At 43.5% G+C, this 288,358-nt stretch overlaps 2 protein-coding genes and 1 pseudogene across 4 annotated transcripts; 2 read left to right on the plus strand and 1 right to left on the minus strand.

The window, feature by feature from the left end:
- Positions 1–1,346: 1,346 nt before the first annotated feature.
- On the plus strand, positions 1,347–165,587 carry CLPTM1L (CLPTM1 like). 2 transcript variants are annotated; one of them, XM_077491850.1, is made up of 19 exons: positions 1,364–1,452; positions 2,089–2,208; positions 20,238–20,465; positions 27,471–27,571; positions 42,217–42,406; positions 48,261–48,406; positions 50,572–50,650; positions 54,475–54,592; positions 65,260–65,354; positions 98,436–98,520; positions 108,284–108,387; positions 110,094–110,159; positions 118,717–118,767; positions 130,235–130,317; positions 134,811–134,845; positions 146,331–146,386; positions 146,556–146,600; positions 149,017–149,132; positions 164,336–165,587. In XM_077491850.1, exons 3-19 carry the CDS (start codon positions 20,304–20,306, stop codon positions 164,418–164,420), a joined length of 1,617 nt encoding a protein of 538 aa, XP_077347976.1. In that variant the 5' UTR covers positions 1,364–1,452; positions 2,089–2,208; positions 20,238–20,303; the 3' UTR covers positions 164,421–165,587. The 2 variants fall into 2 exon arrangements, with proteins under 2 accessions (XP_077347975.1, XP_077347976.1); XM_077491849.1 differs by lacking the exon at positions 2,089–2,208 and having other exon boundaries at positions 1,347–1,452.
- Positions 69,175–69,293, plus strand: LOC143999364 (5S ribosomal RNA; annotated as a pseudogene).
- Positions 165,588–272,954: 107,367 nt separating the features above from the next.
- Positions 272,955–285,611, minus strand: LOC143996661 (thread biopolymer filament subunit gamma-like). 2 transcript variants are annotated; one of them, XM_077491851.1, is made up of 10 exons: positions 284,753–285,611; positions 283,319–283,379; positions 281,941–282,036; positions 279,648–279,824; positions 279,370–279,495; positions 276,430–276,650; positions 275,343–275,389; positions 275,056–275,094; positions 273,986–274,071; positions 272,955–273,174 (listed from the first exon to the last, which is right to left on the minus strand). In XM_077491851.1, the coding sequence occupies exons 1-9, from the start codon at positions 285,520–285,522 to the stop codon at positions 274,016–274,018; spliced, it is 1,593 nt and encodes a 530-aa protein (XP_077347977.1). In that variant the 5' UTR covers positions 285,523–285,611; the 3' UTR covers positions 272,955–273,174; positions 273,986–274,015. The 2 variants fall into 2 exon arrangements, with proteins under 2 accessions (XP_077347977.1, XP_077347978.1); XM_077491852.1 differs by lacking the exon at positions 273,986–274,071.
- Between the last annotated feature and the right edge of the window lie 2,747 nt (positions 285,612–288,358).

Raw genomic sequence — 288,358 nt, forward strand, 5'->3', positions numbered from 1 at the left:
GATCTTGAATTTTAAAAGCAGCGGCAACCCTGCTCATCTCACAGGTTTGCTAATATGACAGAAGTTCACTGCTTTTAAACTTTAACACTTAAGTAGTCAGACGGAGTTCTAAGTCCTGTATTTCACTATATAAACTAACTTTACTGTAAAGGCCGTTGCGTGACAACAAACATGCAAATTAGCTGTTTTGGAGCAACATCCGGCCGTGTATAAGCTCCATTGGACAAACTTTTTCAGTTTTCATCTGACTTTTGTTGGCTGTGCGAATGGACAAACTTTTTGACAACATAAGGCAATGGAGCAAAGTCCGATCGTGTGTACGCAAAACCATCGGACTTTTGTACAAAGTACAAACACGCATGTTCAGAACCAATGCAAAAGATCAGACAATACAGAAGTTGACCAAAGGTGGCGCTGGAGTAATTGAACGTCCTCTTTTGAAGTATCTCAGTACGTTGAAACGTCACTACGTTCGTGCTTGTTGCCTAAAAAGTCTGATCATTTGTATGCAATACAAACTTACGGCCCACTACCTTTGTACAAACGTCCACGAGAAAGTTTGTACAAAGTCCGATTGTGTGTATGAGGCTTTATAAATACGCCCAAAATGAAAAACTCTGGTGGGTGTAACAACATGTCCGCTTTACCCCTTCTTAGTATGTCCTTACATTGGATGAGTGTGGAATGTAGCAAGATGACAGCAATGGAACGTCACTTCCATAGCAAACTGCGATGGGTCGCCGAATATGTTGTTACACCACCTTCCCACTATATCCTTACTAGGGATGAGCTCCGGCGTGTTCGCTTAGTCCACGTGCAGAGCCTGCCAGGAAGTCAGCGCTGCGCTAATCATAGGCAGTGAGACATTGCCCAATATCTGCAGCCGCGCATTGGGGCAATGTCCCACTGCCTGTGATGAGCACAGCGCTGACTTCCTGGCGGGCTCTGCACGTGAACCATGCAAACACACCTGAGCTCATCCCTAATCCTACTATGGATGAGTGCAGGGTGTAGCAATTTGGCGGTGTCAAAACGTCACTTCTGTTACAAAATCTGACGGGTCGCCTAATCTGATAAAACATCTGTGTATACCAGAGTCTTGCAATGCCTCATGGGATTTGTAGTTCTACAACATCTGACGTGCCAAAGTTGCTTCCCCTGGCCTGTTTTACGCCATTCTATCCTAACGTGCACGATATTCATAAGCTTCCATTCTGTATACAGCACACACGGAGATAAGCTTCCTCGCTCCTAATCGCCTCCCCAAATTTGGTCTTCGGAATCATGGCCGCCTCTATGGGATTTCACAGGACTGACGTATGTGTCAGCGTTCGTACGTTTCCGCCCAGCTGCTCGGCTTCCTAATACGTCATTTCCGGGTTCGGCTGACTGTGTTCCCGGTTGCTCCGCTGTAATTTCAGGTTGGAGAGACATGCAATATAACGGCGAAAGGTAAACTTTCTCAGCGTTCCATTGTAAAAACACATTATGCACGTTTGAATTGGGATTCTCGCGTTTTCTACCGGGGGAGAGGATGCGTTGTGCAGCACGCCCGGCTATTATTGTGAGGGATTGTGGGATCGCATCAGCTGGCTGGCCTTTTGCAGGTGGCTAAATAAAACGGTGTCTGGGGATTTATTAATGTTACATTCAAGTGACAGCTCTGCTAAGGTCCTGTCACCCCCCTCCCCCATCCTACAAGGCTGGGCCGGTAGCTTTGTACTGCATTGTCACCATATGTTATGCTACTGCCCAGCACAATACGTCTTTCCACGGTTATGGTGGTTGATGGTGAGCTTCCTGTATGTATGGGAGATGAGTATTGCTTGATCATAAATAGTTACATGTATGTCTAGAGCTCTTCTATATGTGAGGGTCACATATGTGTGCTGGGCAGGGAGGATGACTGCACAAGGCCATCCCTCTGTGTTACAGATTCAGCAGGGACCGGCTGTGCTTCGATCCATCTATGGGTAGGCTGGCTGATCGACTTCACTACAACCAGCCTGTTGTAGTATTATTATTATTTTATGCAATTACTGCCAGCAGCTATAGTCATTAGCAGTGTTCATTGTGTTCTGTCCGCAGGGGAGGCTTCCACTATAGCACTGCAGGACGGATTCCCCTATCAACACAGTTGAGTGATTTTCTGGGTTGCTGAAAAGAAAATCACATCATCTATGGTTTGCCTTAGTGTGAAGCTCAGAGGTCTGTATTCAGTAATGAGGGCAAAAGTCCATTATTATACAGGATAGATATATATATATATATATATATATATATATATATATATATATATAGCGCCAACAGTTTGCAGCGCCTTACAACGTAAAGGGAGACAATACACCAACAGTACGATTCATTACAAGAGGGCTAGAGGAGCCCTGCTCCTGCGAGCTTACAATCTAAGAGGGAGGGGGCTGTTGAAACAAAATGTAGGGACTGTGGGGGAAGTAGAAGATTTGGTTGTTAGCTGAGGAGTTTTCAAAGATCGCCTAAAAGTGGACAGAGTAGGAGATAACTGGACAGATTGGGGTAGTGAGTTCCAGAGGATGGGAGAGGCTCTGGAGACAAGGGAGGTGGAGAGCATAATGTCTTGGGAGGAGTGGAGTGGAGTGGAGTGGAGTGGAGTGGAGTGGAGAGGATGGTTTGGGTGGTATTTTGGAGAAAAGATTGGTGATATACAGTGGGGACGGAAAGTATTCAGACACCCTTAAATTTTGCAGCCATTTGCTAAAATCATTTAAGTTCATTTTTTTTTCTCATTAATGTACACACAACACCCCATATTGACAGAAAAACACAGAATTGTTGACATTTTTGCAGATTTATTAAAAAAGAAAAACTAATATCACATGGTCCTAAGTATTCAGACCCTTTGCTCAGTATTTTAGTAGAAGCACCCTTCTAATACAGCCATGAGTCTTTTTGGGAAAGATGCAACAAGTTTTTCACACCAGGATTTGGGGATCCTCTGCCATTCCTCCTTGCAGATCCAACCTGACAGAACTGGAGAGGATGGTAAACATTGGTGGACAGCTATTTTTAGGTCTCTTCGGAGATGCACAATTGGGTTTAAGTCAGGGCTCTGGCTGGGCCATTCAAGAACAGTCACAGAGTTGTTGTGAAGCCACTCCTTCGTTATTTTAGCTGTGTGCTTAGGGTCATTGTCTTGTTGGAAGGTAAACCTTTGGCCCAGTATGCGGTCCTGAGCACTCTGGAGAAGGTTTTCATCCAGGATATCCCTGTACTTGGCTACATTCATCTTTCCCTCGATTTCAACCAGTCGTCCTGTACCTGCAGCTGAAAAACGCCCCCACAGCATGATGCTTTCACCACCATGCTTCACTGTTGGGACTGTTTTGGACAAGTGATGAGCAGTGCCTGGTTTTCTCCACACATACCGCTTAGAATTAAGGCCAAAAAGTTCTATCTTGGTCTCATCAGAACAGAGAATCTTATTTCTCATCATCTTGGAGTCCTTCAGGTGTTTTTTTTTAGCAAACTTCATGCGGGCTTTCATGTGTCTTGCACTGAGGAGAGGCTTCCATCGGGCCACTCTGCCATAAAGCCCCGACTGGTGGAGGGCTGCAGTGATGGTTGGCTTTCTACAACTTTCTCCCATCTCCCGACTGCATCTCTGGAGCTCAGCCATGGTGATCTTTGGGTTCTTCTTTACCTCTCTCACCAAGGCTCTTCTCCCCCAATAGCTCAGTTTGGCCGGATGGCCAGCTCTAGGAAGGGTGCTGGTTGTCCCAAACGGCTTCCATTTAAGGATTATGGAGGCCACTGTGCTCCAAGGAACCTTAAGTGCAGCAGAAATTTTTTTGTAGCCTTGGCCAGATCTGTGCCTTGCAACAATGTTGTCTCTGAGCTCTTCAGGCAGTTCCTTTTACCTCATGATTCTCATTTGCTCTGACATGCACTGTGAGCTGTAAGGTCTTATATAGACAGGTGTGTGGCTTTCCTAATCAAGTCCAATCAGTATAATCAAACACAGCTGGACTCAAATGAAGGTGTAGAACCATCTCAAGGACGATCAAAGGAAATGGACAGCATCGGAGTTAAATATGAGTGTCACAGCAAAGGGTCTGAATACTTAGGACCATGTGATATTTCAGTTTTACTTTTTTTAATAAATCTGCAAAAATGTCAACAATTCTGTGTTTTTCTGTCAATATGTGGTGTTCTGTATACATTAATGAGGAAAACTTAAATGATTTTAGCAAATGGCTGCAATATAACAAAGCGTGAAAAATTTAAGGGGGTCTGAATACTTTCCGTCTCCACTGTTGCTCGGGGCAGAGTTGTAAATGGCTTTGTATGTTATTAGGGTTTTGAATTTTATTCCTTGGGCAATGGAAGCCAGTAGAGGGATTGGCAGAGAGGAGTGGCAGACACTGGTTGATAAGTTGAAGTAGTCTGGCAACAACATTCATGATAAAGGGGCTAGCTTGCGAAGAGGTAGGCCAATGAGGAGGGGGTTACAATAGTCAAGGCGAGGGATAACAAGGGAGTGAATAACTAACTTGCTTAGTGGTGTCAACGTTTAGAAAGGGGTGGATTTTGGAGATGTTTCGGAGGTGAAGTCTGGAAGATTTGGATAGTGATTGGCTGAGGCTCAGGCCTTCTTCACGTGGCCATTTAACTACATTCATCAGATTCCAGCAGCAAGAATTGGTGGATTCTTGAGGTTGGTTGGTTGAGCTCCGCAGCTGCAACAGGAGAGAGCATGTATTATGCATATGCTTCCCTTGGGAAAAGGATGGCACGCCCAACTGTAGCTTCTGAGGGTGCTTGGTCCTAATGGTTGGTCTGTCCTAGTAAGTAGACAGGATTGAACCAGGAAAAACATTTGCAGTTCTTCCAGCAGGCTGCTGTCATTGTGAAAATGGCCTTGCAGGTTTATTAGCAGAAGAGAAGTAGGGGTGCAACGGATCATCACTGATCCGTGATCCGAACGGGTCACCCCGTTTGGATCGGCACACGCAGCGATCCTCGGAGCATGCCTCAGCCTTAGGGAAGGCCGTGGCTTCGTCCTAGCTCCGGAGTGGCGGCCATCTTGGTTCACCCGTCGGCCGTTTACAATGTGATCGCTCTGTCAAATGACGGAGCGATCACTTGTAAACAAACCGGCGTCATGACCCTCGTTCTTCTCTTCCTGATGTGTACAGATGTTTACAGTGGAGGGGAGAGATCGGATGGCAGCAGTGCTGTGGGCTGGATCTGTAGTGCCCACAGCGCTGCTCTGTGACAATTGCAGTCACAGCCATCCCTCCATACTCTGCCAATACCCAGCCACGCTCAGCCAATTTTAAAGTGGGGAGATTGTGGATATTATAGTGGGGACTATATGGTGGTGGAATTTTCACAGGTTTTTGCAAATTCAATTATTTGAATTGGCTATAGGCCTGTAGCTGGCACAGGACGACAGGTCCTTATCCAGTTTCGGCATGAGGGATATAAATGAACCCTGCATTTCGCTTGGAATAGGGGTTTGTTGGAGAAAAGGCATTGAACAGTTTGGTCATATGGGGGCTCAGGAGAGGCAAAAAGGTCTTATAGTACTCATATGGGAGCCTGTCCGGCCCAGGAGATTTGGGGGGGGGGGGGCTTTTACGGTCGCTGATAGTTCTTCTGTGGTGATAGGGGTGTTTAGTTCCTGGTGGTCCGTGTCCTGTAGTCGAGGCAATCCAATTCATTATAGGTATTGGGTTATGCGGCCAGCCAAGTCAGGGGATTGAGGGTTGTGAGGTATTTCTGGTTTGTTGTACAGGTCTGTGTCAAAGTCGGCGAACGTATTCGCTGTGTCCTGAGGGTGAGATAAAAGATCACCCCTTCTATTTCTAATTTGGCTCGGTGTGGAGGCGTGGGCTTGATCTGCCAGCTTCCTGGCCAGAAGTGACTGTGCTTTGTTGCCCTTGTCGTAATAGAGTTGTCTTAGGCGGATCAGTGCTTTTTCCACTGAGCCCAGCGCGAGGTCCCGAAGCGTCGATCGTATCTGGATGATTTGTTTAAGAAGTGATATAGAGGGTGACTTTTGGAGCTGGCCTCAAGGGTCCTCAGCTGTTTCTCAGCCAGTAACTTGGTGGCTCCGGTGTCCCTCTTCAAAGCTGAGGAGAGAGCGAGGCACCGGCCGCAAATGACCGCTTTATGGGCGGTCCATAATGTGGAGTGTGAGATGTCTGGGGTATCATTTTCAACAAAGTAGTATTGTAAGTTAGACTCCAATTCTGCTTTGGCAGGGATATGCTGCAGGGGGAAGTTATTTAGCCGCCAGCTGCATGGCCTGCAGAGAGGTGCTCATATGTCCAATTTTAGGGTAATAGGGGCATGGTCTGACCAGGAGATGGGGAGTATTTGTGCGGATTTGGTGGCCCTCAGCATGTTATTATTTAGAAAGAGATGGTCAATGTGCGAATGAGTGTGATGGGGGACTGAATAGAAGGTGTACTGGTGGTCCCTCGGGTGAAGAGTCCGCTAGGCATCAAAAAGGGCATATCTTCTGGTGATCTGGCGGGACAACTTAGAGTCCCTGAGGGCTCTGGTTTGCAATGCCTGGGGTCACAGAATGCGGTTTGCCATAGACCTTGGAGGATAATGAAGTAGCCTCGTGGATCTAGGTATGTCTTAATGCAGGTGAAGGGGGTTCCCTTTTTTAAAGAGTATAGCTACCCCTGATCTTTTGCGTGGGTTGAAGGCCTGATAGATCTGGGTGAAGTGTCTGGAGGTGAATGTGAAGGAGTCCCCCTTGTTGAAGTGTGTTTCCTGTACCATCACAATGTCCGCCCCTGATTGTCTGAACTCTCGGAGCGCCAAGTCCTTTTTTTTTGTTGGAGTTTGGTCCGTGTACTTTCAGTGACAGAATCTTAGCCATAGTCAAGTGGGAGGTGAGCGACAGTCATACTTAGCTGTATCTGATGGAGGTGTATCCGCGTTCTGGAGTGCGGCAGCCACGGGAGGAGGGCTGGTGGCCTTGGAGACCACTGGCAAAGGTCCTTCTGAGGACCAGGAGAAGGAGACGATCTAGAGGGAAGGAAGAAAGTAAAAACGTGAACATAACTGAATACAACTAATAATATCAGTCGGGGCCAGATGTCCCTAAGGGTCACTGGGCCTATGCGGTTCCTATTGGACTTCCCGACCAGGAGATCTGGAAAGTTCGGGTCAGGGAGGCACCAGTATCTCCAAATCTAAAGCTGAACCAACAGGTGGTAAACCACGGGGGGGGGGGGGTTTGGGGGGTGGGGGGGGTACAGTAACCCGGGAGCCGATCTGACCTAGGCCAGCCGGTGATGAAAAAACATTATTAAGGCTTAGGCAATCGGGGGGTGGGGGGGTTCCCACTGAGTGGGATGTGAGAGCGTTCTTGGGGATAACTGGAAGCGTGGTACGGCCCGTCTGGGCCTGCAGCCAAAAAGAGGAGAAAAAAAAGTGTAAAGTGCCAACAGGTGTGAAGTTGGCATCCACAGGGGGGGGTCAGTTCATTTTATGTTTTAGGTGATCTGCGGTCAGGCTCCGGCCCCCTGTGCCGTTTAGTGGATAGGGATTTTCTGCCAGACAACCACGGGTGGGGGGGGGGCTTGCTACCAGGTCCCGTTTAGGTAGTTGGGGGACAGGTATGCCCAGGGTGTCACAAAAGGAATCCAAGTCTTCCGGATAGCGCAGGACAGCAGATTTCCCCTGGTGTTTAGCGGTCAGGCTGAAGGGGAAACCACATCTGTAGATCATGTTCTTTTCCTGTAGGGTGCGTAGGAGCGGTTGCAGCAGTCTACGCTTTTTTGGAGCGTAATCCAGGATAAGTCCGGATAGATCTGTACTGGGGAGTTGTCAAAGGCTAGATTGCGAATGGAGAGGGATTTACGCATAATGTCCTCTTTTGAGTGGGTAGGAGTGCACTCTACAGATCATGTCTCTTGATTTTGAAGCAGGGTCTTTGGGTCGGAGGGCGTAATGGGCTCTGTCCATCTCTATGTGCTTGTCCGGGTCCTCGCCCAGCATATCTTTGATCAGTGTCTGTAGTGAGGCCTGCAAGTCCTTCGCCCCCTCTTTTTCAGGTAAACCTCGTACACGGATGTTCCTGCGGCCTCTATTGTCCAGATCCTCCACGTGGCACTGCATCTCTCATAACATGAGGCGGTGATCCGAGCCCTGTATCTGAGTATGATGGACTGCCAGTTTAGTCTCTTGAATTTCCAGCTAGGTGTTTGAGGCCTGTGTGCAGGGTCTGGATTTCAGCACGGCAAGTGGCCTTCACGTCAGCTATAAGCTGCTTAAAATCATCCTTTGTTGGGATGGCTTGTAAGTAGGACTGCTGGGGGGTAGGTCTCCCCGTCCTGTCCTAGAGGTTGGTGGGAAGGCAGTGGGTGAGGGGAGTGATTCCCTTTTGGGGGCCCCTGAATATGAGAAGGGTCCCAAGATGGCGGTGGGTCCCAGGGCTCAGTCCAGGAGGTGGTGTGGGGGGCAACATGGTGAGGGGTCCGGCAAGTGGCCCCTCAGGTGCTGTGTGTGGGCTTGCGTCACCTGGGCATAGGAGGGGGGGTTGCTGTGCAGTCCCTGGTTAGGCTGGGGTCCCTGGAGCGCGAGGGCCTTTGGGCTTTAGGGAGGGCCAAGGTGTGCCAGGCAGCTTGATAGCGCTCCCCGCTCATGGAGGGTGCTGGGGCATCCCTGTGGTGTGGGGGGTCCGGAAGAGCCGGAAAGTCCTCCATAGCATCTGGTGGGGAGGGGGAGAAGCACCCTGTGTCTGATACTCCCGGGCCTGATGCTGTTCTCAGCAGCCGGGGGAAGGCCTCTGTGCATTGAGTGTACTGCGGCAGGGATTGGGCCACGGCCTGCTCTCCCTGCGTCTCATGCGGGATGTGGGGGGAATGGTGCTGGTCACTCATTCCCTGTTGGAGCCCGGCGGGGCTCAGGAGCGGCTGTGGAGAGGCCGGGTGGTCCGATAACTGCCCGCAGGATTGCGGGGACGTCTGTGTGGAAGCCTGATGTTGGGAGGCGGAGCTGTCCGCCATCTTGCTGCTGCCACTCAGTGACATTCCGGGCAGCAAAGTAGTCCCTGAAGGATGTAGCAGTGCCCGGCGGCTGGAATGATTCTCGGGCTGAGGAGGATCTAGTGGCGCGCGATCCTCCCATGGATCTGTGTTTTATCCCCCGATTTCTGCCTGTGTAGAGGTGGGCTGGAGGAGAGCTCTCACACAAAGCTTGCTTCCGGTCACGCCCCCGGCAGGCATTATTAATGGGTACTGATTGGCATATCTTGCTGGACATCATATGACGCCCAGTCAGGATAACTGAACCACTTCCCGCCTATAGCAAAATTACAGCCAGGAAGTGGTTAATGATGTATGTGCCAGTAACCCTCCCACTCGTTGCTGCTTCCTTTCTGAAAATGGTGATGTGAGCACTAAACTTGCTTCTGCTGCTAAAGTTTGCAGTCATGGCTGGAACACAATGATCTTGGTCAGTAGCTCCTCCATTCATATGTGTCTTGTGTTATTTTCAAAGAATAAGAGTTGTTCTGTAATTGGACAAGGAGAGCAGGAGCGCCATAATCTACCCTTGTCCGTAAAAAAAAAAAAAAAAAAAAAAATAAAAAAAAAATTGTGATGGAGTTTAACCAGTTGCCGACCGCCGCACGCCGATGTACGTCGGTACAATGGCACGGGCAGGCATAAGGACATACATGTACGTCCCTTGCCTCCCGCGGGTCGGGGGCCCGATCGGGCCCCCGCCCGGTGCCTGCGGCGGTCGGTATTCGTACGGGAGCGATCCCGGACGAGGGGACGGCCATTCATTCATGGCCACCCCCTCGCGATCGCTCCCGACGAATAGAAATCCCCGGTGACATCACTTCCTCTCCTGTAATGTAAACACAGGAGAGGAAGTGATGTATTCTCTCCTCCGTGTCGGTATTTTTCGTTCCGACACGGAGGAGAGCGGATCAGTAAGTTGCACCAACACTCTACACACACAGTAGAACATGCCAGGCACACTCACACCCCCCCTTTACCCCCCGATCACCCCCCCAATTACCCCTGCCCCCCAGTCACAGTGACACCAATGTCATTTTTTTTTTTTTTTTTTTTTGCATTGGTGTCATTTGTGACTGTAATAACTGTTAGGGCAGTTAGAGTTAGCCCCCTTTAGTTCTAATGTACCCCCCTAACCCCCCCAATAAAGGTTTAACCCCGTGATCACCCCCCGTCGCCAGTGTCACTAAGGCTGGGTTCACATTGCAGCGGTTTATGAGAACGAATGTGATTCGCACCGCACTGCAGTGCAAATCACATCCGATCTCTGTGCGATTCGAGTTCAGCCATTCGCCGCACCCGCCACACCCGCCGCAAATTCGCACGGGACCCTTTTTTTGGCCCGCAGCAGAATCGGATCGCATGGGTGTTCACACCATGCGATCCGAGTTTGCAGATCGCACTGCGATATGCAAACTGATCTGGGGGTGTCATTAACATTTCACTGACACTCCCAGCAGTTCGCATAGGGCAGTGTGAACTGCCGCCGGGAGGCATGCGATGCGGGAACCCGCCGCGCATTCGTGGCGTTCCCGCATCGCTCCAGTGTGAACCCAGCCTAATAAGCGATCGTTTTTCTGATCGCTGTATTAGTGTCACAGGTGACGCTAGTTAGGCAGGTAGGTATTTAGGTTCGCTGCAGCTTTTTATAGCGCCAGGGACCCCCATATACTACCGCATAAAGCCCCCTAATTGCCCCCTAGTTAACCCTTTCACCAGTGATCACCATATAACTGTTACAGGTGACGCTGGTTGGTTAGTTATTTTTTTATAGTTTCAGGGCACCCGCCATTTATTACCTAGTCTGACTAGTGTACCCCTAAATTTAGGGGTGTCTACTTTCCAAAATGGGGTCATTTGGGGGGGGTTTGTGCCATCTTGGCATTTTATGGCCTTCAAAACTGTAACGCCCTTAGAAAGCCTGAAGGCGGTGCTTGGTTTTCGGGGCCCCGTACGCGGCTAGGCTCCCAAAAAGTCCCACATATGTGGTATCCTCGTACTCAGGAGAAGCAGCAGAATTTATTTTGGGGTGTCATTTCACATATGCCCATGGCATGCATGAGCAATATATCATTTAGTGACAACTTTGTTAAAAAAAAAAAAAAAAAAAAAAGTTTGTAATTTTCCCGCAACTTGTGGCAAAATATAAAATATTCCATGAACTCAACATGCCTCTCAGCAAATAGCTTGGGGTGTCTACTTTCTAAAATGGGGTCATTTGTGGGGGTTTTGTGCCATCTTGGCATTTTATGGCCTTCAAAACTGTAATAGGTAGTGAGAAGTGAACTCAAAAATTTACGCCCTTAGAAAGCCTGAAGGCGGTGCTTGGTTTTCGGGGCCCCGTACGCGGCTAGGCTCCCAAAAAGTCCCACATATGTGGTATCCCCATACTCAGGAGAAGCAGCAGAATTTATTTTGGGGTGTCATTTCACATACGCCCATAGCATGTGTGAGCAATATATCATTTAGTGACAACTTTGTGTAAAAAAAAAAAAAAATTTTTTTTTTTGTCATTATTCAATCGCTTGAGGCAAAAAAATAAAATATTCAATGGGCTCAACATGCCTCTTATCAATTTCCTTAGGGGGTCTACTTTCCAAAATGGGGTCATTTGGGGGGGTTTTGTACTGCCCTGCCATTTTAGCACCTCAAGAAATGAGATAGGCAGTCGTAAACTAAAAGCTGCGTAAATTCCAGAAAACGTACCTTAGTTTGTAGATGTGACAACTTTTGCGCAAACCAATAAATATACAATTATTGACTTTTTTTTTACCAAAGACATGTGGCTGAATACATTTTGGCCTAAATGTATGACTAAAATTGAGTTTATTGGATTTTTCTAATAACAAAAAGTAGAAAATATCATTTTTTTTCAAAATTTGCGGTCTTTTTACGTTTATATCGCAAAAAATAAAAATCGCAGAGGCAATCAAATACCATCAAAAGAAAGCTCTATTTGTGGGAAGAAAAGGACGCAAATTTTGTTTGGGTACAACATTGCATGACCGCGCAATTACCAGTTAAAGCAGCGCAGTGCCAAAGTGTAAAAAGACCTCTGGTCATTTACCAGCGAAATGGTCCGGTCTGAAAGTGGTTAAACAAACACTTCATTAAAGCGGAACTAAAACCAGGGAAGGTAGCTGCAGGCCACAGGTTAGTGCACTGTATACAATATACGTGTGTGTGCTGATGTCCCCATCTATAACAGCTGTCAGATCATGGTGGTACATGCTCCCTGCTGGTATTTGAATTTGCTTTAATTAGTGACAGTACTATAAGTTTTCAGAGGGGTGATGTCCATCGCTGGAGATCCATGGGAGGAGAGATGCATGGTGGTAGTCCAAGTTACCTTGCACCATGGATCACAGGGGTGGGCGGTAGACCATAGGTCATCTCTCTGCATTAGTGAATCTGATTGCCAGATGTCTTCAGGCTGGGAGGAACAGAAAAGTGGGGGGGCTGTTTGGTGTCTCAGCTCCGCTCTCACAGTCATTTGGGATTCATGCGATTGGTCATATAATTTCTGGCATAGTGTTCTGTCACAATGTGTCGTGTTCAGTCAGTGTCTTTCTGTCAAAGCGGTTATGTCGTAGCATGTTTATGCCATGCAGTTACATGATGCACCAATAGCCATTTCATGTTCGTTTGTTTCCATATCTCATCCTACCTTTCGTTTGGGTTTCTTTGTATACCTGGGTTTGGTTAACTAGTACTCGTATCTCAGGATCTGTCAAGTCTACGGATCCATACGGGCTAAGGTTTCATTTTTAAGTGATTCTTGACCACAATCTTCTCGCCTGTATACCACGCGTCAGACGAGGCACGTTTCATATCATTACACCTGTATGACTACCCACCATGGTCTGTGGGTACACTAGCCCTGAGTATTCCATTTTAGCTGCCTGTCTTTGTGCTGCAGGTTACTCGGGCTCACTTGCTACATACCGAACATTAGGGTGAGGGTCATCATCAGGTTCATTCACGCTCTGTGGTCTTGTCATTACTGCTTACGTCCTTATACTCAGGTAGGCATGGTGGGGTGGGCGGGGGTGTTACTCATGTCTGGGTGTCTGACACTTTCTCTAGTTTGTGTGTCCTTGGGTTTAAGCGTGCCGCATGTTTCAGAAGCAACTAATTCATGTTCAACCCTACGTGAGGGTTCAAAGCATGGTAGTACTCCGTCATGAAGGAGTTGGTCGATACTTAAGCACAGAGCGGAGCTTTGTCACAGGCTTTCCTTTTCCAACTTCAGCCAGGAAGTTGGTACACTTGGGATTGTTTTCAATTCCGTCCCTGCTACTCCCATACACCAGCATGGAACATGTTCTGGGCATTATTCTTTAATGCAGATTCAGGTGGGCAAATATGCTCTCCACGGCCTATTACAGTTGTAAGACAGGATGGAGGTGATTGAATCTCGCTAGGTCAGAGGCGGGGTGTCAGCACAGCTCCTGCAGGAATGTAGGAAGAACAGGCAAGGTCAGCATCCTTTCAGTCCACAGGTCTTGTCAAGCCTTCTGGTTTAATATACCTGAGCCAAGTATGTTCCTTGTCAGGGGCTGTGTTGGAATCTCCCATTCCTGGTCTTCAGACAGCCCCTGCTGGAGGATTTTCAGGCCTGCATGCCAGTCTCATCAGAGTCTTTTGTATGTAATGTCTTGATTTCAGCAGACAGTCATGCATTTGTCAATTAAGTTACTGGAGGCAGTAATTTCCAAGGGGTGCTTGGTCTGTTTCTTCACCTTTCTTTTCGGAGGAGGTGGGTCGTCCCACCGGGGAGTGTCCAATGGTAGATTTCCGGTATCGCTTGTTACATTTTGGCTATCCTCTTTCCTGTGGAAATGTTTTCATTGATGTACTCATCCGTGGATTTGATGGTTTTTGCACTTTTCTACAGTAGTGGGGGGGGGGGGGGCTATTGGCATCCAAGTTGATATCAGCAATGCTTGAAGCTACCGTATATACTCGAGTATAAGCCGAGATTTTCAGCCTCTTTTTTGAGGCTGAAAGTGCCCCCCTCGGCTTATACTCGAGTCATCGCTGTCTGCCCGCTCGATCAGCGTGTCGAGCAGACAGACAGCGGCCATTCTATTCAAAAGCCGCGCCTCCGGCTCCGCCTTCGCCTGTGATAGGCGGAACACTGAATTTCCCAGCAGCCTGTGTTCCGCCTATCACGGACATCGTATCATCCTCGTACTACGGACGAGGATGATACGACGTCTGTGATAGGCGGAACACAGGCTGCTGGGAAATTCAGTGTTCCGCCTATCACAGGCGAAGGCGGCGGCGCAGCTTTTGAATTTTACAATGGCCGCCGACGAAGAGGGCACGGGACGGAGGCAAGGCAAGGCACGGCACGGCACGGGACGGGACGGGGGCAAGGCAAGGCACGACACGGGACGGATGCAAGGCAAGGCACGGCACGGGACGGAGGCAAGGAGGCAAGGCACGGGACGGAGGCTCGGGACAAAGGTAGGCTGGACACACACACACACACACACACACACACACACACACACACACACACACACACACACACACACACACACACACACACACACACACACACACACACACACACACAGGGATGGATGGATGGAGACACACACACACAGGGATGGATGGATGGATGGATGGAGACACACACACACAGGGATGGATGGATGGAGACACACACACACAGGGATGGATGGATGGATGGATGGACACACACACACAGGGATGGATGGACGGACACACAGGGATGGACGGACACACAGGGATGGACGGACACACAGGGATGGACGGACACACACACAGGGATGGACAGGCATGTCTCACCCTCGGCTTATACACGAGTCAATAAGTTTGCCAGTTTTTTTGGGGGTAAATTGGGGGCCTCGGCTTATATTCGGGTCGGCCTATACTCGAGTATATACGGTACTTCCATCAGACCTGCCCTTTGGTAGGGCAAAATAAAGGGCACAGATGTGCTTTCACCTCTGGGCTTACTCTTGGGTCAATAGCAGTCCTTGTTTTTACACCTTTGCCAAGCTCTCCATTGGATCTTGGGTACCTGCAGGGGGATCAGGACTTAATTCATTTAGTTTATTTCCTGTTGCGTGGAGACCCTGGTTTCCACCCAGCGATCTGCAGTCTCTCTCAGGGTGCTAAGCCAACGTCCCCTTGACAACCCACAAAGTGGTAGGTCCAGGCCAAATATCATCATTATTCTGGGTTCCACACTCTGCTCTAATCTCTTGATTCCCTGGAGGACTGGTCAGGTACGTCGGACCATTCTTCTTTTGCCCCATCCCCAACCTGTTCAAAAGGTGGACTTACAGTCACTTTGGGTATGCGGAATCATGACAAAAAACGTATTTCTCAGGATGGAGTGTGGCCCTCTTTCCCCTTTTCAGAACTCTGACTCGGTTGTCGGGTTACTAGCAGAAGCACGACCCGATTTTAAATCCTATGGGATCAGTTTTCTGTGTCTGGTATGGTTTCTCCATGTTTAACAATGCATATTGCCGCCTTATTCGCCAACGTTATCAAACATATCTATCGGGTATCCAGCACTTCAGACCCCTGCAAACACCTGTTCAGTTCGCTCATTTTTGTGGCTCCCCCTCTCAAAATTCTCCATATCAAGCATAGACAGATAGGCCAGAGGTTCGTGGGAATTTCACGAACTGGTGTTCATTTTAAAGAATTGGTCTTCTCTGCAATATTTCGTAGGGGCGCTTCGGGTCAGCCCTTGCTCCTCTCACTACAAGCAGTTCGTTCTTATGTGTGTTTTCTCTGGAATTAGTCTTAATCCAAATCATTTACGGGACATTTATTTGGGTTCTGGGCAATTTCGCAGGTTCCAAACAGGGGGTCCCTTATCAATTCATGGGACCTTGGTTTTCCTTCCGTTATAGCTGATACATACCGGATACGAATGCTGAAGTCTTCCGTGTGTGCGCTACTCTACTAGACGGTAGAGCTGGGCGATTTTCTTTTAGGCCGGATTCACACCGCTGCGATGCGGGAACGCCGCGAATCCGCGGCGTTTTCCCGCATCGCATTACTCCCGCCGGCAGTTCACACTGCCCTATGCGGATGGCTGGGAGTGTCAATGATATGTTAATGACACCCCCAGATCCGTCCGCATATCGCAGTGCGATCTGCCGACTCGCACAGGAATCGGATCGCATGGTGTGAACCCCCATGCGATCCGATTCTGTTGCGGACCAAAAAAAGGGTCCCGTGCGAGTTTGCTGCGGGAGCGATGCGAATTCAGCCATACTATCTATATGGCTGAACTCGCATCGCTACGGAGATCGGTTGTGATTTGCGGTGCGAATCACATCCGGATCTCCCCCCGCAGCAGTGTGAACCCAGCCTTAAAGAAAAAAATCAGCAATTTAAAAAAAAAAAAAAAAAAAACTCTATGCACGATTTGAATTGAGGTATGTGTGTGTGTGTGGGTTTTTTTTTTATTTATGGACACCGCGCCGGTCCTGAGGAGCTGCGGGAAGAAGTTTTTAGGCGAGGCCGCGGCTTCGGCCTAGTTCGCGATGTCCGGCCTTGGGGACTAGGCCAAATCCATGGCCTCGCCCATCAGTGTAATAATTCACATATACTGTACATTCCCTAGATGGTACATACAATCTATACCAAGTCATTACTTAAGAGAAGTACAGCCAAAGCTTGTTTGGCTGTACTTCTCCTGTGGATCTCAGGAGTGCAGTTCGTTCTACACTCCTGTGACCCTGTTTCAGCAGTGGGCTGAAGCCCGCTGACATCACAGAGCCTGTCAACGTTTGGGAAAGACTGACCATATTGTTGGGATCTGCCCACATACATGGACCGGCACCTGGCTCAGCCTCTGAGTGTGCCACTGAGGCGGCTGCTCCTGCTCCCTCTAAAGCCTAGCACTCCAGTGAGCACTGGAGGGGCAGAACAGACAGCGGTGTCTTACAGTCACCAGCTCTGCTCAGGGAGCTCTGAGAACCGAACAATCAACAGTGTTTGATCGCTCAGTTCTCAGGAGGAGATGGTGATTATTAATAGCAGCTATAACAACCTTTGGCAATAATCTATGTAAAATCGGCAGGCTGTCTACCCATAGAGTTTTCAGGAGTTGATAGCCCCCAGGTTGATTTTGTTTCTCCCACAATTTTCCTCTCAAGGATCACTCCCAGAATCTGTCTGAAGCGGTGGTGGTGTTGGTGCCCAAGCCCGGTAGGGACCCGGAAGAATGTGCCATATCACTGATAAATGCTGATGCTAAATTACTGGCCAAGATCCTGGCTCTCAGACTGGCCACTGTGATTGAAGGCCTGGTACATCAAGATCAGACGGGGTTCATGCCGGGGAAGGGCACCGATATTAACATCCGTAGCCTTTCTTAATCTAGACACCACCCACGACAACGGATGCACTAGAGTCATAGCTTCCCTTGATGCGGAGAAAGCTTTTGACTCCGTGCAATGGGAGTACCTCTGGGAAATCCTGAATCGCTTTGGGTTTGGTCCCAAATTCTTGCACTGGTTGGGGCTGCTTTATAAATCCCCAAAGGCCAGAATCCGCACTGATTTTTTTTCTCTCTCCTCCAGAGGGGCACTAGGCAGGGGTGCCCATTGTCACCCGGCCTGTTCGCGTTGGCTCCCGAGCCACTGGCTATCCTGATATGGGAGTCGCGCAGCATTCAGGGGCTTAGAGTTGGCCCTCAGGAGGAGAAAATGTATTTATATTCAGATGACGCGTTACTTTACTTACATGATGCGGGTCTATTTCTGTGGCAGCACTGGAGATTCTCAACGAATTTGGGTGATTTTTCAAGGGTTAGAGCCTCAGGCCAGAGTGGAGGCGGCCTTGACACCGCTGCTATGGGTGGAGGAATTTAAGTACCTGGGGATTACTGTAACTAGAGACCTCCAGGCTTTCTGTCTCCTTAATCTCCAGTCCATTGTCACAAGACTGAAAGAACATTGATCTAGGTGGTGGGAATTACCACTTAATCTACTAGGCTGAATCAACGTGCTTAAAATGCTCTATGTACCTATATTTAATTATGTTTTTTGGAACTGCCCGGTATGGCTTCCAGGTTCCTTTTTTAAGGAGTTGGACGCATGTATATGCTCCTTTCTATGGAAGGGATCATCCCCTAGATTGGCTAGATCAACGCTACAGCTTCTGGTGCACTGCGGGTGTCTTGCTCTGCCCAATCTATTTATATATTTCTGGGCAGCGATACTTGTCACGGTGAGATAGTGATTTGAACAGTCCAGGTCCAATGCAGCTACATGCCTATAGGCCACTATTTTGGGCTCTTTTACTGAATTAGGAAACCTAGTATATAGAGGGCCCACTGCCTACCCCTCGCTTCCAGGCCCCACTAGGGTGACCCTCAAAGTTTGGGCAACGGCCAGGAAAAGATTCCTGTGCCCGCAACAGTACTCTCCCTTATCGCCATTATGGGGTAATCCTTCCCTGCTTCATTTCACGACAATACTGGGCCCGACATGGGATTAAAATCCTTCAAGACATTATCCAGTCAGGGACACTTCTTTCATTCCAGGGGTTAGTAAAGAAATTTAGATTTCCGGGTAACCTGTTATTCAGATATTACCAGCTGAGGCATGCGGCCAGGGATCATTTTCCCCAGCCTATGTGTTAAAACGGATCCCATTGAAGCAATCTTAGCACAGGAAACCCTCAAAAAGACTCTATCTACCTTGTATCTTGCCTTACTGGGAGTTGAGTCACCCAAAATGCCATGTGGGAAAAATGGAAGACCGATATCCCTAGTTTGGACAGGGAAATCTGGGAGGAGTGCTTTGAAGATGGGGCTAAACTGATGATCTCTTCTCGCAATAAGTTACTACAAACCAATTTTATGCATCGAATATATTACACGCCACAGAGCCTGCACCAGATCTACCCTCATAGATCACACAATTGCTCTAGATGTCAATCCCCCAACGGTACATATATGCATGTGTTCTGGATCTGTCCCCTTATTGAGAAATTTTGGGCAGAGATCTTTGAAAGTATCAACATCCGCCTTCAGTTAACGCTTCCGGTTCTGCCCGAACTGGCTCTGTTGGGCATTCACAAAGATGACCAGAGACCCCAAAATACGAAGTTACTAGTTTCAATGTTTCTCTTTTATGCTAAGAAGGAAATCCTTAAGAAGTGGGCCTCGTCCTCTCCCTCTAAAGTTGAATCATGGGAATCCGCTATAAATGCTGTCTTACCCATGTATAAAATGACCTACACAAGCAGAGGATACCCACAGAAATTTGACCGGATATGGACACCCTGGGCGGAACAGTTCTAGGGATCCTGAGGTGCAGGGAAAGGGGCGATGGCACAGACTGGTGAAACTCTGGTGTAGGGGGGTTGCGCGCCCCCCCCCCGGGCCCGATAGGGGATGCTGTTGTAATTTGACATCCTAGAGTAATCATTCTTTGAACGTGTATGTAATCTAGATTTGCTGATGTGCACAGTTTACCTGAACGTTTTTTCAATTGTTTAAAATGTTTATTCCTGGCTCGTCTATGAAGACCTATGTCTGTCAATGGTTATGTGATGTCTTCTCAATAAAGACCAACCTTGTTAAAAAAAATAAAAAATCGCAGCCTGTTTGTACTCAAGTTTATTAACTTGGGTACATTCAGCCTGCCCATATATGGTTAAAATCTTGGCCGCTTCCTGTTGAACCGATTAACATTGAGCAAAAGGAACCAAGTTGACCATGTGACGGATCATTTGAAGATGATATTCTGCAAAATTTTATTCGAGATGCTGAATAACACATCAGTTAGAGGAAAAAATGAAATTTAGGCTACGTTCACATGGGTGACGCTTTTAGTACTTTCCAAGTGCCACTATTCACTGGATTTGTAAGGGTGTACCGAACAGAATGGGTTTTCAGGGAACTGTCACACTGCACTAATTGGGATTATACACTAGGCATTTGGGCTGCAATTTCTCAGGAGTTTGAGTTGACTCCTCTACCAAGAGAGTGATAGCAGCGTAGGTCATGCAAATACTTAAACACTTGGATGTGAATGTACCCATTTCTATGAATGTAGTTGAGATAAAATACCAATAATGTACAACTAATAATTATATGTTGATATGCTGTGCAATTCAGAAGATAGTTTTTGCAATATTTATCCTATAATAGTTTGTGTTCTAGCACTGGTATTAACTCTGAACATATCTGTTTTCCAGGTCTATGCATTCTCGATTAGTTTTGGCTTCCAGCTTGTTTACCTGCTACTTTCTATTCCATCTACGATGCTGAACCGGAGCTCCTTCACCACCCTGGTGGTTGGGGTGTTTATTGTATATGTGGTTCATACCTGCTGGGTGATGTATGGCATTGTCTACACTAAGCCCTGTGAAAGCCACAGTGATAATTGCATTAAACCGTACCTCTCAAAGAGGCCAAAATTGCAAGTAAGCTTCAAACAAAATATTTGGGGGGGGGGGGGGGTGTCAGAGTATGTATATATGTGTGTGTACATTTTATATATATATATATATATATATATATATATATATATATATATATATATATATATATATATATATATATATATATATATATATATATATATATATATATATAATTCTTTTTTTTTATTATGAGAATTGTTTTCTAATTAATCTTTAAAGTGAACCATTTCACAGGTGATGTGCACTAAATATTTTATACAGTAAAGCCACTATTCTAAACAAGTTATCCTTGAGTTCTGCATCTCTAAGAATTGTGGAGAAATTAAATTTCTTATCGTACATCCCGGGACACAGTCATAGTGGTTACTATGTGGGTTACAGGCCATCTTCAGGTGATGGACACTGGCACGCCTTAAATTCAAAAACGTGCACTCCCTATATAACCTCTCCCACTGGTGGGAATACCTCAGTTTTTTCGCCAGTGTCTAAGGTGTTAATCTAAAGTGGAGTTTTCTAAAGAAATTTTTTAAAAATTTTTCTTATCAATGTCTCCTTTTAAATCAGTAAGGTTATCATGCCTATGTGTCACCACTGGGGGCTGTATTGAGCACTTAAGTCTCATGCTTCTCAGAGAGCTCACGTTTGTCCAGAAAAAAGGCAAGTTCCTCTCCTCCGGTGCAACAAGACCTCCAGTAAGTCTTGGGGGGGGGGGGGGGTTCCCTCTCCCCACCGGATGCCCCCCTGTGCTGTTTTTTTTCCCCCCTCTTCTCGGGGAAAGGGCACCAAAGGTGTTTTTTTTTTTTTTTTTTTTAAAAGGCACGCTGCTCGGCGGGATTGGCATCCTCCAACTTCCAGCGCGGGCAGGTCTGGTTTTTAAAGCACCATTGTTATTTATGCTGCAGGAGGGACACGAGCAATGACGTTGGTGACAGGCATTCCTTTGACACATTTTACTACTGCATCTAGCTGAGCATTAATAGCAGTGATAGAACTAATTCTCAAGCAGTGGAAGCATTCCTTCTGGTAGTACCTCTGCTTTGTGCATCGGGCTATGGCAGAAGGGGGGTAAAAACACCTCAACAAAGGGCTCTAGAAAGACTTATTTAGTCACACGGAAGCCTAGATCCATTCCTGTTAGATGGCATCCTCCCCTGAGAGTAATATGGCTGGTCATGGTGAGCCGTAAGGAGGGGCCAGTGTTGCAGCTGCTCTTAAAGACTGCAGGCCCTGTGTATATTACTAAGCATGTTTTTTTTTTTTTTTTTCCAACCATTTTAAGCTTGAAGTAAAAGTTTGATGCTTTACTCGCATCCCAGAGTGGGACTATGCATAACAAATCCCCATCCATTGCTCAGGATGCTCTTACTGAGGAACTAGGAGCGAGAGATGATGAATTTCTCTCTAGGACCAGGAAAAAGCTGATGTCTCCTCTTCCGACAAACCTGATGCGAAGTATCAAGCTCGCAGGACAGGTTGTTTACAGTACTGCCAGTAATGCAGTCAGTTGATGAGCCCACTTCTGCTTTAGGGTCTCTAAAAGCCCCCCCCCCCCCCCCCCCCCCCACAATCTGATCATGCTTTTTCTATCTATTCATGGCTAAGAAAGCTTATGTATTCTGAGTGGGAGCACCCAGATAGTTTTTTTTCCTCTGAAAAAGTTCTCAATACTTTATTCTATGGAGGAAGGGTTTTATGGGAAGTTCCAGCAATTAACGCTGCAATAACCTCTGTATGGGGGAGGTAATCCATAAAACAAAATACTATAGCCCAGTGATGGCAAACCTTGGCACTCCAGATGTTTTGGAACTACATTTCCCATGATGCTCAACTACACTGCAGAGTGCATAAGCATCATGGGAAATGTAGTTCCAAAACATCTGGAGTGCCAAGGTTCGCCATCACTGCTATAGCCTTATGAAAGGGCGCCCCCGCTCGCTCGAGTGTGGGGAAGGCTTCTACAGTTTTCAAGGGTCTAGCAGGAACTATGTCAGAGTTCCTGTCTCCTCGTTTTCTCAGATCAAAAGATCCAGTGAAAAGAAGTCTTTCTAGCTTTGGATCATCTCTTGTCTCAGAGTGATATTGGTGGTCCCCTTGGTAGAGCAAGGATTAGGGTTTTATTCAAACCTTTTTTTACGTTAACAAAATCGTACGGGGATGTCAGATCCATTTTTAGATCTCAAAGATCTAAACTGGTTGAGTATCCATTTTTTTCGCATGGAGTCAATCCGATCAGTAATCTCCGTCCTACAAGAGGGAGAACTTCTGGCGTCATTCGACATCAAGGATGCTTCATTTCATGTGCCGTTTTTCTTCGCTCACCAGATATTTCTCCGCCTCAAGGTAGAAAATCTTAATTTTCCATTTGTAGCTCTGCCTTTCGGTCTAGCTACTAGACTTCGAGTGTTTACAAACATCCTGGCTCCTCCTTTAGCCAGAGTAAGGGCTCGAGGTATAACAATACTAGCCTACTTAGAGCGTCTCTTCATAGATCAATTGGATAACCTGCTTAATGTTAACTTTGGTCACCGCAGTTAGCTACCTGGAATACCTAGGTGGAATTCTCAACATAAAGAAATCCTCCTTAAATCCATCAAAGAGATTGCAGTACTTGAGGCTGATCATTGATACAGCTCAGAAGAGGATTTTTTATTTATTTTTTTTTCCCCAGGAAAGGATCAGTTCCATAAGGGAACTGATTAAGTTACTCAAGTCAAAGAAGAATCCTGAACCCTTGGAATTAATTTTAGTCCTGTTGGCTTATAGAAGCAGCCTTTTTTTGAGCCAGTACGAAATATTCCCTTAGTGCTCTTGACGGGGGGGAAAAATTATTTTCTTGGTTGCCATATCTTCTGCAAGAAGAGTATCCGACTTGGATGCTCTTTCTTGTAAGAAGCCATATTGGCTGCTCATAAGGATGAGGCTGTATTGCGGCCTCATCCTGAATTCTTAACAAAGGTAGTATCTGGTTTTCATTTAAACCTGGGTATTGTTCTGCCTTTTTTTTTTATTTATTTTTTCCAGAACTTCGTTTCTGCATTTTTCTTGATGTGTTCAGAGCGGTCAAGGTCTATTCAAAGTGACCGCTCAAATTCGTAAACAAGTGTTTTGTTTGTGTTGCCAGATGGTCCTAAGGGAGGACAGGCAGCTTCGAAATCTACTATTTCTAAATGGTTTTGTCAAGTGGTTGTTCAAACTTATGGTTTAAAGAGGAAAATTCCTCCTTTTCATATTAATGCGCACTCCACCAGGGCTGTTAGTGCTTCTTGGACCGTTCATCACCAAGCCTCCGTGACTTAAATCTGCAAGGCTATAACTTGGTCTTCGGTCCATACATTTACCAGATTCTCTCAAATAGATGTAAAAGGCATGAGGACATCACCTTTGGGTGCAGTGTACTGCAGGTTTCAGTACGAGTCCTCTAGTCTCTTGGTGCCCTACTTTGTTGCATCTCCCTCCCTTCAGTTGGCACTGCCATGTAACATCCCACATAGTAATAAACTATGACTCTGTGTCCCATGATGTACGCTAAGAAAATAGGATTTTTATTACAGCTTATCTGTATAATCTTTTTCTTTGAAGTACATCACGGGACACAGAGGTCCCTCCCTTCTTGGTATACACGTGTATTGCTTTGCTACAAAACTGAGGTATGTCCGGTAATGGCAGGGGTTATATAGGGAGTGCACTTCTGGCCTTAGGGCGTGCCAGTGTCCATCACCTATTGGTGGCCTATTAACCCACATAGTAACTACTATGGCACTGTGTCCCCTGAGGTACACCAAAGAAAAGGATTTTACAGGTAAGCTGTAAATCCTTTTTTTTTTTGGCCCCAGGAAAGAATCGGTACCTTAAAGTGGTAGTAAAGTAATTTTTTAAGCTATAATAAGGCTTACCTGTACGTAAAAAGATTATCTCCTAACCTATTACTTCCAGTGGGAGGGGTTATATAGGGAGTGCACTTTTTAATTTAGGGTGTGCCAGTGTCCATCACCTGAAGGTGGCCTATAACCCATGCTCTGTGTCCCGTGATGTACTTCAAAGAAAATGATTTTACAGGTAAGCTGTTATAAAAATCCTGTTTTTTAGACCTCATTCACACAAGCACTGATCAGAACACCTGTGCAGAGGTCTTTTTGCCCATCCACGAGGCGCAGATGGTCCATGCAGCCAGCCTGTTCAAATCACTGACAAGCAGAGGTTTGCACACAGATCTCCACGTATCTTGGCGCGCAATGCTGAGTGCACATCCATGCAGGATCAATGCAGACAGATTGTGTATGGAGCTGTGCATTGGTCCCGCACGGAAGTACACTCATGGCTGCATGTAAAGATCTGTCCACCTATCATCATTGATTTGAACAGGCTGGCTGCATGGATCACCTGAGGCCCCTTTCACACAAGAGGTCAGATCGGGTCAGGCTGTCTGTTATTCAACTGGACCTGATCGGACCTTTCATTCTCCTCTAGGAAACGCCAGATATAAACGGACTTGTGTGTCCATTTTTTCACCCAGCTACCTCCGGGTCCGATCCAGCAAATAAAAACAGAAGGAAATCTGTTCCCCTCCGGCTAGCCAGATCCGATCAGAGGGCAGTACACAGCCAGTTCATTTACATCTGGCTGCCCATAGAGCAGAGTGAGTTGTGTCCGTTCTGCATAAAAAAAGCAGGCACAGACCTGTCATCTGGCTGCTCTGTTCTGCTTAGCAGGGGATCAGGGAACAGATCACCAGAATTTTGGCAGGCTGATAGTCCTCTAATGTAAACAAGAATGTGTTTTCTAAGCTGTTTGGCATTATTTACAAGGGTGTACTTTGGGCCAGTTCACCGTTCCAAAAAGGTGTGGTCTGTGTACGTTTCCCGCACTACGTTCAAAACGCACTGCCTTTGAGATCTGCTGCACCCCAAATGCAGACTCCAGATTGGATGGTACCGCAGTACAATGTGTCTTGGTGCAGCACATTTTTAAAAAGTAGAGCATGCACTAGAGCGGCATGATTAACCATTAAAGAATCAAGATTGCAATTCTACTCCTCACCCCCCCCCCCCCCGCCAAGTTTCTCACAACATCGCTAAAGAAACATTTTAACATATAGTTCTTTTAGATTAAAGGAATGATCTTCAGTCTGTAAATGAGGGTAGTTTAACCACTTAGAGACTACACTTGTTGCTTACAATTTAAAATCCAGTATTTTTTTGCTAGAAAAACAAACCCTCCAAACTGTTTTTTTTTTTTTTTGCAGAGACCCTAGAGAATAAAATGGCGGTTGTTGCAATATTTTATGTGTCACTGTATTTGCGCAGCAGTCTTTTGAAATTTGCACATTTTTTTGGGGGGGGGGGGGGGGAATACACCGACCCTAGTGTATTATCGTTTAATTGTCAAAAATTCATTATGTAAACAAGCGAGGGTTGCATTCACAAACATCCGATGTAAGATGGCCTTAAACAACTCTAAAGGAGCCTCCTCTCCTGGTCTATAAGGATCATTTGGCTCACAGGTGGCTGGCGGCATGGTAAAGGTAAGTAAGCCGCCTGCTTCCTCATATTACACGCCACTCAAGGCTTGCGCTCGGACCAGCCGACGCTGACTTCACTCGTGGCCAGGGGAGGGGATGCACAAGGAGAGCAGCTGACTCCTAGTATGCTTTGTGCAGTTGCTGGGACAACATGTTTCAGAGACCTGAAGAAGGAGGCCATGCCCTCAAAACATGTTGTCCCAGCAACTGCGCAAAGCATACTAGAGGAGTCAGCTGCTCTCGCTGTGCATCCCCTCCCCTGGCCACGAGTGACATCTGTGCCGGCTGGTCCGAGCGTATGCCTTGAGCGGCGTGTGATATGAGGAAGCGGGTGGCTTACTGATACCTTTACCACGCCGCCAGCCACCTGTGAGCCAACTGATCCTTACAGACCTGGCGAGGAGGCTCCTTTGGAGTTGTTTAATGCCATCATACATTGGATGTTTGCGAGTGCAACCCTCGCTTGTTTACATATTGACTTTTTGACAATTAAAACGATAATACACTAGGGTCGGCGTGCACTCTTTTGCTTTGTATATTTTCAGATTCATGTCTGCCTCCCAGTGGACTTGTGAGAGAGCTGCAACACCCAGAGCAGAGAACATATGTTTTGACTGTCTACTGTTGGAATAGGAAAAGTGGAGACAGTGCTAGACTTAGTTTATTGTGTGTGTTTGGGGAAAAATACACTTTAATTTAAAAAAGAAAACTGAACAGTAAAGTTAGCCCAATTTTTTGTATAATGTGAAAGATGGTGTTACGCCGCAAGAATCGAGAGAGAAACGTGCTCTTTATTCTAAACAAATCGTGATTCTCGTTTTAGCCACAATCGTGCAGCTCTAGCATGCACTACTGTTGCTGTCTGGTGCGCTTTTCAGCCTATTCAAATTAATGAGCTATCAAATCGCACGGCAGGAGCCTGCACAGGAACGCAAACCATAAACACAATGAACAGTGATATTAAAAATGGTAGTGAATTAAACACGCATACATACAGTAGCGTAAATATTAATCCGTGTACCTGATGAGCACATACTTAAGCCAGTCTGCGTGAGCCAGAATTATTGGTAGTTGCTAGGGGATCAAATCCTTATTTTACTTACTGAACTGCAACTCATTTTATAACATTTGTACCATGTGTGGTTTTTTTATTTTTTATTTTTTTTTTGTTTTTTGTTCTTGATTTTTGGTTGATATTCTGTCTCTATCATTTTAAATACACCTATGATGACAATTCTAGACCCTTCATTTCTTTGTAAGTGGGCAAACTTGCAAAATCTGCAGGGCATCAAATAATTTTGTCACTTTAAGTGTTGAACTGGATGAACCACTGTCTTAATTACTTCTTACCAAATACACAGTTGTGAATGGGATTATAGCACTGATTTTTAAACCACCTAGACATTTATTTTGATATAGTAGCCAATTTTAAAATTTCTATTTTTAAAACGTTATTGATTTTTTTTTTTTTTTCTCCCCTATTTCAGTTAAGTGTATATACTACAACAAGGACTAGTATTAGTGCTGAAAATAATGTTGACTTAGTTCTAAATGTTGACAACTTTGATGTGGATTCAAGATTCGAAAGGTAAGAAAGTATATTATTTATGTTTATAAATGTACATACTATACATGTGTGCGTTCATCACAGTGTAGAAGCGAGCTGGCCAATCAAAAAAATAAAAACACTAGCAGTAAAACAAATTCTGTTTTTGCAATTTAATGGATCATATCAATCAATAACTACAGCTGTATTTTCCTCTTATCCAGATTGTGTTTCTTTACATAGTTTCCTCTTTATTTGTATTGGTATTTCATCCGCATTATACTAATAGTATCCCTCATGTTTGATACTGACTTGTTGCATTTTCATTTACAGCATAGCAATAAAAAATACTCCAGTGCTGTTGACTTGTATTTAGGTAGCCAACATTAGTGTTTCTCAGCCTAGCCATTTGACTTTTAGTTCCTACTATTATTGCGTTTCAATGTTTTATGTAATGTATTTCACCTTATTTCAAATACTAACACGCTGGAAATGTCAATACTTTAAAGTGGTTGTAAAGGCAGAAGGTTTTTTATCCTAATGCATTCTAAGCATTAAGATAAAAAACCTTCTGTGTGCAGCAGCCCCCCTAATAACACCCCCCCCCCCACAATGTTCTCTCTGGGTCTGAGAGAACCTGTAGTCCCCCGCTCGCGTGGGAAAACCCTTCCTTTTGAAATAGGAGGTGGGACCATAGGCAACGCGGGGTGGGGCTAACAGCGTCAGGTGCACTTGGAGTTGCAAGTTTTTAAAAGCACATTGTGTGTTGCTGCAGGCTGTGGATGGACACAAGCAAAGAGGTGGCATTATCCAGCTTGGTGACACAGGCATTTCCTTTTGAAACTTTGTTACTGCTTCAGGCTGGGCATTAATAGCAGCAGTTTCGCTGGACTATAGCCCTAGCAGTGTATGCATTCCTTCTGGTAGTCCATCTGCTTTGTGCATCAGGCTATGACCGGAAGGGGGACAAAGAACACCTCAAAGGGTTCTAAAGGATCGATTGTTTTGCAACAACCTAAATCCATGTCCAAGAAAATGTCATCCTCCTCTGAGAGTGATGTGGCCAGTCAGTGATCCGTCAGGGGTGACTGGTGTTGCAGCAGCAGCACTGGACACTTCAGCCCCTATATATATCACTCAGGAGGTTTTTTTCTTCTACCATTTTAAGTTTGGAACAGAACATTGATGCTATGGTCGCTTTCCATAGTGGATCCAAGTGTAGCAAATCCCCATCCAGGGGATCAGGGAGTTCTTCCAAAAGATCAGGAAGACGCCGATATCTCCTCTTCGGAGGATCCTAATATGGAGGGAGCAGTCTCACAAGAAAGACTGTTGGTACTCTCCCTTACAGTATTAAGTTGGTTCATAACATTTTTTTGCTGCCTGTAGCGCAGTCTATTGATGAGCCAATCTGGGGATGCCTTTCCTAGCCATTCATGGCTAAAAAAGCTGATGTATTTGTTAGGAATTTCCCTTGTGATCAGTAAAAACTCCAGGTGTTCTGAGAAGCAGGAAAATTTATTTCTGATGTGGCCCACAAAAGAGAGACATGCTTACAGAACAAAAGCTGAAGAAAAATGTCTACCAAAAGACTGTGTCGCGCCTTCACATACCCCATAAGAATAACATCTCTATGCTTCTATTGGCTGAGGGAACATAAATAACGTTGTCATGGCACAGGATGGCACTTTATTAGCTATTCATGTTCCGTACATTTCTAGGCTATCATATTTAGTTAAATCTAATCATCCTACTTACTATGGAATTAATTAGGACAAAACAATACAATGAGTTAATACAATAATGTGCTCAGAAGTAAGCTTTTTAACAAATCAGTCTCAGGACTATTGTTTTTCTAATAGTCACAAAATAAACATTTAAAACTTTTCTAACAGTATTCTGAATGGGAACATGCAGATAAGCAGTTTTTTCCTCAATGCTTTCTATACTTTATCCTATGGAGGAGGAATTCTATAAGAAATGGGTGGAGGTTCCAGCAATCGATGCTGCAATCTCCTCGGTGAATAAAAACCTCACTTAGACAAAGCGCAAATGTTGAAGGATCCAACAGATAAAAAGTTGGAATTTCTTTTTAAGAACAACATTTCTTTGGCAAGTTCAGTGGTGCAGCCAGGTCTTTCGATTGGAGTATCTCAGTCCATAAAGGACCAGTTTGTAGAGATACTTAAGATGTTTTCTGATCAGCAGGCCCAGCAATGGGCTGGCATATCAGAAGCACTATGTTTTACAGTGGATTCTATGAAAGATTCTTTTATTCAAGCCTTACGGCTTATGCTAAGACTGGTACATACACGCAGAGTCCTATGGTTGAAAAATTGGTCAGCTGAAGCACCTTGTAAAAAGCTCTTGGCCAGTTTCCCATTTCATGGTGATATATGATGATGATGATGATTTCATGGTGATATATCCAAAGGATTTATATTGGGGAAAAGTTCTTTCACCAGTGAAAAATAAATGTAAGCATTTCTCCTTTAAATGTGCATCTTCTCTAGTGCCAGGAGCATCTGCCTCTAGACAGTCTCGACGGCCTCCACCATTGAGCTCAAGAGGAAGACCTCAGGGACAGTCCCGGGGCCAAAAGAGGACTTTGGGCAGGAAGCCTGCAAAGCAAAATACTTAAGCCTCCTTATGAAGGGGAGCCCCCGCTCACTCGGGTGGGGGGAAGGCTTCTACAACTTTTAAAGAACTGGCAGAAACAATGTCAAGACAGATGGGTGGCTTCCTCAATTTCTCTAGGTTACAAACTAGAGTTTAGAAAATTCCCGTCTCCTCGTTTAAGATCAAAAGTTCCCAGAGATCCAGGGAAAAGGAAGTCTTTCTAGCTGTGGATAGTCTCTTGTCCCAGAAGGTGATATCAGAGGTTCCCACAGAAGAGCATTGTTTTATTCAAACGTCTTCACAGTTCTAAAACCGAATGGGTAGGTAAGACCCATTCTAGATCTCAAGGATCTGAACTGGCACTTGAATATCCGGTCCTTTCACATGGAGTCAATCCGATCAGTTGTCTCCATTCTGCAAGGAGGGGAATTTTTGGCATCAATCAATATCGAGGATGCCTATCTCCACGTGCCAATATTTCCTGTTCATCAGAAATTTCTACGCTTCGAGGTAGAAAATCGTCATTTTCAGCTTGTGGCTCTGCTGTTCGGTCTAGCCACCGCACCTGGCACCTCCTTTAGCCAGGTTAAGGGTTAAGGGTATAACTAGCCTATCCAGATGACCTGCTTTTAGTAGATCAATCAGTCACCGGTCTAAACCAAAGTTTAATCTCAGCCGTAAGCTGCCTGGAATTTCTGGGCTGGATTCTCAACCTAGAAAAATCTTCCTTAAATCCGTCAAGGAGATTGCAGTACTTGGGGTTGATCATAGATACCGTTCAAAAGAAGGTTTTCTTACCCGAGGCAAGAGTCGGCTCCATAAAGGAACTGATTTGACTTGTCAAAATAATGAAATCCTTCCATTCGGCTTTGCATAAAATTGTTAGGAAAGATGGTGGCCTCTTTCAAGGCCATTTTCTTATGCGCAGTTTCATTCAAGACTGCTACAAAACACCATTCTGTCGACCTTGAACAAGAAAGTCCAGGCTTTGGACTTTCCAATACCAATTCCAATGGCTTATCCCCTGAGGTGCGTCGGAGCCTCAATTGGTGGTTGATATCCAGCAAACTCCAACAGGGGAAATCCTTTCTACCAGTATCCTGGATAGTGGTAACAATTGATGCCATCCTTCTAGGCTGGGGAGCAGTCCTTGAAGAAGCATCTGTCCAGGGGAAGTGGTCCAAGTCAGAAAGAACCTTGCCCATCAGTATTCTGGAAATTCAAGCAGTACGTCTGGCCCTAGAGGCCTGGACGCTCAGACTACGGAATTGTCCTGTCAGGATTCAATCTGACAATGCCACGGCTGTGGCCTACATCAATCACCAAGGGGGCATGAGAATTTGTGCAGCCCGAAATAAGGTGAATCATGTTCTAGCCTGGGCAGAAAGCAACATTCCTTGCCTAACGGCGATTTTCATTCTAGGCATAGAAAATTGGCAAGCGGACTACTTGAGTCGCCAACAATTGTTTCTGGGGGAATGGTCCCTTCACCCTGACATCTTTCTGTCGATATGTCGAAGATGGGGTGTTCCGGACGTGTATCTGTTCCTGTCCATATTCAACAACGAAGTCGATAAATTTGTGTCACGGATGAGGGATCTGCTAGCGTGCGGAACAGACTCCTTGGTCTTTCCATGGGATCAGTTCCCCCTGATCTAAGCATTTCCTCCGGTTCTGCTGCTTCCGCGCCTTCTCCAGAGGATCAAGCAGGAACAGAAAGAGGTGATTCTGGGGGCCCCAGCATGGTCCAGAAGATCTTGGTTAGCCAAGATCATAAAGATGGCAGTAGGGGAACCCTTAGACCCTGCCACTGTGGCCGGACTTTCTCGCACAAGGTCCGGTATTCCATCCTACCTTACAAATGCTAATTTTTTTGGTTTGCCTATTGAAAACCACATTCTAAAGGACCGTGGGTTATCTCCTTCAGTAGTGTCTACTTTGGTTAATGCTAGGAAGCCGACCTCCAGAGTCATATACTATAGAGTCCGAAAGGCATATGTCTCCTGGTGTGGATCCAGGGGTTGGCACCCCAGGAAGTATGTTATAGGTAGGACCCTTGAATTCTTGCAAATTGGTGTGGAAATGAAGCTGGCCTTGAGTACTATCAAGGGCCAGGTCTCCACCTTAACAGTTTTCTTTCAATGGCCTCTTGCTTCTCACTCTCTGGTACGTAGCTTTATTCAGGGGGTAACGCGGATTAATCCTCCCATCAGGGCACCCCTGAATCCTTGGGATTTGAATTTAGTCTTGTCAGCTTTACACAAACAGATTTTTGAGCCTATACAGGAAATTTCCTTGGTTCTTTTGAGAAGAAAAATAATCTTTTTGGTTGACATATCCTCTGCCAGAAGTATATCTGAATTGCCGGCTCTGTCTTGTAAAGCGCCATATTTGATTATGCATAAGGATAAGTTGGTATTGCGGCCTCATCCTGAATTCCTAGCAAAGGTAGTGACAGGTTTTCATTTAAACCAGGATATCGTTCTGCCTTATTTTTTCCCAGAGCCTCGATCTAGGGAAGAGAAGTTACTACATTCCCTTGATGTAGTCAGTGCGGTCAAGGTCTATTTAACCTGCCTGGCGGTATGATTATTTCAGACTTTTGGTGCTGAAAGTGGTACCATTATTTTGCATGGAAATTTGGCGTTTTATATTGTAGGCCTGTAATTCTTAGGAATAACTCGCTTAAATCTTTCCAAACCAGAGTCTAGTAGACATCCCGAGTATGATAAAATTTATAATATAATAAATAATAATAAAAATTCAATAATGTAATCAAATCCAAAAACACTGAAATTTGCTCATTTGCAGAATTGTCGCTGTCATTAGATTTAGTGTTTGACGAATTTCCCCTCAATTCACTATCGCTCAATTCTGCGAGTGATTCTAATTTATTATCGCTGTTTTCTAGCTGGTCTAAAACCACTTTTGATGTAAAGGGATGGTTTTGGTTGCTTTGGACAATCTCAAGTTTCCAGGCAGAAAGAACAGTTTTTAGAATATAAAACTGCATGCAGGGCACGGGACAAACCACTAGGGACAAAAGGATGTGTAATCATTTCATACAGTAATGTAATCTGTAAGATTACAGTATACTGTAAGTATAGTGTGTGTTTCACTTTTTGAATTTGGCTTCTCCGTCCCTGCGTCGAAACGCTTGCAGGGAACGGAGTCGGGCTCCGTAATGAATCAAGCGGAGGATGAGCCGCTCACACTGCGGGGAGACATCGCAGGATCCAGGGAACAAGGTAAGTAAGGTCTTCCTGGATCCTGCTATGCGATCCTGGCTCGGGGTTACCACTTTTGGTTTTGAAATTCTACCCCGAGCCAGACTCGGCAATACCAACAGGGAGGTTAAAGGAGACTGCTCAGATTCGCAAAACAGATGTTTTGTTTGTACTGCCAGAAGGTCCTAAAAGAGGACAGGCAGCATCAAAATCTACTGTTTCCAAATGGATTCGTCAAGTGATTGTTCACGCTTATGGCCTAAAGAAGAAAATTCCTCCTTTTCATGTTAAAGCGCACGCCACCAGGGCTGCTAGTGCCTATTGGGCAGGGCATCACCAGGCCTCCATGGCTCAGATCTCCAAGGCCACTACTTGGTCTTCAGTCCATACATTTTATCAGATTCTACCAAATTGATGTAAAAGGTCATGAGGATGTCGCCTTTGGGTGTAGTGTACTACAGGCTGCAGTATGAGTCCTCTAGCCTCTTAATGCCCTACCTTTTTTGTTGTCTCCCTCCCTTCAGTTGCCATTGCTATGGGACATCCCACATATTAACTACAATGGCTCTGTGTCCCCTGATATATGAAAAGAAAACAGGATTTTTAAAAATGGCTCACCTGTAAAATCTTTTTCTTTGAAGTACATCAGGGGACACAGAGGCCCCTCCCTTCTTTGGTATACACCTATACCGCTTGGCTACAAAACGGAGGTACTCCCAGTAGTGGGAGGGGTTATATAGGGAGTGCACTAATTTTCTTAGGGCGTGCCAGTGTCCATCACCTGAAGGTGGCCTATAACCCACATAGTAACTACTATGGCTCTGTGTCCCCTAATGTACTTCTAAGAAAAGGATTTTACAAGTAAGCTGTTTTTAAAAATCCTCTTTTTGTTTCACTAAATTAGCTAAGATGGACAAACTTTTACATCAGAAGAGCATCTGATACAATTAAAACAAACCTCCTTCCCTGGCTACCTCCAAAAATGCTGCCCACCAATACTGATGGCTGGAGATTGGTGTATAACACACACCCGTGATTTCCCCCTGATTTTAAGGGGAAAAAAGTGTGTGTTATATGCCATAAATACGGTAATTACATTTAGATTAGATTTTAACATAATGGTATAGATTCCCTGTAGATATGCATAAATTGGTTTAAGACGACATGCTTTTTAATTTTAATAAATATAGATACCTTGTGCTACTGTACTCAACACTCAAAAAAACAAAAACACCTGTGTTATCACCACACTGTCAAATGCAATATATATTATATCCAATGGTAAAGCTCTTCCTCTAAACCTTGTTATTAGTGCTTAAAGAGGGGGTCCAGCCGAATTTTTTTTTATTAAAAGCCAGCAAATACTACAGCTGCTGACTTTTAATAAATGGACACTCACCTGTCCCAGGGTCCAGCGATGTCGGCAGCCAAGGCCGATTGATCGCTCAGCTCTCCGCGGCTGCTGCTGCTATTCTCGATGAGGGAATCAGGATGTAAAGCATTGCGGCTTCACTTTCCGGTTCCCTACTGCGCATGTGCGAGTCGCGCAGCGCAATGAGAATGCTCCCCGCTGTCTCTGGGACCCGTGTGTGTCCCAGCAGACAGCGTGGCGGGACAGGAAGAGTCATAGACTCCCGTGGGAGTCTGTGCCCGGAAGTGGGTGCAAATACCTGTCTTATACAGGTATCTGCACCCCCCCCCCCCCCAAAAGGTGCCAAATGTGACACTGGAGGGGGGGAGGGTTCTGATGAGCGGAAGTTCCACTTTAGGGTGGAACTCTGCTTTAAATAGTGATAATTATACATTATATATAAAGCACTCTCTGTGACAACTCATATGATTAAGTCAATATAAACCAGGTAAAATGTGATCCACATAAATGTAAAGTCCCATCCAGTCTTGACCAATGTGCAAAATCCAAATTCGTAAAAAAAAAAATAAAGTCCAAATGTATATTTCCAATATAGTGTCCCATACATCTTTCGATTTGTATACAATCTGTGCATGATTTATGAACTCTTCTCACAGATGATACATGATCTTTTCCACTTCACTCCACACCCACAGTTCACTTCACCTCTTGGGTGTCCCCTCACTTTATTCAGTGGACCCCACTAGGATATTGGGGTCAGTTGCACTTTGTTAATAAATATCAGCTCCAGTCTTTCTCCACAGGCTCAGGCTTTGCATTAAGATAGGTTCCCAGATGGATCACGGGAGCAAACAAAAAAGAGAACCCAATAGTGCAGACTACTAAAAATGTATTGCTCTCTTAACATATAAATTGCACTTACATTTTTAAAATATCCACAGGCATAAAAAAATATTGAGTCGATATCTGAAAGGTGGCGTGCAAACCCTGCCCAGCGTGATGTCACTTCTCCACCTTAAGCGTTGTGCTCCAGTCAGCTTTGTCAAAGGCTCCTTTTTATTTTATTTTATTTTTTTTTTTTTTTTCTTTTACAGGGCATGGTTGTCACCTGCTTGATTAGAGGTTTTAGGTGCAAACACCTCTTCCACTTTAACTGCTCTGGTCTGTATGTAATCAAAAATGTCCATAGTAGCATTGAGAAAATAGTGATAAAAGATGACAAAATGAATATATGTACCCTGCGCTACTCTACTCAACACCACTATGTCAAAACAAAAAAAGTAGAGCCTTTGACAAAGCTGATTGGAGCACAATGCATGAGGAGGGGCAGTGATATCACATTGGAATATTGACTCTATCATATGCCTGTGGATATTTTAAAAATGTAAGTGCAATTTATCTGTGAAGAGATCAATACATTTTTAGCAGTCTGCACTATTGAGTTCAGTTGTTTGCTTCCTCCTGCGATCCATCCATCTGGGAACTTGTCTTAAGAGCCTGAGTCTGTGTCGAAAGACTGGAGCTGATATTTATTAAGGAAGCGCAATTGACCCTAATTTCCTAGTGGGGTCCTCTACATCAGGTAAGAGGACACTCAAGAGGTGTGGAGTGAAATAGAAAAGATAATGTATCACCTGTGAGAAGAGTAAATAAATTGTGCACCGACTGTTTAGTGATTGGATGGTGTATGGAACACTATATTGGGAATATGATTGGACTTTTTTTGGGGTAAATTTGGGATTTGCACATTCATGAAGATTGGATGGGACTTTATATTTACATTTTATGTGGATCACATTTTTTCCTGGTTTGTAATTGTATTTAGTTTATAATAATCACTATTTAAGCACTGTTAATAGGGTTTAGAGGAAGCGCTTCACTATTGGATATAATGCCTCTAATGTACAGTGCATCCTGTAAGTGTTCATAGCGCTTCACATTCTCCATGTTTTGTTATGTTACAGCCTTACTTCAAATTGATTAAATGTATTATTTTCCGCAAAATTTTACAAACAATACCCCATAATGACAACGTGAAAGAAATTTGTTTGAAATCTTTGCAAATTTATTAAAAATGGAAAAAAATTTACATATAGTCAGGAACAAACACAATTATAACCTTTTGGCCTCTATACACCACCACAATGTATTTGGAATGAAACAAACAAGATGTGCTTTAACTGCAGACTTCCAGCTTTAATTTGAGGGTATTTACATCCAAATCAGGTGAACTGTGTAGGAATTACAACAGTTTGTATATGTGCTTCCCACTTTTTAAGGGACCGAAAGTAATGGGATAATTGGCTGCTTATCTGTTCCATGGCCAGGTGTGTGTTCCCTCATTATCCCATTTACAAGGAGCAGATAAAAGGTCCAGAGTTCATTTCAAGTGTGCTATTTGCATTTCAAATCTGTTGCTGTCAACTCTCAATTGGAGATCCAAAGAGCTGTCGCTATTAGTGAAGCAAGCCATCATTAGGCTGAAAAAACAAAACAAACCCATCAGAGAGATAGCAAAAACAGTACCAAACTCATTACCAAACTCTATTAAAATGGCACTTGAGCAATCATAACAATTCAAGTGGGAACGTGAAGCCCTCCCATATTTAGGTATTTACTTGTCCTCTTCTATACAAATGATGTACAAAAGGAACTATCCATCTCTTATTAAACGGCTAATAGAGGATATGGCAAAGTGGCAGATACACCCCCCATCGTGGTTCGATAGACTACACTCAATTTAAAATGAATGTATTACCAAGGATGATATATTACTTTCGGACGTTACCTGTAGCGTTGTCCTGTAGCAATCTACAACAGTTGCAAAGGAAAATCCTCCAGTTTATATGTGGTGATAAGGGGCCTAGGGATCTGGCAAACCAAGTCCTCCTAGACGGAGAGGAGGACTTGGTTTGCCAGATCTACAGAAATATTTCTATGCAGCTTGGGAAGCTCAGCTATCTAGATTTCACTCAAACACACCTCACGCAATTTGGATGACCATGGAATCTTATTCATGCCATCCAGATCCGGTATCCCATATTATGTGGCTTCCACCTAAAGAAAGACGAACAATATTATGTTCCTCCCTATCCTTCTCACTAGAAATATGGGACAGGCTTACTAGAACTCATAAATTTAAATCACCTCATACTTCATTGGCACCCATACTTAAAAATATCGAATGGTGGACCAATAAGGGCCTATTAAGAATAGCAGATGTTTGCGATCTGTCAGGTATGCTGCTAGAATACGCTATGATTGAGAAATATCAAATGCCATCAGTAGAAAGCTACAGATGCACTCAACTTCACCACTATCTTCAATCTCTGGCTCGTGGGGGTGACCTGGTGGCCCAGACCCCTATGGAGCACTTGTGTAATAGCTATGATAAACTTAGAGGCCATATATCGGCCATATATACATTGACGATTGCATTGACAACTGAATTATATGCTCCAGTGGGAGAAGGATCTCCAGGAAACCTTGGCCTAGAAAAATGGTATGCTATGTCAGAATCTGCGTCCTGATCACTTATAACTACCTCGATAACAGAAGCTAATTACAAGGTGTTGTTACAATGGTATATGGTGCCGGTCAGACTGGCCACCTTTCTACATGGAGCTACCCCCAAGTGTTTTAGAGGTTGTGGTCAGGATGGAGCTACCTATCCATATATTGTGGACATGCCCCAAGGTCCGAAGATTCTGGATCAGGGTCTACAGTTTTGTGTATACCCTAACCCAGATACATTTAACCAAATCTGCCAAACAAGCACTTCTGGGCGATGGGGTAATGAAAGCTTCTAATTCCCAAAGGCGATTACTTACCTTCATATTTATTGCAGGTCCGCCACACTGCCATTCGGTCAGCTAAAAAGTAAAATGTCGTGGCTAATGTTGAATGAAAGGTTGTCCGCGCTGGTTCAGGATAAAATGAGGTTGTTCCAGAGTCTGGGATCCGTGGCTAGATTATTTGGCTAGCGATCCCAGACCACTCGCCACTTAGGAACTGATATATATATAATGGATAATAGGGACTAGGACCATGGCTCTTGAATAACCCCCTCTTAACCCTATGTCACCCTCCAAACTCTTTTTTCTACCTTTCTCTTTTAAAATTCATATGCTCAAGTACCAATTCTATGCAGAGTTAGACTATAAGGGCCCATATAGGGAGAACTGAAGTTGGTTGGGCCCCGTCCGCATGTGGGAGATGCTTGACCCCTCCCCCCCTGTTAGTGTGATGGGGGTGGGCTCTTCCCTGTGGGGGGGGGGGGGGTGCGCTGGGCCTACTGAAAATAGCATGAGGTTAAGGGGCCCCTATTTCATGAGTCGCATATACGGACTACCTTGTTATGATTAGAAGGTTCACCTCCCATGGACTTAAAGTACACGGCCCAGACAGGTGAATAGATCTTTTTCTTATCCTCGGTGGTTCTTATGTTAAGAGACCAAACTATGATTCTCTTGTGACTATACATACTGTACAAAATGTACAATGAGCATATTTTTCTGTACCAAAAACTTGAATAAATACCATTGAAACATAAAATGCATCGGGGAGCTCAGCAACACCAAAAGACCCGCAAGACCACAGAAAACAACTGGTGGATGACTGAAGAGTTCTTTCCCTGGTGAAGAAAACGCCCTTAACAGTTGGCCAGATCAAGAACACTCTCCAGGAGGTAGGTGTAAGTCAACAATCAATAGAAGACTTTACCAGAGTGAATACAGAGGGTTCACCACAAGATGTAAACCATTGGTGAGCCTGAAAAACGGGAAGGCCAGATTAGTTTGCCAAACTACTAAAAAAGCCTTCACAGTTTTGGAACAACATCCTATGGACAGATGAGACCAAGATCAACTTGTATCCGAGTGATGGGACGAGAAGAGTATGGAGAAGGAAAGGTACTGCGCATAATCCAAAGCATACCACCTCATCAGTCAAGCATGGTGGTGGTAGTGTCATGGCGTGGGCATGTATGGCTGCTAATAGAACTGGTTCTCTTGATTTGGTGATGTGACTGCTGGCAAAAGCAGCAGGATGAATTCTGAAGTGTTTCGGGCAATATCTGCTCATTCAGCAAAATGCTTCAGAACTCATTGGACGGCACTTTACAGTGCAGATGGTCAATGACCGGCATATTGCAAAAGCAACCAGAGAGTTTTTTAAGGTAAAGAAGTTGAATGTAATGCAATGGCCAAGTCAATCACCTGACCTAAATCCAATTGAGCGTGCATTTCACTCGCTGAAGTGAAAACTGAAGGGAAACGAGCAGGAACTGAAGACCAGGGATGAAACTCAGCATCTGGTGATGTCTATGCGTTCCATACTTCAGGCTGTAATTGTTTGCAAAGGATTTGCAACCAAGTATTAAAAAGTGAAAGTTTGATGGATGATTGTTAATCTGTCCCATTACTTTTGGTCCCTTTAAAAAGTGGAAGGCACATATACAAACTGTTGTAATTCCTACACCGTTCACCTGATTTGGATGTAAATATGCTCAAATTAAAGCTGAAAGTCTGCAATTAGAGCACATCTTTCTCGTTTCATTTCAAATCCATTGTGGTGGTGTATAGAGCTATAAAGATTAGAATTGTCGATGTCCCAATATTTATGGACCTGACTGTAAGTATTCACAGCCTTTGCCATGACACTCCAAAATTGAGCTCAGTTGCATCCTGTTTCCACAGCTTGATTGGAGTCCACCTGTGGTAAATTCAGTTGATTGGACATGATTTGGAAAGGCACACACCTGTCTATACAAGCTCCCACAGTCAGCGCACAAACCAAGCTATAAAGTTCAAGGAATTGTCTGTAGACAGGATTGTGTCGAGGCACAGATTTAGGGAAGAGTACAGAAAAATGTCTGCAGCATTAAAGGTCCAAATGAGCACAGTGGCTTCCATCACCTGTAAATGGAAGAAGTTTACAACCACCAAGACACTTCCTAGAACAGGCTGCCCGGCCAAACTGAGGGATTGGGGGAGAAAGCCTTTAGGGAGGTGACCAAGAACCTGATGGTCACTCTGACAGAGCTCCAGCATTTTTCTGTGGAGAACTGAGATCTTTCCAGAAGAACAATCATCTCTGCAGCACTCCACCAATCGGGCCTATATGGTAGCGTGGCCAGATGGAAGCCGCGCCTCAGTAAAAGGCACATGACAGCCCATCTGGAGTTTTGCCAAAAGGTACCTGACGGACACTCCCATGAGGAACAAAATTCTCTGGTCTGATGAAACAAACTCTTTGGGCCGAAATTCAAGCATCATGTCTGGAGGAAAATGGGATTCTCAACGCCTGGCCAATACCATCCATACAGTGAAGAATGGGGGTGGCAGCATCATGCTGTGTGGAGGTTTTTCAGCAGCAGGAACTGGGAGACCAGTCGGGATTGAGAGAAAGATGAATGCAGCAAAGCTTGTAGCGGCACACTCAAAAAGACCTGAGGCTGTAATTGGTGCCAAAGGTTCTTCAACAAAGTATTGCGCAAAGGCTGTGAATACTTGTGTACATCTGTTTTTTTTTTTTTTTTTTTTTTTTTTTTTTTTTGTTTTTAATAAATTTGCAAAGATTTCTAACAAAATTCTTTAACATTCTCATTATGGGGCATTGTTTGTAGAATTTTGAGGAAAATAATTAATTTAATCCATTTTGGAATAAGGCTGTAACATTTTTTCCACAAAATGTGGGAAAAAAGTGAAGCACTGTGAATACTTTCCAGATAGATGCACTGTAACTGCTTTGGGGAACCATGAGTGGAACTAAACCCAACAATTTTAAGTTTCCCAAAACTGTTTTCATTCAAGGCATTTAAATGTGTAAAGCTGAATTGTTTGTCCAGTTCACTAGGATTTATAGAAATGGATAAGAAGCTGTTCACATAACCAAAAGAGGCAAAACCTTCTGTGCTACCTGCGCTGCTCCACTCTGAACTTGCAATCCCCCTTCTTGCTGCCAGCCATAGCAAGAAAGGTTCCTAATTGCACTGACACAATCCCTCCTTATACTGACACCAACCATGGGACACCATTTTTTCTTGCACTGACACCAACTATGGTACACAATTTTTTTTCTGCTGCCACCAAGTTTTGGATACTACTTTTCCCACTGCCTCACTAGAAGTGTTAGGGAGATCATGTAGGTTTCAGCAAGGCACTATTTTGTAAGTGGTGGAAGCTCGTGTGTATGTGTTTTCTTGCATCAGGATAGAAGGAGCTACAGTATGTGTTTGCAAATGTTGCCCACCATACAAGCACATTTCCAAGGATTTTAACCTATATATCTTTTTTTTTTTTTTTTTTTTTAGCCCCCCCCACTCTTTATGACCAAAATGTATTATAAAATGTGGGTGCTGGTCATTGCTTGTAGAAATGGAGTAATTGTTCTCTATTTCCTATATCATACTTAGATTAAAATTGTATAATATACAGCTAATTACACATGTATATGTGTGTTTTGTTTAGGACTGTGAATGTTACTGTACCCAAGAAAACCAGGAATAATGGCACGTTATATGCATATATATTTCTTCATCACTCTGGGGTCCTACCATGGCACGATGGTAAACAAGTGCATATTGTGAGCCCTTTGACTACTTACATGATTCCGAAGCCTGAAGAGGTTAATCTCATCACTGGAGAAACTGGAACTCAGGTGGGGTATCTTGGAAAAAATTACTTTTATTCATTTTAACTGAACAAGTGTTGCTCAAATTTCTTGCTGTGGTAATGCATTATTTTCTTCTTCTTCTAAAGGTCAATGTGACTTTAAATTAGGTTTTCTTTTTTGTTCATTCTTGTATTAACCAAGGTAAATTGCCTATGTACATAGTGATAGTAAAACATCTAGAAGTTCTGCTTTTTAAAGGTTGATGATCACCCTATTAAAGCGGAGGTCCACCCTAAAATGGACCTCCGCTCATCGGAATCCCCCCCCCCCTCCGGCGCCACAATCGGCACCTTTCAGGGGGGAGGGGGGTGCAGTTACCTGGATAATCCAGGTAACTGCACCCACTTCCGGGCTAGCTCTCTGCGGAACGGGGCGTACGTTCCGCAGCGCCCGCCCCCTTCAGCAAGTGCCCCGCTGCCTGCTGGGAAACACACAGCTCCCAGAGGCAGCGGGGACCGTCCGGATTGCGCCGCGCGGCTCGCGCATGCGCAGTAGGGAACCGGGAAATGAAGCCGAAAGGCTCCATTTCCTGATTCCCATACCCAAGATGGCGGCGGGACCCGGCAGCCGAGCGAGCGATCGGCTTCGGGTGCCGACATCGCGGGCGCGCTGGACAGGTAAGTGTCACTATTTAAAAGTCAGCAGCTGCAGTATTTGTAGCTGCTGGCTTTTAAAAAAAAAAAAAAAAAACGCGGAGTCCCGGTGGACTCCCGCTTTAAGATTGCTTTGATCTATCCATCCATCGAGAGATGTATAGATAGAGTTAGATTAGATATGTGTCTCTCTCTATATCTAGCTCTGTCTCTCTCTGTCTATCATCTCCCTCTCTCTATCGATCATCTCTCCCATGTAATTTTTATTATAACAAAATAGGAGTGCTTTATTTAATCAGTTGTAGAACACTATAAAGTCCTACACAGTGACATGGTACAATGTCTGACATATTCAGCAAATGGCACATACAGAAGAATGGGGTATATATATATATATATATATATATATATATATATATATATAAAAAAAATATATCATATACTGTGTGTATTTATATGTGAAATTTTAATTTTCTCTTTATTTGATTTGATCATCAGCTCCATCTTTTCCTGACTGCAATCAGGCAAATACTGCATTATAACGGATGGAGCTAGCCATCATATGAAATAAATAGAAAATTACATTTCACACATATTAGACTCATTAAAGTATTATTTGCAATTTTAAACCCTGTAGAATTATGAAAAATATATACAAGGTAAATTATCTAAATGGAGTCCTTTTATGGTATGCAGGTAAATACATCCACTGGGGGTTTGGGGATCTAACAACAACTACTCCTTTAAAGGGAGTGCTTCTAATCTCAGCTTGTTATCTGTATAAAAGACACCTGTCCACAGAAGCAATCAGGGATGCCGGGGACAAGATTGCAGACCTACAAAAGGCTGGAATGGGATACAAAACCATTGCCAAGCAGCTGGGTGAGAGGGTGACAACAGCCGGTGCAATTAATCGCAAATGGAAGAAACACAAAATAACTGTCAATCTTCCTTGGTCTGGGCCTCCATGTAAGACCTCACCCTGTGGATCAAATCTTGGGTGACAACCTCCTTTTCTCAGCCAGGGCATTTGAAAATGGGTCGTGAATGGGTATTGCAGCATGACAATGATCCAAAACACACGGCAACAAATGAGTGGCTCAAGAAGAAGCACATAAAGGTCCTCGAGTGACCTAGCCAATCTCCGGACCTTAATCCTGTACAAAATATGTGGAGGGAGCTGAAGGTTCGAGTTACCAAAGAGCTTTGGAACCTTAAGCGAAAAAGGGGTGGGTTAACATGGGCTACTCCAAATAGATTATCATGTAACACCAGTGGTCATTGAGGACTGTCTTGATACCCAGAAATTAGGCAAGGCAAGTTAAAAAGAATTATATAAATTCAGAAAAATTAATTGTTAAAAGAATTTGTTGAACAACAACCATTATACAAGTTTATACCATAATAGCACAAACAATGTAACAATGAAGTAGTACCCTGCCCCCCATTAAAAGGAGCCAGGGATACGAAGTCGCTTCTTCAGGAGTATTCTTGGCGCATCGAAGATTGAGTAGATATAGTCTCATGATTATAGTTATACAGGGTTAACTTACTACAATAACACATACTGTAGTCTTACAAAAATGCAAATATGGAGTAATTTTACAATCGTGAGAAAAATAGTAGTAATAGCACGGCTTACCACCAAAGTACCCAGAGAAGGCCTGCAAATAGGCACGGGTGGTGCCCCCACAAGGGTTTGCCACCCCCGGGGAGGACACGGGAGGCACGCTAAACAGAGTGGGCTGTAGATAATAGATTAGAAAGAACGTATGTAAATATGGCTAGCATATCATATTCGCCAACATATGTGGCGAACATAAAGCTAAAATCATAACATCAATTAGAAAAGGCTTAAAAAACAGAGAGGTCACCAGTGAGGAATTTAAAAGAAAGGAATTGGAGGATTATCTACAGTCCACTCTGTTTAGCGTGCCTCCCATGTCTGCCTCGGGGGTGGCAAACTCTTGTAAGGGCGCCACCCGTGCCCATTTGCAGGCCTTTTCTGGGTACTTTGGTGGTAAGCCATGCGATTACTACTATTTTTGTCACGATTGTAAAATTACTCCATGTTTGCATTTTTGTAAGACTACAGTATGTGTTATTGTAGTAAGTTAACCCTGTATAACTATAATCATGAGACTATATCTACTCCATCTTAAATGCGCTAAGAGACCCCCTGAAGAAGCGACTTTGTCGCGAAACTAGTAGAGGACACCACCTACTTGGGCATAAGCTTTTGTATCCCTGGCTCCCTTTAATGGGGGGCAGGGTATTACTTCATTGTTACATTGTTTGTGCTATGATGGTATAAATTGTATAATGGTGGTGGTTCAACAAATTCTTATATAAATTTTATTCAGAAAAATTATTAAATTTCTTTTTAACCACTTTCAGACCGGACCATTTTGCTGGTAAATGACCAGAGGTCTTTTTACAATTTGGCACTGCGCTGCTTTAACTGGTAATTGCGCGGTCATGCAATGTTGTACCCAAACAAAATTTGCGTCCTTTTCTTCCCACAAATAGAGCTTTCTTTTGATGGTATTTGATTGCCTCTGCGATTTTTATTTTTTGCGATATAAACGTAAAAAGACCGCAAATTTTGAAAAAAAAATGATATTTTCTACTTTTTGTTATTAGAAAAATCCAATAAACTCAATTTTAGTCATACATTTAGGCCAAAATGTATTCAGCCACATGTCTTTGGTAAAAAAAAAAGTCAATAACTGTATATTTATTGGTTTGCGCAAAAGTTGTCACATCTACAAACTAAGGTACGTTTTCTGGAATTTACGCAGCTTTTAGTTTACGACTGCCTATCTCATTTCTTGAGGTGCTAAAATGGCAGGGCAGTACAAAACCCCCCCAAATGACCCCATTTTGGAAAGTAGACCCCCTAAGGAAATTGATAAGTGGCATGTTGAGCCCATTGAATATTTTATTTTTTTGCCTCAAGCGATTGAATAATGACAAAAAAAAATTTTTTTTTTTTTTTACACAAAGTTGTCACTAAATGATATATTGCTCACGCATGCCATGGGCATATGTGAAATGACACCCCAAAATAAATTCTGCTGCTTCTCCTGAGTACGGGGATACCACATATGTGGGACTTTTTGGGAGCCTAGCCGCGTACGGGGCCCCGAAAACCAAGCACCGCCTTCAGGCTTTCTAAGGGCGTTACAGTTTTGAAGGCCATAAAATGCCAAGATGGCACAAACCCCCCCCCAAATGACCCCATTTTGGAAAGTAGACACCCCTAAATTTAGGGGTACACTAGTGAGACTAGGTAATAAATGGCGGGTGCCCTGAAACTATAAAAAAATAACTAACCAACCAGCGTCACCTGTAACAGTTATATGGTGATCACTGGTGAAAGGGTTAACTAGGGGGCAATCAGGGGGCTTTATGCGGTAGTATATGGCGGTCCCTGGCGCTATAAAAAGCTGCGGCGAACCTAAATACCTACCTGCCTAACTAGCGTCACCTGTGACACTAATACAGAGATCAGAAAAATGATCGCTTATTAGGCTGGGTTCACACTGGAGCGATGCGGGAACGCCACGAATCCGCGGCGGGTTCCCGCATCGCATGCCTCCCGGCGGCAGTTCACACTGCCCTATGCGAACTGCTGGGAGTGTCAGTGAAATGTTAATGACACCCCCAGATCAGTTTGCATATCGCAGTGCGATCTGCAAACTCGGATCGCATGGTGTGAACACCCATGCGATCCGATTCTGCTGCGGACCAAGAAAAGGGTCCCGTGCGAATTTGCGGCGGGTGCGGCGCGAATTCAGCCATACTATCTGTATGGCTGAACTCGATTCGCACAGAGATCGGATGTGATTTGCACTGCAGTGCGGTGCGAATCACATTCGTTCTCATAAACCGCTGCAATGTGAACCCAGCCTTAGTGACACTGGCGACGGGGGGTGATCACGGGGTTAAACCTTTATTGGGGGGGTACATTAGAACTAAAGGGGGCTAACCCTAACTGCCCTAACAGTTATTACAGTCACAAATGACACCAATGCAAAAAAAAAAAATGACATTGGTGTCACTGTGACTGGGGGGCAGGGGTAATTGGGGGGGTGATCGGGGGGGGGTGTGAGTGTGCCTGGCATGTTCTACTGTGTAGTGTCGTGTTGGTGCAACTCACCGATCCTCTCTCCTCGGTGTCGGAATGAAAAATACCGACACGGAGGAGAGATTACATCACTTCCTCTCCTGTGTTTACAGGAGAGGAAGTGATGTCACGGAGCATTTTCATTCGTCGGGAGCGATCGCGAGGGGGTGGCCATGAATGAATGGCCGCCCCCTCATCCCGGATCGCTCCCGAACGAATACCGACCGCCGCAGGCACGGGGGGGGCCCGATCGGGCCCCCCACCCGCGGGAAGGCAGGGGCGTACAGGTACGCCCATATGCCTGCCCGTGCCATTCTGTCGACGTACATCGTCGTGCGGCGGTCGGCAAGTGGTTAATTTGCCTTGCCTAATTTCTGAGTATCAAGACAGTCCTCAGTGAGCACTGGTGTTACATGGTAATCTATTTGGAGTAGCCCATGTTAACCCGCCCCTTCTTTTTCGCTTCAAATTAATGAGGATAAGGATACCAATTTGTAGATCTAAATTTCAATATTTGGGGCATTACATTGTTTAAGCTTTGAAACCTTAAGGACTTGGAGAGGATCTGCAAAGAGGAGTGGGACATAATCCCTTCTGAGACGTGTGCAAACATGGTGGCCAACTACAAGAAAGGTCTGACCTCTGTGATTGCCAACAAGGGTTGGCCACGAAGTACTAAGTCATGGTTTGCAAAGGGGTCAAATACTTAATTCATTCACTAAACTGAAAATCAATTTATAACTTTTTTTGAAATGTGTTTTTCTGTATATTTTTGTACTGTTTCTCACTGTTAAATAAACCTTTTGTTAAAATTATAGACTGCCCACTGAGAAAAGAAATGATCAAACGTACAAAATTAGCAGGGGATCATATACCTTTCCCCTCACTGTATAAAATCTTGTTTCAAGATTGCATTGCCAATAAAATTTAATATTATTTTCAAGTCAATAGCCTCTGGGGAAAACAATATATGTATTGTAATGACAGTTATCCCAGAATAAACTAATGTAAAAATAATTTGTTCTGTAAGGGGTATACAGGTGTGAGAGCTGAAGTGGTTAATTACCCTCTATTTATTGGTATTTCATTTATATTTTTTTTATTTATATATTTTTAGCAAATCGATACTGGTAAAAAAGAAAATAATGCACTGGATGAACCTGTCTCACACTGGAGGTCTCGGCTAACATTGAATGTTATGGTGGAAGACTTTATTTTTGATGGTTCTTCTCTACCTGCTGATGTTCACAGATACATGAAAATGTAAGTATACATGATTTGTAAGTAATACATTTTAATTTGAATATTACCCTGAAAAAAACAGACCAATTTCACATTGCAGAGTAATCCATCAGAAATAAATGAAAAGTGATGTTTAGATAATGTGCAGTTGTACTCAAATAATATATGGTGCTATATAAATACATATGTGCATGAAAAAATAAATATGTACGTAATAATTAGTGAAATTCCTTCTTCCCAAAATTTGTTATTATAAATCTTTGCAAACGTTAAGTCCAAGATATTACAAGGCCGGAATTCATTGCCCTTCAAAAAGACACCCACTTTAAACCAACCTCCCCCTAAACCATCCATGCCAAAGAGGGAAGTACCCCTGCTAGAAAGCCAGATGGCCCATGGAGGCTCTGCTTCAAGTCCAAGCATGCTGAGTGTGTTTGTGGGGAGCCAGCTGCAGGCAGTAGTCCTCATATCTGCCCCTCTTATAGGACACAAAATGGGGCTTCAGGTCATCGCCCTTGTTGTCCATCTTAAGCAGCTGTCCCTGATGGGAGGTACCTGTGCTTGGTCAGCAGCAGGGAAGGAGAAGCAACAGCGGTGGCTGCATAGGGGAGGCACGGGGGACAGTGCGCCTCAGCATGGGCACTGGTAACTGTAGCAGTCCTGTTGGAGGTATCTGTTCTCCACGGAACTGCAGTGTACAGTTATGATTCCGTCCTCCTGCTGACAGCTTCCCCGGGGGTAAACTGTGCCTTGCCGGGCGCACCAGCTCCTTGGCTGGGGTTGGAGTGTGGGTGTACGGTGGAAGCTCCAGCGGCTCCTCCAGTCCTGGTTCCAGGAGCTTTGGTGCCTGTCTGGAATCGGAGCAGCTGGTGATGCATCTTGTCCTTTCCTTCCTCTGGGATCTGTAGGGCGTGGAGCTGCCACCTAAAAAAAAAATGCAGCCCACGGCATTTTTCCTTGTTTGAACCTTGGCGGATACACTCCTGTATCCACTTCACAGGTAACTATATAGCCAGGTTCTCACCATTTTTAACACGAGCCTTAAGAATATAAAATATCCAACTACACTTGTTTCCATTTTATCAGCTGCGATCAGCTACAGTACAGGTTACAGGCGCTTCCGTCTCAACTGGTCAGGTCCAGAATGATGCATGCAGCCATAAAATTGCATAGAAAGGACAGTAGGTAGTGTTCTCTGTATAAAAATTATTAATCCCTTTATGTTATAACCGCATTTACAAAATAAAAATGACTAGAGGCAGAAACGACAAAAGCCCCATACACACTATCAGATTTTCTGCTGATTTTTGTCTTCAGATTTACCAAAACCATATAATAGGTCAAACCTTAGTTGTTTCAATGTGTATGCAATCAGGCAGACCCTTGCACTACATGGTTTTGGTGAATCTGAAGACAAAAATCGGCAGAAAATCTGATAGTGTGGGGCTTAACAGAGAAGCAAATGGGTTGCCAGATTTACAAACAAGGGTGCTGAATGGAGCAAGGAAGGAGGCTGTTGCTGAGATGGACTGAAATTCGTGGAAACACTGGATTAAATATATCGCCATAGGAGAGTGGACAGAGTGCAATTGTTTTGTTATGGTGGATGTTGCTGGAACAAGGTGCTTCAGTACATTAGTACGTCCCTTTTCATTTCATTTTTTTTTTTTCTATTCTTTGTGTTTTTTGTATGTAGTGCTCTCATGTGCTAGTCTCTGCTGCCTAGCTATGATGGTGGATATTGCTCAAGTAATGTTTTTAGAGTTTGATTTGACCTATTCTGAAAAGTTAGTCACTAAAGTAGAGAAATGACAGGGTAAGATGTATACAGTAAGCTATGGTTAATAGCGATAATTAGAAACACAGGATGAGGATATGAAAAGGAGTGTAGCTTACCCGATTACTTTTACAGTTTGTTCATTCATTTTGTATGTATAGCCTAAACCCAGGTTGTATAAGTTCCCTCTTTAACAAACACTTTCTACTTTATTAATCTCTCACCTTATTTCCAGTCATGAAGTGCCTGTTACTGCTTATGCACTGCCTGTTTATGCAGAGAGCATTAGACCCGGTAGTGAATGTGGTGATAAACAGTTGTGCATGGTGCATCTGTGATGTTTGTGTGTCTGCTTTTTGATATATGCACTGTGACATACTCATATGTACATATTCTCTATTTGTCATAGGATTCAGCTGGGGAAGTCTGTCCATTACCTTCCTATTTTATTTATAGATCAATTAAGTAATCGAGTGAAGGATTTGATGGTAAGCCATATACAATTTTTTTTTTTTTCCCTCTGACTTTTACTTTTTTTTTTTTTTCTTCCCATACTGTGTTCATTATGATGAAATTGTAGTGCTGTCTTATAAAAAAACAAAAATGCATAATGCTGGTTATTGCCAGTATGGGCACAGTAGAAAATGGCTACCTAATACTGCTACCTGCATACAGTAACTGGTCCCTGACATCGGTCCCCTTCAGCTTGGGGCTGCAGTGACTGTACCCAGAATCCACGTGAAGATGAGAGCAGGGAAGGCCTATAATTTTGTTTAATGCACTAGACTCGGTTGGGAGGCGATGAACTTGTTGTGCAGTGTGTGCGTAGCTGCCCTGTGCTTTACAAGTCCAAGCCTGTGATCCAGCTGCAGAAGAGTCCTGTTTTCAGATGTCCCCTAAATTGAAAGACTATTTTGGTGCTTGTGGGGGAGGTACTCAAATGTCTCCAGCTGGATCTACCAACATGAGTCTTGGACACAGCCCTGGAACAAAGTGTGTTTTTTTTTTTCCCCTCACTTTCTTTAGACATGGGCTAAGAACCCTTGCTCAAGTGAGGGTGTCTGAGTGTTGTGGGGACCATGGTGCATAATGGAATTCCTGAGCTCTGCTGCAGTAGTGCTGGTTTCTTTGAAGCTACAACTTCTATCAGAAAATCTGCCTCATTCTACATTTTGCCCGAGGGCCTTAAAAAGAGTCTTGCATGATCGATTCTCCATCCAACTCCTCGCCTATGCCTTGAAAAATCAGACTCTTTCTTGTTGAGGTTCATTCTACTAGATCTGTTGGCACTTCTTGGCTTTTCAGCATTAGCTTTGTTGCTCAGCTTTGCAAAACCGCTGGGTAGATATTCAAGACTGTATTTAAACACCTTCACGACTGCCTAACACACAGGAAGTGGGCTTTACACCTGGGTGCTGTATACAATGCCTTGAAAAAGTATTCACACCCCTTGCAATTTTCCACATTTTGTCATGTTGCAACCAAATACGTAAGATTATTTTATTGGGAATTTGTGCTAGACAAACAGAGTGGCACATAATTGTGAAGTGGAACGAAAATTAGAAATGGTTTTGCAAATGTTTTGCAAATATCTGAAAAGTGTGGCGTGCATTTGTATTCAGCCCCATTTACGCTGATACCCCTAACTAAAATCTAGCCTTAATAAAGTCATCTAATTAGTAAAAAGGTGTCTACCTATGGGTAATTTAATCATAGTATAAATGCAGCTGTTCTTTGAAGCCCTCAGGGGTTTGTTGGAGAACCTTAGTGAACAAACGGCAGCATGAAGTCCAAGGAACACACCAGACAGGTCAGGGATCAAGTTGTGGAAAAGTTTAAAGCAGGGTTAGGGTATGAAAAAACATCCCAAGCTTTGAACATCTCACGGAGCACTGTTCAATCCATCATCCGAAAATGGAATGAGTATGGCACAACTGAAAACCTACCATGACATGGCTGTCTACCTAAATTGACAGGCCGGGAAAGGAGAGCATTAATTGGAGAAGCGGCCAAGAGGCCTATAATAACTCCCAAGGAGCTGCAGACATCCACAGCTCAGGTGGGAGAATCTGTCCACAGGTCAACTATTAGTCATGCACTCCACAAATTTTTGGAAGAGTGGCAAGAAGAAAGCCTTTGTTTGAAAGAAAGCCATAAGAAGTCTTGTTTGCAAGAAGCGATGTGGGGGACAAAGCAAAATTGTGGAAGAAGGTTCCCGGTTCAGATGAGACCAAAATTGAACTTTTTGGCCTAAAAACAAAGCGCTATGTGGCGAAAAACTAACAGTGCGCTTCACCCTGAACACACCATCCCCACCATCATGTTCTGGGGGATGCTTTTCCTCGACGGGGAAGCTGGTCAGAGTTGATGAGAAGATGGATGGAGCCAAATACAGGATAATGTTAGAAGAAAACTTGGTAGAGTCTGCAAAAGACTTGAGACTGGGGCAGAGATTCACCTCCCAGCCGGACAACGACCCTAAACATACAGCTAGAGCTACAATTGAATGGCTTAGATCAAAGCATATTCATGTGTGAGAATGGCCCAGTCAAAGTCCAGACCTAAATCCAATTGAGAATCTGTGGCAAGACTTGAATTTGTGTTCACAGATGCTCTCCATCAAATCTGACAGAGCATGAGCTATTTTGCAAGGAAGAATGGGCAACAATTTTACTCTCCAAGATGTGCAAAGCTGTTAGCGACACCCCCAAAAAGACTTGCAGCTGTAATTGCAGTCAAAGGTGGTTCTACAAAGTATTGACTCAGGGGGGCTGAATACAAATGCATGTCACACTTTTCACGTTTTTATTTGTAAATTATTTTGAAAACCATTTATCCTTTTCCTTCCACTTCACAATTATGTGCCATTTTGTGTTGGTCTATCACATAAAAAAACAATAAAATACATTTACGTTTTTGGTGTAACATGACAAAATGTGGAAAATTTCAAGGGTTATGAACACTTTAAGGCACTGTATATGCATTCTTGTGTTTTGAACTGGAAGTGTGCTCACTCGCACACTCCTGTTGCAGAGACAGAGCTGTCTGTGACAGTCAGGTCCCCGGGGAACAGGATTCGGACTACATGATTGCTGTGATAGCCTCTGGCTGTCAAAGTGATCATTCGCTCTGTATCCTATCCGTGAGGATAAACACATGATGAACTAGTTCAGGGCTTGATCTAGTGTAGTTAGTGTAGGTGTTAGTGTGTCAGTTACTGTTTGTGGTAGTGTTAGTTTGTGTTGGCGTCAATGTGTTAGGCAAGAAAAAAAAGTTTTATATGTCATGTACGTGCAAGTATCAGTGTGTTTTTAGGTAGGAAAACAAAATGTGTATTCTATTTTCTTGGCCCTACTATGGGCACCAATAACAAATTGCACATACAATGTTCCTCAATCATCCGAAGTAGGAGAATTCTATTTTGCAGGTTTTTTTGATGGAAGGTCAAGGTAGTGGCATAAAAATATAAAGCTAAAATTTGAAAAATTTTTTTATATATATATATATATATATATATATATATATATATATATATATTTATTTTTATATATATATATATATATATATATAATATAATTTTTTTTTTACTATTTTGGGCCTTCTTGGCCATGTGTTTTGGGGGGGTCTGTTGGCAGGTTGTTTTGCCTGGTTACCCTCCCCTCGTTTTTACTGCTTTGGTACATCCCATGTATTATGATTCAAGACCTGTGTCCTGTATTTTATGATAAAGCAAACTGTAGGTTTTAGATATGTAGAAATAATTTTCTTGGAGTACAGTATAGGACACCGGACCCCCCTCCTCTGTGACTATGGCTTAAGATTGCTTGCTACAAAACTTTCCTGGTGAGAGGGGGTTATATGGGGGAGCTTGAAAGCTTCCAGTGTCCTATACCTAAAAAGCCAATATTCTAACTTATCTTGATTATTGGTTGCTGCACTTAGTTCCATTCCCCCATGGAGCCACCAAAATGCTTACTCACCAAGCGGACTACAGAAAAAGAGGAGCTGACACAGCCTTCACTATGCTGTGAGTGTTTCTCCTTCCTACCTCACAGTGGCACTAATAGTAACCTCCCACTCACAGCCCACAGCTTCTTTGCTTCCTCCCTGCTGCCTCCTCCTTGCAAAGCAATTCTACCCTGATTTAGAGTTGTTTTCTCTAAAAGGATTATGTTGCCAGAATAAAATATATATTACTATTTGCATAACAATTTCGAAGGAAACTGTCAATGTTTTCTTTAAGACATATTTATGGTCTAAAAGACACTTGTAAATTGAAATGTAATAAATGCTCATCTTTTCTCTAATCTAGATGATAAATCGTTCTACAACAGAACTTCCTCTGACTGTATCATATGACAAAATATCATTGGGTAAACTACGGTTTTGGATTCACATGCAGGATGCAGTTTACTCTTTACAGCAATTTGGTAAGTTAACTTGCATATCTTTATCTAGATAACTAATATGCTGTATCTGCTAACTTGTCCATAGGTAAGGATAGCTTAAAAGGGATAGAAGAATAGGGAAAGGGCATGAGCACTTCCGGGGTCTCTAAACTTTGCCTGGTTGTAGCAGTGCCATTCCTTCACCATATGTGGAACAGGTATATTAATCTAGCTCTCTTTGGGGTGTTTTTTAGTTTTTGAGGGATTTATGACTTGATATAGTTTAATACATTGAAAGAGTGTTCCCCAAAAACACAGCAGTCAATATGTATAACCACAGTATTGCAAACTAGAAGGGGGCTTTTATTTTTTAATCCTAAATAAAAGCAGAGAATATGGCTGAATTTGGAGAAAAAAAGAAACCTGGTGCAAAGATTTTGCATCATTTGAGTAATCCTGCAAAACTGAGCATACAGCATTACCAGTAAACCTTTTTGATGAGATTTCAGTATCTAATTTTTATTAAAGGTAAAGTTCCCCCATTGTGCAAAAAAAAAAAATGGACATACCGTATATACTCGAGTATAGGCCGACCCGAATATAAGCCGAGGCCCCCAATTTACCCCCAAAAAAACTGGCAAACTTATTGACTCGTGTATAAGCCGAGGGTGAGACATGCCTGTCCATCCCTGTGTGTGTGTCCGTCCATCCCTGTGTGTCCGTCCATCCCTGTGTGTCCGTCCATCCCTGTGTGTCCGTCCATCCCTGTGTGTCCGTCCATCCATCCCTGTGTGTGTGTGTCCATCCATCCATCCATCCCTGTGTGTGTGTGTCTCCATCCATCCATCCATCCATCCATCCCTGTGTGTGTGTGTCTCCATCCATCCATCCATCCATCCCTGTGTGTGTGTGTCTCCATCCATCCATCCATCCATCCCTGTGTGTGTCTCCATCCATGTGTGTGTGTGTGTGTGTGTGTGTCCAGCCTACCTTTGTCCCGAGCCTCCGTCCCGTGCCTTGCCTCCTTGCCTCCGTCCCGTGCCGTGCCTTGCCTCCTTGCATCCGTCCCGTGTCGTGCCTTGCCTTGCCCCCGTCCCGTCCCGTGCCGTGCCGTCCCGTGCCCTCTTCGTCGGCGGCCATTGTAAAGTTCAAAAGCTGCGCCGCCGCCTTCGCCTGTGATAGGCGGAACACTGAATTTCCCAGCAGCCTGTGTTCCGCCTATCACAGACGTTGTATCATCCTCGTCCGTAGTACGAGGATGATACGATGTCCGTGATAGGCGGAACACAGGCTGCTGGGAAATTCAGTGTTCCGCCTATCACAGGCGAAGGCGGAGCCGGAGGCGCGGCTTTTGAATAGAATGGCCGCTGTCTGTCTGCTCGACACGCTGATCGAGCGGGCAGACAGCGATGACTCGAGTATAAGCCGAGGGGGGCACTTTCAGCCTCAAAAAAGAGGCTGAAAATCTCGGCTTATACTCGAGTATATACGGTAAGTTTGCTGGAAAAGAAAGTCCAATTTATTTCACTGGTTTCTTGCAGAGCAATGCACGCACAATCAGTGGATCAGGAGGGCTCTTGCCCCTGCTGTCTAGTGCTCTCGAGCCATACCTCTGTATGGGCAGCCAGTTCCTAAACTGTAGGCAGGGTGAATAAATTATGAGTGCTGATGAGCGCGCTCGCAGTTCCTAAATGGTGCAAGTCCGTCTGCTGTGGCGGCGGATGCGACTTTTAGATTATTAATTCACAGATTACAGTGAATGAATTGGCAGCACAGTGGCTAGAACTTTTGCCTAAAAAGAGGAAAGGAGGGCGCACCGAGCTTGTGCATTACCAATGGTAAATTTTATTAATAGCTATACCAACAATCATACCCACAAACGAACGTGTATAAGAGGCTTGTCAATAGGTGAGACTGCGTCTGTGAACGTCTGCAACCTGGACCTGATATTGGAAGGGCCTGATGGCATCACAAACAGCTGGCGCGTTTCAAGGGCGTACCCTCTTCCTCAGAGCCTTAGTCATCAATAACTTGTCTCCTCTTAATTATATATTTTTATATATTTTCCACATGCCCAGATCGACATCCACCAGAACAAGCCACACCCATCCAAGTGGACAAAGTCCACCTGGTGACTCAAATTGATGCTGGAGGTAGAGGAACTATGAAAAAAGGCCAGTGAGGCTGTGTGTGTACACACAGTTGCTCTGCTGCAAGTTTTCTAAGATTGAAAAAAATCCCTGGGCAGAAGTGACATCAGAAGCATCCGGTGGCGAGTGGAATGCAAACACACCCGCACTTCCTGACCGCACCTCCTGTATGCACGGTGGTGGCCTGATGTGCTTGTAGCAGCGGAAGTGATGCCGGGGGGGCCGCCGAATGTGCTGGATGGAACGCAAATACACCCACACTTCCTGGCTGTATGATGGCATGCAATTCATCTGGCAAGTTCTGGCGGCTGAGTTGTACATTTTAGACTTTACACCATTTATCAAAGATTCCTCCTCGCGCTCCTTCACTCACTTATATGCAAATAATTTGATATTGAAATCCTGCGCAGCAGGTAAAATGCAATAGAGATGGGAGTTTTGCTGGCTAAGTTTTCAGGCCAGTACTATGAGTTATATACTATGATCCTGTCATTGGATACTGATCATTCTAGGGTAGCGCTACATCTATGCTAATCCCTGCCTATAATATACCCCTGAATTTTGGATGAGGACACATTTAGCCTAGCAGGACATGGGCATATGATCAATTTGAGTCACCAGGTGGACTTTGTCCACTTGGATGGGTGTGGCTTGTTCTGGTGGGTATTGGTCTGGGTATGTGGATAGAATATATATATTTATTTTTGGGGGGAGTTTTGGGCGTACAGTCAGCCCAGGGCCTCTGGTCGCGGGAAGAATCCCAACTGCCGATCAATGGGCTCGAGCTTCTGCGAGGCTACAGGGGCATCCGGTCAGGATCCAGTTGGACAACGCCACGGCAGTGGCATATGTTAACCATCAAGGAGGAACGAGGAGCTCGGCCGCAGCACGGGAGGTTGCTCACATCCTCCAGTGGGCAGAGCGGCACATTCCGGCCCTGTCGGCCATATACATTCCGGGAGTAGAAAACTGGCAGGCAGACTACCTGTTGTCAGACGCTGCACCCAGGGGAATGGTCGTCGTTGCATCCGGAGATATTCCGCCTCCTTTGCCTAATGTGGGGCACACCAGATGTGGACCTCTTGGACTCTCTGCTCAATCGGAAGGTGCACAGGTTTGTGTCCAGGACAAGAGACCCCTGGGCAGATGCGTCAGACGCATTGGTGGCTCCATGGGGGCATTATTGGCTGATTTATGCCCCCCCCCACTCAAACTTCTACCTCGTCTACTGCACAAAGTGGAGGCCGAGGGGATTCCAGTGATTCTGCTTGCCCCAGATTGGCCTCGACGTCCTTGGTACGCCGACCTAGTACGACTGGTGGCGGATGTTCCTTGGCGGCTGGCGATGCAAGAAGACCTATCGCTAGGTCCTATACGTCATCCTGCTTTACTATCGCTGGTTTTAACGCCCTGGCTTCTCGAAAGCTTTACCATCGTACGTGGAAGGCTTACATCTCCATGTGTGAGGAGATGGGGTGACGTCTGCACACATAATCAGTTTCCAGGATCCTGCTGTTTTTGCAGTGAGGAATGGATCAGAAACTTCCCTTAAGCACCATCAAGGGACAGATATCAGCCTTGGCTGTCTTTTTCCAATGTCGCTTGGCGACTCACTCAGACTTTTGTGCAAGGGGTTCGACACGTAATGCCTCGGGTTCGACCACCGCTACCTCCGTGGGATCTGAATCTGGTGCTATCGGTGCTTCAGAAACCACTATTTGAGAACATTAGGGAGATTCCCTTGTTAACTCTCTCAGAAAGTAGTCTTCCTAGTGGCTATCACATCTGCCAGGAGGGTTTCTGAGTTGGCGGCCTTGTCATCCAAGTCTCCCTACCTGGTTATCCACAAGGATAAGGTGGTGCTACGTCCGCAGCCCTCTTTCCTTCCAAACGTGGTTTCAGCGTTCCATCTAAATGAGGACATCGTGTTACCATCCATATGTCCTAAGCCGACACACCCGAAAGAGGTTGCCTTACATTCCCTGGATGTGGTCTGGGCTCTACAGGTGAATTTGTCTGCTATGGTTCCCTTCTGGAAGTCAGAATCTGTTTTTGTCAGTGGCTGGTCCGAAAAAAAGGCCGGCGATCTCGTCGTCCACCATTTCTTGGTGGATCAGACAGATCGTGGTTCAGGCCTATGCCTTAAAGGGGCAGGTGCCCCCTTTTCCTATCACGGCTCATTCCACCAGAGCAATTCGGACCTCCTGGGCTTTCCGTCATCAAGCGTCTGTCTCCCAGGTGTATAAGGCGGCGACTTGGTCGTCCGTTCACACTTTCACTAAATTCTACAAAGTTGACTTAAGCGCATCTTTGGAGGCTTGCTTTGGCCAAAAGGTTTTGCAGGGGGCTGTGTAAGGTTGCAGTTTGTGTTAAACATCTTTTGATGCATAAGTTGGCTGCTGGTTTTGATGGCGGCTGTTTAAGATGGCGACTCCTCTGTTGAGGCGTTCCCTTTTGTTGTGGGTGAAGTTATGTTTTGCTGTTTCCGCCCCTCGTTTTTTTACACTGCTTGGGGACAAGCAGGTCAAAAAGTAAAGGAGCTTTGTCATTGAACGAAAGAGAAAATGGGATTTTTGTACTCGCCATAAAATCCTTTTCTCTGAAGTTCATTGACGGACACCGCACCCACCCCTCCATTTATTTTTGCACTGCTTTTTGACGAACTGAGCTGCAGGAAGCAGGATGAGGGGTTAAAACCAGAGGGACCGCTCCCTGGACCTGCAACTTTATCTCGCACAGTATTTGCGCAGCAATTTTTCAAACCCTTTATTTTTTTTACTATATATATCTTTTTATTTATTTTTTTAAGTTTCATGTATTGCAAAAAAAAAAAAGCCAGAAAGTTAGCCCAATTTGTTTGCATAATGTGAAAGATGATTTAACCCAGAGTAAATTGATACCAAACATGTCGCACTTTAAAATTGCGCACATTCGTGAAATGGTACCAAACTTCGGTAGGCGACACTTTAAGATGTTTTACGGGTTACCTATTTAGCGATACAAAGGAGGTCTAGCACTAGAATTATTGCTCTCGCTCTGTTTGCAGTGATACCTCACATTTGGTTTGAACACCGTGTACATATGTGGGCACAACCTACTTATGCGTTTGCGGTGGCGGTTTACATTTTTATTTTACTTTTATTTTTCTATTTTGACGCTTTCATTTAAAAAAAAAATTATTTTATTTTTTTATCACTTTTATTCCTATTGCAAGGAATGTAAACATCTCTTGTAATAGGAATGGGGAATGACAGCGACAGTCTAAGTCCCCAGATCCCACCTCTAGGCCGAGGCGCCATATTTTTTTAAATGCAGAGGCATCACGACTGGCCACCGAAAGGTCATAGAGACTTAAGGGGACCATCTGGCCTGCCGGATTCTCTGGTCAACCTCTGGTGCACAGTGAGCCAGTAGAAGCACCAGAGGGCAGCAGGAGGTGTGGGGGACGTCCCTACCTGCCGCCTGTGGTTGAATTAGATGGATTTGTGGTTGAACTAGATGGGCTTGTCTTTTTTCAACCTGACTAACTATGTAACGATCAAGCGGCTTAACAGCCGCTATGATTGTTTTTGGGGTGCACGGAATCACCGGCTGTAAAAAGATATCTTAAAGAAGCATGTAACTGCAGGCATCATTCAAAAATCACCAAAGTCTGCGACGTCATATGATGGCATGCGGGCAGGAAGTGGTTAATTCTCAAAAAAAAACTATGAACCTCTTTCCCTGAAGGGTGGGCTTTGACGATTGCAAAAAAAAGTTTTTTTCTTTGTGTTCCACTTTGACCATTCTCTATCCAAACAAAACATAAATTTTATGTATTTAGATATAATTTAAAGTTGCAATTCACTCTCTTTGCAGGTTAGCAACCCCAATTATTACATTTTTTAAGTGGAACTTCATCCTATAGGGGAAGTTTTTGCTTTCTGCACTCCTCCCCTCTCCTTCTATTTGCCACTTTTTATTAGGGGGGAGTTTACCTGATTTTTCCCAATTCCAAACGGGGCGAAGAACTGCATTATTGTGATTGGTGAACACACATACAGTAGCAGCAAAAGCACAAAAAAGGGAAATGGAAAGATTGCCCAGCACATGTTTCCAGTTCACATGAAATAAAAAGAAGATAATTGAATGGCTACAAAGTAAATTGACTCATCAGGTTACATAAATTGTATCCTAATAAGGAATGACCGTAATATAAACAAACACAGATGGTGTGTTCCACATTATTCCCGGAGGTATAGCTTAATACTAGACAAAACTGTGAGTTGGCTAGATTAGGCTGCCGTCTTTTAAACAGGATTGGTGGACTGACTTCTGTAAAAATGGGGAGGGAGGCACCAAGGAGTCTTATAGTGCAGTACGTCTGCTTATTAAAACAAAGATTAAAAGCAAGTATTATGCACTCACAAGCGTAGTAATAATCGGGGCTTCTCACGTTACCGTGACCTGCAAAGGATGCTTGTATGCGTTTTGGGAGCCACTCCACTCTCCATCAGCCACTGAGGAGGCTAACAAAGTGAGAGAAATGGCTCCCAAAACATGTACCGGCTTCCTTTTCAGCTCATAACAGTGACGGGGGAATCCTCCCAGAGACAGCAGTTCACAGTGCTGCAGTGTTCCCAGTCCCAGTGGCTCTCTGTTCACTGACTACAGCAGTGGCTTTCATCTCTGAGCTCCACCCGGACGACTCGTCTATCCATCCGTGCCCTGGATCCTTCTAATATCCACGGGAGACACAAGCCACCAGCCGGGGCCCATCTACCGACTAGGCTGGGACCTGTACGAAGGCAGATTTGGCTCCGATGTAAAATCCCAGAAGCAATGTCACTTCAGGTTTACCTGGCTGCCAATGGCGCAGATTTTTTTTAAAAAAATGACAGTATTCAGAACCGCTGTTTATTTTTCATACATCGTGGGACACAAAGTCATGCTAATATTCATTATTTGCTGGTTTAAACTTCATATCTAGGTGAGTGGATACTGGTAGACCAAAGGTCTTTAGACAAGAAGTGATCCCCTATATAACCCCTCCCATACAGGAAGTATTTCAGTTTTTTACCAGTGCCTGGATGGCATGGTTTGTTTGAGCTCTCTGAGCTCCAGGTCTCTAGTGCAACAAACTGTTCTTAAATAAATAAAGGTATTTACAGATCAGATCCATTTGACACAGCCATGAAGACCAAGGAACTCTCCAAACAAGTAAGGGACAATGCTGTTGAGAAGTACAAGTCAGGGTTAGGTTATAAAATAAAAATCCAAATCTTTGATGATCCTTAGGCGCACCATCAACTCTATTATAACCAAATGGAAAGAACATGGCACAACAGCAAACCTGCCAAGAGACGGCTGCACACCAAAACTCATGAACCGGGCAAGTAGGGCATTAATCAGAGAGGCAGCACAGAGACCTAAGGTAACCCTGGAGGAGCTGCAGAGTTCCACAGCAGAGACTGGAGTATCTGTACATAGGACGACAAAAAGCCATACGCTCCATAGAGTTGGGCTTAATGGCAGAGTGGCCAGAAGAAAGCCATTACTTTCAGCAAAATACAAAATGGTGCGTTTTGCAAAAAGGCATGTGGGAGACTCCCAAAATGTATGGAGGAAGGTGCTCTGGTCTGATGAGACTAAAATTGAGCTTTTTGGCCATCAAAGAAAACGCTATGTCTGGCGCAAACCCAACACATCACCCAAAGAACACTATCAGTCAAACATGGTGATGGCAGCATCATGCTGTGGGGATGTTTTTCAGCAGTCTGGACTAAACAGGTATATTCTTGAGCAAAACCTCTATCACTGTGTGTGATTTGAGGCTAGGATGGAGGTTCACCTTCCAGCAGGACAATGAACCCAAGCATACCGCTAAAGCAACACTTGAGTGGTTTAAGGGGAAACATGTAAATGTGTTGGAATGTCCTAGTCAAAGCCCAGACCTCAATCTAATAGAAAATCTGTGGTCAGACTTAGACTGCTGTTCACAAGTGCAAACCATCCAACTTGAAGTAGCTGGAGCAGTTTTGCAAGGAGGAATGGGCAAAAATCCCAGTGGTAAGATGTGGCAAGCTCATAGAGACTTATCCGAATTGACTTGGATCTGTGATAGCTGCAAAAGGTGGCTCTACAAAGTATTGACTTTAGGGGGGTGAATAGTTATGCACATTGACTTTTTCTTTTTCTTTTTTTTTTCCCCCTATTTGTTTGCTTCCCAATAAAAAAAAAAAAAAAAAAAAATCTTCAAAGTTGTGGTCATGTTCTGTAAATTAAATGATGCAAATCCTCAAACAATCCATGCTGATTCCAGGTTGTGAGGCAACAAAACACAAAAAATGCCAAATGGGGGTGAATACTTTTGCAAGGCACTGTACATTTAAAAATCGCCTTCGAATAATGTAAACGTATAACTTTTTTGTATGTTTCCCCCACTGAAAACCTTTTCACTTTCAGCTGTATTACTGACACAGCAACGTCCAATACAGAACCTGACAAAATATGTTCAGTAACTAGAATGTCGTCATAGCCATCAGTATAGCTTCCAGGTATACCCAGGTGGAGACATTCCTTTTTGTAACCTTTCAGGGAGTGTCTAATCCATTTGTGAAATAGCTGGAATGACAAATGTGCACATGAAAGTAATGTGACAAGCATCAGTAATTTTTATTATCCACTGAAATTTTTGAGTTGAGTATGTTAAAAAGAGAAATCTTTCACAATATAGAGATAGAAGGGAGAACCCTTTGAAGTGCTTTTGGAGATTGCACGGTCAGGTTTTAAAAGGGCATCTATAAAATACCAAATATATTGTTCATTTAAACTCCAAAGTGAGTCTTATAATTCTTTACCTTAACAAAATACTTTGCATGGACATCAGTGAAATATAGGTGCGCAATAGGAATTACAATGCTAAACTTTAACATAAGGTACTTATTAGTTATTATAATCTTGCTGTTTAATTTGCCTTTAGAATGTACATATAGGTGACAAGATGACAAACCTATGATTGCACACAATGATGCACTTATACAGTTTCTGCCCGATTACATATTTTTTTTAATTTCTATTAATGGTTCATGTGTATCACTTACGTTAAGTGTTTTTCTGAAAAGAAAGTCAGTACTGTTTATGGCATGATTTTTCTTCTTGCGACATTAATTTAAATGAAGCCAATATGAATAGCAGTACGTATAAGAGTTGCTATTGCTTTAGTTTAGAGGTGAAGGCTCTGGGCCTTAGTCTGATCTTGGTTTCACTACCTACTTAGCTTGGAACATGGACAGTATATTGGACTTTTAAAACCTCTTTGGCTACATGCTTGTTAGTGAATCACTAGTGGAGTTAGTGTCCAAGTAATGAGTCATGCCTTGTAAAGATTAGCTGGGCTTTCATCAAAAGAATTCCGTAGCATTAGCCAGCTATGGGACTGCCTCGCTAGGTAGAAAAAAGTAATTATGTGCCCCCAAAAACATGGGTGCTGCACTCTATAGTCCTTTCCTGAATATAACCGTTTGCAGGGCTGCCCCTATCAGTCAACCTGTGTACTGCTGATGTAGAAATACCAGCTAGCCTGTGATAGACATGCCTCTTGTCCGCATCAATACACGGCCCAGAATCACTAGTAAAAGCTTTGGTGCCAGCAGCTATAAATGTTACAAAATGTGTACATATAGAAAATATAAGTTTTTTTTTTTTTTTTATTTTTTTTTTTTATTTTTTTACCCAGGGAGTTAAGGATTTTCAGCTTCTAGCTAGACTAATTTTTAGGTACATTTGCCACATTATTGGTGATCATGATATCATCCCTCATTGGACAAAAAGAAAACAGGATTTTTGTATATATCATAGAATCAATTTCTTGTTGTCTATTGAGAGACACATCTACCTCGCCTCTTTTGTTATTGCTATTATGTATTTTTACTGTTTTGCAACAACTGATCATGCGGGGTTTTGGCTCATAGGTGCTAGCCTTTTAAATTTTTTTTAGTTTCCTCCAAACAGGAAACGTTCCGTTAGGGGGGGGGGGGGGTGAAGAAGCCTTTCTTTCTTTTTTTTGACTTCTTGCCTCCATAGTTTAAAGTGGTAAAACCCTCTATCATTTATGCCTCCTGAACCACCTTCAGGGTGCAGTCTTGGGCTCCCTCCTTGGCTCCATGATCTTGGGAATCCAGGACCACTTCAGGCCCAGTGTCCATAGTGTTCACTTCTCTGGTAGATAGTGGTATAATTAACAGTTCATGATTGTGAGACAGTGGGGGAGATTTACTAAAGCTGGTGCACACATAATCAAGTGCAGTTGTGCATAGCAGGCAGTCAACTTCTAGGTTTTATTGTCAAAGCTTAACTGAAATTAGAAGCTGACTGGTTACTGCGCACAGCTGCACCAGGTCCTGTGTGCACCAGTTTTAGTAAATCTCCCCCCACTGTGTTCCTCAGTGGACTCCAAGAGCAGGCTTTTATGATAAGTACAATATCCAGTTTTAGTTGTTCATTTTTTGGTTCTGTTTTTTCTTGTGTACTCATGCTGGATAAATTGTACTGCATATGATGGAATGCTGTTCTTTGCAGGGTTTTCAGAAAAAGATGCTGATGAAGTAAAAGGGATTTTCGTGGATACCAATCTTTATTTTTTAGCCCTGACTTTCTTCGTAGCTGCTTTTCATGTAAGTTTTTTAAATTAATTACAAAATTGCCTTTTTAATACAAAACTCATATGGAGTTTTTTTGTAATAACTAACATTATGCATCATCGGTGTAAAAAATTACAGCAGTACTAATCTAACAGCAACAGAAAATATTGTAAGCATAATGGGAGGAGAAGTATTAAAAATAACATCAATATCTGTTTTCCAAATTGTCTTCCAGGACAATATATGAGAGATAGGCATGGTCTCCAAAAGGAAACGCACTGCCAAAAAATACTTAAATGGAACTCCCTCTGCTAAAGTGGCCTGTGTTTGCGTTTCCTCCTTCAAACAGGAAATGTTTAGTTGGAACTCTGGGTGGCTGGGAAGAAGCCTTTCTTTTAAATTCTTTCCTCCATAGTTTTGAGTGATAAAACCCTCTATCATTTATGCCTCCTGAACCACCTTCCTGACTAGTGAGGGTTCAGTCTTTGGGCTCCCTCCTTCGCTCCATGATCTTGGGAATCCAGGATCACTTCAGGCATAGCCCCCTTGGGAGTTGTATGACCCTTGGGTCTGTCCCGCAATTAGCACTGTGACTCCTTGACCGGCAATGCTGGGCATTATTCCTGGTAGAGATGGGGCCTGGGAACTGGCTTTGGGCCTTAAGTTGTAGCCCACTGAACGTGAGGTGAGAGATTGGATTTCTGGCTAGCCACTTTCCATTTTCAGCTCTGTCACAGAGGTGCAAGCACAGAACCCTGGGTGTTTAGGTTGCCCTTATGGATCGCTGTGCTCTTGGCATCAGGTACTTGAGGAGAAAACATTTGTGACTACAGGCACCAGTACCACCAGCTTTCTTTAGGTAAGTAAGAGACTTCACTTATGTCATATTTTGGGTGTTTTTGGTTTTATCTCTGCCACCTTTTTTCCTGTTGGAGTCTTTGATAAAGATAAAGGAATTATACAGTCATATCCCTCGTGTGGGGAATATACTCATGGCTGTATATTTTTTTAAATTTTTTTTTTTTACAGAGCCTAATAGATATATCTTGAGACACATAGGTTATAGGGGTGTTTGTATGTTTTGTTTTTTTTTGACCATGACCACAACCTCCACTGTTTGGTCTCATTATTAGAATATTTTTTTTGTGTGGAGTCAGCCCTGTATAACTTACATGAAGTTAATCCAAGGGTTCACCATATCTGTAATGCTCATTGATCCACTCAGTGGGAGGTGATTTCTCACTGCTTATTTCCCTTCCTAATCTAGTAAATTCTCACCAATTTTTTCATGTGCTGTCCTGGAGGACAATTTTGGAAAATCTAGAGTTGGTTTTACCAGTAACGCCATTTTCAGAAGTCATTATGGACAGCAGTATCCCACCCTTGTCATATGTTCTGTTTTTTGTTATGCTTTAGATGATGTCTTTTGGTTATCCTCTAATACTGAACAGTTCAGCAGAGGGGCTTTCTTTCTAAAGTATATTTTTGGAAATATGTTTCCTGTTCCTGTTGGGGGAGGTGCCCATTTCTCATGTGAGTGACCAGGTGGGCCATACACGGTTCGAATCTCAAACCGTTAAATGTCAGGCAGAATTTACCAAGTTGGTCCATCGATAAGCTTGGATACAAACGGCTTGCCAGATTCTCTTGTGATTATCGCTAGCGGCTGCTATAGCCGCTACCAATAATCACTGTCTTCTCCCGGCTGTGAATGTTAGGTAAAAGTTGCATGCACTGCTTTTTATAGCTATGTGCCTGTGTGATGATGGCAACCTTGTTTTCACCAACTCTTGAATATAAAGCCGTATGTGGGTGTTTTTTGTTTTTTTGTACACACTGCAAAAGTCCACTTTTCAAGCCAGGTTAACTTTCTGCCACCTGCTTTACTGCACTTTCAGTATCAGAAAAACCTATCGCTTTTTCAGCTCTACACAACCTAGGCAGCTTGTCTACATCAATAAACAATATCACAGAGCCATAGTAGTTAATATGTGGGGTTATAGGCCACCTTCAGGTGATGCACACTGGTCACATGGAGTAAAGATGTGCTGAGCTCCACTGGTGCAATCCTTGCTGGGCCTAGCTATGCAGACTGATCCATTCAAGGTGTCTTTCTGTCTGAATTGAATGGTACCTGGACCTTGTGTCCGAAGAAACAAGGTTTTTGTTTGTGAATGCTTCTCTTTTGAGAGCTGGACCCCGGAATCCAGTACTTTTTGGTATTAAGGCCATAAAGTTTACTGCCGGTATGCTGTTGCAGGTCCAGGATTGTGGGTTTCCTCGAGGATCCCCAAGCTCCTGAAGGTTTAACGGAACCCACCATTAAGGGTGAAGATTGGGTCTGTTAGTTTACCACAAAGGTAAGTGTAGTTTTTCTGAGAAATTTTTACAATTTTCTTATGAATTGTCTCCTTTAAAGTAAATGTCGTTATGCCTATGTGTCACCACTGAGGGCCATATGGAGCACGTACCTTCTCATGCTTTGCTCAGAGATCACGTTGTGTCACAGAAGCAGCAGACTCTTTCCATCCAGCAGGCAGACCTCCGGGAAGTTTGGGGGGGGGGGGTTTGCTTCCTCCAGACCACCCCCACCTGGGCTTTATGCTTCCCCTCTTCATGAGGCTGAGTATAAGGGAGAACTGAAAACAATCGGCAATGCAGTTTTCTTTCACCTTCCCTACACAGGGCAGCTTCCAGGTCTCTAACACGCCATCCCTCCCTCACTCACAAGCCAATCCCGTCGGATCGGAGGCCCGTGCTTGCGTGGGAAAACTCTTTTTGAAAGAAAAAAGGGGGGCAGTGGGGGTGAGGCTTAGCATGGTGTTGCCATCCTCCAACGCGGGAGTGTGTTTTTAAAAAAAAACTCAATTTTGTGCTGGCTGCAAAATTGTCACAGAGACATGAGAGCAAAGGGAGCATGAAAGAGGTTTTGGTGACGCAGGCATTTCCTGCTTAACACATTTACTATTTGCATGAGGCTGAGCGTTAATAGCAGTGACAGTGGCTGGACTATTGTTCAAGCAGTGGATGCGATTTCTTCTGATAGTACCTCTGCTTTATGCATTGGGCTAAGGTCAGAAGGGGGGTCAAAACACCCCCAAAATAGACCTAAAAGGGTCTCCCTCAAGCTCTGGAAAGCCTACTCATCTCTACAAATGGCATCCTCCCCTGAGAGGGGGAGCTGCTGGTCAGAGTGAGCATCAGGGCCATGAAATGTTTGCAACTGTTTTCAACACTGCAGCCCCTGTGTATTTTAACAAAAGATCTTTTTTCCTTCAGCCATGATGGGTTTAAAAAAAAAAGTTTAGTGACTTTAATCACACAGGTTCTCTAACATTGGCCAGGATCCTCAAACTGAGGAACTAGGGGCGGGAGAAGATGAATCCCCTCGGGACTATGGTGAGGCTAATGACTCCTCTTCTGAGGTGCCAAATGTGGGAGAATCAGCTGGTTTCAATCTTAAGATTGATGGTGCAATTTCTTGTTGTATGGTCCGCTTCACATTTATGCTACCTTAACTGAGTGTTTGGGTTCGCTAAAGCCTCCTCAAATTGTGAATGCCTTTTCCTGTCCATTTATTGTTGAAAAAGCTTTTTTGTATCTGAGAGGATCTCCCAGAAACATTTATTTTCTTCCTAAAAAGGTTTTTTTACGCTTTATCCTATGGTGACAGTAATTGCTTAATCATTGTGAGGCCAGCTTAACAGGTGTTTAGGTATCCTGCTCAGTAGGCCCAGGATCTTGCAGCTTTGTGTTTGCAATAGTTGCTTTGTCAGTTTCTAATGTAGAACCTCAACAAGGTCCTCATGCAGGTGCTTGCTTATAAACTAGCCAGACGCACAACTGCTGAGATGCCTATGGCCACATCACCCTGAAAGCACCCGATCTCGTCTGATCTCAGAGGCTAAGCAGGGTCATGCCTGCTTACTACCTGTATGGGAGACCGGCTGGGAATACCAGGTGCTATACACGGTTCTATGCGCATTGTTGCTAACATAAACAGCTAAACGCATGAGTGCCGGAACGCACGTCATAGGAGCATAAACTTCCTTTCACCATGCAGAAGCCTATGGCTAGTCTTCCTTTTGCGGTGAAACGGCTATTTGAGAATGTTTGGATAATTCATCCAAAGGAATTCTAGTGGATAAAGTACCCCCTTTTGATATTTAAGTAAAGGAATAAATATATTTAAATTTTTAAAGCTCCTTCTTTCGTACCAGGGGCATCAGCCCCCAGGCAGTCACGATGGCTTCTGCTGTCAGGTTCAGAAGGTAATCCTCAGATTTAACCCCAGAGACAAAAGAGGTTTTGGGGTAGTAGACCTACAAGATACTGAAGCCTCCTTATGAGAAGGTGCCCCACTTGCTCAATAGGGGAAATTCTTCTGCCGTTCTCAAGGAAGGTTCTGACCGGAAGACGATTAGGGGACTTCCTCAATAGCTCCAAGGTACAAGCTGGAGTTCCAACAGTTCCCATCTCCTAGTTTTTTCTCTATCCGTTCAGTAGTCTCCTTCCTACAAGGGGGGGGGGCGACTTCTGGCGTTCACGGACATCAAGGATGCTTATTTCCATGTGCCGATCTTCCCCGCTCACCAGAAATGTCTGCGCTTCGAGGTAGAAAATCTTTATTTCCAGTTTGTGTAGCGCTACCTTTTCGGGCTAGCTACTGCACTTCAAGTGTTTAAAAAGATACTGGCTCCTCCTTTAGCCAGGTTAAGGGCTCAAAGTAGAACGATACTAGCCTACTTAGACGATCTACTCTTGATAGATGAATCATTTGCCTGTTTTAACCAAAGTCACCGCATTCAGCTACCTGGAATACTTTTGGTTGGATCCTCAACCTAGAAAAATCCTCCTTAAAACCATCAAGGAGATTGCATTACTTAGGGCTGATCATATACAGTCCAGAAAAAGTTTTTTTCTTTCCATACATCAGGAGGCACAGAGCCATAGTAGTCACTAAGTTGGTTAATAGGCCACCAATAGGTGATGGACACTGGCATGCCCTAAGACCAGAAGTGCACTCCCCATATAACCCCTCCCTTTACCGGGAGTACCTCCGTATTTTCGCCAGTGTCTAAGGTGTTGGTCACGAGTAAAGATGTGCTGTACTCGGCTCCACTGGAAGCAATCCTTGCTGGGGCTAGCCAAGCCCTTTAATGGGCCTAAGGAATGGTACCTGGGCCTAGTGTCTGAAGAACCATTGTTTTTCCTTGCGAATGCTTCTCTTTTTAGAGAGCTGGTCCCTGGGATCCAGTACTTTTTGATAGTAAGGCCATGAAGTTTTTACTGGCAGGGTGCTGTTGCAGGTCCAGGATTGTGGGTAGCCTCTAGGTTTCCCGGGTTCCTGAAGGTAGCCCTCCGTGAAGGGTGAAGATTGGGTTTATCTCAGAAAACCCTGCGGCAGGAAGGTAAGTGGAGATTTTTAAGAAATATCTTTGGACTTTCTTATGAATTTCTCCCTTAAGTTTATAATGTTGTCATGCCTATTTGTCACCACTGGGGGCTGTATTGAGCACTCATTGCCTTATGCTGGAAACAGTGCTGTGTCAGGAGCCATCATTTCCTCCTTCTCTGCCAAAAGCAGGCAGATCCTCTGGTAAGAAAGGAGAGGGGACTGGTCTCTCCTCCTGCACCCCCCCCCCCCCCCCCATGTTGAAATTAGTCCCTTGAGGGGAATTGTATGCTGAAAGCATTCTTTTCTTAAAAAAAAAAAAACCCTGCCGCCATGTCAGCTGTTTGCTGGGCGCCTAAAGTCCGCTGCTCGCACGGGAAAACACTTTTATTTTTTTTCTTCTTTTTTTAAAGCTGGGGGCTAACAGCGTGGAGGAAGTTTTTAAAGCACTGTGTGTGTGGCTGCTGCTGCCTGTGGAGGGACACATGAGCAGGCTTACTTCATGTTTGGTGGCACAGAAATTTCCCTTTGACACATTAATATTTTACCAGGCTAAGTATTAATAGCAGCTTATGTTTGTGGAGATACTTAAGATTCTGCCTGATCAGCGGGCCCAGCAATGGGCTGGTGTATCAGACGCACTATGTTTCACAGTAGATGCTGTGAAAGATTCTATCGTTCAAACCTCATGGCTTATGCTAGGACTAGTGCGTTCTGTGACTGAAAAATTTGTCAGCCAAAGCACCATGTAAAAAAACTCTTACCCAGTTTCCCCTTTAATGGTGAACGGCTATTTGGGGACGATCTGGATAAATAAATCCAAAGGATCTCTAATGAGAAAAGCTCTCTCTTACCAGTAAAGAAGTTTAAACATTTCTCCTTTTTATGCGTGCTTCCTCACCTTTGCCAGGGGCATCAGCCTCTAGGCAGTCTCAACGGCCTCCACCATCAGGTTCAAGGGGAGGACCCCAAGGGCAGCACCAGGGTCAAAAGCGGTCTTGGGGCAGAAAGCCTGCAAATCAGAATGCTAAAGCCTCCTTATGAAGAGGCACCCCCGCTCGCTCAGCGGGGGGAAGGCTCTTGCAATTTTCAAAGATTTGGCAGGAACAATGTCAAGACAGATGGGAGGCTTCCTCAGTTTCTCTAGGTTACAAACTAGAATCCGAGAGTTTCCGTTTCCTCGTTTTAAGATCAAATGTTTCCAGGGTTCCAGAGAAAAAGAAGTCTCTCTTTTTGGCTCTGGATCATCTCTTATCCCAACTGGTGATATCAGAGGTTCCCTTAGAGGAACAGGGCAGGGCTTTTTATTCAAACCTTTTCACGGTTCCAAAACCAAATGGAGAGGTAAGACCCATTCTAGATCTCAGATCTGAATCGGCACTTAAATATCCAGTCCTTTTGCATGGAATCAATCCGATCGGTTGTTTCCATCCTGCAGGGAGGGGAGTTTTTGGCATCAATCGATATCAAGGATGCATATCTCCACGTGCCAATATTTCCAGCTCACCAGAAATTTCTACGCTTCGAGATAGAAAATAATAATTTTCAGTTTGTGACCCTGCCATTCGGTCTAGCCACAGTACCGCTTGTGTTCTCAAAGATTCTGGCACCTCCTTTAGCCAGATTAAGGGCTCAGGGCATAACTGTCCTAGCCTATTTAGTTGATATACTTTTAATAATTCAGTCTCTGGTCTAAACCAAAGTCTAGTCACAGCTGTGAACTACCTGGCATCTCTGGGTTGGATACTCAACCTAGAAAAATCATCCTCCTTAAAACCATCAAGGAGATTACAGTACTTGGGGCTGGTCATAGATACCGTACAGAAGGTATTCTTACCCCAGACAAGAATCTGTTCCATTATAGGACTAATTCAACTTGTCAAAACAAAGAAAAATCCTTCCATTCGGCTGTGCATGAGATTGTTAAAGAAAATGGTGGCCTCCTTCGAGGCCGTCCCTTTCACGCAAGACTGCTACAGTCTATTGAAACACACATTTTAAAAGACCATGGGTTATCTCCCTCAATAGTGTCTACTTTGGTTAATGCCAGGAAGCCGCCAGCTTCCAGAATCATTTTACTATAGAGTCTGGAAGGCATATGTTTCTTGGTGTGGATCCAGGGGTTGGCACCCCAGGAAGTATGTCATAGGCAAGATCCTTGATTTCCTGCAAATGGGATTAGAAATGATGCTGGCCTTGAGTACTATCAAGGGCCTGATCTCGGCCTTGTCAGTGTTTTTTTCAATGGCCTCTTGCTTCTCCCCCTCTGGTGCGTAGTTTTATTCAGGGGGTAACACGGATTAATCCCCCTATCAAGGCTCCTCTAAATCCTTGATTTAAATTTGGTCTTGTCTGCTTTACAGAATCAGCCTTTTGAGCCTTTACGGAATATTCCCTTGGTTCTTTTGACAAGAAATATAGTCTTTTTGGTTGCCATTTCTTCTGCTAGAAGAGTATCGGAACTAGCGGCTCTGTCTTGTAAAGAATCTAGAGAAGAGAAGGCACTACATTCCCTTGTTGTAACAAGAGCGGTCAGAGTGTATATAAAGGCGACCGCTCAGGTTTTGCTTGTACTGCCAAATGGTCCAAAAAGGGGACAAGCAGCATAAAAATCTACCATTTCCAAATGTATTCATCAAGTGATTGTTCAAGCTTACAGCTGTATTAAGGGGTTAAATCTCATGTTACATTTAACCCTAAGTTCATTCATATATTTACCCTTTCAGATATGTGGTCAGTAAATGCAAGGATTAAAACACAACAACACACAAAGATAGCATAATGAAGCAGATGCCTCATGCATTAAACATGTTGTATAGATAGAAGTAATCACTCTTAACTATTCTTGTAATTCAATAACTAAAGTTATATATGAATATAGACCCATACTACAACAGCTTAAAGAAGAAAATTCCTCCTTTTCAGGTTAAAGCACACTCAGCCAGGGCGATCATTGCTTCTTGGGCAGTGCATCATCAGGCCTCTATGGCTCAGATCTGTAAGGCCGCAACTTGGTCTTGAGTTCATACATTTACCAGATTTTATCAAATCGATGTTAAAGGTCATGAGTATATTGCCTTTGGGGGCAGGCTTAATGCAGGCTGCAGTATGAGTCCTCTAGCCTCTTTTTTTTTTTGCCCTACTTTTTGTTGTCTCCCTCCCTTCAGTTGCCATTGCTATGGGACATCCCACATAGTAACTACTATGGCTCTGTGTCCCCTTATGTATGAAAAGAAAATGGGATTTTTAAAACAGCTTACCTGTAAAATCCTTTTCTTTGATATACATCGGGGGACACAGAGGTCCCTCCCTTCTTGGTATACACTTGTATTGCTTAGATAACTGGGGGGTTGGTTGCGCTATGGAACCTTAAGAGTGAATATAGAAAAGAAAAGAAAAGTTGAAAGGTAAGAGCAGCCTCTATTGATTTCCACCCAAGGGTGGAAAGATGCAAAAACAAAGGGAGATAATAGATGTGGCGCTTATACCTATATGTGGGGACTAGTAGTGTGTTGATATATAAAATGTGAATAAAAGTGTGCTATGTTGTGTTGGTCAATTTTCACATGTGTGAGAATATATAATTCTTAAAGTGCTAATTGATTTTGGGCCAAAATATGTATAATATATATTTTCCAGCGTGCTGGTTCAAAAACCCAAAATTAAGAATTAACTAAAAATACAATAAACTCAAAGTGCACAACAATAGCAACAGATCACGATATGGCAAAACCTATAACTTTCATGCTATATTTATCTCTATGGCAATATGCAGTTATTAAGGTGCACGTGCAAATTCCTGTAAAACTATAAGTGGAGACTAAATGTGATACCTGGTAAACTAACCGTGAGAAAAGTATATTAAAGTATACTACGTATATTAAGGTGTCAAAATATAATAAATAAATACATACATATAAAATGTCACAGTGGTAGCATGAACTGGTCTGCTAGTGATGCTATACAAAAATTGATATAAAATTAATATAAAACCTAAGTACCATATACATGAAGCAAAAACGTGGTAAAATGATATAATGCAAAAAGATTAAAATAAATAAAGATAAGAATATGCAAAAAACGTGCAAAATTTGTGCAAGAAAATGTGCAAAAAATGCAGGCAAATTCTAAATATTAGACGTGATGGAGCAAGTCTCTATTAAGTGGCGGAAAAAACCGCAGGTGCAAAAAAGGAGGGGAGTGATGTTTTCCAACTGTGTTCTTCACATTCGGTGGCTTAAAAGGGTATTAAATTATTATGCTCTCACCAGAAGGAGGACCCCATCCGGGGTGGATCAACTTTCACAATATTAGCTATTGTGTGGCTCTCTGGCTTCCTTCCGCTTTAAAGGTTAGGGATCCCTCGTTCCTCCGTGAGTGCAATAAGCCCCGTTTATATAGAGTAGAGAAGAGGCACATCCATAGTGTGATACCGTTTTAAAGAATTTTTATTGCAGTAAATAGATGGAAAATTACTCACAAACAAGTAGTTTAAAAGTGCGGTTGTATGTACAGCTTTTAAAATTCCCGCTCTGCAATCTCCGTCTGAGCTCGAGGTGTACGCTGCTTGGCCACGCCCTACGCGTTTCGTCACACGGACGTCATCTGGAGCGGCCATTTTCGTACACCTTTCCTGCTTTATAGGGTGTATTGTGCCTATCGCGCATGCGCGATCAATCGGCGCCATTTTAAGTAAGGGAAATGCCCTCATACAGAGGTACTGCTCGACAGGCACTATACGCTTGGAGAATGGAGACACTACAGCGAACCAATATCGGACGTATATCGAAAATTAGACATAATAAAATGAAATTCAAATACATACTGGTGTATACACTAGGATTCGTAACAGGTGTGGGAACATTTATACCGGCACATAGAATGAAGAAAGTGGATAGTGTTAAATGTGGATAGTCTGAAAATGAATAGAGGCAGATGTAGGGACATGATAGATACAAAAAATTATTAATGGGAAAAATATGTTAAAATCTGAGAAAAAAATTCAAGTTTAATAAGATATGTATTAAAATATATATTAAAATATAAGAAAAAGACATTATATGGGAAATAAAAAATATAAAATTTAAAAAAATTTTTAAAAATTTTTTAAAATTTAAAAAAAATTTTCAAAAGGGGAATGACAGATTTACAAGGGGGAGCGGATGTGGAAAAGTGAGAGAATATCTTACGAGGGGGTATGTGTTCTAGTTGTATATATGAAAAATTCTTTCTTTTGTGTGTTAGCGAGCTATGTTTGAGGGGGAACTTCCAGAGAATTTGTTTTCGTTTGAATAACCTTCAGCCTTATTTGCAAGCTTCTTGCCTAATTGTTGTATTAGGGGAGATGTCAAAAATTAAAAAAATCTCAAAAAACGTAATGAAAAAATGTAATGAAAAATGGGAGAGAATAATGGGAAAAAAATGAATAAAAATGGAGTAAAATAAATAAAAATAAAAGATAAAAATAGAAGTAATAAATATATATATGTGAAAATGAATGAAAATTAGTGGATAGTGTGATAGTCATAGTGGCTATCTATGTGGACCTCGGTAGGACAAATGGAATGTTAAAGCCCCGGTAAAAGTCGGGAACTCAAATAAAATAAAATCAATTTGAAATCCATTTAAAATCTATTTGCCTTTGCATGTCAGTGGGGAACTAGGTTAGTGGAAGTATGATATTATCTATGCATGGTAGCATAAAATTTGCTGATTGGCGGAATGTATTACATTTGCCCTAGTAAATACACATAGATTAAAAATGGTTAAAAATTTGTTAAAAAACAATTGAGGTCTAGGTCTACATTCATTCCTCTAGGGTGTAGCGTTTCCAAGTTAAAAATCCACTTAGTTTCATTCTGTGAAATCTTAATAGTCATGTCTTCCCCGCGCCAGTGTCCTTTGACTTTGTCAATGGCATAGAAGGTCATTTGTTTAGGGTCTTGGTTATGAAAGTCTTTAAAATGTCTCGAGACGCTGTGTTTATCATACCCTATTTTAATATTTTTGATGTGTTCTCTTATCCTTTCATGTAATTCGCGTGTCGTCCTTCCTACGTACTGTTTGCGACAGGGGCACTCTAAAACATATGTCACATGAGTGCTTTTGCAGGAAATTAATTCTTTTATCGAGAATTCTCTCCCATTCGTGGTGGAGGTGAATTTAGTAGTTTTCCTATGCGTTTGTTTGCTTCTGCGACAAGGGAGGCATTGCCCACATTTGAAGAACCCTTTCAGATGTTTGCTGATCTTGATGTTGCGTGGAGGATCAATTGTATTTTTGACAATTTTACTTCTCAGGTTGGGGGCTCTTCTGTAGATGAATGCTGGTTTATTAAGTAAAATTTGTTTTAGCACATCATCGGTTTTCAAAATGGACCAGTGTTTCTTTATGATCTTTTCCACTTCCTTGTGCTGTCTGCTGAACCCCGTGAGGAAGGCTGTCTCTATATTCTTATTTTTCTTACCAATTACTTTATTTTCTATTAATTTTTTCCTCTCCATTTTAGTTACGGTATCCTTAAGGGCCCTCAAATAGGGCTCTTTGTACCCCTTGTGTATAAATCTTTTGATGATGATTTCAGCTTGTTTATCAAAATCTTCTTTTCTGGTACAATTTCTATATATTCTTAGGAGTTGTCCCTTGGGTATGTTGCCAATCCATTTGGGATGGTGACAACTAGAAGTGGGTATGTAGGCATTTCGATCTGTGGCTTTAAAAAAGGTGCTTGTACCTAGATGTCCTTCCGTTTTGAAGATTTGCAGATCTAAATAATCTATGCTGTGGGTATCCCATTTGCCCGTAAACGTAATTCCATAGATATTGTGGTTTATTTCTTCTAGAAAGGACTTTAATTCCGTCTGAGATCCTCCCCATACTATTAAAATGTCATCTATGTATCTTTTATACATTTTGAGGTGCTTTCTGGATGTTCCGTAAATTTGTTCCTCCTCCCAATGGTCCAGGAAAAGATTCGCCACACTGGGTGCGTATTTTGCACCCATAGCTACTCCCTTAGTTTGTACATAGTATTTCCCTTTGTACCAGAAGTGATTGTGGCTCATCGCCAGCTCCAATCCTTCCAATATGTAATCTATTTGTGCGTGTTTTAGTTCTGATTTATTGTGGAGAGCCCACTCCACTGCATTTAGGCCATCTTTTTGTCTGATGTTAGTGTATAGGGAGTTGACGTCAATTGTGACTAGTAAATCCTGGTCTTCTATTCTGATATTCTCCAATTCCTTTAGTAATTGTCTGCTGTCCTTCAGATAGGATTTCCCCTTTGCTACTAATGGTTGTAAGTATCCGTCTATATAGGCTCCCAATCTTGAGAATACGGAGTCTATTCCGCTTACTATTGGTCTTCCAGGGGGTTGCGTTTGGCTCTTGTGGATTTTTGGGACATAATAAATAACTGGGGTTTTTGGTGCATTGGGTGTTAGGTACCTTGCCTCCTTTTTATTCAGGATCCCTTTAGATAGACCTTTTTGGGTATATTTGTGCAGTTTCTTATTGTATTCTTCCTTAGGGTTCTTCTTTAGTTGTTTATAGGTATTAGGAATGTTAAGGAGGTTGGACATCTCCTGTTCATAGTCTGTCTTATTGAGAATAACTAGTCCTCCTCCTTTATCGGCCGGTCTGATGACTATATCTCTATTCTTCTCCAATTGTTTGATGTGTTTCCAAATCCCCTTCTTCTTGGAAGGTTTGATTGTTAATGCCCTGATATCTTTTTCCACCATTTTTTTGAAAACCTTTATACCCTCATTCTGTGGTTGGTTCGGATTAAAAGTTGAATTATTTCTTAGTGTTGAATGTCTGTAACTAGATTCTTCTTCCACTCTCCCTGCATTTTTTGTGTTGGCAAAATATTTTTTAATGTTTAATTTTCTGACGAATTTTTGTACGTCAATGAAAGTTTCAAATTTGTCCAGATCTTTGTCTGGAGCAAATTTTAGCCCTAGGTCCAATATTTTTTGTTATATTTGGTGCTCTAATTCTTTCTATCCTATTGGGTGTGGGAGTGGGTGGTTGCCATGTTTCTTCTGTTCCATTTGGTTGGTCTTCTTCTGAATCCTCACCCATAGAGATGTTGTTGTCCTCTTCTGTATATGTGGCGTCCATTTGCCACTTGTAGACTTGTTGTTTTTTATAATCTAGTACATCCCTCCGAAACTTCTTCTGTTTCTTTTGTTGTATATCTCTATCATACTTTTTAATCATTTCTTGTAAGTTTTTTTCTTTCTCTTTGTATTCATTTGTATTGTTATGTGGTGATAATTGATCTTTAATTATTGAGATTTCCGTCTCAATATTTTTGAGTTTGACCTGCCTCCTGAGTACGATTTTTTGTAAGAGTAAGGTTTCGCTTTCATTGAAGAATTTATACCAGTCCTCCATCAGATGTTTGTCGTTAAGAGCATCATTGGGGGAGACGTCCCATCTTAGCCTTCTTGGAGTGATCTTTTCAGAGATGTACATTTCTAGGATGGCTATGTCCCACCATACTCTTAATTGTTTTTCTAGACTATGTTTGAGTTGTTTGAACAGACTATCTAGGTCTTGCTTAATGGCTACATTTTCTTGGTTAAAAATTTCCATTATATTAATCCTAGAAATGTACATCTCTGAAAAGATCACTCCAAGAAGGCTAAGATGGGACGTCTCCCCCAATGATGCTCTTAACGACAAACATCTGATGGAGGACTGGTATAAATTCTTCAATGAAAGCGAAACCTTACTCTTACAAAAAATCGTACTCAGGAGGCAGGTCAAACTCAAAAATATTGAGACGGAAATCTCAATAATTAAAGATCAATTATCACCACATAACAATACAAATGAATACAAAGAGAAAGAAAAAAACTTACAAGAAATGATTAAAAAGTATGATAGAGATATACAACAAAAGAAACAGAAGAAGTTTCGGAGGGATGTACTAGATTATAAAAACCAACAAGTCTACAAGTGGCAAATGGACGCCACATATACAGAAGAGGACAACAACATCTCTATGGGTGAGGATTCAGAAGAAGACCAACCAAATGGAACAGAAGAAACATGGCAACCACCCACTCCCACACCCAATAGGATAGAAAGAATTAGGGCACCATATACACCAAATCACAGAAGGCCAGAAACAAATAATAGCAGATACCAGAATAGAAGAGAATGGGACACTCCCAGAGGACCACCACAACGTGAACCAGACCTACACAGCATACCAAGACACCATAACAGGTACTCCCCTCTTAGAAGATACCCCCAAACCACCCCATTCCAAGGCAGGTACCAAAGGGATTTTTTATACAGGGGCCAAGGATACAGACCCCCGAGGAACCCCCCATTTGGGCCAAGAGGCGGATGGAGACCGTTTCGGTATCCAATAAGAAGTCAACATCAAGACCAATTCAGAAGAAACGGATGGAACCCCAGATGGTCTGGCCCAGGGAACACGAGGATGGAACATCTAGAACATCAAGATTACCAAGAGAACCAGAGAAGGGAGTACAGACCACCAAGATGGGTAGAAGAAAGCGCAAGAGGGGAAAGAGAGGAGGTGTCAAGAAAAAGAAGGCGAGAATATTAGGAGAAGGTATTTACAACCTGAGCAATGCAACCTTCAACGAAGATGAACTAAAAATATTGGACCTAGGGCTAAAATTTGCTCCAGACAAAGATCTGGACAAATTTGAAACTTTCATTGACGTACAAAAATTCGTCAGAAAATTAAACATTAAAAAATATTTTGCCAACACAAAAAATGCAGGGAGAGTGGAAGAAGAATCTAGTTACAGACATTCAACACTAAGAAATAATTCAACTTTTAATCCGAACCAACCACAGAATGAGGGTATAAAGGTTTTCAAAAAAATGGTGGAAAAAGATATCAGGGCATTAACAATCAAACCTTCCAAGAAGAAGGGGATTTGGAAACACATCAAACAATTGGAGAAGAATAGAGATATAGTCATCAGACCGGCCGATAAAGGAGGAGGACTAGTTATTCTCAATAAGACAGACTATGAACAGGAGATGTCCAACCTCCTTAACATTCCTAATACCGTATATACTCGAGTATAAGCCGAGATTTTCAGCCTCTTTTTTGAGGCTGAAAGTGCCCCCCTCGGCTTATACTCGAGTCATCGCTGTCTGCCCGCTCGATCAGCATGTCGAGCAGACAGACAGCGGCCATTCTATCATTCAAAAGCCGCGCCTCCGGCTCCGCCTTCGCCTGTGATAGGCGGAACACTGAATTTCCCAGCAGCCTGTGTTCCGCCTATCACGGACATCGTATCATCCTCGTCCGTAGTACGAGGATGATACGATGTCCGTGATAGGCGGAACACAGGCTGCTGGGAAATTCAGTGTTCCGCCTATCACAGGCGAAGGCGGAGGCTTTTGAATTTTACAATGGCCGCCGAGGCGCCGACGAAGAGGGCACGGGACAGAGGCAAGGCAAGGCACGGCACGGGACGGGACGGAGGCAAGGCAAGGCACGACACGGGACGGAGGCAAGGCACGGCGGCAAGGCACGGCACGGGACGGAGGCAAGGAGGCAAGGCAAGGGACGGAGGCTCGGGACAAAGGCTCGGGACACAGGTAGGCTGGACACACACACACACACACACACACACACACACACACACACACGGATGGATGGAGACACACACACACAGGGATGGATGGATGGAGACACACACACACAGGGATGGATGGATGGAGACACACACACACAGGGAGGGATGGATGGATGGATGGATGGAGACACACACACACAGGGATGGATGGATGGATGGATGGAGACACACACACACAGGGATGGATGGATGGATGGACACACACACACACAGGGATGGATGGACGGACACACAGGGATGGACGGACACACAGGGATGGACGGACACACACACAGGGATTGACAGGCATGTCTCACCCTCGGCTTATACACGAGTCAATAAGTTTGCCAGTTTTTTTGGGGGTAAATTGGGGGCCTCGGCTTATATTCGGGTCGGCCTATACTCGAGTATATACGGTACCTATAAACAACTAAAGAAGAACCCTAAGGAAGAATACAATAAGAAACTGCACAAATATACCCAAAAAGGTCTATCTAAAGGGATCCTGAATAAAAAGGAGGCAAGGTACCTAACACCCAATGCACCAAAAACCCCAGTTATTTATTATGTCCCAAAAATCCACAAGAGCCAAACGCAACCCCCTGGAAGACCAATAGTAAGCGGAATAGACTCCGTATTCTCAAGATTGGGAGCCTATATAGACGGATACTTACAACCATTAGTAGCAAAGGGGAAATCCTATCTGAAGGACAGCAGACAATTACTAAAGGAATTGGAGAATATCAGAATAGAAGACCAGGATTTACTAGTCACAATTGACGTCAACTCCCTATACACTAACATCAGACAAAAATATGGCCTAAATGCAGTGGAGTGGGCTCTCCACAATAAATCAGAACTAAAACACGCACAAATAGATTACATATTGGAAGGATTGGAGCTGGCGATGAGCCACAATCACTTCTGGTACAAAGGGAAATACTATGTACAAACTAAGGGAGTAGCTATGGGTGCAAAATACGCACCCAGTGTGGCGAATCTTTTCCTGGACCATTGGGAGGAGGAACAAATTTACGGAACATCCAGAAAGCACCTCAAAATGTATAAAAGATACATAGATGACATTTTAATAGTATGGGGAGGATCTCAGACGGAATTAAAGTCCTTTCTAGAAGAAATAAACCACAATATCTATGGAATTACGTTTACGGGCAAATGGGATACCCACAGCATAGATTATTTAGATCTGCAAATCTTCAAAACGGAAGGACATCTAGGTACAAGAACCTTTTTTAAAGCCACAGATCGAAATGCCTACATACCCACTTCTAGTTGTCACCATCCCAAATGGATTGGCAACATACCAAGGGACAACTCCTAAGAATATATAGAAATTGTACCAGAAAAGAAGATTTTGATAAACAAGCTGAAATCATCATCAAAAGATTTATACACAAGGGGTACAAAGAGCCCTATTTGAGGGCCCTTAAGGATACCGTAACTAAAATGGAGAGGAAAAAACTAATAGAAAATAAAGTAATTGGTAAGAAAAATAAGAATATAGAGACAGCCTTCCTCACGGGGTTCAGCAGACAGCACAAGGAAGTGGAAAAGATCATAAAGAAACACTGGTCCATTTTGAAAACCGATGATGTGCTAAAACAAATTTTACCTAATAACCCAGCATTCATCTACAGAAGAGCCCCCAACCTGAGAAGTAAAATTGTCAAAAATACAATTGATCCTCCACGCAACATCAAGATCAGCAAACATCTGAAAGGGTTCTTCAAATGTGGGCAATGCCTCCCTTGTCGCAGAAGCAAACAAACGCATAGGAAAACTACTAAATTCACCTCCACCACGAATGGGAGAGAATTCTCGATAAAAGAATTAATTTCCTGCAAAAGCACTCATGTGACATATGTTTTAGAGTGCCCCTGTCGCAAACAGTACGTAGGAAGGACGACACGCGAATTACATGAAAGGATAAGAGAACACATCAAAAATATTAAAATAGGGTATGATAAACACAGCGTCTCGAGACATTTTAAAGACTTTCATAACCAAGACCCTAAACAAATGACCTTCTATGCCATTGACAAAGTCAAAGGACACTGGCGCGGGGAAGACATGACTATTAAGATTTCACAGAATGAAACTAAGTGGATTTTTAACTTGGAAACGCTACACCCTAGAGGAATGAATGTAGACCTAGACCTCAATTGTTTTTTAACAAATTTTTAACCATTTTTAATCTATGTGTATTTACTAGGGCGAATGTAATACATTCCGCCAATCAGCAAATTTTATGCTACCATGCATAGATAATATCATACTTCCACTAACCTAGTTCCCCACTGACATGCAAAGGCAAATAGATTTTAAATGGATTTCAAATTGATTTTATTTTATTTGAGTTCCCGACTTTTACCGGGGCTTTAACATTCCATTTGTCCTACCGAGGTCCACATAGATAGCCACTATGACTATCACACTATCCACTAATTTTCATTCATTTTCACATATATATATTTATTACTTCTATTTTTATCTTTTATTTTTATTTATTTTACTCCATTTTTATTCATTTTTTTCCCATTATTCTCTCCCATTATTCATTACATTTTTTCATTACGTTTTTTGAGATTTTTTTAATTTTTGACATCTCCCCTAATACAACAATTAGGCAAGAAGCTTGCAAATAAGGCTGAAGGTTATTCAAACGAAAACAAATTCTCTGGAAGTTCCCCCTCAAACATAGCTCGCTAACACACAAAAAGAATTTTTCATATATACAACTAGAACACATACCCCCTCGTAAGATATTCTCTCACTTTTCCACATCCGCTCCCCCTTGTAAATCTGTCATTCCCCTTTTGAAATTTTTTTTTAAATTTTAAAAAATTTTTAAAAAATTTTTTATATTTTTTATTTCCCATATCATAATGTATTTTTCTTATATTTTAATATATATTTTAATACATATCTTATTAAACTTGAATTTTTTTCTCAGATTTTAACATATTTTTCCCATTAATAATTTTTTGTATCTATCATATAGGCGCATACTAATCTTTATATAGGCTCGCAACTCTTATTAGCATATACACATATTTGTATATACATACAATTTTTTCTATATTATTATAAGTCTTCTCACTTTATATATTTGAATTTCCATTTATAATTTCACTTTAAGTACAGTCCCCCCTTCCTATTCCACCACCAGCCAATTTCCCACTTCGTATCCACACTAATCCTCTTTATTTCATCAACCTTCACTCACTCTGAAAGAGTAATGCACCAAACCTTCTCCATGTCCCTACATCTGCCTCTATTCATTTTCAGACTATCCACATTTAACACTATCCACTTTCTTCATTCTATGTGCCGGTATAAATGTTCCCACACCTGTTACGAATCCTAGTGTATACACCAGTATGTATTTGAATTTCATTTTATTATGTCTAATTTTCGATATACGTCCGATATTGGTTCGCTGTAGTGTCTCCATTCTCCAAGCGTATAGTGCCTGTCGAGCAGTACCTCTGTATGAGGGCATTTCCCTTACTTAAAATGGCGCCGATTGATCGCGCATGCGCGATAGGCACAATACACCCTATAAAGCAGGAAAGGTGTACGAAAATGGCCGCTCCAGATGACGTCCGTGTGACGAAACGCGTAGGGCGTGGCCAAGCAGCGTACACCTCGAGCTCAGACGGAGATTGCAGAGCGGGAATTTTAAAAGCTGTACATACAACCGCACTTTTAAACTACTTGTTTGTGAGTAATTTTCCATCTATTTACTGCAATAAAAATTCTTTAAAACGGTATCACACTATGGATGTGCCTCTTCTCTACTCTATATAAACGGGGCTTATTGCACTCACGGAGGAACGAGGGATCCCTAACCTTTAAAGCGGAAGGAAGCCAGAGAGCCACACAATAGCTAATATTGTGAAAGTTGATCCACCCCGGATGGGGTCCTCCTTCTGGTGAGAGCATAATAATTTAATACCCTTTTAAGCCACCGAATGTGAAGAACACAGTTGGAAAACATCACTCCCCTCCTTTTTTGCACCTGCGGTTTTTTCCGCCACTTAATAGAGACTTGCTCCATCACGTCTAATATTTAGAATTTGCCTGCATTTTTTGCACATTTTCTTGCACAAATTTTGCACGTTTTTTGCATATTCTTATCTTTATTTATTTTAATCTTTTTGCATTATATCATTTTACCACGTTTTTGCTTCATGTATATGGTACTTAGGTTTTATATTAATTTTATATCAATTTTTGTATAGCATCACTAGCAGACCAGTTCATGCTACCACTGTGACATTTTATATGTATTTATTATATTTTGACACCTTAATATACGTAGTATACTTTAATATACTTTTCTCACGGTTAGTTTACCAGGTATCACATTTAGTCTCCACTTATAGTTTTACAGGAATTTATTTGCACGTGCACCTTAATAACTGCATATTGCCATAGAGATAAATATAGCATGAAAGTTATAGGTTTTGCCATATCGTGATCTGTTGCTATTGTTGTGCACTTTGAGTTTATTGTATTTTTATTTAATTTTTAATTTTGGGTTTTTGAACCAGCACGCTGGAAAATATATATTATACATATTTTGGCCCAAAATCAATTAGCACTTTAAGAATTATATATTCTCACACATGTGAAAATTGACCAACACAACATAGCACACTTTTATTCACATTTTATATATCAACACACTTGTATTGCTTGGCTACAAAACTGAGGTACTCCTGGTAAAGGGAGGGGTTATATAGAGAGTGCACTTCTGGCCTTAGGGTGGTGTGCCAGTGTCCATCACCTATTGGTGGCCTATTTACCCACATAGTAACTTCTATGGCTCTGTGTCCCCTGATGTACATCAAAGTAAAGGATTTGACATGTATGCTTTTTTTTTTTTTTAAATCCTGTATTTTTTGGCCCCAGGAAAGAATCAGTTCCTTAAAGTGGTAGTAAAGTAATTTTTTTAAGCTTTTTCCTGCAGGTAAGGCTATAATAAGGCTTACCTGTAGGTAAAAAGTATATCTCCTAAACCTGTACGGTTTGAGATATTCCCCTTGCAAGTTTAGGGGGGAAAAAAAGTCTGTGGGTTTACTGCCGCTTTAAAGGAACAAATTTGGTTGGTCAAAACAAAGAAGAATGCTTCTATTCATCTTTGCACGAGTTTATTGGGAAAAATGGTGGCTTCTTTCAAAACCGTTCCTTATGCGCACTTTCATTCAAGACTTCTGCAAAACAGTATCCTGTCATCTTGAAACAAGAAGGTCCAAACTCTGGACTTCCCCATGCGTTTATCCCCCAAAGTGCGTCAGAACCTCAATCTGTGGTTAATATCCAAAAATCTTCAAAAAGAAAAATCCTTTCTACTGGTTACCTGGAAAGTAGTAACAGATGCCAGCCTTTTTGGCTGGGGAGCAGTCCTGGAAGAAGAGTCTGTCCAAGGGAAGTGGTCCAAATCAGAGTTGACCTTGCCCCTCAATATTCTAGGGATTTGGGCAGTACACCTGGCCCTAAACGATTGGAGACTTCAAGACTACGGAATTATCCTGTCAGGATCAAATCCGACAATGGTAGAAGCTGTGGCTTATATCAATCACTAAGGGGGCACGAGAAGTCGTGCGGCCCAGAGAGAGGTGAATCATATTCTGTCTTGGGCAGAAAAGAAGATCCCTTGCTTATCAGCAGTTTTCATTCCAGGGATGGTGAATTGGCAGGCGGACTATTTGAGTCGCCAACAATTGTTCCCTGGAGAATGGTCCCTTCACCCCGACGTCTTTCCGTCAATATGCCAAAAATGGTGAGTTCTGAACGTGGATCTTTTTGCTTCCAGGTTCAACAACTTTGTGGCAAGCACAAGGAATCCGATGGCATATGGAACAGATGCCTTGTTCTTTCCATGGAATCAGTTTTCACTGATCTATGCATTCCCTCCCGTTCTGCTTCCGTGTCTCCTACGCAGGAACAAGCAAGAGGGAAAGGAGGTGATTCTGGTGGCCCAGGAGATCTTGGTTTGCCGACATCATACATAAGGATGGAGGTTGGACCCTGCCCCTGTGGCCAGACCTTCTCTCGCAAGGTCTGGTGTTCCATCCTACCTTACAAACGCTAAATTTAACTGTTTGGCTATTGACCCACATTCTAAAGGACTGTGGGCTGTCCGCTTCAGTAGTTTCTACCTTGGTTAATGCTAGGAAGCTGGCCTCCAGAATCATATTATAGAGTCTGGAAGGCTTATGTCCTGGTATATATCATAGATAGCATCCTTGAGTTCCTACAGATGGCATCAGTAATGAAGCACTATCAAGGGCCAGGTGTTGGCCTTATCAGAGGTGCTTATCATTGGTGCTTCTTGGGCAGTGTATCACCAAGCCTTCATGGCTCAGATCTGCAAGGCCACAACTTGGTCTTCAATCCATACATTTACCAGATTCTATCAAGTAGATGTAAAAGGTCATGAGGATATTGCCTTTGGGTGCAGTGTATTGCAGGCTGCAGTATAAGTCCTCTAGTCTCTTGGTGCCCTACTTTTGTTGTGTCTCCCTCCCTTCAGTTGGCATTGCTATGGGACATCCCACATAGTACCCTGTTCCTTCTCAAATACTACGGTCACCATCTGACTCAGTCCTATACTCCTTAACTCCTATCTTCAACCTCTCACTCTCTACTGGCATTTTCCCCAACCCTCTAAAACAGGCCTCAGACCCCACCAATCTTAACAACTTAAGACCCATCTCTTTACTCCCTTTTGCCTACAAACTCCTTGAACTTTAAGTCTACAACCGTCTGAGCGACCACCTCATTGAGAATAACCACCTTGATCCCTTTCAGTCTGGATTTTGCCCACAGCACTCCACAGAAACTGTCCTCCTAAAACTCACAAACAACTTACTAAAAGCCAAAACCAACTGTCATTATGCCATACACTTACTCTTGGACCTTTCTGCTGCCTTTGATACAGTTGACCACCTCCTCCTCCTCAAAAAACTCAATTTGCTTGGTCTCCATGTCTGCACTCTCTGTTTTTTAATCTTACCTATCTCATTGTACGTTCAGTGTCACTTACAACTCCACTTCCTCTTATCCAACTCGCCTTTCCGTTGGGGTCCCTCAAGGTTCTGTCCTTGGACCTCTACTATTCTCGATCTACATGTCCTCCCTGGGTCAGCTGAGAGCCTCCCATGGCTTTCACTACCATTTATATGCTGATGACACCCAAATCTATCTCTCTGCCCCTCAGCTCATCCCATCAATCTCCTCCCGCATCACTGATCTACAAACAGACATATCAGCCTGGATGTCAAACCACTTCCTCAAACTTAATCTATCTAAAACCGAGCTCTTAATATTCCCTCCCCCACGTGCTCCTTCACCTGACTTCTCTGTCAAGATCAGTGGCACATCTATCAGTCCGTCCCCACGTGCCAGGGTGCTAAGGGTAACCTTAGACTCTGAACTGTCCTTTCAGGCCCACATACAAGCCCTGTCCAAATCATACCGCCTTAGCCTCCAACATTTCCAGAATACGCCCCTTTTTAACTGACAACACCAAGCTTCTAATTCACTCCCTGGTCATCTCTCGCCTCGACTACTGCAACTCCCTCCTTATTGGATTACCTTTACATAGACTACCCCCTCTTCAGTCCATAATGAATGCTGTTACCAGACTCATCCACCTTACCAGCCATTCAGTGTCCTCCAACCCTCTATGCCAATCCCTCCACTGGCTTCCACTCACCCAATGAATAAAATTCAAAGTACTAACTATAATTTACAAAGCCACTCATAACTCTCCCCCTAGTTACATCACTAACCTAGTCCCAAAATACCAACCACGCCGCTCTCTTCGGTCATCCCAAGACCTCCTGCTCTCTAGCTCCCTTGTCAACTCCTCCCATGCTCGCCTCCAGGATTTCTCCTGAGCTTCTCCCATCCTTTGGAACTCCCTACCCCAATCTGCCCGACTGTCCCCTAATCTATCCATCTTTAGGCGATCCCTGAAAACCCTTCTCTTCAAAGAAGCCTATCCTGCGTCTAACACTGTTTAACTTCCTCCATCAGCTCATCCCTCCCACAGCTATTACCTTTTGTATCAATTGACCCTTCCTTTTTAGATTGTAAGCTGTAACGAGCAGGGCCCTCTGATTCCTTTTGTACCAAATTGTAATGTAACTGTAATGTCTGCCCTCATGTTGTAAAGCGATTTGAAAACTGTTTGCGCTATATAAAACCTGTATAATTATAATAATAGTAACTACTATGGCTCTGTGTCCCCTGATATATCAAAAGAAAATTGTATTTTTAAACGGCTTACCTGTAAAATCATTTTTTTGAAATACATCTGGTGACACAGAGGTCCCTCCCTTGTTATACACGTGTATTGCTTTGCTACAAAACTGACAGTAGTGGGAGGTGTTATATAGGGAGTGCACTTTTTGTCTTAGGGCATGCCAGTGTCCATCACCTGAAGGTGACCTATAACCCCACAGTAACTACTATGGCTCTGTGTCCCCTGATGTACTTCTATTTTTAGCAGATTTTAAGCTTCCTGTAAATTCAGCTACTTCCTCTATCGAAAAGAGTGACCGCAGTGACCTATGCAATTTCTGCAAGCATACTTATTTTGTATAGTTTAACAACCCTCTCCTTTATGAAATCATGGTAATGACACACACTAATGTGGTGGGTGACTGTAGGAACTGATGGATTCTGAATTTCTTCTTCTTTAGTTCTCCTAGCTTTAGTCAACAATGATGATGCCATTGCATATTGTTATGGTTATAAATGTGTTCCCCTAATTCTGTAAGCATGTTCACAGTGCTGGATTAAGCCCCCATTTACACCAGTCCTACTTGTCATGCGATATAACAGTTCCGAATTGCACAACAAGTCTCATCCCATTTCCGGCAAGGAAACCGTTCATATTGCCCCGACTCATATCGCAACAATTATGAAATGGGTTCCTGCACTACTTTTTACTGATTTTATTGTTACTTGCATAGACTTCTGTTAAATGAAGTAGCAAGCTACAATGAAATTGGCAGTGCAAATCGAATTCATGCGTGGCTCTGAAATTGTGCTGAAGTAGCGCCATTTCCAAGCTGCAACAGTGTGAACCAGAAGGCATTGTATTTTACTAAGTGATGAGGACAGACTGGAATAGGTGCAGAGAAGGGCAAACAAACTGAAAAGGAGCCCAGCTGTGGGCATAGATCAGAGGAACTGAATTTGTTTTCTCTTGAAGAGAAGATTAAGGGGGATATGATCAACATGTATAAATATTTTGCCTTAAAGTATTAATACCCCTTGAAATGTTCCACATTTTATGTTGCACCCAACTTTGTGTTGGTATGATAGACCAGCACAAAGTGGCACATAATTGTGAAGTGGAAGGAAAATGATAAATGGTTTTCCAAATATGTAAATAGTGTGGCGTTTGTATTATTTATTCTAAAGTCCTGCAAGCAGCATCTTTGAGGCGTTTTTAGGAGCGATGTATACACCGCTCCTAAAGCATCCCTGCCCATTGAAATCTAAGGGCAGCGCTGGCAAAGCACCGCTCCAGCTGCGCTTTTAACCCCTTTACGGCTGCTAGCGAGGGTTTAAAAGTGCCCTGCTAGCGGTCGAAAAACGCAGCTAAAACTATGGTAAACTGCTGCTAAAAAATGGCGTTTTACCACCAACGCCCCAGTGTGAAAGGGCTCTAATAGTTGTACAGTGGACAGAATCTCCCACCTGAGCTGTGGATCTCTGCAGCTCCTCCAGAGTTACCGTGGGCCTCTTGGCTGCTTCTCTGATTAATGCTCTCCTTGCCCAGCCTGTCAGTTTAGGTGGACGGCCATGTTTTGGTAGCTTTGCAGTTGTGCCATACGCTTTCCATTTTCGAATGATGGATTGAACAGTGCTCCATGAGATGTTGAAAGCTTGGAATATTATTTTATGACCTAACCCTACTTTAAACTTCTCCAAAACGTTATTCCCCGACCTGTTTGGTGTGTTTCTTGGCCTTCATGATGCTGTTTGTTCGCTAAGGTTCTCTAACAAACCTCTGAGGGCTTCACAGAAAATCTGTATTTATACTGAGATTAAATTACACACAAGTGGACTCTATTTACTAATTGGTTCCACTAGATTTTAGTTAGGGGTATCATGGAAAACCACTTATTTTTCCTTCCACTTCACAATTATGTGCCACTTTGTGTTGGTCTATCACATAAAATCCCCATAAAACACATTTACGTTTTTGTTTGTAACATGACAAAATGTGGAAAAATTTAAGGGGTACTAGTACTTTTTCAAGGCACTGTATGTTGGTACCTATACAGTTTTTATAATGTCTCAATGAAGTCGTAACAGTGTATGCTGGCTCCTATAGATTGAAAGAATAAAAAATTACAAAAAAAAAAAGTTTAAGACTAACTATTGCTTTGATATATATCTTATAAAAATTGTTTGGTCACTCATTCTGTTAACGAAAATAACACATAATTGGTGGCTACTGGGGCATATAAAGGGTAATTCGCAGTTAAACATCAGGTGTGTGTGTACATTGAACATTGGACAGTTTCCTCAAGTGTCCTTCCCACTGACAAAGTTGCCTGTGTGCCTAGATTTTGTTTATAAAATTTGAAATGTTTGCATGTACCCTTGCCTCGTGTGTGTGTGTGTGTGTGTGTGTGTGTGTGTGTGTTTGTGTCTGTTCTACAATAAAAGTCTACACTAAGTCCTGACCAGTGACTGGGTGGGCTACGGGATCGGTTGTTGTCCTGGCACCGGGCAAGGACACTCATACATAGGACACGGAGGGAGTCCGGGGGTCCGTCACATTTGTGGCAGCGGTTGTGCTTCCTTGCTGTGAACACATCCAAACCACTACCAGTATCTACCTCTTGCTATCGATTGAGGGGATTAAGTGAATGGTACATTACTACAACAAATTTAAAAGGACGTCCCTCAAATATCTGGTGGAAGCTTGAGCCAGAATCACCAGTAACAAACCTAAAGCAGCACTCATCGCAGAGTTTATGGAAGACTATCAGGTGTGCCCTGTACGGTCAGAAGTGCCTGACTTCGAAAAGGAGGTTCAGTGGCGATTAGCCCTCTACGGACCCTTGATAAAATCCAATAGCTCGGTGTCCGAAATAAGGGAGTCAAGAAGGGAGCGATGACTGTCTTTAAGAGGTGGAAGGGGGATCCCCTCCAGGAAGGCATCGAGGCTTCTGGGGGTCTCATTACTGTACACTTTGGAATAAAAAGAATGGAAAGTTTCCATGATGGGATTGGCATTTTAAGTAATTTCACCCTTCAAAGACCTAATTTTAGGAATGGAGATCGCACATTATTTAGGAGTCGGTTTGGTTGCGTGTTTCGACCCTATTTTGTGTATAAAAACAGGCTTTCTGCCATCTTAAATTTTTTTCTGCTGCTGAGGTAAGGGCTAGGTTCAGAGTCGGTCTAACTGTGTCAAGTTTATCTAATGTAGCAGGAGTGGTGTTTCATTTGTGGGTTTTGCTGATTGAATTAAACTCCTTTTTCCAGCTGGTCTATGTCCACCTGGCCCTCCCGTTTTAATTGAGAAGCTAATTGAATACGTTATCCGCTGATCACCGCTTTGTGTGCTCCCCATAAAGAGACCAGTGAGATGTCTTCCATGTCATTCAGCAGGAAGAACTCCCACAGCACCTCCTATAACGTGGTGCATCTAACCTGGTCGCTTCGAAGGGATGCATTAAGTCTCCAGGATTGTGGGCCCTATGGAGAGGGGGCCTTGATAAGTTTCAACAGAATTAGTCACTGGTTAGACCAAGCTATGTCTCGGATGGAAGCCTGTGATGCTATACGGATGTCTAAGGTGGAAAGAAAGTGTCAAGTCTCATGAGGAAGGGGACTTCCTCAGCTCCCTTTAAATGTCTACCAGACCCAGAGAGTGTAAAAGCCAGGCTATACATAGGCTTTGCTTAGGGGGCCTTTTGAGCTGGGTTGCCCCTGTTTCCATTTTTTCTGAGAGCTGGTCAAATGCAATATTCGAGTCCCCACCCATTACTAACCGGCCCTCAAAGTGTGGGTAGAGTGTTTTTAAAATCTGAGAAAAATTTGGCCTGACCCTTATTTGGGGCGTAATATGAGATGAAAGGGTAGAGGCAACCATCAATATGTCCTTTGGCCAGAATGTAGCGACCTTCCCAGTCCTTAATCTTTCCTTTTATTTCTTCTTTTTCTTCTCTTCTCTTCTCCTCTTTTCTCTTCTCTTCTCTTCTCTTCTCTTTCTTCTTCCTTCTTCTTCTCTTACTTCTCCTTCTCTTCCTCCTCCTCCTTTCTCCTCCTCCCTCCTCTCCCCCTACCTTCCTTCCCTTTCCTTCCTTCCTTTTCCTTCCTTCCTTCCTTCCTTCCTTCCTTCCTTCCTTCCTTCCTTCCTTCCTTTTCCTTCCTTCCTTTTCCTTCCTTCCTTTTCCTTCCTTCCTTCCTTTTCTTTCCTTCCTTCCTTTTCTTTCCTTCCTTCCTTCCTTCCTTTTCCTTCCTTCCTTTTCCTTCCTTCCTTCCTTCTCTTTCCTTCCTTCCTTCCTTCCTTCCTTCCTTCCTTCCTTCCTTCCTTCCTTCCTTCCTTCCTTCCTTTCCCCTTCCCCTCCCTCCCTCCTCCTTCCTCCTTCCCCCTCCTTCCTCCTTCCCTCCTCCGTAAAATGTGGGAAATTCATGATGGACAAACAGTGGATTAAAATTCCCAGGGACTTGAGTCTCCTGAAGCAGGACGACGTCAAGACCCTGGGAATGGTAATGCTGAAATGCCTTTTAACTCTTTATTGGAGAGTTAAGGCCTTGTGTGTTGTCAGATGCCACTCTAAGAGTATCGCCCTGCTGACTAGAGTAATACTCCATCAATTTGTATATACGTACCCAGCCAGCCTGCCAGGAGTCCACGGAGAAACCAGTCCAAGTAGGTTCAAATTCACTACCATTCAGGAGAAGGCCTCTGCAGACATATCTGAAAGACGAGAAAGAAGAGCTGTAAAGGAGATTATAACTGGAGTTGTTCTGTGTTCTTTGAGGACAGGATGTGCCTAGTCCTGCCAACACAAAGAAAAAGTACCTATGCATCCTGATTTACAGGCCACTATCCTGCTGTCTCCCAAGGGATCTGTAGCCCTAGAGTCTCATCGGGTAAAGTAGCACAAAAACAGCCCCAGCCTTTAAGCCTTGGTTATACAAATTAAGAGATAAAACAAAAAATATATCTAAAACGCCTAATAAATCTTAGGGCCCAGGACCGATCCTCACAAAGTTAAAGCTAACTAATACTTAGCAAAGGAAAATAACAAACAAAATGTAAGGTGCTGGATCATAAAGCACTAGGTGGGGGCAAACATGAAACCAACCAAACCTGGATCCTGTGACACCCCCCCCCCCCCCCCATAAATGCCCATAATGAAATTTAGATAGAGCAAAGCTCACTACCCTTCAAAGGGACAAAAACCTGGAAAGGGGAGTAAGGCCACATTGCATCTATTTAACTGTAAATCAAGGTGACCAAGTCCATACCTAAGGGAAGGAATAAACTGTTAATGTTGCCCCCAAAATAGTAAAATTAAAGGGGGACACAGTCATAAACCTGTAACTTGGGAAGGTGTACTTACAACAAAAAGTGGACCAACACAGGTCAGATGAAAATCCGGGGAAATATTTCACCATCAGTGGGGTTGGAGTTCTGATGTCTTCTTTATTTCTGCTTATGCCACGGGTAAGGGGGTTAATCGGAGGGGGTCCCTTGGAGGAGTTTTGGCGATTAGCAGAAGATGATGATGATTTTTGGGAGATGATTGTAGCAGTAGGCGTTCACCCATTTAGAAAGGAGCAAAGCTGTATTTTTTTTCTGAAAGTGAAACTGCATAGGGAATGGGAAAGACCACTAGTATTTCACATATTTTTGGGATAATGCCCCTGGGAGGGGTTTTAGGGGAGACCATCCTGGCGAGGGGGTTGGAGAGCTATGTGAGCTCTATCCAGCTCCGATCTGTGGTATGAGATATCCGGAATGAGATCCTTAATAAGGGACTTAACTGACCCTTGGACATGAAGAATCGATGGAGGAAGACCCCTGATACAAAAATTATAACATTGGCTTCTATTCTCTAGGTCCTCAATCTTAGACGAGGCTGTGTCCAGTTGTTCCTGTAGTGCAGGGATATGCAATTATTGGACCTCCAGCTGTGGCAGAACTACAAGTCCCATGAGGCATAGCAAGAACCTGACAGGCACAAGCATGACACCCAGAGGCAGAGGCATGATGGAACTGGTAGTTTTGTAACAGCCGGTGGTTTTCTAATTGCATATCCCTGCTGTAGCGTTTGAATATGAACTGTTTTTGGTTCGCCCATAGGACTGTTTGGTCTACAGTCTGTTCAATAGCTTCTATGCGTGTGCCAAGACTCTGCATATCCATTTTAAAGTTCACGGTCAGAATTACCCAACGGTTGTGGGAGTTGTGTGGGATTAAGCCCCTTTATGGCTCCCTGTATCACCCACAAACCAAGGGGCTTTGTGATAGGTTCAGTAGCACCCTGAAGCAGATGCTTTGAATGTCTGCCTTGACAGATAAGGACCGGGAAAGTCGCCTTCCCCATTTACTTTTTGCATACTGGGAGGTATCCCAGAAGACTAAAGGTTTTTTTCTCCCTTCGAGCTGCTTAATGGTAGGAAGGTACGGGCACCCCTAGACTTCAAGAGCACTGGGAGGGTACCTTGGGTGAGGAAGGAACCTCTATAGTGGCTTACGTTCTGGAATTACAAGACTGACCAGAGATTTTCCCGCATGGTGGCAGTAAATCTGCAAGCAGCCCAAGGGAAGCAGAAAAGGTGGCATAATCGGTCAGCTAGAGAGATTGTAATTTTAGCCTAGAGCGCTGAAACCGATTTAAGCAGAACAAGCTCTAGGCCTCATGGCAAGGACCTTATAAGATTGTAGAACAGCTCTGCGATACCACCTATGTAGTCGCTCAATGATCAGATGAAAGATCAAAAGAACCTTTTCATGGGAACATGTTGAAACCGTATTGGGAAAGAGTGAAAGTAGTTGCCGCCATATGCTCCTCGGAGATGGAGGAGGTAGAGAATCTTCTATTCCTGTGACTACCCCGGAGATTAAGTCCGAACCAGGGATAGTTGCATAGCGGTTAGAAGTGTTGGCCTGCAACTCCATGAACAGGCCCAGCAGCTGCTCCGTGAACACCGAGATGTTCTCATCCCATCCAGGCCTATACTTTAGTAGCCATATATTGGGTCGACACGCCTGGACAAGCCCCATTGAGGCAAATGACATATTGCATCCCAGATGCTGTACGAGAGGGGATGCGAAAAGAAATATGGGATATGTTGGATCTTGGTCATAGAGCCTTCCGAAACCCCTTGGGCCTCTCCAGGTGTTTTAGTCCCCAAGAAAGATGGCACTACCAGATTCTGTATGGACTGTGACTGATGCCTTTCCCATGCCGCATTTGGACGAACTCTTAGACAAAATTGCACAGGGATGCTGCTTCGCTACTATTCATCTTTGCAAGGCCTATTGGCAAATCCCCCTCAAACCAGAGGCCAACCTTAAGTCTGTATTTATCACTCCTTTTGGCCTGTTCCAGTTTAGGGTCATGCCATGGCCCACACCACGTACTAAGACTGAAGTGCTAGCCTTTCTGGGTAATAGGTACTATTGTCCCTTTTTATAGCGCCATTGCCAAGCCCCTGACTGACCTGACTTTGTAAGGGAATTCCCCGACAAGTCCTGTGGTCCCTGGAGTGTAATGCCCCGTACACACGAGAGGAATTAAGTCTGACAGACCTCCAAAGGAGTTCCGCCGGTGTTCCGCTGGAGTTCCGATGGAGTTCTGGCGGACTTTTCGACCGAACGGACTTGACCACACACCATCACACCAAACTCCGACGGAGTCGAACGTGATGACGTACGACTGGATTCGACGTAGGAAGTTCATAGAAAGTAGCCAATAGCTGCCCTAGCGTCGGTTTTAGTCCGTCGGAGTAGCACACACACGAGCGGATTTTTCAAAGGGGACCGGGTCCGGCGGAGTTCCGTCGGGAAAATTTAAAGCATGCTTCATTTCTAAAGTCCGTCAGACTTTAGCTTCGCTAAAGTCCGTTGCAGCCCACACACGATCGGATAGTCCGCCGGACTCAGTCCGTCGGAGTTTGGATGTCGAAAAGTCCGCTCGTGTGTACGGGGCATTAGGCATCTTTCCAAAAACTCACACAATTGCTGATCCAGACACCGGTATTGGCCACATCTGACCCATCCATAGGGATGCATCCATGTTTGTGTTCGGAGCAGTTCTGAGTCAAGTTGGAGCAGACTGGAATGACCATGCGGTGGCTTATATCAGCCATAAGCTTTTACCTCATCAAAGGTGCCTATGCTACGGTAGAAAAAGAATGCTTGGCTTTACGGAAGTTTCAAACCTATCTCTATGGCAGATTCTTTACCGTCCTTACAGATCACAATCCATTGGTTTGGCTAAATTGGGAGATAACGGACGGCTGCTGCGGTGGAGCTTGACACTGCAGCCGTTCAGCTTTGCAGTTCAATATGGTCCAGGGAAACAGAACGCCAATGCAGATGATTTGCATCGGCAAACAGAACCCTGAACGTGACTAGGTTGACATCCCCTAGAGCAGTGATGGCGAACCTTGGCACCCCAGATGTTTTGGAACTACATTTCCCATGATGCTTAACTACACTGCAGAGTGCATCAGCATCATGGGAAATGTAGTTCCAAAACATCTGGGGTGCCAAGGTTCGCCATCACTGCCCTAGAGGATTCGTAAGAATCACAATGCGTCTTCCTACCGTGAGACATGAAGGAGCGTTGTGACAGTACCAGTCCCATTTAGCATCTGTCCCAACTCCATTTTCTTCACTGGGATACCAGCCCCCTGAACCAACCGTAATTTTTTTTTTTTTCTTTTCTTTTTACATACAATCTTAAGTCTGGTACAACATGCATTCATGGACAAATTGAAGTGTATTTTAAAAAAGGTATGATAAAGTCTACTGTTTAATTCACTTTTGACACCTGTAATGTTTTCCATTTGCAGCTCCTGTTTGATTTTCTTGCATTTAAAAATGACATCAGCTTTTGGAAGAAGAAGAAAAATATGGTTGGGATGTCAACAAAAGCAGGTATGCTGTTTTACAGATTCCGTTGTCAATGCATATGTAAAGTATATGCCAAAGCTTTTGCTACTTAGTGATTTTAAACCTTTTACCTATACCCAGTTAAGTAACTAGTCTCAGGTGATGCACAGAGATGAAACAAATCCTCCTACATAAGTTGTACTTGTTTATTTGCAGCGGTTTGTCCTGTACATATTTGTAAAAATCAAAGCTAAAAGATTTTTGACACTCTCAAAGCAGAGGGAGTGGGGCTGCAGTAGTTACAGTGTACAAGAGCTGGGACTGTCAATCAAGTGCTGGGAACTCCCTCCCCTTACTTAAAGCGGGACTGTACTGGGGAAAAAAATATTAAAAGCCAGCAGCTATAAATACTACAGCTGCTGACTTTTAATAAATGGACACTCACCTGTCCCGGGGTCCAGCGATGCCGAGGCCGATCGATCTCTCGGCTGCTGCCGCCACCATTCTAGGTGAGGGAATCGGGAAGTGAAGCGAATTGGCTTCACTTCCCGGTTCCCTACTGCGCATGCGCGAGTCGCGCAGCGCAATAGGAATTGTCCGTGCTCTCTCTGGGACCCGTGTGTGTCCCAGCAGACAGCGCTGCAGGACAGGAAGAGGCATAGACTCCCACGGGAGTCTATGCCCGGAAGTGGGTGTAAATACCTGTCTTTGACGGGTATCTCCACCCCCCCCCTCCCCCCTGAAAGGTGCCAATTGTGACACCGGAGGGGGGAGGGTTCCGATCAGCGGAAGTTCCACTTTAGGGTGGAACCCCGCTTTAATTTTAGCTCTTGGTGTTAGAAGTGGCCCATGCTGATAGCAAAGAAACTAAACGGGAGAGAGAAATTACATTTGGTGTTTGAGAGAGGCAAAGTATACACTATTGAAATAGGTGCAATTAATGTTTTGGTGCTTTGACTGACACCTGTCTTCTAGTTGCAGCAGGGAGATCACTGCAGGAGCAATAAACAAAGACCAGAGTTTTAACTGGTTAACCACTTGCCCTGCGGAAGATTTAACCCCCTTCATCAACAGTCTATTTTTTACGATACAGCACTGCATTACTTTAATTGACAATTGCACAGTTGTGCGACGCTGTACCCAAATAAAATGCTTGTAGAGCTTTCTTTTGGTGGTATTTGATCACCTCTGCAGGTTTTATTTTTTGCAACTGATTATTAGTCAGACTGATAACTAACAAAAAAGTAAAAGTAATTTAGTTACCGTATTTATCGGCGTATAACACGCTCTTTTTTTCCCCCTAAAATGAGGGGGAAATCGGGGGTGCGTGTTATACGCCGATCCCCTGCTGTTGCTAGGGCTTTCTGGGCTATCTGCGGCTTCCGTGTATTTTTGGCCATTCGTGGCTATCTTCGCCCGTTCTCGGCAACTTTCGGAAAGCTGAAAGCAGCCGAGTGTGGCCCGGCGAGAACGGCCGAGAACTACCGGCTCCATTTTTAAATGGCAAATGACTGACAAGGCTGCAAATGACACTGATAAGGTTGCATTGATGGGCATTTAAATGTAAGTTTTTTTTTTTTTTTTTTTTTTTTTTTCCTTAAACTTCCCTCCTAAAAGTTTTTTCTTTTAAATTCCCTCCTAAACTTGGGGTTTGTGTTATACTCCAATAAATACGGTAATTGTCCCTTAATTAGTTTTAGTATCTGTGTGAAACTATCGGGTGTAAAAACTTTCAAACGTAGTCTCCGGTGGATGAATACGTGTTACTTAACACCATTGGATGCATATTACCACCACTTCCTCCCAGAGCCCCTATAAGGTACTCGGGCTTTTCTTGCCACTCTTTTGCCATGAAGCCTGATACAGGACAGTTGACACTTGGGTTACTGTGTATCCTTCTACGGACAGGCTTACCCCATTTTCACACTCTATTTTATGAGTACCCCATAGGGGAGCACCCTTAATGATAGCAGTGGCTAAAACCAGGCACAGGGTAACCGTGGCAAAAATTCAGATGAACACTCACTCTACCGAAGGGTTGCAGAACATTCAGTCCACTGCTTGAATGACTAAGGACAATGTTCCCGTGATTGTAGCTTTATTTTAGGCATGCAATAAGGGACCTATCTGATCAAGACATATTTATCTGCAACAATGGCAACAACTGTCAACTCCAAAAGCACCAGGCTTCTTTTTAATCCTCATTTTCTGTTCCTGAGTGAGAAGTGGATATACCTTCTTTTAGGAGCAGTGGAAACTGAGGAGAATTAAAGGTATAGGAGACAGTACTAGGGAAGGCTGCGGAAGATTTACCACCCCCAGGCTCATATACACCTGATACTGTGGCTTCATGGAAAATGCTTGCCAATGTAGACATGCTTACTTCTGTTGTAAGCGAAAACCTCGCCATAGTTTCACTTGATTCTCCTATGTCTCTTCACGCCGCTCTAGGTTCTAAGAGATCTGCATAGTCTGAAAATACATTTTCCATTCATAAACAAATAAAATAGACAATTTAATTATTGGGGTACTTTGGAAAATGTTTATTTCCTCCCAGACTCATTGCTGAGCTATATCCGTTGAAAATTAATTCTCAAAATAGTGGACTGTTCCAGTAGTAGACCCTGCTGTCTCAGCCTTAAATAAATCTTACTTTTATTATAGATAATTCTTCATTTAGGCCTCATGCAGACTGCTGCTGTTAAACTTTTTTTTCTGCCCTTAAACTTCCCTCTATGTTAGCCTATGTGTTCATGCGCACATGGACGTTTTTAGCAGTTTTTCCACAGGGAGTTTATAGACCATTTTCTGAACACTCTAAAATCATGTTCAGGAGTGGGAATTCTGACCACAAAAATCGCCCAAAAATGCTCAAAAACTTTAGCATGTCAGCATTTATTTCAATGGTCGGAATAAATTAAAATTCTGGCCAATGAAATAAACTCCCAAACTCTGTTAAACTCCTCTAGACTGTTTCAAAAAAATGCAGCTTAGGTGAGTTTATAACGCTGATTTTCTCCTGTCAGGATAAACAGTGTTTACAAGAAACCAGTGTTCATGAGGATTATACAGATAAAATTTGAGAGGCTCTTAAAGGCTCTTTGCTCTTGCAGGTCCAGCCCTGCAACGGGGTATTGTTGGAAAAGTTTTGTCCTCAGCAGAAGATAACTGAACCCCACTCCATGGGAGCTTCTACCTCCTCTAAATAAAGAGCACATTGCTCTCCCCAGCCTTACTGTTCAAAGGCAAAAGTCAGTCCTTTCTTTTGGCAAAATACTTGGAACTCCAGCTCCATTATGTCAACTCCAAAACCTGTTAGTGTGCATTCCTGGACATCCCACACAGTGGTTTCTAAAGGGTACAAAATAAAGTTTCTTGAACTTCCTCACCATTTTTTTTTCTCTCAAACTTGCCAAAATCTGTCCAAGACAGTCATATTTGCACACTGCCCTGCACCATTCTTTTTGCCAGAGTGTTGTCATTCCAGTTCCTCTGAAAGACAGGTTAAAAAGATTCTATTCAAACTTGTTCACTATAGCAAAACACAGTCAGGGATATTTGTCCTATTTTGGACCTAAAATCCCTGACCAAGACCCTTTTTGTGTTCCAAAGTTTTATATGGAATTCGCAGGGCCAGCAATTCCATCTTTCAATAAAAGGCCAATAGTAAATGGTTTATTAGGTACACATAAAACGGTACAAGGAGCTAACGTTTTGGCACAACTGCCTTGATCACAGCATCCAATTGCATCTTTGAAACAAGGAAAAAATCTGGTATCAATAGACATTCAAAATGCCTACCTACATATTTCCATAAATTCCCATAAGCATAAACTGTTGGCGCTATATAAATCCTGAATAATAATCATTTATCCACCTCGTTCGCGCTTCCCAGTGTTTATTGCTTCCAATTTGTAGTACTGCTATTCGGCCTATCCTTTCCCCCAGAGTAGCCACAAAAGTGCTTGAACCTCTGTTCACCCTCGTATGAACTTGGAGCATCTAGACAACCTGTTTCTGAAGGATACATCTCCCTTTTAAACTATCTGCCAATATCCAAATTACTAGATCAGCCTTTTTGAACCAGGGTGACTTGGCAAAATGCCTTTAAAATTTCTCAAACATTTATACAAGCAAGTGGGTGGATCAAGCCTGCCTTTTAATTCCACAAAGCCACATGTTTTCATTGTGCCACCAGTACAACCTTCCAGTGTCTAAACAAGCTATTATATCATCGGTTAAGGAGGACTTCTGGCAGTTAAGGAGGAAACTGAGCCAGAAGAGACACATTGGGATGCTAGTCAGTATTAGTGTGCAAAGGTTTATTTGCTTTGAAACGATAAATCACCTTTAACTTTGGATATGTAAAAGTATAATTTTTTACATTTTTAAAATGGGGTGCCTTGAGATTAGGTCTAATTTTTAAAGGGTGCCTTGACATTAAAGAGATGAAACACTGATCTAGATTCTTCAGGGCTTTGATTGGGTAATTGACTTTAAAAGGTTTGTCCTCCAGCCCCCTTTCACCTAGAATACGTAGGCCTCATTCTGAGCACAGCTCATGGAAAAAAAAATTCCTTCCAGCAAACAAACTTGACTAAAATCCTAAATTCACACGCTCAGACCTCAAGATCAAAAAGACAGCACTCGGTAAGATTCTCCATGAGGGTACTGGGCCTTATGGTGGCCTCGTACAATGCTGCCAAGTTCCACTTAAAGCCTCCTTAACATAACATTCTGTTGGCCTGCAACAAATACACGCCTTCATATTTCTCTTTTCAGTCAGCTAGTAACTCCCTAGCTTGGTGGATTTCCAATTTAGTAATTTCTTCCATTCTCCTGGAGGGTGGTAACAATAGATGTCAGTCTCATAGGCTGAGGGGGGGTACCTTTATGATTCAGGGAACCTTGCCCCCAAGGGAAGCAAAGCTCCCTATCAACATCTTAGAACTCAGAGTAAAAAACGGACAGCCCTAAGGAAAGTAAGTGGGAAACCACTGTTTAGCAATCTCTGCTGTTCCTATTTCAGGAGTGGACAGTTGGCAGACAGGTTTCTTCAGCTGTCACTGCCTGTACACAGGCAAATAGTCTTTGTCTTCAATTGCTTTTATCAGAAATAGGGAGCTCCAGATGTGGACATAGCTACTTTGTGGCCAGGACCAATGATCCCCTAGCACTGGATGCCCAGTCAGATGTCTGGTGATTGTATGCCTTTTCTCTAGTGCAGATTCTTCCTCAACTGCTCCCCAAAAGGAATAGAAGAATTCAGTGGTTCTCATTGCAGACCTAATCAGTGCTTTTGGAGACCTTCCCTGGCCTCTTACAAAAAGGCCAGACCTGCTGTCCTCTGTTCCAGCGTGCTTCTCAGTCAGAGGCTTTAGCATCATAGCTGTTGAAACCCAGGTCTTGAAATACAGGGGTATTGCTGACTGTCATTCACTCCTGTTGCCTGGTGTGAGCACATGCTTTTCAACCCCAGAGATTCTTGACCTGGCCTTTCTACAATCTGGATCTGAACAGAATTTGGTCTTTTTGTAACCCTAAAAGAAAAAAGCTCCTGTTTCTTCAAAGCGTGGTAAAGAGCATAGTGTTTCTGCAGTATAATTTGTCCCTCTCTCTATGCTGTAAAAAATCTGGTTGACCCTGCCTCTGTCATCCCACAGTCTCTCCCTCCCTGTCTTTTAGCTCAGTAGTCTGCGTGTGTGAGCCATCTACTCCTTGCCCCTCCCGCCACTATTCTGTTGTGGCTGTAAAGTCATGAATCACAAATCCTGGAATCCCCTCTGTTACAGCAAGATATGCAGCTAAATACCTTATTTTACCACGCGCTTTGTGGTTCCGTGGCCACCTGGCTGACGTCCGAGGGGAATCTCAGCCCCTCCCTCTGTAGTCCTTTGATCAGGGAAGGAGACCCCAGGGAAGTCATGTGACCACACAGTGGCACTGTAAAATAAGGTATTTAGCTGCAAAGTAAATCTTGCTTTAACAAAAAGGGATTCCATGATTTGTGATAAGTGACTTTACAACCACTTTAAGTACACTTAAGTGACACGTTTTGACATCCTTTCTATTCCAGAAATGTTTGGCTTTGCTTTCTCTTATTAGATTCTTTATTGATCGTGTCTCGTGGATCAAACCCCCTTCATAGTACCTTATGCTTCATTGGGATTTCAGCTTCATTCTCTCTGCCCTGCAGAAATCACCCTTTGAACTTATTCGATAACTCCCCTTGGGTGATCTCTTCTGAAAAATGGCCTATCGCCTCTGTCAGATATGTTTCTGAGTTAGCGTCTCTCTTGTGAAGAGCCTGTCCTGATTCTTCACAAGGATAAAGTGGTCTTGCATCCAAGACCCTCCTTTGTATCCAAGGTAGTATCAACCTCCCACCTCAATGAGGATATTGTCTTTCCTTCTTTGTACGCTGCTTCATAGCACCCAAAATAATTTGCTCTCCTCTGTCTGTATGTGGTAACACAGTCAGGGTTTAGCTGACAGCCACAGCCTCTAGCCTGAAAATGGATTCTCTTTGTATTGCCGACAGTGTCTCTTAAAGCAAACTTTCTTTTATGTCCGCTGTTTTTAGGTGGATAAGACCACTCATTGTGAGGGCTTATGCTCTCAAAGAGTACCTTTTATTTTCTCACTCCACTCGGTGGATTGGGATTTCCTGGCTTTCTGACATTAAGCATCTGTTGCCCAATTTTGCAAGGCTGCCACCTGGTCAATTCATATCTTCTCCAAGTTTTACTAGGTGGCTGTCCAGGTCGCAGTTTATGCAGCTTTGGTTGCAAGGTTTTTTCAGCTGTACTCTGAGTTTGGTCGTTTGACCTTTTGTGTGCTTGTTTTATTGGGCCTGTTGGCAGTGTTCTGTTTTGCCTTATTGTCCCACCCTCTATTTCATTGCTTGGGGACATCCCAGGGTCTATGAATGTCCAGCCTGTGTCCTGTACTTTACAATTCAGATAAAAATAATTTTGACACCTCTCCAAATTCAATGTCTTTTAGAACTGTACAGGACACATAACCCCCTACCCCCTGTTCTGTGTTTCTGCATTGCTCTCTATGGTTCCTGTCCTATAGGAACATCCCCTAACCTTAAATTCCTCTCGTGGGATGTATGAGGCTACAAGCCTATTAAGTGGAAATCACTTGGGAAGTAAAAATCATAGCAAAATACCAATCGTCTATAATATGCCTTCAGGAGATGCAGCTCACAAAAAAAATCACGGATTTTCTTTGTAGATAAATATATACTTGATGTGATTTTAGCTGATTAGTACAATTGTGACAGAGAAAATTGAGTACTGTCCGTGATACTTTTTTTATTTATTTGCACATACAATTTTTCAGGATAAGCTTTCGGGGTATGTCCCCTTCTTCAAGGTCAAAGCAGTACTGATTCACACATTTTTAAGCAGAATGTTAAAAAACAAAAAAGGCATGTCTCTGAGGGAAAGGAGAGGAAGGAAAAAAGAGAGAGAAACGCATACAAATCCTAAAGATAGCAGCAGAGTTAGTGAGATGAGACCGAGGGAGAGCTGTAGAATGGAAAGGGGGGTGGGGGAATGCTAGTCACAGAGGGGGTCATAAAACTTTAGTATAATAGGTAATGAAACCAATATCTAAATTCAGGTCATTATTTTTTGTGTCAAAAAGAATTCATTCTTAGTTCAAACGTTTTCCTTTCCTGGATAGTTCTGAAATTCCCTTTAAGAACTAAAACAGGTCTTCTATAGTGTGGTCCGGTTGTGAGAAGTGATGTCCCACAGGTGCAAATAAATTGTCTTCTTTATGTTTTTTGATGGCATGTCTGTGCAAATTCATCCTCACTTGTAACTTCTGTCCTGTTTCACCAACATAAAATCCTTTGCTGCACCTTTTGCATTGGGTGAGGTACACAACATTAGTGGAGGTACAGTTGTAAGATCGATCCCATGATACTGAAGGTCCCATTTGTGTGTGTGTGTGTGACACTTTTCGATAGATTGATCTGGTTGCATAGTTTGCAGCGTTTTTATTGCAGGGTTTGCTTCCATTATTTGTGACTTCATACGCCGAGAGAAGTTTCCTGCTGATTAGTTTGTGTCTGAGGTTGGCTGGTTGTCTGAACGCCAGTAATGGGGTTTGTTGGAATATTCCTTTCAGCGTTTCATCCTCTGTTATAATGGCTTGTAAATCTTTGATTATATTTTTGATCCCTTCATGTGGTGACTAAAGGTACTCGGTTATTTATTTATTTTTTTTTCTCTGTGTATTGGAGGAGATTTTTCTCTTTGGGTTTTCAAGGCTGTGTTTTATGCTGTTATGATGGTTTTGTCTTTGTAACCTTTCTTATGGAAGAAGTCTGCCAGTGTGCTGAGATGTTTATCTCTATCTTCTGGGTCTGAACAAATTTGGTGGTATCTGATGGCCTGGCTGTGTATGATGGCCCGTTTAGTGTGTTGGGGGAGAAAACTGGAAGTGTGAATATAGCTGCAACGGTCAGTCGGTTTTCTGTATATTGACGTGTGAAGCTTGTCATCCCTGATGTATACTGTAGTGTCTAGGAAGTTGACGTGTTTTGAATAATCAATTTTTAGTTTGATGGGTGAAAAGTGTTGATCAATGAGAAGAATTGGTTAAATATACAAAACATTTAATTATTTTCATGCCTCTTACGCTTGAAAAGTTAGCATTTCTTATTTATATGACCATACATAGACAGGAAGATATGTTTTCCATTGAACTGAGGGTATTATTTAATTTGTTCTTTTCTTGTGATGTAGTAAAAAAAAAACAGCTTGACAGACCCATACTAGATCTATGAGCAACCGCATGTAAATTAATGTGCATCTGTTTACGTTCTTTTACCTCCAATCCATCACCTTTGGGTCTCATAAAATGATAGGCGTGACTAGCTTTGACTAAACGTAATGACACTGTAATTGTACTCTAGTTCTGTTACTATTAGACAAGTTGTTACAATATTCAGGTAATGGATGACACTGGGAGGCCAAATTGTGTAGTAAAAGGGTGTCACAGGTAGCCAAGTGGAGAAGTCTGCTCTTTCAGGGCTCTGTTTACATTCAACTTGTTACAAGGTAGGCATCTTCACAATGGTTCTCAAGACACGCAAGGAAAGAGAGACACTGGTAACCTAACCGGGAGTAGCTTGGTATCCCCAAATATACGAAGGACTCCTTTTTTTAAAAGTATAACTAATTGTGTAGTTGAAAAAAAATAGTTGCTCTCACTTACTCCACTCTAGAAAAATTATACAGAATATCTGTTAACCATCTAGTCCTTGGAAACGGACTTTTATTAACTTTAGATATATTAGACTACTATTTGATTGAAGGGGATTTTCATTTTACTTGAAAAGTGTTTTCTTAACCTTTTAGAAAATCGCTTCTAAATGAAAATTTACTTTGGGACCTTGTGATTTTCCATGTCAGATCACTGCATGATGTTTACTATGGCTTATTGATCACTTCTGCTGGCCTAATTAATCATTGTGTGACGCTTGGTCATCACTCCTACAGGCCTAATTTGTCAAAGTATCTTTAATAAAAATTGTTTACCCACAACCCCCAATCACATTTACATTTTCAGATTTCAATTTGTGTTTTATAATTCAATGTTTTATTTTTCTCACGATTTAGGAATAATGAATGTAAATCAGTAAGATAATATATATATATATATATATATATATATATATATATATATATATATATATTAATTTATTCATTCATAAGACTTGCAGATCACTTTTTGTATGCTGCATTTTTCTGCAATTATTATAATTTTAATGTACTTTGTTTTTCAGTGTTGTGGCGTTGCTTTAGCACTGTGGTAATCTTCCTCTTCTTACTGGATGAACAAACCAGCTTGCTGGTTTTGATCCCTGCTGGCATTGGCGCTGTGATTGAGGTGAGATGTAATTTATAGGGTAACCTAATAGATGCTTTTTGTTTATCTAAACATAGCTGTAAAATAGTCAGCTGTCCATTCTTCTTATGCAACTAAATGATGACCCAGTGATAACCAACAATTGTGTTTTTTTTTGTTTTTGTTTTAGTTTAGTTTTAGGACATATATGCACCCACATATATTTTTTTTTTTTTTTTTTTTTTTTTTTTGAAAGATGGCAATATCAAAGCAAAAATTTTTTTTTGCTCCTCCGTATTTAAATTTAGGGCTCACTCAAACTATGTGCATTTATTTTTCTGCACTGAAAAAACACCAGTCACTGCAAGGGCACATGGAAAATTAATGCATTCAATTCCCCGTGTTCACACTACATTAATGATGTGCTATTCGGTGCAGTGCGGGGAAAAATGCAGACATGCAGCTGCTTTTTTTTTTTTGCAGTGTACTGGATGGCACTGCATGTCACTGGGCTGTTGTGTGCGCAGAGGCAAATGGTCACTTTTTACAATTCAAAGTTTAAAAAAGAAAAAGTAAGCAATGCAATGGGCTTCAACGCACAACACTCTGCTAAAGCAGAGCATTTAAAGTGTGGTCAGTGTGAGCAAGCTCTTATGTGATATTTCTGTAAGTAAATTAATTAAACTACTGGATCAACAAAAATGGTTTGAAGACCTTTGTATGCGTCGCACATGTTTTTTTTTTTTCCTCAATGATAAATTTAAGCCAATAAATGACAGTTGTGCATTTAATGTGCATAAATATGTAATATTTAGGTTTGTCACACACAGTGCCTTTCAGTCCTTTAGCGCCAGCCTCATTTGGCCTCTCTCCAATGACAATATTGTTCCGATCCACCTCGCTAAGTGACTGACAGCTGGCTCCACCTTTCTGCTTGTGGAAAGACCCAGAAGCAGCCATGCCCACCCCCTCCACAGCCCAGTGCTCCAATGAGTGGTCATGTGACTGGTCTTAGAGCCGATGTGATACAGCTGCATCTCGACATTGATGCTGCAGCATGGCATAAATATAAGGTTTGTTCTCCTAATCTTACACTACTGGACACATGCATAGCATCCATAGACCATAAGTTATAGGCTTATGCCATCAGGAGACACTGACAAAGCTGTTGAGGACATGTACCCCCCCCCCCCCCAAATATAACCACCTCCCATCACTTTGCGAGTCCTCAGTTTTTTGATAGTGTGTTTCTTGGAAGGTGGAACAAATTTTTGCTTTGATTTGCAACTGCTTAATTGAAGTTGTTTCTTGAGAAGTGGGGAAAACCTGTCGAGGCTGCTAACGAATCTTTCCAGGAAATAATTAGAGGGGGTCCCCGGGTTACGAACCCGTTAGGGACTTGCCTCCTGTTCTGTGATCCGGAAATGTTTGTAAGTCGGCTGCGCATGCGCAGAACAACAATTAGACGTTTCCGATGTTCTGTCGAATGCTGTTCGGCGCATGCGCAACAAATTACGGACATTTACGACCTTTTCAGAGGCTCCATCTGGCGGAGCATGCGCAGAACGGCAGAGGGTCCACGCAGAATGGCAGAGGGTCCCCTCAGCACCCTGTTCATAAGTAGAAGTGGTTCGCAAGTCGGGCGTTCATAAGTCGGGGACCCCCTATGCCAGTAATCGTTCATGTATATTTTGTTAATCTAATCCAACAAATTAGTTGATCGTAACCAATTTTGTGTTTTTCTCCAGGTTTGGAAGGTCAAGAAGGCATTGAAAATAACTTTCCAGTTCACAAGTCTAATTCCTGTAATCAAGGTGAGGAGATCTTGCACGTGATGCTGCCATTTGCTATATTTAAAGCCCAGCTCCAGCCAGAACATTGTGGGACATAGAAAGTCATAGACTATCTGGTATATTGTTGTGTACTGGAGGTTTGGACACTAGCAAATAAAAGAACAATCTATCCAGCATGCCTCAGTAGCTGAAATTGTCCTTTGAAAGTTAGAGGTGTTTTTTCAGCTATATATATATATATATATATATATATATATATATATATATATATATATATATATATATATATAACATTTCTTTTTATGCTTCTTCAGTTGTTCCTTCAATCATGTTTCCTTGCTGCATTGCTGCCTGAATTAATCTCTACTTGTCAATTATCAAGATTGGCCTTTTTTTCAGCTTAGCTTTGGAATGTGTAACCTAGACCCTGGTGAACCACACATTGCAAGGCTAGCCTCAAAGTCACCTTTGAGCACTGGGTCCTTCATTAAGCATTTTTTATACCCCGTTGTGGTAACAAGTTATCCACAGCGCGCTTTCTTGGTCCAGAGCCGCTGGCATTGCCTCGTAACTTTCCCTGTCTCTAAAGCACTGCTTTTCAACTGGGGTCCCACATCCTACCAAGAGAGCAGCTGAAGGGGGATTCGAGGCAGATTTACAACCTACAGACCACTGAACTATGTCTCACAAACTACATTTCTCTTTCATTCATTGACGGACACAGCACTTTAATCTTGACCTTAGGGTTATAGCGCCACCTTTAGGAGAGGACTAGGCAGAACACATAAAAAAAAACACAACACTGCCCAGGGGCGGTCCTACTGGCTATAACCCCTCACTCTGCTTCCGGCAGCCCAGTTTTTTTTTCCTGCCTAGTCCAGAAGGACCTGGCTCCCTGTGGGGACCAATGGTAATTGGAATTTTTTCGTTTTCGGTTCCTGTGATCTACAATCAACAGCCGGGCTGGTTGACAGGCTGGATAATATAGATCCTGGTAGTCTCGGCAGCCTGGCCATCGAGCATGTGCGGCCCTTAGCTAGTTCATCCACAACATGCCCCATTCTGGTCCAGGCCAGTGAGCTATATGCTCCGGGGGAAACACATATGACTGGTCTACTGCTGTCCGAGTCAGTGTGCTATAGCCGACAGCCACCTCATACTGCTCGGGTGATGGGTCTATGGCATGCGTCCAGCAGTCCCTGCAGAAGGGGTAAGTATGGTTCCACCTGTCTTGGCTGGATGGAGCAGCTGGGCATTCCCTGGGAGGTCGACTAGGGGGTCTCTCTATCTCTCTATCTATCTATCTTCCCCTCCTCCCTATTCTAGGGGCCGCTGTGTGACTGAGCATAGGGGCTGCGGAGCACGTACCAGGCAGGGTGCTGCGATGGATGGTTGGTGGTCCACTCGTTTTTTTTCTCTTTTTAGGCTGCCGTTTTGCTTGTCTGTGTGCTGCCATGTGGGGGGAATGGGGTTTTCAGATGTTTTTTGCTGAGGCGGCCATTTTCTGGTAGCCTCAGGTTGGTCATGCTCTAGTGCTGGGCGGCTGCTTTAGACTTGTACAGCGCGAAAAGGACACAGGACACCTTGTGGCAGGCAGAGAGGAGAGCGGACGGCGGCAGCACAGTGCAACACCTGGGTCAGGGTGGTCAGTCCTGCAGGGAGCCCCTCAGTCTGTGGCAGCTAGGAGGGTGGACATTTATGGTTGCGTGCCTTTTGGTCTCTAAGGGCGGCAGGCGAGCGTGGGTTCGGCATGGCTTCAGAGGCTGGCGCTTCTTCTCCAGACATCCCTGTTTTAGCAACCGGTTCCCCCTGCACCTGCGGTGCCTATGGACGCTCTGTCGGCGGTCCTGTAATCATTTGTTGCCAGGGTGGAACCATCCTCTGGGGAGAGCTCTGATTCAGACTCTGGTCCTGCAGTGGCAGACGGCCCCTGTTCTGACGTTTCAGAGGATGCAGACCAGGACCATTCGAACAGTGAGGAAGACTCCATGTCCATGTCAGTGCAGGAGAAAGCGCTGATAGGAGCACTTATCACAGCGCTGCAGGATACCTTAAAGATAGAGGATATGGCGGGTCCCACAAGCCAGCCCACACTGCTAAGGTGTTTCCGTATTTAACTTATTTTGATACGTTTATTTACAAGGAGTGGGGAAACCCACAGCAGACCTTTTCAGTCACAAGACATATGGCGGTGCATTACCCTTTTGAGGAGAGTTTCCTGAAAAAATGGACATCACCTCCAGTTGTTGACCCCCTGGTATCCAGGTTAAATAAGGTAACCACGATTCAGGTGGAGGGGTCCCCCTCTTTCCAGGACTGTGCCGACAGAAGGGCTGAGGCGGTTGCCCGGTCCATGTTTATGCTGGTGGGGGTCAGCACTGCGGCCAGGGTTAGCCACGGCCCTAGTGTCACAAACGCTTACTGAATGGGCAAAGTTGTTGCACTGCGAGTTGGGGAAGGAAAAGGTTTCTCTGGTCTGTGTGGAACTGGCAGACCAGTTGGTGCACAGCCTTAAGTATGTCTACTGCTGCGTGGGGTGATAGTACCTGTCCCGATGTAGGAAAGGTTTCAGGGATTCTGCTCCAATTTGTAGCCCCAAAGAAGGAATTGGTCCGTCAAGTCCTGGATCTCAAGGCCCTCAATTGCTTCGCGAAGGTTCAGGGTGGAATCGGTTTGTTCCGTGGTCGCTGCACTTCATCAGGGGGATTTCTTGGTGTCTTTGGACATCAAGGATGCATACTTGCACGTCCCCATATACGTCAGACACCAGAGGTTTCTGCGATTTGCGGTCGGGGACAAACACTACCAATTTGTAGCTCTTCCCTTTGGCCTAGCGACAGCGCCAAGGGTCTTCACCAAGTGCTGGCCCCAATCCTAGCATTGCTCAGAAAACAAGGGATCGCAATCATGGGTTACCTGGATGACCTCCTCCTTAGAGCAGCTTCCGCCTCAGAATTAAGTGAGGATGTGGCGATCACCATACAGACTCTCTCGGAGTTTGGTTGAGTGTTGAACCTCCAGAAGTCGGTGTTGGTGCCGACTCAATGCCTGGAGTACCTGGGGTTGATTCTGGACTCTTCAAAGGCGAGGATCTTTCTCCCTTCGGACAAGCTGCAGACTCTTCAATCTGCGGTGCAGTTATTGATGTCCCGCAGGTGGTCGTCGCTGCGTTTTTGCTTGCGAGTTCTGGGTCTCATGGTAGACACTTTTGAGGTGGTACCGTATACTCAATTCCACACTCGAGTCTTGCAGAAAGATCCTGTCAAAATGGGATAAATCTCCGACATTCTTGAATTGTCAAATTTGGGTGAGCCGGCCAGTCAGGGATTCGCTTCTCTGGTGGCTGAGGTCTCTGGCCCTTTGGACAGGGAAGTCGTTTCTTCCTCTTCATTGGACGGTAATCACCACGGACGCCAGCCTGACCAGCTGGGCGCAGGAAGAATCCCGCCTGCCGATCAATGGAGCTTCGGGCAATCAGGCGGTGCCTCTCCACATCATCGCAGAGGCTTCAGGGGCGTCCGGTCAGGATCCAGACGGACAATGCCATGGCGGTGGTGTATGTCAATCATCAAGGAGTGACAAGGAGCTCAGCTGCAGCGCTGGAGGTCTCTTACATCCTACAGTGGTCAGATTGGCTTGTGCCGGCTCTGTCAGCCATATACCTTCCAGGCCTAGAAAACTGGCAAGCGGACTATCTCAGTCATCAGTTGCTGGACCAGGGGGAATGGTCACTTCTTCCGGAAGTGTTTTGGATCATTTGCCTAAGGTGGGGCATGCCAGATTTGGATCTCTTAGCCTCTCGGCTCAATTGGAAGGTACAGAGGTTTGTGGCCAGGTCAAAAGATCCCTGGGCGGATGTGTCAGACGTGTTGGTGGCTCCATGGAGGCATTATTGGCTGATTTTATGCCTTTCCCCCGCTCAGACTCCTCCATTGTCTGCTACGTCCTTGGTACACTGACTTAGTGCGAATGGTGGCGGATGTTCCTTGGCGGCTGCCGATGTGGGAGGACCTGCTGTCGAAAGGTCTGATACTTCACCCTGCTTTGCTGTCACTGGTTTTAACAGCACGGCTGTTGAAAGCTAGGTGCTGAGGGACAGAGGATTGACGGCTTTGGTGATTTCCACTATGCTGAGGGCGTGGAAGTCTTCTTTGCGGAAGATTTATCATCACACGTGGAAGGCCTACATCTCCATGTGTGAGGAGGTGGGGTGGCGTCCACGTACATATCAGTTTCCAGGATCCTGCTGTTTTTGCTGCGAGTAGTGGACCAGAAACTTGCATTGAGCACCATTTAAGGGACAGGTATCAGCTTTGGCTGTCTTTTTTTTTCAGCGACCGTTGACAACTCACTCATTGGTACGTACGTTTGTTCAGGGGGTTGGGCGTGTGGCTCCTCCTGTACAACCGCCACTGCCCCCGTGGGATTTGAATCTGTGCTCTCGGTGCTTGAGAAACTGCTGTTTGAAAACATTAGGGAGATCCCTTTGTTGACACTCTCTCAGAAAGTAGTCTTTCTAGTGGATATTACATCTGCAAGGTGGGTTTCTGAGTTGTCATGCAAATCTTCTTTCTTGGTACTTCACAAGGATAAGGCAGTGCTGCGTCCACAGCCGCCTTTTCTTCCGAAGGTTGTTTCAGCTTTTCATCTAAATGAGTACATTGTGCTCTCATCTTTATGTCCTCGGCCGTCGCATCCCAAGAAGGTTGCTTTACATTCTTTGGATGTGGTCCGGGCTCTGTGGGTGTATCTGTCTGCTATGGCTCCTTTCTGGAGGTCGGACTCTGTATCGGTGGTGGGTCCGAAGAAGGGCCTGCTGTGTCCGTCAATGAACTAAAGAGAAAATAGGATTTTTGTACTCACTGTAAAATCCTTTTCTCTGATGTTCATTGACGGACACAGCACCCACCCACACTGTTTGTTTGTACTGCTTTTTGCTGAACTGAGCTAATGGAAGCAGAGCGAGGGGTTATAGCCAGTAGGACTGCCCCTGGGCGGTGCTGTGTTTTTTGTGTTCTGCTTCTGCCCAGTCCTAAAGGTGGCGATATAACCCTAAGGTCAAGATTAAAGTGCTGTGTCCGTCAATGAACATCAGAGAAAAGGATTTTACGGTAAGTACAAAATCCTATTTTTTGGGGGGTTTGTTCACACCAGGTATAGTACCATAACACTTGCTAAATCAAATGTTTTCCCACATCACATAAAAATTACAACTCGAGGACTATACCTCACCCAACAGAGCTAAGTAGGACTCTGAAGAGGTAGATCCTATAACCATAGAATAGCAAGATTCCCTGATTACAGATTTCAGTTCAGTTCAAATCATTAGGGGAACATGAGCTGGGGTCATCTGTTGCAGTACGACTGTCCCTTCTGTGTCTAGATGCAGACATGTTGCCCCATCTGTGGCAGTCATGCCATTTCTGATCCAAATTTAACTAATTCCCTGCAGGATTCTGTCTACAGAGGCTCTAATGCTTTCCCCTGCAGAGTCCGTCTCCAATCTCCCTACAGCCTTGGAAGACATTGAGCCAACAGTTGCAATGACCATCATTGACTCAAAGTCCATACGTTCCCTGTGATGAAATGGGTTTTGGGTAATATCTGTATTCTGCTATTAACTCAGGTGTTAAAGTGACTTGGGTCATTTTGATGCTGTATGTACTACTCTGCATCTGGAAAAATCCATCTGCTGTCTTCAGCCTTGGATCTTTTTGAGCTCCTACATCTGCTAAGTTCTTTCGATTACCCCGTTATACAAGATAAGCCTGATGCAGACTGAAGGATCCTGGAACCCATCTGAGCTTATGGTGGAATTTGTTTCACTTTGGGAGGGAAATTGTTAAACAGTGGTCTTTATTCTCTGTGGATCTGCCAGTGACCAACTTTTTCCAGGGAAACCACTTACAGAAGCTCTGCTTCTTGCATTATATATTAATGAGAAGGGACTCCTCCTGTCCTAGGCATTTCTGGGGACAGACTGACAGTGTTTAGAAATCCATGAGGCCTTTTTTCTTTTAGGGATGCTGTGTGAATGGGAACACACAAACATAATAGGATTTTCTCAACTTGACTGCCAAAGTTAAATACATTTTAAAATGTCTCTGTCCACTGCTGTGGACTGCTTTTTGTTTGAGTAGCAAATGTCCGTAGCCCCACACTACAGTTGTGATGACTTGCTAGAAGCATCTAAGCATATCTCCCTGGTATGTTTTCTGTACAGATGGTAGAGCGCTGGTGTTGGGAGGCAGATGCCATTTCCAAAGATTGCCTGACTCACTTGGTCTTTGAGGGATGCCATCTCTTCAGACTTATGCTTTAGTTCATCAAGGATGTCACTCGAGCACACAGCGTTCACCTGCGTCAGTTTAGGAAGTCCAGAATAAGATTGGTTGATCCCCATCCTTGTCCTTCATCTATTTATGGAGTAGACACACCCAGATATTCTAGGCCTGGTTCTCTGGCAGCCTGCATTGCTGGAAGCAAGACACCCATTAAGCTTTCAGAGAAGTGTTTATCATGATACAGCGCCCCAATTTTTCAAAGGGGGTATAATTAGTTAAACTTGAAGGTCCTTGGGTAGCTTCCCTTTCAAGCATTTGTGTGCAGAGAGCACCTGTTTAGGTTTACAGACTAGTCCATTTACTCAAGCACTCTTCTGTTGTTTTCTCTACCCCTCTGTGCCACCATACAGATTAACAGACCTTCCCCTCTCACCTTGGGGTTCCCACGACATAACATCTCCTGTGTCAACTATTGTCTCTTGGGGCTTGTAGGGCCACTGGTATGATAACTGGAACCCATCAGTGTCATCATCTTTCTTTCTCTGGGGTGATTCGCTGACAGTTCAGTCTGCTGGGGGGATGTTCTCTGACCTAATGGGGCTCTAAATCCTCAGTGTTGCTCCTGCGCAACTAATACTACTCTGTGTTGGCTCCAGTGCCCTAGTATCTTCTCATGGCAATCTCATTGGGGAAAATTCTACAATCTGCTTTTAACAGAGCAGTTGCTGTAGGCCCTTGCAGTTAGCATTTCTACAATGGGCTTATTGCCAAATCCATTCAGGTCTGGTTTTGTTGCGCTTTGTGGCTGGGAACTGCACGTCACCTGTAGGCCGCATTAACCCGCATAGTTGTCATGCTATGTTTGTCCTCATGGTCTCTGCCATTATCTAGGGGTCTGCCCCTTCCATTTTATTTTTTTTTTGTCTATCCTATTAGCTTACTCTGCTGTTATATGTTTTGTTTCTGAGCAGGTTTAAACGCATAACATTTTTTATATATTGCAGCTTACCAATGCTTACATCCCCCCACCCCCCCCCCCCCACACACTTGATCCAGATCCAGTCAGAACACACTTCCTGTCTTAGGGTGTCTACACTCTGGATGGTGGAGTAACAAAGACTGCAGCTAAAACTAAAGGAAGGGGGCTAAAAAATAAAATGAATGCAGCCACTGCATATAAAAATTGGTAAGCTGCAGTATAATAAATGATTGCTTTAGGTTTTAATGCTGCTTCTGAGGTTCAGAAAGTTCCCTAAAAGAGCAATCGGGTGCCCTATCAGACAGCTGATAAGCGAATCTCTCCCCATCTCTAGGTGTTCCTCTCATTGGAGAAACATAGTCTCTGGGACTACGTTCTGGTTTTCCATAACAGTTGGTTCCTTTTACATCATAAGATCCCTCTTTGGTTGTGTCTCCTGGTTTGGACACCAATGTAGGTACTGGTGTGCTTTTACCACTGATGGGGGTCACCATCAAGACAGTCTGATTCCTGTTGTGGACAGTGCCTTTGTCTTTAGTCTTATCTACCCAAATCCACTTAAGGGGGATCCTCGGGAGACCTGTGTTTATCAAGTGGAACTCTCTGAACATAAAGGAGAGTTTTTATGCCCCACTGCGTGTCTCAGACCCTGCTCTGCAAATGATGGCCTTCAAGGGATGGCCTAGTGTTTCCCTGAGCTGTAGACAGCACTAATACCCAACAGGATATGACTTCCTGTGTCACTCCATGGACTCCAAAAAAGGATTTTACTGTGAGTACAAAAATTCAATTTGCTTCAACTTTGAAGTAGGGAATAGTTTTCATTTGTCAGATTTTGATTTAAATCCGCTTTGATTTAAATCCCATTCTGCTATAGGCCAGTCGGGAAGTGGTTAATGTGATTTCTCCTCACTTCTTGCCTTAATGACATCCTGATATATATACTTACCAGCACATAAGGGTTAATCTCCTCAGTGTGGCAGCAAAGATAAACACCATATGACCCTATTTGTAAAGGCATCCATGCAGCGCAGAAAGTGCAGTTCCTGAATTCCAACAATGACTCCTTCAAGCGAATTTCAAAAGTAGGTTAAAGCCACACATCTTCTGCTGCAACTGCTTAATGCAAAACTCTGCTGGCCTGACATTTGTGGTAATCGCAATAAAAACCACTGCAGCTGAAAATTGTGCTAGCATTCTTTTGGAATCAACAATAGCAGCCTGAGCTTCTAATCCTTCTCTGCTCTTTCCAAAAAAAAAAAATGTAGTTGTGCTTAACTTGTTTTGTTCTACTCATATTTCCTTTTTTTCATAGTTTGGAACCTACAGTGAATCTGAAAAGAAAACTGAAGAATATGATACTCAGGTATTATTCTGTTACATGTGCATACAAGAATATTTCAACTTTATTTTCTGGTTCTCTGGTTCTCAAAATTGTAGGGGTTATTATGGCCTAATTTTAACAACGCTCCAGACAAAATTATTATGCTGGAGAACAAGCACATGCTACTTGAACTTGTCTTCCCTTTCAAAAACTCACTAATAAATGTTGTTGAGTATTTCAGGGTTGGCCAAATGCTGATCCTCCATTGTACAGGATGATGACAAATCATCTTCGTTAAAGAATCGAGATCGCGATTCAAACCCCCCCCCCCCCCCCCGTGATCTTAAAGTGATTGTAAGGGTTCGCTTTTTACATAAAAAAATAAAAATAAAATAACAAATATATCATACTTAGCTCCACTGTGCAGCTTATTTTGCACAGAGTGGCCCTTGAATCTGCTCTTCTGGGGTCCCTCGGCTCTCGCGGCTCCTATCCACATCAGATAACCCCCTGGGAGAAGCGCTCTCCCGGAGGGATTACTTTAAGGGCGCAATCCCAAGTCCAGCATTCGGCATCCATAGAGGCCGAATGCAGGAGACGGCGCCCGCGTCATTGGATTTGATTGACAGCAGCGGGAGTCAATGGCTGCGCTGATGTCTATCTGTCCAGGGTTCTCAGCTCTTGATTGGATAGATTGATAACATTTCCCAGTGGGTCAAGTTCCAGGGCCCAGGTAAGTAAAAAGGGGTGCTGGGGGGGGCAGTCACTGCCAATGTTTTTTCACCTTAATGTACACGTAGGTTTACAACCCCTTTAACACAGCATTTCCCTGATTCAGTTCAGAGAATTCTCTGCTCAAGCAGACTGCTGTAAAAAAAAAAAAAAAAAAAGGCAGCCTGCCAAGTTTATCACCATGTGATATGTAAATATTTTTTTTTAGCAGAGAGCCTAGAAAATAAAATGACTGTTGCAATATTTTATGCCACACTGTATTTGATGTCACACTGTATTTGCACAGCAGTCTTTCACACAGTGTGTTTGAAAAAAATGCCTTTAATGAATTAAAACAAAAAATGAAACCGTAAAGTTAGCCCAATTATTTTTGTATAAGGTGAAAGATGTTACCTCGTGAGAATCATGTTTTTTATTCAAAGCAAAAAAAATTAGGATTCTCATTTTACCCAGAATCGTGCAGCTCCAATTTACATTGAGAAATGCTGAATTCTGGAGAAATAAAAGGTTTTCCCTTGCAGTGGCTCCTCATGCCTACTGCAAGGATTAAAGCAGTTCTAACCCTAAAAAAAAAAAACCTTGTTCCTTTAAAGTATGTTAGACATCAGTGCTTGTGCAGTGTTATTTGTTTCTTTCTATGCTGGTTGACTGCCTGTTCCTGTGTTTGCTGACCACGCTAATCATGGCTGCCGATCCATGATATCGTGGTCACTGCGTCATCCCGCTGTGTTCATTTTTTTTTTTTTTTTCCTTGCTGGTTTCATGAGCTCTGCCTCTAGGCCCCAAGTTGGGTGTGTGGACCCAGAAGCGCCTGTGGAGTGGGCGGGGCCTAGGCACAGCGAGCAAGAGAATGCACGGCAAAACAAGCAGGCTTAAGAATCATCTGGATCATTCTCTCCTCAGCTGATAGCGAAGGAGGAGCAAGCAGGCTGCACACGGGACACAGGAGCGGTGCTGCACATAAGGGCTGCAAGTGGCATTCCTGATACGGAAGGACATTTTTCCCAGCACTAGGCTGAACTTAATAGCGGCATCATTCTGTCATGATTATGTTCAGCAAGTACTACAATTTTAATAGCGCCTCTGCTTTTGTGCTTAGGACTATGCGTACCAAAAAAGACACCACAAAAAACAAAGATTTAAAACTCCAGGCGTTAGGAACGCCAGTCGTGTCTCCACACTGTCATCCTTGCCTGAAATACCAATTATTATGGCAAGGCAGGGTGAGCCATTGGAACAAATTTGTGTTGCAGCTGCTTCTCACATCTCAGCCCCTGTATACATGGCTGAAGACAATGCACAAATTCTCAACAATCCAACAGATAAAAGGTTGGAATTCCTGTTAAAATCCACTTTTTCCTTGGCAGGTGCCGTTACTCAGCCAGCAGTCGCTGAAATAGGCATCTGTCAGTCCCTAAAGGACCGGGCGGCACAGTGGTGTAGTGGATAACACTCTCACCTAGCAGTAAAAAAAGGGTTGCTGGTTCGAATCCCAACCACGACACTACCAGCCTGGAGTTTGCATGTTCTCCCTGTGCCTGCATGGGTTTCTTCCGGGTACTCCGGTTTCCTCCCACACTCCAAAGACATGCAGGTAGGTTAATTGGCTTCTGTCCAAAATTGGCCCTAGTATATGAATGGGGACCTTGGATTGTGGGCTTCTTGAGGGCAGGGACAGATGTGAGTGTGCGATGTACAAAGTACAGGGATAGGGAAAATTGTAGATGCACACTCAGGTTGAACTGGACGGACTAGTCTCTTTCTTCAACCTTACTAACTATGTAACGATGTAATTTAGACAGGCCCTTAAAGAGGTTCCAGCACAGCAAGCCCGGGTTTTGGCCGAACTACCAAAAGCATTATGCTTTTCCATAGATGCCATTAAAGATTCTATTCACCAGGCGTCCTGCCTTATGCTAGTACACATGCGTAGAATCCTGTGGTTAAAAAAATTGGTTAGCCAAAGCACCATGTAAAAAGCTCCTGACTGGGTTCACTTTTCATGGGGGTCGGCTATTTGGGAATGATTACTTCCAAACAATTTCTAGTGGGAAAAGTACTCTTTTGCCAGTCAAAAGAAAGTATAAATGCCCTTGAGCCTGTTTAATTTTTTTTCCTCTACCAGGGGCTTCCGCCTCTTGGCAGTGGCGCCAGCCTCCACTGTCAGACTCTAGAGGAAAACCCCAGGGTCAGGTCCAGGCTCAAAAGAAGTCCTGGGGCCGGAAACCAGAATCCTAAAGCCTCATTACGAAGAGGCGCCCCCCTCGCCAGGGTTGGGGGTAAGACTTCTGCAGTTTTCAGAAGTCTGGCAAGAGGATATTCAGGACAGATGGCTCATCTACACCTTAACTCCAGGGAAAAGACAATCTCTGTTTTGGGCACTAGACTGATTAATGGCTCAGGGGGTGATCATACAAAACCCACAGTAGAGCAAGGTTTGGGGTTTTATTCAAACCTCTTTACAGTACCAAAACGGAATGCAGATATCAGACCCATTCTAGATCTAAAGAATCTAAATCCGTTCTTGAAGATCCGCTTCTTTCACATAGTCAATCAGGTCAGTGGTTTCTATCCATCCTAAAAGGAGGAGAACTTCTGGCATCTATCAACATCAGGGATGCATATCTGCAGGTTCCTATATTTACCGCTCACCAAAGGTTTCTGTGGTTCGAGGTAGAACAGCATTTCCAGTTTGTAGCCTTGCCCTTCGGCCTATCTACAGTACCCTGGGTGTTTAAAAAAGTTCTGGCCCCACCTTTAGCCAGGTTAAGGGCACAGGGCATAACAGTCTTGGCGTACTTAGATGATCTATTGCTAATAGACCAGTCGGTGGCTCGTTTAGAGCAAAGCATGCGCATTACAACCAGTTACCTGGAAAGTTTTTGCGTTGGATTCTCCAACCTAGAGAAATCTTGCTGAAGACCGATAAAAAGACTGGAGTACTTGGGTCTGATCATTGGCACAGCCCAGAAAAAGGTGTTCTTGCCTCAGGCAAAGATCAACTCCATAAGAGAGCTGGTGCGGATGGTCAGGTCAAAAGGCGATCACTCCATTCGCCTTTGCATGAGGTTGCTAAGAAAGATGGGGGCTTCATTCGAAGTGGTTCCCTATGCCCAGTTCCATTCAAGACTGTTGCAAAACAGTATCCTGTCTACTTGGAACAAAACAATTCAAGCTTTAGACTTGCCAATGCAGCTGTCCTCTTAGACTTGCCAATGCGGCTGTCCCCAAGGGTGTCCCAAAGCCTCAGTTGGTGGTTAGATGAAGGGGGACTGGAGGGTAACCAACCCCCGGGACTTTATCAACGGCACCAAGTATATTCAATCAATATTTAAAATCAATGAAATTTTAATTAGTGTACAAAAACCATTATTTCGAACAAGTGAGATGATTACATCTATTTTACATATACAGTACAAAATGCGGGTATACAAAAAATTGGTATATGAGCCTGTAAGACTTCATAAATTACCACATTTATATATAATTCAAACTGCATTGTTTCTTTCCTACATGTTAAGCTCTTCAGAGCTTCCTCAGGACAATTGCAGCATTCTACAAAAAACTGAAATTATACAAATTATTGATTTAAAAATGTAAATACATAAATAATTTAAATAATTTTGTACACAGCAAAAACTCTTAGGCCGCGTACACACGGGCGGACTGTTCGCCCAACTTTGTCCGCTGAACAGTGTTTCAGCGGACAGTCCGCTCGTGTGTGGGCTTCAGCGGACAGTCTGACGAACAAAGTTTTTCGGAATTTCCGTAAGACTGTCCGCTGAAACTTGGTTTGAGCGAACAGTCCGCTCGTGTGTAGGCTTGTTCGTCAAACTAAGTTCCGCGCATGCTCAGAAAGGATTTACACGCCGAAGGTTGCATTGCAGTGTATTGGACTTCGAATTTCTCGTCCCGTCGTACGTGCCGTTCACGTCATCGCGCAAGTTTTCAGCGGACTGTTCGTTCGTCGTGTGTGATCAAGTCCGTTCATGCTAATTTTGAACGGACTGTTTGTCAAATTGTTTGACGAACCTAGTTGGGCGGACAGTCCGCCCGTGTGTACGCGGCCTTAGGGCTACAAAAAGTGTCAAACCCCATAGGTTAATCCATTAAATTGGATAAGTTTGGTGGTGGAACTCTCTCCCGTCCACTCTATTGGTTGGAGAGGAGCGAGACCACCACCCTACAAAATAGAACATAAAGGGCATAATTAACAAATCAGAATTAGATACAATATTAATTCTCCAAAAAGGGGAGCAGCCAAACCCTTAGTATGGGTGGTGCCCCACATTTCACATATATGAGATATCCAAAAATGTATTTCTCCTTTATGGAGATTGCTGACAGGAACCAAACCAAAAAATAAAAAATGAATAAATAAATAAAAAAGAAAAAATAAATAAAAATAGGATCAGAGACAAATGAATACTATAAGAAAACAATGATGCAAAACATGAAAAATAATAATACTCCAGAGTTGAAAGAATAAGACAAAAATTTGCATCTTACCCCGTGTATCTAGTAGGTTAGAGTGCTTCAGTATCAAGACTGTTCAATTATAGTGTATATCAATTATTAAAGTGGAAACAAATTGTCTTTTCCTATTGTATCATCAAGCGAGCGCATCACGGAAAAAGCACCATTAGGGACCTCCCATTTCACCCCATAGGGATCTGCAGAAGCACGAGAAATATTTATTTAATGGGCCATTTGGATAGAATATCAAAAATGGCCCAATCACTACTTTGAACATACCTGATAGAGTCTTGAGAGGTCTTTTGTGCCTTGAACTACACTTTATCCAACCGATATCTGACAATACATGGTGTCTGTGGGTACCGGGCTTGTTGAACTGGTTCTAGCTTAGATTACCATCAAGACTCTATCAGGTATGTTCAAAGTAGTGATTGGGCCATTTTTGATATTCTATCCGAATGGCCCATTAAATAAATATTTCTCGTGCTTCTGCAGATCCCTATGGGGTGAAATGGGAGGTCCCTAATGGTGCTTTTTCCGTGATGCGCTCGCTTGATGATACAATAGGAAAAGACAATTCGTTTACACTTTAATAATTGATATACACTATAATTGAACAGTCTTGATACTGAAGCACTCTAACCTACTAGATACACGGGGTAAGATGCTAATTTTTGTCTTATTCTTTCAACCCTGGAGTATTATTATTTTTCATGTTTTGCATCATTGTTTTCTTATACTATTCATTTGTCTCTGATCCTATTTTTATTTATTTTTTATTTTTTATTTATTTATTAATTTTTTATTTTTTGGTTTGGTTCCTGTCAGCAATCTCCATAAAGGAGAAATACATTTTTGGATATCTCATATATGTGAAATGTGGGGCACCACCCATACTAAGGGTTTGGCTGCTCCCCTTTTTGGAGAATTAATATTGTATCTAATTCTGATTTGTTAATTATGCCCTTTATGTTCTATTTTGTAGGGTGGTGGTCTCGCTCCTCTCCAACCAATAGAGTGGACGGGAGAGACTTCCACCACCAAACTTATCCAATTTAATGGATTAACCTATGGGGTTTGACACTTTTTGTAGCCCTAAGAGTTTTTGCTGTGTACAAAATTATTTAAATTATTTATGTATTTACATTTTTAAATCAATAATTTGTATAATTTCAGTTTTTTGTAGAATGCTGCAATTGTCCTGAGGAAGCTCTGAAGAGCTTAACATGTAGGAAAGAAACAATGCAGTTTGAATTATATATAAATGTGGTAATTTATGAAGTCTTACAGGCTTGTATACCCGCATTTTGTACTGTATATGTAAAATAGATGTAATCATCTCACTTGTTCGAAATAATGGTTTTTGTACACTAAATAAAATTTCATTGATTTTAAATATTGATTGAATATACTTGGTGCCGTTGATAAAGTCCCGGGGGTTGGTTACCCTCCAGTCCCCCTTTTTCCAATTTCCCCTCTTTCTTTCAAATAATTTATAACTGGGATGTGGCACCCTTTTTACTATATAGAATAACTTGACCTTCAGCCTTGCCTTATATATATCTCGGTGGTTACTAACCCAGCATCTGCTGAAAGGAAAATCCTTCAGACTTGTCATCTGGAACGTGGTAACAGGTGCCAGCCCTTCAGGCTAGGGAGAAGTACTATAGAAGACAACTGTCCAAGGACAGTGGTCAAGAGCCAAAAGAATCTTGCCCATCAATACCCTAGAGATTTGGGCACTGCGTCTGAAGGCCTGGACTTCTAAGTTACAGGATTGTCCTGTCAGGATCCAATCTGACAATGCAACAGCTTTGGCCTTTATCAATCACAAAGGGGGCACCGAGAGTCGGCGCAGAGAGAGGTGAACCATATTCTAACTTGGGCAGAAAGGAATGTTCCGTGCCTATCGGCAGTCTTCATTCTGGGAGTAGAGAACTGACAGGCGGACTGAGTTGCCAGCAGTACTTTCCGGGGGAATGGACTCTTCACCCCAAAATTTTTTGGACTGTTTGCCAAAGATGGGGTACTCTGGACGTAGATCTTCTAGCGTCCAGATTCAACATGAAGTTAGTCAACGTTGTGTCCAGGACAAGGGATCCACTCACATGTGGAACAGATGCATTGGTGACCCCGTGGGATCAGTTCTCAGTGATCTATGCATTTCCCCCTATTCAATTGCTGCCTCGACTTCTTTGCAGAATCAAGCAGGAAAGAAAGCTGATGATTCTGGTAGCACCAGCATGGCCCAGAAGGTCATGGTATGCAGAAATCCTAAAGATGGCAGTGGAGGATATATGGTCCCTTCCACTACGACCAGACCTACTCTCACAGGGGCCGATATTCCATCCTACCTTACAAACGCTAAATTTAACGGCTTGGCTATTGAAACCCAAATTCTGAAGAAACGTGGGCTTTCTGGGTCAGTTCTCTACCTTGATTATTGCACGGAAGCCAGCTTCCAGGACTATATATTATAGAGTCTGGTGGGTTTATGTTTCCTGGTGTGAATCCAAGGGTTGGCACCCTCTGAGGTATATCCTAGGCAGAATTTATGCCTTTCTTCAATTGGGGTAGGGATGAGGTTGGCCTTGAGTACAATTAAAGTGGAAGCCTATGGATTTAAACAGTTAAAAAAAGAAAGACATGCCAGGAATGCTAACTGCACATTGGCTGTGCTCTCAGCCAAACTATCAAACCATCCAATGGCTGGTGTCATAACGAATCACATGTGCAGCACCATAGCAGTTGAAGATTAAACAGAGGCAAAGATGGCAGCTTCCTTGGCTGAAAATGATAGGGGAGTTTACTTCCACTTTAAGGGTCAAGTCTCAGCTTTATCGGTCTGATTTCAAAGACTGCTTGCTTGACATTGTTTAGTCCGGGGTTTTATGCAAGGGGTGATGTGGCTTAATCCGACAGTCAAACCTCCTTTGAACCCTTGGGACTTGAAGTTTTGTCAGTGTTACAAAAACAGCCATTTGAACCGATACAACATATTCTTGGTCCTTCTGACAAGGAAGTTGGTATTGCTATATCTTCAGCAAGGAGGGTTTCTGAATTGGCTGCTCTTTTTTTTTTGTAAAGAGCCATATTTGATTATTCACGAGGACAGAGTGGTGTCCTCGTCAAGGCTTTTTACCAAAATTGGTCTCTGGTCTCAGGTTTCCACCTGAACCAAGACATTATCCTGCCATAGTTTTTTCCAAAATCATGTTCCAGAGAAGAAAAGCCACGACGTTGTCTTGATGTGGTGAGAGCTGTCAAAGTCTATTTAAAGACTGCTCAGATTCGGAAGACTGATGTCTTATTTATTCTGCCAGCGGGTCCTAAAAAAAGGACAGGCAGTGTTGAAATCCACTGTCGCTAAGTGGATTCGGCAGGTTATAATGCAGACTTATAATTTAAGGGGTAAAATTCCCCCCTTTTAAGTCAAAGCTCACTCTACCAGATCAGTTAGTGCTTTTTGGGCAGTTCGGCACCAGGCCTCCATGGCTCAGATATGTAAGGCCGCAACTTGGTCTTCAGTACATACCTCTTCACCAAGTTTTATCAAGTGAATGTAAAGAGATATGAGGATATCGCTTTTGGGAGCTGAAAGCAGCAGTATAGGTCTCCCTCCCCTCAAATAGCATTGCTATGGGACGCCCCGTTAATTTATTAAGCTCTGTATCCCATGATGTACGATAAAGAAAATAGGATTGTTATAACATCTTGTAAAATCCTTTTCTTGGAGTACATTATGGTACACAGAGGTGTCCCCTCTTTTTGGGGTTTAAGTATGTTGCTTTACTACAAAAACGCAGGTACTCCTGGTAGGGGGAGGGGTTATATAGGGAGTGAACTTCCTGTATTGGGTATACCAGTGTCCATATACCCATTAAGTTATTACTTAAAGAGGAGCTGCACCTAAAAAAAAAATATTAAAAGCCAGCAGCTACTAATATTGCAGCTGCTGACTTTTAATAAAATCACACTTACCTGTCCCAGGTTCCAGCGATGTCGGCGGCAGATGACGAGCGATCGCTCGTCTCGCTGCTGCCACCGCCGCCATCCTCTGTCAGGGAATCGGGAAGTGAATCATGACGGCTTCACTGCCCGGTTCCCTACTGCGCATGCGCGAGTCGCGCTGCGCGTCTCTTATGGTCCCCCGCTGTGTCTCTGGGAACTGTGTGTTTCCCAGAACACAACGGGGGGGGGCGGAGCGTCTGCGGGGGTCTGCGGCGGTCTGGCCAGAAGTGGGTGCAGTTACCTGGATTATCCAGGTAACTGCACCCCCCTCCCCCCTGAAAGGTGCCGATTGTGGCACCGGAGGGGGGGAGGGATAAGATTAGCGGAACTTCCCCTTTAGGGTGAAGAACCGCTTTAAGCTCTGTGTCCCATGATTTACTCAAAGAAAAGGATTTTACAGGTAAGATGTTGTTAAAATTCTATTTTTTGCATAGAGGATAATGTGATATACAGTAATATGATCTAAAGAATCCCCCCCCTTATTTTATTTTTTATTTAAGAGGTGTGCTACAGATACATTGAGGGGAGCAGGGTTGTAAGGGGTTAGGGAATTGTCCCCAAAGAGCAGGAAAATAGGATTTTTATAACCAGTTACCTGTAAAATCCTTATTCATCATCCTCTAGGCAAAAACCTCAATATCAATAAGGCAGTGGAAATCGCGGGTAAATGTTGAAAGTAATGCGTATTGGAGGAATTCATCGGAAAAGCGGAAAATATCCCAATAAAACCATCTGGCCCTATGTTCCTCTGACTTATCCCAGAGAGCAGAGGTCAGAGTCTCCATCCATTCAATATCGCCCACTCTTGCAAGCCATTGAGCTACTGTTGGCACCGCATGTTGCTTCCACTGGTACAGAATGCATGCCCATGCTGCATTAAGAAGGGACTTATGACACCATTTCATGGATAAAGTTGAGTAAAACTGCAGCTGGGTCATCCTGCAAACAATTGTCCGTAGATTTGTGTACGAGTTGAAGGACTGGCTGCCAAAAAGTTTGGTGCTTGGGGCATTCCCAAAAGATATGTAGGATGGTGCCCGTATGCAGGCCACAGTGGCAGCAGCGATCTGAGTGATTAGGAAATAGCTTGGCCAAACCGACAGAGTTCTATACCAATGCGCGACTATATTGTAGGTATTCACAGGTGATTCTTTTTCATACCCATTTTATTCCGCACTACCACAGACTCTTGTGATTTAACTGGCCCCTCAAAACCTCCTTGGTAGCAGCTCTCTGAGGTCACCCCATAATGGACACTGATGGCCCGCCACTTTTCAGGGCATCAGATAGCAGATTAGAGTGTAGGCTGCCAGCGGAGTCTTGGTATAAGATTTGTATATGGCCTTATTCGTCATCCACTAGATATACCACTGGTAAAACAAGTATTGAACACGTCATCATTTTTTTAGGTAAATATATTTCTAAAGGTGCTATTGGCATGACATTTTCACCACATGTCGATAACCCCATGCAATCCATACATACAAAGAAACCAAAACAAATAAGTTCAGAAATTAAGTTGTGTGTAATAAAATGGAATGACGCAGGGAAAAGGTATTGAACACGTGAAGAAAGGGAGGTGCAAAAAGGCATGGAAAGCCAAGACACCAGTTGAAAGCTATCAGTAATTTTAAAGCAATCCTGCCCGTTGTCAGTGCAATTTAATATCAGCTGGTTCAGTCTCAACTGAAAAGTGTCTCATTACCAAGGTGTCACACAAACATTTCATGATGGGTAAAAGTAAAGTAACCTTCGCAAAACGTATTGTTCCAAAACATACTGATGGCATTGGTTACAGAAGGATTTCTAAAATTCTCAATGTTCCAACGAGCACTGTTGGGGCCATAATCTGGAAGTGAAAAGAACCTAATTTCACCATAAACCAGCCAATGTGAGTAGCCCCTTTTAGAAATATATTTATCTAGAAAAATGGTGACGTGTTCAATACTTATTTTACTCGCTGTAGCAAGCAGGTACATTTTTTATTTTTTTTTCTGAAGTTCAGCTTTAAAAAATCAGTCCGTTTCTCAACATGATTTTCAGGGAGCATGACAGTAGAGTTTTTGATCACATGAGAGTGCCAAATAGTTTTTTTTTAATTTTTATTTTTTTTAAGGGATTTTGTTGGTAAATTCAAGAGCTAATAAAAGTGAACATGTTGGTACAGTTATTAGCTGTCGTTCCCATGCAATGCAGGGGCATTTCAATTTATACTTTGCGCCAGTTATAATATAAAAATGACAGTTGTCCTTTGATTTTATATTAACAGTATTGTTTTTGTTTTTTTTAGGCAATGAAATATTTGTCATACTTATTATACCCATTATGCATTGGTGGGGCAGTGTATTCACTTTTGAATATAAGATACAAAAGGTAACACGTTTTATGTTTTTTATTAGATAATACTTTGAAGGCTTGTACATTTTTATTGCATGCTTTTATTTTTTTTATCAGCATTCAGTTTAAATTAAATCTCTCCAAGCATTAATGGGAATCTGTACTTCAATATCTGGCATGCCTGAAGACCAGCTAAAATTAATGTGCATATTAAAGTGAAACTTTACCCGTAGTTAGAAAAATAATGCCACGTCGGCCACATAACCCAAATGCCCTTCTCTGCCTCCTGGCATTTAGAAGCTCTTAAAGGGCCAGTAAGCTGCAGGAAGGGGTTAACCAGTATAGCCTCTTATTTTTGATGCTTTAAGTAGCTATACCTGCAAAAGGGGACAGCCTGAAGTGATCTAGCAGGGCATCATTTTTTAACTAAAGTCCCACTTTAAAGTTTTTGATTCAGTGTCACATATAGAATTGGATCTTCTGTATCACCAAAAGAAAGAAGGTGGCTTTTACTGAAACTTAAAGGTTAGCACAATCTGTCTTCACCAGAACTGCTGTTGACATGGATGGCGCACTGCAGGCAGCCATTAGAGTTCAACCCTCAGTACTGTCAAGGGCCTGATAGCTGACAGAGAAGAGAAATGTGGGATTAAAAAGAAAAAAAAAATCAACAAATCAAATCAAAATAACTGAGCAATCACTCAGTTCTCAGTTAACAGAGAGTGGTGGCTATCAGTCACCGGCTCTCCGCTCTGCCCCTCCAGCGCTCAGTGGAGCACTGGGCTGAGGAGGGGCCGGAAGCGACTGGCCCAGGCTCTCAGCGGTGCAGTGAGCCAACTGCCAGTCCAGTCATCTGGGTGTATCGCAAGATTAAAGTCAGGATCCCTCCAGAGTCTGGACCTGCTGAGTGACATCAGACGACAGTGGACTTTAGCCCGATGCCAACTGAATACAGTCACAGGACTGTCCTTGGGTCTGCACTCCTGGGTCCCAAAAGAGCTTTGGGCATCTCCTTTAAAGTGGTTGTAAACCCTTACAACACACTTTGACCTACATGTAAGCCTAGATTAAGGCTTACCTGTAGGTCCAAGAACTATCTCCTAAACCGACACGGTTTAGGAGATATTTGCCGAAAGACGGGCACCTCTGTCTACGGCGCATGCGCCATAGACTGCGGCGCACTGAGCGTGCCGCCGTCAACGGCGATGTGCCGCGCATGGCAGCTCCCGTGCGCATGCATGGGAGTGACATCGCGGCTTCGCCGAATGACAGCGGCAGAGCAGCGAGACCCACGAGAAGATGGATGCGCCGGACTACAGGGGACAGCTGTGACTTCGCTGGCTCCTGTGTCAGGTAAGTGACACATAATTGACTACTATGCGATGCATAGTAGTCCATTATGCTTTACCTTTGCAAGGAATGAAAGAGGAAGTAAACTCATCAGGGTTTACTTCCTCTTTAAGGCTAAAGCAGAACAAAAGTTCCAAATTGTTAGACACAAGTTCAGTTTCCTGCCTGACCTGACTCTTGGCTTTTCAAAGAACAAGAAAAAGTTAGGGCTGACAAAAAACAGAAATTAAAGAAAAAGTTAAATTTATTGCTGAAGGAAGCCAAATGTAGCAGATTTCCAAAGGTGATCCAAGTGCTTTTCTGAAACAAATGCAGAATTGGTAAACAAACACAGGTTCAACATTCACAGTACCTGAACTGGTAAAGATAAGTAAGTGCAATTAACCTGTTTTCGTTGTACAATGCCTTAAAGTATTCACACCCCTTGAAATTTTCCACATTTTGTCATGTTACAACCAAAAACGTAAATGTATTTTATTGGGATTTTGTGATAGACCAACACAAAGTGGCACATCAATTATTTGCAAATATCTGAAAAGTGTGGTGTGTATTTGTATTCAGCCCCCCGAGACAATACTTTGCAGAACCACCTTTCGCTGCAATTACAGCTGCAAATCTTTTTTGGGGATGTCTCTACCAGCTTTGCACATCTAGAGAGTGACATTTTTGCCCATTCTTTGCAAAATAGCTCAAGTTGCGTCAGATTGCATGGAAGTCGTAGTCTTGCCACAGATTCTCAATTGGATTTAGTTCTGGACTTTGACTGGACCAGTCAAACACATGAATATGCTTTTGATCTAAACCATTCCATTGTAGCGCTGGCTGTATGTTTAGGGTCGTTGTCCTGCTGGAAGATGAACCTCTGCCCCAGTCTCAAGTCTTTTGCAGACTCTAATGCCACGTACACACGACCAAACTTTCTGGCTGAAAAGGTCTGACGGAATCATTCCATCAGATCTTACAATCGTATGTGGGCTTCATCTGACTTTTTTCTTCAAAAATTCAGATGGTCCTAGAAATAGAACATGTTTCAAATCTGTCTCCGACAGAATAAATTTCTATCTGGAAAACCGTTCGTCTGTATGCTGGTCTGCCGGACCAAACACAACGGTAGGGCAGCTATTGGCTATTGAACTTCCTTTTCTAGTCCTGTCATACGTCATCATGTTCAAAACAAACAGACTTTGGTCCGTTCGTGTGTGGGCAAGTCTGTCCGTTCGGTTGGAAGTCCGCCGGAACTCCATCAGGAAGACCGTCGGACATTTTCCGCCGGAAAGTCTGGTCGAGTGTACAAGGCATAACAGATTTTCTTCTAAAATTGCTCCATCCATCTTCCCATCAACTCTGACCAGCTTCCCTGTCCCTTTTGAAGAAAAGCATCCCCACAACATGATACTGCCACCACCATGTTTCACGGATGGTATGTTCAGAGTCCTGTGCAGTGTTAATTTTTCCGCCACACATAGCGTTTTGCTTTTCGGGCCAAAAAGTTACATTTCGTCTCCTCTTACTAGAGCGTCTTTCCTGTGTCCCTCACATGGCTTCTCGCAAACTGCAAACATGACTTTTTATGGCTTTTTTCAACGGCATATGGATTTTTTTAATGGCTTTCTTCTTGCTACACTTCCATTAAGGCCAGATTTGTGGAGTGAACGCCTAAAATTTGTCCTGTGGACAGATTCTTCCACCTGAGTTGTGGATCTCTGCAGCTCCTCAAAGGTTACCTCCAAGGCTACCATGGGCCACTTGGCTGTTTCTCTAATGCTCTTCTTGCCCGGCCTGTCAATTTAGGTGGACGGTCTTGTCTTGGTAGGCTTGCAGTTGTGCCATACTCTTCTCTCTCTTTTTATTTGTAAAAAAAAATAAAAATAAATGAAACCCATTTATCATTTTCCTTCTACTTCACAATTATGTGACATTTTTGCGTTGGTCTCTCACATAAAATCCCAATAAAATACATTTAAGTTTGTGGTTGTAACATAACAAAATGTGGAAAATTTTCAAGGGGTATGCATACTTTTTCAAGGCACTGGTGTGTGTGTGTGTATATGTGTGCAGAAGCTACGTGACCATACTGCAGTGCTCGCAAGGGATGAGATTTTGTTTGTTCTGAACCTGATAGTCATAAAAGAGGTGGGAATGAATTTCACATCATTGACCTAATATGGTAACATTATGTCACTGATGTTACAAGCATCTCTGCCCCATGTGAATTTCAGGTGTTGGGTAGGGAATCCCATCTCCCCCCCCCCCAGCTCATTGGCCCATGTTTGGGCCTGAACCCAGTTCAAAACAAAGCAAACGCCTCTCTAGTGTTGACTATAGGCATGTGCCTAACCACAGCAGACTTAGGCAGGCCATACACGGTTCGATTCTCTGCTGGTTCAGCAGGAACTGCCCGAGATTCGAACCATGTATGGGCAGGCTGAATGAACCAAGTTGATCGATTGATTAACTTTGTTACAACCAACATGCTGGGTTTTACTCCGCTGGGAGAAGACAACACTGTCTGTGTTGATGGGAGAATCAAGCAAATGTCTTTCCTGCAACAGATGGTAGCAGGAAAAATAACTCCGTCTATGGCTAGCCTAAAGCACTTTAGAAAGAACACAAGCGGTAGTACATAGCTCTAGGTTGAAAAAGTGGTATGGCATGGTAAACCCAGATTACTACTTAATAAATTAACTCCTTTATTTATGTGGGATCTATATCTGATGAAAGATTTGCAATAGGTAGACAGGTAGCCTCGCCCACTTTTTCTGTTTCTTCTTACCATATCTGTCTGTGACCTTTGAAAAAAAAAAAATGCACATTTATGTAAGAAATCAGATTGCAAACTACATGAAAATCTATATATACACATCCTAAAGAGATAGCCTCACACAAACTTACATTTATTTGAGAATGATTAATAAAACACACAGAAAAATATTTCCCATATTCCAAAATTGTTAAAACAAATAAATCATTAATGCTTCTAAGTTAATACTTTGTCATTTGTATGTGAATGTACAGTATTGGTAATTGACATACAGGTAATTTTTTTTCTCTTTTTGGTTTTCTACACCTGCTTACTGTATATCAGTTTAAAAATGTGAATGCAGACTTTGAGAATTCCTTGTTAATAATGTATTAAACTTTTTTTTTTTTTTTCTTTTTTTTTTTTTTTGCATTTACAGCTGGTATTCTTGGTTGATTAACAGCTTTGTCAATGGTAGGTTCATTTTACTTGCTTGCTTCACATTTTAAAACTGTTTCTAGGGGTTTGTCCATTAAGGGCCACAGGAATCCGTAATTGTTCGATAAAATAGGATTTTGTACTCAACGTAAGGTCCATTGCAGGACACAGGAAGTCTTTAACCTTTGCGTTATACAGACACAGAAAGCTTGGACTCTGGCAACAAAAAAAAACTATAGGCTTGACAAGGATAACCCTTCCTACTACAGCTGGCCTCAGTTTTTGCTTTTGTCCTAGAGAATGGACATCCTTTTCTTTGCCATCTTAAACTATTTTTTGGTAACAACTTTTTTTTTTTTTTTTTTCCCATCCATCAAGATTCCGGCTTTTGGAGTACCACAGCCAGACCCTCCTGGCCTGGACATTGTGGAGATAGCCTGGAAGTGACTTTCGGGCACTGGATTCTGTGTGGGGCACTTTCCAAACTCCAATTTGGTAAGGTAGCTGTGGAGCGACTTACAGGTCCAGACCTGCCGGCATTGCCTTGCCGTTTGCCGTCTCTGAAGACTTGAGCACCGGGGAGCTAACTCATTTTTGTAGGTCACTGGGTAGACTTATTTACTGTTTCAAGTGATTTTCTATATAAGAACGTAACTCTGTAGGACTAATCAAAAAGATTGAGCGATTCATTTTGCTTACTGCTTATACTTGCTATCTGGCATATTTTATTTACTTTTCAATTGTTTTCATTAAGTTTTCACAGTAAAACAAACCATTACACAACATATATGTAATAGACATTTGAATAGTCGTTAGAAGATACGTTCGTACAGGTAAGTAGATAAATAACACATAGAAATCCTGCGTCCTATAGGTCCAGTAATGCTTGAGCCTTGTGCTCATTCTCTGTATCGGTAGCACTGTAGTAATTAGGGAAAATACTGTTTTCCAAAAGCTTTTCACTCCCTTGCACTTCCATAGTAGAATGCCGCCTCTTTCTCCGCACTCCCTCCAGCAATTGGGAGATGAGCCTGGATAGATCTGTGCCAACCTGACTGGGGTTAGATAGGTCCTATATAGCATCTTCAACATCAATTCCCAGTGGTTCACCCAGTGGGAGTAGCGAAAGTGAGATTGGATGGCATTCTGCCACTTCCTCTGTGTGAAGGAGGTGTCCATCTCCCTTTCCCTGTTTTTCATGTTGGAAGATTTTTGAAAGGATCCACTATATTGTAGCTTGTTGTAGAACCATGATATCCCTTTGGGTTTATCGTAGCTAGACATCGGGTATGACCAAGATTCCTTATGTATCTTATATGATATATTCGGATTATTGTTGTGAAAATAGGTGAGTTGAATGCGAGAATGATATGGGTCTGGGTTGTTTAGATAGCAGCTCTTTGTAGGTCAGGATTCCCTCTTTTGTCCATAGTTCGCTGTTTACATTGGGATGATATATTCGTGGTATGTAGTTTGTCCCTTGCTACTATAGTAGTATCTATTGAGAGAAAGTCCTTACAGATCAATTTCAAATGAGTCAGACTTGACAACAGCAAGGTAGGCAAGTGTCTATCCTTCACCATACTCGTCTCAATCTGGGCCCACAGTTTGGCTGAATGTCAAACCATGCTTTTATCTGGTCTAGGTTGGCCGCATAATAGTTGTTTTTAAGATTGGGGAAATACACCCTCCCCCCCCCCCCCCAGCTCGTGTTTGCCTAGTAAGGGGAATGATATTCTGGCAATTTTTTTACCCCATATAAATTGCCTAAATAGTTTATCTACCGGTCTGGAATAATTATGGGTATAGTTCTAAATTGTTATATTATCTTAGGTAGAAGGATAATTTTCAATGCAGAGATCCTTCCCATCCAAGCCAATTCAAACTTGGATATGTGTTGCAGATCTTGTTTAATGGTTCCAATCAGCTTAGGAAAGTTTGCTTCATACGGATGGGAAAATCGGTGCGACTCCTAGATAGATATGCTAGGTTGTTGGATACCCATTGAAACTGGAAGGTTTCTTTGAGATGGTCTTTTTAGCCTATTTGTCAGCCCTATGGGCAAGATAGTAGATTTGTTTGGGCTGGCATCTTACTATAAGCTTCATTCAAAGTCATGAAAGATCGATTATACTTCTTCCAGTGAGGAAGCCAGACTAGTTGGTGTTAATACATCATCAGCAAATAACCCAATTTTATGGGAGTTTCCCCCTACGTCAATTCCAGAGATTGAGTCACAAGTTCTAATGGTCTCCGGCAGAGGCTCCATTATTAAAGAGAAAATCAAGGGTGATGAGGGACATCCCTGACGGGTACCATTGGTGATGCAAAATTTGTCAGATAAAGCATTAGAAGTAAATACTTTAGCTGAGGGTTTTGGGTATAAAGCCATGATTGCAGAGTGCATGAGAGGCCATTGATGCCAGCCAAATTTTTGTTCAATTTTCGACATCCAGCATCAGAAATACAGTGGGGGGTCCCACGAGTCTGTTATGTGTATCAGATTGTAGAGTCTGTGTTCCATCGGGAGCCTGACGTCCCTTTGCAAAGCCTACCTGGTCTGCCTTAACTAATTGTGGGATTACTATAGCCAGGCGATTAGCAATAAGTTTAGCATACATTTTTAAATCGGTGTTAAGCAGCGAAATTGGTCTTAAGTTTTGATAACAGTCCGGCTTCTTACCTGGTTTTGGCAAGGCTATAATGGTGGCTTCTAGCATTTCTTCGGGAAAAGAGGCAGTTGAGGCTGCATAGTTGAACAATTTATGTAAATGCGGAGAGAGAATTGTTGTGAAGGTCTGGTAGTATTCTGCAGAGAACCCATCACTGCTGGGTTCATATGCTGGGTGTGATTTAATTGTATCTAATTATTTATTTTTCTAGTATAGGTGAGTTAAGCGAGTTCAAGTTCTCCTCACTTAGTTTGAGCAGTTTTACTGAATTAAGGAAAGTGTTTATTTTGAGGTCATTTGGTTGTAGGGTGTTGGAGTCAGATTTTAAGTTTTATAAGTCACTATAGTATTTCTGAAATGCATTGGCAATTTTATTTGAAAGCTAAATGGTTTGACCTGTATAGGGGTCAGTGATAGAACTTAGTTTAGAATTTTGTTGTTTTTTCCATATATAATTAGCTAAGAGTTTGCCTGCTTTGTTTCCACGCTTTAAAGCGTTTCAGAGATGTATGTTCTGCTAATAGAGCCCTTTCACACCAAACCGCAGGGGCATCGGTGGTAAAGCAGCGCTATCTTTAGCGGCGGTATTTGGCCGCTAGTGGGGCGGTTTTACCCCCTTGATTTGTTGATTGCAATCATCGTGCCACGTTTTTTAGTTGGGGCACAAGCTTAAAAGATTCGAGGGAAAGATTTATCCGAACATTTTGGCTGTTTGTCCTGGGAGAAATGCGTTTCCTGTATGCAAAGAACGTCCCCTTTAAGTTTTTTTGCTTCTTGCTACCTGATCCTCCTTTTAAATGGGCTTTTCAAGCCATGAGCATTAAGCGAGATCACTTTACTGGTCATTGTTATTTTGTGAAGTCAGTGCTAGATGTGGATCAATACAGTTAGTAAATTTCTTGCTATTACCTGTAGATGGCAGCAAAGGATAGGGAATGAACTGTTGGAAGATGAAAACTGTGCAGACTTGGTGGTTCTGAAGTCATAGGCATTTTCTAGTGCAGAGGTTCATCATAGCTTGCAGGTACATATGAAACAGAAGAAAATAAGGAGAACACAACAAGAAAACATATAAAAAAAAAAAGTGAAACATATCACTATGTGCGAAAACATTCACTTCAACGCGGTGGGGGTCTCTATTCCCAGAGATCCAGGATAGGTTATAGAAAGGTGTGGGGTAATGCAAATTCCATATACTGATCATCCTTGTGTTCACCCTTTAACTTTTTGCCACTCAGATGAAATTTTACGAGTGGGAGAAGCAATGGGGCCTTCATCTTCAGCCGGGATAAGCTGCCACTACTTGGCCAATTTTAAGCTCTGTTCCAGAGTAGTAATGGCATAGGTTTTGTTTTCTCTTGTTATGATGATTTTTGTAGGAAACCCCCATGTGTAGGGTATTTCGTGATTTTGAAATAGTTTTGTCAAGGTGGCGAGGTTCTTCCAAGCCAGCATGGTGTGTTGTGACTTGTCAGAATACACAGAAATGTCTGCATATGGGTCAGGTAGAGGGGAGTTTTTCCTGGTGAATCCCATCAAATCCCCCTTCACATGAAAGAAATGAATGCATGCAATGACAGACATCTCTTGGTATTTTATCAGGCAAGTGCTTGGGTTTAGGCAAGCGATGTGCCCGATCTACAGTCGCCTCCCCCTCTGGTACATCTGGCAGCAATTGAGAGATGAATTGCTGGACATGTTTCCTGAGTTCTGCTGGCACTATAGATTCAATCACCCCTATCAACTTTACATTGTTCCTCCTTGAGCGATCTTCTAAGTCCACCATTTTGTTTTTAATCATTATAATCTTATCCTCCGCTCCCTTATAGGCATCAACCAGCTCATTATGGGTCGTGGAAAATTCCCCTATCTTGTCCTCTGCATGAGATACTCTGTCCCCAATAGCAGCAGCTTCAGCTTTTAATTGAGTTGTGCATTCCATCAGGTCCCTGTGCTGTGTTCCCTGGGGGTGATGTCAGATACTGGTGATTGTTCCCATATCCTCCACTGCTGCCACGGGCACGCCTCGAGGTATAGGCCGCTCCACCATTTTGTGGTCCTAGGCTAGGCCGAAAAAGTCCGGCAGCTTTTTAGGGCCCCGCTTGGGTTTTCTTTTGTACATCTTGATGGTAGTTGATAGCTGAGTGTTTGGGCTATCAGTATCACCTCATGATGCCTTTCTATGTTGCTTTTAGTCGCAGGATTGCTCTGGATCCTTATGGAGCTCTCTCCTCAATCTGCCATCCCCTTAGCTGCCGGCCACGCCCCCCAGCATATTTTATTTCCAATTTACCCATTCCCCTAGTAACTAATTCTGGATATTCAGTTGATTTTTGCGCCATTAATTTTTTTTTTTCTTTGATTTCTTACTTATTAAACTCATGGACCAGGTGGCTGTATTGTTCAATTTCAGCTGTGACAGTTTGCTGAAACATCTCTTCTCATTTTCCAAGTGTCTCATTTTGGTACATATGCCTAGGGCACTTTAACTAAAATGCTGGACTGTGGCATCCTTGTGTGGGGAAAAAAAGAAATTTGCTCTATTTGGCCTTTGAGGGATAGCATCCCTCCGAGGACCGGCTTTTGAAAATATCATCAAGGATGTTACTTGTAGCAAGAGCAACCATCTTCCTTAGCAGAAGAAGCCTAAGAAACTGACACTGAAGTCTTCTCCCTCTCTGTATTATCAGAAACACCCCCATTCATTTTTCCACTCCCTCAACTGCCTTGTTTAGACCCCCAAACTTGGCTCCCGTATAATTGCAAAGTCCGGTACTCCTTCTACCAAACAGTCAGACAAACCCAAAGGAAGTATTTACCAAGGATCTAAATCCAGTGTTTGCCATGCTACACTCTTATGACATCCCCATTGGGGGATACATAGATGACTTCCTGTTGAGGGAACAGTCAGTTAGGGCTCTGACATACTGCATGTTTTTCACTATCCAGACTTTACAGTAGTTCAGGTGGATCTTGAACCTTCAGAACTGTCACTGGGACCAACTTATTGCTTGGAGTATCTGGGTTTAGTCCTGGACATATCTCGGGCCAGAGTATTCCTTCCACAGAAGAGACTTCAGAGTCTCTGATATCAGATTTTAAACTCTCCAGTCCAGAGCTATATTATTTTCTATTACTGCATGAGAGCTCTGATACTTATGGTAGCATAAGCAATACTACATTCTGTCATCTTGGGACAAGTTGGTCTGGTTTCTGGACAGATTTGTTTGGTTGATGCCAAGGACCAAGTTGTTCCTGGCTTGGTGGCTCGGAAATCTGGAATTGAGAGAGTCCCCGATTTCGGTGTTTGGAAAATCCTCACAATGCACACCAGTCTATCTGTGTCTTATCACCCTGTAGGTGGCAGTATAGGCCGAATTTGAAAGACTTCCCATGTCCCTCAGTGGACTCCAAGAAAATTTTACAGGGAGTATTAAAATCTTATCAATCCACTTCAATACAGGGCACTTTCGCCCCCTTCCTTCCCAGCCCAATTTTCAGCTTTCATCGCTCTAGCGCTTTCAGTGACAATTGCGCGGTCATTCTACACTGTACCCAAATGAAATTTTTATCATTTTGTTCGCACAAATAGAGCTTTATTTTGGTGGTATTTATTCACGACTCCATTTTTTATTTTTTGCGATATAAGGAAATTTGGAAAAAAAACTATTTTCTTTTTTCTATTTTAAAAGAAATCCAATAAAATCAAATTTTGTCATAAATTTAAGCCAAAATGTATTCTGCTACATGTTTTTGGTAAAAAAAATTCCGTTAAGTGTATAATAATTGGTTTGTGTGATCACAGACATATGTACGCAAATGATCATGTACATATGTGTGCAGGTGATCACGTACATATGTGTGCAGATAATCATTGGGACATGTCATTTTAGTGGGACATATGTGGGGGACATGTTTTTATTATTAGGGACATGTGTGTTTATTATTTGGGGACATGTATGTTTTGGGGACATGTGTGGGGACATTGTGTTTATACTGTGTGGTGTGTTTACACTGTGTGGTGATTTGTGTTTACACTAGACTGGTGATCAGTGAGTAAAAAGCTGTAAAAAACAGCTCATACTCACTGATCATCAGCCGGCTGCAGCGATCTGCTCTCCTCTCCTCAGCGATGACTTCTGTGTGAGGAGAGGAGGAGCCGATTGCCTAGAAACCGGCTGTTTACATCACATGACGGCCGTGATTGGACACGGCCGTCATGTGATCAGGAGGGCCAATCACAGAGCCCTCCTGCCGATCTGAGATGCTCCGCGATCCCGCTCCTTCTGATGGATGTTCCTAAACGTCCTATCAGAAGTAGACGGCTCCCACCCGGCCGTATATGTGCATTGGCCGGGTGGGAAGTGGTTAATGATTCATGTGTCATAAGTTATCAAGTAAATATTCCCGCGCTGTATCCAAGAAAAAAACTACAACTAAATAACTCCTGCAAAGCACTGAGAGGCGCTACCATAACCACAAGGAAAATGAACAATGAAACCTGGTGCTGCGTTGTTGAAGTGTTAATATACTGTGAATAATATGTGGCAAATTACTTAATATATCCACATGTACAATGACTAATAATCAATATGTGCCGCACATATACCATATATAGATGAATAAAAATGAGTTCACAGTCCTCTGAAGAGTGATTCGCAATCTTCACAAAAGTACTAGATAAAGTGCTTGCTGATGGAGTGATAATATACTGTGAATAATATGTGGTAAATTACCTAATATATCCACATGTGCAATGGACAATGATTAATAATCAGCATGTGCCACACATATACCATATATAGATAAATAAATAATGAGTTAATGTTCTATACTTTTAAACAATTGGTAAACGGCGAAAAAGAGAATAAAAATGACAAAGTCCTCTGAAAAGTGATTCACAATCTTCCAAAAAAAGTACTAGATAATAAAGTGCTCTGTGTAAAAGATAGAGTGACTTCCTTTCTTCTGTGCAAACACCATATAAAGTGCAGTGTGCTTTTCTTTACTGGTGACACCCTTTCCATGCTGTGCACTGTGATGATGGAAGGCCTCTTACCTCAAGGCTGTGGGATAACAGCATGTGTGTTTTAATCACAGATGGTTCGAAGCTCCTATGCTTGTATATTTCCAATACTGGAATGGCAGTCTGCTCCTTTTCAATCTAGTGCCACTTATCTTTTTACACAAAAATGTGTAACTCCCACAATACAGGTAAATGTAAGATGGCAAGGGATCCCAGAATAGTGTAGTATGTTTTAAAACAGGGGTCTCAAACTGGCGGCCCTCCAGCTGTTGTGAAACTAAAAGTCCCATCATGCCTCTGCATGTGGGAGTCATGCTTGTAACTGTCAGCCTTGCAATGCCTCATGGGACTTGTAGTTTCGCAAAAACTGGAGGGCCGACAGTTTGAGACCCCTGCTTTAAAACAACTTGATTTATTTAATAAAAATGGTGGATACAGGTACTCACATTGACAAAGTAAATAACAGTCATCAAACCACGAGCGCCGAGCTCGCCTGCATTACTTCCGGTGCCTCTACATCCCCACACGGTTATGCGACTTCATCAGGGATGATGATGATAATTATTATTTTTCTTGTTTACTTCACGGAACACTTTGTTATCTAGTAAGATTGCGAATCGCTTTTCAGAGGACTTTGTAAAAAAAAAAATTTCTCATTTTTTCGTTGTTTACTAATTGTTTACAAGTATAGAACATTAACTCATTATTCATTCATCTTTATATTGTATATGTGTGTCACATATTGGTTTATTATTGGTGATTGTCCATTGTACATGTAGATATATTAGGTAATTTACCACATATTATTCACAGTATATTATCACTCCAACAGCTCAGCACCATGTATCATTGTTAATGTGTCATACATGCTTTTCCAAGGTCTAGTTGCACAAACTAGAGCCTGAACAACAGACATCATTAATCTTTTTAAACATGGCTGTGTAAGACTGGAGGTACATGGAATGATCATACAGCTATAAAAACTCTGCAGATGTCTCTGGCTGACTGATTTCAGGATAAAATCGGTCCATATTAAATGTGTTCTTACGTTTGGATAAAATGTGTGCTAGGGTATCTGCTTAGTCCATACGCATCTGTTTTAAACAAAATGCGCATGCTTAGACAATGATCTTCTTACTGGATTGTTATGCAGTGGCACATGGCACACACATGACCACACATGGCACACACATAAACAAAATTTAAAGAGGCCGTGAAGGCTGAAGGTTAGAATGCATGAAGCTAAAAAAAAACTTCAGTGTGCAGCTGCCCCCTCCCCCTTCCTTATACTCGCCTAATTATGGTTCTGATCCAGTTATGTGCACGATAGCAGAGGCTCTCCCAGATTTCTCCCTGCTCATTGGCTGGGGTGCAGCCAGTAAGGGAGCGGGGGGTGGGGGGGGGGCGGACGCAAGTGTCCCTAGAGCAAGCAGCTTGCAGTGGGAGTACTCGCCAAGCAAGGATCGGGCTGCTCTGTGCAAAACCAATGTATAGAGCATGTAAGCATGACCTGTTTGCTTTTTTTTTTTTTTTTTTTTTATTGTCTTTGCAAACGCTTTATATGCAACTGAACTGGACTTTACCATTAAACTGTTATCCACTGTTTACAAAATGATCTTGAGGGTGAATATCAAGGAGTTCCAGATTACATTTGGGACTGTATGGAAACGGGCAGGCCACTCTCAGATATTCAAATACATAAAATTACTAAATTGGTCCATTCCTCCTTGTTACAAACTGCTTTTGAGCTAACATGTACCCTAATACATCTATTGATTGATGGAGGGGTTGCAGCCCTAAGGGTACATACTTGCACTTGTGGTGGGACTTTTTTAGGTGCTGTACAAGTGTCTATCTTAAGTGACACTTCAGCAGGTTACCAAATGATCTTTTTTAGTTGTACTACTGTTTCACACATCGTACAGTTTCATTGGATTGGACAAAATGTCGATCCGCTAAATGCTGTCAAAAGCCAGGGCGCCTAAGGTAAGCCTAATAACGAAAGTAGAGGAATGCAGACATATGAAAGATTCTACAGACTATAGGCTTTAGAAAAGTAATTAAAGCTCTCCTAAAGTAAACCACAAATAAAAATTGAACTTGGTTTATGTGATATCCTTTTCATCAGCAGAATTTGGTAGTTAATTTTGGGATGAATATTGGGGGACGTGCAAGTTACATAAACAGTACTCTACCAATGCTAAAAGGTGCAGAACTGCAACATCTCCAAAATGAAGAAGGCGGCTAAGGAACCCATCCGTACATACCTGTAAAATGCAGTCTGTTCAGCCACTGCATCTCCAACTAACACAGGGTGCCTGCATGCAGTTCCAGGCTTTTTTGAAATCATAAACAAATGGCTTTTTTTTTTTATATATATATATTTAAAGGTCAGGGATATTTACAAAACCACTTGCAAAACAATAATGAGGTACAAAATAAGACCAAGGCACATCTCGGCATAGTTGGTATACAATAACTGCTAGGTCAACTGGTAATTGCTTACACATAACACATTCGACTTGGAGCCACTAGTAATTCTGGATGATCAACCACGGTTCCTGGCAAATTCCCTGAACATTTTTGTGTTTTTAAGATGGCAAAGAGAGCGAATGTTCGTAACGACTGAACCCGCCAAGAAGAAAGTACAGAAAAAGCTTAAGAGAGATGGGGAAACGGGAAGGATAAAGAGAGAAGAAACAAAAGGGGGAGGGGGGTGGTGAGGGGTAAGAAAGCCCTCTTGGCCAGATCCCTCCACAGGATTCTCCATTGGCTGTGAAGCCAGCAGCGTCTGGTCCCTATTGGAAAATCTAAACACCCTATTTTTTTCTGTATTTTTTCGTCTTGCTCCTTCAGTCATGGTAGGATTCTCCATAACTTGAATGTCTGCGATTCTCATCTTCCAACGAGAAACTGTTGGGGCACTCATACTTTTCCACAAGGCCGGAATACAGCCCCTGGTTGCTGTAAGAAAATGTCTCAGATTACTTAAATTTCTTGTTAGACATAGGGGTGTAATTTAATAGGTAGGCCACCGGGTTCCTATGGATTTTACAAGGAATATTTGTTATCAGATATCGTATGTGTGAATTCTTCCATTTTAATTTAAACAGTTAACTCGGTTGCTGCTGTGTCAGGGCAGGTAGTTCCACACCCATAGCTTCTGATTTACTGTAATTCATTTTGTATTGGGACAGTTAGCCATATCTACAAAGTTCTGTAAGATTGGAAGGTAGCGAGACAGAGGGGAATGTAATGATAAAGATTAAATCGTCTACGTAGACAGCTACTTTGTTTGCATGACTTGATTGTAATACCTTTTTTAAAGAGGTTCTATGCCCGCAAAACTAAGCTCTGATTTTCCTCCAACTGCGCTGCTGATGTGAGCGTCTGCATGCGAGGTGAATATTTCCTAAACCGTACAGGTTTAGGAGTTATTCATTTTACCTACAGGTAAGCCTTATTATAGGTAAAAAATGTGAAAGCGAGGTTTACAACCACTTTAATGTCTGGATGAGCTCTGATCTCTGTTCTCTAGACGGGCTCTAGGGTCAATATTTTAAATTTAAAAAAAGCTCATCAATGTAAGCACCCCTGCCAGTGTTAAATGGTTTCTCTCATCCCTCTAATGTCTACTGTAATATTTACTTCAAGCACTAGGTCCTGAGTTGGGTGCTCAACTTGGCATATTCAGTTTACCTAATCACTGTTCTATAGCCACACCATATTTAATGAATTTATAAGGTCTTGTGCGAACACATTTGTGTTCATTTGTAGCATTTTGACATCTTTTTTTTCTTATTAAAATGTCCTTTATTTCCAGGTGTTTATGCTTTTGGATTCCTTTTTATGCTGCCCCAGTTATTTGTAAATTATAAGGTATTTTTCTTATATTTCTACGTGTGTGTGTATACAGTATGTATGTGTATATATACAGTATGTATGTGTGTGTATATTATATATTAAAAAAATAAAAAATAAAATGGATATATAGTCGTGGTTTTGCCTGTATACTTTGCAATCATATGGATCATTACTTTTTCTGCAGATGAAATCCGTGGCCCATTTACCTTGGAAGGCATTCACATATAAAGTAGGTTTCCCTTACTAGCTTGTTTTATCCAATACTAGCTGATTTTTGTGCTTGCATGCTATGTGCTTAATTGTAACATTTAATACTTTAAATTGATACCGTTAGAAGTTAAAATGGCAGTTTTTCTAAAATGAGCAAATATCAGATATTAATGGAAATGTATTAACTGTATGTGTTTTGTTTCAATAGCATGCCAGATTCTTTGTCTCTTTGCCAAAATACAACACTGTTTTACTATATGTAACTGTAGCTACATACAGTTTATACATTGTTGAAAGTAGGGTAGGTACATATAAAGTGATACTGAACACACACTGTTTAATTTACATTGTTCCTTCTATTTCTGTATGTTGATGGCACTGTAAATATTTTAACCACATCAATACTGGGTACTTTCGCCCCCTTCCTTCCCAGACCAATTTTCAATAACAATTGGGCGGTCACGCTACACTTTAGCCAAATTAAATTTTAATCATTTTGTTCACAAAAATAGATCTTTCTTTTGGTGCTATTTATTCACGACTCAGTTTTTTTATATTTTTTGTGTTCGGTGTTCTAACGAAAAAAGAGCGGAAATTTGGAAAAAAATAAAAATGTCTTTCTATTTTGAAAAAAATACAATAAAATCAAATTTTTTCATAAAGTTAAGCCAAAATGTATTCTGCTACATGTTTTGTTAAAAAAAATTCTGTTAAGTGTATAATAATTAGTTTGTGTGGTCAGACAGATGTACGCAAATGATCATGTACAGATGTGCACAGGTGATCACGGACATATGTGTGCAGATAATCATTGTGACATGTGATTTTAATAGGACATATGTGGGGGATAGGTGTTTGGGGACATGTGTGTTTTACATTGTGTGGTGACACTAGGTTTGTGATCAGTGAGTAAAAAGCTGTAAAAAAACAGCTCATACTCACTGATCACCAGCCAGCTGCAGTGATCCGTTCACCACTCCTCACCAACAACTTCTGTGTGAGGAGAGGAGAGCCGATTGCCTAGCAACTGGCTCTGTGTTTACTTCACGTGACGTCATATGTTCAAAATAAAAAACAGCCCTTGGAATACAGAGTAAAAATATATCATTCATATCGATAAACTGTTTCAAATTGTCATAAAAATAGGCTTGAAATCAGATTTTATAAAACATTTTTTGGCAATTACATGGTGTGGGCAGGTTTCTGCCAGTCACAGGCTGTGCTACGCCCCTCCAGCCTGTGGCTTAGAACAAGTGGGAGGTGAAGCCTTTATTAATCTACATGTAACATTTCCCCCCATTGTGTTTAGCTGACTAGTAGGCATGGAGGAGGTGGGAGGGAGTGGGCTGTCATTTACCACTGTATAAAGCCACAGGTATATGCCCACTTTATAGTCACATGGGCTACTCAGATGTGATAGGGAGGAAATGCTCAGCATAGAAACTCATTTAAAACTGAGCATGTGCAGCGTTGCCACTACAGCTGCAAAAGCCGTAGCTGAATTGGGGCCATGAACAGAACGTGGAGAAAGAGTAACAGGATCAATTGGAAAACGGATCTCCTAGTGACGGAGTATGAACCGCACGTAATACACCATTTATCAATAGTTTTTTATGATGTGGGTTTAGTGACACTTTAATGAAGGAAACTTCATTTGGACCAGCTTGGCCCAAAAGAACAATTTGAAATGAACGTAAACATGAACTTAGACTTTAATGTTTTGCTCTCATATTCTAAGGAAAATATGTAAGCGTACATTGCTGACTTCTGATTATTATAGTTGCCTCATCTGGGTAATGCTGATGCAGTGGCTTCACTGCTTTGAGTCACTAACCAAACTACTGGATTGAGTAGAGATAAGGATTCTGATTTTCATGTTGTATAGTTGCTCAGGGTCTGTGATTCAGAAGTATAGAATCCAGACACAGCCAAACTTCTAGCACTCGTAGAAGTTATTGATATTTTAATACTATGTAGATCAATGTACTTGTGTCCTTGATATTAAGCAGGACATTGGATCTCTGGCAGTGGGAGTTTTCCAGACTGACTGTGAGGGTGCCACAAAAGGCCTACAGTTTTGGCTTTCAAATTTAAGCTAGAGTTTTAGGAGTTAAACGGTGGTTTGCAACCTACCAGGGACCCTAGACTGTATATGTATGTATGTATATGTATATATATATATGTATATGTGTATATATATATGTATATGTGTATATATATATATATATATATATATATATATATATATATATATATATATATATATATATATATATATATATATATATATATATATATTTATATATTATTTTTATTTTTTTATTTTTTTAGGTGAACTTGGTTTGTAAGCATCTACCATTTAGTACATTGTTTTAGATGCTGCTTTAATTACTGCATTGCTTAAATTAATTTTATGTTTCTTTTATTTTCAACAGGCATTTAATACCTTTATCGATGATATATTTGCCTTTGTTATTACCATGCCAACATCTCACAGACTTGCATGTTTTAGAGATGATGTGGTATTTCTTATTTATTTGTACCAAAGATGGTAAGTCTATGTTGCTTGTATGTCTTTTGTCTTTTTTGTCTTTTTTTTTATTTATTTTATTTACTTAACCACTTGCTTACTGGGCACTTAAAGAGGAAGTAAACCCTTCCAAACAACTTGGACCTACAGGTAAGCCTAGATTAAGGCTTACCTGTAGGTCCAAGCAATATCTCCTAAACCTATATGGTTTAGGAGATATTTGCCCGAAAATGGGCACCGCTGTCTACGGCGCATGCGCCGTAGACAGCGGCGCGCAGGCGCACTAAATGCGGCAAATCCATGAATGGATTTGCCAAATTTGTCGACTCCCGTGCGCATGCGCGGGAGTGACGTCATCGCGGCTTCGCCGAGTGGCAGCAGCGGAGCTGCGAGACGCGACTCCCGTGCGCATGCGCGGGAGTGACGTCATCGCGGCTTCGCCGCTGTGATTCGTCGGAGCTGCGAGACGCCACCAGCAACATGGATGCGGCGGACTACAGGGATCAGCGGCGACTTCGCTGGCTCCTGTGTCAGGTAAGTGACACATAATGAGCTACTATGCGATGCATAGTAGTCCATTATGCTTTACCTTTGCAGGGAAAAAAAGAGGAAGTAAACCCATCAGGGTTTACTTCCTCTTTAAACCGCCCTCCTGCCCAGACCAATTTTCAGCTTTCAGCGCTGATGCGCTTTGAATGACAATTGCGCGGCCATACAACACTGTACCCAAATGAAATTTTTATCATTTTTTTTCCCCACAAATAGAGCTTTCTTTTGGTGGTATTTAATTACAGCTGGGATTTTTATTTTTTGCTAAACAAAAAAAAATCAAAAAAAAAAATCATGTTTAATAGTTTGTTATAAAATTTAGCAAACAGGTCATTTTTCTCCTTCATTGAAATGCACTGATAGGCGGCACTGGTGGGCACTGATAGGCGGCACTGGTGGGCACTGATAGGCGGCACTGGTGGGCACTGATAGGCGGCACTGGTGGGCACTGATAGGCGGCACTGGTGGGCACTGATAGGCGGCACTGGTGGGCACTGATAGGCGGCACTGATAGGCGGCACTGGTGGGCACAGATAAGGCGGCACTGATGGGCAAAGATGGGCACTGATAGGTGGCACTGATAGGTGGCACTGATGGGTGGCACTAAGGGCCACTGATGGGTACCACTGATAGATGGGACTGATGGGCACTGGTAGATGACACTAATGGGCACGGATATGTGGCACTGAGGTGCAGCACTGTTGAGGCAGATTGTGGGCACTGATGTATGGCACTGTGGGCACTGATGGGTGGCACTGTGGGCACTGATGGGTTGCACTGTGGGCGGCACTTTTTTTAAAATATCTGGGTGGTACTGGCAGGTGGGCACTGATAAGCTGCCCGTGATCGGGACTGATGTCCCGATCACGGCCGCCGGTGTTCAGCGCTTTTTTTCTCTCCTCACGCTGTCAGCGTGAGGAGGAAAAATAGCCGATTAACGGCTCTGTTTTGTCACATGATCAGCTGTCATTGGCTGACAGCTGATCACGTGGTAAGGGGTCGGGATCGACCCCTTGCTCCGATCCCTGATCAGGTGAGTCTCATAGACTCGCCGATCACAGAGCGCGCCCCTCAGGGGGAGCGCAGGCCGCTCGTGCACAGGACAACGTCCATAGACGTGTCCCGGCAAAGCAGGTCCGCGCTGTAGCTGTCATTCGGCTATAGCGTGGATCTCTAGTGGTTAAACTAACCGTTACTTTATCAGGACAAGCTTTCAGGGTTTTAACTAATATTGCTAGAATTATTTAGGCTGCATTGAAGCATCTGACCAGTTTTTCATGTGTTTTTATATAGCGTTTTTAAACTTTCTCGTTTTTCTGCCTTTTTTTTTTTTTTTCTTGGCTTTTCTATCAGCTTTTATTTATTTTTCATTAATATAAATTTTTTTTTTTTTTGGTAGGGTAAGGAGTTAGGCCTGATTCACACACACCTATGCATTTTTAGTGCATTTTGCAGATTTGCACCACAGAACGTGTTCTATAGGAATGTAGTGCAAATCTTGCACTAAAAATGCATAGGTGTAAATCACGCCTTAGAGTTAAGGTTGGTGTTATTTATTTTTTGGTAGGGTTAGGGTGTTAATACTACTAAAAATAAATGAATACTATGTAATAATAAATAACCCCCAACTTTAATACCTAGCCCTTAAACAAAAAATATTAGTAGTATTTATATTATTATTAATGTATTTTTTTGTCATGGTTTCTATTTATTATCATTGGTATTATTTTAGATTTATATATTTTTTATTTTTTTTGAAGGTTAGGGGCTAATTCTTATTTATTATTACACCTTAAATAGTTTTTATTATTTATGATGCTTTTTAGCTATTTTTGTGTGTATTTTACATTTGTTTTCATATGTTACCATTTTTTATTTTTATTTTTTTGATTTGAGACGAAAATCGCAGGACAGTGCACAAAACCACACAAATCGCTTCTTTCTCTATTAATTTCTGTGGGAATAAATACGCAAAAATCTGCCCAATTTGAGCTACAAAAAAAGCTCCAGAACTTTTTTGCGTGTCAGGCATTTGACTTCAAGGAACTTGGGGTGGAGATGTGTACCAACTCTATAGAGAATAATTGATTTTTTTTTTCTCCAGTGTTTTGGAGCTTAAAGCTACAAAACGCTGAGGTGTGGATGGGGCCTAAAAGCTTAATCTTTCTGACCATGTTTCATATTACACCCATATTTGGGGTGTAACATGAAAACCCTTCACAGTCCGCCCCTACAGCTGTTTCATTCACTCACAGGAATCTCTGTAAGTCCTCATCTGCAGTTGTAGTCCTCAATAAAGACAAATAACGGCGCTACTCAACGTGCTGAATAATACCTACTACTAGAGGGTTAATGCAGCTGTAATTTTAAACCAGCAGAACCTGGTATAAATGCACAAAACAGAAGCAATGTTTAAAAAGAGCAAAAACCGCACCCTTTAAGTTGACATTTAGGATGACACCCATAAAAAATAATTTCTAAAAGTCCTTGTAAGAAATTTTTGTTCATTGCATCAAATGCCCATGTGAGTCTCTAAGATCCATCCACAGTCCACAGCAACAACCAGCATTAGATCCAAGACACACAGTAGCTGCACTCGGATGATAGCCAGTAGGAGCAGGCTTTCAGAGCTGAGAGGGAGGACAACAGGACTTCAATGATTAAGAAACTTCACTTTATTAAAAAATAATATCCACTTGCATACAAAAAAAATAGCTCATACCCTTGGGGCTCTCCAGCTACCCCTGTAAAATGGATAGAGTCATGCATGGCATGAATCTATCCATTGCTGCTGTAGCCACCCCCCTATTCAGGCGTCCGGCTTCTTTTTTTCGGACACCGCGCGCCTGAATAACAGTGGCGAGGGGGTGTTTTTGAAGCACCTGATTAAAGCCATAGGCTCTAATAGGCTTTAAAAAAGATGAACTGTGAGTCTAATACCGTCACCTGATTAGCTGAAGGCAGAGGCGCCTTGGACGCCTAGCAGAAGGAAGAAGAGGCGCACGCAGGGGAGGACAGAGAACAATATAGGATGCAGAAGCCGTCGCCTGACCCGCCACCAGGATGGGGTAAGTGTGTGTCGGTCAGACAGCGGGGGCTCACAGAGGCTGTATATCAGGGGTTGACAAATTTGCTTGGAATCTAGGAGCCAGCTTAAAAAGTTAGGAGCCAGGTCCGTGACGGCGATCCGGACCTGTCCCTGGCCTGACATGGAGACGAGTGAGGGGAAGATAGCAGCGCCGTCGCCGCCCCCCCCCCCCCCCCGGTCTCAAAGTCATTGCCCATAGCTCTTAGAGGGACATTTTTTTTTTTTTTTTTCAAATGACAATTTTTTTTTCAATTGCATTTTAGTGTAAATATGAGATCCGAGGTCTCTCTGACCCCCAGATCTCATATTTAAGAGGACCTGTCATGCTTTTTCTATTACAAGGGATTTTTACATTCCTTGTAATAAGAATAAAAGTGACACAACATTTTTTTTAAAAGAACAGTGGAAAAAAAAAAAAGTTAAAATAAGCAGAAAAAATAATAATTTTTAAACGCGCCCTGTCCTGCCCGCATATAAAATCGGTGTTCGAACCACACATAGGAGGTAGCGCCGTGATCGGTAGAGCGAGAGCAATAATTCTAGCCCCAGACCTCCTCTGTAACTCAAAACGTGCAACCTGTAGAATTTTTTTAAACGTCGCCTATGGAGATTTTAAAGGGTAAAAGTTTGTCGCCATTCCATGAGCGGGTGCAATTTTGAAGCGTGACATGTTGGGTATCAATTTACTCGGCGTAACATTATCTTTCACAATATAAAAAATAATTGGGCTAACTTTACTGTTGTCTTATTTTTTTATTAACTAAATTATTTTTCCCAACAAAAGTGCGCTTGTAAGTCCGCTGCACAAATACGGTGTGACAGACAGTATTGCAACAACCACCATTTTATTCTCTAGGGTGTTAGAATAAAAAATATATATAATGTTTAGGGGGTTCTAAATAAAGGGAAGAAGAGGCAGGTAATATAAAACAGTCATTAGCATTGCTGGTTTGTCATACCAACGGCGACCACAAGAGGGCGCCAGATTCCATAAGGAATCATAGGACCGCAGAAGGCCTTAAAGCCGCGGCCTAAATTTTCGGCCGCCGGCGGAACGGCCCGACGCAATCACGCTGGGGGGGTCCACAGAGACGGGATACCCCCAGCTGTGCTGCCCCAGGCGCGAGGTCGCTATTTCTAGTCGCCAATGCGACCTGGCGCCCGGGTTTTGTCGAGCCCTGCTGTATATAATGCATGGGGCACTCAATACAAGGAGAATCTTCCCACCATGAGCTGGGCTGTGTTCAGTGGGCGTTCTTGAAGGACAGGCTGGCACAGTGGGCTACAGGCATTAGGTTGACCCCACGATGAGTTGGGCTGTGTTCAGTGGGTATTCTTGAAGGACAGGCTGGCACAGTGGGCTACAGGCATTGGGTTGACATGAGGTACTGTTTGTCTGGGCTTTAGCAGTGCAAGCATGGATTAAACACTGGAATGTAAGGGGGAGAAGGAGAGTGGCTGACCTACAGTTTCTACCAGGAGCAGACAATTCAGATTTTAAGCTGAATGTTTGTTAAATTAATTCTAGCGTAATATATGCATTTTCATTTTTTGTATCATCAATTTTGAACAAATCTTCTGTTTTTTAAAGTCAGGACTACCTTATTAATAAAATGAGGGGCACAGAGGCTGCAATTGATGGCACAGTGAGGCTTCAATTGTGTTTTTTTTTCCAGAATTTTTCAATTTGTTTACGCCTCCCCAAAAATTTTGAGCATCTGCCACCACTGGCTTCTCAGTAAAGCAGCAGTGAGGCGACATCACCTCCTTTGCAGTTCATTGATAATTCCTCCAACTCCTTAACTTAAGGTCTATACCGAGGCAGGATGAATGTTCTGCAGCCTGGCAATTGCACACACAATGTACTCATTGTGGTTGCAATGCTTTTGTAAGCACTAATGCAAATAAAAAGAAATGCATATGAGATATAGTAAAATATTTACAATATTATATATCTTTTCATGCGACAACACTGCAGAAATAACACTTTGCTACAATGTAAAGTAGTGTGTGTACAGCTTGTATAACAGTGTAAATTTGCTGTACCCTCAAAATAACTCAACACACACAGCCATTAATGTCTAAACCGCTGGCAACAAAAAAAGTGAGTACACCCTTAAGTGAAAATGTCCAAATTAGGCCCAAAGTGTCAATATATTTTCCAGCACTGCCTTAACCCCCTTGGGCATGGAGTTCATCAGAGATTCACATGTTGCCACTGGAGTCCTCTTCCACTCCTCCATGACAACATCACAGAGTTGGTAAGTGTTAGAGACCTTGCACTCCTCCACCTTCCATTTGAGGATGTCCCACAGATGCTCAATAGGGTTTAGGTCTGGAGACATGCTTGATCAGTCCATCTCCTTTACCCTCAGCTTCTTTAGAAGCAGTGGTTGTCTTAGAGGTGTGTCTGGGGTCGTTATCATGTTGGAATACTGCCCTGTGGCCTAGTCTCCGAAGGGAGGGGATCATGCTCTGCTTCAGTATTTCATAGTACATGTTGGCATTCATGGTTCCCTCAATGAACTGTAGCTCTCCAGTGCCAGCAGCACTCATGGAGCCCCAGACCATGACATTCCTACCACCATGCTTGACTGTAGGCAAGACACACTTGTCTTTGTACTCCTCATCTGTTGCTGCCACACACGCTTTACACTATCTGAACCAAATACGTTTATCTTTGTCTCATCAGACCACAGGACATGGTTCCAGTAATCCAATTCCTTAGTCTGCTTGTCTTCAGTGAACGGTTTACGGGCTTTCTTGTGCATCATCTTTAGAAGAGGCTTCCTTCTGGGATGAGAGCCATGCAGACCAATATGCAGAGTATGGTTTGAGGGCTGACCCCCACCCCTTCAACCTCTGCAGCAGTGCTGGCAGCATTCGTACATCTATTTGCCAAGGACAACCTCTGGATATGACCCTGAGCATGTGTACTCAACTTCTTTGGTTGACCATGGCAAGGCCTGTTCTGAGTGGAACCTGTCCTATTAAACTGCTGTATGGTCTTGGCCACCGTGCTGCAGCTCAGTTTCAGGGTCTCGGCAATCTTCTTATAGCCTAGGCCATCTTTATGTAGAGCAATAATTCTTTTTTTCAGATCCTTAGAGAGTTCTTTGCCATAAGGTGCCAAGTTGAACTTCCAGTGACCAGTATGAGAGAGTAAGAGTGATCACTCCAAATTTAACACACCTGCTTCCCATTTCCACTTGAGACCTTGAAACACTAACGAGTCACATGACACCAGGGGAGGGAAAATGGCTGATTGGGCCCAGTTTGGACCTTTTCACTTAGGGGTGTACTCACTTTTGGTGACAGCAGTTTTAACATGAATGGCTTTGAGTTATTTTGAGAGGACAGCAAATTTACACACACACACACACACACACACACACACGCTGTACACTCGCTACTTTACATTGTTGCCAAGTGTAATTTCTTCAGTGTTGTCACATGAAAAAATATAATAAAATATTTACAAAAATATGAGGGGTGTGCTCACTTTTGTGAGATACTTGTATGCATGTACAACTATAAACGACCTTGTGTACATGTACTGATCAGATAACAGAGGAGAGTTCAGGGGCAGCTGAAAAAAACGCCCAACTGCTCCTAAACGTCCATTTACCAGCAGCAGTGTACATGGAGCTTAAACCTTTTTCTGACACTTGTTGGTGGTTACAAGTTAAAATCAGTATTTTTTTGCTGGAAAATTACTTGTAACCCTCAAATACATACATATACTGTGTATATGTGTGTGTGTATATGTGTGTGTGTATGTGTGTGTGTGTATGTATATGTATGTATGTATGTATATATATATATATATATATATATATATTTGTTTTACCAGACCCTAGAGAATAAAATGACAGTTGTTGCAATAGTTTGCCACACTGTATTTGCTCAGCGGTCATTCAAGCGTAATTTTTTGGGGAAAAAAACACACTTTAATGAATTAATAAAAAAATTAACCGTAAAGTTAGCCCAATTTTTTGTCTAATGTGAAAGATGTTACGCCACGTCAGTCATGAGAGAATCGGGATCTTTATTCTAAGCAAAAAAATTGTGATTCTCATTTTGGCCAGAATTGTGCAGCTCATTTATATACGGTATATAAATATACATACGCGCACATACACGCTACATTTCCAATCGTGTGTCCAAAATGTCTTGGTTTGCTGATGCCTTAAAGTGTTGTGGGGGGGGGGCGTGTCTTGACCTCATAGAAGATGGCTGCCTAATTCCGGAGCTCCTGCTGACGGGGATAGATTTCTGACTACTACGGAGGGTTACCGGATACCTGCTTACCCCAAAAAATTATACGAACAGCCTCTAGAAGCTCCTTGACATCCTGATCACGTTCACCCTGCGATATGACTGGAAGATCAAGTCAAAACATCCTGGAGATGTTCTGGACCCAGGCAGGAAATATGGCGCCTGCTCCTACCACACAAGGCAGTCACCGACCAGCAAATGGCCCTAATGGAGTCGCTTCCTCCTCACAGAGCGAAAACGCTAATGGAGGGATTGTTCTCATTCCACACCAACAGCCAAGCCTGGCCGGCGGTTATCATGGATATACGGATCAATATCCAGGCTATTACTGGCAGAGTTCAGACAGTAGAGAAAACAGCTGCCCTACATTCCACAGAAATCACTTGATCGTGGACATACACACCAGGCAACTCGGAGATATTAACCACCATTTAGGAACCTGGACAACCATGGCAGATGCCATAATCTTCATTTTAAGAGTTCTACAAGAAAACATTGATGTGGAACATCTACAGGATGAATCACAAACCTCTTTAACAATATGCTAGACAGACCCAGAGACACGCAAATTATTATGGAATGCATCCATCATGCTCTGCGACCGAAGGGAAAGGACACTGACCCACCTAGAGATGTGGTGTGTTGCATCGTGGATTGCGGCCTCAAAGAGGAGCTACTGAGAATAGCACGCTCCCTGGTGCCATTACTACACAATGGTATGTAGCTTCATTTATTTCAAGATCTCTCCAGCATCACATTACAGTGCAGGAGGGAACTGCGGCCCCTCTTGGTGGTACGCCATACAAAAAGCATTACTTACCGCTGGCAATTTCCCTTAAGACTTGTGGCAACTAAACAAGGGCATTCTGCTCTCCTCAGAGTCCCTGAAGATATCCACCATTTTTGTGAGACGCTGGACATCCCACTCACGGAGGTCCCAGAATGGTATGTGAAATTGCACCCTCCTTTGGCGCCCACACCACACTCCTGAGCCGAACCGATGGAGACCCAAGATGTCCACTATCGTAGACACCGTTCACCATCGGAAACAAGAGCACACGGTCCACAGTCATCTTCACTAAACAGCCCGACGAAACCTCCGCACACTCGCAGAGCCAGAAGGGATTGATGTCCGAATCCCACACAGCAATACCAGAAAGCTTTCAGTTAAGGTTTTCTTTGTTTATGCCCCTTTCTTGCATTTTTTTTTCTTTAGGCTTGGTTACCCCAGTTTTTTTCACTTGCTTCACTAGCGGTGTGTCCCCGTTATATTGAGACTAACTGTGGTCATGACATAGGCTGACCAACCGACCCTCGCGCAACATCAATGCATGGGAATGAACGCCCTCATGTATGCTAATAGACCAAAGCTAGTAAACGACTTTGTACTTTTTTCACATATGAGGGCAAAGTTTTAAACAGTCTGTATACACCAAAGGCTCGCTCCTGCTAATTGACTGTAAGATGGCAGTGGGCACTGATGTATCCTTTGTCTTATACACAGTAATGATGCTTTGGACTGACGTTACGACCACAATAATAATTTTACGCATGTTACTCTGTCAAGTGGCATAACACTATGTGCATAAAACTGTGGTATTATGGGTTAATAACTTTAAATGGATATGCTGACATTGTGGGGAGAGGGACTGTGAGGGAGATGATGCAACGCTTGATACCATTTCTATCAACATTGTATTTCACTACCGTTCACCACTTGTGGTGAGGGGAGAGAGGAGGGGTCGGGGGACTGGATTGACACAAACTGCCTCAGAACAGTTATGAAGCAATGAAGTATATCTTAAAGTAGGCTAGAACATACCAACGGTCTGGGCACAGTGTCATTCTAACCTCTGAGTTTAGCTTTTTAGATGGGCAGGTGGTAATCCAAGTTCCTCCCCTCCATGGTCTACATATGCTGTAGTTGACCTAGACAGTGTTTTAGCGATTAGTGATTGTCACTTCTGATATACCGTGCACATGTAGAGCTCAGATGGAAATGGCGCCAGTCTCTTTATCAGGAGACAAGACGCACCCATACCACTGTTATCCCAGGGGGTAAGGCTACAGCTATCTAATCAAGATAGAAATTATAGCGACACAATATGATTCCTCTGTAATACCCCCTTAGGCATAATATGAACGCAATTTAATTAACCTGTCTGTCAGTTAATAGCTCCATATAGACTGGAACATGTCCATAATGACAGGCAGCATATACATTATGGTGCGACATAAATGAGAACGTTCTCATTTATGCATGCCAGTCAATGTACATTTAACTGGGAGAAGAGGAATGCCCTCTCCAATACCAGGCTCAGTCCAACTAGAAAGGATGCCCATTTCCTTGAAAATGCAGAATACCACAATCCCCTCAGATACCCAGGGACAACTAAGGTGGTGACCCTCTTTCATTGTTGAGGTAAATGGGATTTACCCCACAAACTTGAGGTGATAAATGCCCAGTAGGACCTATCTATTATCTCACAATTCAGCCCAAGAACTAGTCCAGATTCCAAGTGAACACCTGATAGATATACACAAAATATATATCGGATACTGTTTAACCAAGCCTCACAGTTATCGAAGGGGGTATCTCAAGTTGTATATGATATGCAGAAATGCTTTCTAAATCTATGAAATTCCATAGTTTTCTGCTTATCGGATTTTTTCTTCTAGGTTAAAATACTGTTTCTAGATGTTCAATTCATTTTCCTCTGCTCTCAGAAAACTGCTCAGTATACAGCGTCTCATCTTACTACATCCCATCACTTACATCTCACAGTTAAGGTCACATTTGATATGCCTTTTAGGGATTCCATTCCTGCTACACTCCCCTTTGTGAAACCCTAACATAATTCTTCTGAATCTTACTAACTCGATATCGACAATTTTGTAGGATAAAACCAGCAGACTACACAATGACTCTTAACAAGACTGCTGGTTAGCCCCAAAACAGCTGCTAAGTTAGTCTCTCTAAATGCGAGGGGCCTCGACACAGCCGAAAAAAGTTTGCAAGTTCTCCTGTCTATGCGTAAAATTATGGCGGATATTGTGTTTATGTAAGAAACACATTTTAAAACTGATAATGTACCCAAACTATCAAACCTCCATTCTCCAACAGCACTACATACTACTAAGGAATCCAAAGCAAATGGGGGTCTCTATCCTTGTTTCGAAACTTGCCCATTCCATATAGAAGACTCGCCCCTGCATGAAGAGGGACATTGCCTATTCATCAAAGGCTCATTGTTTGCCTAACACTAGCTAACTTCTACGCCCCCAATATCAAACAAATTCTCTCTTTTTTTAGATGCACATTACAAAGGTGCGCTTTTACAAGAGGGTATATTGATAGTAGTGGGAGATTTTAATGTTCTTCTAAACCCTCTCCAGGACATATCATCTGGCTCGTCTAAATTACCCTTTACAGCATTACGTGCAATTAAGAAATGTCTGCAAGATTTAACATTACACGACTCCTGGCGCACATTAAATCCTAAGACTAAAGACTACACCTTTTACTCTAACCCTCATGGAAGTTATTCCAGACTTGACTATCTTTTTCTATCACAGAGAGACCTCGCCATGCTCCTCAAAACCACCATTGAGCCAATGTACATTTTGGATCATCACCCTATCACCATGTCTATTTTATTCTCGACAGCTCACTCTCATGCTCCAATATGGAGCCTAGACCTGTCACTACTTACGGATACCCTGATAGCATCCCTGATAGACTCGCACAATACTTCCATATTAACGATACACCTGAAATTTCCCCAATGCTAAAATGGGAGACCCATAAATGCACTAGAAGAAGGGAACTAATAGCGATCGCCACCAAAAGAAGGCGTGAGAGGCAAGCGCACATATCCAACCTCGCCAATGGTATTCACAAGTTAGAAAAAACACACAAAAAGACCCAAGCAATCTCCACGCTCCAAGAACTCATTCAATCCAGAAACAAACTGGTAGAAGAACTGAACAAGAAAACGGAACGTAACTATATACTGTCACCAAAAAAGATGTGTCCATAACAAAAAAAAAACAATAAGAGAACATGAATGTTAATGAAAAATAAATTAAACTTTTACTTTCTTTTTCATTAACATTCATGTTCTTTTTTTATTGATTCATTTTTTATGGACACAATCTTTTTTGTTTATTAATGATCAGTTTAATTGTGGATTCATAATATTTTTTATTCTTATCATAATTTTTCACTCACTGTTATGATATACACAGGATTCTTTTACAATATTTGAACAAGAGGTGGTTGATGCTACCTTTTGATTCTATATTTTTAGAATCACATGGGCAGCGAGATTCTAATTTTTTTCTAATTACACGCTTAAAAGACAACCAGGACATTAAAGGTATCTCAATACGTACGGAATTAATTTAGGGTGGGGATGGGGCTCAAGCTAGACTGAGATTTAACAGACTGACTCTACCCAAATCGAAAGGAGGTCTTGGATTGACTGACATTTGAAAATACTATTGGGCTTGGTCAACTGACCAGAATAGTGGACTGGAATATCCACGCAGGCACCAAAGCTTGGACTACTATAGAACAGGTCTTCTTACATTTACCACTCAAAAACCTACCCTGGATAAACCAAGCCACATTTCACAACAATGCAAAACATCATCCCCTAATCGGCAACAGGTTACAATCTCTCACTGAAACTTGTTGTCCATTTCAAATCTTGTCCTTCCCAGGCCCGCTCACGCTGATAAGACACAACCCTGATCTCCCACTAAGTAATGATGGCTCCTTTCTTCCAGAATTAGGGCCACACATGGACCCAAAAGCAGGAGACTTCTTCTCTGGTGCAATATTTTTACTGCTATCCACACTTGTTGAACAGAGGACAGACCACCAGGTCTCTCTATGGTCTTACATGAAACTGACATTTTCTCACTGACCTATGTACACGTCCAGCTTTTTTTTTTTTAGAAAATCACAATTTAAATCACTCTGCACCAACACTGAACCTCAACGTCATTTGATTTCCATCATCTACACCATCCTCTTTGATGAACATGATGCTAAAACAAATATTGCAAGCGCACAATGGGAAAGAGACCTCCATCAACCTTTCAGATGTAGAGTGGGAGAAAATATATGCTACATACACAAAGGCTCAATAAATGTGACAGCCCAAGAAAATGGTTTTAAACTGTTCTCCAGATGGTACAAAACTCCCCTCAAATTATACAAAATCAGCCCATCGATCCCACCCACTTGTTGGAGATTCCATTCCAAGGAAGGTTTGCTTCTTCACATCTGGTGGGAATGTCCCTCGATCCTAAAATTCTGGACTGATATCTTCCGCCTCACTTCTCAAATTACAACGCTCCACATAGACTTCTCCCCAGCCCAAGTGTTTCTCCACCACTCCACATTACAGATGAAAACATACCATCGGTCTTTAGCCCTACATCTCCTTAACGCCGCAAAATGATGTATCCCGGTTCTCTGGAAATCTTTCAACCCACCTACAATAGCAGACTGGATAAAGAGAGTGAACAAAATAGCTACAATAGAAGAACTGGTACACCAGGCCCATGACTCCTCCACCACATATAGAGAAATATAAGCCTGTTTGCATCATTTCCAAACAACCTCTAAATACACCCAACTTCTCCATTAGAGGTTGCGACACATCAGAATAACAAAACTAAAGGAGGGCAAGGGGCAGAGATGAAGACGTACTACTATGTTTCTACTCTTAGCCCCCCAACCCCCACCGGTTCTGCCTGAATATAAGCCGCCTATCTGCTTTTCCTTTCCAAAACTCAAGAATCCCCTCAAACACTGATTATGGTCTATGATAGGGACCAAGAAATTCTACCATCATATATTGAAGCATTGAGCAATGTCGGGGATATGATCTATTAACCCAGTACTCCCTCCTCGCCCTGACAATAAGCACACATAGACAGGGATGAGACAACAGTCCTTACATCTGAAAGTAGGTGGTCTACTACGCTTCCACACCTGAGGGCCAAGTCATATGCACCTGCTAATAGGCACACTCCAGTTATCCCAAGGCTGCGCTAGGGAACAGGAAGACACAACCCTTACCTTACTGCACATATAGGCCCGCAAAGGTCAGCGGTTACTTATGAACCTCATATAATTAGATACAGAAAAGTTTTACTATATGGCATGTGAACGAACCCAAAAACATCTTCCTGTAAGAGGATAATCAAGACTACTAAAATGCACTGACTCTGATACATGGGTCAACCACCAACATTAAAAAGAGATTATACAAACCCACATATCCTTATCCCATTGAACAGAATAGAAACATTTTAACATTGCTTTCCTTTTTGGGTAGCAAATGTTAAATATAAGTTTCAGGTGGAACAAATTATCCTCAAGACGTTTTGCCATCCTTAAATTGTAACATTCTACAGTACTTCTTTCAATTTTGTATTGACTGTACCAATGGCTTATATCTGACCTACTTTCTTAGTTGTTATCACTTGTATTTGCTTATTTACTATTGTAACTCGCATGTGATGTTATCTCTCTATTCTTGTTTAACTCGATAAACTTTATCTTGGGGAAAAAGTGTTACTAAAACCACAACAGTAAAATATGTCTGTATATGCAGCATAGCATGCTTGCTATACTCACTGTGAAACTTAAGGGGTTAATCCTCTGCATTGTGTAAAAAGGCTGTTTTATCCTGTATGCACAGATCCTCCCCCTCCTGCACTGTCTATCTGGGGAAAGCCAGCTAACACTGGCAGGATAGCTGACCAACACATGCTCAGTTGTCTTTTATGCTGGAGAGAACATTTACTTGTTCAGAGCTAGCCAGGTCACATGATATTGACATCACACGTGGGCGTGCATACAGGCTGTAGTGGAAATCTACTTGTACCTGAACTCTCAGCATTGGAGAAATGGAAGTTTATCATGTAACTGTGGTATACAGCTCATCCAAACAAGTATATAGTGGCAGTATTTTAATGTAAAAAGATTTATATATACCTTTTTTTTCTTTTTTTTTTTTTTGCAAAATGCATACTTGAAGCATTTTTTTTAAATCTGTTGTGATTTGGCCAGTAAGAAATCTACACCGTTGCATGTAATTATATTGTTTGTGTTCTGCTTTTGTTTTATCATTCCTGGCTGTTCATCATATGTACAGCAAGTATTTTGCATAGCATGGAGCAAAAAACTAACTTGTCAGTGCCTTTATATTGATTTTGAAATGTACCATATCTCAAATTAATTTATTTATTTTTTGTTCAATTTTACTATTTTTTTTTTTTTTCTCACCAGGCTTTATCCTGTGGATAAGACTAGAGTGAATGAATACGGTGAATCCTATGAAGAGAAACCAAAACGAAAGCCTCATATAAACTAAATGTCATTCATATGGTGTCTGTGATATTTCTTATTTGAATCATACAGTGTGAAAATAAGGAACCAAGAAAAATGAACAATGAGTATTTTTAATGCTATGGTGAACTATTCCAAACTATGTACAGTCTACCTTGCCAAAATCCTGAAATGTGTTCCCCTTTTGCTTGGTCTTATCTCCAGCATCAGTTCTTGTATACAATGCAGATAATACCACAATAATGTAAATGTATGTGTGTTTTTTTTTTTTTTTTTTTTGTTTTTTTTTTTTAATAGAGAACAAATTTTGGACGACTTATATTAGCAAGAACTGCTGTTTATACAGATACTATATTGCATTCCTTAAAATGCAAACTGATATGCAGAAGCTGTGACCGAATATACACAAAAGTCAAATTGCATTCCATAAAACTGAAATAAGGTAGCAATCTAAACCTCCACCATCCTTATATCTGACTTTTATAGTTCAACATTTATGATGGACATCAACAGAGGAAACAACCGGTGATATGAGAACTTGAAGTAATGACATACTTGATATAGGTACTTTGCATCAATCAAAAAAAAAGTAGTTTTTTTGGTTTTTATCCCCAAGCATGTTTTGTCTGGCATGGCACACATTTGGTCCTTTTATACAGAACACACTTCCTTCTAATTAAATAATGACCATATTGTCATTACCATGATCACATTGCAAATAAAGCATTTTTATATATTTATCTGTACATACAAAGCCTAAATGGTTTACCAGTAAACTACAAGATGAGGCAATGCTTTGAATTCTACATGTTACATTTATATTGGTAACTTTAGGTTCCACTACAAAGACGAATCTTTCCCATCTAAATTATAGGGAAAGGCAACTTTACAAATCGGTTACTAAATAACACAATGCTAAATGCACTTTGCAAAAACAAATACTTTCCCTAATTCTGTGATCTATATTTTATTTTTCTGCAGTAACAAAATGAATTCCTATGTGTGAACAAACACATGCTTAAATGTGGTGTTCTGTAAAGTCTAAAAATACCATTGAGACAGATATGGTTTTACCCAAACTGAACTTAAACTTGGAAAAAAAAAAGTTCTCATCTTGTAAATAATACATGTACATTTTTTTTTTTTATTAAAATGCTGTTGTTGGCTATTAAAAGGCTTATGACACAAACAAGTTAAAGTCTCATGAATCTGTTTGTATTGTGTTTGTCTAATGTAAAGTGTAACTAAACCCAAAACCCTGCATTTGCTATATTTGATCTCCCACAGTACACAGAACATGGAAATGCAATTATTGTAGTAAATATAAACTGGTAAATACCTTTTCTCATCAGCAGTATATAGCAGTCTTGTGACTTCTATCAGTCCAGCTGAGCACTGCTTAAAGCTTGTAGGTTATAAATGGCATTTGCGCACAGTGGTGAAAAACTGACTAAAAATGAAAACCTTTTGTTCATGTGGTTAGTATCAGAAGCCTGATTACCCACTGCTAGGATGCTGCATCATTAAAGGTACTACTTGTATATGTGAAATAAAGTGCTACGCTCTTACATGCATGAATAAATCTGTGCATAAATTTATAAACCTTATAAAAACCTCATCAGTGTTGAAGATGCAATAAAAATAATCCATCAGTGTAGAATCAAATAAAGGAAATTCATCAGTGAATAAATATATGCACACTGATTTTTTCATGCAATCGTAAGAGCATAGCACTTCACCACTTTATTTCACTTACAGAAGTAGGAGGCGTGGCAGTTTACTACTTTCACTAGTTAAGGCTTGTAGAAGTTCTCATTCTCCTCTGACTGTCCTATGAGGCTGCATGACTCCTGACCATCTGTCTGGTCACTGCTGATCACATGCACTCTCCCAAGAAAAAAAGAAAAACCCTCTAGAAATACAACCTATTATCTCCTAGAAGCGCTTAGACATAGGCTGTAAATGTCATAGATGTATATTATCTCAGTTTTAAGCTAAAGTCTTTAAAGGGGTTATAAACCCTTGTTTTTAAAAACAAAAACAAACGTCATACTTACCTCCACTGTGCAGTTCGTTTTGTACAGAGTGGCCCCGATCATCCTCTTCTGGGATCCCTCAGTGACTCCTCCCCGGATCGAGTGTCCACATTGGAGAAGCGCACTCCGTGGTGGACACCTGTGAAGATGCGCTCCCGAGTCCCGCATCTCTGTCCATTCACACAGAATGCAGGACTCTGTGCCGTGTCATTGGATTTGATTGACAGCAGCAGAAGCAAATGGCTGAGCTGCTATCAATCTATCCAATCAGGACACGAGACACTAGGTAGAGCTGATGTGCTCGTTCCCAGCCGGAGAAGGATCGGGGTAAGGTAAGTAAAACAGGGGCTCGGGGCTGCAGCACCACAGAAGGTCTTTCATCTTAATGCATAGAATGCATTAAGGTGAAAAACCATGAGGGTTTACAACCCATTTAATTACCAGATATCGGCAGAGTCACAGATTGATAAGCTAGCACATTTATTATACCTTGGAGTCCCATAGCAAAAATGTGAGAACAGTCTAAGAAGATTGCTAAAAAGGCTAAACAGCCACCAGGTCCACCAAAACAGATGTAATGGCAACTAGTGGCTGATTCAGCCTACTTGCCCCCATGTTGAGATGTCAGGGGCAAGTAGGCTGAATCAGCTACTGGTTGCTATTACATTTGTTTTGGTGGACCTGGTTACTGTTTAGTCTTTTTGGCAATCTTTTTAGACTGTTCTCATGTTTTTCCTATGGGACTCATAGGTATAATAAATTTTATTTATTGTCAGTCTGTGACTCTGCTGAAGTCTGATCATTGAAGAATGTAGCTTAAAACTTAGATAATATATATCCATGACATTTACAGCCTGTTTCTAAAGCACTTCTATGAGATAATAGGTTATATTCTGTGTCACTTCTCCCCAAGTCTTTTCTCCAGCTGCTATGAACATTGCTGTTCATAGCAGCTCTCTCAATTGATTTTCTCCATTTGGTGCCTGATCATCTTGCGGCTTTTCTACCAATACACACCAAACTGAGCATGTACAGCTTGTCCCCAATGCCCTGTTCTATCAGCAAATGGATTGGGGACTGTGGAAGATGGGGTGAATTAGGAAAGAACGGATCAAACAGCCTTTTTACATAAGTGGAGGATTAACCCCTTAGGTTCCACAGTGAGCATAACCTGCATATACAAACTGATTTAGTGTTGTGGGTTAAGGAACACTAACATTTTTATAATGGTAAGTTATTTACAACTGCAATCTTTTTGTTACACTATCAAAAATAAATAAAATCCAAAAGATAAGGCTGTATGTGTGAAGTGAACATGCAGGTTTATTTTGATGATGTAATTCATAGTTTCGTTGAATAAAGACACCAGTCCATCCCGAGTGAGTGTCTACAATTGTCCCTATCCCTGTACATTGCACACTTGCATTGGTCCCTACCCTCAAGGAGCCCACAATCCAAGGTCCCCATTCATATACTAGGGCCAGTTTTGGACAGAAGCCAATTAACCTACCTGCATGTCTTTGGATTGTGGGAGGAAACCGGAGTACCCAGAGGAAACCCACGCAGGCACAGGGAGAACATACAAACTCCAGGCAGGTAGTGTTGTGGTTGGGATTTAAACCAGCGACCTTCTTACTGCTAGGTGAGAGTGCTAACCACTACAGTGCCTTGCGAAAGTATTCGGCCCCCTTGAACTTTTCAACCTTTTGCCACATTTAAGGCTTCAAACATAAAGATATAAAATTTTAATTTTTTGTGAAGAATCACCAACTAGTGGGACACAATTGTGAAGTGTAAGGAAATCTATTGGATAATTTAAACTTTTTTAGCAAATAAAAAAACTGAAAAGTGGTGCGTGCAAAATTATTCGGCCCCTTTACTTTCAGTGCAGCAAACTCACTCCAGAAGTTCAGCGAGGATCTCTGAATGATCCAATGTTGTCCTAAATAACTGATGGTGATAAATAGAATCCACCTGTGTGTAATCAAGTCTCTGTATGAATGCACCTGCTCTGTGATAGTCTCAGGGTTCTGTTGAAAGCGCAGAGAGCATCATGAAGACCAAGGAACACACCAGGCAGGTCCGTAATACTGTTGTGGAGAAGTTTAAAGCTGGATTTGGATACAAAAAGATTTCCCAAGCTTTAAACATCCCAAGGAGTACTGTGCAAGCGATCATTTTGAAATGGAAGGAGTATCAGACCACTGCAAATCTACCAAAACCTGGCCGTCCCTCTAAACTTTCAGCTCAGACAAGGAGAAGACTGATCAGAGATGCAGCCAAGAGGCCCATGATCACTCTGGATGAACTGCAGAGAACTACAGCTGAGGTGGGAGAGTCTGTCCATAGGACAACAATCAGTCGTACACTGCACAAATCTGGCCTTTATGGAAGAGTGGCAAGAAGAAAGCCATTTCTCAAAGATATCCATAAAAAGTCTTGTCTAAAGTTTGCCACAAGCCACCTGAGAGACACACCAAACATGTGGAAGAAGGTGCTCTGGTCAGATGAAACCAAAATCAAACTTTTTGCCCACAATGCAAAACGATATGTTTGGCATAAAAGCAACACAGCTCATCACCCTCAACACACCATCCCCACTGTCAAACATGGTGGTGGCAGCATCATGGTTTGGGCCTGCTTTTCTTCAGCAGGGACAGGGAAGATGGTTAAAATTGAGGGGAAGATGGATGCAGCCAAATACAGGACCATTCTGGATGAAAACCTGTTGGAGTCTACAAAAGACCTGAAACTGGGACGGAGATTTATCTTCCAACAAGACAATGATCCCAAACATACAGCAAAATCTACAAAGGAATGGTTCACAAATAAACGTATCCAGGTGTTAGAATGGCCAAGTCAAAGTCCAGACCTGAATCCAATCGAGAATCTGTGGAAAGAGCTGAAAACTGCTGTTCACAAATGCTCTCCATCCAACCTCACTGAGCTCGAGCTGTTTTGCAAGGAAGAATGGGCAAGAATTTCAGTCTCTCAATGTGCAAAACTGATAGAGACATACCCCAAGCGACTTGCAGCTGTAATCGCAGCAAAAGGTGGCTCTACAAAGTATTAACGCAAGGGGGCCGAATAATTTTGCACGCCCCACTTTTCATTTTTTTATTAGTTAAAAAAGTTTCAAAAATCCAATAGATTTCGTTCCACTTCACAATTGTGTCCCACTTGTTAGTGATTCTTCACAAAAAATAAAAATTTTATATCTTTATGTCTGAAGCCTGAAATGTGGCAAAAGGTTGAAAAGTTCAAGGGGGCCGAAATACTTTTGCAAGGCACTGTACACCACTGTGCTGCCCAATGAGGTAATGAGGCACAAGCTTTTTGAAACATCAAAATAAACCTTATCCTAGACATATGCTCATTTCAATAATTTCAGAACTTTTTCCACCTTTAATGTGACCTATAAACCGTGCACTCAGTTGAACAACAAACTGAAATCTTTTAGGTGAAGCAAAGTAAAAAAAAAAAAAAAAATCGTTGCGTAAGTGTGCACACCCTTAAACGAATACTTTGTTGAAGCACCTTTTGGCTTTATCACAGCACAGTCTTTTTGGGTATGAGTATTAGCATGGCACATCTTGTCTTGGCAACATTTGCCCACTCTTTGCAAAAATGCTCCAAATCTGTCAGATTGTGAGGGCACAGCCCCATTTAGATCACCTCACAGATTTTCAATCAGTTTCAAGTCTGGGTCATTCCAAAACTTTAATCTTCTGATGAAGCCATTCCTTTGTTGATTTGGATGTATGCTTTGGGTCATTGGCATGCTAAAAGATGAAGTTCCCCTTCATCGGTGATCTCAAACTCAAATTACCTGAGGGCCACAAGACAAGTTTTCATATCCTATGGGGGCTCCATGCAAACTTTCAAACTTCAAAAACAATACTGGTGTCAGGGGATGCATTATTACCCCAGCACTGGTGTCGGCAGACGCATTATTAACCCCCCAGCACTGGTGTCAGTGGACGCACTATAAACCCCAGCATTGGTGTCAGCAGACGCACTATTAACCCCCCAGCACTGGTGTCTGGGGAAAATCTGATTCCCTCTCGGGGGATCAGGAAGGATTTTTTTTCCCCTGCGAAAGCAAATTGGATCATGCTCTGCTGGGGTTTTTTTTTTCTCTGCCTTCCTCTGGATCAACTGTGGGTATAGAATTGGGTATATGGGATTGTATGATAGTATTTTTTTTTTTTGTGGTTGAACTGGATGGACTTGTGTCTTTTTTCAACCTGACTAACTATGTAACTATGAACCCCAGAATTGGTGTCAACAGACGCACTGTTACCCCCCAGCACTGGTGTCCGCAGTCGTACTATTACCCCCCCAGCACTGGTGTCAGCGGACGCCAAATTAACCCCCCAGCACTGGCATCAGCGGACGCACTATTAACCCCCAGCACTGACATCAGCAAACGCACTATTAATCCCCAGCATTGGCATCAGCGGACGCACTAATAATCCCCAGCATTGGTGTCAGCGGACACACTATTAACCCCTCCATCTTTGGTGTCAGTGGCACTATTAACCCCCAGCATTGGTGTCAGTGGCACTATTAACCCCCAGCATTGGTGTCAGCGGACACACTATTAACCCCCCAGGCTACCCCTCACACACAAATAACCCTCCCTCATACTTCACAAATACTCCCCCCCCCCCAACACTTCACAAATACTCCCTGTTCAAATTTCAACCCCAGTCACCCCACTAAGGACTTTGCTCAGCCTCAGTGTGATGGCTCAATTACCTCTCCCCCTGGCAGTCAGCTGGTGGCCTTATCTTCTGCTTACCGAGTCCTCTCCTTCTGTCAGGTCCTGGCTCAACACTGGCCTAGTGGCAGGGCACCCCGAAAAACGCCATGATCTCCCGCCCTGAGGTGGCAGCAGGACCCTGGATCCGGCCACAGCCTCCGAGGGAGCACAGCTCTGAACGATCTTCAGAGCCTACGTGGCCAGTGTTATGGGCGGATCCTCCCTCTGCTCTGTTCTCTCTGCTCTCCTGTGCTGTGTCTGTTTCCTCTGCTGTGTGCGCTGGGCCGCAGCAGCATGCAGGGGAGAGGACACGAGAGAGAAAGCTCCTAGCCACGCAGTGCACCCCATGCACCCACCCAGGATTGGCCCTGCCTGTGCGCTATTTGTAACCGGTCAGCGGGCCGGTACTTTATGACCCCTGCTCTTCATTTTCAGCTTTCTAGCAGAAGCCTGAATGTTTTGTGCCAATATTTACTGGTAACTGTTCATAATTCCCTGTACCTTGATGAAGGCCCCTGTTCATGCTGAAGAAAGACAGCCCAAAAGCATGATGCCGCTAGTACTATGCTTCACTGTGGGTGATCTTTTTGAATTATGGGCAAAAAGTTCAACCTTGGTTTCATCAGACCATAACCCATTTTCCCACATTCTTTTGGGAGACTTGAGATGTGTTTTTGCAAAATCTATCCGGGCTTGGATGTTTTTCTTTGTAAGAAAAGGCTTCCATCTTGCCTCTCTACCCTATAGGCAAGACAGATGAAGAATACGGGAGATTGTTGTCACATGTACCACACAGCCAGTACTTGCCAGATATTCCTGCAGGTCCTTTAATGTTGCTGTAGGCCTCTTGGCAATCTCCCTGACAAGTTTTCTTTTAGTCTTTTCATCAATTTTGGAGGGACATCCAGTTCTTGATAATGTCACTGTTGTGCCATATTTTCCCCACTTGATGACTGTCTTCACTGTGTTCCATGGTATCTAATGCCTTGGAAATTCTTTTGTACCCTTCTCCTGACTGATGCCTTTTAACAATGAGATCCTTCTGATGCTTTGAAAGCTCTGACTAAGAAAATGTCAGGAAAGACCTATTAGAACAGCTGAACCTTATTTGGGGTTAATCAGAGACACTTTAAATGATGGCAGGTGTGTACTGACTCCTATTTAACATAAGCATGGTTGCTTAATTCTGAACAGTTACATCCCCAGTTATAAGAGGGTTATCCAAGTTGGTTATTCAACCACATTATTTTATTTTTTTATTTTTACTCTCTCCCCCCCCCCCCAAAAAAAAGATTTTAGTTTGTTTTTCATTTGAGTTGTACAGTTTATAGGTCACACAAGGTAGAATAGTTCATACATGTAAAATCCAACAGGCTCCATCCATGCTCAGCCATCTATCCTCATCAATACTCAGCCATCCATGCTCAACCATCCATCCATCCATACTCATCCATCTATCCATACTCAGCAATACTCATCCATCCATGGGGTACTTTGTCGCAGTAAGTGGGCTTAAGCACCATAGAGCAATATGGTGTGACCAAATCCCCATTTTTTGTAATGTTTTTTGAAAATGTCTAGGTGTTTTAAAAAGCCTTGCTGGATGTAAATGTTAGTTTTGCATGTGTGCGCTGTAATATTTTTGTTCTGTTGTATGGTCTTATGGCAGCAGGAGGTATATCACACCCTGCATATTACAATTTGCAAAGTGCCTAAGGCAGAAACTGTCCCCATTGGACAGTGTAAAAGAAGTCCTCTTGCCAATAACTGCACATTGCGAACAGGATTCGCAAAGATAGGTACCCCAAATCTTACAGAGGTCCATCCTTGAGTCACCTTTATGTTCACTCTGTGTCAGCATTATACCAATAGATCCAGCCTTTTTGTATGTTATTTGTGGATTTCTAGTCACCAAATTCCCAAGGATTGGATCTTCAGTCAAAATAGACCAGTATTTTGTGAGGATTTTTCTCACTCGATTATATTCATTGGAATATCTCAGAATAATTCTAATGGTGTTGTCCTCCCTTTTCTTGCCTTTTGACTTAAAAATAAGATCTTGTCTCTCTTTGAATGACAATTACTCAGTCATGCTGCACTCCACCCAAACCAAATTTGTATAATTTGTTTTCTCACAAACAGAGCTTTCTTTTGGTGGTATTTATTCACCGCTGAGTTTTTTCATTTTTTGCAATATAAGCCAAAAAAGAGAAATTTAAAAAAAAAAAAAAATACTTTTTTTTAGTTTCTATTGTAAAATTTTGCAAATAAAACATTTTTCGTCCTAAATTTGGGCCAAAATGTATACTGCTACATATCTTTAGTAAAAATAACCCAAATAAGTGTATATTATTTGGTCTCTGTGAAAGTTATAGCGTCTAAAAGCTATGGTGCAAATCAATGAAAAATGATCACATCTGATCACACCTGATGCACTGAAGGTCTATTTCATTTCTTGAGACCCTAACAAGCCAGGAAAGTACAAATACCCCCCAAATTACCCCTTTTTGGAAAGCAGACATTCCAAGGTATTTAGTAAGAGGCATTTAAGTTTAGGGAAGTTGTAATTTTTTCCCACAATTCTTGGGAAAATTATAATTTTTTTATTTTTTTTGCACAAAATTGGCATAATAACAAGTTATTTCTCTCACACAGCATATGCATACTTGCAATGACACCCCAAAATACATTCTGCTACTCCTCCTGAGTATAGTGATACTACATGTGTGAGACTTACACAGCCTGGCCACATACAGAGGTCTAACATCCAAGTAGCACCGTCAGGCATTCTACGAGCATAAATTGCACATCTCATTTGATGACAACCTATCACACTTTTAAAGGCCCTGGAGCACCAGGGCAATGGAAACGCCCACTAAATGACCTCAATTTGGAAAGCTAACACCCCAACGTATAATCTATGAGGCATAATGAGTCTTTTGAATGGTTCATTTTTTTCCAGAAGTTTGTGGAAAAAAAATGAAAACGCATTTTTTTTATACAAAGTTGTCCATTTATAAGATATTTCCAACACATAGCATGTACATAGCAAAACTGACACCCCAGGGGGCGTAGCTTAGGCATGGCGACGAGTTGACGTTAGTTCAGGGAGCTCCCAGCCGGCGGCACCCGTGCAGCACAGTGCAATAACTATCCTACATTGACAGCACCATACCTGCACTCCCGACAGCCCGGTGCACGATCTGCCGCACTCGGCGCTCCCCCCGCGGTATGGAACGGTACATTAAGCAGCTGAAACTGTCGGCATCTACACCGGCGAAATCCAAGATGGTGCCGGCAGGACACGCTGCGAGCGGGACTCAGGGGGAGATGGCGATCCTGGGTGGCAGGCAACAGCAAGAAGATGATCTTACAATGCCGCTCTGCTCTCCCCTCAGCGATCTATCTCCCTGCCTTCCGAGATCACTGGCCACGTCACCCGACCTGGAGGAAGGGCTGTTTGGATTGGGACATGCTTCTTCTTGTGCCAGTACATCGCTCCCTGATTCTGGTCTTACAGAGATCCCAAGGCTGCAGGACACAGTGAGTACATATGAGGCACATAACCAGCAGTTGGAGGCTACATTGCAGGCTGATCCCACACACAAGCTCTGGGCTCTTTTGCAACAACTCCCCACCAGGAATGACTTTGAAACACTGGCCACTAGAATGGAGGGGGCCATGAGGGGAGCTGCAGGCCATTAAGCAGGAAGTCGCAGCCATAGGCACACGGGTCGCAGTAGTGGAACAGGAGCAGGGAGCGTTATCCCAAAGCGTACAAGAAATCCAAGCCTCACAGACGGTAATAAGTGATCAATATCTTCAACTACAATTGCTTATTGACGATTTAGAAAACCGTAGTCGCAGACAGAATATCCGCCTGAGGGGTATCCCAGAGTCTATCCCACAATCTGGCCTCAGGACGACAGTAACCACCGTCTTTAACCGGTATTTAGACCGTCCGCAAGACACAGCTATCACCCTGGACCGCGTCCACAGAACTCTTGGTCCTCACCCTAACTTACCTGATAGGCCCAGGGATGTCCTATGTTGCTTGCACTCCTTTAACCTCAAGGAAGAAATTCTGAGACGGGCATGGCGGGTGGGAGTGTTGGAGTTTGATGGCGCTGCCGTCCACCTGCTCCCAGATATCTCTCGGAGAACCCTGTTGATGAGGCAAGTGCTAAAACCTGTTTTAGATGGCATCAGCGAGAAAGGTCTCTCGTACAAGTGGGGCCACCCATTCCACCTGATCGTACGCAAGGGGACTGAGACCTTCGCCCTGTGACATCCATCAGAGCTCAAACACCTGTTCATCTTCCCTGAAATGGACCCGGTCGCTGTCCCCAACTGGCTTCTAGTGAACACTCAACTGAACACACAACACCGTCCCTCGGTCAGAGGGCAACGTGGAGCCAGGTCCGGCCGTCGCACGCAAAGAGGGCCGCAAAGAGACCTCCGTGAACTGGCCCTCTGAATTTGTGGAACCAGGTAATCGGGTGCCTCCTTTTGACTAAAGGGACAGACAGTGTTATAGACATTTTCGCCGTGGCTCACGGATTGCCCATGACCAGGACTACTCCGAGGCAAGCATGTTTTTTTATGTTTTTTCCTGTTTTTTTGTTTTCTCCTGCCGGGCCGCCCCGCTGGACTACCCAACTCAGTATAATACCCTATGTTCACTCAGGATCGGGGGAGAGGCCATAGGAGTGGGGGTAGATGGCTCATGCTCCCCCCCTTTTTTTTTTTTTATGGGGGGTTTGTGGTTTTCCCTCCCCCTCCATGTGTTTTTGATGCTTCAGAATGGAACGCATCTGTCTGACTTGTCAGGCAGAGACAGAGGACAGCTGAGGGCTTCTCCAGTGGTTTGAATAAGGGGGACCGTATCTGATATACTGACTCTCACGCAGAGAGCCATCTGTCACTGTTATGATGTTGCTATGGGAAGGGGGGTTGTAGATTTTTGATTCATGACTTCTTATTTATGTTCCTCACTTGGGCCTGACTGTAGGGGTCCCCCCCCCCGTTTTTTTTTTCCTTTTCTTATCTCACCCTCCCCCACAATCCTGGGTGCATCAGGGTGATTTCTCAGCCTTTTGAGGGGCCTACTGGTCTCCTCGGTGGGCATTGCGAACACCAGTGTTGGCCATCTGGGAGGACGCCCCTTGCTCCCTAACAGGGGGGCTGGGGTCTCTTCACAAGGGGGGCCAGGAGGTGGGGGGGCCCGGGTGGAGCATAAAAATAGGGATTTTGATGTTGGTCAACGGGTTGTTTAGTGGGAGATGTTAGCCAGATGGTTAACTCTCATATTTTTACCCATGTCTTCATTGGGATACTGGTGGGTTAGGGCCGAAATTGATGCCTTTGATAACTACTACTGGTTAAATGTTCTGTTGTCCACTCTCTAATTTCTGTGTTATATTTGGTTTCCCTGATTGGGATTTCAGTTAAACGTAATATCTTCCATGTTGGTGCTGTTGTATTGTTATATTGTTCTTTTTCTGAAGTTGCTGCGGGGGTCCCAATGGCCGGGGCTCCGCGTTTGACTGTGCCTCACCACCTCCCACATTAGGAACACTCTGCCCTGGTGGCAGTAGCTCTCCTTTACGGAGTACCACCTCTTGCTAGCCCCCATCCCTTCTCCTGATTCCCTCTTTCCCTTCGCTTTTGGTCGCTATCTAGCTTCCTTCCTATCCTCTCCTCTCACTCACCCCTCTCCCCCCCTTCCCCTTCACTCCCCACCCCCCACCCAGTGAGAGGGAACTCTGCCGGCATGGCTCTTAAGTTCCTTTCAGGGAACATTAAAGGACTAAATTCTCCTGAAAAGCGATCCAGCTACTTATCCAAACTCTGGAGACATAGAGCGCACATAGTCTTTCTCCAGGAGACGCATTTTCGGGCTCACAAAGTTCCAAGGCTAACGGACAGGCACTTTCCGGTGGTCTACCATAGTCCATCTACCTCCTCTAAATCCAAAGGGACAAGCATTCTACTATCCAAATCTTTATACTGGCAGTTCTTCCATTTTAATCAGATTAACGCGCCCCCAAACCCCAAGGGGGAGGCGAGACCAGGCCTGAATCTTGGTGCGCACCAGGGAGAATAATGGTTCTACATTCAGCGCAATGTAATCTGCTGGATTCCTAGAGACATATACACCCAGATACTTAATAGTGCCAACTCGCTGAAGAGGCAGACTGGCCTGAGATTCTGACTGTGGAAAACTGTCAATAGGTAAAATTTGGGATTTTTCCCAGTTTATACGAAGACCGGAAAAGCTACCAAACCACTCTATCATGTGCAGGGCCTTTGCGAGGGAAGGGCCAGAGTCCGCCAGGTATAGCAGCGTGTCATCAGCGTATTGACTGATTTTTTCGGTTAGTCGACCCATCGTCAGTCCCCTGATCGCAGGGTCCGCACGAATCGACACCGCTAAAGGTTCAGCAGCCAAGGCATATAGTAGCGGGGACAGTGGGCACCCCTGTCTGGTACCCCTACTAAGGCCAAACGCCCGGGAGGGCCACCCATTCGCCACCACCTTAGCCGTTGGGTGATGATACAGCAGCCTCACCCACCGGATAAAATTTGGGCCAAAGCCGTATCCCGCTAGACACTTCCACAAATACTCCCATTCCACTGAGTCAAATGCCTTAGCCGTGTCAAGTGTCACTACCACACGCTCACCCACCGCCTCATGCGTTGCCTGTAGATTTATATAAAGCCTGCGTAGATTGAACGACGTATTCCGCCCTGGCATAAAGCCCGCCTGGTTAGCCTGAATCAGGCTAAGGATCACTCCGTTCAACCTAGTAGCGAGTATTTTAGCTAAAATCTTAATATCTACCTGCAATAGGGAGATTGGGCGGTATGATTCCGGGAAACCCGGATCTTTTCCAGGTTTGGGAATCAAAACTATCGTTGCCTCCCTCATGGACGGAGGCAATGTCAGTGTATCAAAAAGACTCCCGTAGAGGGCGAGAAGCCTAGGCGCCAGCACGTCTTGGTAACGGGAATAAAATTCAATGGGAAGACCATCCGACCCCGGGGACTTGGATTTTGCAAATTCCGCAATAGCACCCACTATTTCATCGGTGGTCAGGGGAGCCTCCAGAGCCTGCACCTGTTCCTCCGTAACTTGGGGGAGGGAAACCTGAGCCAAAAAGCTGTCCATCGGAGTGGTGTCGTCTGAGACTGTAGTGGTGTATAAGTCCGCAAAAAAGTCCCGAAATCTAGCTGTCATCTCAGAAGGGTCCGTGATCATTGTATCACCCTGACCCCGCAAAGAAATAACAACCGGGGGCCTATCTTCCCTGTGCACCAAATATGCTAGCAACTTACCAGCTCTTTCCCCGGATTCAAAATATTTTTGTTTGGTAAAAAAAAGTTTCTGTCGGGCCTTGTCTTGGTGCAGTTGGGAAACCACTCTCGACTGTAGTCTAAGTGCGTCAGCGTTTGCCGTAGACGGGTCATCTATGTAGGTGCGTTCCATGGATCTCAAATCTGCCTCAGCCTCAATAATGACAGTAGCCGAGTCAGCTTTGAGCCTATTAATGTGGGCAGTCAGCACCGATCGAGCGTGTAATTTAAATGTATCCCACACTGCTGGAACTGAGGCCGTGTGGTCATTATCCTCAAAAAATTGTATCCACTCCGCCTCAATAGTATCATCTTCGGGTAATAATGTCAGCCAGAACGGATTTAGCCGCCACGCCCGCGGAGGCCTACCCAGGGGTACGTCAAGCACTACCGAGTAGGGGCTGTGGTCCGAAAGTAGTCTGGGGCAGAACAATACTTCCCTGAGTCTGGGAGTGAGTTGTTTAGATATTAGTATAAAGTCAATACGGGAGAGAGAACCATGTGTGGGTGAGAAGCAAGAAAACTCCTTCTTGTGAGGTAATTTGTGTCTCCAAGTGTCCACAAGGTGAATGGTGGTTATAAGCCTGGATAACCTAGTGGTCCCAGCTTGCCCCATCATCAACTCGGGGGGTTTGAGCCTATCCAGGGAAGGGTTAAGCGTAGTGTTGAAATCCCCCAGCCAGATAACAGGAACCGCCGGATGTCTGGACATAAAAGACAGTCCCTCAACAACCAACGTCATGGTAAATGGAGGGGGGATATAAAAGGCCATAATAAGGTAGGGTTCCCCATACAATTTGGCATGTAGAAAAACAAACCTGCCCAGTGGGTCAGTAAGAATTTCGCAAAGTTCAAATTGGACAGACTTGGCTACAAGTACCGAAACCCCCCTCGAATGAGACGTGTAGGTGGAATGAAATGCCCACCCAATCCAAGGGCGTTTAAGGGCCATCTGCAGTCCACCCTCCACATGCATCTCAACTAGCACCATCACTTCCGCCCTTTGCTTTTTGAGGAACGTGAAGGCTGCCGCGCGCTTAATTTCATCACGCAGGCCCCTCACGTTCCAGGTAAGAAACCGTATAGATGCCATATAGAGTCATATAAAGTAATAAGTGCATTCGGCTTACCCCCTAACAGCCCTCCTATAAACGCACCCAAATACAGTTGTGCTTGATCAAGCCCAAACAGGGGCTGCATAGGCAGTAGTGGTAAAAAACATTCAGTAAAAGCAACACTTAGTCCAGATACATACTTCAACTTATTTATAGTAATCTTCTGCATGGAAACTCTAACCAAACCACCCCCCTCCCCCCACCCTACCCTGCACCAACCCCAACTTGTGCGGGCATATTCCCTGAAAAACCAAACATGCCTGGCTGGGAAAACCAGTTTCATTAAATCAATAAGAAAATTTAGAACAATAAGTCTGAAAGAGGGTCGCGGCCACCGGTACCAGAGGGCAAGGCAAAGCAGAGCCCCCTGCATAACAGCACACAGTGGTGACCCGGGTAAATAGGCAAAAGTGTCAGTTGCTGTCCAGTCCCAGTGACCAGCTCCCTCATAACAAGAAGAAGTCCCAGCAGACAATGGAACAGTTTTCCGCTGCACCGTGCAATTAGACCGTAGGCCTAACATGTCTCCCCTTGCTCCGGAAGAAAAAAGAAGAAAGAAAAAAAAGGAAAACCAAAATTGTTGTAACAAAACAAACAGGTATGTATTGCAGAAAAGGTCCCTCAACAGGGACACTAAGAAAAAAGGGAAAAAGTTGATCCATAAACGTTGACACCATCAGCAGGCGCAAATGTCCCAGAATCGGAAAGTTCAGCAGATCTCAAAGTAGAAAGGGCATAAAGGTAACATACGCCTCAGATGCAAGCACCCTAGCGATAATAGAGCAGCAAAGAGAGATCAGGCAACCTGCCACAGTTCCAGGACACCAGGGGAGAAACAAAAAAAAAAAAGTGTTAGCTCACACATCCCAAAGGGTCTCAGGCAGCTCCATCTTGAGGCACTCTGCGTTCCAGCCATGCTATGACCTCTCTGGGTTGTTCAAAGAAGAGCGCCCGGTCTCCTGCCTCCACCCTGAGGCGTGCTGGGAATAGCATAGAGTATTTCACTTGCTGTGCACGTAGTAATCTTTTGGCCTCCATGAAACTCTGTTGGCGTTTCTGGACGTCCGCGGAAAAATCAGGGAAGATTGCAACTTTAGTATTGCCCACAGGGATATTACCCTTTTCCCGGGCCATGCGGAGGGCAGCATCTCTGTCCTTATAGTTCAGGAGTTTTGCAATAAAGGTGCGTGGAGGTGCACCCTGAGGTGGAGGCCTGGCAGGCATACGATGCGCGCGTTCAACCGCCAGCATGGGGGAAAAAGACTCTCGGCCATAGGTACTTATCAGCAATTGTTCCAGAAAAGTTGTGGGGTCCTTACCTTCAGCCCCCTCCGGAAGACCAATCAATCGGATGTTGCATCTGCGTATGCGATTTTCCATTTCGTCCTGTTTAGCAATCAGGAGGTCTATTTGCTTCTGCATGTGGTCAGCATCATTTTGCAGTGGTGGGAGAGCGTCTTCCACATTGCTAATACGGGTCTCAGTGTCCCTTACCCGGTCACGCAGTTTCTGAAAGTCCTGCCTCAATAAAGATATGTCCATTTGCACTTCCTCAATTTGGGATGTAAGGGACGTGCGGCATAATGTAATGGCTTCAAGAAGCCTGTCCGTGTCTCCCGCCACACGCGGCCCTCCCGGCTCCTCCGCGCCGCCATTTTCCTCCCCCTCCTCACTCACATGTCGGCGGTATTGTGACAACCGCACCGCCGCCGATCGTTGGGATTTCGAGGGAGACATATGCGCCGGAATGGAGGGACGCCTGCCAGACGTGTTCAGGTGAGTATCGGTGCTGTGGTGTCACAGGATCAGCGTGGGAGACAGGATTCCTCGGCGGAGCTCCGGAGACACGCGTCCTACTCCATGCCAGGTCAGGCCACGCCCCCTATACTGGCAGTTCTTAGACGAACTTCGAGATCCCGAGGGCAGATTGCTGCTCCTGAAGGGCAAAATCGATTCTCACAGGTTCACCCTTGCAAACCACTACCTACCCAATACGAACCAGGTGCAGGTCTTGGGAACTTTCCTAACAACAATGGAGATATTCTGTGAGGGCACCCTCATTCTGGGAGGGGACTTTAATCTTACCTTGGACCCCGCTAAAGACTCTTCGGTCCATTCATCCTCCTTAACCCAAAGCGCAAGGCGGACTCTTAAGGACTTGCTCCATGGTCACCAGTTGGTGGACATTTGGAGAATTTTCCACCCACGAGAACGGGATTTTTCTTTTTACTTTCCTACCCACGGTTCTTATTCCAGGATCGATTTTTTTCTTAATTCAACACTCTACCATTCCTTTAGCGTCTAAAGCGGAGATTGGTCAGATAACACTTTCTGATCATGCACCGGTTCTCCTGGAACTCACACTACCACACGCATACCCTGGGACGCCACTGTGGCGCCTGAACGAAACGCTCCTTAAGGACCCCGACACAGCGGCGGAGATCAGCGCAGAACTGCGTAACTTCTTTGCGAATAATTCCGGCTCCGTGTCTAATCCCCTCTCTGTCTGGGAAGCACACAAATGCTACGTCAGGGGGATCTTTATTAAACTTGGCCATGCAGCCAAGCAACGCCACGCCAAAACTCTGACGGATCTCTTAGCGAAACTCCATGGTCAGGAACAGCGACATAAAGTGCGACCCGATCCCACACTGGAAGCAGAAATGCTCCAGACTAGAGAGGCAATTAGAGAACTCTCTATAAGGCCAAATATGTCCTGCTGAAGGCTCGCCGTTCGTTCTATGAGTATGGAGATAAGTGTGGTCGCCTGCTGGCCAATGCGTTGAGGGTCAAACGGGCACAATCGTACATTCCTGCTCTCTTGACCCCTGCAGGGACCAAGATACAGGCCTCTCCAAACCTTGCAGCTGCCTTTCGAGATTTCTACTCAAAGCTTTACAATTTAGACCCGGCACAGGCAGCAAACCCTTCGGCCTCCTATGTTTCCAATATTCAGAAATATCTCCAAAGGGCCAAGCTCCCTACGCTCACTGAGGTCGACTAGGAACTACTATCCCAACCTCTCCACGTGGAAGAACTAACAGCTGCCATAGCGGACACACAACCGGGGAAGGCTCCGGGGCCCGATGGCTTTACGCTCATGTATTAAAAAACCTTTCAGACGTCTTTAGCCCCCCAATTTATTACAGCCTTTAACGCCATTCTGGAGGGAAACAAAGTTCCTCCTGACATGCTGCGAGCTTCTATCTCGGTTCTCCCTAAGCCTGGAAAGGACCCGTTGTTGTGTGCCAGCTACAGGCCCATTTCTCTTTTAAACTGCAACATCAAACTTCTTACGAAAATCATTGCCACCAGGCTCAATGTTTTTATGCAGCGCTTGGTTGCTCTTGAACAGGTGGGTTTTATACAGTCCCGTGAAGCAAGAGACAACACGATCAGGACACTTAACATTATAGAGAAAGCGAAGAGATCCGACACCCCACTCTTACTCCTGTCCACTGACGCCGAAAAGGCATTTGACAGGGTAGACTGGGTGTTTCTCCAGGAAACGCTACAGTCGTTCGGACTGCCTAAATCAATATTGGACTGGATTGCTGCTCTCTATTCTAGCCCTACGGCTATTGTCAGGGTGAACGGGATCGACTCTGAATCTTTTGCGATCTCCAACGGTACCAGGCAGGGCTGCCCACTTTCCCCTCTCCTATTTGTTCTCTCACTTGAGCCATTTCTTCGCCGTATAAAGGACAACCCGAATGTCAGTGGTGTCCAGTCGGACCACTACCATCACAAAGTAGCAGCGTACGCGGACGATCTCTTATTCTGTATCACAAAACCTATAACATCCTTGCCCTCGTTGCTACAAGAATTAAAACAATATGGTACTTTATCCAAATTTAAAGTCAATCTTCAAAAGTCAGAAGCCCTAAATGTTTCCATAAAGGAATGTACGTTGATAGGTTTGCGACCTTTTTTCCCATTTAAGTGGGCTACCCAATCTCTACAGTACCTGGGCACCAGAATACCGGCAGACCTCAAGGAAATTTTCTCCCTGAATTTTCAACCTCTCTTGATGACGCTCACCGCGGACCTTAAAAGATGGGATCCCCTTGCCTTTTCATGGTTCGGCCGTTGTAACATATTGAAGATGAACGCAATGCCACAACTCCTATATTTGCTACAAGCCCTACCCATCAAGATACCCCAGACTTTCTTTCATGCGGTTCGTTCCATTTTTATTAAGTTCCTCTGGCGTGGCAAACACCCGTGTATTGGTAGGGCGATGCTGCTTCGGCCGAAGCTGAGGGGAGGTATTAGCAAAAAGAAAAGATAAGATTGCGCTATGGACAAATTTACCTGTTTGCTAGACAAGTTTAAATAAGTTTAAATGTTAAAATGACTACAATAAAGTGAACTGTGAAGGGTTAAAGCTGCCTGTGCTTGAAACCTATCCCTCAAGATGGGAATAGATTAGAAATCTGAAAAATAAATTAAGCTTTGGCGCTAAAACCTAAATGGTGTACTAAAAATGCTAATATTCTGCAAATTACATAAAATGAAGCCCAATGTGGGAATTTCACCAATACACTGTATATGTGATATTAAAAATATATGTGAATGGGAATGTGTATCCGTTATCTTACATAACAACTATGCACAAGTGTGGTAAAAAATAATAATAACTATGCACAAGTGTGGTAAATAATATGATGAAAAATACAACTAATCTATCACAACTAAAAATGTAAGTGCTTTGGTAAAAAGTGCTTTTGCTCACATAAATGAGCCAATACTTATACTCTAAAAAGTGATAATCAAAAAGGCATTGTGAAACTACCAAGTGAAAACATCAAAAAGATCATATAATGTCCAATCCAAAATATATTATAATGTCCAACTGAAAATATTTATTCAAAGTCGCATCATCTAGTTGCTGAAAAAACGCATAAGACTTTTATCAGATAGGAAGGTGAAGCAAGGTGACTGGTGAAAACAAGGGTTAAATTCCTCTCCGGTGCGCCACTCTGTGTTAGAGAAGAAATGTATATATGCGCTCACCAGACATTAAACCCCCAATGGGTTAGCCAAGCAGTCACAGTATGAGCCACTGTGCAGCTCTCTCAAGGCTCTGCCACCGCTGTGCTGTGGGGATATTTTACACTCTTCCTTCCGTGAATGGTCCGTTTAGCGTTTGTACATGAAGGGAAACAGAAGTACAGCCATGGTGCAATATTGTTGTGTAAACGTACAATGTTTATTAAAATCAGTTTTACTCACAAATTCCAAAAAAGATAGATCGCTGTGAAATATGTTCCGCCGGCGTTACTGCTTGAATAGCAGTGTAAGGTGCACGTTCTAGGCCACGCGTGGCCTAGAACGTGCACCTTACACTGCTATTCAAGCAGTAACGCCGGCGGAACATATTTCACAGCGATCTATCTTTTTTGGAATTTGTGAGTAAAACTGATTTTAATAAACATTGTACGTTTACACAACAATATTGCACCATGGCTGTACTTCTGTTTCCCTTCATGTACAAACGCTAAACGGACCATTCACGGAAGGAAGAGTGTAAAATATCCCCACAGCACAGCGGTGGCAGAGCCTTGAGAGAGCTGCACAGTGGCTCATACTGTGACTGCTTGGCTAACCCATTGGGGGTTTAATGTCTGGTGAGCGCATATATACATTTCTTCTCTAACACAGAGTGGCGCACCGGAGAGGAATTTAACCCTTGTTTTCACCAGTCACCTTGCTTCACCTTCCTATCTGATAAAAGTCTTATGCGTTTTTTCAGCAACTAGATGATGCGACTTTGAATAAATATTTTCAGTTGGACATTATAATATATTTTGGATTGGACATTATATGATCTTTTTGATGTTTTCACTTGGTAGTTTCACAATGCCTTTTTGATTATCACTTTTTAGAGTATAAGTATTGGCTCATTTATGTGAGCAAAAGCACTTTTTACCAAAGCACTTACATTTTTAGTTGTGATAGATTAGTTGTATTTTTCATCATATTATTTACCACACTTGTGCATAGTTATTATTATTTTTTACCACACTTGTGCATAGTTGTTATGTAAGATAACGGATACACATTCCCATTCACATATATTTTTAATATCACATATACAGTGTATTGGTGAAATTCCCACATTGGGCTTCATTTTATGTAATTTGCAGAATATTAGCATTTTTAGTACACCATTTAGGTTTTAGCGCCAAAGCTTAATTTATTTTTCTGAGGGGAGGTATTGGCTTCCCAGACCCTGCTCTTTATTACACAGCGACGCACATGACACGAGTGGTCGACTGGTGCCGACACGGGGAATTGAAGCTTTGGGTCTCACTGGAGCAGGAGATGGCACGGGCTCCATTGGCTGGTCTGCCCTGGGCGGGCAGGTCGTTGGAGCCCCGTGTGACTTCTCATCCGCTACTCGGCCCCTCGCTCGCCGAGATGGAACGATTTTTTCATCTTTCCTACTTGACTAACTTTCCATCCCCCATGACCCCAATCATTGGTCATCCTGGATTTCCTCCGGGCCTGTCTGATCCGGCTTTCACCAGGCAGGCAGCAAAAGGGCTTATACGAGCGGCCCGATTTCTAGGACCCACGGGAGGGATACCCACAGGGAACATAAGGTTAGAGCAGGCACCCATTACGTTGGATAGTTGGAGAGCCAGACAGCTCGCCCACTTTCTCGGTTCCTTACCCAAACACTCGCTCTTCCCTAGACAACTCCATCCTTTCGAAGAACTTTGCCTGGACAATGGCCCTATTCGCGGTACCCTCTCTAGGTCCTACCAAATCCTGACGCACACAGAAACTTCCACAGATCCTCCCTTTTTAGCCAAATGGGAAAGAGACCTACGAACTACATTTACCACTCCGCAGAAGGAACGTATACTCTTTTTTGCCCACAAATCATCACTCTGCAGCAAATACCAGGAGATTTCATACAAGTTGATCACACGTTGGTATCGCACGCCGTCTGTGCTGGCCAAAATATTCCCCGGTCAATCTGACCGTTGCTGGCGTTGTGAGCAACAAGCAGGCACTATTCTCCACATTTTCTGGGAATGTCCACAAATACAGACTTTCTGGCAGCCTGTCCTACGACTTTTTTTTTTTTTATTCTTTATTTATCTCAATTTTTTTTTCTTCCAACAAAGTGTATATAAAACAAATTAGAGAAAAACCTTATTCCACATATACAAACATTTCTTGATTTCTTTGTGGTTTATGCATACGCCAACCTAACATTAAATACCCCTCTGCCTTCCCCCACCCCCTCCCCATCCCGCCCCCCCCCCTTTCCTTGCAGATTTCTCATGGAGTCCGTAGTTAAGTCCATTATTTCTGACCGGGTGTTAATTTTCTCTTATGTTTATTGCGTGATTTCCTCTACGTATCTCCAAGAGTTTTTAAATTCTTCCCATGATGCCCATTTGTCTAAGCCTCCCTCCTCTACTATTAAGTCTTCGCCCCCTTCATTATAATGTTCTACTTTTTGTATTTCATTTACACGATAAATCCATTCCGATATTTTAGGGCTTTCGTTCTCTCTCCATTTTTTTGGGATTAAGCTTTTGGCGGTATCTAGCAGTATAGGAATTAACGAGGCTTTATATTGCTTTATGGATTCATCTGTCCCATGAAATAGGACCGTCCAAGGATCTTCTCTTATTTCCTTTTTTGTTACAACCTTTATTATCTCTATGATCTTCCTCCAATATTTTTTTAATAATGGGGCAGTCCCACCAAATATGGGCCATGGTCCCAATTTTTTTACACCCTCGCCAGCAATCCGAGGATTGCGCTTCTACAAATTTGGCCATTTTATCAGGTGTAGCATACCACCTTGCTAAGCACTTGTAGTTTGTCTCTATCATCTTATTATCTACCACCGCGGAGTGAATTAATTTAAATATTTTCTTGCTAGTTTGAATGCTGCATTGTGACCCCAACTCCTTTTCCCACTTTTTGATATATGACGGGTCCTCCAGTTCATCCCCCTCTGAGAGAATCTTATATATTCGAGCTATATTTTTTTTTTGATTTTTCTCTCAGGCATAGCCGCTCCAGAGGTCTCAGTTCCTCTTCACTTCGAATTGGCTGGGGTAAATTTGAGATAAAGTGACTTAACTGGAGGAACCGCCATGCATCAATCTTCATAAGTTCTGTGTCAACACTCAGTGCTTGAAATGTAGCTATTTTGCCGTTAACTAGTATATCTTTTAATTGTGCATTTCCTTTTGTTATCCAATTACCCCCCACTTCCTGTTTTCCCGGTGTAAAATAATCTCTTTCTTTAAGAAAGATCAAAGGTGAGTTATACCCCCAATTATTTTGTGTATGTTTTCGATCCCAAATTTTAAGTGCTAAACGTGTTATCTCGTGTGAGTTTGATCCTATTGACCTGTACTGTGGGGGATTCCATATTGTGCATCCTAAATGTGCTTGGCTCATTACATTTTCTAAACTCACCCATCTCTTTTCATTTACCTCCTTCGCCCATTCCACTACCCGTGACAAAACCACTGCATTGTAATATCTTTTTAGGTCCGGGACTGCTAATCCCCCTTGTCTTTTCCCCCTGCTTAACACCGCAAAGGCAATTCTCGGCTTTTTATATTGCCATATGTACTTAGAAATTATATTTTTCAGTGTTCTAAAATAGGCCTGAGGGAGCGATATGGGCAACATTTGAAACTTATATATAATCTTCGGGACCAATATCATTTTGACTGCGTTAATCCGTCCTAACCAGGAGAGGGGACATGATGAAATTTTTTTTATTTCTCTTTTAATTTCATCTAGTAAAGGGATGTAATTATTCGTATATATTTTCCTAATAGTATCCGTAAGATAGACTCCCAAATATTTAATCTCCTTACGCCAGGGAAAGTGGAATTCTGCCCGGAGTTTCTCCTCTTCCTGATTGCTGATGTTAACGTTCAAAACTTCGGACTTGCCGAGGTTTATTTTCAAATTCGATATTTTGCCGAATTTTTCCAACGTCCTCAGCAAGTTCGGAATCGTAATCCTAGGGTTGGTGATGAAAAAGAGCACATCATCCGCATAAGCTGCAAGTTTGTGTTCATCCATTCCCATCCCAATCCCCTTTATATCCAGGTTATTTCGGATAGAGGCCAGTAACGGCTCCAGAGAAAGGGCAAATAGGAGAGGTGACAATGGACACCCCTGTCTGGTGCCATTTCCCATTTGAAATTGGGCGGAGGATTCTCCATTAATCTTTACCGAAGCCTGCGGATGGTTGTAGAGTACCTGAATCCATTGGATCATTCTCGGTCCTATGCCCATTACTTCTAACGTTTCTAACATGAGTCCCCAGTCTACCCTGTCAAATGCTTTCTCCGCATCTATTGACAGGAATAGACCTGGGGACCCATTGTTTTTTAGGGCCTGGAGAAGGAGCAACGCCCTCACTCCGTTATCCCTACCTTCTCTTTCGGGTATAAATCTGACCTGATCTGGGTGCACTAGTTCAGTCATCTTTTCCTTCAGTCTAGACGCCAGTATTTTAGCAAATAGTTTTGTATCAGCATTCAATAAGGCTATCGGCCTATAACTGGAGCAGAGCAAGTGATCCTTTCCCTCCTTCGGTATTACTGTGATTGAGGCACGCAAGGCCTCTGCCTTCATTTCATATTTTGTACCTAATCCGTTCATGTATTTACATAGTCTAGGGACTAAGATCTCCTTAAATTTTTTAAAATAAAAAGTCGTGTACCCGTCAGGTCCCGGACTTTTGCCCGATGCCGTGTCCTTTAACGCTTTGTAAATTTCCTCTTCTGTAATAGGTCTATCTATATTATATCTATCACTCTCTTGTAAGTACGGTAATTTGGCTTTATACAAAAATTCTTTAATATTTTCCTTTTCGCCTTTACCTCGCGCCCCTTTTTGGCCTACATTATACAAGGCTTCGTAGTATTACCTGAATTCCTCCGCAATTTCCTTAGTTGTATAGACCATCTTCCCATTCTTGTCCTGAATTTTATCAATAAAATTAGTCTCCCTCTTCCCTTTTACCTGTCTCGCTAGATATTTACCTGTTTTATTTTTCCCATAGTATCTCTCTCTGACTCTCCCCTCAAGTGCCCGCCTTACTTCCTGGTCCCTCATATCTTTAAGTTCCTCTCTCTTGTTGATCAGTAGATGAAAGAGTTCCTGCTGTTGGCCCTTTTGTTTTTTATGTTCTTGCTCTAATCTGTGAACTTCTTTTATCAATTTCTCCCTTTTCTCTATTCTGTCTTTTTTTTTTTTTTTGCACCTATGGAGATGAGGATACCCCTGACATATGCTTTATGTCCTTCCCATAGGGAGGCACCCATAGTTTCACCTGTATCATTCATCAAGAAGTAGAATTCTATTTCTTTCCGAATTATCTCTACGGTTTCTTTGTCCTGTAGGAGATTTTCGTTTAATCGCCATGTAAAAGGTTGTCTATATATTCCAGGTATCCTCATCTTCATTATCACTGGGGAGTGATCTGATAGAGACACTATTCCTATCTTTGTTTCAGAGACTTCCTCTAACAGCCTATGATCCACCATTATGTAATCCAGCCTGGAGTGCGTCCTGTGCACGGGGGAGAAGAAAGTATAATCTTTTATTTTTTCATGTTGTATCCTCCATGCATCCATCATTTGATGTTGTTTCAGACGGAGTTTAATTATTTTCAGAATCCTCTTATTTATCCCCTTTGCATAGGACGTACTATCCATGGCTGGATCCATACAAAAATTTAAATCTCCTGCCAAAATTACATCACCTGATTTAAAATCTGCTAATCTCCTCAGGATTTGTTTCAAGTATCCTATGGGGTTTTTATTTGGACAATATACGTTTGCAAAAGTAAACACCCTATCTCCTAGTTCTCCCTTAAGGAACAAATATCGGCCCTCAGGGTCAGTCAGCCTATTGAGCAGGATGAATCTTGTACGTTTCTCAAATCCAATCGCCACTCCCTTAGCCCTCCTTATTGGGGAGTCCCCATAGAACCAGTTCGGAAAGCTATCTGAGTATAACTTGATATTCGTATCCTGAGTTAAATGGGTCTCCTGCAAAAATACCACTTCTGCTCTATATTGCTGCAGTTCCTTTAGGAGTTTATACCTCTTGTTAGGAGAATTTAGACCTTTTACGTTATATGACATGAATTTTACCTCGGTCATCCAAGACTGTCTGATGACATGCTTAATCTGCACCTTTTTACCCTGCCCATCATTTTCCCTTTTCTTTCTTTCCCCCCCTCTGCAAGGAATTTCTTCTCCCACCTTTCCCCCCTCCCCCCCCACCCCCCCCCCCCTCCCCTTCCTCTGGCCCAATCCTGGCCTTTACTTTGCATTGGGGGCACAGCTCCCTTCTGCAAGCATTACCTACCAGGGTGTGACTCCAACTGCGACCCTCCACTTCTGTACCCCTTCTCCCCCTACCCCTTGAGAACAGGGGTCACCCTTTACAGACAAGGAGTGGTGGAGCCCAGGTCAGCCCACCCAATCCTTCCACCTATCAATCCCACCTCCGCCCTCCTCCCCCCCAGGATCTCCCACCTCCCTCCGCCCCCACCTGCCAAAAATACAAACTAGAACCAAAGCAAAAACTATCATCCTCCTCCCCTCCCTGTTGTCCAGCATTAATTTTCATTAAGTTTCACGTGGATCTCGAGGGATCTTGGGAGGTGGTATTCCCAATTTGTTGCAGAAGTCCTCTAATTCATCTAGGAACTTTAGCTTGATAGTCCTTCCCTCTCTCTGAACTAACAGGGCTGCCGGAAACCCCCAACTATATCTTATGTTTGCTCTTCTCAATTGTTCCAGTAGAGGTTTTAATTGTCTTCTCCGTGCCAGAGTCCCCGCAGACAAGTCTGTAAAGACTTGCAGCGTTGTCCCGTCATATTGTATTGAAGACAGCCCTCTAAGTTTGCTCCATATCTTGGCTTTATCCTCATAGAGGTGAAATTTTATGATCACATCTCTCGGTACCTCTTCCCTTAATCCTGGGGGTTTCCTCACTCTGTGCGCTCGATCTATCTTTAATTCTTCACCTTCCTCTCTTCCTAGTATAGGGTTAAATATCTTCCCCATTTTTGCTCCTAGGTCTTCTCCCTGCTGTTCTGGCAGGGCTCTGATCCTCAGGTTCTGACGTCGGCTCTGGTTCTCCTGTTCCTCCATTCTATATAAGATATCCCTGTGAGCCTCTTGCATCTTTCTTGATTGCAATTTTAACTCCAATATTTCCTGGGCCTGTTTTCCCGTTAGTTCCTCTGTTTCTTCTATCCTCCTTAACAGGTGTCCCATGTCCGCCCTTACAGTTGAAATCTCCGCCTTAATTGTATTTTCTAATTTCATAATCATTTCCTGCATTTCGCCTTTTGTTGGTATTTGGGAGGTATCCCTCTGCTCCCTTCTTTTGCCTTCCATATCTGAGTCCATCTCCTCACCGGAGGTGTCTCCCTGTATCCCGGCTGATTTTCCTGCCTCTTTCTTCCTCTCTTGTGTGCCCTGCTGTTTTTTTTCTATGCCAGGACTTTTTTGGCTTGTTTCTTTAAGGTACTTCTGGATCGTACTTGTGTTTAAACTCTCTTTAGGGGCTTTAGGGTCATTAGCTTTTGGGTTTCTTCCCCTCATGTTGTCCCTCTTTATCTTTCTCCTCCCCAGGGTTCCCCTTTTATTTAATTGCAACTGAGGAATAGAATACGGGGGGAGGGGGAAAGAACAAAGAGAAAAAAGAAAAAAGGAAAAGGTACTCCTTTCCTTTAATCCCGCCGTTAACCTATATAGGTATCTGTAAATGTCTGGAGCTTTACTTCAGGGATCTCTTCACTAATGGTCAACCAATAGTGAGCTCTGGTCTCAATGGGCGATACCGCCTGCTCTTCTCTGTGACCCAGTGTATATCCCTTATATGTCCATACCTTAGCCGTAGAGGCCAGAAATAGATAAAAAAAAAGGATCAATAGAAGTAAATTATAAATGTTTAACGAGATGGCACTTAACTCCAGATAAACTACATAGAATGGATCCGTCCAAATCCAAGTTATGTTGGAGAGATTGCAGTTTACCAGGAACAATATTCCACTTCTGGTGGGAATGCCCAGTAATAAATCAATACTGGAGTAAAATAATTGAATATACAGAGAAAATAACAGGGCAAATAACCCCAGGGGAGTGTTTGTTTTTAGGAGTAGATGAAAAAACGAGTAAGCAGTGAAAAAAAAAGAATAAAAAACTCATTAGTACCCGTCTTACTTAATGCCGCAAAAGCCATAATACCAAAAAATTGGTTACAGGTTAAAAAAAAACCTGATTAGAGAATGAATCCAAAGAATAGAATATATCAATAACATGGAATATCTAAGAAAAATTGAGGAAAATAAAATGAAAAAATATTGTAGAACGTGGGAAAAATTGAGAATATTTAAAAAGACGAAGCATTATACACAAGCATTAATGGAATAAAGAGTAGTGGATATGGGGAAGGTCAACAGATCGTAGAGAAGAGGGTAGGGTGGGTGGGTAAGGCAAAATTTAATTAAATAAGGAGATTAATAAGTAAGATAAGGTATCTCTAATATGATGGCATAGGTAACTAAGGAGATGTCAGTTTCATTTTCTTTTTCAATTTGTATGGTCTTCTCTTTTTAACAGATAACATTAAATTGATATAGGATATAAGTAATAACGAGAAGTCAAAAAAAAAAAAAAAAAAAAAGACACTTTGCCACAACGAAATGTAAACAAAAAAAAAAAAAAAAAAGGGATTCTGAGAGTTAAGCTGATTTGAATCCATTAACAACAAAAATCTTACTGAGTGGTAAAAAAAATTAATAAAAAAAACAGGCTGAGGTCAGTGCAGGTAAAAGGCAGAGGCATAGTCGATACAGTCCAGGGTCAGTTCACTTGAAAGGCAGAAACATGGCAGATAAACAATGCAGACGGTAGGCAGAGGCATAGTCGAGAAACAGGCCAGGGTCAGTTAACATGGAAGACAATGATACGGTTGGTTGAAGCAGGGAAATATTCAGTACGGAAATTGAAAATGGGGAAATGGAAATATTAGAAATAGGGGCTAATAGTTTTCCAGAGTGTGATATCATCTGAAGCATTGTCCGATGCAAAGGCCAGGTTGGGAGGGACAGTCGGGACAATGGAACCGACATTTTTTTTGCCGTCGTCTTCCGGATCCTGATGGTAGAATGCGGTCTGGAAAATGACGCTCATGTAGTCTGCTGCCAGAATCTGAGTAAATGCTTTCAGGGGGGGAATCTTGTTGGTAGATCAGGGAAGTGACAATGTCTTCAATATACTTTATGAAGGTGGTGGGTGTTTCTGTTGACTTTTGGTAGATTATAAAAGAATTTAAAAGGGCCAAATGAAAAAAGTAAATTACGATTTTTTTGTACCAAAAAAGGGATTTTCTTGTTGAAAGATAGGGCTGCAACATCTGGTCATTTAAATCCACCCACCCCCCCATGAATTTATTATACTCGCTGATGCAGGAAGGCTTGCGAACGGGACCGCATCTTCTGTGAAGTTCCACCGTGGTGTCATCGTGGATGGTGGACATCATGTACACATCTTTCCTATCCCTCCACTTCACAGCCAACACTTCCTCATTCCTCAGGCTTGCCGACTCCCCCCTTTGAATGGATGTGGTGACAAGACGCTGTGGGAAGCCCTTTTGGTTTTTCCTTGTTGTACCACAGGCCAAAGTTTTTTTTAGGTACAGGTGGCGGGGAAGGGGCAGACTAGTGTAATAGTTATCCATATAAATATGATAACCCTTTTGGAGGAGTGGGAATGCCAACTCCCAAACAATTTTTCCACTTATTCCCATGTAGGATGGACACTCAGGGGGCTGGCGCTGGGAAACTTTGCCTTCGTACACGCGGAATGAGTACACATAACCTGTGGCGCTTTCGCAGAGCTTGTTTAGCTTCAAGCCATACCACGCTCTCTTACTGGGGATATACTGCTTGATTCCCAGCCGGCTTGTGAAATGCACCAGGGATTCATCCACACACATATTTTTGTCAGGGACATAAAGTTCGGAAAACTTATTGGAAAAAAAATAAATTAGGGGGCGAATTTTATACAGTTTGTCAAAGTTTGGGTGATTTGGGGGGACACTGTGCGTTGTCACTAAAATGCAGGAAGCGCATTATAAGTTTGTATCGGGACCTGGACATGAATGAGGAGAAGGCAATTACTGGGGTACAGTAGTGGTAACTCACTGTTAGCTGATCTCCTCCTCACACTGGATCGGTGTGTGAAGAGGAGAACTCAGCAACAGGAGTTACACACACCTTTTGTTTACATTTTGTGACTGGCTGTCATTGGGCACAGCCAGTCACTAAATAGCCAGTGCTCTTCTATTTTTACACTGATTGGGGCTGGGCTGTAGCTAGGGAGAAAGCTTCAGCCAGACTCAGCCACGATCACTACTGATCTCCTCTCCGGGAGCGCGCACGTGCGCCGTGCACGGCTCTCCCGGATGTTGTCATACAGCGCCGGCTTGTGACAGATCACAGCCGGTAAAGCTGCTCCACCACTTGCCGCCACAGCTTCACTACCCCCCATCGGGGAACAGCTGTGTCCCTAGGGACACACCGGATTCCCGATCGCCGCTCTGCGAGCCCCCAGGGGCCACCCAGGATGGGAGATCCCATCTGTGGCCGTCATTTGGCTATGGCTGGGTATTGAAGTGGTTAAGGATACTGATATCCAAAAGGTCAACTCTACATTGATCATAGACCATTGTACAGAACAGATTGAAATTGTTCTGGTTCATCAAATTGAGGCAGTCTTTCAACTTATTTTCGGGACCTTTCCAAATAATCAGTATATCATCAATGCATCTCTGCCACATAAGAATGTGGCGAGTATACATAGGCGATTGTTCTCCCAATAAAACGTCTTTCTCCCACTCCCCCAGGTACAGATTGGCATATGAGGAGGAACAACAGGTCCCCATAGCCACACCCTGCACCTGGAGGTAGTGGGAGCCTTTGAAAAGGAAGACATTGTGTCTCAGAATGAAGTCCAACATTTGTAAAACAAATTGATTGAATGCTAAATCATGTGGAATGCTGTTGTATAATGATTCAACATCAATTGTTACTACTATGGCTGACTTGGAGATTGCCAAATTTTCCGAGATCGCCAAATAAATGAATGGTGTCTTTAGTATAAGATGGCAATTCCATCACATGTGGCCTAAGATGTTGGTCTATAATCTGACTTATTCCCTCTGAAATACATCCATTACCGGAAATAATTGGCCTTCTGGGTAGATTGTGTATATATATCGTTATGGACTTTGGGTAGTGCATACAGCATAAGTAAATGGGGATGTTTAAATAAAATCCTACATATCTCTTGTGATCAATCCCTCATTTAGAGCTTCATCCATAAGAGAATAAAATTCCTGATTGAATTTATCATTTCAGCATGAGGAAATTTTTACGATAGCATTTGGTGTTATTTAGAATTTTGAAACACATATTTTTATATTTAGGACAATGTTGCCCTCTTTATCTGATGCCTTGATGGTTTTTTGTTTTGTTTTTTAACATAAGGAGATGCCTTGATAGTTATCTTGGTGTTATTTTTTGTTTCAATGGTTTTTATTACAAGATTAATCAATATACAAACCTTCACGTTCAAATAGTCGTCATAAAATAATCAGATCAAGGATGCAAAATCCAATAACATCAGTGTTCTTGACTCAGTAAACATCGCTGAAATATAGCAATCAAGGATATAGTGTAGTTGGGGAGATTTTACTGTCTCCTATTGGCATCCTACCAAAATTTTACAACACGACATTACAGAGTTGGTAAGAGGAAAATTTAAGGGAAGAAGAAAGAAAGAGAAAAAAAAAGGGGGTTGGGGAAGAATCAGGAAAGAGTAGAGTTGGGTGAGTCCCTTCACTCCGAGTCTCCCCCAACAAACCTGTCACGCTCTCAAGGAGCCTGAAGATAAGCAATCCAGGGGTTTCACACCTTTTCAAACCTAGTTTGTCTATCCTGACTGATACTAGTCAGTTTTTCATTGATCGTGATCCATCAGATCTTGTGTTTCACTAGGGCAATATTGAGTACAGGCAATTTCCATGCACGTGCAATGGTTATTTTAGCCGCTAGAAGGATGAAAGATATGAGAGTGCACAGACATCTGGGGATCTCCTCCGGAAGATCACTGAACAACCCCGTTTTAGCCCTTCTAGGTATATTTTGTCCCGTCATGGAGTAGATCAGGTTAAACATTCTAATCCAGTACTGTCGGACCTTCGGGCAGTACCACCAGACATATCTCCCTCCTGTCTGCATCCCCGAAAGAACAGGGAAGAGGTTCCAGGGTATATTTTTGCTAGCTTCTTAGGAAAAAGGTACCAGCGCAATAACACTTTATAATTCGCCTCCACCAATGAGGGGTTGAGTATTCCCATGTGCACCATGGTTGACGATTTTGTCCACACCTCCTCAATTATCTCCCCTAGGTCCGCCTCCCATGCCATTTGGAGGGTTTGGTACCCCAATTGAACATGTTGCATAATTCTGTGATCCCTCCCCATGCTTCCGGCTTTTTCGCCCATCTGTGCTCAAAGATGGTCCTTTTAGTGATATCTACCCCCTCTCTCTGTTGGGTTTGTATGAAGAGAATTATTTGGTAGAGACAAAATGTCGCTGTGGGGGGCATTTCTAAGGTTTCCTTAAAGTAATTGGGTTTTCTTACCCCCTTATGATCTATAAAATGAGCGATTCTCTATAGCCCCTTGTTGACCCACCAGGTCAATTGGGCAATCTGTTGGCCCAGGATGAAATGAGGATTGTTGAATAGTGGAGCCACTGGCGAGTGGGGTGATTTGTCCCAGAAACGCAGGGAGTGGGACAAAGTTGGGCTCAGCACCGCCCGCCATTCTTTTGCAGGGAGCCCCATAAGGAGATCTAGTGGGATGGTGGGGCTGGCCTCTGACTCCAAGTGGACCCAGTCATAAAGAGGAGTGTAGTTTGTCCGATACAATGTCAGAGGTCAGTTTGACTCCAAGATATGGGAGCACCTGCGCAGGGCCGGACTGGGAATAAAAACCAGCCCTGGAAAAAAAATACATACCAGCCCCATAGCATTTTTATACCAGCACAACGTCATTATTTTCTGGTTCATTAAAGGGAAAACCATGCATTTTAAAGCACATTTGAAGAGTGTATTATATGAGGAGGAAAGAGGGACAGAGGGACATTGCTCCAAATCAGGGACAGTTGGGAGCTATGCATGTAGGGGTGGTTTACTAATATAGGGGGAAACCTTTATAGCAGTGCCCCCTTACATTGTTGTATTCACTCTCCCCTTACGTCAGTGACCCCCCCCCTCAGACTGGCTTGGCGGTGCTGTCACTGACCTTCTCTCAGGTGCACCGTGCAGGGCTCAGTCAGTTGGCTCCAGCTCAGTGGCTCTGGTTTTATCTATAGTCTCCTCTCCACAGTCCACATAAGTCTGACTTCTCCCATGACCCCCATCCTGGCAGCTCTCTCTCTCTCTTGACTCCTCTCCAGACTCCCTCAGAGACTGCAGACAGGATATGAGATGGTCAAAGACTGCAGACATGGTACAAGAGATGGTCAGAGACTGCAGACATGGTACAAGAGATGGTCAGAGACTGCAGACATGGTACAAGAGATGGTCAGAGACTGCAGACATGGTACAAGAGATGGTCAGGGACTGCAGACATGGTACAAGAGATGGTCAGAGACTGCAGACATGGTACAAGAGATGGCCAGAGACTGCAGACATGGTACAAGTGATGGTCAGAGAATGCAGAAATGGTACAAGGGATGGTCAGAGACTACAGACATGGTGCAAGAGATGGTCAGAGACTGCAGACATGATACAAGGGATGGTCAGGGACTGCAGACATGGTACAAGGGATGATCCAAGACTGCAGACATGGTACAAGGGATGGTCCGAGACTGCAGACGTGGTACAAGGGATGGTCAGAGAATGCAGACATGGTACAAGAGATGGGCAGAGACTGCAAACATGGTACAAGGGATGGTGAGAGACTGCAGACGTGATACAAGGGATGGACAGAGACTGCAAACGTGATATAAGGGATGGTCAGAGACTGCAGACGTGATACAAGGGATGGTCAGAGACTGCAGACATGATACAGGGAATGGTCAGAGACTGCAGACGTGATAAAAGAGATAGTCAGAGACTGCAGATATGGTACAAAGGATGGTCAGAGACTGCAGACATGGTACAAGGGATGGTCAGAGACTGCAGACATGATACAGGAGATGGTCAGAGACTGCAGACATGGTACAAGGGATGGTCAGAGACTGCAGACATGGTACTAGGGATGGTCAGAGACTGGACACATGGTACAAGGGATGGTCAGAGACTGCAGGCATGGTACTAGGGATGGTCAGAGACTGCAGACATGGTACAAGCGATGGTCAGAGACTGCAGACATGGTACTAGGGATGGTCAGAGACTGCAGACATGGTACTAGAGATGGTCAGAGACTGCAGACATGGTACTAGTGATGGTCAGAGACTGCAGACAAGGGAGTGGGTGTAAGGCGGATGGCAGGGTTGTCCCTCTCCTCCCTTGTTCCAGTTTTAGTATATGGGGGCGGTACAGCCACATTATCAACCTTGTTAAACACATACATAGTACAATTGGCATCTTTCTTGATTTCCTCTTCTATCCAACCCTCTTTGTGCAATGCCCTTGCCGTCCTGTACCATGCTTCTGCCACATCCAATAAGCCGTTATCACACTTCCGCAAGCCTTCTTTCAAACTGCCCTAATTCGCAGCTGAGATTAACCCTCAGAGGTCCTACACAGCCAACCTCGAGTAACCCCGTCTATAAACGCCTGCAGAATTCCACCCCACCACTAGAGGTAGAATCTAGGGGTGAGGATGGACACACGCCTGCAGCTGCACTTTCAGTCTGCTAAATTTGCAGTCCTTCAGAATGACACACTGAACAGATAATAGTCAGCAGAAAACCATTAGCAGGTTTGTTAAAACAGCTCCAGGCGAGAAATAAGTTACCTGCCTCTTTGAACAATCGAAAGGAGCCAACAAGACAAAATCAACCGGCACAACCAGAGAAGTCGTACAATGGTAAGGATAAATATGCTTACCATACTGTTAGGGCTGCGGCTTAACCCCCTTCTCTGATCATGCCAGCTGTTCAGTCCTGGAATGCGGTCTCCCTTCGATTATGGCCTGAAGGCCCCACGTTGGGCGCCAGATGAAATGGATAAGAACTACAAACTAGTTCAAGTTTATCTGCTGCTATTTCCAATTAAAAAGTAAAAATGTGCATGCACATTAGAAGTAAACACTCAGGCTACTTCTAACTTCTGATTTATTCGTGGGCGGTGTTGATATTATATACAGAAAGATACGTCATTGCTATGTCAGTCTAATAGGTACATCTTATTGGTTAAAATACAAGAGAAATGGAGAAACTTGATGCTTGAAGTTTGGTTGAAGCTGGTTCCCTTATCTCAAATGCATTCTTCTAACGTGTGGGTTGTAGGGTGTAGACACCATCTTTAACTCCGAACAAAGAGTCAATCTGTATACTACATAATAAGTAAGGAACATGTATACAACATAAGCAAATAGACATTTTCTGATTATCATTATGTACATTAGATTCCTTAACACAGACATGGTAAAAGAGATGGTGAGAGACGGCAGACTTGATATAAGGGATGGTCAGAGACTGCAAACGTGATACAAGGGATGGTCAGAGACTGCAGACGTGATACAAAAGATGGTCAGAGACTGCAGACATGGTAAAAGAGATGGTCAGATACTTCAGACATGGTACAAGAGATGGTGAGAGACTGCAGACTTAATACAAGGGATGGTCAGAGACTGCAAACGTGATACAAGGGATGGTCAGAGACTGCAGACGTGATAAAAGGGATGGTCAGAGACTGCAGACATGGTACAAGGGATGGTCCGAGACTGCAGACGGTACAAGGGATGGTCAGAGAATGCAGACATAGTACAAGAGATGGCCAGAGACTGCAGACATGGTACAAGAGATGGTGAGAGACTGCAGACATGATACAAGGGATGGTCAGAGACTGCAGACGTGATACAAGGGATAGTCAGAGACTGCAGACATGGTACAAAGGATGGTCAGAGACTGCAGACATGGTACAAGGGATGGTCAGAGACTGCAGACATGGTACTAGGGATGGTCAGAGATTGCAGACATGGTACAAGGGATGGTCAGAGAATACAGACATGGTACAAGAGATGGCCAGAGACTGCAGACATGATAAAAGAGATGGTCAGAGACTGCAGACATGGTACAAGGGATGGTCCAAGACTGCAGACATGGTACAAGGGATGGTCAGAGACTGCAGACATGGTACAAAGGATGGTCAGAGACTGCAGACATGGTACTAGGGATGGTCAGAGACTGAAGACATGGTACTAGGGATGGTCAGAGACTGCAGACATGGTACTAGGGATGGTCAGAGACTGCAGACATGGTACAAGGGATGGTCAGAGACTGCAGACATGGTACAAGGGATGATCAGAGACTGCAGACATGGTACAAGGGATGGTCAGAGAATGCAAACATGGTACTAGGGATGGTCAGAGAATGCAGACATGGTACAAGGGATGGTCAGAGAATGCAGACATGGTACAAAGGATGGTCAGAGACTGCAGACATGGTACAAGGGATGGTCAGAGAATGCAGACATGGTACAAGGGATGGTCAGAGAATGCAGACATGGTACAAGAGATAAATGCAGCCTCACAGTGTCTATCAAATGCAGCTTTATGGTGCCCATGAATGTAGCCTCACTGTCCATCAAATGCAGCATTACTGTGCCCGTGAATGTAGCCTCACTGTGCATATACATGCAGCCCACTGTACATATGAATACAGCCCTGCAGCGCATATTACAGCCCACTGTACATATTACAGCCCCACTGTACATATGAATGCAGCCCCACTGTACATATGAATGCAGCACCACTGAACATATGAATGCAGCCCACTGTACATATGAATACAGCCCCACTGTACATATTACAGCCCCACTGAACATGTGAATACAGCCCCATTGTGCAAATGAATACAACCCACTGTACATATGAATACAGCCCCGCTACGCATATTACAGCCCCACTGTACATATGAATGCAGCCCCACTGAACATATGAATACAGCCCCGCTGTGCATATTACAGCCCCAGTGAACATATGAATACAGCCCCATTGTGCATATGAATACAGCCCACTGTACATATGAATGCAGCCCCACTGTGCATGGCACTCACCATGGCATTGCCTTGTTTACACACAGCAGGTATCTCCCGCGGTGTGTGTCACAGAACAAACAGGAGCTGGGTCTGTGTTCGGCTGTACTGTAGCAAGGTCCCGCCCCCCTAGACCGGCTCCTGTGATAGGCAAAACACTGATTCAATGAGTGTTCTATCTACTATCACACGAGCTGGCCTAAGGGGGCGGGACCTTGCTACAGCACAACACAGACCCAACTACGTGACACATACCTCGAGAGATGCTGCTGTGTGTGTGACACTATTAGAAAGAGAGCAAGGGAGGCGATCGCTACAGTCAGCCACAGCTTAAAGCAGCCCCAGGGCAGGCGGCCTATCGGGAAATTTCCCGGTATCCCGGTAGGCCAGTCCGGCCCTGCACCTGCGTACACCATTTGAATGAAAAGAATGGTCGTATAAAGTCTAAAACTGTTTACGAGATGTTTATATTTAGAGCCTCTGATTTCGATTGATTTACCCTTAGTCCAGAAATAGTTCCAAAGTTGAACATTAAGGCAAATAAATTGGGTAAGGTCATGATAGGATCCGATATGAATAGTAACATACCATCGGCAAATAGGCCACATTTGTGCGTTTTGCTGCCACTTTCGATACCGTGAATATTGGGATTGGAACGGATAGCTATTGCCAATTTCTCAATAGCTATCAAAAAGAGGAGCGGTGACAGAGGACAACCCTGTCTGGTTCCTTTCCGGATTTGCAAAGGGTCCAATGTACGACCAAACCCAATAATATTAGCCGATGCGTTGGAATATAAAGTACTCATTAGATTAAGAAAATTCTGTCCACAGTTCCATTTCCGCAATATATGGAACAGAAAAGGCCAGGATATGGAGTCAAAGGCCTTATGTAGGTCCAGTGACAATAGCATGCCCCGTCGATTGTCCCCATCGTCCCAGTTTGAAAATATCACGAAGACCAGGTCTATGGCCCTTCTAATCTGATCTGTGGCCTGTCTACCCTGAACAAATCCAACCTGGTCGATGTGGATGTATTGTGTTAAAAATGTATTGAATCTATTTTCTTATATTTTGGTAAGGAATTTTAGGTCGTTATTGATCAAGGATATTGGGCGATAATCGGCCACAGCAGTATGATCCTTGTCCGGTTTTGGTATCAAACATATGTTAGCTTTGTTAGAGTCTGTGTCAAGAGTTGCGCTGTTTCTTATTGCCATAAAGAACTGTAGAAGATAGGGGACTAATTGAGTGGCAAATTTCCTATAATATAATAGTGAAGCTGTCTGGGCCTGGGGTTTTAGAGGTCTTGGCTTGTTTAAAGAGGAAGTAAAGGCTATTTAAAAAAAAAAATGCAACTTGCAAGGCAAAGGCATAATGAGCTAGTATGCATAGGATACTAGCTCATTATGAATAACTTACCCGAGAACGAAGCCCCTGAAGCGGTCCTCTGTCTTCATCTACGCTGCTGCCATGTATCCCGGAGTGACTTCTGGGTCTCGCTGCTCTGGCGCTATGATTCGCCAGAGCCGCGATGAAGTCACTCCCACGCATGCGCACGGGAGCCGTCACGAGCGGCATATCGCAGTGATCTGCGGCCTGCTCAGTGCGCCTGCGCGCCGTAGACAGCGGTGCCTGTCTTTTTGTAAATATCTCCTAAACCGTATGCAAATCATGGCCCCCTGCCACCCCGCCAGTTCCGCGATAGAAGGAGACGCCGTTCAGGATCCAGAGGCGCCTTTACGTGAGTAGGCCATGGGCCACTTCTCTCTGACACTTGCCCCCCTGCCTGCCCTTTCGTCACTGCATCCAACCCAATCTACCTAAGGCACAATCTATTGCTTCTTGGGGACACGAGAAACCCTTCAGTGTTGCCCTCCACTCTGGACGGAAACCCCCACTCTTTTTTGGAAAACCGCCTGCCCCCCGCCATGTTCTCCGTGGGTGACTCCCGCTGACCCTGCCCCTATTGACATCTCAGTGCTGCCTTATGAGGCTGACAGCACTGGCAACATGTGTCCATTTGCGGAGCTTGGACATAGACCTTCCAACCCCTCCGGGTGCTTGCCTCGCTCACATTGAACTGCTGGTCAACACAGGGTACTTTGACTGACAGGCGGGCGCTGCCTCCTGCCCTGAGTACTGGGTTGGACCTTCTGTGTGGAGGATGTGGGGGGGTTGGGAGGAGAGGGGGTGAAGGGGAGAGGGGGGAAAAAGGGAGTCAACACGGATCATTAAAGCCTTGGGGAGCCTGTGCGTGCCAGAGGATCAATCACGCTGGGCACGCTTTCCCCCCTGGACTGCATCTCAAGCTTGCACTCCCTATGAGGTTTGCCCCAGACCTGCTTTCTCCCTCCGGAGACCACGGGTGCCTGCCTCTATACCCCAAGGCTGCGGGAGATGGAGAGGGATGGGGTGTATGGTCCCGTTGCCCGGAGCGGGAGGGGGGGGGGTCATGTTTGGGAGCTATGCTGCGCTCAGCAGTGCTGTTTAATGCTGAAAATGTCTGTTTACTAGCTGATCTAGTTTTGGCTTCAATAAAAAAGGTTAATGTTGATTACTTGTCCATGAACATTATTTTGAAATGCTCAGTTTTGTTTAGCTGTTTAGAACTATGAGTACTATCGTACCGGTATTTGTACAATTTCTCACCATAAAATGCTGGGGATGAGTGGGGAAGGCCATGGGTATACCTCCTGGCTCTGTCTTACTACTCCCCCAACTAGGACCGTGCTCCATACCCAGGGTGATTCCTAGGGAGTACTACAGCCACTTAGGCTACCTTAGCCACTTCTTTATAAGCGACACGTCTTGGTGTGGACTTTCTTAACTTTTTCCGGCTTTCCTCCTGTAACCCTCCTTATTCTGCTTTAAACTACTGCAACTCCTTCCACTTCCTCCCGCCTCTACTCCCTAGGACACCCTGGACTCTTATAGACTCACAGACTGACAAAAACAGCCACTTCTTATACCTGAAGGGGATGATTGGGGACCAGAAGGTGACACTAGCCAACCTTTACGCCCCAAATGACCACCAAGATGCTTTCATTGGAAAGAGACTAGCCCAACTCCTGAGATTTTCTGAGGGTCAGCTCATTCTAGGAGGGGACCTTAACATACCCCTCAATCCCATAGAGGACACCTCCTCGGGTACGTCTTCTACCTCACGGGATACGCACAAACGTATTGGCCAGGCACTCCACACTGTGCAACTGGTTGACACGTGGCGTCTCTTCCACCCAGGAGAACGCGATTATAAATTTTTCTCAGCACCACACCAGAATTACTCGCATATTGACTACTTCCTAGTACCCAACAAACATCTAAATGCAATCAAAATCACCTCTATCGGGTCGATTACATGGTCAGACCACGCCCCAATTAGCATACGCTATGCCATATCGGATACTCGATCGAGACAGCAACCGCAGTGGGGACTTAACGAGGGCCTGCTACAAGACCTAGCGGTCCTAACCGATGTAGTTACAGAACTAGACCATTATTTTGTCGCTAACAACACCCCTGACAGCAACATAGGGGTGGTATGGGAGGCCCACAAGGCAGTTATCAGGGGGACCCCCATTAAACATGAATCCAGACTGAAACAGGCGCGGACAGCCCAGCTAGACCTACTATTCACTAAACTTCATGACCTAGAACTAGCACATAAGTCAACACTGACCAGGAGCCTAACAATTGAGCTTGATGCGGTTTGGTCACAAATCACTGACCTCTTACAATTTAGGGCCAAAGTGGCATTACAGATATGCCGTGAAAAGACGTATGAGTCAGGGAATAAATGTGGGAAATTACTGGCTCAGACCATACAGACACAGCGAGCAACAGCCTATATCCCGCACATCACAACCACCTCTGGTCAGAAGCTGACACTGCCCCAACGGATCACACAGGAGTTCAGGAATTTACTATAGCTCCCTGTACTACTTACCATCACCTCCGCCAAGACATGCAGACATGGCCAGTTACCTTGAACTGGCCTGAATGCCTTGATTACCAAAAGAAACCCAGGAATCCATCACCTTACCCGAGCTTCAGCAAGCCTTGAAGGCTATGAAGCCGGGCAAAGCCCCAGGTCCAGATGGACTCACAGCCTCCTATTTCAAGATATTATTACCAACCCTAGGCCAACACATGGTGACCATGTTCAATAGTCTTGGCACTGGGACAAAACTCTATGACACATCATTGCAAGCACAAATCACAGTCATTCCCAAGGAGGGTAAGGACCCAACCCAACACCGGCAGTTACCGTCCAGTTTCCCTCCTGAACACTGACCTAAAAATTTTTACCAAAATCTCAGCATCCAGGTTACAGCAGCACCTACCCCATCTTATTCAACTAGACCAAGTGGGATTTATCCCAACCATGGAGGCCAGAGACAACACCTCCAAAGTTCTCAATCTGCTCCATATAGCAACTAGCCACAAAATGCCAATCGTCTTCCTGGGCACGGACGCTGAGAAGGCGTTTGACCGTGTCAACTGGGAGTTCATGTTTGAGACTCTGCGACAGGTAGGCCTAGGGAACAAAATATTGCAGTGGATATCCGCAGCTAACACCGTGCCATCGGCCAGGGTAAGAGCGAATGGTTTTCTTTCAGAGACATTCTCGATCACGAACGGGACCAGGCAGGGTGCCCCTCTTGCCCCTGTTATTCGCCTTGACCTTGGAACCCTTCTTGTTCCATGTCCGACTTAACCCGGACATTACTGGTATTGGAATCAAGGAAACGCAACACAAGGTTTCTGCATATGCGGACGACCACATGTTCTCCCTCTCAAACCCCCGGGTCTCGCTGCCGAATCTCCTACTATGAGAATTTGACACCTATGGTCGTCTTTCCAACTTAAAGATTAATTTTTCCAAATCGGAAGCCATGGGTATAGGAATACCTCAGCACCAGCTCCAGCGACTCAAGGACAGCTTTAAACTAAAGTGGACTGACATAGCCCTGAAATATTTAGGCACTTACATCCCAGCTTCTATATCCCAGCTGTACAAACTCAAAACTCCCCCCCCCCCCGTTGTAAACAGTCCAATGGCTGCTAAACGGATGGAGCAGCGGCCTCCACTCGTGTCTCGGCCGCTGCAATAACCTCAAGATGACAATATTGCCCAAGTTACTCTACCTCCTTCAAGCGCTCCCGATCAACATACCCAGTAGTTACTTTAAACAAGTCCAAGCCACTTTCTCACGCTTCCTTTGGGCCGGGAAACACCCAAGACTGTGTAGGAAAATACTTTCCCTCGCAAAGCCCCGGGGAGGCCTGGCTTTGCCGGACATTAGAGTATACTATCATGGAGGCCTATCTTAGAAGGCTGATTGATTGGTGCCGGCATAAGGAAGTCAAATTGTGGGCACAGTTGGAAAAGAATCAGTTCAAAATACCACTTCACAGAATGCCTTGGTGTTTCGCAGCACTAGCGCCTACTCTTACAGGCCATCCCCTGATAGGCAACACAGCCAAAGTATGCTCACAAATAATGTCGAAACCCAGCCTTTCAACTTGCAACTCCCCCTTAAGACCCATTATTGGCCACCCCCATTTCTAACTGGGTCTGCGGGACAAGAAATTTGTAGACCTCCAGGACACGGGGCTGTACCTAGCATCTCTCTTTAGCACCATGGGAAGGTGGAAGACACATGGGGAAAACTCTGACCCTAGTGGTCAGTACAAACTAGACTTCATGAGAGCCTTACAACTCAGCCACTTTCTTAATGGTCTCCTGCCCCCACCCAATGATACACAACAATCTCTCACAACCTTGAAGGTGATTTGCATGGAGACTGGGGTAATCACACATACACTCTCGCTGACGTACGCCATCCTGATGAAACCACCAGGAGACTACTGACTTCCAGGCCTTCTTAATTGGGAGAGAGACCTAGACAGCCATTTTACGACCCAGGAAACACGAAAGATCATTAACTTCACTCACAAATCCTCCTTATGCGCTAAAACCCAGGAAACAAATTACAAGATCCTTACACGATGGTACAGAACCCCCGCCCTCTTGCATAAACTCTTCCCAACAACCTCAGACCATTGCTGGAGATGTCAAACAGAAGAGGGTACCATTTTACACATTTTTTGGACCTTCCCCCGACTGCGACATTACTGGGCAGAAGTCCAACGGATAACCCAACTATTCACAGACCGGATGGTACGGGACGAACCGGCGTACTTCCTCCTACATGCGACGGGCACACCGTCCCAAATCTACAAAAAATCTGTGATCCGCCACCTCTTGGATGCAGCAAAAGCCTGCATTCCATTGAATTGGAAATTCCCATACCCACCATCCATAGCCCAATGGCTTCACAAAGTGGGTGAGTTTAGTAGGATGGAGGACTTGATCCTCACCAGCCAGCACAGGCAGGAGGGTTACTCCAATACATGGCAGGCATGGAGTGCATTTAAATATTCTGAAGAAGGACAGAAACTTAGAAGGCCTGACTAGATAACTTGACCAGATAGGACCCAACCCCTTGTCTCCGGAAGGAGAAGAAAAGGGGATGCAGCCTTAAAGGAGACGACCAACCAGACCCATATTCACAACCCTCCCTCCATCCCGTCTACCCCCCTCCCCCCCACACTTCTCTTTTTTACTCTCTTCTATTCTCTTTCTTCTCCGCCATGTTCTCCGTGGGTGACTCCCGCTGACCCTGCCCCTATTGACATCTCAGTGCTGCCTTATGAGGCTGACAGCACTGGCAACATGTGTCCATTTGCGGAGCTTGGATATAGACCTTCCAACCCCTCCGGGTGCTTGCCTCGCTCACATTGAACTGTTGGTCAACACAGGGTACTTTGACTGACAGGCGGGCGCTGCCTCCTGCCCTGAGTACTGGGTTGGACCTTCTGTGTGGAGGATGTGGGGGGGTTGGGAGGAGAGGGGGTGAAGGGGAGAGGGGGGAAAAAGGGAGTCAAAACGGATCATTAAAGCCTTGGGGAGCCTGTGCGTGCCAGAGGATCAATCACGCTGGGCACGCTTTCCCCCCTGGACTGCATCTCAAGCTTGCACTCCCTATGAGGTTTGCCCCAGACCTGCTTTCTCCCTCCGGAGACCACGGGTGCCTGCCTCTATACCCCAAGGCTGCGGGAGATGGAGAGGGATGGGGTGTATGGTCCCGTTGCCCGGAGCGGGAGGGGGGGGTCATGTTTGGGAGCTATGCTGCGCTCAGCAGTGCTGTTTAATGCTGAAAATGTCTGTTTACTAGCTGATCTAGTTTTGGCTTCAATAAAAAAGGTTAATGTTGATTACTTGTCCATGAACATTATTTTGAAATGCTCAGTTTTGTTTAGCTGTTTAGAACTATGAGTACTATCGTACCGGTATTTGTACAATTTCTCACCATAAAATGCTGGGAATGAGTGGGGAAGGCCATGGGTATACCTCCTGGCTCTGTCTTACTACTCCCCCAACTAGGACCGTGCTCCATACCCAGGGTGATTCCTAGGGAGTACTACAGCCACTTAGGCTACCTTAGCCACTTCTTTATAAGCGACACGTCTTGGTGTGGACTTTCTTAACTTTTTCCGGCTTTCCTCCTGTAACCCTCCTTATTCTGCTTTAAACTACTGCAACTCCTTCCACTTCCTCCCGCCTCTACTCCCTAGGACACCCTGGACTCTTATAGACTCACAGACTGACAAAAACAGCCACTTCTTATACCTGAAGGGGATGATTGGGGACCAGAAGGTGACACTAGCCAACCTTTACGCCCCAAATGACCACCAAGATGCTTTCATTGGAAAGAGACTAGCCCAACTCCTGAGATTTTCTGAGGGTCAGCTCATTCTAGGAGGGGACCTTAACATACCCCTCAATCCCATAGAGGACACCTCCTCGGGTACGTCTTCTACCTCACGGGATACGCACAAACGTATTGGCCAGGCACTCCACACTGTGCAACTGGTTGACACGTGGCGTCTCTTCCACCCAGGAGAACGCGATTATAAATTTTTCTCAGCACCACACCAGAATTACTCGCATATTGACTACTTCCTAGTACCCAACAAACATCTAAATGCAATCAAAATCACCTCTATCGGGTCGATTACATGGTCAGACCATGCCCCAATTAGCATACGCTATGCCATATCGGATACTCGATCGAGACAGCAACCGCAGTGGGGACTTAACGAGGGCCTGCTACAAGACCTAGCGGTCCTAACCGATGTAGTTACAGAACTAGACCATTATTTTGTCGCTAACAACACCCCTGACAGCAACATAGGGGTGGTATGGGAGGCCCACAAGGCAGTTATCAGGGGGACCCCCATTAAACATGAATCCAGACTGAATCAGGCGCGGACAGCCCAGCTAGACCTACTATTCACTAAACTTCATGACCTAGAACTAGCACATAAGTCAACACTGACCAGGAGCCTAACAATTGAGCTTGATGCGGTTTGGTCACAAATCACTGACCTCTTACAATTTAGGGCCAAAGTGGCATTACAGATATGCCGTGAAAAGACGTATGAGTCAGGGAATAAATGTGGGAAATTACTGGCTCAGACCATACAGACACAGCGAGCAACAGCCTATATCCCGCACATCACAACCACCTCTGGTCAGAAGCTGACACTGCCCCAACGGATCACACAGGAGTTCAGGAATTTACTATAGCTCCCTGTACTACTTACCATCACCTCCGCCAAGACATGCAGACATGGCCAGTTACCTTGAACTGGCCTGAATGCCTTGATTACCAAAAGAAACCCAGGAATCCATCACCTTACCCGAGCTTCAGCAAGCCTTGAAGGCTATGAAGCCGGGCAAAGCCCCAGGTCCAGATGGACTCACAGCCTCCTATTTCAAGATATTATTACCAACCCTAGGCCAACACATGGTGACCATGTTCAATAGTCTTGGCACTGGGACAAAACTCTATGACACATCATTGCAAGCACAAATCACAGTCATTCCCAAGGAGGGTAAGGACCCAACCCAACACCGGCAGTTACCGTCCAGTTTCCCTCCTGAACACTGACCTAAAATTTTTTACCAAAATCTCAGCATCCAGGTTACAGCAGCACCTACCCCATCTTATTCAACTAGACCAAGTGGGATTTATCCCAACCATGGAGGCCAGAGACCACATGTTCTCCCTCTCAAACCCCCGGGTCTCGCTGCCGAATCTCCTACTATGAGAATTTGACACCTATGGTCGTCTTTCCAACTTAAAGATTAATTTTTCCAAATCGGAAGCCATGGGTATAGGAATACCTCAGCACCAGCTCCAGCGACTCAAGGACAGCTTTAAACTAAAGTGGACTGACATAGCCCTGAAATATTTAGGCACTTACATCCCAGCTTCTATATCCCAGCTGTACAAACTCAAAACTCCCCCCCCCCCCGTTGAAAACAGTCCAATGGCTGCTAAACGGATGGAGCAGCGGCCTCCACTCGTGTCTCGGCCGCTGCAATAACCTCAAGATGACAATATTGCCCAAGTTACTCTACCTCCTTCAAGCGCTCCCGATCAACATACCCAGTAGTTACTTTAAACAAGTCCAAGCCACTTTCTCACGCTTCCTTTGGGCCGGGAAACACCCAAGACTGTGTAGGAAAATACTTTCCCTCGCAAAGCCCCGGGGAGGCCTGGCTTTGCCGGACATTAGAGTATACTATCATGGAGGCCTATCTTAGAAGGCTGATTGATTGGTGCCGGCATAAGGAAGTCAAATTGTGGGCACAGTTGGAAAAGAATCAGTTCAAAATACCACTTCACAGAATGCCTTGGTGTTTCGCAGCACTAGCGCCTACTCTTACAGGCCATCCCCTGATAGGCAACACAGCCAAAGTATGCTCACAAATAATGTCGAAACCCAGCCTTTCAACTTGCAACTCCCCCTTAAGACCCATTATTGGCCACCCCCATTTCTAACCGGGTCTGCGGGACAAGAAATTTGTAGACCTCCAGGACACGGGGCTGTACCTAGCATCTCTCTTTAGCACCATGGGAAGGTGGAAGACACATGGGGAAAACTCTGACCCTAGTGGTCAGTACAAACTAGACTTCATGAGAGCCTTACAACTCAGCCACTTTCTTAATGGTCTCCTGCCCCCACCCAATGATACACAATAATCTCTCACAACCTTGGAGGTGATTTGCATGGAGACTGGGGTAATCACACATACACTCTCGCTGACGTACGCCATCCTGATGAAACCACCAGGAGACTACTGACTTCCAGGCCTTCTTAATTGGGAGAGAGACCTAGACAGCCATTTTACGACCCAGGAAACACGAAAGATCATTAACTTCACTCACAAATCCTCCTTATGCGCTAAAACCCAGGAAACAAATTACAAGATCCTTACACGATGGTACAGAACCCCCGCCCTCTTGCATAAACTCTTCCCAACAACCTCAGACCATTGCTGGAGATGTCAAACAGAAGAGGGTACCATTTTACACATTTTTTGGACCTTCCCCCAACTGCGACATTACTGGGCAGAAGTCCAACGGATAACCCAACTATTCACAGACCGGACGGTACGGGACGAACCGGCGTACTTCCTCCTACATGCGACAGGCACACCGTCCCAAATCTACAAAAAATCTGTGATCCGCCACCTCTTGGATGCAGCAAAAGCCTGCATTCCATTGAATTGGAAATTCCCATACCCACCATCCATAGCCCAATGGCTTCACAAAGTGGATGAGTTTAGTAGGATGGAGGACTTGATCCTCACCAGCCAGCACAGGCAGGAGGGTTACTCCAATACGTGGCAGGCATGGAGTGCATTTAAATATTCTGAAGAAGGACAGAAACTTAAAAGGCCTGACTAGATGACTTGACCAGATAGGACCCAACCCCTTGTCTCCGGAAGGAGAAGAAAAGGGGATGCAGCCTTAAAGGAGACGACCAACCAGACCCATATTCACAACCCTCCCTCCATCCCGTCTACCCCCCTCCCCCCCACACTTCTCTTTTTTACTCTCTTCTATTCTCTTTCTTCTCTGCTCTTTTCTATTCTAGTGGTACCTGACCACGCTTTTCACTATAATAAAAATGAAAACCAGAAGGGAGGCTGAATCCATGGGACCATAGTCTAATACCTTGCATGCCTGAGGGTCTTTGGTCTTTGCCCAGCTTGAATAGGGTTGCTACAGTCCCACGCAGCACGCTCGCCCAATGTAGTATCCCAGGCATGGATCTTTTGTAGAAACTGTGATAGAGCACTAAATATGGATGTATTAGTGCATATTTGTGACAATTGCTGTCTTAACTCTGTATCAAAGTCACTGTGGATCAGTTTCTCTGTTATAAATAAAAAAAAGAAAAAAAAAAGAAAGAAAGATGACCAAATATATGTATTATATTCGGTCTAGTGATTCCACCCTAGACCAAAAAACCTCCAAAAATGGAGGAAAGTACCTCTGTAAAGACAGGAAAACACCTAAATGGGTCCACACCTAGTCTCATGAGTCAAGGTGAGGTTTTGGGTGTATTATCGACCCTAATGAGACAGGAATATAAGACGACTCATGTGGCCAGGTATGTAATTGCCATAATCCCTATGGTAACAGAAATAATTGTAGTAGATAAAAATAGTGATCAGCGCTACCTATATATCATATAATCATACAGGGATATAGTTCCCTGTATAGGACTTATGTGAACTATACCTTGCAAATAAATATATAAAGTGCAAATAATCAATATAAATTACTGTACAAATGAATCCTAACTAGTGGACCCTTGTGCAAATAGCTACTGTGCAAACAAATATGCAAAAAATCATTATCTCTATGCAGTCAATCCTTCTTGTGCAAAATACTGCTGTGCCACTGTGCAAACAAATATGCAAAAAATAAAAAATAAGCAATAAATAAACAAATATCACTATGCAGTCAATCCTTCTTGTGCAAAATACTGCTGAGTAAACAATTAATATGGTGCAAAATATTGTATAGTGCAAAATTTTATAAAGTGCTAAATATTATATAGTATGCAGTCCTTTGTGTACACCTTAAGGTGTATATGTGTACTGGTAAAGTCCTACTATATCCTACTATAGCAGATGGTGATGTCAATATAAAAGTTCATAAATATAAAAAATAAAAGTGCAAAAAGTGCTGGTGTGCAGCAATGTGACAAGCAGACTCTTCAGGTGACATCCACTGTGTGCTCTTCGTGTGCCCCACTCAGTGCTCACTATGCTCTTACCTCCAAGTGGGTAAAAAACGCCACTAAAATCTCTATAATGAAGAGCCTTCCTGAGTGTGGTAACGGCGGATGATATCTTTCAGGGTGCTGTATTTCAATGATGGCTTCCAATTAGTCAGTTCGACCGTTTATCCACAGCGAATAAAGGCGGGGAATAAACAGGAATATCCAGGGGTCAAGTCCTGGGGAAAAAAGTGTGGGAACTCCCACCCAAGATCCACTAGCCCACCTAAAAAAATTAAAAATGATACGCTCATATGCACGAACACTTCAAAAGTGGTATTTTTCATCCAATTTTCGTATTGTGTGTATGAAGCTTAACTGTTAGTACATAAAAAAAAAATCCTCAATAAACATGAATACGGTAATTCTCTGAATAATCAGCATTCATTCAATTGTGCTTCCATGCAGATGTGAACATCATGTTCTGATCTTTATTGGAGAATTTTATTTTGTATATGGAGTGTTTATGTGGTGAGTTTACACTTTTCATTGAACAGTTTGGAGAACACAGGGTTAAACGGAAAGGTCATAAATTAACTGTATATTATCTGGACAGAATGCTTGGGGAGATAGTGATGTGTTCCTGCTTAGCAGATGTATGTTAGCTTGGGGGGCTGAAAACTCTGCAGGGCTCCAACACACACTTGCTGCTATTCCAACCCTTCACATATTTCCACATACACTTCCCTCCTTGCATTAAACTTTGCCAGGTATTGTGCTCAGCTTACCACCCCAAACTGATGTTCCTCCCTCAGCTCACTTCTCTCCCTGCATGTCCTGTGAGCAGAATAGCTGTGCTCCTCCTCCGGGTTCTCTCATCATATGGCACTGAAGATAGAGGAGGGGGGGATTCAGCGGGACACACAGAAAAAGTATGCAGGAGACTGGGGGGGGGGGGGGGGATAAGGCGACAGAAAATCAGGAGGGGCCGGCGGGGAGGAGCGCATGACGAGAGGTCTGACTAAATACAATCTCTTAGCAGCGGGGACATGATCTACCCATCAGCTAGCTGTGATTGACAGGTAGATCGAAGCGGAAGCTGTCATGGGGTCCCCTACTGGCAATGCCTGAATGATCTGGTGTACGGCACTTACTATTGCGAGCTGTGTACCTACACCACACCTCACATACTTCAAAGTCTTGCAGGACACGGCTGCTGAGGAACTCCGTCCCCACGCCTTCCCGCAGGACTTGAGCCCTGGGAATATCCCATAGTGTAATATGTCTTATTTCAATTTATTAATCTAAAAAATGCAGATCTGTAATGTGCGACGTTACAGGCGCCTCTATGCGTCACTTCCGGTATATAAGAAAATGTAACGGATTAGAAAGAAATTCTATATATAAGAAATTGTATTTTAGATAAAGAAATAAGTAGAAAAATTCAACATGTTGCATGATTGTACAATAATTGAAAACATTATATATTGAATTGAGTTGGAAGTGGTGTTTCCCAACTACCTGCTGAACTACCACCAGTAGAAACCGGATGGTGATGAGTAGAGGCATACCAACGTGTTTGAATAATAAATTCATAAGCAAAATCTTCATCAGGGATTCATACCACTTCTGAAAATTCAAAATATTCTCATTTTAGAATTCATCACATATAGTACATATTTTCAATAACTGCAATCTTATTGCATAAACATTTACATTTTAGATACGTGTTTGAATAACATTTAGCAAACGCATTCCTTATATCCTGGTGGGGAAAGTTAAAGACTTTCATTAATTGCCCTTCACCATGTACAGGACTGCTGGATATAATCCAAAAATATGGCACTCAAAGTAGAGGTGGACACTAGAGGTTATTTAGAGAAAATAAAAATAGGAATAAATAATGAATCCAGTTGGTGATATATATGTATACACATCACCCACACTGAAGCTCCTTCGATTGGGATACAAATATCCCTCTAGAGAGCAAAGTTGCAAACCCTCAACATAAAATAGGGGGCTACATACTATCAGGGGCAGTTTACTTATAAGATCCAGTTGTTCCAATTCAGCAGCCAAGAGATGAAACTTCCGCTGCCTATATTAGCAGGCTCTGCTGAAAATATCTCCTCCTCATATCATGTGGAGGAGAGGAACCGCGCCAGCTGCAGTCCCTGGCATCTCCATATACTGCGCAGGAGCACCGTGATGACGTCATATTGCCAGTGCATCCTACGTTGCCACATCTTATCCAGTCCGTCTGATGACAACATCCGAAGACCATATTAGCGGCCATATTGGAGACAAATGCCACAGACACAAAGCATCCTCTAGTGATTGGATTACCAATGAAACCAGAGAAAAACAACCAACCCAAATGTGTGTGCCGGGTACAGGAGTGAGAGCTTGCAAAAATATGACATAATTCCCACCAAATAAGAGATGCTTTTGCCAATACAAACAAAAAATAATTAATTATAGTATATACCATTCCCTCAATAGACTGTAGAGGGATATCCAACGCGTTTCAAATAATGCATAAGCAAAATCTTCATCAGGGATTTTTACCACTTCTGAAAATACAAAATATTCTCATTACCTCGAATAGCCTCTATCCAATAAACGTGGTTGAAATGATTTGGCTTCCCTCTCAAAATCATCTTGTCTTGTGCAATTCTTTCTGACCCACAAATACTGGCCATACGGAATACTGTGTTCTAATGGAACAAGGTGTGAACTGGTCGCATGGAGGAGGGTGTTCCCAGCTGATTCCTTTCTAAATAAGGTAGAGCCCCTGCTTTGGTCATCATTACATCCAGGAAATCAATGACTTGCTGGTGGCAATTAAAGGTAAATCTAAGATTATAGTCATTGACTCCTAGGAACCCTATAAATGCTTCTAGTTCCTCCCTTTCACCAGTCCACACCATAAAGGTATCATCAATCTATCTTTTCCAAATAAGAATCTTATCAGTATAGTTTGATATTGATTCATTGAAGAGAATGCTTTGCTCCCACCCCCCCCAGGTACAGGTTCGCATAAGAGGGGACGCATTTGGTCCTCATAGCGACTCCCTGCACTTGGAGGTAGTGGGAGCTTTGAAACATAAGTTCTGAGTTAAAAGAAAGCTGAGTAATTCAGGAACAAATTGATTACATGACTCTGCCGAGGTGTTCCTCTGGGAAATTAAGTCCTCCACAACTCCAACCCCCTGGTTAAGGGGAGGGAGTTGTAGAGGGCTTCCACATCGACAGTAACTAGCCAGGACTGAGGCGGCACAAAAATACCATCTAAAGTCATCAATAAATCAATAGTGTCCTGTACATGAGATGGTAGGGATAGTACATGTTGATGTAAATAGTTGTCGACCAACTGGCTTGCTGTCTCAGTTAGGCAGCCATTGCCCGAGATAATCGGCCTACCTGGTGGTCGTTCATGATTTTTATGGATCTTGGGTAGGGTGTAGAGGGGTAGGGGTTCTTTGATTAGCAATATCCAAAAACTCAGTGGGTTTGTCAGTGATACCCCTGTTAAAGGCCTCCCCAATCAGATTCTTGTACTTTACCCGAGTGGCTTCAACAAAAGAGGGAGGCACTCCTCTATACCATTCTTTGTTTTTGAACATTTTTAACACCATGGATTCATATTGTCCCAGGTCCTTGACAACGACATTGCCACCTTTATCAGATGGGCAATTATTATTATAAGCTGATGGTTTTGTCTCAAGGAAGATAACGTTTCCAATTGTGCATGGGAAAAATTAGAGCTGTGGCGGCCTGCCAAAGCTACTCATCATAAAAAAAAAATTGATAATAAAAATAAATAAATAAAATAATGGCCCTATAATTGTGTGCAGGGCGCTGGACACACAGCTGCTATGGGAAGCATGACATGTTTGCAATCATGTGATGTCAAGAAGCGCTATTGGCTTCCTTTAGAAACTCCTCGGGGCGCTGAGCTCTGCACCCTGAACACTCCCTCTAGCATTGTTTCATGCTGTGGATAGTGATTGGCGGGTCCTGTGCCTTCACTTCTAGTTTCTCTGACTCATCCTGGCCAGTACAAAGGTGGAAGACAGGCGACTTGTGTGAGAGCTGTGAGTACGAGGGAGGAGAGAGGGGGAACATGTAATATAAAGGGGGCTCTGATGGGGACATTTGATGTAAAGGGGGACTCTGATGGGGACATGTAATGTAAAGGGGGTACTCTGACGGGGACATGTAATGTATAGGGGGCTTGGATGGGGACATGTAATGTAAAGGGGGGCTCTGATAGAGATATGTAATGTGAAAGGGGGCTCCGATTAGGATATGTAATGTAAAGGGGGCTCTGATGGTGACATGTAATGTGAAGGGGGGCTCTGATGGGGACATGTAAAGTAAAGGGGGCTCTGATGGTGACATGTAATGTAAAGGGGGACTCTAATGGGGACATCTAATGTATAGAGGGCTCTGATGGAGATATGTAATGTAAAGGAGGACTCTGATAGTGACATCTAATGTAAAGGGGGGGCTTTGATGGGGATATTTGATGTAAAGGGGGACTCTGATGGGCACATTTGATGTAAAGAGGGACTCTAATGGGGACATTTGAAGTAAAGGGGGACTTTGAAGGGGACATGTAATGTATAGGGGGCATTTATGTGGACATGTAACGTAAAGGGGGACTCTGATGGTGACATGTAATGTGAAGGGGGGCATGTAATTTATAGGGGGCTCTGATGAGGACATGTAATGTATAGGGGGCTCTGATGGGGATATTTGATGTAAAGTGGGGCTCTGATGGTGTAATATAATGTGGGGCGCTGAATGTGACATGTAATGTAAAGGGGGGGCTCTGATGGGGACATCTAATGTAAAGGGGGACTCTGATGGCGATATGTAAAGGGGCTCTGATGGCGACATTTAAAGAGGGCTCTGATGGTGACATCTAATGTAAAGGGGGCTTTGATGGTGACATCTAATGTAAAGGGGGCTCTGATGGTTTCATGTGTTGTTAACCACTTTCAGACCGGACCATTTTGCTGGTAAATGACCAGAGGTCTTTTTACACTTTGGCACTGCGCTGCTTTAACTGGTAATTGCGCGGTCATGCAATGTTGTACCCAAACAAAATTTGCGTCCTTTTCTTCTCACAAATAGAGCTTTCTTTTGATGGTATTTGATTGCCTCTGCGATTTTTATTTTTTGCGATATAAACGTAAAAAGACCGCAAATTTTGAAAAAAAATGATATTTTCTACTTTTTGTTATTAGAAAAATCCAATAAACTCAATTTTAGTCATACATTTAGGCCAAAATGTATTCAGCCACATGTCTTTGGTAAAAAAAAAGTCAATAATTGTATATTTATTGGTTTGCGCAAAAGTTGTCACATCTACAAACTAAGGTACGTTTTCTGGAATTTACGCAGCTTTTAGTTTACGACTGCCTATCTCATTTCTTGAGGTGCTAAAATGGCAGGGCAGTACAAAACCCCCCCAAATGACCCCATTTTGGAAAGTAGACCCCCTAAGGAAATTGATAAGAGGCATGTTGAGCCCATTGAATATTTTATTTTTTTGCCTCAAGCGATTGAATAATGACAAAAAAAAATTTTTTTTTTTTTTTTACACAAAGTTGTCACTAAATGATATATTGCTCACACATGCTATGGGCGTATGTGAAATGACACCCCAAAATAAATTCTGCTGCTTCTCCTGAGTATGGGGATACCACATATGTGGGACTTTTTGGGAGCCTAGCCGCGTACGGGGCCCCGAAAACCAAGCACCGCCTTCAGGCTTTCTAAGGGCGTAAATTTTTGAGTTCACTTCTCACTACCTATTACAGTTTTGAAGGCCATAAAATGCCAAGATGGCACAAAACCCCCACAAATGACCCCATTTTAGAAAGTAGACACCCCAAGCTATTTGCTGAGAGGCATGTTGAGTTCATGGAATATTTTATATTTTGCCACAAGTTGCGGGAAAATTACAAACTTTTTTTTTTTTTTTTTTTTTTTTAACAAAGTTGTCACTAAATGATATATTGCTCATGCATGCCATGGGCATATGTGAAATGACACCCCAAAATAAATTCTGCTGCTTCTCCTGAGTACTGGGATACCACATATGTGGGACTTTTTGGGAGCCTAGCCGCGTACGGGGCCCCGAAAACCAAGCACCGCCTTCAGGCTTTCTAAGGGCGTAAATTTTTGAGTTCACTTCTCACTACCTATTACAGTTTTGAAGGCCATAAAATGCCAAGATGGCACAAAACCCCCACAAATGACCCCATTTTAGAAAGTAGACACCCCAAGCTATTTGCTGAGAGGCATGTTGAGTCCATGGAATATTTTATATTTTGCCACAAGTTGCGGGAAAATTACAAACTTTTTTTTTTTTTTTTTTTTTTCACAAAGTTGTCACTAAATGATATATTGCTCACGCATGCCATGGGCATATGTGAAATGACACCCCAAAATAAATTCTGCTGCTTCTCCTGAGTACGGGGATACCACATATGTGGGACTTTTTGGGAGCCTAGCCGCGTACGGGGCCCCGAAAACCAAGCACCGCCTTCAGGCTTTCTAAGGGCGTTACAGTTTTGAAGGCCATAAAATGCCAAGATGGCACAAACCCCCCCCAAATGACCCCATTTTGGAAAGTAGACACCCCTAAATTTAGGGGTACACTAGTGAGACTAGGTAATAAATGGCGGGTGCCCTGAAACTATAAAAAAATAACTAACCAACCAGCGTCACCTGTAACAGTTATATGGTGATCACTGGTGAAAGGGTTAACTAGGGGGCAATTAGGGGGCTTTATGCGGTAGTATATGGGGGTCCCTGGCGCTATAAAAAGCTGCAGCGAACCTAAATACCTACCTGCCTAACTAGCGTCACCTGTGACACTAATACAGCGATCAGAAAAACGATCGCTTATTAGGCTGGGTTCACACTGGAGCGATGCGGGAACGCCACGAATGCGCGGCGGGTTCCCGCATCGCATGCCTCCCGGCGGCAGTTCACACTGCCCTATGCGAACTGCTGGGAGTGTCAGTGAAATGTTACTGACACCCCCAGATCAGTTCGCATATCGCAGTGCGATCTGCAAACTCGGATCGCATGGTGTGAACACCCATGCGATCCGATTCTGCTGCGGGCCAAAAAAAGGGTCCCGTGCGAATTTGCGGCGGGTGCGGCGGGTGCGGCGAATGGCTGAACTCGAATCGCACAGAGATCGGATGTGATTTGCACTGCAGTGCGGTGCGAATCACATCCGTTCTCATAAACCGCTGCAATGTGAACCCAGCCTTAGTGACACTGGCGACGGGGGGTGATCACGGGGTTAAACCTTTATTGGGGGGGTTAGGGGGGTACCTTAGAACTAAAGGGGGCTAACCCTAACTGCCCTAACAGTTATTAGTCACAAATGACACCCGCCGGGTGATCAGGGGGTTAAACCTTTATTAGGTAATAAATGGCGGGTGCCCTGAAACTATAAAAAAAATAACTAACCAACCAGCGTCACCTGTAACAGTTATATGGTGATCACTGGTGAAAGGGTTAACTAGGGGGCAATCAGGGGGCTTTATGCGGTAGTATATGGGGGTCCCTGGCGCTATAAAAAGCTGCGGCGAACCTAAATACCTACCTGCCTAACTAGCGTCACCTGTGACACTAATACGGCGATCAGAAAAATTATCGCTTATTAGGCTGGGTTCACACTGGAGCGATGCGGAAACGCCGCGAATCCGCGGCGGGTTCCCGCATCGCATGCCTCCCGGTGGCAGTTCACACTGCCCTATGCGAACTGCTGGGAGTGTCAGTGAAATGTTACTGACACCCCCAGATCAGTTCGCATATCGCAGTGCGATCTGCAAACTCGGATCGCATGGTGTGAACACCCATGCGATCCGATTCTGCTGCGGGCCAAAAAAAGGGTCCCGTGCGAATTTGCGGCGGGTGCGGCGGGTGCGGCGAATGGCTGAACTTGAATCGCACAGAGATCGGATGTGATTTGCACTGCAGTGCGGTGCGAATCACATTCGTTCTCATAAACCGCTGCAATGTGAACCCAGCCTTAGTGACACTGGCGACGGGGGGTGATCACGGGGTTAAACCTTTATTGGGGGGGTTAGGGGGGTACATTAGAACTAAAGGGGGCTAACTCTAACTGCCCTAACAGTTATTACAGTCACAAATGACACCAATGCAAAAAAAAAAAAAAAAAAATGACATTGGTGTCACTGTGACTGGGGGGCAGGGGTAATTGGGGGGGTGATCGGGGGGTAAAGGGGGGGTGTGAGTGTGCCTGGCATGTTCTACTGTGTGTGTAGAGTGTTGGTGCAACTCACCGATCCGCTCTCCTCCGTGTCGGAACGAAAAATACCGACACGGAGGAGAGAATACATCACTTCCTCTCCTGTGTTTACATTACAGGAGAGGAAGTGATGTCACCGGGGATTTCTATTCGTCGGGAGCGATCGCGAGGGGGTGGCCATGAATGAATGGCCGCCCCCTCGTCCCGGATCGCTCCCGGACGAAAACCGACCGCCGCAGGCACCGGGCGGGGGCCCGATCGGGCCCCCGACCCGCGGGAGGCAAGGGACGTACATGTATGTCCTTATGCCTGCCCGTGCCATTCTACCGACGTACATCGGCGTGCGGCGGTCGGCAACTGGTTAAGGGGCACTTTGATGGGGACATCTAATGTAAAGGGAGGCTCTGATGGGGACATCTAATGTAAAGGGAGGCTCTGATGGGGACGTGTAATGTAAAGGAGGACTCTGATGGGGACATGTAATGTAAAGGGGGGGCTCTGATGGGGACATGTAATGTAAAGGGGGCTCTGATGGGACATATAATGTAAAGGGGGGCTCTGATGGGGACATTTGATGTAAAGGGGGGCTCTGATGGGGACATTTGATGTAAAGGGGGCTCTGATGGGGACATGTAATGTGAAGGGGGGCTCTGATGGGGACATGTAAAGTAAAGGGGGCTCTGATGGTGACATGTAATGTAAAGGGGGACTCTAATGGGGACATCTAATGTATAGAGGGCTCTGATGGAGATATGTAATGTAAAGGAGGACTCTGATAGTGACATCTAATGTAAAGGGGGGGCTTTGATGGGGATATTTGATGTAAAGGGGGACTCTGATGGGCACATTTGATGTAAAGAGGGACTCTAATGGGGACATTTGAAGTAAAGGGGGACTTTGAAGGGGACATGTAATGTATAGGGGGCATTTATGGGGACATGTAACGTAAAGGGGGACTCTGATGGTGACATGTAATGTGAAGGGGGGCATGTAATTTATAGGGGGCTCTGATGAGGACATGTAATGTATAGGGGGCTCTGATGGGGATATTTGATGTAAAGTGGGGCTCTGATGGTGTAATATAATGTGGGGCGCTGAATGTGACATGTAATGTAAAGGGGGGGCTCTGATGGGGACATCTAATGTAAAGGGGGACTCTGATGGCGATATGTAAAGGGGCTCTGATGGCGACATTTAAAGAGGGCTCTGATGGTGACATCTAATGTAAAGGGGGCTTTGATGGTGACATCTAATGTAAAGGGGGCTCTGATGGTTTCATGTGTTGTTAAGGGGCACTTTGATGGGGACATCTAATGTAAAGGGAGGCTCTGATGGGGACATCTAATGTAAAGGGAGGCTCTGATGGGGACGTGTAATGTAAAGGAGGACTCTGATGGGGACATGTAATGTAAAGGGGGGGGCTCTGATGGGGACATGTAATGTAAAGGGGGCTCTGATGGGACATATAATGTAAAGGGGGGCTCTGATGGGGACATTTGATGTAAAGGGGGGCTCTGATGGGGACATTTGATGTAAAGGGGGCTCTGATGGGGACATGTAATGTAAAGGGGGCTCTGATGGGGACAATGTAATGTAAAGGGGGACTCTGATGGTGATATGTAATGTAAAGGGGGCTCTGATGGGGACATGTTATGTAAAGGGGGGCTCTGATGGTGATATGTAATGTAAAGGGGGCTCTGATGGGGACATCTGATTTAAAGGGGGACTCTAATGGGGACATCTGATGTAAAAGGGGGACTCTGATGGAGACATCTAATGTAAAGGGGAACTCTGATGAAGATTTCTGATGTAACGGAGGACTCTGATGGGGACATCCGATGTCAAGGACGACTCTCATGGGGACATCTGATGTAAGGGAGGACTCTGATGGGGGCAACTGCTGTAAAGGGGGACTCTGATTGGGACACCTGATGTATAGGGGGACACTTATGAGGTTGCCTGATGTATACGAGGATGCTGATGGGGACATCTGTTGTAAAGGGGACTCTGATTGGGACACCTGATGTAAATGGGGGCTCTGATGAGGACACCATATGTTAAGTGGTTTTATTTTATTTTACTTGAAATGTGGATGTGATTGGCTACTGTGACACAGTGAGGCACAGTGAGGCTGCATATGATGGGCACAGTAAGGCTGTAATTGATGGGCACAGTTTTACCTAGCAGCAAGGATGCATAATCACCTGATAAATATAAAGTTTGTCTAAAATGTTTGAGCACCAGCCACCACTGGATTAGAGGATTCACCAAATTTCCTATTAGTTTGTTCAATTTCTGTAACTACTTGTTGGGTAAAGGGGAACATTTTATGATTTGGGTTTGAGGCTCAGAGGAGGTGGGAAACTGATCAATGATCCCAATGCCACCCCCAGTCACCCCCAATGAGTTGGGTATAGACCGGGGGGGCAGGGGGTTATCACCAGTGTTGCCCTCCTCCAAAAGCTTCAACGGCTCATCAAGTGCTTTCAAATCCTGATTATCCAAAGTGCTCCATGTGGAATCCTTATATAATACCTTATACATGAGTCTATGAGTGAAGAGATGAACATCCCTGTTGATAAGGTCAAAGTGGTCAACTCCCTGCTCTGGACAAAATGTAAGGCCTAGGCCGAGAACCTCAAATTGGGCCTCAGCCAAGTCAAAAGAGGACAAATTCATTACTTCAAATTTTATTTGTTGGGATTCTACTTGGGTATGGCTCGTTCCACATTGAACATATTTTTGGGGTCCACAGTGGGTGTAGGTGTAAAGATGGGTGCTGGACATAAGTCCCCCGACAGAGTGTTAGTATTGGGTGCACTTACTTTGACTTCAGAGGGTAAGTTAGATGAAGGGATAGCTAGTAAAGCCATACCAGTACAAGTGACAAGATCACATTGAGTGCAAGGAAAAAGGTGCCCCGATGTGGAAGATTGTGAGGAACTTGATAAGTTAGATGCACAATCAGAATTCGCAGTGTGTTTAGGTGCTGAGGAGCGTGTTTCCACAACTTAATTTTTCTGTTTGTGAGAAAGAACAAATTGTTTGAACCTGTGAAGGAAAAATAGAGGACGATGAAGAGGCATCAGAATCATTAGGGTCAATTGAACCATTCGTAAATTGATTTTAAAAGTTATTTCTATTGCCTTTCCTAGGGGGCGGAGTCCATCTATAGGCAGCGTTAGAGATATGCTAATTTGTCCCTGAAGAATTAATTTTATTTAGTCTTAAGACTATTGGCTACAAAGGACTCCAAATGACTTTTGAGAGATTCCTCATGTTGGCCAAAAGTCTTATCTGAAGTGATTTGTGTGTTTTCATTATAAAGCTTATTTCCAACTTATCCGGGAATCTTCCTTTGACATTCAAACTTATGTATGTATCACTATTTGTAGATTCGATCTTTCCAGTCTTCTGGAAGTCTGAATGCACCTTGACTGCACTATCTGGGGGTCCTTGTCTATCCCGGATTTGCTAGTTGGAAAGGCTGTGAATTTCTACTCCTTATCGCATGTTTGTGATATGATGACAAACCAACAGTTTGGGCTTACTTGCACATTTGGATAAAAGGTATCCCACTGATTGTTTTTCTTTCCTTCCCTTTTGTTTCCCCCTTCCACTCTTCTTTCCTCTTTTTCCCTTTCCTGTCCCAGTTTATTCCCCTTTACGCTCTCCGCTCCCCTCTCTTTCCTTTCCCTCCCCTCCTTTTCCCCCTTCTCTCCCCCCCTTCTCCCCTCCTTTCCTTCTCTCCCCTCTTCCCATGCTCCCCCCTTCCCCTCCTTTTTCTCTCCCAGTTTTCTCTCTTTCCTTACCTTTCCCCTCCCTTCTACATTTCCCTTTTCTCCACCCACTCCTCCAATTACTGTATTCATTATATATATATATATATATATATATATATATATATATATATATATATATATATATACTGTATATATATATATATATACTGTATATATATATATATATGTATATATATATATATATATATATATATATAATCTCTTGTAGGAATTTGCTTGAAATATTTTTTCTGGTGCTCACCATGTGATTTCCATGGCTGGACCTTGATGCTCCCTTATCTGCCTTTTTTACTTGAACAACAGGAGTTCAAATATAACTAATTATCACATATATAATCGGTAAGTTTCCTATTACCAGTATACTTACTTCCCTCTGTGAGACCCAAAATAGCCTTAAGATTAACTAATTGGGATTATGTTATACCCCATTATGGTCTATTTTCTTTTATGTATGCATTTTCATTTATATGTTATTCACTTATATATGTTATATTATAATTGGATGTTTGATTATTGTTTTTTTCTGTATATCTTATATGTATCTTTTATATTCTCTTTGTAGTCAGTTTATGTAGCCAAATTGTAGCCACCTCTTGCTATATTGAATAGATTTATATAAGGAGAATAATGCTGACTTATTTTTCTAATGAATAAGTGCACCTGTTAGTGTGTGAAACGCGTCCACCATTTGACCTGTCTGTAACACTTGGGATGTTCGTTTATTAAATAAAAATTTTGATGGATCTTGGAGTGCAGCCATTTCTTCAGTGTTGACATATAATGTAAAGGGGGGCTCTGAAGGTGACATGTAACGTAAAGCGGGGCTTATGGTGACATCTAATGTAAAGGGGGCTCTGATGGGGACATGTGATGTAAAGAGAGGCTCTGATGGTGACATGTATTGTAAAAGGGGGTTCTGATGGGGACATGTAATGTAAATGGGGGCTGTCAGAAACCATGAATCAGACCGAGACACAAGTACAATTAAATCACACTTGTTTATTAAATAAAAGGTAAATAGAGTAAGCGTAGTGAAAGCATAGCCAGAGTCCAGTAACCGGATTGAGTAGTCAGCCAGGCCAGAGTTCAATAACCAGATCGGGTAATCAGCCAGGCCAGAAGTCAGGGATCCAATTGGAGGAACAGCAAGCAGGATAATGCGCCAGAAGGGATGTCAGCAAGCCAGTCTTTAAACAGGTATGCAGGAGATCGTTTCTTGTGATGTGACCAAGGCGAAGGTAGAGATGAAGGGAGCTGGACAGCTTTAAGTAGGCAGGTCAGACAAGCAGGATCAGGAACAGCTGAGTAACTGTGGAGAGAGATGAGAGCTGGCAAATAGCTGACAGCTGAGCAGCCAGCCCAGAGAAGGAAGGGCTAAGCCAGCCCTGACAGTACCCCCTCTGTAATGACCCCTCTCCCTCGGAGGGCCACCGGGCTTAAGGGGAAAATGTCTATGGAGCTCGCGGAGGAGGACAGGGGCATGTACGTCTGAGGATGAAACCCAGGAGCGTTCCTCTGGACCGTACCCCTTCCAATGCACTAGGTACTGTATGCGCCCACGGAACCTATGGGAGTCAACAATGGATTGTACCTCATACTCCTCATGGTTCCCAACCTGAATAGGGTGAGTACGTGGCACCGTGGTGGTAAATCGGTTGCAGACCAACGGTTTCAATAAGGAGTCATGAAACACATTTGAGATGCGCATACTAGCAGGAAGGTCCAACGCGTAAGCCACTGGGTTTATCCTGCAAAGGATACAGAAAGGCTCAATAAACTGAGGTGCATACTTCAGTGAGGGAACATGAAGCCTGAGGTTGCGAGATGACAGCCAGACCCTGTCCCCAACCTGGTAGGAAGGCGCAGGCAGGCGCCTGCGGTCAGCATGGACTCTGTACCTATCATTAGCATGACGCAAAGCCTCCTTGACTTGTACCCAAGTGGAACGAAGACCACGGGGATGCTCCTCTAACGCAGGAATACTCTGCGGAAAAAACAAGTCAGGCAACATGGAAGGTTGGAAACCATAATTCGTCATAAATGGAGACAATCGGGAGGCAGAATTCAAGGCACTATTGTGAGCAAATTCTGCCCATGGTAATAGGTCTGACCAGTTGTTATGGTGGTCAGAAATATAGCAACGCAGGAATTGCTCCAAGGACTGATTGGCTCGCTCTGTGGCCCCATTTTAAAAGGCTCACCAGAACCAGGAGACAAACTGACTGCCCCTGTCCGAGACAATCACCTTGGGTAGCCCATGTAAGCGAAAGCTCTCCCGGGCAAAAATGGAAGCCAGTTCCTTAGAGGTAGGCAACTTCTTAAGTGGAATACAATGACACATGTTTGAGAAACGTTCAACCACCATAAGGATAACAGTATTGCCTTCGGAGTTGGGAAACTCCACAATGAAATCCATTAACAATTGAGTCCAGGGCCTCTCTCCATTGAGTATGTGTTGTAGGAGGCCCACTGGAAGGTGTCGTGGAGTCTTAATCTGAGCACACACAGGACAGGCAGCTACGAAGGCAGTAACATCAGCCCCTAGACTAGGCCACCAGAATTGTTGGAAAATGGCCCAAATTAGTTTATTCTTCCCAGGATGGCCAGCTGCCTTGGGAGAATGGTAAGTCTGGAGCATGGCAGTACGGAGACTCTCTGGGACAAAGCAGCGGTCACAAGGATTCTCAGGAGGAGCATGGACCTGAGCAGCAAGAATTTTGCCACCCAAAGGAGAAGTAAGACTGGAGCGAACCGTAGCCAAGATACGATCAGGAGGAATCACAGGAATCGGGACCGACTCCGACTTGGAAATGGAGGAAAATTGTCGTGACAAGGCATCAGCCCTTACATTCTTAGTACCAGGTAAGAATGAGACAATGTAATTAAAACTCGACAGGAAAAGAGACCATCGCGCCCTTTTGGGAGAGAGGCACTTAGCCTCAGACAAGAATCTAAGATTCTTATGGTCAGTAAGAATAAGAACCAGCACAGTGGTACCTTCAAGGAGATGTCTCCATTCTTTCAGGGTTAAAATGATCGCCAACAGCTCTCTGTCACTAATCTCATAATTGCACTCAGCAGGTGACAATTTCTTGGAAAAGTAACCATACGGATGCATAGCGCTCTGAGGCCGCGTACACACGGGCGGACTGTTCGCTCAACTTTGTCCGCTGAACAGTGTTTCAGCGGACAGTCCGCTCGTGTGTGGGGCTTCAGCGGACAGTTTCAGCGGACAGTTTGACGAACAAAGTTTTTCGGAAATTCCGAAAAACTGTCCGCTGAAACTTTGTTTGAGCGAACAGTCCGCCCGTGTGTAGGCCACTTTCGAAATGAGCAAACTGTTCCCGCTCGGAGGAAAGTCTGCTCATTACGAGCGCGTCTCCAGGTAGGCGGGGCCCGCGAAGGAGACGTCGCGGGCCCCGCCGCCTGGAATGGACTTAAAGGGGAACCCCAACGCCGAAAAAAATCGGCGTGGGGGTCCCCCCCAAGTCCACAACAGACCCTTGTCCGAGCACGCTACCCGGCCGGCCAGGAAAGGGGGGCGAGCGAGCGCGCCCCCCCTCCCGAGCCGTACCAGGCCGCGTGCCCTCAACATGGGGGCTGCCTTGGGGAAGGGGGGGCCGCGCGGCCCCCCCACCCCAAAGCACCTTGTCCCCATGTTGATGAGGACAAGGGCCTCTTCCCGACAACCCTGGCTGTTGGTTGTCGGGGTCTGCGGGCGGGGGGCTTATCGGAATCCGGGAGCCCCCTTTAATAAGGGGGCCCCCGGATACCGGCCCCCCACCCTATGTGAATGAGTATGGGGTACAATGTACCCCTACCCATTCACCTGTAAAATAAAAGTACCCAAAAAAAAAACACAACACACGGGCTCTTCTGCCGGGCCACCGCGCCTTCTTATAGCTCTTTTGCAGGCGGTGGCCCGGTCTTCTGTCGCCGCTGTCGCCTTCCGGTCGCCTTCCGTTCTTCTTCTTGTTCTTCTTCTTCTTCTCCAGGAGATGTTGACACGTCGCTCTCTCCGGCCGGAATGCCAGAGCCGCGCTGTGCGGCCACTTATATAGTGACAATGGGGCGGTGTCACATGGTATATGTCACATGGGTTGAAGGCGACAGCGGCGACAGAAGACCGGGCCACCGCCTGCAAAAGAGCTATAAGAAGGCGCGGTGGCCCGGCAGAAGAACGGAAGGCGGCGGCGACAGAAGAACCGAAGAGGGGGACAAGACCCCCGAAGTCGGGAGAAGAGGCCGGCGGCGGGGAGGAAGAAAGCCGGACTCCTCCGCTAGCAAAAGAGCTACACGAAGATAGCGGAGGAGTCCGGCGAGAAGACCCCCGAAGACGGAAGACCCCCGGAGCTGTGCAATAAAATATTTTATCTCGTGTGTTGTGTTTTTTTTTTGGGTACTTTTATTTTACAGGTGAATGGGTAGGGGTACATTGTACCCCATACTCATTCACATAGGGTGGGGGGCCGGTATCCGGGGGCCCCCTTATTAAAGGGGGCTCCCGGATTCCGATAAGCCCCCCGCCCGCAGACCCCGACAACCAACGGCCAGGGTTGTCGGGAAGAGGCCCTTGTCCTCATCAACATGGGGACAAGGTGCTTTGGGGTGGGGGGGCCGCGCGGCCCCCCCTTCCCCAAGGCACCCCCCATGTTGAGGGCACGCGGCCTGGTACGGCTCGGGAGGGGGGGCGCGCTCGCTCGCCCCCCTTTCCTGGCCGGCCGGGTAGCGCGCTCGGACAAGGGTCTGTTGTGGACTTGGGGGGGACCCCCACGCCGATTTTTTTCGGCGTTGGGGTTCCCCTTTAAGTCCATTCCAGGCGGCGGAGCCCGTGACGTCTCCGTCGCGGGCCCCGCCTACCTGCACACGCGCTCGAAATGAGCGGACTGTTGCCTCGTGTGTGGGCGAGTCCGTTCATTTCAAAAGTTGCGCGGACTTAGTACGACGAACAAAGTTTGCCGTATTTGTCTGCTCAAAAAGTGCCGTGTGTGGGCGTGTTCGTTCATTCAAAAGTTTGAGCGGACTGTTTGACAAACTTAGTTTCGGCAGACAGTCCGCCCGTGTGTACGCGGCCTCAGAGTTAGGACGTTGAGAACGAAGGGCGCAAAACTCCAGTCTCAGAAGCCTCAACTTCTAGGATAAAAGGCAACGTAGGATCAGGATGTGCCAACAGAGGAGCAGAAACAAAGGCAGCCTTGAGAGTCTCAAAGGCCTTAATGGACTCCAGAGACCAAGTCTGTGGGTTACCGTCCTTTCTGGTCATATCAGTCAGGGGCTTGACCGGAGACGAGAAGTTACGAATAAACTTTGGATATTAGTTGGCAAAGCCCAGGAAACACTGCAGAGGGCGTAAATCCACGGGTCGAGGCCACTGTAGGACTGCCGAAAGTTTCTCTGGATTCATCGAAAAACCAGCAGTGGAAATGACATGGAAGTCACACTTCTCCAGTTTACAATAGAGATTATACTCTCTTAGTTTCTGAAGCACACTACAGACATCTGTGTGGTGGCATTTAAAAAAAACAAATCAGGGCATCCTTTAAAAGTCTTTTTTTTCCATGACGGTCGTTCACATTTATGCAGTGTGAATCCCCTACGAATAATAAAAAGGGTTTTGTGTAAGTTTACAGCGCTGTGTTGTGAATATAGTCTCCATAGACACCAATGCAAATCGTCCAGGAATCACATTGTTGGTTTAGATATGCTGTAAATTACTCACCTCCAAGTTCTGCCCCCTCACTTCCTGTTTCCTGTCTCATGTCCATCTGCAAACACATAAAATCATCATCGTCCCCAGGCATCGGAACAGCATCGACAATGGGGAGCTCATCAGACTAGTCCATGCCAGGCCATATATATGGGACAGCCGTATATCTGAATATAAAAATAATGCCCGGAAGAGCAGAGGCTGGGATGAGCTTTGTAAAAGTTTGTATGGAGACTGGGAAGCTTTCACATCTCAAGTTCGCAAACATAAACGTAAGTATATTTCTATGTATTCATCCCACTGACCACCAATCCCACTGACCACCAATGTAAGGGCATGCATCCCACAAGGCACATTCTTCCCACTGACCACAAATCCCACTGACCACCAATGTAAGGGCATGCATCCCACAAGGCGCATTCTTCCCACTGACCACCAATCCCACTAACCACCAATGTAAGGGCATGCATCCCACAAGGCACATTCTTCCCACTGACCAACAATCTCACTGACCAACAATCCCACTGACCCCCAATGTAAGGGCATGATGTAAGGGCATGCATCCCACCAGGCACATTCTTCCCTCTGACCACCAATCCCACTGACCACCAATGTAAGGGAATGCATCCCACAAGGCACATTCTTCCGACTGACCACCAATCCCGCTAACCACCAATGTAAGGGCATGCATTTAACAAGGTACATTCTTCCCACTAACCACCAATGTAAGGGCATGCATCTCATAAGGCACATTCTTCCCACTGACCACCAATGTAAGGGCATACAACACACAAGGCACATTCTTCCCACTGGCTACCAATCTCACTGACCACCACCAATGTAATGTTATGGAATGATAATACATGCTCAGTATGTTGACACAGAAAGCGCAAAAAATACATGGTGAAAAAAAGTGTAAAAGTGTAAAGAGAAAAACACAACACATGTTTTTAAAATAATTTATTGGATAGCTCTGGTGGTCTTCCGTCTTGGGAGGTCTTCTCGTCGGACTCCTCCACTATCTTCTGCTCTTTTGCTAGCTCTTTTACTAGCGGAGGAGCCCGGCTTTCTTCTTCATCGCTGCCGCCATTGTGCAGGCCCCCCCTTCCCCAAAGCACCCCCCAAGTTCGAGAGCACGTGGCCTGGTACGGCTCAGGAGGGGCACTCGCTCGTCCCCACCCCCTTTCCTGACCGGCCGGGCTGCGTGCTCGGATAAGGGTCTGATATGGACTTTGGGGGGGACCCCACGCAGCTTTTTCAGCGTAGGGCTCCCCTTTTAAGTCCATACCAGGTGACGGGGCTACAGAGGTGTCAATCTCGCCAATGGGCGACATTGACCTCCTTTGCTAGTCCCGTCTACCTTGAGCCGCGTTGAAAATGAACAGACTTTTCTCTGTGTGTGGGCAAGTCTGTTGATTTCAAAAGTCTGGCGGACATAGACGGCCAGACTGTCCGGCAGACAATTTTGAGTCAAAACTTCTTTCTAAGTCCGCCAGACTTTTGAAAAGAAAAAGTCCGCCGGATAGTCTGATCGTGTGTACGCGGCATTAAAGTTACCTCAAATCATGCCTCCAACCAATCCACAATATGGGCCCCCAAGTGGACCACCAGATACAGTGATATTCCCACCTGTGCCATTGAGGCAATATGCCTCAGCATCAAAATCAAGGCCAGAGGACCAGAGTTCAACTACTTATTTGAATATATAATTGCCTACCTGTTAACGGCACTGCCACTTTCATGTTGTTAATTTATATATTTATTTTTACATTATGTTTTCTAAATGTGAATATTATATTTTGATAATTGATGGCTCAACTAGGGAATTAGGGAGAGAAAAAAGATTAGTGTAAAGGGGAGATGAACATGCGAGGGAGGGAGGATGGGAGATGAAAGGGAGTATGAGGTGGAGGTTTAGGTGCAGTTTTTTGTAGACATTCTAAAATGTACACTATGTACAAGTGTGTTGGAGACAGATGGAGAGTTAAGGGTCAGAGGAAGTTGGAAGGTGAGAGGAAGTTGGAGGGTCAGAGGTAGTTATAGGGTCAGAGGAAGTTATAGGGCCAGAGAAAGTTGGAGGGTCAGAGGAAGTCAGACTGAAGGAAGAGATGGAGTGCGAGGATGTGAGGGAGAAGGATGAGAGGGTGAGAGAAAGGGAAAGATAAAGATAAAAGGAGACAGAGAGTGTTGTCTCCCCGTTATGTGTTTCTTTTTATTTTTACGAAGTTTGATTGTAAAAAGAATTAATAAATGCTTTTTGGAAGACAACTTGGGTATGATATCTGTCTGCATTGCTTGTATTGCTTACTATGGTGCAAATAATCCAATAATCTCATGTACCATGACCATCTTCTCCTTCATCCTACTCCCTTTTTCCTTCCTTTGTTAGGGTTGGGGTTACCTTGGTTAGGGTTATCTGTATTAGGGATATGGTATAGGAAGATCTATATGTACACAAACACACACACACCCTATAAAATAACGAGAATATTACACTCCGGTGAACAGTAACAAATTGATTTCTTTATTTTAATCAATGAAAATTGACACCATACAGTAGGTTCAGCAGAGTACAGTGTTTTGACCTAAGCCTCAATTGAATCTAGCTGCCACGATAGCTGCCCATTTGCTGACATAAAGTACTCTGTAAAATCCTGGCGAACATTTTCCCCATTGTAGTTGTCATGGGTTCTGATCCATGTTGGCTGTTCGAGGTCATGCATCAAAGAGTCCTCAAATATGTACCCATCTTGAGCAAGAAAAAAATTGTGTAATGCACACGCTGCTTGCACTGCATCAAGGGCATGCTCTGTACTCAGGCAGATATGAGTGCAGGAAACTCCACTGATTGGCAAGTATGACAAAAGAACACTCCACTACATGTCTTGCCCTTGATAGTCGGTAATTAAATACCCTCTTTTCAATGGTAAGTCTTTTGTCTGCATATGGGTGTAGAAGGCACTCTGAAATAGGGAATGCCTCATCCCCAACAAAGACATAAAGCTCCAGAGGTTGATTTGTTCCAGGAAGTGGGTGATTATCAGGAAGATTCAGTGAGTTTTCAATGAAAGAAGATGCTTGAGTCAGAGCTACTTCCATATGATCCTATATCCACATAGGTAAATGAATAATTGGCATCAGCCGCTGCCATTAGAATGAATGAGTAATATTTTTTGTAGTTAAAGTATTTTGAGCCACTACCAATAGGGCAGATTATTCTTTTTCTTTTCTTTTTTTTATCCAGCAAAATTTTATTTAGTTTGCAGAGGTACATTACATACACATTTCTCATTGCAATATGGGTTAGAATGCATTACAAGCATAGCCTTTAGTGCAATATGTGATTGGGTGCATTATATTCTACCAGAAGGGCAAGAACTTCTATTACCATACCGTTAATGTCACGTTATCCCTTTTATTAATGGACGTATCCTAATCTTCACCCAACATTTATTCCCAACAGTCGATCCGCTATCAGATCCACTGGGGCTAGTCCTGGCACATCCAACCACATTGCCAATATTTTCTTAAACTTGTGTATGCTACCCCTATGTTGGTACACCAATTTTTCCATTCGTAATACCACTTCAATGTTATCAATCAATTCCTTTGTGGACAAGGGAGTCTCAGATCTCCAGTGCAGCATGATTAATTTCCTTGCCTGAAATAAAACTCTACAGTCTCTCTGCAATGTTCTTCCCACTCGTATTCTTCCAGAGCACCCAAGAGGCAAGCTATTGGGTTCTGTGGAAGAGAAACTTTAAATACCAAGTTGATCATGTTCACCACACTTGCCTAATAAGTGTGCAGTTTGGGGCAGCGCCACAAAACACGAATAAGTTCCCCATGGTCTATTTTACATCTAATACATGTGGTGGAGTCAAGCTGTGTGTTCATTAAGTGGAGTCTGTCTGAGGTATAATAGGTTTGTACCAGGATGTACAGCTGGGTAAGCCTTTGGGATACATTTAGTGAGCACTTACTCACCGCCTGAAAAATCTTCTCCCACTGTTCCCCGTCCAATAACCCAACATCTGCCTCCCACTTATCCCTAACTTTTAGAGGGTGCTGCTTCATCACGGATTGCAACAGGATGGCGTAACATTGAGAGATAAATCCTTTTGACGAGACAGCATCCTGTGCTGTCACCGCATGGCTAAGATGCAAATAGTAAAAGTGCATCAGAGGCGGAAGGTCATAAGCTACCCTCAGATAATTAAAGGAGAGCAACACCCCACTGCCCAATATGTGTTTGAGATGTGTAACCCTGTACTTCTTCCACCTAGCCCCAGACTGCAGTTTGGCCAGTTCAGTCTACGTATCATTCTGCCATATGGGACTGTACTCTGTATAACCCTCTGCTGTCTGAATATATTTAGATTTATTCCATATCTTTGTATTAAACTGAATGTTGGGTATTTTTTATGAGTTCTAGCAAAGGCCAATGCCTCCAGCACCAATGGGAACCGTTCCCTTGTGCACCGTATGCGTATGTAGTAGTAGTTTCCGAGAAGAACTTTGCAAACTAATCTCCGCCCCCAGCGTTGATGGAAACATGCCAATGAGATGTTGCAGTTCAGCAGCTAAGCAGTATAGCCAGGGGTTTGCCAACACCAAGCCCCTGTTGTCGTTGGGCCTCTGCAGATGTTCCATTTTAATCCTAGTGTGTTTATCTTTCAATATGAGGCTGCAGAAAATTATATTTACGGTGTGGAATATCTTCAATGGGATGACCATGGGGGTGTTAAGGAGAAAATACAGTAGCTGTGGCATCAGTATCATTTTAATTAGATTTACCCTGCCCGCCACTGATAGGGAGAGCGATTTTCAAGTTTTGACTTTGTCCCTAAACCTCAGTAGTAGGGGGGAGATGTTTAAGAGTATAAATTCCCTTGGGTTAGCTGTAATTTGGATTCCCAGGTATTTAAAGGTTGTGGCAATTAGACATGTGCATTCGTTTTCGTCCAAATGCATTTTCGTCCGAATTTCAGCTATTTTCGTTTTCGTTTTGACAAACGATAACGAAAGCACAGAATCCGAAAAACGAAAGATCCAACATAAATAAATGCTTTATTTTCGTTTTCATTGTTACAACAGTTTGATATAGAATAGGAGATTCGAACTGACTCTGACAATAACAATCTGTCTATAGAACCTGTGGTCGAATGTGCCTAACCTTACCTCTATTAGTCCAAGATTATATAGAGAAAATATTTGACAGAGAAAAAAGATTTGACAGAGAGAAAAGATTCTGCAAGTTACTGTCCTAAAAAGTGTTTGGGGACCTGGGTCCTGCCCCAGGGGACATGTATCAATGCAAAAAAAAGTTTTAAAAACTGCCGTTTTTTCGGGAGCAGTGATTTTAATAAGGATTAAAGTGAAACAATAAAAGTGTAATATTCCTTTAAATTTCGTAGGGGGTGGGGGGGTGTCTATAGTATGCCTGTGAAGGGGCTCATGTTTCTGGTGCTTAGAACTGTCCCTGCACAAAGTGTCATTTATGCAGGAAAAAAAGTCCTTTAAAATCACTCGCAGCTATTATGAATTGTCGGCTCCGTAATACAGAGAACACTCATTGAAAGTCATTGATAAAAAATAAATAAATAAATAAAAAAAAAGCGTGGGGGTCCCCCAAATTCAATTACCAGGCCCTTCAGGTCTGATATGGATATTAAGGGGAACCCTGCCTCAAATTTAAGAAAAAATTTGACGTGGGGTTCCCCCTAAATATCCATAACCAGACCCTTCAGGTCTGGTATGGATATTAAGGGGAACCCCGCGTCAAATTTTAAAAAAATTGACGTGGGGGTCCCCCTAAAAATCCATACCAGACCCTTTATCCGAGCACGCAACCTGGCAGGCCGCAGGAAAAGAGGGGGGGACAAGAGAGCGGCCCCCCCTCCCTCCTGAACCATACCAGGCCACATGCCCTCAACATTGGGAGGATGCTTTGGGGGTCTGTGACAAGGGCCTCATCCCCACAACCCTGGCCGGTGGTTGTGGGGGTCTGCGGGCAGGGGGCTTATCAGAATCTGGAAGCCCCCTTTAACAAGGGGACCCCCAGATCCCGGCCCCCCTCCCTGTTTGAAATGGTAAGGGGGCACAAAAGTACCCCTACCATTTCACAAAGAAAGTGTAAAAAATTGTTAAATAAGACAAACACACTTTTGAAAAATTCCTTTATTAAAAAAAAAAAAAAATTAAAAAAAGATTCCAGCGGTGGTAATCCACTCTTGCTATCCAGCGACGGACGATCATCTCTCCAGCGATGGCTCATCTGAATCAGCGCAGCGAATCCATCCTTCTTCTGTCTCAACGGAGGAGACACTGCAGGGATTCCAGCGGCCTGGCGTTTCTTATATACGGAGGGCGGGGCCATCCGTCACCTGACCCCGCCCCCCTATGACCCAAGGGGAAACCCGGGGTTCCCTGTGACGTATGGGTGACCCCGCACCCCTCTGATGTAACACAGGCAGGTTTCCGTTACATCAGAGGGGGGCGGGGTCACCCATACGTCACGGGGAACCCCGGGTTTCCCCTTGCGTCAGAGGGGGCGGGGTCAGGTGACGGGTGGCCCCGCCCTCCGTATATAAGAAACGTCAGGCCGTCGGAATCCCTGCAGTGTCTCCTCCGTTGAGACAGAAGAAGGATGGATTCGCTGCGCTGGATGAGATCAGCGTCGCTGGAACCCGGAGAGATGATCGTCCGTCGCTGGATAGCAAGAGTGGATTACCACTGCTGGAATCTTTTTTTATTTTTTTTTATTTTTAATAAAGGAATTTTTCAAAAGTGTGTTTGTCTTATTTAACAATTTTTTACACTTTCTTTGTGAAATGGTAGGGGTACAAAAGTACCCACTTACCATTTCAAACAGGGGGGGCGGGATCTGGGGGTCCCCTTGTTAAAGGGGGCTTCCAGATTCTGATAAGCCCCCCGCCCGCAGACCCTCACAACCACCGGCCAGGGTTGTGGGGATGAGGCCCTTGTCCTCATCAACATGGGGACAAGGTGCTTTGAGGGGTCACAGACCCCCAAAGCATCCTCCCAATGTTGAGGGCATGTGGCCTGGTACGGTTCAGGAGGGAGGGGGGCCGCTCTCTCATCCCCCCTCTTTTCCTGCGGCCTGCCAGGTTGCGTGCTCGGATAAAGGGTCTGGTATGGATTTTTAGGGGGACCCCCACGTAAAAAAATTTAAAATTTGACGCGGGGTTCCCCTTAATATCCATACCAGACCTGAAGGGTCTGGTTATGGATATTTAGGGGGAATCCCACGTCAAATTTTTTCTTAAATTTGAGGCAGGGTTCCCCTTAATATCCATACTAGACCTGAAGGGCCTGGTAATTGAATTTGGGGGACCCCCACGCTTTTTATTTATTTATTTATTTATTTTTTTATCAATGACTTTCAATGAGTGTTCTCTGTATTACGGAGCCGACAATTCATAATAGCTGCGAGTGATTTTAAAGGACTTTTTTTCCTGCATAAATGACACTTTCCGCAGGGACAGTTCTAAACACCAGACACATGCGCCCCTTCACAGGCATACTATAGACACCCCCCCCCCCCCCTACGAAATTTAAAGGAATATTACACTTTTATTGTTTCACTTTAATCATTAATAAAATCACTGCTCCCGAAAAAACGGCCATTTTTAAAACTTTTTTTTGCATTGATCCATGTCCCCTGGGGCAGGACCCAGGTCCCAAACACTTTTTAGGACAGTAACTTGCAAATTAGTCTTTAAAATTAGCACTTTAGATTTTGAACGTTGGAGTCCCATAGACTTTAATAGGGTTCTAAAGTTCACACGAAGTATGCTATATACTAGCTCCGTCTAATCTTCTTTATACATTCGACAGACACCATAAGCCTTCAAAGACAGATTCGACCGTAATTCATGTGGATTTTCGGACGAATGCAATTTTTGAACGAAAAACGAAATAAATAAAAACAAATTTCAGGAGTAACTAAATAAATAAATTTTTCGGACGAAAACGAAATTCCGAAACAAAATATTTTACTCTGCACATGTCTAGTGGCAATGGGTATAGGACAAGAAGAGTTGAGTCTGTGTGTCGTCCCCATCCAGCAGGAGCAAAGCGGATTTTAACCAGTTAATAAGTAAACCAGAAAATCCTCCAAATCTGGATATGGTCAACATGGCTTCCCTAAGGGAGGTATCAGTGTCCCCCAGAAGAAGCAGCATGTCGTCTGCATATAGCATGACTTTTTCCTGCATATTTCCATAGCAGAAACCTGAGATGCACTGATTCGCCATAATATCGATAGCCAATTGCTCAATTGCTAACACAAAAAGGAGGGGGGACAGGGGGCAGCACTGTCTCGTTCCCCTCCTCAGAACGAAGCTCCGAGACAAGCAACCCGAGTTCCTAATGTCGGCTTGTGGTTGACTGTACCCAGGATATATAGTTTGAGCCGAATCCAATCCTCAGCAGAATTCACCAGAGGTAGTTCCAATCTATGCTGTCGAACGCCTTTGTGGTGTCCAGCAACAACAGCGCTCTGTTGCCCATGTTGTCTGCCCCTGACTGCATATTGGACAACCTCCTTAAATTAACTGTTGTGGTTTTATTGGGCATGAAGCCAGCCTGGTCATCATGCACAATAGATGTTATCACCCCATTAATTCGGATTGCCAGTACTTTTGCTAATATCTTGATGTCCCTCTACAGTAGCGAGATAGGGCTATATGCCCCCTGGTCCGCCGGGTCCTGGCCCAGTTTGAGTAGTAAAACTATGTTTGCTTTAGCCATGAAGGGGGGGGGGGTTCCTCTCTCTCTCTTGCTTCATTGAAAACTTTCAGTAGTTGTGGCATTAACTCATCAGAGCTTGTACACTTCTATGGGCATCCTGTCTTCCCCCGGGCCTTGCAATTGGGGAAGGCACCAACTGCCACCTGTAACTATTCTACTGTGAGCGGGGCCTCTAGCTGGGCTTGTTGTTCCTCAGACAGTTCTGGGAAGTCAATATGGCTCAGGTATAGATCCAAGTCTTCTTGGGTATATGCCATGCCAGGACTGTATAGTGTCTTATAAAACCTAGTTAGCTCCTGCATGATCTGTTCAGGCCGACTAACCAAGTTACCTGTGAAATCTGATGGCTCCTATGGCAGGCGAGCATTGGTGGGAGTTCGCAATCCATGCCAAAAGGTGACTGGTTTTCTCACCCTCCTCAAAGAACGCCTGTTTTGTAAAGAACCTGTTCTTCTCGGCCAAGGAGGAAAGCAAATGCTGACAGACTGTGCCGCCTGCCACGCCTCCCTGGTCGAATCAGAAGGGCTGTCAATGTATGTTTGTTCCATTGTTTGAACCCGTCTTCCACTTACACCTTAAGAACAGATGATTTGTGTTTTACCTTGGTTATTTCACCAGAAGTACCCTTAAGTACGCCTTAAAGGCATCCCAGTGCAATATAGTTGAGGCCTCTTTATCTTGGGTGTTAAAGAACTCTCGCATGTTCCCCACTATCCTCTCATGTGAGCGGAACAGCTTCAGCCAGAAGGCATTAAACTTCCAGAGGGCCCTGGGTAATGTGGAGGGTGGTGCCACCAGGACTTGGATCATGAAGGAAGAGTGATCTGATACACTGCTGGGTCTATGTGTCATGTCAGCTACATATGGGAGCATGCTCAAGTTCCCCACCCCCAAGTCAATTCTAGACAAACATCCATGCGACTTGGAAAAGCATGTGAACTGTCTGGCACCTGGATTGTGGTACCGCCAGATATCCACCCAGCCCACCTCTTGCAACAACCGCTTCAGGGGAGTACTCCTGGAGAGAGCAGAGGGTCTAGGGCTAGGGTGTCTATCCTCCGCCTGGTCCAGACAGCAGTTGAAGTCCCTGATCGCAAGCAGAGGGATATCTGGCCTGCCTTCCAAAAATGCAAGGAGGAGCCCAAGCACCGCTGCCGTGAACGGCGGTGGAATGTAAATACATGCTAACACACATGTCAATGTACTAAATCTGCAGTGAATAAAAACAAATCTCCCTTCCTTGTCTATGACGCTATCAAATTCCTGATAGTCCAGAGATCCATGGATCAGCACACTCACCCCCCTAGAGAAGGAGGTATGTGTAGAGTGGTAGGCCTTCCCCACCCAGGAGTGCCGTAAAAAGCCCACAGTTTCTGCAGTCAATTGCATCTCCTGGAAAAATGTTACCCCAGGGAGGAATTTCTTCAGGTACATAAATGTAGCGGATGACATTTTGGACAAAGTGTCATTCATGTGTAAATTTAGTTTTTGCCTCAGAACAGTAGCGGGGTTCTGAGGGTTAATTATGTAGGTTAACTTTGACATTAGTTTAGCTGGGCTGCGTTAGAAGTTCTGCTTGGTCATGTGTACAATGGGGTGCACATGATAAGCCAGAACCAGGCCTGGTTTGACATTTTGGGTATCAGCCTTCTCTGAACCAATCAGTGGGTGTGCCAGGCCCCCGCTGAGGAGTCTGGGAAGGGATACTTAAGATGCTGAGTTCACGTGTTGAGTAGGAGTTTGTAAGGCCCGTGTGGTCTATTCTTGTTTCCAGGACCGCGGTAGCCCCACGAGGGGTCCTGGTGATGGGGTGTTCGACATCCCGCAACATGCTTCTGTTGGTCTCCCCCAATAGACCCGCCTGGTCTGGGGTAGGGATCCATCTGTTCCCGAATCTCGAAACCGGCTGGTCCGAGGCGCAGTAACTGAGGGAGGATTCAAGGTGTCCGGGTGTGCTCTCGGCTTGGAGGGGCACCACAGCTCATGAAAGTGACCTGGGGAGGACTCTTCAGAGGAGGCCCGACATGTGGCATCCTGAGAAGTGCCTGGTTACTGAGTTGGGAAGGACATTGACGAACCCATGCTTTTTCCAGTACTATCAAAGAGACAGAGAGCGTTCCAGGTACTGAGGAAAAAGGTTCCTGTTCACTCTCAGTTACAACTGTCCACGTTCAGAGATTTTTCAGCCTTGAAGAGCCCAGCTGCGAGTGGCTACTCTCTGGGTGGTATTAGAGACTTTGTTATGTCTGCAGTTCAAGGTGCCTGAGTTCTTCACCCTTGCCTTCTGTTCCTATATGAGACTGTGTTGTTGGATGTTACATCTGCAAAATAAAACCTTTCAAAAGGACTTTATTGGTGGCAGCGTCCAAGTTGTTGGGTATCAACCCTGGGAACCCCTAGACGTGGAAGAACAAGCCAAGCGGAGGTAAACGGTAAGCCCAATAAGTCAAGCCCACCCTACAAAGGGTTATGGCCGCTACATAAAGATCATAGCACGTTTTAAGGGAGAGTGCAGGCCTCTAACATTCCATGATGCTATGGGAACCTTAGCCATAATTGCCAGTATCTAGAATCAGGTGCCAGGATAATAGTGAGTTCAAGTATACATACGTTCCCTCTGGTAGGAGTTGTTTCATCTCCATCTGGGTGATCTTTTTACAAGTGTCCTTGCTTAAGTAGGCTAGGAGCCTATGTCCTCTGCAATGTACCTCTTCAGGCTGATAACTGCCAGTGACAAAAAGGTAATTTATTTATTTTTTTAAATTCTTTATTTCTTTGCAAGAACAAAACAATATATAGGTTATTAACAACCATTATACATAAGAAACACTTTCTCATAACCGTATCTTGCCAATTTTATAAACAAAACAAAACAGTATCCGTACAATCTCGATACCGTATCACTTCCCCTCAATGATTCCCGACCTTTTCCTTAGGAGAGAAAAAAAAAAGGGGGGGAGGAGTCCAACATCACCCTTCCAATAGGTAGGGTTTACATCACTCAGCCCTTTGATTTAGTCCTCAGTTTCCTCTCCAATCAACCTCTTCCCTTCCTCTGACTGCAAAAATATTTCCCATGGAGCCCAGACTTGCGCTATAGCCTCCCTTTCCTCGGGAGGCATCGGGATCAGACTCTCCAAGATCCCAATTTTCCTAACTTTATTTAACCATTGCGAGATTCGTGGAGAACCCGTTTCTTTCCAGCATGTGGTGATGCATCTTTTAGCTGCATTTACCAAGTGACATAGCATTGAGTTCTTGTATCTCTCTAATGGTATGTGTATACTTTGTAATAGAAAAAAGGCCGGATCTTCCTCAAGATGGTGTTCAGTAAACAATTGAGAAATTTTCCGAACCTCTTCCCAAAACTGTCTAATCACTGGGCATTGCCAAAAAATATGGACAATAGTGCCTCTCTCCTTACCGCACCTCCAGCACCTATCCGATAACTCTGAAAAAAACGTATGCGTTCGTGATGGAGTATAATACCAACGCATTAATACTTTATAATTTAATTCCTGTATCTTAACACATCTGGATGATTTAAAAGTCAAATGTATTATTTTCTTACGTTGGGCAGAAGTAAAGGTTTGTCCAAGATCTCTTTCCCATTTATCCAAACTCCTTATATCGATATCCTCCAAAGGGGAGACTAGTAAAACATATATTTTAGAAACAAAAGTTATTGGCGCACAAATGAATAAAACCTTTTGTAGAGAACGCTTTATCCAAATATTAGGTTAATTGTTGTCTCATAGAGGGCCTGTAATTAGTCTCAATGTGCAGCTGCTAGACCACTTTGGACTTGGTGGAACAAAGCAGAAATTGAACCATCAGAAGAACAGCGCATCAGAGAGACTCATAGTAATTTGATAAAGCGCATGCGTGCAAAACATGTTAGCAGGCCGGTCGGCATGGCAACTCCCCTCCCTACTGAGCCTTCCACGTGACCAATAGTGACCCGCAACCGCTCGGGCAAGCGGAGCGCTGCGCTCCAAGCCTCTCCAACACACAAGGTGGACGCCACCTTGTGCTCAACTTGGATTAACATCCTTCAGCGTTTACTGCACCTCTGTCCCGGAGCACAGGGAGCAGGATTGACCCTTTCTCTTCCACTCCTCCAGCTCAGCATGACAGCGCCCCAGCCCTACAGTCCAGCCATTAACAAAAGTGAGTGACTTTTGGAACTCAGTTCCAACCATTTTTTTACACTTGTATATGAACTCTACTGGTTCCCCCTGCCTCTGGGAGATAATCACCCACAAACATTAAATCTACGTGCACAATAGACTACACTGGCAACACAGCCCTGTTTTTACCAACATCTCAAAGTCACGGATAGAAGATCCCAGGGTTAATTTATCATCAAGCAACTGTTGTTTTATTGTCGTGATTGACTGATGTAAAGGTTTTAAGATCCCAGGAGGATCAGACGTCTTTTATTGAGTTTTTTTCTTTTTCATTTAATAAATTGTCTTTATGCTTTTTACATCAGACTATGAGTCTCTCTGATGCGCTGTTCTTCTGATGGTTCAATTTCTTCATATATTTTAGAAATACTATGAGAGAGGGGCTCCTTCCTCTCGCAATACTCCTCAAACCTAGTAAGAGGTCGACCGAAATCCTCAGATGAGCCCAGAGTGTCCAAAAAATGCTTAACCTGTAACGCCTGCCATAGGGGTAGTTCATATTGTCCTCCTACTTCCATTAACATTTCAATTGATAGCCATTTTTTAGACTTCAAGAAATGTGATGCCTGAAAGCATCCCCTCTCTCTTAATTTCCCAAATATTCCTGATTCCAGACCGGGTAAAAAATGTGGATTCCCAAGAATGGGAAATAAGGGAGATTTTGCTGTTGAAATTCTGGGGATGCATACGGCTTTAGCTCCCATCTGGAGCGTAGGTCCTATTAAAGGATGGGCTCTTAATAATGGAGGTATAGGTGTACCACACCACATGGAACTATCTAAAGGAATAGGGCTTACTTGTTGTTCCATGACAATCCACCTTTTACTGTCTCTATGTCGGCACCAGTCCAAAATTCTACCAAGCTGAGTAGCCTGGTAGTATTTGTATAAATCTGGTGCTGCGATTCCACCCGCCTCTTTAGGCATTGTTAGTAACTTCCTGTTAATCCTAGGGCGCTTACTTGCCCATATGAACTTTGTAAAAATTGTTCGGGTTTTACTAAAGAAGGCTTGTGGAATCCGGATTGGTAGCGCCTGAAACAGATAAAGAAACTTGGGGACTATATTCATTTTCAAAATATTACTTCTCCCGAACCAGGAATGTGAGGATTTGCTCCATTCAGTCAACGTTGTACTAATTTCCCTTAGTAAAGGTGGGAAGTTCAATGCATATGCATCTATTTAAATTAGGTGGAATCTGTATCCCTAAATAGTTCAGCGCTGTAACTGTCCATTTAAACTTAAAGTTGTCCTCTAGATTTTTTTGAATGGAACCCTCCAGTGATATCCCCATCGCCTCCGACTTGCTATAGTTTATTTTAAAGCTAGACAGAGCTCCGTAGCGCTCTATTTCCTCCAGTAGATTAGGTAGTGATATTTGTGGATTAGAGAGTGAAAATAATAAATCATCAGCATATGCTGAGAGTTTATATTCCTGGTCCCCTAAAGGAATACCTTTAATATCAGGATTCTGTCTAATTCTATTTAACAAAGGTTCTAATGATAATGCAAATAGAAGAGGCGACAGGGGGCATCCCTGGCGGGTCCCATTGGATATTGAAAAATGTTCAGAGTTTATCCCATTGACCTTCACCAATGCTTGTGGCTTTGAATATAATCCTGCTATCCAATCCAATATTCGATCACCAAAGCCCATTTGTTTTAATACTCCTAGCATAAAGGGCCAATTGACCCTATCAAAGGCCTTTTCTGCATCTGTATTGACAAAGATACTCGGCAGCTTCCTATGATTTGCATATTGAATTAAATTCAAGACCCTAATTGTACTACCCCTAGCTTCCCGTGTGGGAACAAACCCCACTTGGTCCAGGTGGATCAACTGCGTCATAAATGACTGTAGGCGTGATACGAGTATCTTTGTAAATATTTTATAATCGGTGTTTAATAATGATATTGGACGATAGTTACTACATATTGATTGATCCTTTCCTTCTTTTGGAATAAGTACAATATGTGCCTTTAATGCTTCTACAGGTGGAGGCTCGGTCTTTCCTTGTATGTTAAATGTTTTAACCATATAGGGGACTAATTGTGGTTGAAAGCTTTAAAAATATTGCAGAGTAAATCCATCCGGACCGGGAGCCTTTCCTTGCTTTAACATCTTTATTGCCCAAGTTACTTCTTCAACTGTTATTGGTAACTCAAGCTTATTTCGCGCTGGAGATGACAATCTTATTACATTTGAGGATTCGACACATTCTTCTAATAATGAAGAAGGATAGGAGGAAGGCTGAGAGATTATACAGTGAAGTATAATATTGTCTAAATTCCTATCTTTCGGGAGTGAGCATTTGAGATTTCCTTTTGTTCTAATATAGGGTATATATGAACGGAGTCGTTGCTTTTTTAATTTCCTTGCTAATAGTTTACCACATTTATCTCCAAATTTATATGTTATTCTCCTCTCTTGTTGTAAAATAGCCCTTGCCTTATAACGTAAGATATCAGATACCTGTCTTCTTAAATGTGCTAGTTCAATCCCTGTATCCCTATCCATTAACCTCTTATGTTGTATCTCTATCTCCCTTATCTTCTCCAATAATCTACCTGTTTCCTCTTCTCTGGCTCTCTTTATTCGGGACCCATGTTTTATCAGAATTCCTCTAATTACTACTTTATGAGCTTCCCACACTATCCCCATTTTATTCTCTCCATTATCGTTCGTTTCAAAATACGAATCGATTTCCTCTGCCACCTCTTCTCTAATTTCAGGACGTTGCAAAAGACTTTCATTCAATTTCCAGTTCCAATTTATCTTATGTTTAGCTTCCTTCAGAAAGATATTAATCGTAACTGGCGCATGGTCAGACCATGTTATATTTCCATTACTTATGTCCTTTACTAATGATAGTAATCGTTGAGGTAGCAAAAAGAAATCGATGCGTGAGTACCGTTGATGGGGGTTTGAAAAGAATGTATAGTCCTTTTCATCTGCATGAAAAGCCCTCCATACATCAACCAATTGAAATTCATTTAGTTTACGTAGGATATTTTTCCTAATTTTTTCAGAGACAGACGATGTCCCATTTGAAGTGTCTAGTTTTGAATCTAGAGGGACGTTAAAGTCCCCCCGGTAATAAGAATCCCTTCCTTAAATTCCATTAATTTTGATAGGGTTTTATTCAAGAACTGATCTTGATGTATGTTTGGGGCATAAATTGTAGCGAGAGTTAATTTAACCTCACCTATAAGTCCTTTAAGAAATAAATATCTTCCCCCTGGTTCTTGACATTTATCCAACAGGGACCATGTAGCCACTCCCTTGGTTTTAGCTTCATGATTTATGGCATGGTAAACATTTGGAAAGTTTCTATTTTGAAGGTAGGGAAATTTTCCCTCCTTTAAATGTGTTTCTTGTACCATGCCAATGTCAGTTTTGGAGCGTTTTAAATCATTTAATAACATTTTAAGTTTTTCGGGAACATTGAGTCCTCTAGTATTAAGTGATGTTACTCGTAATCCCACCATCGTGCCTGGGCTAGAATGGGGGGAGAAAGAAGAAAAAAAAAAAAAAGAAGGAGAAGGCCGAACCCCCGTGGGGAATATCAAGTTACCCCCACACCTACCTATGGGTTCTTAGTTTCCCGTAGGTGTAAGGTATGGGAGGGTGACTAGCAGATACAGAGCACGTGCAGTGCCACTCCCCCTCCAAATAGTCCCTTTATATTCACATCCATTCCCGCAGCTTCAGTAATTTAATCCCGTTTTTTTTTTTTTTTCAAAAAAGTAATTTATAACTGCAGACCAACCTGGTCCATAAACTTCACTGGCTGCCAACAGGGCAACTGCAACTTTTTCCGCAACATTCCGCCGCCACACTCTGCTTGAAGTCAACATCAATATATTGTCCCCCAGCCAGAGAGTATCTTCCTAATATAAATGCAGGGGATCGCCCCTGAAAAAGATGAACATGAAATAGTTACCGTCATTGTAATGTGTGTGACCACATATCAACTCATGGTGTAGATGCTACTCCTCATCCTCCTGCGCTCTTCTTTGTAGTGCTTGCTCATTAAACATGTGCATTTGTTTTCGCCCGAATGCATTTTCGTCCGAATTTCAGGTATTTTCGTTTTCGTTTTGCCAAACGATAACGAAATCGCAGAATCGGAAAAATGAAAGATCCGACATAAATAAATGCTTTATTTTCGTTTTCGCTGTTACAACAGTTCGATATAGAATAGGAGATTTGACGTGACTCTGATAATAACAATCTGTGTCTATTGAACCTGTGGTCGAATGTGCCTAACCTTACCTCTATTAGTCCAAGATTATATAGAGAAAATATTCGACAGAGAGAAAATATTCGACAGAGAGAAAATATTCGACAGAGAGAAAATATTCGACATAGAGAGAAAAGATTCGACAGAGAGAAAAAATTCTGGAATTGGGTGGGGGAAGTAAAATAAAAATAACGATGATGTTGAATGTTATTGGCTGATTGTAACCAAAGAGGAGGAGCAGTAAAATAGCTAGAACTACACGTACAGCCAACTTACTTTCACTTACCATTGCTAGCAGAGAGAGACACTCACACTGAATCATTTCAGAAGACAGTCAGTCTTACCTGGTCCGTTTGAATTGTCACTTGTCAGAGAACCAGAATTATTATTAAGCATAAGCACAGCAGCAGAACAATAGTGAAGTAAGCTACAGTTCAACTTAGCTTTTTCCTAATAATCTGCTGCTATTGTGTTAGTGTGAGAACCTTATAGTGATACTAGTGTTGCTGCTAGTGTTGTTGTGATAGCCTCAAAGGCTGCCTGTTTTGTGTGGGGGATTTATTATTATAGAATCTTGTTACCTGTCTGATCAGTGATCGCTATCACCAGTCCACCAGTTTCTGTTTGAACGAGTATATAATATATATATAGAAACACTTGTAGATGGCCCAGGAACATCCTCCAATGCCTCCATGTCACTCTCACAATGGGTTACCACCATATTCGTTATTATCAGTCACTCACTATCTGACACCTGACACTGTGAGACTTAGACCATTCATTCAACATGAACGACGGAGATTCGACAAAGTAACGAAAAACACACACATTTATAATAATATTCGATGGAGCATCGAAACTGTACGAAGCTGCAATCATACATTTCCAGAGTCAAATGCTCCGCCTATAGGCTATATAGAGTTTAGCAGCTCCTTCAAATTTTCTTTATAGATTTGACAGACACCATAAGCCTTCAAAGACAGATTCGACCATAATTCATGTGGATTTTCGGACGAATGCAATTTTTGAACGAAAAACAAAATAAATAAAAACGAATTTCGGGAGTAACTAAATAAAAAAAATTTCCGGATGAAAACGAAATTCCTAAACAAAATATTTCACTCTGCACATGTGTATTGCTCATTGCATTCTAGCCTACGCAGAAGCCTCCTTGGCTGACTCAAAGAACTGGGTTTGGCCCCTCACCACTATTCGGAGCTTTGCTGGGTACAACATGGCATAAGGTAGTTGCAGGAGCCTCAGCCGACGTTTGACAAATTCCAGATAAAAGGACACCCTGGTTCCATTATGTTGAATGTTGGCCCGTTCCCTTGCTTTGCACAGCACTGGCTCTCTGTCTCGGTAGGGAAGTAGTTTCGCCAGAATAGACCTGGGGGGCCTCCCGGCTGAGGTGGACGAGAAGGCACCCTGTGTGCACGCTCCACTGCAAAAAAGGGCGAAAATGCATTTTTGACGAAAATTTCGATCAGCCAGCTCTCCACATATGCGGTGGGATCTCTGTCCTCCACCTTCTCCGGCAGCCCCACTATGCATACATTATTTTGTCTTAAATGATTTTCCATATCTTCTGCACGATCGTATGCATCCCCTGACATCTTCAGTGTGGCCCTGGTATCTTGGGCCATGGGCTGCAAATGGTCCTCCACTTCACTGACTCTGCTCTCCACAGCCGTGGTGCGTTTGTGTATCTTTTGCATGTCTTGCCTTAGCAATGATACAGTCTCCCTGAGGCCCCCAAACTGCTCCTATAAGTTGTTAACAGACTCTGTGCAGTTATCCACAGTTTTAAGGATATCTGCCAGTGTGGGTTGTGCCATGTCTGTGTGTCAGGGGCCTGGGTTTCCACCATCATGGAGTCTTCCTGATCTCCCTCCTCCTCTCCCCAGTGATCTGGTACAGAGGTCGTCTGTGCTTCAAGCTGCTTGTGCTGTGAACCCCCAAGCGGGACGGATGCTCCATCTCCCGGGCTCCAGATAACTTTTAGGTATAATAAATCATGTCCTTAGAGGGCTCTTTGCTAAGGGATTTTGGTGGCTTACTTGTTTTGAGTCCCTGCTTGTCTTGGCCTCGTGGTGTTCCCTTCACTGAGAGCGCAGCGGCACCATCTTTGAGCTCTGGACCGGCGCTCTCTGCCTGTCCTTTTCGGGTCATCCCTCTGGTACAGAGGGCCAGCGGCTGTTCCACAGTGTTCCCTGGATCACAGGCTTGCAGCATATATCGGTATGCAATCGGTCAGATGGCTGGGGGAGGATCGGTACCGGATTACTGCCGGGAGCTGTGGGAGATGCGTCCTCTCGCATGCCTGTCTTGGCCATGCCGGGCAGATTATTCTTATGTACTTTCCAACTACTGCACTCACACAATTTGCAAAAATTGCACCTCTCCCAAAAAACGTTGGCAATTTTAATCCAGTCTTCACTAGTCGGCTTCTTCATCACCTTTTTTTGCTCTAAAGTCGAGGTGGCTATTTTTGTTGGCTATTTTTATTTTCTCAAAAAATTGGGAAAAAAAAAATATTTCTATAAGATACTTTGAAGTGGTTTCTCTTTGCATGGGGATGGGTACTAAATCTGAAATATAGCATATTATTTAAAAAATATGTTACCTTAAGGTGACTTGTAATCGCTCAGCTGGCTCCACACTCTTGCGGAAGCTAGTGTTCTGATGCTCCAAATTGCTGTAGATCAGTCGAAGCAATTCATTGAAACTGAAGAGGTAAGATTACATAGATAGTGGAAAGGGTATCATATGAGGAAGTGGGGTGAAACTGTGGACAGTTAGGATAAGGGGGAGTTGTAAGTGGGGAGAGGGAGGGAGGTTGGATGTGGAGAAGAGAGATGCACTGGGTGTTATGGAGGGTGTGAGGGATAGTGGGGGGGAGGGATAGAGGGGTTATGGATAGTGGGGTGGGAGAGGGATAGAGGGGTGAGGGATGTAGGGTTGGATGGAGGAATAGGGAGAAAGTTGAATTTTTACATAATTACTCACCTGCCCACTGACATACGAGTATAGTTATATAGAGTTATATAGTTATAGTAGAAAAATTTCACATTATGTGCACATAGATCATTATAGATGATCCTGAACCGGCCTCTCTCCTCCCTATTTGCAATTACAGGGTGGACCCAGTAGCATCTATTTGGTAGCATCATCCTCCTCCTCAACCTGCCTTTTTTCTTTTTTAAAGGCATAACCAAAGACAATGAATGGTGATACATGCTGTCCACCAGTGGCAGCTGGTGAAGTTTTAGGATGGGGGCATAATACCGCTCTCTCGTCCCCCCCTCTTTTCCTGCGGCCTGCCAGGTTGCGTGCTCGGATAAAGGGTCTGGTATGGATTTTTAGGGGGAACCCCACGTCAATTTTTTTTAAAAATTTGACGCGGGGTTCCCCTTAATATCCATACCAGACCTGAAGGGTCTGGTTATGGATATTTAGGGGGAACCCCACGTCAAATTTTTTCTTAAATTTGAGGCAGGGTTCCCTTTAATATCCATACCAGACCTGAAGGGCCTGGTAATTGAATTTGGGGGACCCCCACGCTTTTTTTTAAAATTTATTTATTTATTTTTTTATCAATGACTTTCAATGAGTGTTCTCTGTATTACGGAGCCGACAATTCATAATAGCTGCGAGTGATTTTAAAGGACTTTTTTTCCTGCATAAATGACACTTTGTGCAGGGACAGTTCTAAGCACCAGAAACATGAGCCCCTTCACAGGCATACTATAGACAACCCCCCCCCCCTACGAAATTTAAAGGAATATTACACTTTTATTGTTTCACTTTAATCATTATTAAAATAACTGCTCCCGAAAAAACGGCCGTTTTAAAACTTTTTTTTGCAAACACTTTTTAGGACAGTAACTTGCAAATTAGCCTTTAAAATTAGCACTTTAGATTTTGAACGTTGGAGTCCCATAGACTTTAATAGAGTTCTAAAGTATGCTATATACTAGCTCCGTCGAATCTTCTTTATACATTCAACAGACACCATAAGCCTTCAAAGACAGATTCGACTGTAATTCATGTGGATTTTCGGACGAATGCAATTTTTGAACGAAAAACGAAATAAATAAAAACGAATTTCGGGAGTAACTAAATAAATTAAGTTTTCGGACGAAAACGAAATTCCGAAACGAAATATTTTACTCTGCACATGTCTACTGTACATCATATACCAGGCGGCACATTATACACCAAGCTCTGCACATCATATACCAGGCTGCACATTATACACAGGGCCCTGCACATCATATATCAGGCTGCACATTATACACAGGGCTCTGCACATCATCTACCAGGCTGCACATTATACACAGGGCTCTGCACATCATCTACCAGGCTGCACATTATACACAGGGCTCTACTAAAGAAACCTGTAAATTGCACATATCTGCATTCTGCAACCTATAAATCATACATATCTGCATTCTGCAACCTGTAAATTGCACATATCTGCATTCTGCAACCTGTAAATTGCATATATCTACATTCTGTAAATCACACATATCTGCATTCTTCAACCTGTAAATTGCACCTATCTGCATTCTGCACCCTGTAAATCGCACATAAGTGCATTCTGCAACCTGTAAATCACACCTATCTGCATTCTCCGGCTGGGGGGGACACCAAAAACTTAATGAAGTTGACAAGCGGGGAGGGGGGGTTCTGTGCTGCCGACCAACAATAGTTTACACAAGTTTTGAGCTTCCATCAGCTTACCTACTGATGCTCTCAGACGGGACATTGGACTGAGCAGTCGAGTGCCAAGGCCGCGCCAAAGAGCGAGTTTTTGTGGGGAAAATGAAGCGCGGCACCTGCAATCTTGTGATAGACGTGGTGCTTCCCATATTGTACTGCGCCCGGCACCCGACGTCGGGACACAGTGCACATAAAGACTAGGAATGAGCTGAACAACCCCCGGTACGGTTGGCACCAGAACCTTTAAACGGACCTAAAATTCGTACGAAATTTAGAACCCTATTAAAGTCTATGGGACTCGAACATTCGAAATCAAAAGAGAAAATTTTAAAGGCTAATATGCAACAGAACAACACCAGCAATAAGGGGTATCTTCAGGTGTATACTGTGCAGGAGGCACACAACACCCACTCTAACTACTGCAGATGCCTGTATTACAGAAACAGAACAACACCAGCAGTAAGGTGTAGCTTCAGGTGTATACTGTGCAGGAGACACACAACACCTGCTGTAACAGGCAGGAGGAGGGTTTAAGCACCCAGTAGGCAAGTGGTTAAACTTATGTTACAATGCATATGTTATCCTATATCTATGTGTTAGGACCTGGGCTTGAACCTGGGACCTCTCGTATGTCTGGCAGTGACTCTGCTTGCTGGGCCACCTGGAATTCTGGACAGCTCTTTGGACAATTCCTTGAATGATTTTGTCTTGAATCTTGTTTACCTTGAACCTTGAACCCTTTGCTCCTCCCATGAACTTCCTGATTTAAGCCATGTCTCTGCACTTCCTGGTTGCCAGAATATTGTGCCTTCACCAGCTGCCGACTGTATCTTTGCTACCATTCTTTACCAGCATTTGGCTTGTTCCTCGACTACGCTTCTGCTGAATCCCAACCTGCAACTATTTGTTACCGACTTTTGGCTTGTTTCTAAACTACACTTCTGCTTGATCCCTACCTGCTATATCTGCTATCAGACCCTGGCTTGCTCACCTCCTGATGGGGCAATCCTGAGGACCACAACCTGGCACTAACACGCAGCAAAGCCCATCTCCACCATCAGGAGCTCTGGTGAATACTGGTTAGTGCTTAGACCCCGCACCTCAGGTGAACCCGTGTCATCAGCCAGGGTGATCTGTGTGAATACCTGCTCTGCTGCTATAGCTACTGGCCTCTGAGCCTGACTCCAGACCGTGACAGAATATTCTGGCCAAAAACATGGAGGCCGTTGTAGCAGCTGCCGTGGCTCCTCCCAGGGTTCAAATCGCTGAGTTGCAAACATTTGGTGTTAACTACCAGGAAAACTTTTCAGAGTTACAAATTATAGTGAAAGGTCTACAAGAGGAAATCCTTGATCTACACAAACAATTGCGGGATTTTCATACCCGAGATACTGCTGCCGTAGATACTAAGGCACGAATGCCCCTACCATTCAAGTTTAGCGGAGACCGCCGCCATTATAGAGGGTTCCTTAATCAATGTCGTATATACTTTCAGATGCAACCTGCTGCATTCACTTCTGACAGGAAAAAGGTGCTGTTTATTATCAACCTCCTGACTGAGGAAGCCTTAGCCTGGCCCTCCCCTTATGTGGAGAAAGATGATGTGGTCCTGGATAATTTTGATTCTTTTGTGACTGCGATTAACCAAGTTTTTGATGATCCTAACTGCTGTGCTACTGCTGAGGAAAAATTGCACAATTTACGGCACGGTAGACGCTCTGTTGCAGAGTACACAACTGAATTCCGACATTGGATCTCAGATACCAATTGGAATCCAGCAGCTCAAAAGAGTCAGTTCCGTCAAGGACTCTCAGAACAAGTAAAAGATGAGCTTGCCAGAGTAGAAAGTCCTGATGACCTCAAGGCTTTTATTAAATGATGTATTTGAATTGATCAGAGACTTACTGAAAGGAGAAAGGAGAGACTGGGAATCCTAGGCAGTAATGGTGGCATGCGTTTTTCTACTACTCAGTATCCTCCTAAGGGTCCACGAGTTGTTCCTGATTCTGACACTCCTAAACCTATGCAGGTGGATGCTATTAAAAGATCTATTACTACTCAGGAGAAAGAAAGACGACGTTTAGAAAACATATGTCTTTATTGTGGAGACTCTGGACATTACGCAGTTAATTGTCCCAATAAATTTAAAAGAACAATTGCAGCAACGGATGTTACAGTATCTGAACAAATAAACTCAATTTCTCAGTCCATCTCTCCTTTGATTCAGGAAGCAAATAAAGTTAATTCTTTATCAACTCATTTTCTCATCCCTATAAAGCTTATTGTTGAAAGCAATGAAATACCTTGCTCTGCTATGCTGGACTCAGGGGCTGGGGGAAACTTCATCGACATCGAATTTGCCCAAAGTAATAACATTCAAATAAGAAATAAACTCGCCCCTATTGCTATGGAAACTGTGGATGGCTCACCTTTGTCTTCAGGACCTGTTATCCACGAGACAATCCCACTTAAAGAGGAAGTAAACCCTTATGAGTTTACTTCCTCTTTCATTCCCTGCAAAGGTAAAGCATAATGGACTACTATGCATCGTATAGTAGTCCATTATGTGTCACTTACCTGACACAGGAGCCAGCAAAGTCACCGATGTCCCCTGTAGTCTGGCGCATCCATCTTCTCGGTGGGTCTCGCTGCTCCAACGCTGTCTTTTGGCGAAGCCGCGATGATGTCACTCCCACACATGCGCACGGAAGCCGCCACTCGCGGCATATCGCCGTTAACCATAGCACGCTCAGTGAGCCTGCACGCCGCTGTCTACGGCGCATGCGCCGTAGACAGAGGTGCCTGTCTTTCGGCAAATATCTCCTAAACCGTGTAGGTTTAGGAGATATTTCTTGGACCTACAGGTAAGCCTTAATCTAGGCTTACCTGTAGGTCAAAGTTGGTTGTAAGGGTTTACAACCACTTTAAATTCCTAATTGAAACTGACCATCAGGAGACTATCAGCTTTGAGCTGATTACATCACCCAAGTTCCCTATTATCCTGGACATTCCTTGGTTCTCTATCCATAATCCCTCCATCAACTGGGAGACACGTTCTTTAAGCCTTACATCTGACCATTGCAAGAAACATTGCAAAGAATCTTATCAAATAAGCCCTCCACTAGGGATGAGCTTCGTGTTCGAGTCGAACATACGTTCGACTCGAACATCGGCTGTTCGCCCGTTCGGCGAATTACGAACATTATGGGCCGTTCGCGCCAAATTCGTGTGGCGCTCACGGCCCACAATGCACTGCGTCATCGCAGTGCATTGCTGGCTCATGATTGGCCAAGCATGCACTGTGACCCCGCATGCTTGGCCAATCACAGCGCCAGCAGCGAGGAGAGCCATGATTGGCCACAGGCAGGATGCCTGTGGCCAATCATAGTTTAGGCTGTGTAGTACACGCCCCACACTATATAAGGCTGCCAGCGCGGCGGCCTAGTGTAGTGTGTTGGCGTCTGAAGCAGTTAGTGGGTGTTCTGTGTACCTTCAACACAGTACACACCGATCATTATCGGCCAATTTTCGATCTTGCTCTTCTGTAGTGGTTGCTGTCTGCTTGCCCTGACCGCAGTATACACCGCTATATTCACCTCACCTATATAGCTAGTGATCTATCTTTTATAATAGAGCTTGCAGTCAGTAGTGTTAGGAGCTTGTGCATGCTGTCTGCATGCTCTGTACCCAGTACACACCGCTATATCCACCTACATAGCTCTTCTCTATTTGAGCCCACTTGCCATCTGCAGGAGTTATTGGAAGTTGTGTGTGCCTCCAGCACAGCACAGTATACATCTGTATATACCCCTTTATCTCTGGTGTTCTATAAAAAAGGCATCTGCAGGAGTTAGTGGGTTTTTTGTGCCTCCAGCACAATATACACCTGTATCTACCCTTTATTGCTGTTCTCTAATAGAGGCATCTGCAGGGCTTAGTGGGTGTTGTGTGACTCAATTACAGTATACCCCTTTATCTCTGGTGTTCTATAATAAAGGCATCTGCAGGAGTTAGTGGGTGTTGTGTGACTCCAGCACAATATACACCTGTATCTACCGTTTATTGCTGTTCTCTAATAGAGCCATCTGCAGGGCTTAGTGGGTGTTGTGTGACTCCATTACACTGCTGTTTTACCCAACTCCCTTCAGGCCATTACCATGTCTGGAAGGCCAGCAAGGAGAGGCAGACAGGCGCGAGCCAATAAAAGAGGACAAGCAGGCTCTGTGTCTAGAGACAACAGTGCTGGTCGTGGACGCGGTGCATTGTCATCAGCACGTGGCCATGGGACACGCTTGTCCTTCTTTTCGGCAGCTGGACATGTTGAACCGCAACATGCCAACGACTTGGGAGAGTGGATGACCAAGCCCTCTTCATCCTCCTCATCCTCTCTCACCCAGTCTCAGGGTACTAGCAAAGCAGCTGCCAACGCATTGTCTTCCCTCCTCTCAATGTCATCATCAGTGACTCCTTCCCTAGACCCACCACATCCTCCTGAGGAGTCTCCTGAACTCTTTGAGCACAGTGTTGGGTACATGCTCCAGGAGGATTCCCAGTGTTTTGTAGGCTCTGATGATGACACTCAGCTAGAGGAAGGCAGTAGCGTGAGCGCAGAGAGAGGGGATGCTCAAGAAGGACAGCAATCTGGCAGTCATGTTCCACAAGCTGCAGCATACTGCCAGGTTTGCTACAGCGATGAAGAGGGAGGGGATGATGAGGGCACTGACTCCACGTGGGTGCCTGGTAGGGGAGAGGAGGAGGAGGAGGAGGAGGAGGAGGAGGCACATGTCCAACGAGGCAGGATGCCCTCTGGGGGCCAGCTTAGGGGCAGCACACCGACTGAATCACACCGCAGAGCACCACCTGTGCAGGGCGCTGCCTCTGCGCGTTATTCTAAAAGTTCTTTGGTGTGGGCCTTTTTTGAGACGAGTGCATCAGATCGCACCGCTGCTATTTGCAACATATGTCTCAAGCGTATCTCGTGTGGCCAAAACATCAGCCGCTTGGGCACCACATGCTTGACCAGACATATGTTGACCTGCCATGCAGCTCGTTGGCAAGCGTACCTCAAAGACCCACACCAAAGAACAAAGCGGACCTCTCCTTGCTCCTCATCAGCTGGCATCTCCAACCCCACTAGACCTTCAGTCCTCTCTGAAACCTGCTCTGAGAGGAATGAAGGTGTAGAATTAGGTGTGTCACAGCCAAGTGCTTCCGGGCACTCTGCTAGCGGTACACCCACGTCCGATTATAGCAGGCAAATGTCCCTGCCCCAGCTGCTGGACCGGCGAAAGAAGTTCACTCCCAGCCATCCACATGCCCAGCGGTTGAATGCTAGCTTGGCTAAATTGCTAGCACTTCAACTGCTGCCTTTTCAGTTGGTAGACTCGGCCCCCTTCTGTGAGTTTGTACAATGTGCGGTTCCTCAGTGGCAGGTCCCCAAACGCCACTTTTTCTCACGGAAGGCGATTCCGGCTCTCTACCGGCATGTGGAAGGCAATGTCCTTGCCTCGCTGGACAGGGCGGTCAGTGGTAAGGTGCATATTACCGCTGACTCATGGTCCAGCAGGCATGGACAGCGACGTTACCTGTCTTTCACGGCCCATTGGGTCACTCTTCTGGCAGCTGGGAAGGATGCAGGACAAGGGGCAGTAGTGTTGGAGGTTGTTCCGCCACCACGCCTCCAAAATGCTACTATTGGTTGTGTCACACCTCTCTCCTCCACCCCCTCCTCTTCTTCTTCCTCCATGGCCTCTTCCAGTGCTCTGTCCTCAGAACCAGCGGTGCTCCGTAGGCGTTCCAGGGGCTACGCAAGTACGCAGGCAAAACGATGCCATGCCGTTCTTGCGCTGGTTTGTTTGGGGGACAGGAGCCACACTGGGGCGGATGTTTGGTCAGCTCTGCAGGGGCAGGCCGAGAGGTGGTTGACCCCACGCCAGCTTAAGCCAGGAATGGTGGTTTGTGACAATGGCACCAACCTCCTCTCCGCCCTCCGACAGGGACAACTGACCCATGTGCCCTGTGTAGCTCACGTCCTTAACCTGGTGGTGCAGCGGTTCTTGGGCAGGTACCCCGGCTTACAGGATGTCCTGAAGCAGGCCAGGAAAGTCTGTGTGCATTTCCGCCGATCATTTAATGCCTGTGCTCGGCTGGCTGAGCTCCAAAAGGAGTTGAACCTACCCAAGAACCGCCTTATATGTGACATGCCCACCAGGTGGAACTCAACGTTGGCCATGCTGCAGCGGCTGCACACGCAGCAGAGGGCCATCAATGAGTACCTGTGCGACTACGGCACCAGGACAGGGTCAGGGGAGCTCGGTTTTTTCTTACCACGCCAGTGGGGCATGATCAGGGATGCATGCACTGTCCTGTCACCGTTTGAGGAGGCCACAAGGATGGTGAGCAGTGACAGTGCATGCATCAGTGACACTGTACCTCTTGTCCACCTCTTGGAGCATACGCTGCGTGGAATAATGGACAGGGCACTTGAGGCAGAACAGAGGCAGGAAGAGGAGGACTTCCTTGCCTCTCAAGGCCTCCTTTATCCAGACAGTGTTCCTGCTGTGCCACCCATCACACAGGAAGAGGATGAGGAGGAGGAAGAGGAGGAGGAGGATGATTGTGTCAGCATGGAGGTGGAGGCTGGCACTCAGCATCAGCAGCAGCAGTCTTGTAGGGATGATTTACAGTCCCAAGAAACACGTGGACTTGTACGTGGCTGGGAGGAGGTAGCTGCGGATCATGTTACCCTTAGTGACCCAGAGGACTCCGGACCGAATGCCTCAGCTAACCTACGCTGCATGGCCTCCCTGATCCTGCAAAGCCTGCGGAAGGATCCTCCTATTCTTCGGATCAAGGAGAGGGACCATTACTGGCTGGCCACTCTCCTTGATCCACGGTACAAGGGTAAGGTTGCCGACCTTATCTTGCCATCGCAGAGGGAGCAGAGGATGAGACATCTCCGGGAGGCCTTGCAGAAAGGTCTGTGCAATGCGTTCCCAGAGACTGGGAGGTTACAATCTCCTGGTCCTGGACAACGTGTTGCTGAGGCATCGGTCAGAAGGAGCGGTGGAGAAGGTGGCCGTCTGACTGATGCTTTCAGACAATTGTTTAGTCCACAGTCCCAAGATATGATCGGTTCCAGCAACCATCGCCAGCGTCTGATTTACATGGTGCAGGAATACCTAGGGTCAAGGTCAGACTTGGACACCTTTCCCACCGAAAATCCTCTGGCTTACTGGGTCTTGAGGATGGATCACTGGCCAGAGCTTGCACAGTATGCAATTGAGCTACTGGCCTGTCCTGCATCCAGCGTTCTTTCGGAACGCACCTTCAGTGCTGCTGGTGGCTTTGTTACCGATCACAGGGTGCGCCTGTCCACCGAATCAGTTGATCGACTGACCTTCATCAAGATGAATCAGTCTTGGATCACCTACAGCTACCAAGCACCTGAAGCTGATGTAACCGAATAATTTTTTTTGAAATATCACATCCCTTCAAGACTACCTATGCTGAGTGACTGTCCTGTTATGTTGATTGTCTATCCTCTTCCTCCTCCGCTGATATGTTGGAAGAACATTTCTGGCTCTGGGTGATGCCATCAGCCCAATTTTTCTGCCCCTGTTTAACAAGGGCGTTTAATTACAATTTTTGATGCAATACTTTGCAGCAGGGCTAATTCCTGCAATAAAACTAGAGTATATGGGAGAGGTTGCAGTGTGGTGGCACCAGCACCAGTGCCTAAGGCCCAATTTTTCTGCCCCTGTTTAACAGGGGCGTTTAATTACAATTTTTGATGCAATACTTTGCAGCAGGGCTAATTCCTGCAATAAAACTAGAGTATATGGAAGAGGTTGCAGTGTGGTGGCACCAGCACCAGTGCCTAAGGCCCAATTTTTCTGCCCCTGTTTAACAGAGGCGTTTAATTACAATTTTTGATGCAATGCTTTGCAGCAGGGCTAATTCCTGCAATAAAACTAGAGTATATGGAAGAGGTTTCAGTGTGGTGGCACCAGCACCAGTGCCTAAGGCCCAATTTTTGTGCCCCTGTTTAACAGGGGCGTTTAAGTACAACTTTGGTTGCAATGCTTTGCAGCAGGGCTAATTCCTGCAATAAAACTAGAGTATATGGGAGAGGTTGCAGTGTGGTGGCACCAGCACCAGTGCCTAAGGCCCAATTTTTCTGCCCCTGTTGAACAGGGGCGTTTAATTACAATTTTTGATGCAATGCTTTGCAGCAGGGCTAATTCCTGCAATAAAACAAGAGTATATGGGAGAGGTTGCAGTGTCGTGGCACCAGCACCAGTGCCTAAGGCCCAATTTTTCTGCCCCTGTTTAACAGGGACTAGTAATTACAATTCTTGATATAATATTTCACAGGAGGGTCCGTTCCTGTGCCCACCCAGAGTAACTGTGAGGACTTATAGTGTTGTGGCACCAGCACCACAACCACCAAAGGTCAATTTTTCTACCACTGTTCAACAATGGCATGTAATTACAATTCTTGATATAATCGTTCACAGCAGGGCGCTCCAGCGCCCACCAAGAGTCACTTTGAGGGCTTACAATGTTGTGGCAAAACCAACAGCTTGTTCCGCCATTTCTGCAGAGCATATAGGGCAGGCCCCTACTTTCAAACATCCAACTTACAAACATCTCCTACTTGCAAACGGAAGGAGACAACAGCAAGTGAGATGAAAAAAGATGGACGACAAAACAAATTATACAGGGGTGATAACCCTTCCCTATGTTTTCCAAAAAGCTTAAAAATAGTTTTTTTGACTGGAGCTACACTTAAAAAATGGACCAGTTGAAAATTACAAACAGATTCAACTTAACACAACAAACCTACACAGTCCCTGTCTTGTTTGCACCGCCTGTATACTGCTGTTCTGAGTATATAGGGCCTGGGGGCCACACGCATTTCCTTTTTTTAATATGGGTACAGGGTTCCCCTTAATATGCGTACAAGACCCAAATAGGCTGGTAATGGGCAGGGAGGGCTACCCATGCCATTTTTCTCAATGATTTTCAACCATATTGCAGGAACCAGATATAACATTAAAACCGCAAGCAGTTTTAAATGATGTTATTTTCGTTTAATGTCATTTTGTGCAGGGACTGTTCTAAACACGGGAAACATGTGGCACTTCACAGGCATACTACAGACACCCCCCAGGCACCATATTTAAAGGAATATTTCACTTTTTTTTTTCACTTTAATCGTCATTAAAATCAGTGCTCCCGCCAAAACGGACATTTTTAAAAACATTTTAGGCATTGACCCATGTCCCCTGGGGCAGGAGCCAGGTCCCCAAACCCTTTTTAGGACAGTATCTTGCATATTAGCCGTTAAAATTAGCACTTTTAATTTCGAACGTTCGAGCCCCATAGACTTCAATGGGGTTCTAAAGTTCGTTCGAATTTGGGGTCCGTTCGAAAGTTCTGGTGCAAACGGAACCGGGGGGTGTTCGGCTCATCCCTACCCTCCACCAACCCAAGATTTACAAGCAGTTTTGGCAACTATCCAGTCATACGACAAGTTACCTCCACAATATCTTGAGTTTCGGGATGTTTGTGATTAAAAAGGAAGCAAATCAGCTGCCTCCTCATCGCTCTTATGATTGTCCAATTAAATTGCTTCCAGTAGCAGAAATACCATTTGGTCGCCTTTATTCTTTATCAGAACCTGAACTGAAAGTGCTCAGGGAGTGGATTAATGAGAATCTTGAGAAGGGTTTTATCAGACACTCAACTTCTCCTGCTGGCCCAGCCTTATTCTTCGTGATGAAAAAGGACTCCACCCTGCGTCCGTGTATTGACTACAGAGATTTAAATAGGATCACAATTAAGAATCGCTATCCACTCCCACTGATTCCAGAAATGCTTGAGAGACTCCGCTCTGCCAAGCTCTTTACCAAATTAGATTTACGGAGGGCATACAACCTTGTCCGCATTCATCCCGGAGATGAATGGAAAACTGCTTTCAGAACCAGATATGGACATTTTGAGTCTTTGGTCATGCCCTTTGGGCTTTGCAATGCTCCTGCAACTTTTTAACATTTTATTAATGATGCTTTTCCAGATTTGCTTGATCAGTTTCTAATAGCATATTTGGATGACATTCTCATTTTCTCTGATATTTTGGAAGAACACCGCAAGCATGTCTGTATTGTTTTCTGAGAGATTAAGACGGAATCAACTTTACATCAAACTAGAGAAATGCGAGTTTGAACAAACTCAGATCCAGTTCTTGGGATACATAATCTCTTCTGAATGGGTAAGCATGGATCCTGATAAGATCAAAGCTGTGGTGGACTGGCCTGTCACTAAGAATGTTAAAGAGACACAGCGATTTGTTGGATTTGCCAACTACAGAAGATTTATAAGGAATTTCTCTAAGGTAATTGCTCCAATTACACAGCTGACAAAGAAAGGGGTGCCCCTTTTGTGGTCACCTGAGGCACAGGCTGCCTTTAGTAAACTAAAAACTCTCTTCACTTCTGCACCTATACTGGTACATCCAGATCCAGAACTACCTTTCATCGTAGAAGTTGATGCTTCTAATTCTGCTGTGGGAGCTATCCTTTCTCAGCGAATGGGAGAAAAAATGCAGCTTCATCCTTGTGCTTATTTCTCTCGACTGATGTCTTCAGCTGAGAAGAATTATTTATGACATTGGAAACAAGGAGCTGCTGGCAATTAAGGAAGAATTTTCTGAGTGGAGGCATCTGCTGGAAGGGGCTAAGCACCCTGTAACCGTTCTCTCCGATCATAATTTTTTAAAATTTATTAGGTCTGCTAAAAATTTGTCATCTAGACAAGCACGTTGGACCCTTTTCTTTTCCAGGTTCTATTTTGTTATCTCATACCGCCCTGGGTCAAGGAATGGTAAGGCTGATGCCCTATCACGGATGTTGTCTGGGCCTCTCCAGGAAAGCAACTCTGAATGTATAACCCTGCCTCAAAAGAACTTTCTAGGGGCCACGAGTTCGAAGATATTTCTTAATCTTCTCAAGGAGGGGTATGAGAATGACCCACTTCTTAATAGTCCTCCTAAGGACATTAACCACAAGTACAACAATGGTTTTTGGACTCAAGTGCATTGCCTCTATGTACCTGAATCAGTTCGGGTAGAAGCCCTCAGGTTGCTACACGACTCTAAACTTGCTGGTCATTATGGGGTTTCTAAGACAGAAGAACTCTTATCACATTAATTTTGGTGGCCTGGGTACAAGAAAGATTTAAAGAGTTATGTGGCTTCATGTCTAACCTGTGCTCGCAATAAGATACCTCGATCTTCTCCTCTGGGGTTACTTCTACCACTGCCTGTTCCATCAAGACCATGGGGGTCAATTTCTATGGACTTTGTGGTTGACCTTCCTCTTTCAAAAGGGATGAACACCATTCTGGTAGTCGTTGACCGTCTCACTAAGATGGCTCATTTTATTCCAGTTAAAGGGGTACCCTCCGCCGAACATACTGCTGAGGTAATGGTTAGAGAAGTTTTTAAACTTCATGGAATTCCTGATGATGTGGTGTCTGACAGAGGGGTACAGTTTACCTCAAAATTTTGGAGAAGTTTTTGCTCAGCTTTGGGTGTAACAGTTAATCTGTCCTCGGCTTTTCATCCGCAGTCCAATGGTTAGACCGAGAGGACCAATCAAACTCTGGAGCAATACCTTCGATGTTTTGTGAGTTATCTTCAGGATGACTGGGTGGACTACCTTCCTACGGCAGAGTTTGCTTATAATAACTCTAAACATAGCTCCACTTCCCAAAGCCCATTTTTCTTAAACACACTGGGTATCATCCAGTTTTTATTCCTGATCTCCCCATCTCAACTTCAATTCCTGCTGTTACCAACAGACTAACTTCATTACATGAGATCCAGGAGAAATTGACTGATACATTGAAGGAGGCGCAGGAATATTACAAGAAGGCCGCTGACAGACATCGTAGGTCTATTCCCACTTTTCTCGTAGGTGAGAAAGTTTGGTTATCTACCAAAAATTTTAAAGTTCAAGTTCCATGTGCTAAGTTGGGTCAAAAGTTTATGAGACCTTTTGAGATTTCTGCTCAAATCAACCCGGTCACTTTTCGCCTAAAACTTCCTGACAATATGAAGATTATCCCTGTGTTTCATATATCGCTACTCAAACCGTTTTATGAAAATACTTTTTCTGGAAGAATTCATCCTCCTCCTCCACCTGTTGAGGTACAGGGCGAAGAAGAATTTGTGGTGGGAAAAATTCTTGACTCCAGGATCTCTGGGAACAAATTGCAATATTTGGTTCAATGGGAAGGATATGGGCCAGAAGAAAATTCTTGGGAGCCTGAAAAGAATGTTCATGCCCCTAGATTAACAAGGGAATTCCACCAAAGGTTTCCTCAGAAGACTTTCACTAAAATGTCCAGGGGACTTCCTGGGTGGGGGGAAGTACTGTTAGGACCTGGGCTTGAACCTGGGACCTCTGGTGTGTCTGGCAGTGACTCTGTTTGCTGAGCCACCTGGAATGCTGGACATTTCCTTGGACAATTCCTTGGACAATTCCTTGGACAATTCCTTAAATGATCTTGTCTTGAATCTTGTTTGCCTTGAACCTTGAACCCTCTGCTCCTCCCATAAACTTCCTGATTTAAGCCATGTCTCTGCACTTCCTGGTTGCCAGAATATTGTACCTTCACCAGCCAATATCTTGCTCCTGTCCCTCCTGTTGCCGACCGTATCTTCGCTACCATTCGTTACCGACATTTGGCTTGTTCCTCGACTATGCTTCTGCTGAATCCCAACCTGCAACTATTTGTTACCGACTTTTGGCTTGTTTCTCAACTACACTTCTGCTTGATCCCTACCTGCTATATCTGCTATTGGACCCTGGCTTGCTCACCTCCTGATGGGGCTATCCTGAGGACTGCGACCTGGCACTAACACGCAGCAAAGCCCATCTCCACCATCAGGAGCTCTGGTGAATACCGGTTAGTGCTTAGACCCCGCACCTCAGGTGAACCCATGTCATCAGCCAGGGTGACCTATGTGAATACCTGCTCTGCTGCTATAGCTACTGGCCTCTGAACCTGACTCCAGACCGTGACACTATGCCATGGTTGCCATGGAAGATAGACAAGCACTTGGAGAAAATTCTGTATGTTTTAAATCAAATCAATAACATCCGCTGTAAGCATATAATGTCTCTCTATTTCATTTAGTTCATAATGGTAAATCAGATTACTTTGTATAGTTGGTTACCCATTTACATATGGACCGTGGGAGAGATTAAAATGCATTATGCCTTAGAAAGTAAGTGTATTTACAAATACTAAAAAAAAGTGCCATGCTAAACTAAATTACCAATTAAATTGAATAACTTCATATAGACAATATAACAAAGTGCACAGTGCTCCTATTTTACAATAAATAATAAAATCGATTGATTTTAGGACTTTTTTTTTATTATAGTTATAAGAAGATTAGGAGCACTGTGCATCATTTTACTTATATGATGGCTTTTGATTGAATTGCCAGTAGGATGTTGGTTGGAGAAGCCTCAAATGAAATTAGACACATGAAACAGCCTCAAAGAGGTCTACCATAAGACCCAGAACTCTCATGTAGAATCTCACAGAGGGATGTCTTTTTAACCTCAGGTCTTGAGCGGGAGCTCTGAGCAGTGGCGTTGCATCCATTAAGGGCGCATGGCCGCCACTCCCTATCTCCAGTCAGCCCAATCTTTGACTAATGGATAGATTCATGCATTCATGCAATGTCGCAGTACCGCAAAAACTTGCAGATCACCGCCAATACTAGTGAAAAAAAATTAATAATAAAAATGCCATAAATTTGACAGTCCACGATAGAGTTTCTCCCTCCTTGCAGGACTACTGGGTGCATAATGCAGGGTCAGCCTCCCTGGAGATGACATGGGATGCTTCCAAAGCCCACGGCAGGGGGCAGTATATCTCTGCAATGGTGGCTGTTAGGGCAGAACTTGGGGACAAGGTGTCTGACCTGCAGCACAAAGTTGAGGAGGCTCTGAATCAATACTCGGCCTCGGCAACGGTCCCCAACTTCGAGCACCTTTCATCATTTAGGCGAGAACTGCATCTCCATGTTTCAGACACCACCAGACTTGGTATACAAGATAGCAGACAGAAATATTTTGAACATGGAGATAAAAACAGCAAACTACTAGCAATGCTGGCACAGCAAGACAGGCCCTTAGCGGTTATACCAGAATTACTCACGGCAGAAGGAATACTAGTTACCCCTTTCGGAGGATATTCTGTCTGCTTTCACCAGGTTTTATGCCTCTCTATATGTGTCCTCACTCCCTAAAGGATTTGACCCCACACCAATGACCTCTATGTTGGATACCCTGGCACTGGGATGGCTCTCTGATACGGAGTGACAACTCCTTGTCTCGGAGATCACACCAGAAGAGGTCACGATGGGCATCGGGTCTTTCCCGGCAGGAAAGACCCCGGGGCCAGATGGACTACCCATAGAGTATTATAGAGCCCACGTAGAACTGCTTACCCCCAGGTTGGCTCAGATGTATCGAGCCTGTCTCCAACAGGGCTCCCTGCTGGCCTCTATGAGAGAGGCCCATATTGTTCTCATTCCAAAGCCTAATAAAGACCCCAAGCAGTGCGCCTCTTACAGGCCAATAAAACTCCTAAATTGTGACTTAAAAATACTAACCAAAATACTGGCCACTAGACTCAATAAAGTAATTAAATCTCTGACTCTGATCAAACGGGCTTTATGCCAAGTAGGTCCACAGACATCAATATACGTAGACTGTTTTCTAACATTCGTGCCCCCCATGCTAATCAAGGCAATAGGACCATTGCCACCCTTGATATGGAGAAGGCATTTGATACGGTGGAATGGGTGTATCTGTGGGAGGTGCTTAGAAGAATGGGTTTCCCACTGAAGTTTATTGCCTGGATACGTACACTATACACCTGTCCCCTAGCATGCATTAAATTGAATAGCTCCCTGTCTCCTTCATTCCCCCTGCAGAGGGGCACCAGGCAGGGATGCCCTCTCTCCCCATTCGCCCTGGCCATGGAACCTATTGCTGAGGCTCTCAGGAGCTTGGCCGAGGGTGGGCTGGCTGGAGGAGAGAGTGGCTGTCTATGCGGATGATCTACTGCTTTTTTTTTTAAATGATCCTGGTGATTCTCTGCGGGGCACACTCGGAATCATGGGTGCCTTCTCCGCCGTCACTGGGCTGAAGGTGAATTGGCATAAGTCTCAGCTCTTTCTGGTGGACGAGGGGGCCAGGACCTCAACCTCCTCTACCCCGCTTCAGTGGGTTGATAGGTTTACCTATTTCATAGTTTCATAGTTAGTAAGGTTCAATAAAGACATCAGTCCATCCAGTTCAACCTGAGTGAGTGTCTACAATTGCCCCTATCCCTGTACACTGCACACTCACATTGGTCCCTACCCTCAAGGAGCCCACAATCCAAGGTCCCCATTCATATACTAGGGCCAATTTTGGACAGAAGCCAATTAATCTACCTGCATGTCTTTGGAGTGTGGGAGGAAACTAGAGTACCCTGGGGAAACCCACGCAGGCACAGGGAGAACATGCAAACTCCAGGCAGGTAGTGTCATGGTTGGGATTCAAACCAGCAACCCTTTTTACTGCTAGGTGAGAGTGCTAACCACTACACCACTGTGCTGCCCAATTTTTTAATATTTAGGTATTATTATTTCAAGAGAGAGCGGGGACTTTCTCCAGCTCAATCTTGAACCTGTTCTGATGGGGATCAAATCCAAACTGAGGGCGTGGGGCAATCTTCCCCTCTCCCTCATTGGGCGCATCAACCTTCTGAAAATGAAGGTCCTTCCCAAACTCACGTACATATTTAGGAACTCCTCACAAGGGCTGACTAAAACCTTCTTTAATTCTCTTAAGCAACTTTTCCTCTCCTTTATCTGGGGATCTAAATCCCCTAGATTCAAATCTCTTCCTGATTGTCACAAATATTTCTTGGCCACTCAGGTTGTAACCGCCCATTGGTGGTTGCAGCCAGACCTGACCAACTCTGCAATGGTGCTGGAGGAGGCTATAGTGGGGTCTCTGGAGGCCTTGAAGGGGTTGATATTCAGGGGGCCAAAAACACCTCACTGCCTCACCCCTTCTATGCGCACCACTATGAGGGTGTGGAAGGTGGGAGAGGCACTGAGGGCATCCCTGCTGAACTCCTGGTCTCCTCACACCCCCTGTGGCTGAATCCTAACCTATCACAGTTCAGTACCATTCCGGATCCATAGGCCAGGGCCAAATGCAAAATTCTGACTCTCGACCATGTTATCACCGTGGGGTTATCACTCCCTTTCATGCACTACGTACCAAATGTAATGTACCTGCATGGGCCCATTTCAGATATCTTCAAACCGCACATGCTTATTGGTGTCAGTTTTTGAGTCAACCAGTCATACTGGAATATTCTGAGCTCGAATCCACCCTTTGGGTGAAGGACTTGGAGAAACCCATGTCTCAGATTTACGGGTTCCTGCTGGTTGCTGCCATCCCCGAGCTGTCCTCCCTCCACAGAAAATAGGTGGGGGACATCCCAGGGATGTATGAAGACGACTGGAGGGAGGTTTGGGATTTTCCATTCTCCCCTCTGGTCTCAGCCAGAGACAAACTGATCCAATACAAAATTATACACAGAGCTCACTACACAACCCACAGACTACACCAGATGTCGCCGGCGCATTCCCTGGCATGCTGGCGCTGCTCCTATCAGCCAAAAGTCTTCTTTCACATTTTCTGGGCTTGCCCAGCAATTGCGTATTATTGGAAGGAAGTTCTCCAGGTGATAGTTAAGATTACTAAGACTAGTATCCCTTATGATCCTAAATATTGTCTGCTGGGGCTAGTGGAGCAAATGTCAATCCTCAGAGCTAGGTAAATACTCATATCCATATTACTGTATTATGCACGCAAGGCCATCACCATGAACTGGAAACAATTGTCTCCCCCCTCTATCAAGTTCTGGAAAAACCTGGTCAACGCTAGTTTGCCCCTTTATAAAGCCACCTACTTGGGCAGGGGTTGCCCACAAAAATTTGAAAAGGTGTGGACCTGCTGGTTAGATGATAACACTACGGAAACCGATGTAGTAAATAACCCCTAGTTTAACATTATGGGTATAGTATGATAGTAGATTGACCCAAACATTCTCATGTCACATTATCCTGTCATTATAACACTGAGCACAGAATCTCCTGAGCTAACCTCTCCCCACATTGGGGTATAGATAGGTAAGGTTATGTTTGTGTTGGTCTGCCCTGTTGTGGTCTGTTGCTGCCTCAGAGGCAGGCTGTTTGTTGTTTCTGTTGTGGCCCGTTGCCGCATCAGAAGATTTGCCCCTGTGTGGGTAATGTTTGGCCCCTGCATGGGCAAGTTTGTATGCCAATGAAAAACTCAATAAAAAAGATTTTACAAAAGAAAACTAGAACTATAGACGAAGGTTTTTTTTTCCTTTCGGATAGCGCAAGGGGGGGGTTATAACCCCTGTCAGATTTTTTTTTTAGTCATCTGTGTCCCATTGTGTAGATAAACAGGAAGTAAGAGGAACCCCCTGCAAATTAACCTCCCTGGCGGTATGATTATTTCAGATTTTAGGTTCTGAAAGCGGTACAATTATTTTGCATGAAAATTTGGCGTTTTATATTGTAGTTCTGTAATTCTTAGGAATAACTCACTTAAATCTGTCCAAACAAGAGTCAAGCAGACATCCCGGGTATGATAAAGTTTGAAAAATTAAATCATAAATTATAAGATAATAAATAACTATAAATAATTATACCAAATAATAATATAACAATAATAAAAAATATTCAATAATGTAATCAAATCAAAAACACTGAAATTTGCTCAATTGCAGAATTGTCACTGTCATTACTTTTCAATATTTGATGACGGATCTCCTCACAAATCGCTATCGCTCAATTCTGCGAGTGATTCCAATTTATTATTGCTGTTCTCTAGCTGGTCTAAAACCATTTTTGATGTAAAGGGACAGTTTTGGTTGCTATGGACAATTTCCAGTTTCCTGCCATAAAGAATAGATTTTATAATATAAAACTGCATGCAGGGCACTGGGCAGAACACTAGGGACAAAGGGGATGTGAAATAATTACATACAGCAATGTAATCTGTAAGATTACATTATACTGTATGTAATGTGTGTGTTTCACTTTTTGAATTTGGCGCCGTTCTCCGTCCCCGTGCGTCGCAACACTCGCAGGGAACGGAGCTCGGCTCTGTAATACATCGAGCGGAGGACGAGCCGCTCGTACAGCGGGGGGACATCGCTGGATCCAGGGGACAAGGTAAGTAAACTCTCCCTGGATTCAGCTATGCGATCATGAGTCTGGCTCGGGGTTACCGCTTTTGGCACAAAATTTTCACCCAAGCCAGACTCGGGAATACCACCAGGGGGGTTAAGGGAATGCCTTGGGGATCCCCGCTTCACCAGAACTAGTGTCCCCATTGGAAGATTTCCCAAATGTTACTTTTCTGGGGACAACTAAAAATATGGTATTTTCTTTTACTTTCACTTGCAATGATAATGGGCAACAGGACAAAAAGAGGGGGGTCACCTTAACGGGGGCACAGTTAGCATTAAAAACTGACAAGCACTCTAAACCCTCTGCACTCAATTTTCAATAAAATAAATAAATGAAATAAAAAAAATAAAACGTTTTTGCCTTAAGTTTGCTGAATTGTCTTGTTTTTAGATTGATATATATATTGTATTTAATGCCTTATATGGTTCTCACACTTGATCCCCATGTAATAGAAATTGGTTGTTTTTTTTCATGATGTCAAGCAAGTCACAAATGCTGCAAAGTTGTTTTTTTTCCCCAACATCACATTGTGTGATATATTGAGCTTGTAGTAATATAGCTGGTAGAAGTATGCATATCAAGGGTCCCAAGCAAGATATATTGGCCTCTAGAATCCTCAGAACTCTTATGCATTCTGTATCTCCAACATAATGTAGATAGCATGATACATACATCTAACCTATGCCATATTTTTATAAATAAGGCCACAGAAGGCATGAAGAAAAACATTTATTTTTAAAGATAGAAGAAAATAAATGCTATGAAAGCAGTTAATAGCAATATGTGAGTATTACTATAACTATAGACATTGCACTGTAGACTGTAATGACAATAATTAAGCAAAATAAAACTGAAATATAGCAGGTCGAGCTTTAAGGGAGGCATTTTTCTTAAAGTGTGAAGTTCCTCAGAGGATACTCTCCAATGAAAAATCTACAAAAACAAACAGAATAATGGGTAAGAAATGTACACCTCTGTGTTATTGAGTTCTCTATACTTTTTCATATATGTGTGTGCGACACCATAAATAACGTACACATTACATCACATCACAGAAAACAGAAACAAAACACCAAAATTAATATGGAAATTACCGTACAATAAAAAGGATTAAAATGTATATGTTAGAAGTTCTAGGTTGTTATCAAGCCCAACTACAACTTAAACATACAGTAGTAAGCAAAATTCCTATCCAAAATTGAGATTTAGAAAGAATTTTCATTATCTATGCATTTATGCACTATTTGTATATAAACCGACAACATAAATATAATATAGTTTAGCACCCTTTCTGTGAAATCCACCATTAATATCAACTGGTTATGGGTTCCTTATCCCTCTAAAGTCACATGGACAAATAGTAAAAAGAAAATTAGAATCTTTTTGTTGCCGCTCCTCATCTTCAGCATGTCAGTGCACAATAGATTTGAATCTCTAATTCAGTTTGCTCACATAAACCAATCAGTTATACTTAGTGCAGACATATTGGTTCAGGTTTTTCAGTGCTGTATTCATTGTGTATTTTGTGTTGGCTCTAAAGTATACTGTATACGTACATATAGTAGAGATTAGGCTCAGGGTTATGGATTAGTTTCATGATTAGGGGTTTAGGTTAGCGTAAATTACGTAATTAGTCGATGGGTATGATTAATGTTGCTCTAAATGTTATAAGCATCAGTGCCAAAACCATAGCCATGACATATTGTACTCATATACAAATTATTGGTACTGAAACTTCACGTGCCTAATCCTTTTGTGCTTGGCGTGTCATTCATCATTTAATAGTGGATATGGACAGAACATAGCTGCTACTGGTTCCTCCCAATGATCCTAAAACAGGACAGACAACAAATTATTCTGTTTTAGGGAAAAAAATTATTGCAGACCTCCCAGATATAGAAACCACTGATCTGTATTCTATTTTACTTTGAATGGCCAAAGCCTGGCTCCCAGAAGGGCATTGACCTTTTCCTTTTGTAAAAACAAGTTTGAAGAACCTTGTTCTAACCCTTCCCTACTATTGAGCTTTACATAAAAAGTCTTGGTTGGAATTATACTTTAGGTTCTCTACCTGGCCACAACTGCAATGAACATTTTTTGTCACTACAAATTAAAAGCCATGGGTGTAAATTAGCTCACCCTTATTCCAGGTCAACAACAATAAAAAAAATACTTTATTAGGATATTGTGTAAACAAGCGAGATATTGCAAACTGCCCTTTACTCTTACTCTTAAACTCCTTGCCTATAACTAACTTACTCTATGCCTATAACTAATGATGCTTTAGAATGCTGATTCTAAGTAATTAATGCTGCAGGAGAACCTATAAAACATTATTATTGCTATTTTATACATTTAGGGCAACCGCAAAGTGGTTAACGGGGAATGCACTGGATAGCTTTATGCAATCCTTTGTGGGCCATGACTTTCTCTTATTAGTATTCTCTTACTTATTATATTTTTAGTTTAGATATTTAGGATACTGGTTTTGACATCATTTCAAATAAAAACAATAATGAATGAAAAATCCAAAATGGCTGATCTTCTTTCACTGGGTACAGTCACCCAGGGCTGTCTGCTGGCCCTGCTATATAAATGTCAGGGTTATCACCCAAGGATCCTTTTATGTGTATAGGTATGTTTAACAATAATGCTAAATACTGCTGCAGAATGGAAATAGATGTCCCTAGATATTTGTCATACTAAACCAGTATAGGAAACTGATTTTCGGTGGTGAAAGTAAATTGTAAAAGTTGTAAAAACATTACAAGTATTGTTAAATTATATTTTGGTTACTTCATAGTTGGCACTCACCTCCACTACTTGATTCTTTCTTCTGAAAGCCAGCATCAGCTAAAAGGAAAAAGGAAAGCAATTCAATACACAAATATACCATATATATTATGTATGACATTTTTAGTCACTATTATAATAATATTTAATAATAGAACATTTCAAAACATGCACTTGTTTATTGGAAATGTTGCTGAAAAAAATGTTGTAACTATAATTTTGTTTACTCTTTAAATATATGCTCCCGAGTTTTACTAATATTGCACACAAAATCAAAAAATATAAAGTTATTCAAATATAGTACTTACATGAGTAGGTGTATGTTCCTCCAGATAAAACTTCCAGCTCAGGGAATCTAATATGAAATAAAATATTCATAATTTTGTATATGATAATAGATCTATTTTTTTTAAGGCTCTAGGGTCATTTGTTTAAGTGCCAGCCACTAGAGTCTACCTGCATGGAGTTTGCATGTTCTCTTTGTGTTTGTGTGGGCATAGATAGGTCGGCAATATTAATTCTCCATACCTCCTCCCACAATTGTTATGGGTCATGCACTTTGGACTACAAAGCATGCATTATCATTAATTTAGTCTTATCTTTGCTATATATATATATATATATATATATATATATATATATATATAAATTATAGGGATCATCATCTTTCCCCTCCCAATGGCAAAATGCTGTAAAAAACAAACAAACAAACAAACAAACCAAAAAAACCTGTAGGGAACAAAACTATTTACTTTCTCTTGACTCTTGTACTGCAAGGTGTGGCATCACACTTCTTCTTACAAGATCACAGGGAATGCTGAGTAGCCATATTCTCATGATGATGCTCAAACAGTGCAGTAGCATATTTTCATGAGCATTGAGCTTTTCAGTGTTCACTGGGAATTTGCAGTAAGAAAAATAACATCATCTACTACATTTATTCGAACTCACCATCATTATAAGTATAAAAATGTAGCTTATTTGAAACTCACAACCTTTAACTTGTTGAATTTTTGGCTTTAACAGACTGTTGAATAACAGTATACAGATGTATGAAAGGTGTGTGTTGTGAATATGTTATGCTTAGCTAGTTTTACTGTGAATAAAAAGATCCATTAGCCATGTTGATACCATTAACAACAGCTTTCAAAGAACACTGTTCAGCAAGTTTGTTCAGTAAGGATCTGCAGACTTAATCTTGATACTTGTAACCCAGAGACTTTTAAATTGTGTTTGCAAGTCCTTATTGAATTCAGAAAAATAAATGCTAACACCACTGTGTCCACATTTCTTCATGTTTAGGGTGTTAATTCTAAGTACATTATAACAGAATATGATTTACAGAGAGACTAAAAGTTAAATATGGGCTATACATTATGTATATTATCAACTCACTTGATGTCTTCACCCTCCAGTAGCTTCTTGTAGGTGGAGATTTCTACATCTAAGGCTTGTTTTATGTCTAGCAGTTCCTGATAATTCACAATGATTTTGTGAAGCTCTATCTTCGCGGACTCAATTGCGGCTTCATAGCTGGTTACCTGTGCTTGAAATTCAGCACCCCCCACGCTAGATCTGGCAACAACTTCTGCCAGGTTGCTTTCAAGTGTATAATTCTAGTAAAGAGAAAAACATTTTTTTAAACAATAAAGAAGGATTAATCTAAAACCACACTACTAAAATGTATTCTGTATTGTGTGCCAATATAAGCAAGTTAAAATAATATCCAGAAACACTTTGCTGCAAAGCCATATCACCAACATTCGTCAAGTACAATGCTGTTCTGAAGAATCTATGATGACATGTTTATTACATATGTTTGGCATTGTAAATATTCCTCAATAAATGTTAACATATGTAAGCCAAGAAAACATAAAAATGAATAGTTTCATCTGCAGAGAAACAATTCAACAAAATACATTGACAGAAGCTGGCAAAGGCAGCATTTAAATGAGCAGAACCTGGAGTCCAAAAGTTCTTTGTACAACCAGAATGAAGACATTGGGAAACTGATGCTTGGAGTACAGGGGCGTGGAAATGCCACTAAATTACCATTTTGGCCTCATCATCTGATAACAATTAGTAGTTCTCCCATAGTGTGCCTTTATTACATCAAAGCCATGTGTGGCTCTGCTTGTTTACCACACCTCACATGCCTATGATGTAATAATGATCAGTGGTGGGGGAGTCTTACTACCATGACAAACACTAGAACTGGTCCATGGATTGTGCAACCAAGTATGTTCCTACATTTAAAGTATATGTCTGAGCAAATAAAAAAAAATATATATTTGTGTTCATTCAAGTTTCCCCATGTTTTATCCCTTTAAAGTGCTGCAAGTACAGAAAAATATCAGTGTTCCAAACTTCCTATTTGAGCTGACAGTGGTAGTGCTTCTACCATATTGAAATCTGTTGTTAGCCCTACCTAATTCATTTGTCTGGACTACAGAACACCTCCCCCTCTTCTCATCTCCATAACATGAACTGGAGGTGTTCTGTGGTCCATAAGGGAGAATACAGGCAGGTCCAACTACACTGCTCAAGATGTCAGGAAGAACGGGAAGTTAAGAGCTCAATGAATTTCTGACAGGATCATTAGGTATTTTCTGTATTTTGTAAGGTCTTTTTATTACGCTTTTTTTATTTTTTTATTGTTTAAACAGAGCCTTTTGGGCATACACTGGCTCAAAACAGCATACAATAAAACAATAAAAAAGAACAAACAAACAAAACTAATTACTTGAGTACTAAATTCTATGCTTAGTACTTGCAGTAATGGATAAAATCCATGGGTTGAACAGAATGGATTTGAATATATATATTTTATGACAGTCTACCTCGTTTAAGCTACAGATACATGTTTATAATGCTCTTAAATTGTAACCAAGTCCTGAGCTAATTAGAAGCCACTATATGGATAGCTGCAGAGACCAGCTTGAGTAGCAGTGTAGGAGTGAAGTCCCTCAAAGAAAAAAAATTATACCATGTTTCCCTGAAAATAAGACCGACTCATATTAATTTTGGCTACAAAAAAACACACTAGGGCTTATTTTCAGGGGATATCTTATTTATTTAAGATTTGTACAAAAAAGTTCCTTTGTCCCCTGTCTTCTCCCCCCTTTCCCCCTTTCCCCCTGTAAGCTCAGGAGTCAGCATTATGAAATTCTATAATCCAAAAAATAAACCTTAGTTAAATTCCTTGTAAAATCATGTAATCCGTTCTGTAAAAAGATGATATAATATGCAGTGTGTCTCCTTGTGTAACTTTATTGTGAAAAATATCTTATTTACAATGCCGCTGGGTGCTCCATGACTCGCCAAGCTCTTCTTCCCCGCTCTGAATACAGCAGAGTGAGGGTCCAAGATTCCTGCTGACGTCAGCCCCACTCTGAGCACTGCAGAGAGAGGGGCTGTTGACGTCAGCCGGGAGAAGGGAATAAGAGCACTGACAGGTCACGTGAGTGCCCAGAGGTGCTGTAAATAAGGTTTCTCCCACAATAAAGTTACACAAGGAGACACACTGCATTTTATATAATCTATTTACAGAACGAATTACATGATTTTTCAAGGACTTTAACTAGCGCTTATTTTCGGGGTAGGGCTTATATTGCAGGCATCCCAGAAACCCTAGGTCTTTTTTTTCGGTGTAGGGGTTATATTGCAGCCATCCCAGAAATGTTATGGCTTATTTTTGGGGTAGAGCTTGTATTGCAGCCACCCCAGAAACTCATGCTAGGTCCTATTTTCAGGGTAGGGCTTATGTTTGAGGAAAAACGTCAGGGGTATAAAAAGAACCTCGATTAAAGTTAATAAGGAAAAAATGTCATGACAAAAATGATTAGACATTTTTTAGCAAACTTTAAGGAAAGTTGTCCAACCTCTTAGGACACTAGCAAAAAATACTAAGGCATGCTGGGTAGAGGAAGGGTAATATGGGGCTGACTTACAACTTTTTTTTGTGAATTCTGTGTCCCTTAATACGATAGCACGATAGAGAAGACACATTTTATTAGAAAGGGGAGGTGTGAGAACATCTGAAAGTGTTTTAATTCTGTCCATGCTTTTCCTGTGCCCATTACAACTGCACCTCTCCTTTCATCTGTATGACTTTCACGTTGATAAAAAGTGAAGGAAAATTTCAACAATAGAGTCAAATATAAAAAACCTCAGTAAATTGTCAACTCTTCCACATCTAAAACCATAAAAAAAAATTGTCTGCAGTTGGGCTTTAAAAATGACTCAAATACTATTTCTTTGATACCTTGGACAAACCAACTAAAAGAGAAGTAATGCACAAATATAAACACTGACTGAATTCCTTCAGATACGTACCACTGTTAAAGCCGACTGTAGTTCAGTGTTTAATGTTTGGAGTTCTTTCTTTGTGCTGGAAATTTCTGTTTTAATTGTGGCAACCACTTCTGTTGTTTTAGCTGTTTCACTGTTAATTTCTTCAATCTTCAAAATAAAAGAAAATGCAGCTTACATAATATTCATTTTATTTGATATATGAAATGTATTTACTATTATTAGGATTTATTTTGTTTTTATTTTTACCAACAGAGATAGAATAAGAAAAATGAACACTCAATTGTAAAAAAAACAATTACCTTAGCTCTGAAATAGGTTTCTGCATCTTCTTTGTGTTGAAGGACAGATTTTTCGTATTCGCCTCTGAGTTTGTTCAGGGCAGAAGTGAGGTCAAATGATTTTAATGCATCCACTTCGATCAGTGAAACTGAAGTATCTGCTGAGGTTCCCAATTTACCTTGTAGTGTACTTAGTTCCTGTGCAGAGAATACAAGTTACAGAAGGTTATCCATCGACTTAGTTATTTTGCTGATAATGTGATGTGGAATCTTATTTTTACAGTGTATTTATAATTTGCAAGCCATATCAGTAAAGGTTGCACATTTCCAATTCTGGTCTCACAATACAAATGATTTTCCCAAATCAAATAACAACCTCAATATATATTCAGTGCTGCTGAGGAGAACACAAGAGGACCAACATAACCTGAAGGCGACCGAGCAGATTGGAAAAAGTGTATCTCACAGAAGTTAATTTTTATATTTTCCTTTTAAAAAAACTGTGATACAAATGATGGTCTATATTTATTACCACAATTATCACATATGGGATAAAGGCCACAGATAGTTTACTGGTTAACCTATGCCTATACACGTTTGTGCACAGGAATGCACAATCATGGCATCACTGCTCCACCTCTCCACCTCATCCAGTCAGAGATTGCCGTGCAAGAAAATTGCAAGTCATTCTGTGAATGCCAAGCAAGCAACCCCCTATGTATACTATGCAGCAAGGCAGTCCTAATTCCTGGGAAACAGCGGCGATCACTGTAGTAGCGGCTACTACTACAGTGATTCTCTGCTTTCACTGCAGTCCCACAGGTATGGTATATGCATATTTAACTATGCAAAAAAATCCATACCTAAAGTTCAGCTTTAAAGCTGTGTTATGAAACAGCATAATTCTAAAGGACAGCCTCGGTGACAAAAAATTTTGACAGTGCATATTAGCCAGTTGTAGCTCTAGCTGGCCTAAATGCAGAATGGGAAGCCATAGGAAGGTGTCTTTGTAAAAACAAGAGTATTTGTTTTTACGAAAATAATTTGAGTTAAAGCCTTCAGGCATAGGGGGGTAAAAATTGGCACCACAGTTTGATGGCACAGTTTGTGAGCTGTCTTTTTTTTTTTTCATACTATCACATTGTTTAAAGAGTGAAAAAACCCTTACATTCCCTGCGCTCCCCTATATCCCTGTATCCAAAGTTAAAAGAAAAATTTAGCTAAAGCCCTGAGGATGGGTTGGGTAAATAACTGGTAAGTGGCAGCACAGTTTGGCAATAGTGAGAACAGGCTTAAATGTGGAGATAGTTTCTTGGGTAGTGTTGGAATACCATGTAAACATGGGCCAGGCAAGGCACATGTGTAATCTGCCTCAGGCACCAAGTTTATTCCATTATCATACACAATCTTGCCTGGCTGCAAGTAGCAACTGGTCAGCAACTGGTCAACCACCTACCAGTCTGGACATGAAGAGGTGCCAGCAACCCTGTCAGCATGTGACAGGAAAGGTGACATAGACCATTAGGACAATTGGAAATGTCTGGTCATAATAACATAGAAAAGATGTCCCTGGAGAAGGACTCACAGGTTGAGGACAACAAAGGGGAGAGGTAGAGTCTCAGAATGAGAACTAAACAAGGAGTTGCCACAAACTCCAATGGCGCCCCCTTTCAGCCACCAAAAGGTTCATTCAGTATTCCATCCCTATCTATGTTTGCTTGACCAAGGGCAGGTGGTCATTTGACTGCTTAGTTCAGCAAAGATGCTCCATATGATTTTGGAGGGAAGGGGTGGCTTTCTGAGAGAAATAGTGTCAGATGGGTTTCTGCCTCTGTGCAACTACACAGCACATGAACTAGCGGACATTGTCTGTTTCCACTAGCTGGCTTAGTAGAAGTTGTAGTGCCAGGAGCTTGGGGGAAAAAAACTGTCATTCAGTAGCTGGGCATGGTTAGGAATGAGCATGATCATCTGCTAACCTGCTCCAGTTTTCTTTTCAATAAAAGACTCATTGAGAAAAAGCAGCTTTTTTAAGGATGGGTCAGCATGAAAAAAAGTGACTGCTGCCATCAAATTAAATACAAACTAAAATTATAGAAAAAATATGAATGACTTAAAACGTAGTCTTAAAAAGGACTTTTGCACTTAAGTAAAGATCTGACAACATACAAGGACTACTGACTAGGATAAAAAGCAGTGCAGGGTAAAATCAGCTAAAAATCCAATTTAAAAGAGATACTGTACACATGGTATATATTAAAACAAAAAGTTTTTGGGTGTGTTTTTTTTTTCTGTGTGCTGTGTCATTTCTTACTTCTTCGTGAGTCTTCTTCAGGAATTCAAGGTCATCAAGTGCAGCAGAGAATCTTTGTTCAAGAGTTGTGCGCAGTTCATTGGCAGACTCAATATCCTATACGTTTTAAAACAATACAATATGTTAATGGATTTAGGGGCATCAGGCCTAGCAACCCTAAGAAGAAACACTCACACAGCATTCTGAAAAGAGATCAAATATGGCTCACTGGCACATAGCAGAATAGAATAGAAAGATGTTCTTAATTTAAGGTATATTTTACTCACATACACATTTAAATAGAAACTACAGTGTGATTTTGGGCCTCAAACACGTATTTTCATTCAGTGCAATGTTAGTCTAAAATAATGTTAACATTTTATAGGCTTGCTCCATATGGTTGTTACTTTAAAAAATATAAATGTCGTAGATTAGACACTATAAGGATATCTTTGTTTCACTGCAGTCACTTAGCCTCTCTGCTCCACAGCTGCTGAGATGGCATAGTCACCATTCTTTTCAATAGGTCTGCAGACCTATGTCTTTATGATAAGCTCTAAGAGCACTGTAAAGCAGTAAACAGAGTCTGTATATAGGCTGTCTCTATATATGTGTATCATTATAAACTATGCATAGAAACTAGGCTAAAACATTAATTCTAATTGATAAGATTATTTATTTATTTATTCATGTGACGTGGGCAGGAGGCAGCCAAGAGGGTCACGCAGTGAATACATTTTTTGGCTGGTTGTTCCTGAACAGGCTAAAATTCCAACAGCATATGGTTAAGCTAAAGAGTTTCTGTTTTTCATCTAGGTGTTGCTAGAGTGCTCACTTCCACCCCACTCCTTTTATTTTTTAGTAATTTACATAGTTACATAGTTAGTAAGGTTGAATAAAGACACCAGTCCATCCACCCTCAAGCCTTTGCGTGCTTTTTTATTATTAGAGGAAAGAAATTCCTAAACACACATTCTATCAGCTCTTTTCCTTCTCCCAGTAAAAGTAAAGCAGTCTGACGACTGAGAAGTTTATCAGGTACACTAGTCAGATATGAAGTTTGACTCTGAATTGTCATTCTGCATGTAAGAGGGGTTTTGAAAAGTCTTGCTTCAGTAGGGTACATAGACCTTCAATTAGGGTAAATTCATTGAAATGTCTGTGTTATTAAAGTTACAATATTTTGCTGGCCAGCAAAAGTACTAATAGATTTCACTGGAATTAGTATTAATGACTTAAAATTGTAAACATGCAGCCTGCTTGTTACCAAGCCTATGTTTTAATGATGACCAAGCAGTGAACAAATTAGGATGACTAAAAAGGTTTTATGAAAAGCAATGATTTCTAAAAAAGAAAGACAAAAAAATCACAGTAGTAAGATATCAAATGAAAACGTTACCCGTTTCATTGCTGCAATGTCACTTTCCAGCTGATATTTTACCCCTAATTCTAATTCATATCTAAAACAAATAAAAATAATATTAGTCAAAATGAAATGGCATTTATAAGCAGCAATTATTGCATAAAGTTAGTAAGCCTTTTAGGCTGGGTTCACATATGAGCACGCAGTGGCTCACAGCAGGAGTTCTGTGCATCCTCATTCATCATTACAGGTCTGATTTCAGCCCAAATTTTTGGCTGAATTTGGACCTGACACAAACCAAAAGATGCACAGCATTCCTGTGCACGAGCCACTGCAGAGATATGTGAACCGGCTTCATAGAGAGTTGGTCACAATCTCCTGCTATTGCGAATTGGATGCGGGGAATCCTCATTCAATTCGCACTAGCGTGAACCCAGCCTTAAGGTCTTCCTTTTTCCGCATTGGGTATTTCTGTAATGTAAATCTCTGCAGATCTTCTCTATATGATTTGCGTAGTGCAGCACAAACTCATTCTGAAATTCTTCCCAATGTTGCAATGCACCATCAGGCATTTGCAGCCCAGAGTTTGTAACCTTCATTGGAAAGCTGTTCAATAGGCCTTCAACCTATTGACAGACTTTCCATTGTAATCTATAGAGCGTGAGGCATATATGCATTTGGGGCATAGGCATGATTGGTAATATTTTTGAAGAGTGGCTATGTGGCATTAGGTATGCTGTACAGTGAAGATTTTCAAAGAAAACTAAGTATAATACATTATAGAAATACTCAGAACAAGGTAGATATAGCTCCCAACTGTCCCTCATTTTGGAAGGAGTGTTCCTCTTTTGAGACCAAATCCTTCTGTTCTTCGTGCAGCCTCAGTTTCCCCATTTTTGGTCTGATGTTTACATCTCTGTACTATTTTACTACCAAAAATGTTATATGTTTTTCCAACCTCTCTATTTAACTGTGTTTATTATTTTGACAAGCCAATGTAAAGCTAAAATACTGGTCAAAAAGCACTTTTTTGTGTATTCAATCATTTTCTGCATTAGATATTTGTGGTCCCTGTAAGCGGGGTTGAGGAAGGTCGTGACTACATACTGTGTGATAAAAGAGGTCCCTTTTTATAATTTCAGAAAGTTTAGGGATATGGTGTGTAGAGGCAATCAGCATATACATATAAAAAGTTAATAGCATTTATATCTCCTTTTGACTAAATTGCATGGGTACAAGTTACAATACATATACAATATTTCATGAGTATATAGCATGCAGAGAAAATAGGTATTTAGTTATTGTGGGTTATATCACTTTGCATGTAATGTTTTGCCATAAAAAATGTCTGTAATATTACGTAACCTTCATAAGAACACACAACAACAAAACAAATTCATATTACCCCAAATACAGAGTGTAAACCTAATACAAGTGGTACTTTTATTAATAATGAATTGTAACACTTACTTTGTCCTGAGCTCTTCTGCTGCTCCTCTGACATTGTCAAGTTCAATTTCATATCGAACATTTTCTAAAGTGAATGTTTCAACTGTGTTTCTCAGATCTGTAAGCTGTAGTTCAAAATTTACTGGGCCAGAGGATGGATCCGAGGAGGAGAAGGTTGTGCCACCAGTCAACAGGTTCAGTTGAGTCTGCAATGTTGTGTTTTCAAGTTGCAACTGTTTAACTTTCTCCACATAAGCATAAAAACGGTCATTCAAGCCTGCTAAGGTCTGCTTTTCTGAAGCCCTAGACAATAACTGGGGCACAACACGAGGTGCTCCTACATTCAAAGTTGAACTGAGGCCACCAGCAGTCAGAGAGCGCCCCAAGGAAAATGCTGCACTTCCCCCTAGTCCTCCACCTGCACCCCCAAAACCACCATATCCTGTACCAGCACCAAAGCCAAGTGAAGGTGCTACACTAAAGCCAAGACCACCTGCTCCACCTAAGCCAAAACCACCTGCTCCACCTAAGCCAAGACCACCTGCTCCACCGAAGCCAAGACCACCTGCTCCACCGAAGCCAAGACCACCTGCTCCACCGAAGCCAAGACCACCTCCTCCTCCAAGTCCAGCTCCAAAAGCAGATCCTCCTGCTCCCAGACCTCCGCCACCCAAGCTCAGACGGGATAGACCTGCAGCAGCCCCAGATGCTGACCCTTGGGCAAGAGAATACCCTGATTTCTGGGAGGAAGAACCCGCCCAACCAAATGAGCTTCCACCTGAGACTGACATAATGGCAGAAAAAGGGACAGTAACTAAGTATAAGAGTTGGTGGCTTGAACAGGTTCTAAACTCCTTCTGTGCAGGCTGAAACCTTTAACCAACACATACTTGGTTTTTATATGTTTGCCTGTCACATGTTACACCTACTCTGCCTTAGGACAGCGTCCTCATTTTTTTGCTGGACAGGGAATTTTTAGCGTCTGCCTTGCAGCTGAGCTGACTGAACTGTGATAATCACAAAGCTTTCTATCCATCAAATCAGAGTGCATAGATCTACATCAGTAGCCACAGGGTGATTCCTGTCATGGCACAAAATAGCATGATTGAAATTCATGCTGAATATATGAAGAATTATATTCACTAGTTAAATGTAGTTTGTGTTTCTAAACCTATTGGTGAGCACAATCTAAGCAGAATTATGGATCTTGCCTTCTATATTTCATAGAAAACAATATATTAATAAAAAGGAATGTGCTAAAAACATGCACTTTTAAATTAAGGAAAATAATGTTTGTTAAAATAAAATGCAGCAGGAGCAATAAAAAAATGCATGTATACTTGGGTTTGCCTTCATAAATTGCCCCACCCTTTTTCTGATATTAAATAGAAAGAACAGGTTAACATGGGCTACTCCAAATAGGTTACCATGTAACACCAGTGGTAATTGAGGACTGTCTTGATACCCAGAAATTAGGCAAAGTAAGATAAAAAAATTACATAGATTTTATTCAGAAAAATTAATTCATTAAAACATTTGTTGATAACCAACCATTCTATGGGTTTATACCATCATAGTGTCAGAGGATCAACAGTCTTCAACGTCGGTGCTTCCCTGTGCGCCTGCGGGGTAGACCAGCGCAGAGGCGCACACGGGTGCGCGATACAGCGGGTTTGCACATCACCTGATCACTCTGGCATGCCTATAAAAGGCAACCATTTGCTCTGTGTCTTTGCTGGTTTGTCTCCTCAGCTCACCTGTGTTCCTCTGCTTCTTGTTCCTGTTTACCACTTCCTGTTGTGACCCGGATTGCCTGAAGACTACACTGATTTTCTCCTGACCTGACCCCTGGCTTGTTTAACGGACTTCCTGCTATTAGCCTTGCTGGCTCCCGGACTGATACCTGTGTTTGACCCTCGGCCTGCCTCTGGAATATCCTCTGTTTTCTGCTCTTAGCCTTGCTGGCTCCCGGACTGATACCTGTGTTTGACCCTCAGCCTGCCTCTGGATTATCCTCTACATTCAGTCTTGCTGGCTCCTGGACTGATTACTTGTGTTTGACCCTCGGCCTGTTGGTGCACGAGCCCTCTTACAGACCTTCACACAAGTCAGGTGTTAGAACTCCTCCCGGGCATTCTCTTCAAGTATATCCCAAGGCCATCTTCACGGGCATCTCTTCCTTCAGAAGACTTCCTGCATACCAGTCACCTGCTGGCAACCCGTGCCCCTTCGTGCTCTGTACCTGCTGTTCCATACTCAGGGGAACTGTGCACCCAGTTGCAAGGGAAGTCGCTCTCAGCACTTCGGCCCCTGGTGAGTACTTGACACATAGCACAAACAATGTTACAATGAAGTACCCTGCCCCCCATTTAAGGGAGCCAGGGATACAAAAGCTTATGCCCAAGTTGGTGGTGTCCTCTACTAGTTTTACAACGAAGTCGCTTCTTCAGGAGGTCTCTTGGTGCATCTAAGGTTGAATAAATATAGTCTCATGATTAAGGTCAAACAAAACTAAACTTACTACAGTAGGACATACTGTAGTCTTACAACGTTGCAAACATGGAGTAATTTTACAGTCACAACAGAGGTGGTAATAGCTTGGCTTACCATCAAGGTCCCCAAAAGAAGCCTACAAATAGGCACGGGTGGCTCCCTAACAGGGGTCTGCCACCCCTGGGGAGGATATGGGAGGCACGCTAGACAGAGTAGGCTGTGGATAACAATCTAAAAAAAGAATATATATAAATGCGTTTAATATGTCATATTCGCCAACACATGTGGCGAACATATAGCTAAGATCATAGCATCAGTTTGGGTAGGCTAATGAAAGGAGAGATCACTAGTAAGGAAAACAAGGAGGGGAAGAATCTATATACTCTTTCTGATATTGAAAACAGAAAGCGTTTGTATAGGCTTATGTTTTTTTATCTTCATGTCCCCCAGCCCCCCTAATACTTACCCAAGTGTAGGGCTGAACTGTTGGCTATGAGGACACTCGGTAAGAGGGAGGGGCCAAGAGTGTCGGCGGGGGACCCAAGTAGAGGAGGTTTGGGGGTGCGCTGTGCAAGACTACAGCACAGAGCAGATAAGTATGACATGTTTGTTATTTAAAAAAAAATAAAAATCTGCCTTTAATATCATTTGAACTCCAGGTAGATATGCTGTATATATGTCAGAAACCATGAATCAGACCAAGACAGAAGTACAATTAAATCACACTTGCTTATTAAATAAAAATAAAAAGGTAAATAGAAAAAGTGTAGTCAAAGCACAGCCAGAGTCCAGTAACCAGATCGAGTAGTCAGCCAGGCCAGAGTTCAATAACCAGATCGGGTAATCAGCCAGGCCAGAAGTCAGGGATCCAAGTAGAGCAACAGCAACCAAGATAAGGAGCCAGGAGGGATGTCAGCAAGACAGTCTTTAAACAGAACCGCAGGAGATGGTTTCTTGTAATGTGACCAAGGCGAAGGCAGAGGTGAAGTGTGCTGGACAGCTTTAAGTAGGCAGGTCAGACAAGCATGATCAGGAACAGCTGGTAACTGTGGAGAGAGATGAGAGCTGGCAAATAGCCGACAGCTGAGCAGCCAGCCCAGAAAAGGAAGGGCTAAGCCAGCCCTGACAGTACCC

Source organism: Lithobates pipiens, unplaced genomic scaffold, assembly GCF_037356315.1.
Source record: "Lithobates pipiens isolate NorthernLeopardFrog02 unplaced genomic scaffold, aLitPip1_a1.2 Scaffold_19, whole genome shotgun sequence".
NCBI classification, from domain to species: Eukaryota; Metazoa; Chordata; class Amphibia; order Anura; family Ranidae; genus Lithobates; species Lithobates pipiens.

What these genes read in the sequence shown, in the direction of transcription:
- LOC143996661 (XM_077491851.1), bottom strand. Translation starts at nt 285,522, where the DNA reads ATGTCAGTCTCAGGTGGAAGCTCATTTGGTTGGGCGGGTTCTTCCTCC. An exon ending in ACATTGCAGCAATGAAACGG is followed by an intron (nt 282,037 to 283,318) that starts GTAACGTTTTCA and finishes TAAAACGTATAG; the next exon opens with GATATTGAGTCTGCCAATGA. An exon ending in TGAAGAAGACTCACGAAGAA is followed by an intron (nt 279,825 to 281,940) that starts GTAAGAAATGAC and finishes TTCTCTGCACAG; the next exon opens with GAACTAAGTACACTACAAGG.
- CLPTM1L (XM_077491849.1), top strand. Translation starts at nt 20,304, where the DNA reads ATGCTGAACCGGAGCTCCTTCACCACCCTGGTGGTTGGGGTGTTTATT. An exon ending in CTGGAGAAACTGGAACTCAG is followed by an intron (nt 42,407 to 48,260) that starts GTGGGGTATCTT and finishes ATATATTTTTAG; the next exon opens with CAAATCGATACTGGTAAAAA. An exon ending in GTTCACAGATACATGAAAAT is followed by an intron (nt 48,407 to 50,571) that starts GTAAGTATACAT and finishes TATTTGTCATAG; the next exon opens with GATTCAGCTGGGGAAGTCTG.